The sequence below is a fragment of the Spermophilus citellus genome, assembly GCF_964194105.1.
Source record: "Spermophilus citellus genome assembly, chromosome: 15".
Lineage (NCBI taxonomy): Eukaryota > Metazoa > Chordata > Mammalia > Rodentia > Sciuridae > Spermophilus > Spermophilus citellus.
The window spans coordinates 6,323,118-6,611,475 of NC_138195.1; positions in this window are offsets into that span (position 1 = coordinate 6,323,118).

A 288,358-nucleotide genomic window follows, 5' to 3' on the forward strand; every position below is an offset into this window, starting at 1 on the left:
CTCAAAGTATCATCCCGTTTGGGTGAAAAAATATTTGCTGAGATTTCTGGAGATTCGTAATTTTGGGCAGCCTGGCAACCCCTTTCCATGAAAGTGTTTCTCGCCAGTCACTGCTTAGGGCTACATTAAGAGGAAACAAAACGTAGAGATAGAACGTGAAACTACTTTATTGTGTCAAGATTCAAGAAGCTAGCACAAACCGTGTTGGATTTAGAGTTCCAAATACATCTATCAATATAGGAGAAAACAGAGTGAAACCTAAAAATTCAAACTGTTACTGGAAACGAACGCTTCAACATAGAAGAACGAAATTTGGGGAACCAAGTCGCCTTAGTGTACTTATCATTACCTGAAAGTATCATCCAGTTTGGGTGAAAAAGTATTTGCTGAGATTTCTGGAGATTCGTAATTTTGGGAAGCCTGGCAACACCTTTCCATGAAAGTGTTTCTCGCCAGTTACTGCTTAGGGCTACATCAAGAGGAAACAAAACATAGAGATAGAACGTGAAACTACTTTATTGTGTCAAGTTTCAAGAAGCAAGCACAAACCGTGTTGGATTTAGAGTTCCAAATACATCTATCAATATAGGAGAAAACAGAGTGAAACCTAAAAATTCAAACTGTTACTGGAAACGAACGGTTCAACATAGAAGAAGGAAATTTGGGGAACCAAGTCGCCTTACTGTACTGATCATTACCTGAAAGTATCATCCAGTTTGGGTGAAAAAATATTTGCTGAGATTTCTGGAGATTCGTAATTTTGGGCAGCCTGGCAACCCCTTTCCATGAAAGTGTTTCTCGCCAGTCACTGCTTAGGGCTACATCAAGAGGAAACAAAACATAGAGATAGAACGTGAAACTACTTTATTGTGTCAAGTTTCAAGAAGCTAGCACAAACCGTGTTGGATTTAGAGTTCCAAATATGTCTATCAATATAGGAGAAAACTAAGTGAAACCTAAAAATTCAAACTGTTACTGGAAACGAACGCTTCAACATAGAAGAACGAAATTTGGGGAACCAAGTCGCCTTAGTGTACTGATCATTACCTGAAAGTATCATCCCGTTTGGGTGAAAAAATATTTGCTGAGATTTCTGGAGATTCGTAATTTTGGGAAGCCTGGCAACCCCTTTCCATGAAAGTGTTTCTCGCCAGTCACTGCTTAGGGCTACATTAAGAGGAAACAAAACGTAGAGATAGAACGTGAAACTACTTTATTGTGTCAAGTTTCAAGAAGCTAGCACAAACCGTGTTGGATTTAGAGTTCCAAATACATCTATCAATATAGGAGAAAACAGAGTGAAACCTAAAAATTCAAACTGTTACTGGAAACGAACGCTTCAACATAGAAGAACGAAATTTGGGGAACCAAGTCGCCTTAGTGTACTTATCATTACCTGAAAGTATTATCCAGTTTGGGTGAAAACATATTTGCTGAGATTTCTGGAGATTCGTAATTTTGGGAAGCCTGGCAACCCCTTTCCATGAAAGTGTTTCTCGCCAGTCACTGCTTAGGGCTATATCAAGAGAAAACAAAACATAGAGATAGAACGTGAAACTACTTTATTGTGTCAAGTTTCAAGAAGCTAGCACAAACCGTGTTGGATTTAGAGTTCCAAATACATCTATCAATATAGGAGAAAACAGAGTGAAACCTAAAAATTCAAACTGTTACTGGAAACGAACGCTTCAACATAGAAGAACAAAATTTGGGGAACCTAGTCGCCTTAGTGTACTGATCATTACCTGAAAGTATCATCCAGTTTGGTTGAAAAAATATTTGCTGAGATTTCTGGAGATTTGTAATTTTGGGAAGCCTGGCAACCCCTTTCCATGAAAGTGTTTCTCGCCAGTCACTGCTTAGGGCTACATCAAGAGGAAACAAAACATAGAGATAGAACGTGAAACTACTTTATTGTGTCAAGTTTCAAGAAGCTAGCACAAACCGTGTTGGATGTAGAGTTCCAAATACATCTATCAATATAGGAGAAAACAGAGTGAAACCTAAAAATTCAAACTGTTACAGGAAACGAATGCTTCAACATAGAAGAAGGAAATTTGGGGAACCAAGTCGCCTTAGTGTACGTATCATTACCTGAAAGTATCATCCAGTTTGGGTGAAAAAATATTTGCTGAGATTTCTGGAGATTTGTAATTTTGGGAAACCTGGCAACCCCTTTCCATGAAAGTGTTTCTCGCCAGTCACTGCTTAGGGCTATATCAAGAGGAAACAAAACATAGAGATAGAACGTGAAACTACTTTATTGTGTCAAGTTTCAAGAAGCTAGCACAAACCGTGTTGGATTTAGAGTTCCAAATATATCTATATATATAGGAGAAAACAGAGTGAAACCTAAAAATTCAAACTGTTACAGGAAACGAACGCTTCAACATAGAAGAACGAAATTTGGGGAACCAAGTCGCCTTAGTGTACTGATCATTACCTGAAAGTATCATCCAGTTTGGGTGAAAAAATATTTGCTGAGATTTCTGGAGATTCGTAATTTTGGGAAGCCTGGCAACCCCTTTCCATGAAAGTGTTTCTCGCCAGTCACTGCTTAGGGCTACATCAAGAGGAAACAAAACATAGAGATAGAACGTGAAACTACTTTATTGTGTCAAGTTTCAAGAAGCTAGCACAAACCGTGTTGGATTTAGAGTTCCAAATACATCTATCAATATAGGAGAAAACAGAGTGAAACCTAAAAATTCAAACTGTTACTGGAAACGAACGCTTCAACATAGAAGAACGAAATTTGGGGAACCAAGTCGCCTTAGTGTACTTATCATTACCTGAAAGTATCATCCAGGTTGGGTGAAAAAATATTTGCTGAGATTTCTGGAGTGTTGTAATTTTGGGACACCTGGCAACCCCTTTCCATGAAAGTGTTTCTCGCCGGTCACTGCTTAGGGCTATATCAAGAGGAAACAAAACATAGAGATAGAACGTGAAACTACTTTATTGTGTCAAGTTTCAAGAAGCTAGCACAAACCGTGTTGGATTTAGAGTTCCAAATACATCTATCAATATAGGAGAAAACAGAGTGAAACCTAAAAATTCAAACTGTTACTGGAAACGAACGCTTCAACATAGAAGAACAAAATTTGGGGAACCTAGTCGCCTTAGTGTTCTGATCATTACCTGAAAGTATCATCCAGTTTGGGTGAAAAAATATTTGCTGAGATTTCTGGAGATTTGTAATTTTGGGAAGCCTGGCAACCCCTTTCCATGAAAGTGTTTCTCGCCAGTCACTGCTTAGGGCTACATCAAGAGGAAACAAAACATAGAGATAGAACGTGAAACTACTTTATTGTGTCAAGTTTCAAGAAGCTAGCACAAACCGTGTTGGATTTAGAGTTCCAAATATATCTATCAATATAGGAGAAAACAGAGTGAAACCTAAAAATTCAAACTGTTACTGGAAACGAACGCTTCAACATAGAAGAACGAAATTTGGGGAACCAAGTCGCCTTAGTGTACTGATCATTACCTGAAAGTATCATCCAGTTTGGGTGAAAAAATATTTGCTGAGATTTCTGGAGATTCGTAATTTTTGGAAGCCTGGCAACCCCTTTCCATGAAAGTGTTTCTCGCCAGTCACTGCTTAGGGCTACATCAAGAGGAAACAAAACATAGAGAGAGAACATGAAACTACTTTATTGTGTCAAGTTTCAAGAAGCTAGCACAAACCGTGTTGGATTTAGAGTTCCAAATACATCTATCAATATAGGAGAAAACAGAGTGAAACCTAAAAATTCAAACTGTTACAGGAAACGAACGCTTCAACATAGAAGAAGGAAATTTGGGGAACCAAGTCGCCTTAGTGTACTGATCATTACCTGAAAGTATCATCCAGTTTGGGTGAAAAAATATTTGCTGAGATTTCTGGAGATTCGTAATTTTGGGCAGCCTGGCAACCCCTTTCCATGAAAGTGTTTCTCGCCAGTCACTGCTTAGGGCTACATTAAGAGGAAACAAAACGTAGAGATAGAACGTGAAACTACTTTATTGTGTCAAGTTTCAAGAAGCTAGCACAAACCGTGTTGGATTTAGAGTTCCAAATACGTCTATCAATATATGAGAAAACAGAGTGAAACCTAAAAATTCAAACTGTTACTGGAAACGAACGCTTCAACATAGTAGAAGGAAATTTGGGGAACCAAGTCGCCTTAGTGTACTTATCATTACCTGAAAGTATCATCCAGTTTGGGTGAAAAAATATTTGCTGAGATTTCTGGAGATTCGTAATTTTGGGAAGCCTGGCAACACCTTTCCATGAAAGTGTTTCTCACCAGTCACTGCCTAGAGCTACATCAAGAGGAAACAAAACATAGAGATAGAACGTGAAACTACTTTATTGTGTCAAGTTTCAAGAAGCAAGCACAAACCGTGTTGGATTTAGAGTTCCAAATACATCTATCAATATAGGAGAAAACAGAGTGAAACCTAAAAATTCAAACTGTTACTGGAAACGAACGCTTCAACATAGAAGAAGGAAATTTGGGGAACCAAGTCGCCTTAGTGTACTGACCATTACCTGAAAGTATCATCCAGTTTGGGTGAAAAAATATTTGCTGAGATTTCTGGAGATTCGTAATTTTGGGCAGCCTGGCAACCCCTTTCCATGAAAGTGTTTCTCGCCAGTCACTGCTTAGGGCTACATCAAGAGGAAACAAAACGTAGAGATAGAACGTGAAACTACTTTATTGTGTCAAGTTTCAAGAAGCTAGCACAAACCGTGTTGGATTTAGAGTTCCAAATACATCTATCAATATAGGAGAAAACAGAGTGAAACCTAAAAATTCAAACTGTTACTGGAAACGAACGCTTCAACATAGAAGAACGAAATTTGGGGAACCAAGTCGCCTTAGTGTACTGATCATTACCTGAAAGTATCATCCAGTTTGGGTGAAAAAATATTTGCTTAGATTTCTGGAGATTCGTAATTTTGGGCAGCCTGGCAACCCCTTTCCATGAAAGTGTTTCTCGCCAGTCACTGCTTAGGGCTACATCAAGAGGAAACAAAACATAGAGATAGAACGTGAAACTACTTTATTGTGTCAAGTTTCAAGAAGCTAGCACAAACCGTGTTGGATTTAGAGTTCCAAATACATCTATCAATATAGGAGAAAACAGAGTGAAACCTAAAAATTCAAACTGTTACAGGAAACGAACGCTTCAACATAGAAGAAGGAAATTTGGGGAACCAAGTCGCCTTAGTGTACTTATCATTACCTGAAAGTATCATCCAGTTTGGGTGAAAAAATATTTGCTGAGATTTCTGGAGATTTGTAATTTTGGGAAACCTGGCAACCCCTTTCCATGAAAGTGTTTCTCGCCAGTCACTGCTTAGGGCTATATCAAGAGGAAACAAAACATAGAGATAGAACGTGAAACTACTTTATTGTGTCAAGTTTCAAGAAGCTAGCACAAACCGTGTTGGATTTAGAGTTCCAAATACATCTATCTATATAGGAGAAAACAGCGTGAAACCTAAAAATTCAAACTGTTACAGGAAACGAACGCTTCAACATAGAAGAACGAAATTTGGGGAACAAAGTCGCCTTAGTGTACTGATCATTACCTGAAAGTATCATCCCGTTTGGGTGAAAAAATATTTGCTGAGATTTCTGGAGATTCGTAATTTTGGGAAGCCTGGCAACCCCTTTCCATGAAAGTGTTTCTCGCCAGTCACTGCTTAGGGCTACATCAAGAGGAAACAAAACATAGAGATAGAACGTGAAACTACTTTATTGTGTCAAGTTTCAAGAAGCTAGCACAAACCGTGTTGGATTTAGAGTTCCAAATACATCTATCAATATAGGAGAAAACAGAGTGAAACCTAAAAATTCAAACTGTTACTGGAAACGAACGCTTCAACATAGAAGAACGAAATTTGGGGAACCAAGTCGCCTTAGTGTACTTATCATTACCTGAAAGTATCATCCAGGTTGGGTGAAAAAATATTTGCTGAGATTTCTGGAGTGTTGTAATTTTGGGACACCTGGCAACCCCTTTCCATGAAAGTGTTTCTCGCCGGTCACTGCTTAGGGCTATATCAAGAGGAAACAAAACATAGAGATAGAACGTGAAACTACTTTATTGTGTCAAGTTTCAAGAAGCTAGCACAAACCGTGTTGGATTTAGAGTTCCAAATACATCTATCAATATAGGAGAAAACAGAGTGAAACCTAAAAATTCAAACTGTTACTGGAAACGAACGCTTCAACATAGAAGAACAAAATTTGGGGAACCTAGTCGCCTTAGTGTTCTGATCATTACCTGAAAGTATCATCCAGTTTGGGTGAAAAAATATTTGCTGAGATTTCTGGAGATTTGTAATTTTGGGAAGCCTGGCAACCCCTTTCCATGAAAGTGTTTCTCGCCAGTCACTGCTTAGGGCTACATCAAGAGGAAACAAAACATAGAGATAGAACGTGAAACTACTTTATTGTGTCAAGTTTCAAGAAGCTAGCACAAACCGTGTTGGATTTATAGTTCCAAATACGTCTATCAATATAGGAGAAAACAGAGTGAAACCTAAAAATTCAAACTGTTACTGGAAACGAACGCTTCAACATAGAAGAACGAAATTTGGGGAACCAAGTCGCCTTAGTGTACTGATCATTACCTGAAAGTATCATCCAGTTTGGGTGAAAAAATATTTGCTGAGATTTCTGGAGATTCGTAATTTTTGGAAGCCTGGCAACCCCTTTCCATGAAAGTGTTTCTCGCCAGTCACTGCTTAGGGCTACATCAAGAGGAAACAAAACATAGAGAGAGAACATGAAACTACTTTATTGTGTCAAGTTTCAAGAAGCTAGCACAAACCGTGTTGGATTTAGAGTTCCAAATACATCTATCAATATAGGAGAAAACAGAGTGAAACCTAAAAATTCAAACTGTTACAGGAAACAAACGCTTCAACATAGAAGAAGGAAATTTGGGGAACCAAGTCGCCTTAGTGTACTGATCATTACCTGAAAGTATCATCCAGTTTGGGTGAAAAAATATTTGCTGAGATTTCTGGAGATTCGTAATTTTGGGCAGCCTGGCAACCCCTTTCCATGAAAGTGTTTCTCGCCAGTCACTGCTTAGGGCTACATTAAGAGGAAACAAAACGTAGAGATAGAACGTGAAACTACTTTATTGTGTCAAGTTTCAAGAAGCTAGCACAAACCGTGTTGGATTTAGAGTTCCAAATACGTCTATCAATATATGAGAAAACAGAGTGAAACCTAAAAATTCAAACTGTTACTGGAAACGAACGCTTCAACATAGTAGAAGGAAATTTGGGGAACCAAGTCGCCTTAGTGTACTTATCATTACCTGAAAGTATCATCCAGTTTGGGTGAAAAAATATTTGCTGAGATTTCTGGAGATTCGTAATTTTGGGAAGCCTGGCAACACCTTTCCATGAAAGTGTTTCTCACCAGTCACTGCTTAGAGCTACATCAAGAGGAAACAAAACATAGAGATAGAACGTGAAACTACTTTATTGTGTCAAGTTTCAAGAAGCAAGCACAAACCGTGTTGGATTTAGAGTTCCAAATACATCTATCAATATAGGAGAAAACAGAGTGAAACCTAAAAATTCAAACTGTTACTGGAAACGAACGCTTCAACATAGAAGAAGGAAATTTGGGGAACCAAGTCGCCTTAGTGTACTGACCATAACCTGAAAGTATCATCCAGTTTGGGTGAAAAAATATTTGCTGAGATTTCTGGAGATTCGTAATTTTGGGAAGCCTGGCAACCCCTTTCCATGAAAGTGTTTCTCGCCAGTCACTGCTTAGGGCTACATCAAGAGGAAACAAAACATAGAGATAGAACGTGAAACTACTTTATTGTGTCAAGTTTCAAGAAGCTAGCACAAACCGTGTTGGATTTAGAGTTCCAAATACATCTATCAATATAGGAGAAAACAGAGTGAAACCTAAAAATTCAAACTGTTACTGGAAACGAACGCTTCAACATAGAAGAACGAAATTTGGGGAACCAAGTCGCCTTAGTGTACTGATCATTACCTGAAAGTATCATCCAGTTTGGGTGAAAAAATATTTGCTGAGATTTCTGGAGATTCGTAATTTTTGGAAGCCTGGCAACCCCTTTCCATGAAAGTGTTTCTCGCCAGTCACTGCTTAGGGCTACATCAAGAGGAAACAAAACATAGAGAGAGAACATGAAACTACTTTATTGTGTCAAGTTTCAAGAAGCTAGCACAAACCGTGTTGGATTTAGAGTTCCAAATACATCTATCAATATAGGAGAAAACAGAGTGAAACCTAAAAATTCAAACTGTTACAGGAAACAAACGCTTCAACATAGAAGAAGGAAATTTGGGGAACCAAGTCGCCTTAGTGTACTGATCATTACCTGAAAGTATCATCCAGTTTGGGTGAAAAAATATTTGCTGAGATTTCTGGAGATTCGTAATTTTGGGCAGCCTGGCAACCCCTTTCCATGAAAGTGTTTCTCGCCAGTCACTGCTTAGGGCTACATTAAGAGGAAACAAAACGTAGAGATAGAACGTGAAACTACTTTATTGTGTCAAGTTTCAAGAAGCTAGCACAAACCGTGTTGGATTTAGAGTTCCAAATACGTCTATCAATATATGAGAAAACAGAGTGAAACCTAAAAATTCAAACTGTTACTGGAAACGAACGCTTCAACATAGTAGAAGGAAATTTGGGGAACCAAGTCGCCTTAGTGTACTTATCATTACCTGAAAGTATCATCCAGTTTGGGTGAAAAAATATTTGCTGAGATTTCTGGAGATTCGTAATTTTGGGAAGCCTGGCAACACCTTTCCATGAAAGTGTTTCTCACCAGTCACTGCTTAGAGCTACATCAAGAGGAAACAAAACATAGAGATAGAACGTGAAACTACTTTATTGTGTCAAGTTTCAAGAAGCAAGCACAAACCGTGTTGGATTTAGAGTTCCAAATACATCTATCAATATAGGAGAAAACAGAGTGAAACCTAAAAATTCAAACTGTTACTGGAAACGAACGCTTCAACATAGAAGAAGGAAATTTGGGGAACCAAGTCGCCTTAGTGTACTGACCATAACCTGAAAGTATCATCCAGTTTGGGTGAAAAAATATTTGCTGAGATTTCTGGAGATTCGTAATTTTGGGAAGCCTGGCAACCCCTTTCCATGAAAGTGTTTCTCGCCAGTCACTGCTTAGGGCTACATCAAGAGGAAACAAAACATAGAGATAGAACGTGAAACTACTTTATTGTGTCAAGTTTCAAGAAGCTAGCACAAACCGTGTTGGATTTAGAGTTCCAAATACATCTATCAATATAGGAGAAAACAGAGTGAAACCTAAAAATTCAAACTGTTACTGGAAACGAACGCTTCAACATAGAAGAAGGAAATTTGGGGAACCAAGTCGCCTTAGTGTACTGATCATTACCTGAAAGTATCATCCAGGTTGGGTGAAAAAATATTTGCTGAGATTTCTGGAGATTTGTAATTTTGGGACACCTGGCAACCCCTTTCCATGAAAGTGTTTCTCGCCGGTCACTGCTTAGGGCTATATCAAGAGGAAACAAAACATAGAGATAGAACGTGAAACTACTTTATTGTGTCAAGTTTCAAGAAGCTAGCACAAACCGTGTTGGACTTAGAGTTCCAAATACATCTATCAATATAGGAGAAAACAGAGTGAAACCTAAAAATTCAAACTGTTACAGGAAACGAACGCTTCAACATAGAAGAAGGAAATTTGGGGAACCAAGTCGCCTTAGTGTACTGATCATTACCTGAAAGTATCATCCAGTTTGGGTGAAAAAATATTTGCTGAGATTTCTGGAGATTCGTAATTTTGGGCAGCCTGGCAACCCCTTTCCATGAAAGTGTTTCTCGCCAGTCACTGCTTAGGGCTACATTAAAAGGAAACAAAACGTAGAGATAGAACGTGAAACTACTTTATTGTGTCAAGTTTCAAGAAGCTAGCACAAACCGTGTTGGATTTAGAGTTCCAAATACGTCTATCAATATATGAGAAAACAGAGTGAAACCTAAAAATTCAAACTGTTACTGGAAACGAACGCTTCAACATAGAAGAACGAAATTTGGGGAACCAAGTCGCCTTAGTGTACTGATCATTACCTGAAAGTATCATCCCGTTTGGGTGAAAAAATATTTGCTGAGATTTCTGGAGATTCGTAATTTTGGGAAGCCTGGCAACCCCTTTCCATGAAAGTGTTTCTCGCCAGTCACTGCTTAGGGCTACATTAAGAGGAAACAAAACGTAGAGATAGAACGTGAAACTACTTTATTGTGTCAAGATTCAAGAAGCTAGCACAAACCGTGTTGGATTTAGAGTTCCAAATACATCTATCAATATAGGAGAAAACAGAGTGAAACCTAAAAATTCAAACTGTTACTGGAAACGAACGCTTCAACATAGAAGAACGAAATTTGGGGAACCAAGTCGCCTTAGTGTACTTATCATTACCTGAAAGTAACATCCAGTTTGGGTGAAAAAATATTTGCTGAGATTTCTGGAGATTCGTAATTTTGGGAAGCCTGGCAACACCTTTCCATGAAAGTGTTTCTCGCCAGTCACTGCTTAGAGCTACATCAAGAGGAAACAAAACATAGAGATAGAACGTGAAACTACTTTATTGTGTCAAGTTTCAAGAAGCAAGCACAAACCGTGTTGGATTTAGAGTTCCAAATACATCTATCAATATAGGAGAAAACAGAGTGAAACCTAAAAATTCAAACTGTTACTGGAAACGAACGCTTCAACATAGAAGAAGGAAATTTGGGGAACCAAGTCGCCTTAGTGTACTGATCATTACCTGAAAGTATCATCCAGTTTGGGTGAAAAAATATTTGCTGAGATTTCTGGAGATTCGTAATTTTGGGCAGCCTGGCAACCCCTTTCCATGAAAGTGTTTCTCGCCAGTCACTGCTTAGGGCTACATCAAGAGGAAACAAAACGTAGAGATAGAACGTGAAACTACTTTATTGTGTCAAGTTTCAAGAAGCTAGCACAAACCGTGTTGGATTTAGAGTTCCAAATACATCTATCAATATAGGAGAAAACAGAGTGAAACCTAAAAATTCAAACTGTTACTGGAAACGAACGCTTCAACATAGAAGAACAAAATTTGGGGAACCTAGTCGCCTTAGTGTACTGATCATTACCTGAAAGTATCATCCAGTTTGGTTGAAAAAATATTTGCTGAGATTTCTGGAGATTTGTAATTTTGGGAAGCCTGGCAACCCCTTTCCATGAAAGTGTTTCTCGCCAGTCACTGCTTAGGGCTACATCAAGAGGAAACAAAACATAGATATAGAACGTGAAACTACTTTATTGTGTCAAGTTTCAAGAAGCTAGCACAAACCGTGTTGGATTTAGAGTTCCAAATACATCTATCAATATAGGAGAAAACAGAGTGAAACCTAAAAATTCAAACTGTTACTGGAAACGAACGCTTCAACATAGAAGAAGGAAATTTGGGGAACCAAGTCGCCTTAGTGTACTGACCATTACCTGAAAGTATCATCCAGTTTGGGTGAAAAAATATTTGCTGAGATTTCTGGAGATTCGTAATTTTGGGCAGCCTGGCAACCCCTTTCCATGAAAGTGTTTCTCGCCAGTCACTGCTTAGGGCTACATCAAGAGGAAACAAAACGTAGAGATAGAACGTGAAACTACTTTATTGTGTCAAGTTTCAAGAAGCTAGCACAAACCGTGTTGGATTTAGAGTTCCAAATACATCTATCAATATAGGAGAAAACAGAGTGAAACCTAAAAATTCAAACTGTTACTGGAAACGAACGCTTCAACATAGAAGAACGAAATTTGGGGAACCAAGTCGCCTTAGTGTACTGATCATTACCTGAAAGTATCATCCAGTTTGGGTGAAAAAATATTTGCTTAGATTTCTGGAGATTCGTAATTTTGGGCAGCCTGGCAACCCCTTTCCATGAAAGTGTTTCTCGCCAGTCACTGCTTAGGGCTACATCAAGAGGAAACAAAACATAGAGATAGAACGTGAAACTACTTTATTGTGTCAAGTTTCAAGAAGCTAGCACAAACCGTGTTGGATTTAGAGTTCCAAATACATCTATCAATATAGGAGAAAACAGAGTGAAACCTAAAAATTCAAACTGTTACAGGAAACGAACGCTTCAACATAGAAGAAGGAAATTTGGGGAACCAAGTCGCCTTAGTGTACTTATCATTACCTGAAAGTATCATCCAGTTTGGGTGAAAAAATATTTGCTGAGATTTCTGGAGATTTGTAATTTTGGGAAACCTGGCAACCCCTTTCCATGAAAGTGTTTCTCGCCAGTCACTGCTTAGGGCTATATCAAGAGGAAACAAAACATAGAGATAGAACGTGAAACTACTTTATTGTGTCAAGTTTCAAGAAGCTAGCACAAACCGTGTTGGATTTAGAGTTCCAAATACATCTATCTATATAGGAGAAAACAGAGTGAAACCTAAAAATTCAAACTGTTACAGGAAACGAACGCTTCAACATAGAAGAACGAAATTTGGGGAACAAAGTCGCCTTAGTGTACTGATCATTACCTGAAAGTATCATCCCGTTTGGGTGAAAAAATATTTGCTGAGATTTCTGGAGATTCGTAATTTTGGGAAGCCTGGCAACCCCTTTCCATGAAAGTGTTTCTCGCCAGTCACTGCTTAGGGCTACATCAAGAGGAAACAAAACATAGAGATAGAACGTGAAACTACTTTATTGTGTCAAGTTTCAAGAAGCTAGCACAAACCGTGTTGGATTTAGAGTTCCAAATACATCTATCAATATAGGAGAAAACAGAGTGAAACCTAAAAATTCAAACTGTTACTGGAAACGAACGCTTCAACATAGAAGAACGAAATTTGGGGAACCAAGTCGCCTTAGTGTACTTATCATTACCTGAAAGTATCATCCAGGTTGGGTGAAAAAATATTTGCTGAGATTTCTGGAGTGTTGTAATTTTGGGACACCTGGCAACCCCTTTCCATGAAAGTGTTTCTCGCCGGTCACTGCTTAGGGCTATATCAAGAGGAAACAAAACATAGAGATAGAACGTGAAACTACTTTATTGTGTCAAGTTTCAAGAAGCTAGCACAAACCGTGTTGGATTTAGAGTTCCAAATACATCTATCAATATAGGAGAAAACAGAGTGAAACCTAAAAATTCAAACTGTTACTGGAAACGAACGCTTCAACATAGAAGAACAAAATTTGGGGAACCTAGTCGCCTTAGTGTTCTGATCATTACCTGAAAGTATCATCCAGTTTGGGTGAAAAAATATTTGCTGAGATTTCTGGAGATTTGTAATTTTGGGAAGCCTGGCAACCCCTTTCCATGAAAGTGTTTCTCGCCAGTCACTGCTTAGGGCTACATCAAGAGGAAACAAAACATAGAGATAGAACGTGAAACTACTTTATTGTGTCAAGTTTCAAGAAGCTAGCACAAACCGTGTTGGATTTATAGTTCCAAATACGTCTATCAATATAGGAGAAAACAGAGTGAAACCTAAAAATTCAAACTGTTACTGGAAACGAACGCTTCAACATAGAAGAACGAAATTTGGGGAACCAAGTCGCCTTAGTGTACTGATCATTACCTGAAAGTATCATCCAGTTTGGGTGAAAAAATATTTGCTGAGATTTCTGGAGATTCGTAATTTTTGGAAGCCTGGCAACCCCTTTCCATGAAAGTGTTTCTCGCCAGTCACTGCTTAGGGCTACATCAAGAGGAAACAAAACATAGAGAGAGAACATGAAACTACTTTATTGTGTCAAGTTTCAAGAAGCTAGCACAAACCGTGTTGGATTTAGAGTTCCAAATACATCTATCAATATAGGAGAAAACAGAGTGAAACCTAAAAATTCAAACTGTTACAGGAAACGAACGCTTCAACATAGAAGAAGGAAATTTGGGGAACCAAGTCGCCTTAGTGTACTGATCATTACCTGAAAGTATCATCCAGTTTGGGTGAAAAAATATTTGCTGAGATTTCTGGAGATTCGTAATTTTGGGCAGCCTGGCAACCCCTTTCCATGAAAGTGTTTCTCGCCAGTCACTGCTTAGGGCTACATTAAGAGGAAACAAAACGTAGAGATAGAACGTGAAACTACTTTATTGTGTCAAGTTTCAAGAAGCTAGCACAAACCGTGTTGGATTTAGAGTTCCAAATACGTCTATCAATATATGAGAAAACAGAGTGAAACCTAAAAATTCAAACTGTTACTGGAAACGAACGCTTCAACATAGTAGAAGGAAATTTGGGGAACCAAGTCGCCTTAGTGTACTTATCATTACCTGAAAGTATCATCCAGTTTGGGTGAAAAAATATTTGCTGAGATTTCTGGAGATTCGTAATTTTGGGAAGCCTGGCAACACCTTTCCATGAAAGTGTTTCTCACCAGTCACTGCTTAGAGCTACATCAAGAGGAAACAAAACATAGAGATAGAACGTGAAACTACTTTATTGTGTCAAGTTTCAAGAAGCAAGCACAAACCGTGTTGGATTTAGAGTTCCAAATACATCTATCAATATAGGAGAAAACAGAGTGAAACCTAAAAATTCAAACTGTTACTGGAAACGAACGCTTCAACATAGAAGAAGGAAATTTGGGGAACCAAGTCGCCTTAGTGTACTGACCATAACCTGAAAGTATCATCCAGTTTGGGTGAAAAAATATTTGCTGAGATTTCTGGAGATTCGTAATTTTGGGCAGCCTGGCAACCCCTTTCCATGAAAGTGTTTCTCGCCAGTCACTGCTTAGGGCTACATCAAGAGGAAACAAAACGTAGAGATAGAACGTGAAACTACTTTATTGTGTCAAGTTTCAAGAAGCTAGCACAAACCGTGTTGGATTTAGAGTTCCAAATACATCTATCTATATAGGAGAAAACAGAGTGAAACCTAAAAATTCAAACTGTTACAGGAAACGAACGCTTCAACATAGAAGAACGAAATTTGGGGAACCAAGTCGCCTTAGTGTACTGATCATTACCTGAAAGTATCATCCAGTTTTGGTGAAAAAATATTTGCTGAGATTTCTGGAGATTCGTAATTTTGGGAAGCCTGGCAACCCCTTTCCATGAAAGTGTTTCTCGCCAGTCACTGCTTAGGGCTACATCAAGAGGAAACAAAACATAGAGATAGAACGTGAAACTACTTTATTGTGTCAAGTTTCAAGAAGCTAGCACAAACCGTGTTGGATTTAGAGTTCCAAATACATCTATCAATATAGGAGAAAACAGAGTGAAACCTAAAAATTCAAACTGTTACTGGAAACGAACGCTTCAACATAGAAGAAGGAAATTTGGGGAACCAAGTCGCCTTAGTGTACTGATCATTACCTGAAAGTATCATCCAGGTTGGGTGAAAAAATATTTGCTGAGATTTCTGGAGATTTGTAATTTTGGGACACCTGGCAACCCCTTTCCATGAAAGTGTTTCTCGCCGGTCACTGCTTAGGGCTATATCAAGAGGAAACAAAACATAGAGATAGAACGTGAAACTACTTTATTGTGTCAAGTTTCAAGAAGCTAGCACAAACCGTGTTGGACTTAGAGTTCCAAATACATCTATCAATATAGGAGAAAACAGAGTGAAACCTAAAAATTCAAACTGTTACAGGAAACGAACGCTTCAACATAGAAGAAGGAAATTTGGGGAACCAAGTCGCCTTAGTGTACTGATCATTACCTGAAAGTATCATCCAGTTTGGGTGAAAAAATATTTGCTGAGATTTCTGGAGATTCGTAATTTTGGGCAGCCTGGCAACCCCTTTCCATGAAAGTGTTTCTCGCCAGTCACTGCTTAGGGCTACATTAAAAGGAAACAAAACGTAGAGATAGAACGTGAAACTACTTTATTGTGTCAAGTTTCAAGAAGCTAGCACAAACCGTGTTGGATTTAGAGTTCCAAATACGTCTATCAATATATGAGAAAACAGAGTGAAACCTAAAAATTCAAACTGTTACTGGAAACGAACGCTTCAACATAGAAGAACGAAATTTGGGGAACCAAGTCGCCTTAGTGTACTGATCATTACCTGAAAGTATCATCCCGTTTGGGTGAAAAAATATTTGCTGAGATTTCTGGAGATTCGTAATTTTGGGAAGCCTGGCAACCCCTTTCCATGAAAGTGTTTCTCGCCAGTCACTGCTTAGGGCTACATTAAGAGGAAACAAAACGTAGAGATAGAACGTGAAACTACTTTATTGTGTCAAGATTCAAGAAGCTAGCACAAACCGTGTTGGATTTAGAGTTCCAAATACATCTATCAATATAGGAGAAAACAGAGTGAAACCTAAAAATTCAAACTGTTACTGGAAACGAACGCTTCAACATAGAAGAACGAAATTTGGGGAACCAAGTCGCCTTAGTGTACTTATCATTACCTGAAAGTATCATCCAGTTTGGGTGAAAAAATATTTGCTGAGATTTCTGGAGATTCGTAATTTTGGGAAGCCTGGCAACACCTTTCCATGAAAGTGTTTCTCGCCAGTCACTGCTTAGAGCTACATCAAGAGGAAACAAAACATAGAGATAGAACGTGAAACTACTTTATTGTGTCAAGTTTCAAGAAGCAAGCACAAACCGTGTTGGATTTAGAGTTCCAAATACATCTATCAATATAGGAGAAAACAGAGTGAAACCTAAAAATTCAAACTGTTACTGGAAACGAACGCTTCAACATAGAAGAAGGAAATTTGGGGAACCAAGTCGCCTTAGTGTACTGATCATTACCTGAAAGTATCATCCAGTTTGGGTGAAAAAATATTTGCTGAGATTTCTGGAGATTCGTAATTTTGGGCAGCCTGGCAACCCCTTTCCATGAAAGTGTTTCTCGCCAGTCACTGCTTAGGGCTACATCAAGAGGAAACAAAACGTAGAGATAGAACGTGAAACTACTTTATTGTGTCAAGTTTCAAGAAGCTAGCACAAACCGTGTTGGATTTAGAGTTCCAAATACATCTATCAATATAGGAGAAAACAGAGTGAAACCTAAAAATTCAAACTGTTACTGGAAACGAACGCTTCAACATAGAAGAACAAAATTTGGGGAACCTAGTCGCCTTAGTGTACTGATCATTACCTGAAAGTATCATCCAGTTTGGTTGAAAAAATATTTGCTGAGATTTCTGGAGATTTGTAATTTTGGGAAGCCTGGCAACCCCTTTCCATGAAAGTGTTTCTCGCCAGTCACTGCTTAGGGCTACATCAAGAGGAAACAAAACATAGATATAGAACGTGAAACTACTTTATTGTGTCAAGTTTCAAGAAGCTAGCACAAACCGTGTTGGATTTAGAGTTCCAAATACATCTATCAATATAGGAGAAAACAGAGTGAAACCTAAAAATTCAAACTGTTACTGGAAACGAACGCTTCAACATAGAAGAAGGAAATTTGGGGAACCAAGTCGCCTTAGTGTACTGACCATTACCTGAAAGTATCATCCAGTTTGGGTGAAAAAATATTTGCTGAGATTTCTGGAGATTCGTAATTTTGGGCAGCCTGGCAACCCCTTTCCATGAAAGTGTTTCTCGCCAGTCACTGCTTAGGGCTACATCAAGAGGAAACAAAACGTAGAGATAGAACGTGAAACTACTTTATTGTGTCAAGTTTCAAGAAGCTAGCACAAACCGTGTTGGATTTAGAGTTCCAAATACATCTATCAATATAGGAGAAAACAGAGTGAAACCTAAAAATTCAAACTGTTACTGGAAACGAACGCTTCAACATAGAAGAACGAAATTTGGGGAACCAAGTCGCCTTAGTGTACTGATCATTACCTGAAAGTATCATCCAGTTTGGGTGAAAAAATATTTGCTTAGATTTCTGGAGATTCGTAATTTTGGGCAGCCTGGCAACCCCTTTCCATGAAAGTGTTTCTCGCCAGTCACTGCTTAGGGCTACATCAAGAGGAAACAAAACATAGAGATAGAACGTGAAACTACTTTATTGTGTCAAGTTTCAAGAAGCTAGCACAAACCGTGTTGGATTTAGAGTTCCAAATACATCTATCAATATAGGAGAAAACAGAGTGAAACCTAAAAATTCAAACTGTTACAGGAAACGAACGCTTCAACATAGAAGAAGGAAATTTGGGGAACCAAGTCGCCTTAGTGTACTTATCATTACCTGAAAGTATCATCCAGTTTGGGTGAAAAAATATTTGCTGAGATTTCTGGAGATTTGTAATTTTGGGAAACCTGGCAACCCCTTTCCATGAAAGTGTTTCTCGCCAGTCACTGCTTAGGGCTATATCAAGAGGAAACAAAACATAGAGATAGAACGTGAAACTACTTTATTGTGTCAAGTTTCAAGAAGCTAGCACAAACCGTGTTGGATTTAGAGTTCCAAATACATCTATCTATATAGGAGAAAACAGAGTGAAACCTAAAAATTCAAACTGTTACAGGAAACGAACGCTTCAACATAGAAGAACGAAATTTGGGGAACAAAGTCGCCTTAGTGTACTGATCATTACCTGAAAGTATCATCCCGTTTGGGTGAAAAAATATTTGCTGAGATTTCTGGAGATTCGTAATTTTGGGAAGCCTGGCAACCCCTTTCCATGAAAGTGTTTCTCGCCAGTCACTGCTTAGGGCTACATCAAGAGGAAACAAAACATAGAGATAGAACGTGAAACTACTTTATTGTGTCAAGTTTCAAGAAGCTAGCACAAACCGTGTTGGATTTAGAGTTCCAAATACATCTATCAATATAGGAGAAAACAGAGTGAAACCTAAAAATTCAAACTGTTACTGGAAACGAACGCTTCAACATAGAAGAACGAAATTTGGGGAACCAAGTCGCCTTAGTGTACTTATCATTACCTGAAAGTATCATCCAGGTTGGGTGAAAAAATATTTGCTGAGATTTCTGGAGTGTTGTAATTTTGGGACACCTGGCAACCCCTTTCCATGAAAGTGTTTCTCGCCGGTCACTGCTTAGGGCTATATCAAGAGGAAACAAAACATAGAGATAGAACGTGAAACTACTTTATTGTGTCAAGTTTCAAGAAGCTAGCACAAACCGTGTTGGATTTAGAGTTCCAAATACATCTATCAATATAGGAGAAAACAGAGTGAAACCTAAAAATTCAAACTGTTACTGGAAACGAACGCTTCAACATAGAAGAACAAAATTTGGGGAACCTAGTCGCCTTAGTGTTCTGATCATTACCTGAAAGTATCATCCAGTTTGGGTGAAAAAATATTTGCTGAGATTTCTGGAGATTTGTAATTTTGGGAAGCCTGGCAACCCCTTTCCATGAAAGTGTTTCTCGCCAGTCACTGCTTAGGGCTACATCAAGAGGAAACAAAACATAGAGATAGAACGTGAAACTACTTTATTGTGTCAAGTTTCAAGAAGCTAGCACAAACCGTGTTGGATTTATAGTTCCAAATACGTCTATCAATATAGGAGAAAACAGAGTGAAACCTAAAAATTCAAACTGTTACTGGAAACGAACGCTTCAACATAGAAGAACGAAATTTGGGGAACCAAGTCGCCTTAGTGTACTGATCATTACCTGAAAGTATCATCCAGTTTGGGTGAAAAAATATTTGCTGAGATTTCTGGAGATTCGTAATTTTTGGAAGCCTGGCAACCCCTTTCCATGAAAGTGTTTCTCGCCAGTCACTGCTTAGGGCTACATCAAGAGGAAACAAAACATAGAGAGAGAACATGAAACTACTTTATTGTGTCAAGTTTCAAGAAGCTAGCACAAACCGTGTTGGATTTAGAGTTCCAAATACATCTATCAATATAGGAGAAAACAGAGTGAAACCTAAAAATTCAAACTGTTACAGGAAACGAACGCTTCAACATAGAAGAAGGAAATTTGGGGAACCAAGTCGCCTTAGTGTACTGATCATTACCTGAAAGTATCATCCAGTTTGGGTGAAAAAATATTTGCTGAGATTTCTGGAGATTCGTAATTTTGGGCAGCCTGGCAACCCCTTTCCATGAAAGTGTTTCTCGCCAGTCACTGCTTAGGGCTACATTAAGAGGAAACAAAACGTAGAGATAGAACGTGAAACTACTTTATTGTGTCAAGTTTCAAGAAGCTAGCACAAACCGTGTTGGATTTAGAGTTCCAAATACGTCTATCAATATATGAGAAAACAGAGTGAAACCTAAAAATTCAAACTGTTACTGGAAACGAACGCTTCAACATAGTAGAAGGAAATTTGGGGAACCAAGTCGCCTTAGTGTACTTATCATTACCTGAAAGTATCATCCAGTTTGGGTGAAAAAATATTTGCTGAGATTTCTGGAGATTCGTAATTTTGGGAAGCCTGGCAACACCTTTCCATGAAAGTGTTTCTCACCAGTCACTGCTTAGAGCTACATCAAGAGGAAACAAAACATAGAGATAGAACGTGAAACTACTTTATTGTGTCAAGTTTCAAGAAGCAAGCACAAACCGTGTTGGATTTAGAGTTCCAAATACATCTATCAATATAGGAGAAAACAGAGTGAAACCTAAAAATTCAAACTGTTACTGGAAACGAACGCTTCAACATAGAAGAAGGAAATTTGGGGAACCAAGTCGCCTTAGTGTACTGACCATAACCTGAAAGTATCATCCAGTTTGGGTGAAAAAATATTTGCTGAGATTTCTGGAGATTCGTAATTTTGGGCAGCCTGGCAACCCCTTTCCATGAAAGTGTTTCTCGCCAGTCACTGCTTAGGGCTACATCAAGAGGAAACAAAACGTAGAGATAGAACGTGAAACTACTTTATTGTGTCAAGTTTCAAGAAGCTAGCACAAACCGTGTTGGATTTAGAGTTCCAAATACATCTATCAATATAGGAGAAAACAGAGTGAAACCTAAAAATTCAAACTGTTACTGGAAACGAACGCTTCAACATAGAAGAACGAAATTTGGGGAACCAATTCGCCTTAGTGTACTGATCATTACCTGAAAGTATCATCCAGTTTGGGTGAAAAAATATTTGCTTAGATTTCTGGAGATTCGTAATTTTGGGAAGCCTGGCAACCCCTTTCCATGAAAGTGTTTCTCGCCAGTCACTGCTTAGGGCTACATCAAGAGGAAACAAAACATAGAGATAGAACGTGAAACTACTTTATTGTGTCAAGTTTCAAGAAGCTAGCACAAACCGTGTTGGATTTAGAGTTCCAAATACATCTATCAATATAGGAGAAAACAGAGTGAAACCTAAAAATTCAAACTGTTACAGGAAACGAACGCTTCAACATAGAAGAAGGAAATTTGGGGAACCAAGTCGCCTTAGTGTACTTATCATTACCTGAAAGTATCATCCAGTTTGGGTGAAAAAATATTTGCTGAGATTTCTGGAGATTTGTAATTTTGGGAAACCTGGCAACCCCTTTCCATGAAAGTGTTTCTCGCCAGTCACTGCTTAGGGCTATATCAAGAGGAAACAAAACATAGAGATAGAACGTGAAACTACTTTATTGTGTCAAGTTTCAAGAAGCTAGCACAAACCGTGTTGGATTTAGAGTTCCAAATACATCTATCTATATAGGAGAAAACAGAGTGAAACCTAAAAATTCAAACTGTTACAGGAAACGAACGCTTCAACATAGAAGAACGAAATTTGGGGAACCAAGTCGCCTTAGTGTACTGATCATTACCTGAAAGTATCATCCAGTTTTGGTGAAAAAATATTTGCTGAGATTTCTGGAGATTCGTAATTTTGGGAAGCCTGGCAACCCCTTTCCATGAAAGTGTTTCTCGCCAGTCACTGCTTAGGGCTACATCAAGAGGAAACAAAACATAGAGATAGAACGTGAAACTACTTTATTGTGTCAAGTTTCAAGAAGCTAGCACAAACCGTGTTGGATTTAGAGTTCCAAATACATCTATCAATATAGGAGAAAACAGAGTGAAACCTAAAAATTCAAACTGTTACTGGAAACGAACGCTTCAACATAGAAGAAGGAAATTTGGGGAACCAAGTCGCCTTAGTGTACTGATCATTACCTGAAAGTATCATCCAGGTTGGGTGAAAAAATATTTGCTGAGATTTCTGGAGATTTGTAATTTTGGGACACCTGGCAACCCCTTTCCATGAAAGTGTTTCTCGCCGGTCACTGCTTAGGGCTATATCAAGAGGAAACAAAACATAGAGATAGAACGTGAAACTACTTTATTGTGTCAAGTTTCAAGAAGCTAGCACAAACCGTGTTGGATTTAGAGTTCCAAATACATCTATCAATATAGGAGAAAACAGAGTGAAACCTAAAAATTCAAACTGTTACAGGAAACGAATGCTTCAACATAGAAGAAGGAAATTTGGGGAACCAAGTCGCCTTAGTGTACTGATCATTACCTGAAAGTATCATCCAGTTTGGGTGAAAAAATATTTGCTGAGATTTCTGGAGATTCGTAATTTTGGGCAGCCTGGCAACCCCTTTCCATGAAAGTGTTTCTCGCCAGTCACTGCTTAGGGCTACATTAAAAGGAAACAAAACGTAGAGATAGAACGTGAAACTACTTTATTGTGTCAAGTTTCAAGAAGCTAGCACAAACCGTGTTGGATTTAGAGTTCCAAATACGTCTATCAATATATGAGAAAACAGAGTGAAACCTAAAAATTCAAACTGTTACTGGAAACGAACGCTTCAACATAGAAGAACGAAATTTGGGGAACCAAGTCGCCTTAGTGTACTGATCATTACCTGAAAGTATCATCCCGTTTGGGTGAAAAAATATTTGCTGAGATTTCTGGAGATTCGTAATTTTGGGAAGCCTGGCAACCCCTTTCCATGAAAGTGTTTCTCGCCAGTCACTGCTTAGGGCTACATTAAGAGGAAACAAAACGTAGAGATAGAACGTGAAACTACTTTATTGTGTCAAGATTCAAGAAGCTAGCACAAACCGTGTTGGATTTAGAGTTCCAAATACATCTATCAATATAGGAGAAAACAGAGTGAAACCTAAAAATTCAAACTGTTACTGGAAACGAACGCTTCAACATAGAAGAACGAAATTTGGGGAACCAAGTCGCCTTAGTGTACTTATCATTACCTGAAAGTATCATCCAGTTTGGGTGAAAAAATATTTGCTGAGATTTCTGGAGATTCGTAATTTTGGGAAGCCTGGCAACACCTTTCCATGAAAGTGTTTCTCGCCAGTCACTGCTTAGAGCTACATCAAGAGGAAACAAAACATAGAGATAGAACGTGAAACTACTTTATTGTGTCAAGTTTCAAGAAGCAAGCACAAACCGTGTTGGATTTAGAGTTCCAAATACATCTATCAATATAGGAGAAAACAGAGTGAAACCTAAAAATTCAAACTGTTACTGGAAACGAACGCTTCAACATAGAAGAAGGAAATTTGGGGAACCAAGTCGCCTTAGTGTACTGATCATTACCTGAAAGTATCATCCAGTTTGGGTGAAAAAATATTTGCTGAGATTTCTGGAGATTCGTAATTTTGGGCAGCCTGGCAACCCCTTTCCATGAAAGTGTTTCTCGCCAGTCACTGCTTAGGGCTACATCAAGAGGAAACAAAACGTAGAGATAGAACGTGAAACTACTTTATTGTGTCAAGTTTCAAGAAGCTAGCACAAACCGTGTTGGATTTAGAGTTCCAAATACATCTATCAATATAGGAGAAAACAGAGTGAAACCTAAAAATTCAAACTGTTACTGGAAACGAACGCTTCAACATAGAAGAACAAAATTTGGGGAACCTAGTCGCCTTAGTGTACTGATCATTACCTGAAAGTATCATCCAGTTTGGTTGAAAAAATATTTGCTGAGATTTCTGGAGATTTGTAATTTTGGGCAGCCTGGCAACCCCTTTCCATGAAAGTGTTTCTCGCCAGTCACTGCTTAGGGCTACATCAAGAGGAAACAAAACATAGATATAGAACGTGAAACTACTTTATTGTGTCAAGTTTCAAGAAGCTAGCACAAACCGTGTTGGATTTAGAGTTCCAAATACGTCTATCAATATAGGAGAAAACAGAGTGAAACCTAAAAATTCAAACTGTTACTGGAAACGAACGCTTCAACATAGAAGAACGAAATTTGGGGAACCAAGTCGCCTTAGTGTACTGATCATTACCTGAAAGTATCATCCAGTTTGGGTGAAAAAATATTTGCTGAGATTTCTGGAGATTCGTAATTTTGGGAAGCCTGGCAACCCCTTTCCATGAAAGTGTTTCTCGCCAGTCACTGCTTAGGGCTACATCAAGAGGAAACAAAACATAGAGATAGAACGTGAAACTACTTTATTGTGTCAAGTTTCAAGAAGCTAGCACAAACCGTGTTGGATTTAGAGTTCCAAATACATCTATCAATATAGGAGAAAACAGAGTGAAACCTAAAAATTCAAACTGTTACAGGAAACGAACGCTTCAACATAGAAGAAGGAAATTTGGGGAACCAAGTCGCCTTAGTGTACTTATCATTACCTGAAAGTATCATCCAGTTTGGGTGAAAAAATATTTGCTGAGATTTCTGGAGATTTGTAATTTTGGGAAACCTGGCAACCCCTTTCCATGAAAGTGTTTCTCGCCAGTCACTGCTTAGGGCTATATCAAGAGGAAACAAAACATAGAGATAGAACGTGAAACTACTTTATTGTGTCAAGTTTCAAGAAGCTAGCACAAACCGTGTTGGATTTAGAGTTCCAAATACATCTATCTATATAGGAGAAAACAGAGTGAAACCTAAAAATTCAAACTGTTACAGGAAACGAACGCTTCAACATAGAAGAACGAAATTTGGGGAACCAAGTCGCCTTAGTGTACTGATCATTACCTGAAAGTATCATCCAGTTTTGGTGAAAAAATATTTGCTGAGATTTCTGGAGATTCGTAATTTTGGGAAGCCTGGCAACCCCTTTCCATGAAAGTGTTTCTCGCCAGTCACTGCTTAGGGCTACATCAAGAGGAAACAAAACATAGAGATAGAACGTGAAACTACTTTATTGTGTCAAGTTTCAAGAAGCTAGCACCACCGTGTTGGATTTAGAGTTCCAAATACATCTATCAATATAGGAGAAAACAGAGTGAAACCTAAAAATTCAAACTGTTACTGGAAACGAACGCTTCAACATAGAAGAACGAAATTTGGGGAACCAAGTCGCCTTAGTGTACTGATCATTACCTGAAAGTATCATCCAGTTTGGGTGAAAAAATATTTGCTGAGATTTCTGGAGATTCGTAATTTTGGGCAGCCTGGCAACCCCTTTCCATGAAAGTGTTTCTCGCCAGTCACTGCTTAGGGCTACATCAAGAGGAAACAAAACGTAGAGATAGAACGTGAAACTACTTTATTGTGTCAAGTTTCAAGAAGCTAGCACAAACCGTGTTGGATTTAGAGTTCCAAATACATCTATCAATATAGGAGAAAACAGAGTGAAACCTAAAAATTCAAACTGTTACTGGAAACGAACGCTTCAACATAGAAGAACAAAATTTGGGGAACCTAGTCGCCTTAGTGTACTGATCATTACCTGAAAGTATCATCCAGTTTGGTTGAAAAAATATTTGCTGAGATTTCTGGAGATTTGTAATTTTGGGAAGCCTGGCAACCCCTTTCCATGAAAGTGTTTCTCGCCAGTCACTGCTTAGGGCTACATCAAGAGGAAACAAAACATAGATATAGAACGTGAAACTACTTTATTGTGTCAAGTTTCAAGAAGCTAGCACAAACCGTGTTGGATTTAGAGTTCCAAATACGTCTATCAATATAGGAGAAAACAGAGTGAAACCTAAAAATTCAAACTGTTACTGGAAACGAACGCTTCAACATAGAAGAACGAAATTTGGGGAACCAAGTCGCCTTAGTGTACTGATCATTACCTGAAAGTATCATCCAGTTTGGGTGAAAAAATATTTGCTGAGATTTCTGGAGATTCGTAATTTTGGGAAGCCTGGCAACCCCTTTCCATGAAAGTGTTTCTCGCCAGTCACTGCTTAGGGCTACATCAAGAGGAAACAAAACATAGAGATAGAACGTGAAACTACTTTATTGTGTCAAGTTTCAAGAAGCTAGCACAAACCGTGTTGGATTTAGAGTTCCAAATACATCTATCAATATAGGAGAAAACAGAGTGAAACCTAAAAATTCAAACTGTTACAGGAAACGAACGCTTCAACATAGAAGAAGGAAATTTGGGGAACCAAGTCGCCTTAGTGTACTTATCATTACCTGAAAGTATCATCCAGTTTGGGTGAAAAAATATTTGCTGAGATTTCTGGAGATTTGTAATTTTGGGAAACCTGGCAACCCCTTTCCATGAAAGTGTTTCTCGCCAGTCACTGCTTAGGGCTATATCAAGAGGAAACAAAACATAGAGATAGAACGTGAAACTACTTTATTGTGTCAAGTTTCAAGAAGCTAGCACAAACCGTGTTGGATTTAGAGTTCCAAATACATCTATCTATATAGGAGAAAACAGAGTGAAACCTAAAAATTCAAACTGTTACAGGAAACGAACGCTTCAACATAGAAGAACGAAATTTGGGGAACCAAGTCGCCTTAGTGTACTGATCATTACCTGAAAGTATCATCCAGTTTTGGTGAAAAAATATTTGCTGAGATTTCTGGAGATTCGTAATTTTGGGAAGCCTGGCAACCCCTTTCCATGAAAGTGTTTCTCGCCAGTCACTGCTTAGGGCTACATCAAGAGGAAACAAAACATAGAGATAGAACGTGAAACTACTTTATTGTGTCAAGTTTCAAGAAGCTAGCACCACCGTGTTGGATTTAGAGTTCCAAATACATCTATCAATATAGGAGAAAACAGAGTGAAACCTAAAAATTCAAACTGTTACTGGAAACGAACGCTTCAACATAGAAGAACGAAATTTGGGGAACCAAGTCGCCTTAGTGTACTTATCATTACCTGAAAGTATCATCCAGGTTGTGTGAAAAAATATTTGCTGAGATTTCTGGAGATTTGTAATTTTGGGACACCTGGAAACCCCTTTCCATGAAAGTGTTTCTCGCCGGTCACTGCTTAGGGCTATATCAAGAGGAAAGAAAACATAGAGATAGAACGTGAAACTACTTTATTGTGTCAAGTTTCAAGAAGCTAGCACAAACCGTGTTGGATTTAGAGTTCCAAATACATCTATCAATATAGGAGAAAACAGAGTGAAACCTAAAAATTCAAACTGTTACTGGAAACGAACGCTTCAACATAGAAGAACAAAATTTGGGGAACCTAGTCGCCTTAGTGTTCTGATCATTACCTGAAAGTATCATCCAGTTTGGGTGAAAAAATATTTGCTGAGATTTCTGGAGATTTGTAATTTTGGGAAGCCTGGCAATCCCTTTCCATGAAAGTGTTTCTCGCCAGTCACTGCTTAGGGCTACATTAAAAGGAAACAAAACGTAGAGATAGAACGTGAAACTACTTTATTGTGTCAAGTTTCAAGAAGCTAGCACAAACCGTGTTGGATTTAGAGTTCCAAATACCTCTATCAATATAGGAGAAAACAGAGTGAAACCTAAAAATTCAAACTGTTACTGGAAACGAACGCTTCAACATAGAAGAACGAAATTTGGGGAACCAAGTCGCCTTAGTGTACTGATCATTACCTGAAAGTATCATCCCGTTTGGGTGAAAAAATATTTGCTGAGATTTCTGGAGATTCGTAATTTTGGGAAGCCTGGCAACCCCTTTCCATGAAAGTGTTTCTCGCCAGTCACTGCTTAGGGCTACATTAAGAGGAAACAAAACGTAGAGATAGAACGTGAAACTACTTTATTGTGTCAAGATTCAAGAAGCTAGCACAAACCGTGTTGGATTTAGAGTTCCAAATACATCTATCAATATAGGAGAAAACAGAGTGAAACCTAAAAATTCAAACTGTTACTGGAAACGAACGCTTCAACATAGAAGAACGAAATTTGGGGAACCAAGTCGCCTTAGTGTACTTATCATTACCTGAAAGTATCATCCAGTTTGGGTGAAAAAATATTTGCTGAGATTTCTGGAGATTCGTAATTTTGGGAAGCCTGGCAACACCTTTCCATGAAAGTGTTTCTCGCCAGTCACTGCTTAGAGCTACATCAAGAGGAAACAAAACATAGAGATAGAACGTGAAACTACTTTATTGTGTCAAGTTTCAAGAAGCAAGCACAAACCGTGTTGGATTTAGAGTTCCAAATACATCTATCAATATAGGAGAAAACAGAGTGAAACCTAAAAATTCAAACTGTTACTGGAAACGAACGCTTCAACATAGAAGAAGGAAATTTGGGGAACCAAGTCGCCTTAGTGTACTGATCATTACCTGAAAGTATCATCCAGTTTGGGTGAAAAAATATTTGCTGAGATTTCTGGAGATTCGTAATTTTGGGCAGCCTGGCAACCCCTTTCCATGAAAGTGTTTCTCGCCAGTCACTGCTTAGGGCTACATCAAGAGGAAACAAAACGTAGAGATAGAACGTGAAACTACTTTATTGTGTCAAGTTTCAAGAAGCTAGCACAAACCGTGTTGGATTTAGAGTTCCAAATACCTCTATCAATATAGGAGAAAACAGAGTGAAACCTAAAAATTCAAACTGTTACTGGAAACGAACGCTTCAACATAGAAGAACGAAATTTGGGGAACCAAGTCGCCTTAGTGTACTGATCATTACCTGAAAGTATCATCCCGTTTGGGTGAAAAAATATTTGCTGAGATTTCTGGAGATTCGTAATTTTGGGAAGCCTGGCAACCCCTTTCCATGAAAGTGTTTCTCGCCAGTCACTGCTTAGGGCTACATTAAGAGGAAACAAAACGTAGAGATAGAACGTGAAACTACTTTATTGTGTCAAGATTCAAGAAGCTAGCACAAACCGTGTTGGATTTAGAGTTCCAAATACATCTATCAATATAGGAGAAAACAGAGTGAAACCTAAAAATTCAAACTGTTACTGGAAACGAACGCTTCAACATAGAAGAACGAAATTTGGGGAACCAAGTCGCCTTAGTGTACTTATCATTACCTGAAAGTATCATCCAGTTTGGGTGAAAAAATATTTGCTGAGATTTCTGGAGATTCGTAATTTTGGGAAGCCTGGCAACACCTTTCCATGAAAGTGTTTCTCGCCAGTCACTGCTTAGAGCTACATCAAGAGGAAACAAAACATAGAGATAGAACGTGAAACTACTTTATTGTGTCAAGTTTCAAGAAGCAAGCACAAACCGTGTTGGATTTAGAGTTCCAAATACATCTATCAATATAGGAGAAAACAGAGTGAAACCTAAAAATTCAAACTGTTACTGGAAACGAACGCTTCAACATAGAAGAAGGAAATTTGGGGAACCAAGTCGCCTTAGTGTACTGATCATTACCTGAAAGTATCATCCAGTTTGGGTGAAAAAATATTTGCTGAGATTTCTGGAGATTCGTAATTTTGGGCAGCCTGGCAACCCCTTTCCATGAAAGTGTTTCTCGCCAGTCACTGCTTAGGGCTACATCAAGAGGAAACAAAACGTAGAGATAGAACGTGAAACTACTTTATTGTGTCAAGTTTCAAGAAGCTAGCACAAACCGTGTTGGATTTAGAGTTCCAAATACATCTATCAATATAGGAGAAAACAGAGTGAAACCTAAAAATTCAAACTGTTACTGGAAACGAACGCTTCAACATAGAAGAACAAAATTTGGGGAACCTAGTCGCCTTAGTGTACTGATCATTACCTGAAAGTATCATCCAGTTTGGTTGAAAAAATATTTGCTGAGATTTCTGGAGATTTGTAATTTTGGGAAGCCTGGCAACCCCTTTCCATGAAAGTGTTTCTCGCCAGTCACTGCTTAGGGCTACATCAAGAGGAAACAAAACATAGAGATAGAACGTGAAACTACTTTATTGTGTCAAGTTTCAAGAAGCTAGCACAAACCGTGTTGGATTTAGAGTTCCAAATACGTCTATCAATATAGGAGAAAACAGAGTGAAACCTAAAAATTCAAACTGTTACTGGAAACGAACGCTTCAACATAGAAGAACGAAATTTGGGGAACGAAGTCGCCTTAGTGTACTGATCATTACCTGAAAGTATCATCCAGTTTGGGTGAAAAAATATTTGCTGAGATTTCTGGAGATTCGTAATTTTGGGAAGCCTGGCAACCCCTTTCCATGAAAGTGTTTCTCGCCAGTCACTGCTTAGGGCTACATCAAGAGGAAACAAAACATAGAGAGAGAACGTGAAACTACTTTATTGTGTCAAGTTTCAAGAAGCTAGCACAAACCGTGTTGGATTTAGAGTTCCAAATACATCTATCAATATAGGAGAAAACAGAGTGAAACCTAAAAATTCAAACTGTTACAGGAAACGAACGCTTCAACATAGAAGAAGGAAATTTGGGGAACCAAGTCGCCTTAGTGTACTGATCATTACCTGAAAGTATCATCCAGTTTGGGTGAAAAAATATTTGCTGAGATTTCTGGAGATTCGTAATTTTGGGCAGCCTGGCAACCCCTTTCCATGAAAGTGTTTCTCGCCAGTCACTGCTTAGGGCTACATTAAGAGGAAACAAAACGTAGAGATAGAACGTGAAACTACTTTATTGTGTCAAGTTTCAAGAAGCTAGCACAAACCGTGTTGGATTTAGAGTTCCAAATACGTCTACCAATATATGAGAAAACAGAGTGAAACCTAAAAATTCAAACTGTTACTGGAAACGAACGCTTCAACATAGAAGAACGAAATTTGGGGAACCAAGTCGCCTTAGTGTACTGATCATTACCTGAAAGTATCATCCCGTTTGGTTAAAAAAATATTTGCTGAGATTTCTGGAGATTCGTAATTTTGGGCAGCCTGGCAACCCCTTTCCATGAAAGTGTTTCTCGCCAGTCACTGCTTAGGGCTACATTAAGAGGAAACAAAACGTAGAGATAGAACGTGAAACTACTTTATTGTGTCAAGATTCAAGAAGCTAGCACAAACCGTGTTGGATTTAGAGTTCCAAATACATCTATCAATATAGGAGAAAACAGAGTGAAACCTAAAAATTCAAACTGTTACTGGAAACGAACGCTTCAACATAGAAGAACGAAATTTGGGGAACCAAGTCGCCTTAGTGTACTTATCATTACCTGAAAGTATCATCCAGTTTGGGTGAAAAAATATTTGCTGAGATTTCTGGAGATTCTTAATTTTGGGAAGCCTGGCAACACCTTTCCATGAAAGTGTTTCTCGCCAGTCACTGCTTAGAGCTACATCAAGAGGAAACAAAACATAGAGATAGAACGTGAAACTACTTTATTGTGTCAAGTTTCAAGAAGCAAGCACAAACCGTGTTGGATTTAGAGTTCCAAATACATCTATCAATATAGGAGAAAACAGAGTGAAACCTAAAAATTCAAACTGTTACTGGAAACGAACGCTTCAACATAGAAGAAGGAAATTTGGGGAACCAAGTCGCCTTAGTATACTGATCATTACCTGAAAGTATCATCCAGTTTGGGTGAAAAAATATTTGCTGAGATTTCTGGAGATTTGTAATTTTGGGAAGCCTGGCAACCCCTTTCCATGAAAGTGTTTCTCGCCAGTCACTGCTTAGGGCTACATCAAGAGGAAACAAAACGTAGAGATAGAACGTGAAACTACTTTATTGTGTCAAGTTTCAAGAAGCTAGCACAAACCGTGTTGGATTTAGAGTTCCAAATACATATATCAATATAGGAGAAAACAGAGTGAAACCTAAAAATTCAAACTGTTACTGGAAACGAACGCTTCAACATAGAAGAACAAAATTTGGGGAACCTAGTCGCCTTAGTGTACTGATCATTACCTGAAAGTATCATCCAGTTTGGTTGAAAAAATATTTGCTGAGATTTCTGGAGATTTGTAATTTTGGGAAGCCTGGCAACGCCTTTCCATGAAAGTGTTTCTCGCCAGTCACTGCTTAGGGCTACAACAAGAGGAAACAAAACATAGAGATAGAACGTTAAACTACTTTATTGTGTCAAGTTTCAAGAAGCTAGCACAAACCGTGTTGGATTTAGAGTTCCAAATACGTCTATCAATATAGGAGAAAACAGAGTGAAACCTAAAAATTCAAACTGTTACTGGAAACGAACGCTTCAACATAGAAGAACGAAATTTGGGGAACCAAGTCGCCTTAGTGTACTGATCATTACCTGAAAGTATCATCCAGTTTGGGTGAAAAAATATTTGCTGAGATTTCTGGAGATTCGTAATTTTGGGAAGCCTGGCAACCCCTTTCCATGAAAGTGTTTCTCGCCAGTCACTGCTTAGGGCTACATCAAGAGGAAACAAAACATAGAGATAGAACGTGAAACTACTTTATTGTGTCAAGTTTCAAGATGCTAGCACAAACCGTGTTGGATGTAGAGTTCCAAATACATCTATCAATATAGGAGAAAACAGAGTGAAACCTAAAAATTCAAACTGTTACAGGAAACGAACGCTTCAACATAGAAGAAGGAAATTTGGGGAACCAAGTCGCCTTAGTGTACTTATCATTATCTGAAAGTATCATCCAGTTTGGGTGAAAAAATATTTGCTGAGATTTCTGGAGATTTGTAATTTTGGGAAACCTGGCAACCCCTTTCCATGAAAGTGTTTCTCGCCAGTCACTGCTTAGGGCTATATCAAGAGGAAACAAAACATAGAGATAGAACGTGAAACTACTTTATTGTGTCAAGTTTCAAGAAGCTAGCACAAACCGTGTTGGATTTAGAGTTCCAAATACATCTATCTATATAGGAGAAAACAGAGTGAAACCTAAAAATTCAAACTGTTACAGGAAACGAACGCTTCAACATAGAAGAACGAAATTTGGGGAACCAAGTCGCCTTAGTGTACTGATCATTACCTGAAAGTATCATCCAGTTTGGGTGAAAAAATATTTGCTGAGATTTCTGGAGATTCGTAATTTTGGGAAGCCTGGCAACCCCTTTCCATGAAAGTGTTTCTCGCCAGTCACTGCTTAGGGCTACATTAAAAGGAAACAAAACGTAGAGATAGAACGTGAAACTACTTTATTGTGTCAAGTTTCAAGAAGCTAGCACAAACCGTGTTGGATTTAGAGTTCCAAATACGTCTATCAATATAGGAGAAAACAGAGTGAAACCTAAAAATTCAAACTGTTACTGGAAACGAACGCTTCAACATAGAAGAACGAAATTTGGGGAACCAAGTCGCCTTAGTGTACTGATCATTACCTGAAAGTATCATCCCGTTTGGGTGAAAAAATATTTGCTGAGATTTCTGGAGATTCGTAATTTTGGGAAGCCTGGCAACCCCTTTCCATGAAAGTGTTTCTCGCCAGTCACTGCTTAGGGCTACATTAAGAGGAAACAAAACGTAGAGATAGAACGTGAAACTACTTTATTGTGTCAAGATTCAAGAAGCTAGCACAAACCGTGTTGGATTTAGAGTTCCAAATACATCTATCAATATAGGAGAAAACAGAGTGAAACCTAAAAATTCAAACTGTTACTGGAAACGAACGCTTCAACATAGAAGAACGAAATTTGGGGAACCAAGTCGCCTTAGTGTACTTATCATTACCTGAAAGTATTATCCAGTTTGGGTGAAAAAATATTTGCTGAGATTTCTGGAGATTCGTAATTTTGGGAAGCCTGGCAACACCTTTCCATGAAAGTGTTTCTCGCAAGTCACTGCTTAGAGCTACATCAAGAGGAAACAAAACATAGAGATAGAACGTGAAACTACTTTATTGTGTCAAGTTTCAAGAAGCAAGCACAAACCGTGTTGGATTTAGAGTTCCAAATACATCTATCAATATAGGAGAAAACAGAGTGAAACCTAAAAATTCAAACTGTTACTGGAAACGAACGCTTCAACATAGAAGAAGGAAATTTGGGGAACCAAGTCGCCTTAGTGTACTGATCATTACCTGAAAGTATCATCCAGTTTGGGTGAAAAAATATTTGCTGAGATTTCTGGAGATTCGTAATTTTGGGCAGCCTGGCAACCCCTTTCCATGAAAGTGTTTCTCGCCAGTCACTGCTTAGGGCTACATCAAGAGGAAACAAAACGTAGAGATAGAACGTGAAACTACTTTATTGTGTCAAGTTTCAAGAAGCTAGCACAAACCGTGTTGGATTTAGAGTTCCAAATACATCTATCAATATAGGAGAAAACAGAGTGAAACCTAAAAATTCAAACTGTTACTGGAAACGAACGCTTCAACATAGAAGAACAAAATTTGGGGAACCTAGTCGCCTTAGTGTACTGATCATTACCTGAAAGTATCATCCAGTTTGGTTGAAAAAATATTTGCTGAGATTTCTGGAGATTTGTAATTTTGGGAAGCCTGGCAACCCCTTTCCATGAAAGTGTTTCTCGCCAGTCACTGCTTAGGGCTACATCAAGAGGAAACAAAACATAGAGATAGAACGTGAAACTACTTTATTGTGTCAAGTTTCAAGAAGCTAGCACAAACCGTGTTGGATTTAGAGTTCCAAATACGTCTATCAATATAGGAGAAAACAGAGTGAAACCTAAAAATTCAAACTGTTACTGGAAACGAACGCTTCAACATAGAAGAACGAAATTTGGGGAACCAAGTCGCCTTAGTGTACTGATCATTACCTGAAAGTATCATCCAGTTTGGGTGAAAAAATATTTGCTGAGATTTCTGGAGATTCGTAATTTTGGGAAGCCTGGCAACCCCTTTCCATGAAAGTGTTTCTCGCCAGTCACTGCTTAGGGCTACATCAAGAGGAAACAAAACATAGAGAGAGAACGTGAAACTACTTTATTGTGTCAAGTTTCAAGAAGCTAGCACAAACCGTGTTGGATTTAGAGTTCCAAATACATCTATCAATATAGGAGAAAACAGAGTGAAACCTAAAAATTCAAACTGTTACAGGAAACGAACGCTTCAACATAGAAGAAGGAAATTTGGGGAACCAAGTCGCCTTAGTGTACTGATCATTACCTGAAAGTATCATCCAGTTTGGGTGAAAAAATATTTGCTGAGATTTCTGGAGATTCGTAATTTTGGGCAGCCTGGCAACCCCTTTCCATGAAAGTGTTTCTCGCCAGTCACTGCTTAGGGCTACATTAAGAGGAAACAAAACGTAGAGATAGAACGTGAAACTACTTTATTGTGTCAAGTTTCAAGAAGCTAGCACAAACCGTGTTGGATTTAGAGTTCCAAATACGTCTACCAATATATGAGAAAACAGAGTGAAACCTAAAAATTCAAACTGTTACTGGAAACGAACGCTTCAACATAGAAGAACGAAATTTGGGGAACCAAGTCGCCTTAGTGTACTGATCATTACCTGAAAGTATCATCCCGTTTGGTTAAAAAAATATTTGCTGAGATTTCTGGAGATTCGTAATTTTGGGCAGCCTGGCAACCCCTTTCCATGAAAGTGTTTCTCGCCAGTCACTGCTTAGGGCTACATTAAGAGGAAACAAAACGTAGAGATAGAACGTGAAACTACTTTATTGTGTCAAGATTCAAGAAGCTAGCACAAACCGTGTTGGATTTAGAGTTCCAAATACATCTATCAATATAGGAGAAAACAGAGTGAAACCTAAAAATTCAAACTGTTACTGGAAACGAACGCTTCAACATAGAAGAACGAAATTTGGGGAACCAAGTCGCCTTAGTGTACTTATCATTACCTGAAAGTATCATCCAGTTTGGGTGAAAAAATATTTGCTGAGATTTCTGGAGATTCTTAATTTTGGGAAGCCTGGCAACACCTTTCCATGAAAGTGTTTCTCGCCAGTCACTGCTTAGAGCTACATCAAGAGGAAACAAAACATAGAGATAGAACGTGAAACTACTTTATTGTGTCAAGTTTCAAGAAGCAAGCACAAACCGTGTTGGATTTAGAGTTCCAAATACATCTATCAATATAGGAGAAAACAGAGTGAAACCTAAAAATTCAAACTGTTACTGGAAACGAACGCTTCAACATAGAAGAAGGTAATTTGGGGAACCAAGTCGCCTTAGTATACTGATCATTACCTGAAAGTATCATCCAGTTTGGGTGAAAAAATATTTGCTGAGATTTCTGGAGATTTGTAATTTTGGGAAGCCTGGCAACCCCTTTCCATGAAAGTGTTTCTCGCCAGTCACTGCTTAGGGCTACATCAAGAGGAAACAAAACGTAGAGATAGAACGTGAAACTACTTTATTGTGTCAAGTTTCAAGAAGCTAGCACAAACCGTGTTGGATTTAGAGTTCCAAATACATATATCAATATAGGAGAAAACAGAGTGAAACCTAAAAATTCAAACTGTTACTGGAAACGAACGCTTCAACATAGAAGAACAAAATTTGGGGAACCTAGTCGCCTTAGTGTACTGATCATTACCTGAAAGTATCATCCAGTTTGGTTGAAAAAATATTTGCTGAGATTTCTGGAGATTTGTAATTTTGGGAAGCCTGGCAACGCCTTTCCATGAAAGTGTTTCTCGCCAGTCACTGCTTAGGGCTACAACAAGAGGAAACAAAACATAGAGATAGAACGTGAAACTACTTTATTGTGTCAAGTTTCAAGAAGCTAGCACAAACCGTGTTGGATTTAGAGTTCCAAATACGTCTATCAATATAGGAGAAAACAGAGTGAAACCTAAAAATTCAAACTGTTACTGGAAACGAACGCTTCAACATAGAAGAACGAAATTTGGGGAACCAAGTCGCCTTAGTGTACTGATCATTACCTGAAAGTATCATCCAGTTTGGGTGAAAAAATATTTGCTGAGATTTCTGGAGATTCGTAATTTTGGGAAGCCTGGCAACCCCTTTCCATGAAAGTGTTTCTCGCCAGTCACTGCTTAGGGCTACATCAAGAGGAAACAAAACATAGAGATAGAACGTGAAACTACTTTATTGTGTCAAGTTTCAAGATGCTAGCACAAACCGTGTTGGATGTAGAGTTCCAAATACATCTATCAATATAGGAGAAAACAGAGTGAAACCTAAAAATTCAAACTGTTACAGGAAACGAACGCTTCAACATAGAAGAAGGAAATTTGGGGAACCAAGTCGCCTTAGTGTACGTATCATTACCTGAAAGTATCATCCAGTTTGGGTGAAAAAATATTTGCTGAGATTTCTCTAGATTTGTAATTTTGGGAAACCTGGCAACCCCTTTCCATGAAAGTGTTTCTCGCCAGTCACTGCTTAGGGCTATATCAAGAGGAAACAAAACATAGAGATAGAACGTGAAACTACTTTATTGTGTCAAGTTTCAAGAAGCTAGCACAAACCGTGTTGGATTTAGAGTTCCAAATACATCTATCTATATAGGAGAAAACAGAGTGAAACCTAAAAATTCAAACTGTTACAGGAAACGAACGCTTCAACATAGAAGAACGAAATTTGGGGAACCAAGTCGCCTTAGTGTACTGATCATTACCTGAAAGTATCATCCAGTTTGGGTGAAAAAATATTTGCTGAGATTTCTGGAGATTCGTAATTTTGGGAAGCCTGGCAACCCCTTTCCATGAAAGTGTTTCTCGCCAGTCACTGCTTAGGGCTACATCAAGAGGAAACAAAACATAGAGATAGAACGTGAAACTACTTTATTGTGTCAAGTTTCAAGAAGCTAGCACAAACCGTGTTGGATTTAGAGTTCCAAATACATCTATCAATATAGGAGAAAACAGAGTGAAACCTAAAAATTCAAACTGTTACTGGAAACGAACGCTTCAACATAGAAGAACGAAATTTGGGGAACCAAGTCGCCTTAGTGTACTTATCATTACCTGAAAGTATCATCCAGGTTGGGTGAAAAAATATTTGCTGAGATTTCTGGAGATTTGTAATTTTGGGACACCTGGCAACCCCTTTCCATGAAAGTGTTTCTCGCCAGTCACTGCTTAGGGCTATATCAAGAGGAAACAAAACATAGAGATAGAACGTGAAACTACTTTATTGTGTCAAGTTTCAAGAAGCTAGCACAAACCGTGTTGGATTTAGAGTTCCAAATACATCTATCAATATAGGAGAAAACAGAGTGAAACCTAAAAATTCAAACTGTTACTGGAAACGAACGCTTCAACATAGAAGAACAAAATTTGGGGAACCTAGTCGCCTTAGTGTTCTGATCATTACCTGAAAGTATCATCCAGTTTGGGTGAAAAAATATTTGCTGAGATTTCTGGAGATTTGTAATTTTGGGAAGCCTGGCAACCCCTTTCCATGAAAGTGTTTCTCGCCAGTCACTGCTTAGGGCTACATCAAGAGGAAACAAAACATAGAGATAGAACGTGAAACTACTTTATTGTGTCAAGTTTCAAGAAGCTAGCACAAACCGTGTTGGATTTAGAGTTCCAAATACGTCTATCAATATAGGAGAAAACAGAGTGAAACCTAAAAATTCAAACTGTTACTGGAAACGAACGCTTCAACATAGAAGAACGAAATTTGGGGAACCAAGTCGCCTTAGTGTACTGATCATTACCTGAAAGTATCATCCAGTTTGGGTGAAAAAATATTTGCTGAGATTTCTGGAGATTCGTAATTTTGGGAAGCCTGGCAACCCCTTTCCATGAAAGTGTTTCTCGCCAGTCACTGCTTAGGGCTACATCAAGAGGAAACAAAACATAGAGAGAGAACGTGAAACTACTTTATTGTGTCAAGTTTCAAGAAGCTAGCACAAACCGTGTTGGATTTGGAGTTCCAAATACATCTATCTATATAGGAGAAAACAGAGTGAAACCTAAAAATTCAAACTGTTACAGGAAACTAACGCTTCAACATAGAAGAACGAAATTTGGGGAACCAAGTCGCCTTAGTGTACTGATCATTACCTGAAAGTATCATCCAGTTTGGGTGAAAAAATATTTGCTGAGATTTCTGGAGATTCGTAATTTTGGGAAGCCTGGCAACCCCTTTCCATGAAAGTGTTTCTCGCCAGTCACTGCTTAGGGCTACATCAAGAGGAAACAAAACATAGAGATAGAACGTGAAACTACTTTATTGTGTCAAGTTTCAAGAAGCTAGCACAAACCGTGTTGGATTTAGAGTTCCAAATACATCTATCAATATAGGAGAAAACAGAGTGAAACCTAAAAATTCAAACTGTTACTGGAAACGAACGCTTCAACATAGAAGAACGAAATTTGGAGAACCAAGTCGCCTTAGTGTACTTATCATTACCTGAAAGTATCATCCAGGTTGGGTGAAAAAATATTTGCTGAGATTTCTGGAGATTTGTAATTTTGGGACACCTGGCAACCCCTTTCCATGAAAGTGTTTCTCGCCAGTCACTGCTTAGGGCTATATCAAGAGGAAACAAAACATAGAGATAGAACGTGAAACTACTTTATTGTGTCAAGTTTCAAGAAGCTAGCACAAACCGTGTTGGATTTAGAGTTCCAAATACATCTATCAATATAGGAGAAAACAGAGTGAAACCTAAAAATTCAAACTGTTACTGGAAACGAACGCTTCAACATAGAAGAACAAAATTTGGGGAACCTAGTCGCCTTAGTGTTCTGATCATTACCTGAAAGTATCATCCAGTTTGGGTGAAAAAATATTTGCTGAGATTTCTGGAGATTTGTAATTTTGGGAAGCCTGGCAACCCCTTTCCATGAAAGTGTTTCTCGCCAGTCACTGCTTAGGGCTACATCAAGAGGAAACAAAACATAGAGAGAGAATGTGAAACTACTTTATTGTGTCAAGTTTCAAGAAGCTAGCACAAACCGTGTTGGATTTAGAGTTCCAAATACATCTATCAATATAGGAGAAAACAGAGTGAAACCTAAAAATTCAAACTGTTACAGGAAACGAACGCTTCAACATAGAAGAAGGAAATTTGGGGAACCAAGTCGCCTTAGTGTACTGATGATTACCTGAAAGTATCATCCAGTTTGGGTGAAAAAATATTTGCTGAGATTTCTGGAGATTCGTAATTTTGGGCAGCCTGGCAACCCCTTTCCATGAAAGTGTTTCTCGCCAGTCACTGCTTAGGGCTACATTAAGAGGAAACAAAACGTAGAGATAGAACGTGAAACTACTTTATTGTGTCAAGATTCAAGAAGCTAGCACAAACCGTGTTGGATTTAGAGTTCCAAATACATCTATCAATATAGGAGAAAACAGAGTGAAACCTAAAAATTCAAACTGTTACTGGAAACGAACGCTTCAACATAGAAGAACGAAATTTGGGGAACCAAGTCGCCTTAGTGTACTTATCATTACCTGAAAGTATCATCCAGTTTGGGTGAAAAAATATTTGCTGAGATTTCTGGAGATTCTTAATTTTGGGAAGCCTGGCAACACCTTTCCATGAAAGTGTTTCTCGCCAGTCACTGCTTAGAGCTACATCAAGAGGAAACAAAACATAGAGATAGAACGTGAAACTACTTTATTGTGTCAAGTTTCAAGAAGCAAGCACAAACCGTGTTGGATTTAGAGTTCCAAATACATCTATCAATATAGGAGAAAACAGAGTGAAACCTAAAAATTCAAACTGTTACTGGAAACGAACGCTTCAACATAGAAGAAGGAAATTTGGGGAACCAAGTCGCCTTAGTATACTGATCATTACCTGAAAGTATCATCCAGTTTGGGTGAAAAAATATTTGCTGAGATTTCTGGAGATTTGTAATTTTGGGAAGCCTGGCAACCCCTTTCCATGAAAGTGTTTCTCGCCAGTCACTGCTTAGGGCTACATCAAGAGGAAACAAAACGTAGAGATAGAACGTGAAACTACTTTATTGTGTCAAGTTTCAAGAAGCTAGCACAAACCGTGTTGGATTTAGAGTTCCAAATACATATATCAATATAGGAGAAAACAGAGTGAAACCTAAAAATTCAAACTGTTACTGGAAACGAACGCTTCAACATAGAAGAACAAAATTTGGGGAACCTAGTCGCCTTAGTGTACGTATCATTACCTGAAAGTATCATCCAGTTTGGTTGAAAAAATATTTGCTGAGATTTCTGGAGATTTGTAATTTTGGGAAGCCTGGCAACGCCTTTCCATGAAAGTGTTTCTCGCCAGTCACTGCTTAGGGCTACAACAAGAGGAAACAAAACATAGAGATAGAACGTGAAACTACTTTATTGTGTCAAGTTTCAAGAAGCTAGCACAAACCGTGTTGGATTTAGAGTTCCAAATACGTCTATCAATATAGGAGAAAACAGAGTGAAACCTAAAAATTCAAACTGTTACTGGAAACGAACGCTTCAACATAGAAGAACGAAATTTGGGGAACCAAGTCGCCTTAGTGTACTGATCATTACCTGAAAGTATCATCCAGTTTGGGTGAAAAAATATTTGCTGAGATTTCTGGAGATTCGTAATTTTGGGAAGCCTGGCAACCCCTTTCCATGAAAGTGTTTCTCGCCAGTCACTGCTTAGGGCTACATCAAGAGGAAACAAAACATAGAGATAGAACGTGAAACTACTTTATTGTGTCAAGTTTCAAGATGCTAGCACAAACCGTGTTGGATGTAGAGTTCCAAATACATCTATCAATATAGGAGAAAACAGAGTGAAACCTAAAAATTCAAACTGTTACAGGAAACGAACGCTTCAACATAGAAGAAGGAAATTTGGGGAACCAAGTCGCCTTAGTGTACGTATCATTACCTGAAAGTATCATCCAGTTTGGGTGAAAAAATATTTGCTGAGATTTCTGGAGATTTGTAATTTTGGGAAACCTGGCAACCCCTTTCCATGAAAGTGTTTCTCGCCAGTCACTGCTTAGGGCTATATCAAGAGGAAACAAAACATAGAGATAGAACGTGAAACTACTTTATTGTGTCAAGTTTCAAGAAGCTAGCACAAACCGTGTTGGATTTAGAGTTCCAAATACATCTATCTATATAGGAGAAAACAGAGTGAAACCTAAAAATTCAAACTGTTACAGGAAACGAACGCTTCAACATAGAAGAACGAAATTTGGGGAACCAAGTCGCCTTAGTGTACTGATCATTACCTGAAAGTATCATCCAGTTTGGGTGAAAAAATATTTGCTGAGATTTCTGGAGATTCGTAATTTTGGGAAGCCTGGCAACCCCTTTCCATGAAAGTGTTTCTCGCCAGTCACTGCTTAGGGCTACATCAAGAGGAAACAAAACATAGAGATAGAACGTGAAACTACTTTATTGTGTCAAGTTTCAAGAAGCTAGCACAAACCGTGTTGGATTTAGAGTTCCAAATACATCTATCAATATAGGAGAAAACAGAGTGAAACCTAAAAATTCAAACTGTTACTGGAAACGAACGCTTCAACATAGAAGAACGAAATTTGGGGAACCAAGTCGCCTTAGTGTACTTATCATTACCTGAAAGTATCATCCAGGTTGGGTGAAAAAATATTTGCTGAGATTTCTGGAGATTTGTAATTTTGGGACACCTGGCAACCCCTTTCCATGAAAGTGTTTCTCGCCAGTCACTGCTTAGGGCTATATCAAGAGGAAACAAAACATAGAGATAGAACGTGAAACTACTTTATTGTGTCAAGTTTCAAGAAGCTAGCACAAACCGTGTTGGATTTAGAGTTCCAAATACATCTATCAATATAGGAGAAAACAGAGTGAAACCTAAAAATTCAAACTGTTACTGGAAACGAACGCTTCAACATAGAAGAACAAAATTTGGGGAACCTAGTCGCCTTAGTGTTCTGATCATTACCTGAAAGTATCATCCAGTTTGGGTGAAAAAATATTTGCTGAGATTTCTGGAGATTTGTAATTTTGGGAAGCCTGGCAACCCCTTTCCATGAAAGTGTTTCTCGCCAGTCACTGCTTAGGGCTACATCAAGAGGAAACAAAACATAGAGATAGAACGTGAAACTACTTTATTGTGTCAAGTTTCAAGAAGCTAGCACAAACCGTGTTGGATTTAGAGTTCCAAATACGTCTATCAATATAGGAGAAAACAGAGTGAAACCTAAAAATTCAAACTGTTACTGGAAACGAACGCTTCAACATAGAAGAACGAAATTTGGGGAACCAAGTCGCCTTAGTGTACTGATCATTACCTGAAAGTATCATCCAGTTTGGGTGAAAAAATATTTGCTGAGATTTCTGGAGATTCGTAATTTTGGGAAGCCTGGCAACCCCTTTCCATGAAAGTGTTTCTCGCCAGTCACTGCTTAGGGCTACATCAAGAGGAAACAAAACATAGAGAGAGAACGTGAAACTACTTTATTGTGTCAAGTTTCAAGAAGCTAGCACAAACCGTGTTGGATTTGGAGTTCCAAATACATCTATCTATATAGGAGAAAACAGAGTGAAACCTAAAAATTCAAACTGTTACAGGAAACTAACGCTTCAACATAGAAGAACGAAATTTGGGGAACCAAGTCGCCTTAGTGTACTGATCATTACCTGAAAGTATCATCCAGTTTGGGTGAAAAAATATTTGCTGAGATTTCTGGAGATTCGTAATTTTGGGAAGCCTGGCAACCCCTTTCCATGAAAGTGTTTCTCGCCAGTCACTGCTTAGGGCTACATCAAGAGGAAACAAAACATAGAGATAGAACGTGAAACTACTTTATTGTGTCAAGTTTCAAGAAGCTAGCACAAACCGTGTTGGATTTAGAGTTCCAAATACATCTATCAATATAGGAGAAAACAGAGTGAAACCTAAAAATTCAAACTGTTACTGGAAACGAACGCTTCAACATAGAAGAACGAAATTTGGAGAACCAAGTCGCCTTAGTGTACTTATCATTACCTGAAAGTATCATCCAGGTTGGGTGAAAAAATATTTGCTGAGATTTCTGGAGATTTGTAATTTTGGGACACCTGGCAACCCCTTTCCATGAAAGTGTTTCTCGCCAGTCACTGCTTAGGGCTATATCAAGAGGAAACAAAACATAGAGATAGAACGTGAAACTACTTTATTGTGTCAAGTTTCAAGAAGCTAGCACAAACCGTGTTGGATTTAGAGTTCCAAATACATCTATCAATATAGGAGAAAACAGAGTGAAACCTAAAAATTCAAACTGTTACTGGAAACGAACGCTTCAACATAGAAGAACAAAATTTGGGGAACCTAGTCGCCTTAGTGTTCTGATCATTACCTGAAAGTATCATCCAGTTTGGGTGAAAAAATATTTGCTGAGATTTCTGGAGATTTGTAATTTTGGGAAGCCTGGCAACCCCTTTCCATGAAAGTGTTTCTCGCCAGTCACTGCTTAGGGCTACATCAAGAGGAAACAAAACATAGAGATAGAACGTGAAACTACTTTATTGTGTCAAGTTTCAAGAAGCTAGCACAAACCGTGTTGGATTTAGAGTTCCAAATACGTCTATCAATATAGGAGAAAACAGAGTGAAACCTAAAAATTCAAACTGTTACTGGAAAAGAACGCTTCAACATAGAAGAACGAAATTTGGGGAACCAAGTCGCCTTAGTGTACGTATCATTACCTGAAAGTATCATCCAGTTTGGGTGAAAAAATATTTGCTGAGATTTCTGGAGATTCGTAATTTTGGGAAGCCTGGCAACCCCTTTCCATGAAAGTGTTTCTCGCCAGTCACTGCTTAGGGCTACATCAAGAGGAAACAAAACATAGAGAGAGAACGTGAAACTACTTTATTGTGTCAAGTTTCAAGAAGCTAGCACAAACCGTGTTGGATTTAGAGTTCCAAATACATCTATCAATATAGGAGAAAACAGAGTGAAACCTAAAAATTCAAACTGTTACAGGAAACGAACGCTTCAACATAGAAGAAGGAAATTTGGGGAACCAAGTCGCCTTAGTGTACTGATGATTACCTGAAAGTATCATCCAGTTTGGGTGAAAAAATATTTGCTGAGATTTCTGGAGATTCGTAATTTTGGGCAGCCTGGCAACCCCTTTCCATGAAAGTGTTTCTCGCCAGTCACTGCTTAGGGCTACATTAAGAGGAAACAAAACGTAGAGATAGAACGTGAAACTACTTTATTGTGTCAAGTTTCAAGAAGCTAGCACAAACCGTGTTGGATTTAGAGTTCCAAATACATCTATCAATACAGGAGAAAACAGAGTGAAACCTAAAAATTCAAACTGTTACTGGAAACGAACGCTTCAACATAGAAGAACGAAATTTGGGGAACCAAGTCGCCTTAGTGTACTGATCATTACCTGAAAGTATCATCCCGTTTGGGTGAAAAAATATTTGCTGAGATTTCTGGAGATTCGTAATTTTGGGAAGCCTGGCAACCCCTTTCCATGAAAGTGTTTCTCGCCAGTCACTGCTTCGGGGTACATTAAGAGGAAACAAAACGTAGAGATAGAACGTGAAACTACTTTATTGTGTCAAGTTTCAAGAAGCTAGCACAAACCGTGTTGGTTGTAGAGTTCCAAATACATCTATCAATATAGGAGAAAACATAGTGAAACCTAAAAATTCAAACTGTTACAGGAAACGAACGCTTCAACATAGAAGAAGGAAATTTGGGGAACCAAGTCGCCTTAGTGTACGTATCATTACCTGAAATATCATCCAGTTTGGGTGAAAAAATATTTGCTGAGATTTCTGGAGATTTGTAATTTTGGGAAACCTGGCAACCCCTTTCCATGAAAGTGTTTCTCGCCAGTCACTGCTTAGGGCTATATCAAGAGGAAACAAAACATAGAGATAGAACGTGAAACTACTTTATTGTGTCAAGTTTCAAGAAGCTAGCACAAACCGTGTTGGATTTAGAGTTCCAAATACATCTATCTATATAGGAGAAAACAGAGTGAAACCTAAAAATTCAAACTGTTACAGGAAACGAACGCTTCAACATAGAAGAACGAAATTTGGGGAACCAAGTCGCCTTAGTGTACTGATCATTACCTGAAAGTATCATCCAGTTTGGGTGAAAAAATATTTGCTGAGATTTCTGGAGATTCGTAATTGTGGGAAGCCTGGCAACCCCTTTCCATGAAAGTGTTTCTCGCCAGTCACTGCTTAGGGCTACATCAAGAGGAAACAAAACATAGAGATAGAACGTGAAACTACTTTATTGTGTCAAGTTTCAAGAAGCTAGCACAAACCGTGTTGGATTTAGAGTTCCAAATACATCTATCAATATAGGAGAAAACAGAGTGAAACCTAAAAATTCAAACTGTTTTTGGAAACGAACGCTTCAACATAGAAGAACGAAATTTGGGGAACCAAGTCGCCTTAGTGTACTTATCATTACCTGAAAGTATCATCCAGGTTGGGTGAAAAAATATTTGCTGAGATTTCTGGAGATTTGTAATTTTGGGACACCTGGCAACCCCTTTCCATGAAAGTGTTTCTCGCCGGTCACTGCTTAGGGCTATATCAAGAGGAAACAAAACATAGAGATAGAACGTGAAACTACTTTATTGTGTCAAGTTTCAAGAAGCTAGCACAAACCGTGTTGGATTTAGAGTTCCAAATACATCTATCAATATAGGAGAAAACAGAGTGAAACCTAAAAATTCAAACTGTTACTGGAAACGAACGCTTCAACATAGAAGAACGAAATTTGGGGAACCAAGTCGCCTTAGTGTACTGATCATTACCTGAAAGTATCATCCAGTTTGGGTGAAAAAATATTTGCTGAGATTTCTGGAGATTCGTAATTGTGGGAAGCCTGGCAACCCCTTTCCATGAAAGTGTTTCTCGCCAGTCACTGCTTAGGGCTACATCAAGAGGAAACAAAACATAGAGATAGAACGTGAAACTACTTTATTGTGTCAAGTTTCAAGAAGCTAGCACAAACCGTGTTGGATTTAGAGTTCCAAATACATCTATCAATATAGGAGAAAACAGAGTGAAACCTAAAAATTCAAACTGTTACTGGAAACGAACGCTTCAACATAGAAGAACGAAATTTGGGGAACCAAGTCGCCTTAGTGTACTTATCATTACCTGAAAGTATCATCCAGGTTGGGTGAAAAAATATTTGCTGAGATTTCTGGAGATTTGTAATTTTGGGACACCTGGCAACCCCTTTCCATGAAAGTGTTTCTCGCCGGTCACTGCTTAGGGCTATATCAAGAGGAAACAAAACATAGAGATAGAACGTGAAACTACTTTATTGTGTCAAGTTTCAAGAAGCTAGCACAAACCGTGTTGGATTTAGAGTTCCAAATACATCTATCAATATAGGAGAAAACAGAGTGAAACCTAAAAATTCAAACTGTTACAGGAAACGAACGCTTCAACATAGAAGAACAAAATTTGGGGAACCTAGTCGCCTTAGTGTTCTGATCATTACCTGAAAGTATCATCCAGTTTGGGTGAAAAAATATTTGCTGAGATTTCTGGAGATTTGTAATTTTGGGAAGCCTGGCAACCCCTTTCCATGAAAGTGTTTCTCGCCAGTCACTGCTTAGGGCTACATCAAGAGGAAACAAAACATAGAGATAGAACGTGAAACTACTTTATTGTGTCAAGTTTCAAGGAGCTAGCACAAACCGTGTTGGATTTAGAGTTCCAAATACGTCTATCAATATAGGAGAAAACAGAGTGAAACCTAAAAATTCAAACTGTTACTGGAAACGAACGCTTCAACATAGAAGAACGAAATTTGGGGAACCAAGTCGCCTTAGTGTACTTATCATTACCTGAAATTTATCATCCAGTTTGGGTGAAAAAATATTTGCTGAGATTTCTGGAGATTCGTAATTTTGGGAAGCCTGGCAACCCCTTTCCATGAAAGTGTTTCTCGCCAGTCACTGCTTAGGGCTACATCAAGAGGAAACAAAACATAGAGAGAGAACGTGAAACTACTTTATTGTGTCAAGTTTCAAGAAGCTAGCACAAACCGTGTTGGATTTAGAGTTCCAAATACATCTATCAATATAGGAGAAAACAGAGTGAAACCTAAAAATTCAAACTGTTACAGAAAACGAACGCTTCAACATAGAAGAAGGAAATTTGGGGAACCAAGTCGCCTTAGTGTACTGATCATTACCTGAAAGTATCATCCAGTTTGGGTGAAAAAATATTTGCTGAGATTTCTGGAGATTTGTAATTTTGGGAAACCTGGCAACCCCTTTCCATGAAAGTGTTTCTCGCCAGTCACTGCTTAGGGCTATATCAAGAGGAAACAAAACATAGAGATAGAACGTGAAACTACTTTATTGTGTCAAGTTTCAAGAAGCTAGCACAAACCGTGTTGGATTTAGAGTTCCAAATACATCTATCTATATAGGAGAAAACAGAGTGAAACCTAAAAATTCAAACTGTTACAGGAAACGAACGCTTCAACATAGAAGAACGAAATTTGGGGAACCAAGTCGCCTTAGTGTACTGATCATTACCTGAAAGTATCATCCAGTTTGGGTGAAAAAATATTTGCTGAGATTTCTGGAGATTCGTAATTTTGGGCAGCCTGGCAACCCCTTTCCATGAAAGTGTTTCTCGCCAGTCACTGCTTAGGGCTACATCAAGAGGAAACAAAACCTAGAGATAGAACGTGAAACTACTTTATTGTGTCAAGTTTCAAGAAGCTAGCACAAACCGTGTTGGATTTAGAGTTCCAAATACATCTATCAATATAGGAGAAAACAGAGTGAAACCTAAAAATTCAAACTGTTACTGGAAACGAACGCTTCAACATAGAAGAACAAAATTTGGGGAACCTAGTCGCCTTAGTGTTCTGATCATTACCTGAAAGTATCATCCAGTTTGGGTGAAAAAATATTTGCTGAGATTTCTGGAGATTTGTAATTTTGGGAAGCCTGGCAACCCCTTTCCATGAAAGTGTTTCTCGCCAGTCACTGCTTAGGGCTACATCAAGAGGAAACAAAACATAGAGATAGAACGTGAAACTACTTTATTGTGTCAAGTTTCAAGAAGCTAGCACAAACCGTGTTGGATTTAGAGTTCCAAATACGTCTATCAATATAGGAGAAAACAGAGTGAAACCTAAAAATTCAAACTGTTACTGGAAACGAACGCTTCAACATAGAAGAACGAAATTTGGGGAACCAAGTCGCCTTAGTGTACTGATCATTACCTGAAAGTATCATCCAGTTTGGGTGAAAAAATATTTGCTGAGATTTCTGGAGTTTCGTAATTTTGGGAAGCCTGGCAACCCCTTTCCATGAAAGTGTTTCTCGCCAGTCACTGCTTAGGGCTACATCAAGAGGAAACAAAACATAGAGAGAGAACGTGAAACTACTTTATTGTGTCAAGGTTCAAGAAGCTAGCACAAACCGTGTTGGATTTAGAGTTCCAAATACATCTATCAATATAGGAGAAAACAGAGTGAAACCTAAAAATTCAAACTGTTACTGGAAACGAACGCTTCAACATAGAAGAACGAAATTTGGGGAACCAAGTCGCCTTAGTGTACTTATCATTACCTGAAAGTATCATCCAGGTTTGGTGAAAAAATATTTGCTGAGATTTCTGGAGATTTGTAATTTTGGGACACCTGGCAACCCCTTTCCATGAAAGTGTTTCTCGCCGGTCACTGCTTAGGGCTATATCAAGAGGAAACAAAACATAGAGATAGAACGTGAAACTACTTTATTGTGTCAAGTTTCAAGAAGCTAGCACAAACCGTGTTGGATTTAGAGTTCCAAATACATCTATCAATATAGGAGAAAACAGAGTGAAACCTAAAAATTCAAACTGTTACTGGAAACGAACGCTTCAACATAGAAGAACAAAATTTGGGGAACCTAGTCGCCTTAGTGTTCTGATCATTACCTGAAAGTATCATCCAGTTTGGGTGAAAAAATATTTGCTGAGATTTCTGGAGATTTGTAATTTTGGGAAGCCTGGCAACCCCTTTCCATGAAAGTGTTTCTCGCCAGTCACTGCTTAGGGCTACATCAAGAGGAAACAAAACATAGAGATAGAACGTGAAACTACTTTATTGTGTCAAGTTTCAAGAAGCTAGCACAAACCGTGTTGGATTTAGAGTTCCAAATACGTCTATCAATATAGGAGAAAACAGAGTGAAACCTAAAAATTCAAACTGTTACTGGAAACGAACGCTTCAACATAGAAGAACGAAATTTGGGGAACCAAGTCGCCTTAGTGTACTGATCATTACCTGAAAGTATCATCCAGTTTGGGTGAAAAAATATTTGCTGAGATTTCTGGAGATTCGTAATTTTGGGAAGCCTGGCAACCCCTTTCCATGAAAGTGTTTCTCGCCAGTCACTGCTTAGGGCTACATCAAGAGGAAACAAAACATAGAGAGAGAACGTTAAACTACTTTATTGTGTCAAGTTTCAAGAAGCTAGCACAAACCGTGTTGGATTTAGAGTTCCAAATACATCTATCAATATAGGAGAAAACAGAGTGAAACCTAAAAATTCAAACTGTTACAGAAAACGAACGCTTCAACATAGAAGAAGGAAATTTGGGGAACCAAGTCGCCTTAGTGTACTGATCATTACCTGAAAGTATCATCCAGTTTGGGTGAAAAAATATTTGCTGAGATTTCTGGAGATTCGTAATTTTGGGCAGCCTGGCAACCCCTTTCCATGAAAGTGTTTCTCGCCAGTCACTGCTTAGGGCTACATTAAGAGGAAACAAAACGTAGAGATAGAACGTGAAACTACTTTATTGTGTCAAGTTTCAAGAAGCTAGCACAAACCGTGTTGGATTTAGAGTTCCAAATACGTCTATCAATATATGAGAAAACAGAGTGAAACCTAAAAATTCAAACTGTTACTGGAAACGAACGCTTCAACATAGAAGAACGAAATGGGGAACCAAGTCGCCTTAGTGTACTGATCATTACCTGAAAGTATCATCCCGTTTGGGTGAAAAAATATTTGCTGAGATTTCTGGAGATTCGTAATTTTGGGCAGCCAGGCAACCCCTTTCCATGAAAGTGTTTCTCGCCAGTCACTGCGTAGGGCTACATTAAGAGGAAACAAAACGTAGAGATAGAACGTGAAACTACTTTATTGTGTCAAGATTCAAGAAGCTAGCACAAACCGTGTTGGATTTAGAGTTCCAAATACATCTATCAATATAGGAGAAAACAGAGTGAAACCTAAAAATTCAAACTGTTAATGGAAACGAACGCTTCAACATAGAAGAACGAAATTTGGGGAACCAAGTCGCCTTAGTGTACTTATCATTACCTGAAAGTATCATCCAGTTTGGGTGAAAAAATATTTGCTGAGATTTCTGGAGATTCGTAATTTTGGGAAGCCTGGCAACACCTTTCCATGAAAGTGTTTCTCGCCAGTCACTGCTTAGAATACATCAAGAGGAAACAAAACATAGAGATAGAACGTGAAACTACTTTATTGTGTCAAGTTTCAAGAAGCAAGCACAAACCGTGTTGGATTTAGAGTTCCAAATACATCTATCAATATAGGAGAAAACAGAGTGAAACCTAAAAATTCAAACTGTTACTGGAAACGAACGCTTCAACATAGAAGAAGGAAATTTGGGGAACCAAGTCGCCTTAGTGTACTGATCATTACCTGAAAGTATCATCCAGTTTGGGTGAAAAAATATTTGCTGAGATTTCTGGAGATTCGTAATTTTGGGCAGCCTGGCAACCCCTTTCCATGAAAGTGTTTCTCGCCAGTCACTGCTTAGGGCTACATCAAGAGGAAACAAAACGTAGAGATAGAACGTGAAACTACTTTATTGTGTCAAGTTTCAAGAAGCTAGCACAAACCGTGTTGGATTTAGAGTTCCAAATACGTCTATCAATATAGGAGAAAACAGAGTGAAACCTAAAAATTCAAACTGTTACTGGAAACGAACGCTTCAACATAGAAGAACGAAATTTGGAGAACCAAGTCGCCTTAGTGTACTGATCATTACCTGAAAGTATCATCCCGTTTGGGTGAAAAAATATTTGCTGAGATTTCTGGAGATTCGTAATTTTGGGAAGCCTGGCAACCCCTTTCCATGAAAGTGTTTCTCGCCAGTCACTGCTTAGGGCTACATTAAGAGGAAACAAAACGTAGAGATAGAACGTGAAACTACTTTATTGTGTCAAGTTTCAAGAAGCTAGCACAAACCGTGTTGGATTTAGAGTTCCAAATACATCTATCAATATAGGAGAAAACAGAGTGAAACCTAAAAATTCAAACTGTTACTGGAAACGAACGCTTCAACATAGAAGAACGAAATTTGGGGAACCAAGTCGCCTTAGTGTACTTATCATTACCTGAAAGTATCATCCAGTTTGGGTGAAAAAATATTTGCTGAGATTTCTGGAGATTCGTAATTTTGGGAAGCCTGGCAACCCCTTTCCATGAAAGTGTTTCTCGCCAGTCACTGCTTAGGGCTATATCAAGAGAAAACAAAACATAGAGATAGAACGTGAAACTACTTTATTGTGTCAAGTTTCAAGAAGCTAGCACAAACCGTGTTGGATTTAGAGTTCCAAATACATCTATCAATATAGGAGAAAACAGAGTGAAACCTAAAAATTCAAACTGTTACTGGAAACGAACGCTTCAACATAGAAGAACAAAATTTGGGGAACCTAGTCGCCTTAGTGTACTGATCATTACCTGAAAGTATCATCCAGTTTGGGTGAAAAAATATTTGCTGAGATTTCTGGAGATTCGTAATTTTGGGAAGCCTGGCAACCCCTTTCCATGAAAGTGTTTCTCGCCAGTCACTGCGTAGGGCTACATCAAGAGGAAACAAAACATAGAGATAGAACGTGAAACTACTTTATTGTGTCAAGTTTCAAGATGCTAGCACAAACCGTGTTGGATGTAGAGTTCCAAATACATCTATCAATATAGGAGAAAACAGAGTGAAACCTAAAAATTCAAACTGTTACAGGAAACGAACGCTTCAACATAGAAGAAGGAAATTTGGGGAACCAAGTCGCCTTAGTGTACGTATCATTACCTGAAAGTATCATCCAGTTTGGGTGAAAAAATATTTGCTGAGATTTCTGGAGATTTGTAATTTTGGGAAACCTGGCAACCCCTTTCCATGAAAGTGTTTCTCGCCAGTCACTGCTTAGGGCTATATCAAGAGGAAACAAAACATAGAGATAGAACGTGAAACTACTTTATTGTGTCAAGTTTCAAGAAGCTAGCACAAACCGTGTTGGATTTAGAGTTCCAAATACATCTATCTATATAGAAGAAAACAGAGTGAAACCTAAAAATTCAAACTGTTACAGGAAACGAACGCTTCAACATAGAAGAACGAAATTTGGGGAACCAAGTCGCCTTAGTGTACTGATCATTACCTGAAAGTATCATCCAGTTTGGGTGAAAAAATATTTGCTGAGATTTCTGGAGATTCGTAATTTTGGGCAGCCTGGCAACCCCTTTCCATGAAAGTGTTTCTCGCCAGTCACTGCTTAGGGCTACATCAAGAGGAAACAAAACATAGAGATAGAACGTGAAACTACTTTATTGTGTCAAGTTTCAAGAAGCTAGCAAAAACCGTGTTGGATTTAGAGTTCCAAATACATCTATCAATATAGGAGAAAACAGAGTGAAACCTAAAAATTCAAACTGTTACTGGAAACGAACGCTTCAACATAGAAGAACAAAATTTGGGGAACCTAGTCGCCTTAGTGTTCTGATCATTACCTGAAAGTATCATCCAGTTTGGGTGAAAAAATATTTGCTGAGATTTCTGGAGATTTGTAATTTTGGGAAGCCTGGCAACCCCTTTCCATGAAAGTGTTTCTCGCCAGTCACTGCTTAGGGCTACATCAAGAGGAAACAAAACATAGAGATAGAACGTGAAACTACTTTATTGTGTCAAGTTTCAAGAAGCTAGCACAAACCGTGTTGGATTTAGAGTTCCAAATACGTCTATCAATATAGGAGAAAACAGAGTGAAACCTAAAAATTCAAACTGTTACTGGAAACGAACGCTTCAACATAGAAGAACGAAATTTGGGGAACCAAGTCGCCTTAGTGTACTGATCATTACCTGAAAGTATCATCCAGTTTGGGTGAAAAAATATTTGCTGAGATTTCTGGAGTTTCGTAATTTTGGGAAGCCTGGCAACCCCTTTCCATGAAAGTGTTTCTCGCCAGTCACTGCTTAGGGCTACATCAAGAGGAAACAAAACATAGAGAGAGAACGTGAAACTACTTTATTGTGTCAAGGTTCAAGAAGCTAGCACAAACCGTGTTGGATTTGGAGTTCCAAATACATCTATCTATATAGGAGAAAACAGAGTGAAACCTAAAAATTCAAACTGTTACAGGAAACGAACGCTTCAACATAGAAGAACGAAATTTGGGGAACCAAGTCGCCTTAGTGTACTGATCATTACCTGAAAGTATCATCCAGTTTGGGTGAAAAAATATTTGCTGAGATTTCTGGAGATTCGTAATTTTGGGCAGCCTGGCAACCCCTTTCCATGAAAGTGTTTCTCGCCAGTCACTGCTTAGGGCTACATCAAGAGGAAACAAAACATAGAGATAGAACGTGAAACTACTTTATTGTGTCAAGTTTCAAGAAGCTAGCACAAACCGTGTTGGATTTAGAATTCCAAATACATCTATCAATATAGGAGAAAACAGAGTGAAACCTAAAAATTCAAACTGTTACTGGAAACGAACGCTTCAACATAGAAGAACGAAATTTGGAGAACCAAGTCGCCTTAGTGTACTTATCATTACCTGAAAATATCATCCAGGTTGGGTGAAAAAATATTTGCTGAGATTTCTGGAGATTTGTAATTTTGGGACACCTGGCAACCCCTTTCCATGAAAGTGTTTCTCGCCAGTCACTGCTTAGGGCTATATCAAGAGGAAACAAAACATAGAGATAGAACGTGAAACTACTTTATTGTGTCAAGTTTCAAGAAGCTAGCACAAACCGTGTTGGATTTAGAGTTCCAAATACATCTATCAATATAGGAGAAAACAGAGTGAAACCTAAAAATTCAAACTGTTACTGGAAACGAACGCTTCAACATAGAAGAACAAAATTTGGGGAACCTAGTCGCCTTAGTGTTCTGATCATTACCTGAAAGTATCATCCAGTTTGGGTGAAAAAATATTTGCTGAGATTTCTGGAGATTTGTAATTTTGGGAAGCCTGGCAACCCCTTTCCATGAAAGTGTTTCTCGCCAGTCACTGCTTAGGGCTACATCAAGAGGAAACAAAACATAGAGATAGAACGTGAAACTACTTTATTGTGTCAAGTTTCAAGAAGCTAGCACAAACCGTGTTGGATTTAGAGTTCCAAATACATCTATCAATATAGGAGAAAACAGAGTGAAACCTAAAAATTCAAACTGTTACTGGAAACGAACGCTTCAACATAGAAGAACGAAATTTGGGGAACCAAGTCGCCTTAGTGTACTGATCATTACCTGAAAGTATCATCCCGTTTGGGTGAAAAAATATTTGCAGAGATTTCTGGAGATTCGTAATTTTGGGAAGCCTGGCAACCCCTTTCCATGAAAGTGTTTCTCGCCAGTCACTGCTTAGGGCTACATTAAGAGGAAACAAAACGTAGAGATAGAACGTGAAACTACTTTATTGTGTCAAGTTTCAAGAAGCTAGCACAAACCGTGTTGGATTTAGAGTTCCAAATACATCTATCAATATAGGAGAAAACAGAGTGAAACCTAAAAATTCAAACTGTTACTGGAAACGAACGCTTCAACATAGAAGAACGAAATTTGGGGAACCAAGTCGCCTTAGTGTACTGATCATTACCTGAAAGTATCATCCAGTTTGGGTGAAAAAATATTTGCTGAGATTTCTGGAGATTTGTAATTTTGGGAAACCTGGCAACCCCTTTCCATGAAAGTGTTTCTCGCCAGTCACTGCTTAGGGCTATATCAAGAGGAAACAAAACATAGAGATAGAACGTGAAACTACTTTATTGTGTCAAGTTTCAAGAAGCTAGCACAAACCGTGTTGGATTTAGAGTTCCAAATACATCTATCTATATAGGAGAAAACAGAGTGAAACCTAAAAATTCAAACTGTTACAGGAAACGAACGCTTCAACATAGAAGAACGAAATTTGGGGAACCAAGTCGCCTTAGTGTACTGATCATTACCTGAAAGTATCATCCAGTTTGGGTGAAAAAATATTTGCTGAGATTTCTGGAGATTCGTAATTTTGGGCAGCCTGGCAACCCCTTTCCATGAAAGTGTTTCTCGCCAGTCACTGCTTAGGGCTACATCAAGAGGAAACAAAACATAGAGATAGAACGTGAAACTACTTTATTGTGTCAAGTTTCAAGAAGCTAGCACAAACCGTGTTGGATTTAGAGTTCCAAATACATCTATCAATATAGGAGAAAACAGAGTGAAACCTAAAAATTCAAACTGTTACTGGAAACGAACGCTTCAACATAGAAGAACAAAATTTGGGGAACCTAGTCGCCTTAGTGTTCTGATCATTACCTGAAAGTATCATCCAGTTTGGGTGAAAAAATATTTGCTGAGATTTCTGGAGATTTGTAATTTTGGGAAGCCTGGCAACCCCTTTCCATGAAAGTGTTTCTCGCCAGTCACTGCTTAGGGCTACATCAAGAGGAAACAAAACATAGAGATAGAACGTGAAACTACTTTATTGTGTCAAGTTTCAAGAAGCTAGCACAAACCGTGTTGGATTTAGAGTTCCAAATACGTCTATCAATATAGGAGAAAACAGAGTGAAACCTAAAAATTCAAACTGTTACTGGAAACGAACGCTTCAACATAGAAGAACGAAATTTGGGGAACCAAGTCGCCTTAGTGTACTGATCATTACCTGAAAGTATCATCCAGTTTGGGTGAAAAAATATTTGCTGAGATTTCTGGAGTTTCGTAATTTTGGGAAGCCTGGCAACCCCTTTCCATGAAAGTGTTTCTCGCCAGTCACTGCTTAGGGCTACATCAAGAGGAAACAAAACATAGAGAGAGAACGTGAAACTACTTTATTGTGTCAAGGTTCAAGAAGCTAGCACAAACCGTGTTGGATTTAGAGTTCCAAATACATCTATCAATATAGGAGAAAACAGAGTGAAACCTAAAAATTCAAACTGTTACTGGAAACGAACGCTTCAACATAGAAGAACGAAATTTGGGGAACCAAGTCGCCTTAGTGTACTTATCATTACCTGAAAGTATCATCCAGGTTTGGTGAAAAAATATTTGCTGAGATTTCTGGAGATTTGTAATTTTGGGACACCTGGCAACCCCTTTCCATGAAAGTGTTTCTCGCCGGTCACTGCTTAGGGCTATATCAAGAGGAAACAAAACATAGAGATAGAACGTGAAACTACTTTATTGTGTCAAGTTTCAAGAAGCTAGCACAAACCGTGTTGGATTTAGAGTTCCAAATACATCTATCAATATAGGAGAAAACAGAGTGAAACCTAAAAATTCAAACTGTTACTGGAAACGAACGCTTCAACATAGAAGAACAAAATTTGGGGAACCTAGTCGCCTTAGTGTTCTGATCATTACCTGAAAGTATCATCCAGTTTGGGTGAAAAAATATTTGCTGAGATTTCTGGAGATTTGTAATTTTGGGAAGCCTGGCAACCCCTTTCCATGAAAGTGTTTCTCGCCAGTCACTGCTTAGGGCTACATCAAGAGGAAACAAAACATAGAGATAGAACGTGAAACTACTTTATTGTGTCAAGTTTCAAGAAGCTAGCACAAACCGTGTTGGATTTAGAGTTCCAAATACGTCTATCAATATAGGAGAAAACAGAGTGAAACCTAAAAATTCAAACTGTTACTGGAAACGAACGCTTCAACATAGAAGAACGAAATTTGGGGAACCAAGTCGCCTTAGTGTACTGATCATTACCTGAAAGTATCATCCAGTTTGGGTGAAAAAATATTTGCTGAGATTTCTGGAGATTCGTAATTTTGGGAAGCCTGGCAACCCCTTTCCATGAAAGTGTTTCTCGCCAGTCACTGCTTAGGGCTACATCAAGAGGAAACAAAACATAGAGAGAGAACGTTAAACTACTTTATTGTGTCAAGTTTCAAGAAGCTAGCACAAACCGTGTTGGATTTAGAGTTCCAAATACATCTATCAATATAGGAGAAAACAGAGTGAAACCTAAAAATTCAAACTGTTACTGGAAACGAACGCTTCAACATAGAAGAACGAAATTTGGAGAACCAAGTCGCCTTAGTGTACTGATCATTACCTGAAAGTATCATCCCGTTTGGGTGAAAAAATATTTGCTGAGATTTCTGGAGATTCGTAATTTTGGGAAGCCTGGCAACCCCTTTCCATGAAAGTGTTTCTCGCCAGTCACTGCTTAGGGCTACATTAAGAGGAAACAAAACGTAGAGATAGAACGTGAAACTACTTTATTGTGTCAAGTTTCAAGAAGCTAGCACAAACCGTGTTGGATTTAGAGTTCCAAATACATCTATCAATATAGGAGAAAACAGAGTGAAACCTAAAAATTCAAACTGTTACTGGAAACGAACGCTTCAACATAGAAGAACGAAATTTGGGGAACCAAGTCGCCTTAGTGTACTTATCATTACCTGAAAGTATCATCCAGTTTGGGTGAAAAAATATTTGCTGAGATTTCTGGAGATTCGTAATTTTGGGAAGCCTGGCAACCCCTTTCCATGAAAGTGTTTCTCGCCAGTCACTGCTTAGGGCTATATCAAGAGAAAACAAAACATAGAGATAGAACGTGAAACTACTTTATTGTGTCAAGTTTCAAGAAGCTAGCACAAACCGTGTTGGATTTAGAGTTCCAAATACATCTATCAATATAGGAGAAAACAGAGTGAAACCTAAAAATTCAAACTGTTACTGGAAACGAACGCTTCAACATAGAAGAACAAAATTTGGGGAACCTAGTCGCCTTAGTGTACTGATCATTACCTGAAAGTATCATCCAGTTTGGGTGAAAAAATATTTGCTGAGATTTCTGGAGATTCGTAATTTTGGGAAGCCTGGCAACCCCTTTCCATGAAAGTGTTTCTCGCCAGTCACTGCGTAGGGCTACATCAAGAGGAAACAAAACATAGAGATAGAACGTGAAACTACTTTATTGTGTCAAGTTTCAAGATGCTAGCACAAACCGTGTTGGATGTAGAGTTCCAAATACATCTATCAATATAGGAGAAAACAGAGTGAAACCTAAAAATTCAAACTGTTACAGGAAACGAACGCTTCAACATAGAAGAAGGAAATTTGGGGAACCAAGTCGCCTTAGTGTACGTATCATTACCTGAAAGTATCATCCAGTTTGGGTGAAAAAATATTTGCTGAGATTTCTGGAGATTTGTAATTTTGGGAAACCTGGCAACCCCTTTCCATGAAAGTGTTTCTCGCCAGTCACTGCTTAGGGCTATATCAAGAGGAAACAAAACATAGAGATAGAACGTGAAACTACTTTATTGTGTCAAGTTTCAAGAAGCTAGCACAAACCGTGTTGGATTTAGAGTTCCAAATACATCTATCTATATAGAAGAAAACAGAGTGAAACCTAAAAATTCAAACTGTTACAGGAAACGAACGCTTCAACATAGAAGAACGAAATTTGGGGAACCAAGTCGCCTTAGTGTACTGATCATTACCTGAAAGTATCATCCAGTTTGGGTGAAAAAATATTTGCTGAGATTTCTGGAGATTCGTAATTTTGGGAAACCTGGCAACCCCTTTCCATGAAAGTGTTTCTCGCCAGTCACTGCTTAGGGCTACATCAAGAGGAAACAAAACATAGAGATAGAACGTGAAACTACTTTATTGTGTCAAGTTTCAAGAAGCTAGCAAAAACCGTGTTGGATTTAGAGTTCCAAATACATCTATCAATATAGGAGAAAACAGAGTGAAACCTAAAAATTCAAACTGTTACTGGAAACGAACGCTTCAACATAGAAGAACAAAATTTGGGGAACCTAGTCGCCTTAGTGTTCTGATCATTACCTGAAAGTATCATCCAGTTTGGGTGAAAAAATATTTGCTGAGATTTCTGGAGATTTGTAATTTTGGGAAGCCTGGCAACCCCTTTCCATGAAAGTGTTTCTCGCCAGTCACTGCTTAGGGCTACATCAAGAGGAAACAAAACATAGAGATAGAACGTGAAACTACTTTATTGTGTCAAGTTTCAAGAAGCTAGCACAAACCGTGTTGGATTTAGAGTTCCAAATACGTCTATCAATATAGGAGAAAACAGAGTGAAACCTAAAAATTCAAACTGTTACTGGAAACGAACGCTTCAACATAGAAGAACGAAATTTGGGGAACCAAGTCGCCTTAGTGTACTGATCATTACCTGAAAGTATCATCCAGTTTGGGTGAAAAAATATTTGCTGAGATTTCTGGAGTTTCGTAATTTTGGGAAGCCTGGCAACCCCTTTCCATGAAAGTGTTTCTCGCCAGTCACTGCTTAGGGCTACATCAAGAGGAAACAAAACATAGAGAGAGAACGTGAAACTACTTTATTGTGTCAAGGTTCAAGAAGCTAGCACAAACCGTGTTGGATTTGGAGTTCCAAATACATCTATCTATATAGGAGAAAACAGAGTGAAACCTAAAAATTCAAACTGTTACAGGAAACGAACGCTTCAACATAGAAGAACGAAATTTGGGGAACCAAGTCGCCTTAGTGTACTGATCATTACCTGAAAGTATCATCCAGTTTGGGTGAAAAAATATTTGCTGAGATTTCTGGAGATTCGTAATTTTGGGCAGCCTGGCAACCCCTTTCCATGAAAGTGTTTCTCGCCAGTCACTGCTTAGGGCTACATCAAGAGGAAACAAAACATAGAGATAGAACGTGAAACTACTTTATTGTGTCAAGTTTCAAGAAGCTAGCACAAACCGTGTTGGATTTAGAGTTCCAAATACATCTATCAATATAGGAGAAAACAGAGTGAAACCTAAAAATTCAAACTGTTACTGGAAACGAACGCTTCAACATAGAAGAACGAAATTTGGAGAACCAAGTCGCCTTAGTGTACTTATCATTACCTGAAAATATCATCCAGGTTGGGTGAAAAAATATTTGCTGAGATTTCTGGAGATTTGTAATTTTGGGACACCTGGCAACCCCTTTCCATGAAAGTGTTTCTCGCCAGTCACTGCTTAGGGCTATATCAAGAGGAAACAAAACATAGAGATAGAACGTGAAACTACTTTATTGTGTCAAGTTTCAAGAAGCTAGCACAAACCGTGTTGGATTTAGAGTTCCAAATACATCTATCAATATAGGAGAAAACAGAGTGAAACCTAAAAATTCAAACTGTTACTGGAAACGAACGCTTCAACATAGAAGAACAAAATTTGGGGAACCTAGTCGCCTTAGTGTTCTGATCATTACCTGAAAGTATCATCCAGTTTGGGTGAAAAAATATTTGCTGAGATTTCTGGAGATTTGTAATTTTGGGAAGCCTGGCAACCCCTTTCCATGAAAGTGTTTCTCGCCAGTCACTGCTTAGGGCTACATCAAGAGGAAACAAAACATAGAGATAGAACGTGAAACTACTTTATTGTGTCAAGTTTCAAGAAGCTAGCACAAACCGTGTTGGATTTAGAGTTCCAAATACATCTATCAATATAGGAGAAAACAGAGTGAAACCTAAAAATTCAAACTGTTACTGGAAACGAACGCTTCAACATAGAAGAACGAAATTTGGGGAACCAAGTCGCCTTAGTGTACTGATCATTACCTGAAAGTATCATCCCGTTTGGGTGAAAAAATATTTGCAGAGATTTCTGGAGATTCGTAATTTTGGGAAGCCTGGCAACCCCTTTCCATGAAAGTGTTTCTCGCCAGTCACTGCTTAGGGCTACATCAAGAGGAAACAAAACATAGAGATAGAACGTGAAACTACTTTATTGTGTCAAGTTTCAAGAAGCTAGCACAAACCGTGTTGGATTTAGAGTTCCAAATACATCTATCAATATAGGAGAAAACAGAGTGAAACCTAAAAATTCAAACTGTTACTGGAAACGAACGCTTCAACATAGAAGAACGAAATTTGGGGAACCAAGTCGCCTTAGTGTACTTATCATTACCTGAAAGTATCATCCAGGTTGGGTGAAAAAATATTTGCTGAGATTTCTGGAGATTTGTAATTTTGGGACACCTGGCAACCCCTTTCCATGAAAGTGTTTCTCGCCGGTCACTGCTTAGGGCTATATCAAGAGGAAACAAAACATAGAGATAGAACGTGAAACTACTTTATTGTGTCAAGTTTCAAGAAGCTAGCACAAACCGTGTTGGATTTAGAGTTCCAAATACATCTATCAATATAGGAGAAAACAGAGTGAAACCTAAAAATTCAAACTGTTACTGGAAACGAACGCTTCAACATAGAAGAACAAAATTTGGGGAACCTAGTCGCCTTAGTGTTCTGATCATTACCTGAAAGTATCATCCAGTTTGGGTGAAAAAATATTTGCTGAGATTTCTGGAGATTCGTAATTTTGGGCAGCCTGGCAACCCCTTTCCATGAAAGTGTTTCTCGCCAGTCACTGCTTAGGGCTACATCAAGAGGAAACAAAACATAGAGACAGAACGTGAAACTACTTTATTGTGTCAAGTTTCAAGAAGCTAGCACAAACCGTGTTGGATTTAGAGTTCCAAATACATCTATCAATATAGGAGAAAACAGAGTGAAACCTAAAAATTCAAACTGTTACTGGAAATGAACGCTTCAACATAGAAGAACGAAATTTGGGGAACCAAGTCGCCTTAGTGTACTGATCATTACCTGAAAGTATCATCCAGTTTGGGTGAAAAAATATTTGCTGAGATTTCTGGAGATTCGTAATTTTGGGCAGCCTGGCAACCCCTTTCCATGAAAGTGTTTCTCGCCAGTCACTGCTTAGGGCTACATCAAGAGGAAACAAAACATAGAGATAGAACGTGAAACTACTTTATTGTGTCAAGTTTCAAGAAGCTAGCACAAACCGTGTTGGATTTAGAGTTCCAAATACATCTATCAATATAGGAGAAAACAGAGTGAAACCTAAAAATTCAAACTGTTACTGGAAACGAACGCTTCAACATAGAAGAACGAAATTTGGAGAACCAAGTCACCTTAGTGTACTTATCATTACCTGAAAATATCATCCAGGTTGGGTGAAAAAATATTTGCTGAGATTTCTGGAGATTTGTAATTTTGGGACACCTGGCAACCCCTTTCCATGAAAGTGTTTCTCGCCAGTCACTGCTTAGGGCTATATCAAGAGGAAACAAAACATAGAGATAGAACGTGAAACTACTTTATTGTGTCAAGTTTCAAGAAGCTAGCACAAACCGTGTTGGATTTAGAGTTCCAAATACATCTATCAATATAGGAGAAAACAGAGTGAAACCTAAAAATTCAAACTGTTACTGGAAACGAACGCTTCAACATAGAAGAACAAAATTTGGGGAACCTAGTCGCCTTAGTGTTCTGATCATTACCTGAAAGTATCATCCAGTTTGGGTGAAAAAATATTTGCTGAGATTTCTGGAGATTTGTAATTTTGGGAAGCCTGGCAACCCCTTTCCATGAAAGTGTTTCTCGCCAGTCACTGCTTAGGGCTACATCAAGAGGAAACAAAACATAGAGATAGAACGTGAAACTACTTTATTGTGTCAAGTTTCAAGAAGCTAGCACAAACCGTGTTGGATTTAGAGTTCCAAATACGTCTATCAATATAGGAGAAAACAGAGTGAAACCTAAAAATTCAAACTGTTACTGGAAAAGAACGCTTCAACATAGAAGAACAAAATTTGGGGAACCAAGTCGCCTTAGTGTACTGATCATTACCTGAAAGTATCATCCAGTTTGGGTGAAAAAATATTTGCTGAGATTTCTGGAGATTCGTAATTTTGGGAAACCTGGCAACCCTTTTCCATGAAAGTGTTTCTCGCCAGTCACTGCTTAGGGCTACATCAAGAGGAAACAAAACATAGAGAGAGAATGTGAAACTACTTTATTGTGTCAAGTTTCAAGAAGCTAGCACAAACCGTGTTGGATTTAGAGTTCCAAATACATCTATCAATATAGGAGAAAACAGAGTGAAACCTAAAAATTCAAACTGTTACAGGAAACGAACGCTTCAACATAGAAGAAGGAAATTTGGGGAACCAAGTCGCCTTAGTGTACTGATGATTACCTGAAAGTATCATCCAGTTTGGGTGAAAAAATATTTGCTGAGATTTCTGGAGATTCGTAATTTTGGGCAGCCTGGCAACCCCTTTCCATGAAAGTGTTTCTCGCCAGTCACTGCTTAGGGCTACATTAAGAGGAAACAAAACGTAGAGATAGAACGTGAAACTACTTTATTGTGTCAAGTTTCAAGAAGCTAGCACAAACCGTGTTGGATTTAGAGTTCCAAATACGTCTATCAATATAGGAGAAAACAGAGTGAAACCTAAAAATTCAAACTGTTACTGGAAACGAACGCTTCAACATAGAAGAACGAAATTTGGGGAACCAAGTCGCCTTAGTGTACTGATCATTACCTGAAAGTATCATCCCGTTTGGGTGAAAAAATATTTGCAGAGATTTCTGGAGATTCGTAATTTTGGGAAGCCTGGCAACCCCTTTCCATGAAAGTGTTTCTCGCCAGTCACTGCTTAGGGCTACATTAAGAGGAAACAAAACGTAGAGATAGAACGTGAAACTACTTTATTGTGTCAAGTTTCAAGAAGCTAGCACAAACCGTGTTGGATTTAGAGTTCCAAATACATCTATCAATATAGGAGAAAACAGAGTGAAACCTAAAAATTCAAACTGTTACTGGAAACGAACGCTTCAACATAGAAGAACGAAATTTGGGGAACCAAGTCGCCTTAGTGTACTTATCATTACCTGAAAGTATCATCCCGTTTGGGTGAAAAAATATTTGCTGAGATTTCTGGAGATTCGTAATTTTGGGAAGCCTGGCAACCCCTTTCCATGAAAGTGTTTCTCGCCAGTCACTGCTTAGGGCTACATCAAGAGGAAACAAAACATAGAGATAGAACGTGAAACTACTTTATTGTGTCAAGTTTCAAGAAGCTAGCACAAACCGTGTTGGATTTAGAGTTCCAAATACATCTATCAATATAGGAGAAAACAGAGTGAAACCTAAAAATTCAAACTGTTACTGGAAACGAACGCTTCAACATAGAAGAACGAAATTTGGGGAACCAAGTCGCCTTAGTGTACTTATCATTACCTGAAAGTATCATCCAGGTTGGGTGAAAAAATATTTGCTGAGATTTCTGGAGATTTGTAATTTTGGGACACCTGGCAACCCCTTTCCATGAAAGTGTTTCTCGCCGGTCACTGCTTAGGGCTATATCAAGAGGAAACAAAACATAGAGATAGAACGTGAAACTACTTTATTGTGTCAAGTTTCAAGAAGCTAGCACAAACCGTGTTGGATTTAGAGTTCCAAATACATCTATCAATATAGGAGAAAACAGAGTGAAACCTAAAAATTCAAACTGTTACTGGAAACGAACGCTTCAACATAGAAGAACAAAATTTGGGGAACCTAGTCGCCTTAGTGTTCTGATCATTACCTGAAAGTATCATCCAGTTTGGGTGAAAAAATATTTGCTGAGATTTCTGGAGATTCGTAATTTTGGGCAGCCTGGCAACCCCTTTCCATGAAAGTGTTTCTCGCCAGTCACTGCTTAGGGCTACATCAAGAGGAAACAAAACATAGAGACAGAACGTGAAACTACTTTATTGTGTCAAGTTTCAAGAAGCTAGCACAAACCGTGTTGGATTTAGAGTTCCAAATACATCTATCAATATAGGAGAAAACAGAGTGAAACCTAAAAATTCAAACTGTTACTGGAAATGAACGCTTCAACATAGAAGAACGAAATTTGGGGAACCAAGTCGCCTTAGTGTACTGATCATTACCTGAAAGTATCATCCAGTTTGGGTGAAAAAATATTTGCTGAGATTTCTGGAGATTCGTAATTTTGGGAAGCCTGGCAACCCCTTTCCATGAAAGTGTTTCTCGCCAGTCACTGCTTAGGGCTACATCAAGAGGAAACAAAACATAGAGAGAGAACGTGAAACTACTTTATTGTGTCAAGTTTCAAGAAGCTAGCACAAACCGTGTTGGATTTAGAGTTCCAAATACATCTATCAATATAGGAGAAAACAGAGTGAAACCTAAAAATTCAAACTGTTACAGAAAACGAACGCTTCAACATAGAAGAAGGAAATTTGGGGAACCAAGTCGCCTTAGTGTACTGATCATTACCTGAAAGTATCATCCAGTTTGGGTGAAAAAATATTTGCTGAGATTTCTGGAGATTCGTAATTTTGGGCAGCCTGGCAACCCCTTTCCATGAAAGTGTTTCTCGCCAGTCACTGCTTAGGGCTACATTAAGAGGAAACAAAACGTAGAGATAGAACGTGAAACTACTTTATTGTGTCAAGTTTCAAGAAGCTAGCACAAACCGTGTTGGATTTAGAGTTCCAAATACGTCTATCAATATATGAGAAAACAGAGTGAAACCTAAAAATTCAAACTGTTACTGGAAACGAACGCTTCAACATAGAAGAACGAAATTTGGGGAACCAAGTCGCCTTAGTGTACTGATCATTACCTGAAAGTATCATCCCGTTTGGGTGAAAAAATATTTGCTGAGATTTCTGGAGATTCGTAATTTTGGGCAGCCTGGCAACCCCTTTCTATGAAAGTGTTTCTCGCCAGTCACTGCTTAGGGCTACATTAAGAGGAAACAAAACGTAGAGATAGAACGTGAAACTACTTTATTGTGTCAAGATTCAAGAAGCTAGCACAAACCGTGTTGGATTTAGAGTTCCAAATACATCTATCAATATAGGAGAAAACAGAGTGAAACCTAAAAATTCAAACTGTTACTGGAAACGAACGCTTCAACATAGAAGAACGAAATTTGGGGAACCAAGTCGCCTTAGTGTACTTATCATTACCTGAAAGTATCATCCCGTTTGGGTGAAAAAATATTTGCTGAGATTTCTGGAGATTCGTAATTTTGGGAAGCCTGGCAACCCCTTTCCATGAAAGTGTTTCTCGCCAGTCACTGCTTAGGGCTACATCAAGAGGAAACAAAACATAGAGATAGAACGTGAAACTACTTTATTGTGTCAAGTTTCAAGAAGCTAGCACAAACCGTGTTGTATTTAGAGTTCCAAATACATCTATCAATATAGGAGAAAACAGAGTGAAACCTAAAAATCAAACTGTTACTGGAAACGAACGCTTCAACATAGAAGAACGAAATTTGGGGAACCAAGTCGCCTTAGTGTACTTATCATTACCTGAAAGTATCATCCAGGTTGGGTGAAAAAATATTTGCTGAGATTTCTGGAGATTTGTAATTTTGGGACACCTGGCAACCCCTTTCCATGAAAGTGTTTCTCGCCAGTCACTGCTTAGGGCTATATCAAGAGGAAACAAAACATAGAGATAGAACGTGAAACTACTTTATTGTGTCAAGTTTCAAGAAGCTAGCACAAACCGTGTTGGATTTAGAGTTCCAAATACATCTATCAATATAGGAGAAAACAGAGTGAAACCTAAAAATTCAAACTGTTACTGGAAACGAACGCTTCAACATAGAAGAACAAAATTTGGGGAACCTAGTCGCCTTAGTGTTCTGATCATTACCTGAAAGTATCATCCAGTTTGGGTGAAAAAATATTTGCTGAGATTTCTGGAGATTTGTAATTTTGGGAAGCCTGGCAACCCCTTTCCATGAAAGTGTTTCTCGCCAGTCACTGCTTAGGGCTACATCAAGAGGAAACAAAACATAGAGATAGAACGTGAAACTACTTTATTGTGTCAAGTTTCAAGAAGCTAGCACAAACCGTGTTGGATTTAGAGTTCCAAATACGTCTATCAATATAGGAGAAAACAGAGTGAAACCTAAAAATTCAAACTGTTACTGGAAACGAACGCTTCAACATAGAAGAACGAAATTTGGGGAACCAAGTCGCCTTAGTGTACTGATCATTACCTGAAAGTATCATCCAGTTTGGGTGAAAAAATATTTGCTGAGATTTCTGGAGATTTGTAATTTTGGGAAACCTGGCAACCCCTTTCCATGAAAGTGTTTCTCGCCAGTCACTGCTTAGGGCTACATCAAGAGGAAACAAAACATAGAGAGAGAACGTGAAACTACTTTATTGTGTCAAGTTTCAAGAAGCTAGCACAAACCGTGTTGGATTTGGAGTTCCAAATACATCTATCTATATAGGAGAAAACAGAGTGAAACCTAAAAATTCAAACTGTTACAGGAAACGAACGCTTCAACATAGAAGAACGAAATTTGGGGAACCAAGTCGCCTTAGTGTACTGATCATTACCTGAAAGTATCATCCAGGTTGGGTGAAAAAATATTTGCTGAGATTTCTGGAGATTTGTAATTTTGGGACACCTGGCAACCCCTTTCCATGAAAGTGTTTCTCGCCAGTCACTGCTTAGGGCTATATCAAGAGGAAACAAAACATAGAGATAGAACGTGAAACTACTTTATTGTGTCAAGTTTCAAGAAGCTAGCACAAACCGTGTTGGATTTAGAGTTCCAAATACATCTATCAATATAGGAGAAAACAGAGTGAAACCTAAAAATTCAAACTGTTACTGGAAACGAACGCTTCAACATAGAAGAACAAAATTTGGGGAACCTAGTCGCCTTAGTGTTCTGATCATTACCTGAAAGTATCATCCAGTTTGGGTGAAAAAATATTTGCTGAGATTTCTGGAGATTTGTAATTTTGGGAAGCCTGGCAACCCCTTTCCATGAAAGTGTTTCTCGCCAGTCACTGCTTAGGGCTACATCAAGAGGAAACAAAACATAGAGATAGAACGTGAAACTACTTTATTGTGTCAAGTTTCAAGAAGCTAGCACAAACCGTGTTAGATTTAGAGTTCCAAATACGTCTATCAATATAGGAGAAAACAGAGTGAAACCTAAAAATTCAAACTGTTACTGGAAAAGAACGCTTCAACATAGAAGAACAAAATTTGGGGAACCAAGTCGCCTTAGTGTACTGATCATTACCTGAAAGTATCATCCAGTTTGGGTGAAAAAATATTTGCTGAGATTTCTGGAGATTCGTAATTTTGGGAAGCCTGGCAACCCCTTTCCATGAAAGTGTTTCTCGCCAGTCACTGCTTAGGGCTACATCAAGAGGAAACAAAACATAGAGAGAGAATGTGAAACTACTTTATTGTGTCAAGTTTCAAGAAGCTAGCACAAACCGTGTTGGATTTAGAGTTCCAAATACATCTATCAATATAGGAGAAAACAGAGTGAAACCTAAAAATTCAAACTGTTACAGGAAACGAACGCTTCTACATAGAAGAAGGAAATTTGGGGAACCAAGTCGCCTTAGTGTACTGATGATTACCTGAAAGTATCATCCAGTTTGGGTGAAAAAATATTTGCTGAGATTTCTGGAGATTCGTAATTTTGGGCAGCCTGGCAACCCCTTTCCATGAAAGTGTTTCTCGCCAGTCACTGCTTAGGGCTACATTAAGAGGAAACAAAACGTAGAGATAGAACGTGAAACTACTTTATTGTGTCAAGTTTCAAGAAGCTAGCACAAACCGTGTTGGATTTAGAGTTCCAAATACGTCTATCAATATAGGAGAAAACAGAGTGAAACCTAAAAATTCAAACTGTTACTGGAAACGAACGCTTCAACATAGAAGAACGAAATTTGGGGAACCAAGTCGCCTTAGTGTACTGATCATTACCTGAAAGTATCATCCCGTTTGGGTGAAAAAATATTTGCAGAGATTTCTGGAGATTCGTAATTTTGGGAAGCCTGGCAACCCCTTTCCATGAAAGTGTTTCTCGCCAGTCACTGCTTAGGGCTACATTAAGAGGAAACAAAACGTAGAGATAGAACGTGAAACTACTTTATTGTGTCAAGTTTCAAGAAGCTAGCACAAACCGTGTTGGATTTAGAGTTCCAAATACATCTATCAATATAGGAGAAAACAGAGTGAAACCTAAAAATTCAAACTGTTACTGGAAACGAACGCTTCAACATAGAAGAACGAAATTTGGGGAACCAAGTCGCCTTAGTGTACTTATCATTACCTGAAAGTATCATCCCGTTTGGGTGAAAAAATATTTGCTGAGATTTCTGGAGATTCGTAATTTTGGGAAGCCTGGCAACCCCTTTCCATGAAAGTGTTTCTCGCCAGTCACTGCTTAGGGCTACATCAAGAGGAAACAAAACATAGAGATAGAACGTGAAACTACTTTATTGTGTCAAGTTTCAAGAAGCTAGCACAAACCGTGTTGGATTTAGAGTTCCAAATACATCTATCAATATAGGAGAAAACAGAGTGAAACCTAAAAATTCAAACTGTTACTGGAAACGAACGCTTCAACATAGAAGAACGAAATTTGGGGAACCAAGTCGCCTTAGTGTACTTATCATTACCTGAAAGTATCATCCAGTTTGGGTGAAAAAATATTTGCTGAGATTTCTGGAGATTTGTAATTTTGGGAAACCTGGCAACCCCTTTCCATGAAAGTGTTTCTCGCCAGTCACTGCTTAGGGCTATATCAAGAGAAAACAAAACATAGAGATAGAACGTGAAACTACTTTATTGTGTCAAGTTTCAAGAAGCTAGCACAAACCTTGTTGGATTTAGAGTTCCAAATACGTCTATCAATATAGGAGAAAACAGAGTGAAACCTAAAAATTCAAACTGGTACTGGAAACGAACGCTTCAACATAGAAGAACGAAATTTGGGGAACCAAGTCGCCTTAGTGTACTGATCATTACCTGAAAGTATCATCCAGTTTGGGTGAAAAAATATTTGCTGAGATTTCTGGAGATTCGTAATTTTGGGAAGCCTGGCAACCCCTTTCCATGAAAGTGTTTCTCGCCAGTCACTGCTTAGGGCTACATCAAGAGGAAACAAAACATAGAGAGAGAATGTGAAACTACTTTATTGTGTCAAGTTTCAAGAAGCTAGCACAAACCGTGTTGGATTTAGAGTTCCAAATACATCTATCAATATAGGAGAAAACAGAGTGAAACCTAAAAATTCAAACTGTTACAGGAAACGAACGCTTCTACATAGAAGAAGGAAATTTGGGGAACCAAGTCGCCTTAGTGTACTGATGATTACCTGAAAGTATCATCCAGTTTGGGTGAAAAAATATTTGCTGAGATTTCTGGAGATTCGTAATTTTGGGCAGCCTGGCAACCCCTTTCCATGAAAGTGTTTCTCGCCAGTCACTGCTTAGGGCTACATTAAGAGGAAACAAAACGTAGAGATAGAACGTGAAACTACTTTATTGTGTCAAGTTTCAAGAAGCTAGCACAAACCGTGTTGGATTTAGAGTTCCAAATACGTCTATCAATATAGGAGAAAACAGAGTGAAACCTAAAAATTCAAACTGTTACTGGAAACGAACGCTTCAACATAGAAGAACGAAATTTGGGGAACCAAGTCGCCTTAGTGTACTGATCATTACCTGAAAGTATCATCCCGTTTGGGTGAAAAAATATTTGCAGAGATTTCTGGAGATTCGTAATTTTGGGAAGCCTGGCAACCCCTTTCCATGAAAGTGTTTCTCGCCAGTCACTGCTTAGGGCTACATTAAGAGGAAACAAAACGTAGAGATAGAACGTGAAACTACTTTATTGTGTCAAGTTTCAAGAAGCTAGCACAAACCGTGTTGGATTTAGAGTTCCAAATACATCTATCAATATAGGAGAAAACAGAGTGAAACCTAAAAATTCAAACTGTTACTGGAAACGAACGCTTCAACATAGAAGAACGAAATTTGGGGAACCAAGTCGCCTTAGTGTACTTATCATTACCTGAAAGTATCATCCCGTTTGGGTGAAAAAATATTTGCTGAGATTTCTGGAGATTCGTAATTTTGGGAAGCCTGGCAACCCCTTTCCATGAAAGTGTTTCTCGCCAGTCACTGCTTAGGGCTACATCAAGAGGAAACAAAACATAGAGATAGAACGTGAAACTACTTTATTGTGTCAAGTTTCAAGAAGCTAGCACAAACCGTGTTGGATTTAGAGTTCCAAATACATCTATCAATATAGGAGAAAACAGAGTGAAACCTAAAAATTCAAACTGTTACTGGAAACGAACGCTTCAACATAGAAGAACGAAATTTGGGGAACCAAGTCGCCTTAGTGTACTTATCATTACCTGAAAGTATCATCCAGTTTGGGTGAAAAAATATTTGCTGAGATTTCTGGAGATTTGTAATTTTGGGAAACCTGGCAACCCCTTTCCATGAAAGTGTTTCTCGCCAGTCACTGCTTAGGGCTATATCAAGAGAAAACAAAACATAGAGATAGAACGTGAAACTACTTTATTGTGTCAAGTTTCAAGAAGCTAGCACAAACCTTGTTGGATTTAGAGTTCCAAATACGTCTATCAATATAGGAGAAAACAGAGTGAAACCTAAAAATTCAAACTGGTACTGGAAACGAACGCTTCAACATAGAAGAACGAAATTTGGGGAACCAAGTCGCCTTAGTGTACTGATCATTACCTGAAAGTATCATCCCGTTTGGGTGAAAAAAATATTTGCTGAGATTTCTGGAGATTCGTAATTTTGGGAAGCCTGGCAACCCCTTTCCATGAAAGTGTTTCTCGCCAGTCACTGCTTAGGGCTACATTAAGAGGAAACAAAACGTAGAGATAGAACGTGAAACTACTTTATTGTGTCAAGTTTCAAGAAGCTAGCACAAACCGTGTTGGATTTAGAGTTCCAAATACGTCTATCAATATAGGAGAAAACAGAGTGAAACCTAAAAATTCAAACTGTTACTGGAAACGAACGCTTCAACATAGAAGAACGAAATTTGGGGAACCAAGTCGCCTTAGTGTACTGATCATTACCTGAAAGTATCATCCCGTTTGGGTGAAAAAATATTTGCTGAGATTTCTGGAGATTCGTAATTTTGGGAAGCCTGGCAACCCCTTTCCATGAAAGTGTTTCTCGCCAGTCACTGCTTAGGGCTACATTAAGAGGAAACAAAACGTAGAGATAGAACGTGAAACTACTTTATTGTGTCAAGTTTCAAGAAGCTAGCACAAACCGTGTTGGATTTAGAGTTCCAAATACATCTATCAATATAGGAGAAAACAGAGTGAAACCTAAAAATTCAAACTGTTACTGGAAACGAACGCTTCAACATAGAAGAACGAAATTTGGGGAACCAAGTCGCCTTAGTGTACTTATCATTACCTGAAAGTATCATCCAGTTTGGGTGAAAAAATATTTGCTGAGATTTCTGGAGATTCGTAATTTTGGGAAGCCTGGCAACCCCTTTCCATGAAAGTGTTTCTCGCCAGTCACTGCTTAGGGCTACATCAAGAGGAAACAAAACACAGAGATAGAACGTGAAACTACTTTATTGTGTCAAGTTTCAAGAAGCTAGCACAAACCGTGTTGGATTTAGAGTTCCAAATACATCTATCAATATAGGAGAAAACAGAGTGAAACCTAAAAATTCAAACTGTTACAGGAAACGAACGCTTCAACATAGAAGAAGGAAATTTGGGGAACCAAGTCGCCTTAGTGTACTGATCATTACCTGAAATTATCATCCAGTTTGGGTGAAAAAATATTTGCTGAGATTTCTGGAGATTCGTAATTTTGGGCAGCCTGGCAACCCCTTTCCATGAAAGTGTTTCTCGCCAGTCACTGCTTAGGGCTACATTAAGAGGAAACAAAACGTAGAGATAGAACGTGAAACTACTTTATTGTGTCAAGTTTCAAGAAGCTAGCACAAACCGTGTTGGATTTAGAGTTCCAAATACGTCTATCAATATAGGAGAAAACAGAGTGAAACCTAAAAATTCAAACTGGTACTGGAAACGAACGCTTCAACATAGAAGAACGAAATTTGGGGAACCAAGTCGCCTTAGTGTACTGATCATTACCTGAAAGTATCATCCCGTTTGGGTGAAAAAATATTTGCTGAGATTTCTGGAGATTCGTAATTTTGGGCAGCCTGGCAACCCCTTTCCATGAAAGTGTTTCTCGCCAGTCACTGCTTAGGGCTACATTAAGAGGAAACAAAACGTAGAGATAGAACGTGAAACTACTTTATTGTGTCAAGTTTCAAGAAGCTAGCACAAACCGTGTTGGATTTAGAGTTCCAAATACATCTATCAATATAGGAGAAAACAGAGTGAAACCTAAAAATTCAAACTGTTACTGGAAACGAACGCTTCAACATAGAAGAACGAAATTTGGGGAACCAAGTCGCCTTAGTGTACTTATCATTACCTGAAAGTATCATCCCGTTTGGGTGAAAAAATATTTGCTGAGATTTCTGGAGATTCGTAATTTTGGGAAGCCTGGCAACCCCTTTCCATAAAAGTGTTTGTCGCCAGTCACTGCTTAGGGCTACATCAAGAGGAAACAAAACATAGAGATAGAATGTGAAACTACTTTATTGTGTCAAGTTTCAAGAAGCTAGCACAAACCGTGTTGGATTTAGAGTTCCAAATACATCTATCAATATAGGAGAAAACAGAGTGAAACCTAAAAATTCAAACTGTTACTGGAAACGAACGCTTCAACATAGAAGAACGAAATTTGGGGAACCAAGTCGCCTTAGTGTACTGATCATTACCTGAAAGTATCATCCAGTTTGGGTGAAAAAATATTTGCTGAGATTTCTGGAGATTCGTAATTTTGGGAAGCCTGGCAACCCCTTTCCATGAAAGTGTTTCTCGCCAGTCACTGCTTAGGGCTACATCAAGAGGAAACAAAACATAGAGATAGAACGTGAAACTACTTTATTGTGTCAAGTTTCAAGAAGCTAGCACAAACCGTGTTGGATTTAGAGTTCCAAATACATCTATCAATATAGGAGAAAACAGAGTGAAACCGAAAAATTCAAACTGTTACTGGAAACGAACGCTTCAACATAGAAGAACGAAATTTGGGGAACCAAGTCGCCTTAGTGTACTTATCATTACCTGAAAGTATCATCCAGTTTGGGTGAAAAAATATTTGCTGAGATTTCTGGAGATTCGTAATTTTGGGAAGCCTGGCAACCCCTTTCCATGAAAGTGTTTCTCGCCAGTCACTGCTTAGGGCTACATCAAGAGGAAACAAAACATAGAGATAGAACGTGAAACTACTTTATTGTGTCAAGTTTCAAGAAGCTAGCACAAACCGTGTTGGATTTAGAGTTCCAAATACATCTATCAATATAGGAGAAAACAGAGTGAAACCTAAAAATTCAAACTGTTACTGGAAATGAACGCTTCAACATAGAAGAACGAAATTTGGGGAACCAAGTCGCCTTAGTGTACTGATCATTACCTGAAAGTATCATCCAGTTTGGGTGAAAAAATATTTGCTGAGATTTCTGGAGATTAGTAATTTTGGGAAGCCTGGCAACCCCTTTCCATGAAAGTGTTTCTCGCCAGTCACTGCTTAGGGCTACATCAAGAGGAAACAAAACATAGAGAGAGAACGTGAAACTACTTTATTGTGTCAAGTTTCAAGAAGCTAGCACAAACCGTGTTGGATTTAGAGTTCCAAATACATCTATCTATATAGGAGAAAACAGAGTGAAACCTAAAAATTCAAACTGTTACAGGAAACGAACGCTTCAACATAGAAGAACGAAATTTGGGGAACCAAGTCACCTTAGTGTACTGATCATTACCTGAAAGTATCATCCAGTTTGGGTGAAAAAATATTTGCTGAGATTTCTGGAGATTCGTAATTTTGGGAAGCCTGGCAACCCCTTTCCATGAAAGTGTTTCTCGCCAGTCACTGCTTAGGGCTACATCAAGAGGAAACAAAACATAGAGATAGAACGTGAAACTACTTTATTGTGTCAAGTTTCAAGAAGCTAGCACAAACCGTGTTGGATTTAGAGTTCCAAATACGTCTATCAATATAGGAGAAAACAGAGTGAAACCTAAAAATTCAAACTGGTACTGGAAACGAACGCTTCAACATAGAAGAACGAAATTTGGGGAACCAAGTCGCCTTAGTGTACTGATCATTACCTGAAAGTATCATCCCGTTTGGGTGAAAAAATATTTGCTGAGATTTCTGGAGATTCGTAATTTTGGGCAGCCTGGCAACCCCTTTCCATGAAAGTGTTTCTCGCCAGTCACTGCTTAGGGCTACATTAAGAGGAAACAAAACGTAGAGATAGAACGTGAAACTACTTTATTGTGTCAAGTTTCAAGAAGCTAGCACAAACCGTGTTGGATTTAGAGTTCCAAATACATCTATCAATATAGGAGAAAACAGAGTGAAACCTAAAAATTCAAACTGTTACTGGAAACGAACGCTTCAACATAGAAGAACGAAATTTGGGGAACCAAGTCGCCTTAGTGTACTTATCATTACCTGAAAGTATCATCCCGTTTGGGTGAAAAAATATTTGCTGAGATTTCTGGAGATTCGTAATTTTGGGAAGCCTGGCAACCCCTTTCCATAAAAGTGTTTGTCGCCAGTCACTGCTTAGGGCTACATCAAGAGGAAACAAAACATAGAGATAGAATGTGAAACTACTTTATTGTGTCAAGTTTCAAGAAGCTAGCACAAACCGTGTTGGATTTAGAGTTCCAAATACATCTATCAATATAGGAGAAAACAGAGTGAAACCTAAAAATTCAAACTGTTACTGGAAACGAACGCTTCAACATAGAAGAACGAAATTTGGGGAACCAAGTCGCCTTAGTGTACTGATCATTACCTGAAAGTATCATCTAGTTTGGGTGAAAAAATATTTGCTGAGATTTCTGGAGATTCGTAATTTTGGGAAGCCTGGCAACCCCTTTCCATGAAAGTGTTTCTCGCCAGTCACTGCTTAGGGCTACATCAAGAGGAAACAAAACATAGAGATAGAACGTGAAACTACTTTATTGTGTCAAGTTTCAAGAAGCTAGCACAAACCGTGTTGGATTTAGAGTTCCAAATACATCTATCAATATAGGAGAAAACAGAGTGAAACCGAAAAATTCAAACTGTTACTGGAAACGAACGCTTCAACATAGAAGAACGAAATTTGGGGAACCAAGTCGCCTTAGTGTACTTATCATTACCTGAAAGTATCATCCAGTTTGGGTGAAAAAATATTTGCTGAGATTTCTGGAGATTCGTAATTTTGGGAAGCCTGGCAACCCCTTTCCATGAAAGTGTTTCTCGCCAGTCACTGCTTAGGGCTACATCAAGAGGAAACAAAACATAGAGATAGAACGTGAAACTACTTTATTGTGTCAAGTTTCAAGAAGCTAGCACAAACCGTGTTGGATTTAGAGTTCCAAATACATCTATCAATATAGGAGAAAACAGAGTGAAACCTAAAAATTCAAACTGTTACTGGAAATGAACGCTTCAACATAGAAGAACGAAATTTGGGGAACCAAGTCGCCTTAGTGTACTGATCATTACCTGAAAGTATCATCCAGTTTGGGTGAAAAAATATTTGCTGAGATTTCTGGAGATTCGTAATTTTGGGAAGCCTGGCAACCCCTTTCCATGAAAGTGTTTCTCGCCAGTCACTGCTTAGGGCTACATCAAGAGGAAACAAAACATAGAGATAGAACGTGAAACTACTTTATTGTGTCAAGTTTCAAGAAGGTAGCACAAACCGTGTTGGATTTAGAGTTCCAAATACATTTACCAATATAGGAGAAAACAGAGTGAAACCTAAAAATTCAAACTGTTACTGGAAACGAACGCTTCAACATAGAAGAACGAAATTTGGGGAACCAAGTCGCCTTAGTGTACTTATCATTACCTGAAAGTATCATCCAGGTTGGGTGAAAAAATATTTGCTGAGATTTCTGGAGATTTGTAATTTTGGGACACCTGGCAACCCCTTTCCATGAAAGTGTTTCTGGCCAGTCACTGCTTAGGGCTATATCAAGAGGAAACAAAACATAGAGATAGAACGTGAAACTACTTTATTGTGTCAAGTTTCAAGAAGCTAGCACAAACCGTGTTGGATTTAGAGTTCCAAATACATCTATCAATATAGGAGAAAACAGAGAGAAACCTAAAAATTCAAACTGTTACTGGAAACGAACGCTTCAACATAATAGAACAAAATTTGGGGAACCTAGTCGCCTTAGTGTTCTGATCATTACCTGAAAGTATCATCCAGTTTGGGTGAAAAAATATTTGCTGAGATTTCTGGAGATTTGTAATTTTGGGAAGCCTGGCAACCCCTTTCCATGAAAGTGTTTCTCGCCAGTCACTGCTTAGGGCTACATCAAGAGGAAACAAAACATAGAGATAGAACGTGAAACTACTTTATTGTGTCAAGTTTCAAGAAGCTAGCACAAACCGTGTTGGATTTAGAGTTCCAAATACGTCTATCAATATAGGAGAAAACAGAGTGAAACCTAAAATTTCAAACTGTTACTGGAAACGAACGCTTCAACATAGAAGAACGAAATTTGGGGAACCAAGTCGCCTTAGTGTACTGATCATTACCTGAAAGTATCATCCAGTTTGGGTGAAAAAATATTTGCTGAGATTTCTGGAGATTCGTAATTTTGGGAAGCCTGGCAACCCCTTTCCATGAAAGTGTTTCTCGCCAGTCACTGCTTAGGGCTACATCAAGAGGAAACAAAACATAGAGAGAGAACGTGAAACTACTTTATTGTGTCAAGTTTCAAGAAGCTAGCACAAACCGTGTTGGATTTAGAGTTCCAAATACATCTATCAATATAGGAGAAAACAGAGTGAAACCTAAAAATTCAAACTGTTACAGGAAACGAACGCTTCAACATAGAAGAAGGAAATTTGGGGAACCAAGTCGCCTTAGTGTACTGATCATTACCTGAAAGTATCATCCAGTTTGGGTGAAAAAATATTTGCTGAGATTTCTGGAGATTCGTAATTTTGGGCAGCCTGGCAACCCCTTTCCATGAAAGTGTTTCTCGCCAGTCACTGCTTAGGGCTACATTAAGAGGAAACAAAACGTAGAGATAGAACGTGAAACTACTTTATTGTGTCAAGTTTCAAGAAGATAGCACAAACCGTGTTGGATTTAGAGTTCCAAATACGTCTATCAATATAGGAGAAAACAGAGTGAAACCTAAAAATTCAAACTGTTACTGGAAACGAACGCTTCAACATAGAAGAACGAAATTTGGGGAACCAAGTCGCCTTAGTGTACTGATCTTTACCTGAAAGTATCATCCCGTTTGGGTGAAAAAATATTTGCAGAGATTTCTGGAGATTCGTAATTTTGGGAAGCCTGGCAACCCCTTTCCATGAAAGTGTTTCTCGCCAGTCACTGCTTAGGGCTACATTAAGAGGAAACAAAACGTGGAGATAGAACGTGAAACTACTTTATTGTGTCAAGTTTCAAGAAGCTAGCACAAACCGTGTTGGATTTAGAGTTCCAAATACATCTATCAATATAGGAGAAAACAGAGTGAAACCTAAAAATTCAAACTGTTACTGGAAACGAACGCTTCAACATAGAAGAACGAAATTTGGGGAACCAAGTCGCCTTAGTGTACTTATCATTACCTGAAAGTATCATCCAGTTTGGGTGAAAAAATATTTGCTGAGATTTCTGGAGATTCGTAATTTTGGGAAGCCTGGCAACCCCTTTCCATGAAAGTGTTTCTCGCCAGTCACTGCTTAGGGCTACATCAAGAGGAAACAAAACATAGAGATAGAACGTGAAACTACTTTATTGTGTCAAGTTTCAAGAAGCTAACACAAACCGTGTTGGATTTAGAGTTCCAAATACATCTATCAATATAGGAGAAAACAGAGTGAAACCTAAAAATTCAAACTGTTACTGGAAACGAACGCTTCAACATAGAAGAACGAAATTTGGGGAACCAAGTCGCCTTAGTGTACTTATCATTACCTGAAAGTATCATCCAGTTTGGGTGAAAAAATATTTGATGAGATTTCTGGAGATTCGTAATTTTGGGCAGCCTGGCAACCCCTTTCCATGAAAGTGTTTCTCGCCAGTCACTGCTTAGGGCTACATTAAGAGGAAACAAAACGTAGAGATAGAACGTGAAACTACTTTATTGTGTCAAGTTTCAAGAAGCTAGCACAAACCGTGTTGGATTTAGAGTTCCAAATACGTCTATCAATATAGGAGAAAACAGAGTGAAACCTAAAAATTCAAACTGGTACTGGAAACGAACGCTTCAACATAGAAGAACGAAATTTGGGGAACCAAGTCGCCTTAGTGAACTGATCATTACCTGAAAGTATCATCCCGTTTGGGTAAAAAATATTTGCTGAGATTTCTGGAGATTCGTAATTTTGGGCAGCCTGGCAACCCCTTTCCATGAAAGTGTTTCTCGCCAGTCACTGCTTAGGGCTACATTAAGAGGAAACAAAACGTAGAGATAAAACGTGAAACTACTTTATTGTGTCAAGTTTCAAGAAGCTAGCACAAACCGTGTTGGATTTAGAGTTCCAAATACATCTATCAATATAGGAGAAAACAGAGTGAAACCTAAAAATTCAAACTGTTACTGGAAACGAACGCTTCAACATAGAAGAACGAAATTTGGGGAACCAAGTCACCTTAGTGTACTTATCATTACCTGAAAGTATCATCCAGTTTGGGTGAAAAAATATTTGCTGAGATTTCTGGAGATTCGTAATTTTGGGAAGCCTGGCAACCCCTTTCCATGAAAGTGTTTCTCGCCAGTCACTGCTTAGGGCTACATCAAGAGGAAACAAAACATAGAGATAGAACGTGAAACTACTTTATTGTGTCAAGTTTCAAGAAGCTAGCACAAACCGTGTTGGATTTAGAGTTCCAAATACATCTATCAATATAGGAGAAAACAGAGTGAAACCTAAAAATTCAAACTGTTACTGGAAACGAACGCTTCAACATAGAAGAATGAAATTTGGGGAACCAAGTCGCCTTAGTGTACTTATCATTACCTGAAAGTATCATCCAGTTTGGGTGAAAAAATATTTGCTGAGATTTCTGGAGATTTGTAATTTTGGGAAACCTGGCAACCCCTTTCCATGAAAGTGTTTCTCGCCACTCACTGCTTAGGGCTATATCAAGAGAAAACAAAACATAGAGATAGAACGTGAAACTACTTTATTGTGTCAAGTTTCAAGAAGCTAGCACAAACCGTGTTGGATTTAGAGTTCCAAATACGTCTATCAATATAGGAGAAAACAGAGTGAAACCTAAAAATTCAAACTGTTACTGGAAACGAACGCTTCAACATAGAAGAACGAAATTAGGGGAACCAAGTCGCCTTAGTGTACTGATCATTACCTGAAAGTATCATCCAGTTTGGGTGAAAAAATATTTGCTGAGATTTCTGGAGATTCGTAATTTTGGGCAGCCTGGCAACCCCTTTCCATGAAAGTGTTTCTCGCCAGTCACTGCTTAGGGCTACATCAAGAGGAAACAAAACGTAGAGATAGAACGTGAAACTACTTTATTGTGTCAAGTTTCAAGAAGCTAGCACAAACCGTGTTGGATTTAGAGTTCCAAATACGTCTATCAATATAGGAGAAAACAGAGTGAAACCTAAAAATTCAAACTGTTACTGGAAACGAACGCTTCAACATAGAAGAACGAAATTTGGGAAACCAAGTCGCCTTAGTGTACTGATCATTACCTGAAAGTATCATCCCGTTTGGGTGAAAAAATATTTGCTGAGATTTCTGGAGATTCGTAATTTTGGGCAGCCTGGCAACCCCTTTCCATGAAAGTGTTTCTCGCCAGTCACTGCTTAGGGCTACATTAAGAGGAAACAAAACGTAGAGATAGAACGTGAAACTACTTTATTGTGTCAAGTTTCAAGAAGCTAGCACAAACCGTGTTGGATTTAGAGTTCCAAATACATCTATCAATATAGGAGAAAACAGAGTGAAACCTAAAAATTCAAACTGTTACTGGAAACGAACGCTTCAACATAGAAGAACGAAATTTGGGGAACCAAGTCGCCTTAGTGTACTTATCATTACCTGAAAGTATCATCCAGTTTGGGTGAAAAAATATTTGCTGAGATTTCTGGAGATTCGTAATTTTGGGAAGCCTGGCAACCCCTTTCCATGAAAGTGTTTCTCGCCAGTCACTGCTTAGGGCTACATCAAGAGGAAACAAAACATAGAGATAGAACGTGAAACTACTTTATTGTGTCAAGTTTCAAGAAGCTAGCACAAACCGTGTTGGATTTAGAGTTCCAAATACGTCTATCAATATAGGAGAAAACAGAGTGAAACCTAAAAATTCAAACTGTTACTGGAAACGAACGCTTCAACATAGAAGAAGGAAATTTGGGGAACCAAGTCGCCTTAGTGTACTGATCATTACCTGAAAGTATCATCCAGTTTAGGTGAAAAAATATTTGCTGAGATTTCTGGAGATTCGTAATTTTGGGAAGCCTGGCAACCCCTTTCCATGAAAGTGTTTCTCGCCAGTCACTGCTTAGGGCTACATTAAGAGGAAACAAAACGTAGAGATAGAACGTGAAACTACTTTATTGTGTCAAGTTTCAAGAAGCTAGCACAAACCGTGTTGGATTTAGAGTTCCAAATACATCTATCAATATAGGAGAAAACAGAGTGAAACCTAAAAATTCAAACTGTTACTGGAAACGAACGCTTCAACATAGAAGAACGAAATTTGGGGAACCAAGTCGCCTTAGTGTACTTATCATTACCTGAAAGTATCATCCAGTTTGGGTGAAAAAATATTTGCTGAGATTTCTGGAGATTTGTAATTTTGGGAAACCTGGCAACCCCTTTCCATGAAAGTGTTTCTCGCCAGTCACTGCTTAGGGCTATATCAAGAGAAAACAAAACATAGAGATAGAACGTGAAACTACTTTATTGTGTCAAGTTTCAAGAAGCTAGCACAAACCGTGTTGGATTTAGAGTTCCAAATATGTCTATCAATATAGGAGAAAACAGAGTGAAACCTAAAAATTCAAACTGTTACTGGAAACGAACGCTTCAACATAGAAGAACGAAATTTGGGGAACCAAGTCGCCTTAGTGTACTGATCATTACCTGAAATTTATCATCCAGTTTGGGTGAAAAAATATTTGCTGAGATTTCTGGAGATTCGTAATTTTGGGAAGCCTGGCAACCCCTTTCCATGAAAGTGTTTCTCGCCAGTCTCTGCTTAGGGCTACATTAAGAGGAAACAAAACGTAGAGATAGAACGTGAAACTACTTTATTGTGTCAAGTTTCAAGAAGCTAGCACAAACCGTGTTGGATTTAGAGTTCCAAATACATCTATCAATATAGGAGAAAACAGAGTGAAACCTTAAATTCAAACTGTTACTGGAAACGAACGCTTCAACATAGAAGAACGAAATTTGGGGAACCAAGTAGCCTTAGTGTACTTATCATTACCTGAAAGTATCATCCAGGTTGGGTGAAAAAATATTTGCTGAGATTTCTGGAGATTCGTAATTTTGGGAAGCCTGGCAACCCCTTTCCATGAAAGTGTTTCTCGCCAGTCACTGCTTAGGGCTACATCAAGAGGAAACAAAACATAGGGATAGAACGTGAAACTACTTTATTGCGTCAAGTTTCAAGAAGCTAGCACAAACCGTGTTGGATTTAGAGTTCCAAATACATCTATCAATATAGGAGAAAACAGAGTGAAACCTAAAAATTCAAACTGTTACTGGAAACGAACGCTTCAACATAGAAGAACGAAATTTGGGGAACCAAGTCGCCTTAGTGTACTTATCATTACCTGAAAGTATCATCCAGTTTGGGTGAAAAAATATTTGCTGAGATTTCTGGAGATTTGTAATTTTGGGACACCTGGCAACCCCTTTCCATGAAAGTGTTTCTCGCCAGTCACTGCTTAGGGCTATATCAAGAGGAAACAAAACATAGAGATAGAACGTGAAACTACTTTATTGTGTCAAGTTTCAAGAAGCTAGCACAAACCGTGTTGGATTTAGAGTTCCAAATACATCTATCAATATAGGAGAAAACAGAGTGAAACCTAAAAATTCAAACTGTTACTGGAAACGAACGCTTCAACATAGAAGAACAAAATTTGGGGAACCTAGTCGCCTTAGTGTACTGATCATTACCTGAAAGTATCATCCAGTTTGGGTGAAAAAATATTTGCTGAGATTTCTGGAGATTTGTAATTTTGGGAAGCCTGGCAACCCCTTTCCATGAAAGTGTTTCTCGCCAGTCACTGCTTAGGGCTACATCAAGAGGAAACAAAACATAGAGATAGAACGTGAAACTACTTTATTGTGTCAAGTTTCAAGAAGCTAGCACAAACCGTGTTGGATTTAGAGTTCCAAATACATCTATCAATATAGGAGAAAACAGAGTGAAACCTAAAAATTCAAACTGTTACTGGAAACGAACGCTTCAACATAGAAGAATGAAATTTGGGGAACCAAGTCGCCTTAGTGTACTTATCATTACCTGAAAGTATCATCCAGTTTGGGTGAAAAAATATTTGCTGAGATTTCTGGAGATTTGTAATTTTGGGAAACCTGGCAACCCCTTTCCATGAAAGTGTTTCTCGCCACTCACTGCTTAGGGCTATATCAAGAGAAAACAAAACATAGAGATAGAACGTGAAACTACTTTATTGTGTCAAGTTTCAAGAAGCTAGCACAAACCGTGTTGGATTTAGAGTTCCAAATACGTCTATCAATATAGGAGAAAACAGAGTGAAACCTAAAAATTCAAACTGTTACTGGAAACGAACGCTTCAACATAGAAGAACGAAATTTGGGGAACCAAGTCGCCTTAGTGTACTGATCATTACCTGAAAGTATCATCCAGTTTGGGTGAAAAAATATTTGCTGAGATTTCTGGAGATTCGTAATTTTGGGCAGCCTGGCAACCCCTTTCCATGAAAGTGTTTCTCGCCAGTCACTGCTTAGGGCTACATCAAGAGGAAACAAAACATAGAGATAGAACGTGAAACTACTTTATTGTGTCAAGTTTCAAGAAGCTAGCACAAACCGTGTTGGATTTAGAGTTCCAAATACATCTATCAATATAGGAGAAAACAGAGTGAAACCTAAAAATTCAAACTGTTACTGGAAACGAACGCTTCAACATAGAAGAACGAAATTTGGGGAACCAAGTCGCCTTAGTGTACTGATCATTACCTGAAAGTATCATCCCGTTTGGGTGAAAAAATATTTGCAGAGATTTCTGGAGATTCGTAATTTTGGGAAGCCTGGCAACCCCTTTCCATGAAAGTGTTTCTCGCCAGTCACTGCTTAGGGCTACATTAAGAGGAAACAAAACGTAGAGATAGAACGTGAAACTACTTTATTGTGTCAAGTTTCAAGAAGCTAGCACAAACCGTGTTGGATTTAGAGTTCCAAATACATCTATCAATATAGGAGAAAACAGAGTGAAACCTAAAAATTCAAACTGTTACTGGAAACGAACGCTTCAACATAGAAGAACGAAATTTGGGGAACCAAGTCGCCTTAGTGTACTTATCATTACCTGAAAGTATCATCCCGTTTGGGTGAAAAAATATTTGCTGAGATTTCTGGAGATTCGTAATTTTGGGAAGCCTGGCAACCCCTTTCCATGAAAGTGTTTCTCGCCAGTCACTGCTTAGGGCTACATCAAGAGGAAACAAAACATAGAGATAGAACGTGAAACTACTTTATTGTGTCAAGTTTCAAGAAGCTAGCACAAACCGTGTTGGATTTAGAGTTCCAAATACATCTATCAATATAGGAGAAAACAGAGTGAAACCTAAAAATTCAAACTGTTACTGGAAACGAACGCTTCAACATAGAAGAACGAAATTTGGGGAACCAAGTCGCCTTAGTGTACTTATCATTACCTGAAAGTATCATCCAGGTTGGGTGAAAAAATATTTGCTGAGATTTCTGGAGATTTGTAATTTTGGGACACCTGGCAACCCCTTTCCATGAAAGTGTTTCTCGCCGGTCACTGCTTAGGGCTATATCAAGAGGAAACAAAACATAGAGATAGAACGTGAAACTACTTTATTGTGTCAAGTTTCAAGAAGCTAGCACAAACCGTGTTGGATTTAGAGTTCCAAATACATCTATCAATATAGGAGAAAACAGAGTGAAACCTAAAAATTCAAACTGTTACTGGAAACGAACGCTTCAACATAGAAGAACAAAATTTGGGGAACCTAGTCGCCTTAGTGTTCTGATCATTACCTGAAAGTATCATCCAGTTTGGGTGAAAAAATATTTGCTGAGATTTCTGGAGATTCGTAATTTTGGGCAGCCTGGCAACCCCTTTCCATGAAAGTGTTTCTCGCCAGTCACTGCTTAGGGCTACATCAAGAGGAAACAAAACATAGAGACAGAACGTGAAACTACTTTATTGTGTCAAGTTTCAAGAAGCTAGCACAAACCGTGTTGGATTTAGAGTTCCAAATACATCTATCAATATAGGAGAAAACAGAGTGAAACCTAAAAATTCAAACTGTTACTGGAAATGAACGCTTCAACATAGAAGAACGAAATTTGGGGAACCAAGTCGCCTTAGTGTACTGATCATTACCTGAAAGTATCATCCAGTTTGGGTGAAAAAATATTTGCTGAGATTTCTGGAGATTCGTAATTTTGGGCAGCCTGGCAACCCCTTTCCATGAAAGTGTTTCTCGCCAGTCACTGCTTAGGGCTACATCAAGAGGAAACAAAACATAGAGATAGAACGTGAAACTACTTTATTGTGTCAAGTTTCAAGAAGCTAGCACAAACCGTGTTGGATTTAGAGTTCCAAATACATCTATCAATATAGGAGAAAACAGAGTGAAACCTAAAAATTCAAACTGTTACTGGAAACGAACGCTTCAACATAGAAGAACGAAATTTGGAGAACCAAGTCACCTTAGTGTACTTATCATTACCTGAAAATATCATCCAGGTTGGGTGAAAAAATATTTGCTGAGATTTCTGGAGATTTGTAATTTTGGGACACCTGGCAACCCCTTTCCATGAAAGTGTTTCTCGCCAGTCACTGCTTAGGGCTATATCAAGAGGAAACAAAACATAGAGATAGAACGTGAAACTACTTTATTGTGTCAAGTTTCAAGAAGCTAGCACAAACCGTGTTGGATTTAGAGTTCCAAATACATCTATCAATATAGGAGAAAACAGAGTGAAACCTAAAAATTCAAACTGTTACTGGAAACGAACGCTTCAACATAGAAGAACAAAATTTGGGGAACCTAGTCGCCTTAGTGTTCTGATCATTACCTGAAAGTATCATCCAGTTTGGGTGAAAAAATATTTGCTGAGATTTCTGGAGATTTGTAATTTTGGGAAGCCTGGCAACCCCTTTCCATGAAAGTGTTTCTCGCCAGTCACTGCTTAGGGCTACATCAAGAGGAAACAAAACATAGAGATAGAACGTGAAACTACTTTATTGTGTCAAGTTTCAAGAAGCTAGCACAAACCGTGTTGGATTTAGAGTTCCAAATACGTCTATCAATATAGGAGAAAACAGAGTGAAACCTAAAAATTCAAACTGTTACTGGAAAAGAACGCTTCAACATAGAAGAACAAAATTTGGGGAACCAAGTCGCCTTAGTGTACTGATCATTACCTGAAAGTATCATCCAGTTTGGGTGAAAAAATATTTGCTGAGATTTCTGGAGATTCGTAATTTTGGGAAACCTGGCAACCCTTTTCCATGAAAGTGTTTCTCGCCAGTCACTGCTTAGGGCTACATCAAGAGGAAACAAAACATAGAGAGAGAATGTGAAACTACTTTATTGTGTCAAGTTTCAAGAAGCTAGCACAAACCGTGTTGGATTTAGAGTTCCAAATACATCTATCAATATAGGAGAAAACAGAGTGAAACCTAAAAATTCAAACTGTTACAGGAAACGAACGCTTCAACATAGAAGAAGGAAATTTGGGGAACCAAGTCGCCTTAGTGTACTGATGATTACCTGAAAGTATCATCCAGTTTGGGTGAAAAAATATTTGCTGAGATTTCTGGAGATTCGTAATTTTGGGCAGCCTGGCAACCCCTTTCCATGAAAGTGTTTCTCGCCAGTCACTGCTTAGGGCTACATTAAGAGGAAACAAAACGTAGAGATAGAACGTGAAACTACTTTATTGTGTCAAGTTTCAAGAAGCTAGCACAAACCGTGTTGGATTTAGAGTTCCAAATACGTCTATCAATATAGGAGAAAACAGAGTGAAACCTAAAAATTCAAACTGTTACTGGAAACGAACGCTTCAACATAGAAGAACGAAATTTGGGGAACCAAGTCGCCTTAGTGTACTGATCATTACCTGAAAGTATCATCCCGTTTGGGTGAAAAAATATTTGCAGAGATTTCTGGAGATTCGTAATTTTGGGAAGCCTGGCAACCCCTTTCCATGAAAGTGTTTCTCGCCAGTCACTGCTTAGGGCTACATTAAGAGGAAACAAAACGTAGAGATAGAACGTGAAACTACTTTATTGTGTCAAGTTTCAAGAAGCTAGCACAAACCGTGTTGGATTTAGAGTTCCAAATACATCTATCAATATAGGAGAAAACAGAGTGAAACCTAAAAATTCAAACTGTTACTGGAAACGAACGCTTCAACATAGAAGAACGAAATTTGGGGAACCAAGTCGCCTTAGTGTACTTATCATTACCTGAAAGTATCATCCCGTTTGGGTGAAAAAATATTTGCTGAGATTTCTGGAGATTCGTAATTTTGGGAAGCCTGGCAACCCCTTTCCATGAAAGTGTTTCTCGCCAGTCACTGCTTAGGGCTACATCAAGAGGAAACAAAACATAGAGAGAGAACGTGAAACTACTTTATTGTGTCAAGTTTCAAGAAGCTAGCACAAACCGTGTTGGATTTAGAGTTCCAAATACATCTATCAATATAGGAGAAAACAGAGTGAAACCTAAAAATTCAAACTGTTACTGGAAACGAACGCTTCAACATAGAAGAACGAAATTTGGGGAACCAAGTCGCCTTAGTGTACTTATCATTACCTGAAAGTATCATCCAGGTTGGGTGAAAAAATATTTGCTGAGATTTCTGGAGATTTGTAATTTTGGGACACCTGGCAACCCCTTTCCATGAAAGTGTTTCTCGCCGGTCACTGCTTAGGGCTATATCAAGAGGAAACAAAACATAGAGATAGAACGTGAAACTACTTTATTGTGTCAAGTTTCAAGAAGCTAGCACAAACCGTGTTGGATTTAGAGTTCCAAATACATCTATCAATATAGGAGAAAACAGAGTGAAACCTAAAAATTCAAACTGTTACTGGAAACGAACGCTTCAACATAGAAGAACAAAATTTGGGGAACCTAGTCGCCTTAGTGTTCTGATCATTACCTGAAAGTATCATCCAGTTTGGGTGAAAAAATATTTGCTGAGATTTCTGGAGATTCGTAATTTTGGGCAGCCTGGCAACCCCTTTCCATGAAAGTGTTTCTCGCCAGTCACTGCTTAGGGCTACATCAAGAGGAAACAAAACATAGAGACAGAACGTGAAACTACTTTATTGTGTCAAGTTTCAAGAAGCTAGCACAAACCGTGTTGGATTTAGAGTTCCAAATACATCTATCAATATAGGAGAAAACAGAGTGAAACCTAAAAATTCAAACTGTTACTGGAAATGAACGCTTCAACATAGAAGAACGAAATTTGGGGAACCAAGTCGCCTTAGTGTACTGATCATTACCTGAAAGTATCATCCAGTTTGGGTGAAAAAATATTTGCTGAGATTTCTGGAGATTCGTAATTTTGGGAAGCCTGGCAACCCCTTTCCATGAAAGTGTTTCTCGCCAGTCACTGCTTAGGGCTACATCAAGAGGAAACAAAACATAGAGAGAGAACGTGAAACTACTTTATTGTGTCAAGTTTCAAGAAGCTAGCACAAACCGTGTTGGATTTAGAGTTCCAAATACATCTATCAATATAGGAGAAAACAGAGTGAAACCTAAAAATTCAAACTGTTACAGAAAACGAACGCTTCAACATAGAAGAAGGAAATTTGGGGAACCAAGTCGCCTTAGTGTACTGATCATTACCTGAAAGTATCATCCAGTTTGGGTGAAAAAATATTTGCTGAGATTTCTGGAGATTCGTAATTTTGGGCAGCCTGGCAACCCCTTTCCATGAAAGTGTTTCTCGCCAGTCACTGCTTAGGGCTACATTAAGAGGAAACAAAACGTAGAGATAGAACGTGAAACTACTTTATTGTGTCAAGTTTCAAGAAGCTAGCACAAACCGTGTTGGATTTAGAGTTCCAAATACGTCTATCAATATATGAGAAAACAGAGTGAAACCTAAAAATTCAAACTGTTACTGGAAACGAACGCTTCAACATAGAAGAACGAAATTTGGGGAACCAAGTCGCCTTAGTGTACTGATCATTACCTGAAAGTATCATCCCGTTTGGGTGAAAAAATATTTGCTGAGATTTCTGGAGATTCGTAATTTTGGGCAGCCTGGCAACCCCTTTCCATGAAAGTGTTTCTCGCCAGTCACTGCTTAGGGCTACATCAAGAGGAAACAAAACATAGAGAGAGAACGTGAAACTACTTTATTGTGTCAAGTTTCAAGAAGCTAGCACAAACCGTGTTGGATTTAGAGTTCCAAATACGTCTATCAATATAGGAGAAAACAGAGTGAAACCTAAAAATTCAAACTGTTACTGGAAACGAACGCTTCAACATAGAAGAACGAAATTTGGGGAACCAAGTCGCCTTAGTGTACTGATCATTACCTGAAAGTATCATCCAGTTTGGGTGAAAAAATATTTGCTGAGATTTCTGGAGATTTGTAATTTTGGGAAACCTGGCAACCCCTTTCCATGAAAGTGTTTCTCGCCAGTCACTGCTTAGGGCTACATCAAGAGGAAACAAAACATAGAGAGAGAACGTGAAACTACTTTATTGTGTCAAGTTTCAAGAAGCTAGCACAAACCGTGTTGGATTTGGAGTTCCAAATACATCTATCTATATAGGAGAAAACAGAGTGAAACCTAAAAATTCAAACTGTTACAGGAAACGAACGCTTCAACATAGAAGAACGAAATTTGGGGAACCAAGTCGCCTTAGTGTACTGATCATTACCTGAAAGTATCATCCAGGTTGGGTGAAAAAATATTTGCTGAGATTTCTGGAGATTTGTAATTTTGGGACACCTGGCAACCCCTTTCCATGAAAGTGTTTCTCGCCAGTCACTGCTTAGGGCTATATCAAGAGGAAACAAAACATAGAGATAGAACGTGAAACTACTTTATTGTGTCAAGTTTCAAGAAGCTAGCACAAACCGTGTTGGATTTAGAGTTCCAAATACATCTATCAATATAGGAGAAAACAGAGTGAAACCTAAAAATTCAAACTGTTACTGGAAACGAACGCTTCAACATAGAAGAACAAAATTTGGGGAACCTAGTCGCCTTAGTGTTCTGATCATTACCTGAAAGTATCATCCAGTTTGGGTGAAAAAATATTTGCTGAGATTTCTGGAGATTTGTAATTTTGGGAAGCCTGGCAACCCCTTTCCATGAAAGTGTTTCTCGCCAGTCACTGCTTAGGGCTACATCAAGAGGAAACAAAACATAGAGATAGAACGTGAAACTACTTTATTGTGTCAAGTTTCAAGAAGCTAGCACAAACCGTGTTAGATTTAGAGTTCCAAATACGTCTATCAATATAGGAGAAAACAGAGTGAAACCTAAAAATTCAAACTGTTACTGGAAAAGAACGCTTCAACATAGAAGAACAAAATTTGGGGAACCAAGTCGCCTTAGTGTACTGATCATTACCTGAAAGTATCATCCAGTTTGGGTGAAAAAATATTTGCTGAGATTTCTGGAGATTCGTAATTTTGGGAAGCCTGGCAACCCCTTTCCATGAAAGTGTTTCTCGCCAGTCACTGCTTAGGGCTACATCAAGAGGAAACAAAACATAGAGAGAGAATGTGAAACTACTTTATTGTGTCAAGTTTCAAGAAGCTAGCACAAACCGTGTTGGATTTAGAGTTCCAAATACATCTATCAATATAGGAGAAAACAGAGTGAAACCTAAAAATTCAAACTGTTACAGGAAACGAACGCTTCTACATAGAAGAAGGAAATTTGGGGAACCAAGTCGCCTTAGTGTACTGATGATTACCTGAAAGTATCATCCAGTTTGGGTGAAAAAATATTTGCTGAGATTTCTGGAGATTCGTAATTTTGGGCAGCCTGGCAACCCCTTTCCATGAAAGTGTTTCTCGCCAGTCACTGCTTAGGGCTACATTAAGAGGAAACAAAACGTAGAGATAGAACGTGAAACTACTTTATTGTGTCAAGTTTCAAGAAGCTAGCACAAACCGTGTTGGATTTAGAGTTCCAAATACGTCTATCAATATAGGAGAAAACAGAGTGAAACCTAAAAATTCAAACTGTTACTGGAAACGAACGCTTCAACATAGAAGAACGAAATTTGGGGAACCAAGTCGCCTTAGTGTACTGATCATTACCTGAAAGTATCATCCCGTTTGGGTGAAAAAATATTTGCAGAGATTTCTGGAGATTCGTAATTTTGGGAAGCCTGGCAACCCCTTTCCATGAAAGTGTTTCTCGCCAGTCACTGCTTAGGGCTACATTAAGAGGAAACAAAACGTAGAGATAGAACGTGAAACTACTTTATTGTGTCAAGTTTCAAGAAGCTAGCACAAACCGTGTTGGATTTAGAGTTCCAAATACATCTATCAATATAGGAGAAAACAGAGTGAAACCTAAAAATTCAAACTGTTACTGGAAACGAACGCTTCAACATAGAAGAACGAAATTTGGGGAACCAAGTCGCCTTAGTGTACTTATCATTACCTGAAAGTATCATCCCGTTTGGGTGAAAAAATATTTGCTGAGATTTCTGGAGATTCGTAATTTTGGGAAGCCTGGCAACCCCTTTCCATGAAAGTGTTTCTCGCCAGTCACTGCTTAGGGCTACATCAAGAGGAAACAAAACATAGAGATAGAACGTGAAACTACTTTATTGTGTCAAGTTTCAAGAAGCTAGCACAAACCGTGTTGGATTTAGAGTTCCAAATACATCTATCAATATAGGAGAAAACAGAGTGAAACCTAAAAATTCAAACTGTTACTGGAAACGAACGCTTCAACATAGAAGAACGAAATTTGGGGAACCAAGTCGCCTTAGTGTACTTATCATTACCTGAAAGTATCATCCAGTTTGGGTGAAAAAATATTTGCTGAGATTTCTGGAGATTTGTAATTTTGGGAAACCTGGCAACCCCTTTCCATGAAAGTGTTTCTCGCCAGTCACTGCTTAGGGCTATATCAAGAGAAAACAAAACATAGAGATAGAACGTGAAACTACTTTATTGTGTCAAGTTTCAAGAAGCTAGCACAAACCTTGTTGGATTTAGAGTTCCAAATACGTCTATCAATATAGGAGAAAACAGAGTGAAACCTAAAAATTCAAACTGGTACTGGAAACGAACGCTTCAACATAGAAGAACGAAATTTGGGGAACCAAGTCGCCTTAGTGTACTGATCATTACCTGAAAGTATCATCCCGTTTGGGTGAAAAAAATATTTGCTGAGATTTCTGGAGATTCGTAATTTTGGGCAGCCTGGCAACCCCTTTCCATGAAAGTGTTTCTCGCCAGTCACTGCTTAGGGCTACATTAAGAGGAAACAAAACGTAGAGATAGAACGTGAAACTACTTTATTGTGTCAAGTTTCAAGAAGCTAGCACAAACCGTGTTGGATTTAGAGTTCCAAATACGTCTATCAATATAGGAGAAAACAGAGTGAAACCTAAAAATTCAAACTGTTACTGGAAACGAACGCTTCAACATAGAAGAACGAAATTTGGGGAACCAAGTCGCCTTAGTGTACTGATCATTACCTGAAAGTATCATCCCGTTTGGGTGAAAAAATATTTGCTGAGATTTCTGGAGATTCGTAATTTTGGGAAGCCTGGCAACCCCTTTCCATGAAAGTGTTTCTCGCCAGTCACTGCTTAGGGCTACATTAAGAGGAAACAAAACGTAGAGATAGAACGTGAAACTACTTTATTGTGTCAAGTTTCAAGAAGCTAGCACAAACCGTGTTGGATTTAGAGTTCCAAATACATCTATCAATATAGGAGAAAACAGAGTGAAACCTAAAAATTCAAACTGTTACTGGAAACGAACGCTTCAACATAGAAGAACGAAATTTGGGGAACCAAGTCGCCTTAGTGTACTTATCATTACCTGAAAGTATCATCCAGTTTGGGTGAAAAAATATTTGCTGAGATTTCTGGAGATTCGTAATTTTGGGAAGCCTGGCAACCCCTTTCCATGAAAGTGTTTCTCGCCAGTCACTGATTAGGGCTACATCAAGAGGAAACAAAACACAGAGATAGAACGTGAAACTACTTTATTGTGTCAAGTTTCAAGAAGCTAGCACAAACCGTGTTGGATTTAGAGTTCCAAATACATCTATCAATATAGGAGAAAACAGAGTGAAACCTAAAAATTCAAACTGTTACAGGAAACGAACGCTTCAACATAGAAGAAGGAAATTTGGGGAACCAAGTCGCCTTAGTGTACTGATCATTACCTGAAATTATCATCCAGTTTGGGTGAAAAAATATTTGCTGAGATTTCTGGAGATTCGTAATTTTGGGCAGCCTGGCAACCCCTTTCCATGAAAGTGTTTCTCGCCAGTCACTGCTTAGGGCTACATTAAGAGGAAACAAAACGTAGAGATAGAACGTGAAACTACTTTATTGTGTCAAGTTTCAAGAAGCTAGCACAAACCGTGTTGGATTTAGAGTTCCAAATACGTCTATCAATATAGGAGAAAACAGAGTGAAACCTAAAAATTCAAACTGGTACTGGAAACGAACGCTTCAACATAGAAGAACGAAATTTGGGGAACCAAGTCGCCTTAGTGTACTGATCATTACCTGAAAGTATCATCCCGTTTGGGTGAAAAAATATTTGCTGAGATTTCTGGAGATTCGTAATTTTGGGCAGCCTGGCAACCCCTTTCCATGAAAGTGTTTCTCGCCAGTCACTGCTTAGGGCTACATTAAGAGGAAACAAAACGTAGAGATAGAACGTGAAACTACTTTATTGTGTCAAGTTTCAAGAAGCTAGCACAAACCGTGTTGGATTTAGAGTTCCAAATACATCTATCAATATAGGAGAAAACAGAGTGAAACCTAAAAATTCAAACTGTTACTGGAAACGAACGCTTCAACATAGAAGAACGAAATTTGGGGAACCAAGTCGCCTTAGTGTACTTATCATTACCTGAAAGTATCATCCCGTTTGGGTGAAAAAATATTTGCTGAGATTTCTGGAGATTCGTAATTTTGGGAAGCCTGGCAACCCCTTTCCATAAAAGTGTTTGTCGCCAGTCACTGCTTAGGGCTACATCAAGAGGAAACAAAACATAGAGATAGAATGTGAAACTACTTTATTGTGTCAAGTTTCAAGAAGCTAGCACAAACCGTGTTGGATTTAGAGTTCCAAATACATCTATCAATATAGGAGAAAACAGAGTGAAACCTAAAAATTCAAACTGTTACTGGAAACGAACGCTTCAACATAGAAGAACGAAATTTGGGGAACCAAGTCGCCTTAGTGTACTGATCATTACCTGAAAGTATCATCCAGTTTGGGTGAAAAAATATTTGCTGAGATTTCTGGAGATTCGTAATTTTGGGAAGCCTGGCAACCCCTTTCCATGAAAGTGTTTCTCGCCAGTCACTGCTTAGGGCTACATCAAGAGGAAACAAAACATAGAGATAGAACGTGAAACTACTTTATTGTGTCAAGTTTCAAGAAGCTAGCACAAACCGTGTTGGATTTAGAGTTCCAAATACATCTATCAATATAGGAGAAAACAGAGTGAAACCGAAAAATTCAAACTGTTACTGGAAACGAACGCTTCAACATAGAAGAACGAAATTTGGGGAACCAAGTCGCCTTAGTGTACTTATCATTACCTGAAAGTATCATCCAGTTTGGGTGAAAAAATATTTGCTGAGATTTCTGGAGATTCGTAATTTTGGGAAGCCTGGCAACCCCTTTCCATGAAAGTGTTTCTCGCCAGTCACTGCTTAGGGCTACATCAAGAGGAAACAAAACATAGAGATAGAACGTGAAACTACTTTATTGTGTCAAGTTTCAAGAAGCTAGCACAAACCGTGTTGGATTTAGAGTTCCAAATACATCTATCAATATAGGAGAAAACAGAGTGAAACCTAAAAATTCAAACTGTTACTGGAAATGAACGCTTCAACATAGAAGAACGAAATTTGGGGAACCAAGTCGCCTTAGTGTACTGATCATTACCTGAAAGTATCATCCAGTTTGGGTGAAAAAATATTTGCTGAGATTTCTGGAGATTAGTAATTTTGGGAAGCCTGGCAACCCCTTTCCATGAAAGTGTTTCTCGCCAGTCACTGCTTAGGGCTACATCAAGAGGAAACAAAACATAGAGAGAGAACGTGAAACTACTTTATTGTGTCAAGTTTCAAGAAGCTAGCACAAACCGTGTTGGATTTAGAGTTCCAAATACATCTATCTATATAGGAGAAAACAGAGTGAAACCTAAAAATTCAAACTGTTACAGGAAACGAACGCTTCAACATAGAAGAACGAAATTTGGGGAACCAAGTCACCTTAGTGTACTGATCATTACCTGAAAGTATCATCCAGTTTGGGTGAAAAAATATTTGCTGAGATTTCTGGAGATTCGTAATTTTGGGAAGCCTGGCAACCCCTTTCCATGAAAGTGTTTCTCGCCAGTCACTGCTTAGGGCTACATCAAGAGGAAACAAAACATAGAGATAGAACGTGAAACTACTTTATTGTGTCAAGTTTCAAGAAGCTAGCACAAACCGTGTTGGATTTAGAGTTCCAAATACGTCTATCAATATAGGAGAAAACAGAGTGAAACCTAAAAATTCAAACTGGTACTGGAAACGAACGCTTCAACATAGAAGAACGAAATTTGGGGAACCAAGTCGCCTTAGTGTACTGATCATTACCTGAAAGTATCATCCCGTTTGGGTGAAAAAATATTTGCTGAGATTTCTGGAGATTCGTAATTTTGGGCAGCCTGGCAACCCCTTTCCATGAAAGTGTTTCTCGCCAGTCACTGCTTAGGGCTACATTAAGAGGAAACAAAACGTAGAGATAGAACGTGAAACTACTTTATTGTGTCAAGTTTCAAGAAGCTAGCACAAACCGTGTTGGATTTAGAGTTCCAAATACATCTATCAATATAGGAGAAAACAGAGTGAAACCTAAAAATTCAAACTGTTACTGGAAACGAACGCTTCAACATAGAAGAACGAAATTTGGGGAACCAAGTCGCCTTAGTGTACTTATCATTACCTGAAAGTATCATCCCGTTTGGGTGAAAAAATATTTGCTGAGATTTCTGGAGATTCGTAATTTTGGGAAGCCTGGCAACCCCTTTCCATAAAAGTGTTTGTCGCCAGTCACTGCTTAGGGCTACATCAAGAGGAAACAAAACATAGAGATAGAATGTGAAACTACTTTATTGTGTCAAGTTTCAAGAAGCTAGCACAAACCGTGTTGGATTTAGAGTTCCAAATACATCTATCATTATAGGAGAAAACAGAGTGAAACCTAAAAATTCAAACTGTTACTGGAAACGAACGCTTCAACATAGAAGAACGAAATTTGGGGAACCAAGTCGCCTTAGTGTACTGATCATTACCTGAAAGTATCATCCAGTTTGGGTGAAAAAATATTTGCTGAGATTTCTGGAGATTCGTAATTTTGGGAAGCCTGGCAACCCCTTTCCATGAAAGTGTTTCTCGCCAGTCACTGCTTAGGGCTACATCAAGAGGAAACAAAACATAGAGATAGAACGTGAAACTACTTTATTGTGTCAAGTTTCAAGAAGCTAGCACAAACCGTGTTGGATTTAGAGTTCCAAATACATCTATCAATATAGGAGAAAACAGAGTGAAACCGAAAAATTCAAACTGTTACTGGAAACGAACGCTTCAACATAGAAGAACGAAATTTGGGGAACCAAGTCGCCTTAGTGTACTTATCATTACCTGAAAGTATCATCCAGTTTGGGTGAAAAAATATTTGCTGAGATTTCTGGAGATTCGTAATTTTGGGAAGCCTGGCAACCCCTTTCCATGAAAGTGTTTCTCGCCAGTCACTGCTTAGGGCTACATCAAGAGGAAACAAAACATAGAGATAGAACGTGAAACTACTTTATTGTGTCAAGTTTCAAGAAGCTAGCACAAACCGTGTTGGATTTAGAGTTCCAAATACATCTATCAATATAGGAGAAAACAGAGTGAAACCTAAAAATTCAAACTGTTACTGGAAATGAACGCTTCAACATAGAAGAACGAAATTTGGGGAACCAAGTCGCCTTAGTGTACTGATCATTACCTGAAAGTATCATCCAGTTTGGGTGAAAAAATATTTGCTGAGATTTCTGGAGATTCGTAATTTTGGGAAGCCTGGCAACCCCTTTCCATGAAAGTGTTTCTCGCCAGTCACTGCTTAGGGCTACATCAAGAGGAAACAAAACATAGAGATAGAACGTGAAACTACTTTATTGTGTCAAGTTTCAAGAAGGTAGCACAAACCGTGTTGGATTTAGAGTTCCAAATACATTTACCAATATAGGAGAAAACAGAGTGAAACCTAAAAATTCAAACTGTTACTGGAAACGAACGCTTCAACATAGAAGAACGAAATTTGGGGAACCAAGTCGCCTTAGTGTACTTATCATTACCTGAAAGTATCATCCAGGTTGGGTGAAAAAATATTTGCTGAGATTTCTGGAGATTTGTAATTTTGGGACACCTGGCAACCCCTTTCCATGAAAGTGTTTCTGGCCAGTCACTGCTTAGGGCTATATCAAGAGGAAACAAAACATAGAGATAGAACGTGAAACTACTTTATTGTGTCAAGTTTCAAGAAGCTAGCACAAACCGTGTTGGATTTAGAGTTCCAAATACATCTATCAATATAGGAGAAAACAGAGAGAAACCTAAAAATTCAAACTGTTACTGGAAACGAACGCTTCAACATAATAGAACAAAATTTGGGGAACCTAGTCGCCTTAGTGTTCTGATCATTACCTGAAAGTATCATCCAGTTTGGGTGAAAAAATATTTGCTGAGATTTCTGGAGATTTGTAATTTTGGGAAGCCTGGCAACCCCTTTCCATGAAAGTGTTTCTCGCCAGTCACTGCTTAGGGCTACATCAAGAGGAAACAAAACATAGAGATAGAACGTGAAACTACTTTATTGTGTCAAGTTTCAAGAAGCTAGCACAAACCGTGTTGGATTTAGAGTTCCAAATACGTCTATCAATATAGGAGAAAACAGAGTGAAACCTAAAATTTCAAACTGTTACTGGAAACGAACGCTTCAACATAGAAGAACGAAATTTGGGGAACCAAGTCGCCTTAGTGTACTGATCATTACCTGAAAGTATCATCCAGTTTGGGTGAAAAAATATTTGCTGAGATTTCTGGAGATTCGTAATTTTGGGAAGCCTGGCAACCCCTTTCCATGAAAGTGTTTCTCGCCAGTCACTGCTTAGGGCTACATCAAGAGGAAACAAAACATAGAGAGAGAACGTGAAACTACTTTATTGTGTCAAGTTTCAAGAAGCTAGCACAAACCGTGTTGGATTTAGAGTTCCAAATACATCTATCAATATAGGAGAAAACAGAGTGAAACCTAAAAATTCAAACTGTTACAGGAAACGAACGCTTCAACATAGAAGAAGGAAATTTGGGGAACCAAGTCGCCTTAGTGTACTGATCATTACCTGAAAGTATCATCCAGTTTGGGTGAAAAAATATTTGCTGAGATTTCTGGAGATTCGTAATTTTGGGCAGCCTGGCAACCCCTTTCCATGAAAGTGTTTCTCGCCAGTCACTGCTTAGGGCTACATTAAGAGGAAACAAAACGTAGAGATAGAACGTGAAACTACTTTATTGTGTCAAGTTTCAAGAAGATAGCACAAACCGTGTTGGATTTAGAGTTCCAAATACGTCTATCAATATAGGAGAAAACAGAGTGAAACCTAAAAATTCAAACTGTTACTGGAAACGAACGCTTCAACATAGAAGAACGAAATTTGGGGAACCAAGTCGCCTTAGTGTACTGATCTTTACCTGAAAGTATCATCCCGTTTGGGTGAAAAAATATTTGCAGAGATTTCTGGAGATTCGTAATTTTGGGAAGCCTGGCAACCCCTTTCCATGAAAGTGTTTCTCGCCAGTCACTGCTTAGGGCTACATTAAGAGGAAACAAAACGTGGAGATAGAACGTGAAACTACTTTATTGTGTCAAGTTTCAAGAAGCTAGCACAAACCGTGTTGGATTTAGAGTTCCAAATACATCTATCAATATAGGAGAAAACAGAGTGAAACCTAAAAATTCAAACTGTTACTGGAAACGAACGCTTCAACATAGAAGAACGAAATTTGGGGAACCAAGTCGCCTTAGTGTACTTATCATTACCTGAAAGTATCATCCAGTTTGGGTGAAAAAATATTTGCTGAGATTTCTGGAGATTCGTAATTTTGGGAAGCCTGGCAACCCCTTTCCATGAAAGTGTTTCTCGCCAGTCACTGCTTAGGGCTACATCAAGAGGAAACAAAACATAGAGATAGAACGTGAAACTACTTTATTGTGTCAAGTTTCAAGAAGCTAACACAAACCGTGTTGGATTTAGAGTTCCAAATACATCTATCAATATAGGAGAAAACAGAGTGAAACCTAAAAATTCAAACTGTTACTGGAAACGAACGCTTCAACATAGAAGAACGAAATTTGGGGAACCAAGTCGCCTTAGTGTACTTATCATTACCTGAAAGTATCATCCAGTTTGGGTGAAAAAATATTTGATGAGATTTCTGGAGATTCGTAATTTTGGGCAGCCTGGCAACCCCTTTCCATGAAAGTGTTTCTCGCCAGTCACTGCTTAGGGCTACATTAAGAGGAAACAAAACGTAGAGATAGAACGTGAAACTACTTTATTGTGTCAAGTTTCAAGAAGCTAGCACAAACCGTGTTGGATTTAGAGTTCCAAATACGTCTATCAATATAGGAGAAAACAGAGTGAAACCTAAAAATTCAAACTGGTACTGGAAACGAACGCTTCAACATAGAAGAACGAAATTTGGGGAACCAAGTCGCCTTAGTGAACTGATCATTACCTGAAAGTATCATCCCGTTTGGGTAAAAAATATTTGCTGAGATTTCTGGAGATTCGTAATTTTGGGCAGCCTGGCAACCCCTTTCCATGAAAGTGTTTCTCGCCAGTCACTGCTTAGGGCTACATTAAGAGGAAACAAAACGTAGAGATAAAACGTGAAACTACTTTATTGTGTCAAGTTTCAAGAAGCTAGCACAAACCGTGTTGGATTTAGAGTTCCAAATACATCTATCAATATAGGAGAAAACAGAGTGAAACCTAAAAATTCAAACTGTTACTGGAAACGAACGCTTCAACATAGAAGAACGAAATTTGGGGAACCAAGTCACCTTAGTGTACTTATCATTACCTGAAAGTATCATCCAGTTTGGGTGAAAAAATATTTGCTGAGATTTCTGGAGATTCGTAATTTTGGGAAGCCTGGCAACCCCTTTCCATGAAAGTGTTTCTCGCCAGTCACTGCTTAGGGCTACATCAAGAGGAAACAAAACATAGAGATAGAACGTGAAACTACTTTATTGTGTCAAGTTTCAAGAAGCTAGCACAAACCGTGTTGGATTTAGAGTTCCAAATACATCTATCAATATAGGAGAAAACAGAGTGAAACCTAAAAATTCAAACTGTTACTGGAAACGAACGCTTCAACATAGAAGAATGAAATTTGGGGAACCAAGTCGCCTTAGTGTACTTATCATTACCTGAAAGTATCATCCAGTTTGGGTGAAAAAATATTTGCTGAGATTTCTGGAGATTTGTAATTTTGGGAAACCTGGCAACCCCTTTCCATGAAAGTGTTTCTCGCCACTCACTGCTTAGGGCTATATCAAGAGAAAACAAAACATAGAGATAGAACGTGAAACTACTTTATTGTGTCAAGTTTCAAGAAGCTAGCACAAACCGTGTTGGATTTAGAGTTCCAAATACGTCTATCAATATAGGAGAAAACAGAGTGAAACCTAAAAATTCAAACTGTTACTGGAAACGAACGCTTCAACATAGAAGAACGAAATTAGGGGAACCAAGTCGCCTTAGTGTACTGATCATTACCTGAAAGTATCATCCAGTTTGGGTGAAAAAATATTTGCTGAGATTTCTGGAGATTCGTAATTTTGGGCAGCCTGGCAACCCCTTTCCATGAAAGTGTTTCTCGCCAGTCACTGCTTAGGGCTACATCAAGAGGAAACAAAACGTAGAGATAGAACGTGAAACTACTTTATTGTGTCAAGTTTCAAGAAGCTAGCACAAACCGTGTTGGATTTAGAGTTCCAAATACGTCTATCAATATAGGAGAAAACAGAGTGAAACCTAAAAATTCAAACTGTTACTGGAAACGAACGCTTCAACATAGAAGAACGAAATTTGGGAAACCAAGTCGCCTTAGTGTACTGATCATTACCTGAAAGTATCATCCCGTTTGGGTGAAAAAATATTTGCTGAGATTTCTGGAGATTCGTAATTTTGGGCAGCCTGGCAACCCCTTTCCATGAAAGTGTTTCTCGCCAGTCACTGCTTAGGGCTACATTAAGAGGAAACAAAACGTAGAGATAGAACGTGAAACTACTTTATTGTGTCAAGTTTCAAGAAGCTAGCACAAACCGTGTTGGATTTAGAGTTCCAAATACATCTATCAATATAGGAGAAAACAGAGTGAAACCTAAAAATTCAAACTGTTACTGGAAACGAACGCTTCAACATAGAAGAACGAAATTTGGGGAACCAAGTCGCCTTAGTGTACTTATCATTACCTGAAAGTATCATCCAGTTTGGGTGAAAAAATATTTGCTGAGATTTCTGGAGATTCGTAATTTTGGGAAGCCTGGCAACCCCTTTCCATGAAAGTGTTTCTCGCCAGTCACTGCTTAGGGCTACATCAAGAGGAAACAAAACATAGAGATAGAACGTGAAACTACTTTATTGTGTCAAGTTTCAAGAAGCTAGCACAAACCGTGTTGGATTTAGAGTTCCAAATACGTCTATCAATATAGGAGAAAACAGAGTGAAACCTAAAAATTCAAACTGTTACTGGAAACGAACGCTTCAACATAGAAGAAGGAAATTTGGGGAACCAAGTCGCCTTAGTGTACTGATCATTACCTGAAAGTATCATCCAGTTTAGGTGAAAAAATATTTGCTGAGATTTCTGGAGATTCGTAATTTTGGGAAGCCTGGCAACCCCTTTCCATGAAAGTGTTTCTCGCCAGTCACTGCTTAGGGCTACATTAAGAGGAAACAAAACGTAGAGATAGAACGTGAAACTACTTTATTGTGTCAAGTTTCAAGAAGCTAGCACAAACCGTGTTGGATTTAGAGTTCCAAATACATCTATCAATATAGGAGAAAACAGAGTGAAACCTAAAAATTCAAACTGTTACTGGAAACGAACGCTTCAACATAGAAGAACGAAATTTGGGGAACCAAGTCGCCTTAGTGTACTTATCATTACCTGAAAGTATCATCCAGTTTGGGTGAAAAAATATTTGCTGAGATTTCTGGAGATTTGTAATTTTGGGAAACCTGGCAACCCCTTTCCATGAAAGTGTTTCTCGCCAGTCACTGCTTAGGGCTATATCAAGAGAAAACAAAACATAGAGATAGAACGTGAAACTACTTTATTGTGTCAAGTTTCAAGAAGCTAGCACAAACCGTGTTGGATTTAGAGTTCCAAATATGTCTATCAATATAGGAGAAAACAGAGTGAAACCTAAAAATTCAAACTGTTACTGGAAACGAACGCTTCAACATAGAAGAACGAAATTTGGGGAACCAAGTCGCCTTAGTGTACTGATCATTACCTGAAATTTATCATCCAGTTTGGGTGAAAAAATATTTGCTGAGATTTCTGGAGATTCGTAATTTTGGGAAGCCTGGCAACCCCTTTCCATGAAAGTGTTTCTCGCCAGTCTCTGCTTAGGGCTACATTAAGAGGAAACAAAACGTAGAGATAGAACGTGAAACTACTTTATTGTGTCAAGTTTCAAGAAGCTAGCACAAACCGTGTTGGATTTAGAGTTCCAAATACATCTATCAATATAGGAGAAAACAGAGTGAAACCTTAAATTCAAACTGTTACTGGAAACGAACGCTTCAACATAGAAGAACGAAATTTGGGGAACCAAGTAGCCTTAGTGTACTTATCATTACCTGAAAGTATCATCCAGGTTGGGTGAAAAAATATTTGCTGAGATTTCTGGAGATTCGTAATTTTGGGAAGCCTGGCAACCCCTTTCCATGAAAGTGTTTCTCGCCAGTCACTGCTTAGGGCTACATCAAGAGGAAACAAAACATAGGGATAGAACGTGAAACTACTTTATTGCGTCAAGTTTCAAGAAGCTAGCACAAACCGTGTTGGATTTAGAGTTCCAAATACATCTATCAATATAGGAGAAAACAGAGTGAAACCTAAAAATTCAAACTGTTACTGGAAACGAACGCTTCAACATAGAAGAACGAAATTTGGGGAACCAAGTCGCCTTAGTGTACTTATCATTACCTGAAAGTATCATCCAGTTTGGGTGAAAAAATATTTGCTGAGATTTCTGGAGATTTGTAATTTTGGGACACCTGGCAACCCCTTTCCATGAAAGTGTTTCTCGCCAGTCACTGCTTAGGGCTATATCAAGAGGAAACAAAACATAGAGATAGAACGTGAAACTACTTTATTGTGTCAAGTTTCAAGAAGCTAGCACAAACCGTGTTGGATTTAGAGTTCCAAATACATCTATCAATATAGGAGAAAACAGAGTGAAACCTAAAAATTCAAACTGTTACTGGAAACGAACGCTTCAACATAGAAGAACAAAATTTGGGGAACCTAGTCGCCTTAGTGTACTGATCATTACCTGAAAGTATCATCCAGTTTGGGTGAAAAAATATTTGCTGAGATTTCTGGAGATTTGTAATTTTGGGAAGCCTGGCAACCCCTTTCCATGAAAGTGTTTCTCGCCAGTCACTGCTTAGGGCTACATCAAGAGGAAACAAAACATAGAGATAGAACGTGAAACTACTTTATTGTGTCAAGTTTCAAGAAGCTAGCACAAACCGTGTTGGATTTAGAGTTCCAAATACATCTATCAATATAGGAGAAAACAGAGTGAAACCTAAAAATTCAAACTGTTACTGGAAACGAACGCTTCAACATAGAAGAATGAAATTTGGGGAACCAAGTCGCCTTAGTGTACTTATCATTACCTGAAAGTATCATCCAGTTTGGGTGAAAAAATATTTGCTGAGATTTCTGGAGATTTGTAATTTTGGGAAACCTGGCAACCCCTTTCCATGAAAGTGTTTCTCGCCACTCACTGCTTAGGGCTATATCAAGAGAAAACAAAACATAGAGATAGAACGTGAAACTACTTTATTGTGTCAAGTTTCAAGAAGCTAGCACAAACCGTGTTGGATTTAGAGTTCCAAATACGTCTATCAATATAGGAGAAAACAGAGTGAAACCTAAAAATTCAAACTGTTACTGGAAACGAACGCTTCAACATAGAAGAACGAAATTTGGGGAACCAAGTCGCCTTAGTGTACTGATCATTACCTGAAAGTATCATCCAGTTTGGGTGAAAAAATATTTGCTGAGATTTCTGGAGATTCGTAATTTTGGGCAGCCTGGCAACCCCTTTCCATGAAAGTGTTTCTCGCCAGTCACTGCTTAGGGCTACATCAAGAGGAAACAAAACGTAGAGATAGAACGTGAAACTACTTTATTGTGTCAAGTTTCAAGAAGCTAGCACAAACCGTGTTGGATTTAGAGTTCCAAATACGTCTATCAATATAGGAGAAAACAGAGTGAAACCTAAAAATTCAAACTGTTACTGGAAACGAACGCTTCAACATAGAAGAACGAAATTTGGGAAACCAAGTCGCCTTAGTGTACTGATCATTACCTGAAAGTATCATCCCGTTTGGGTGAAAAAATATTTGCAGAGATTTCTGGAGATTCGTAATTTTGGGAAGCCTGGCAACCCCTTTCCATGAAAGTGTTTCTCGCCAGTCACTGCTTAGGGCTACATTAAGAGGAAACAAAACGTAGAGATAGAACGTGAAACTACTTTATTGTGTCAAGTTTCAAGAAGCTAGCACAAACCGTGTTGGATTTAGAGTTCCAAATACATCTATCAATATAGGAGAAAACAGAGTGAAACCTAAAAATTCAAACTGTTACTGGAAACGAACGCTTCAACATAGAAGAACGAAATTTGGGGAACCAAGTCCCCTTAGTGTACTTATCATTACCTGAAAGTATCATCCAGTTTGGGTGAAAAAATATTTGCTGAGATTTCTCGAGATTCGTAATTTTGGGAAGCCTGGCAACCCCTTTCCATGAAAGTGCTTCTCGCCAGTCACTGCTTAGGGCTACATCAAGAGAAAACAAAACATAGAGATAGAACGTGAAACTACTTTATTGTGTCAAGTTTCAAGAAGCTAGCACAAACCGTGTTGGATTTAGAGTTCCAAATACGTCTATCAATATAGGAGAAAACAGAGTGAAACCTAAAAATTCAAACTGTTACTGGAAACGAACGCTTCAACATAGAAGAATGAAATTTGGGGAACCAAGTCGCCTTAGTGTACTTATCACTACATGAAAGTATCATCCAGTTTGGGTGAAAAAATATTTGCTGAGATTTCAGGAGATTTGTAATTTTGGGAAACCTGGCAACCCCTTTCCATGAAAGTGTTTCTCGCCAGTCACTGCTTAGGGCTATATCAAGAGAAAACAAAACGTAGAGATAGAACGTGAAACTACTTTATTGTGTCAAGTTTCAAGAAGCTAGCACAAACCGTGTTGGATTTAGAGTTCCAAATACGTCTATCAATATAGGAGAAAACAGAGTGAAACCTAAAAATTCAAACTGTTACTGGAAACGAACGCTTCAACATAGAAGAATGAAATTTGGGGAACCAAGTCGCCTTAGTGTACTTATCATTACCTGAAAGTATCATCCAGTTTGGGTGAAAAAATATTTGCTGAGATTTCTGGAGATTCGTAATTTTGGGCAGCCTGGCAACCCCTTTCCATGAAAGTGTTTCTCGCCAGTCACTGCTTAGGGCTACATTAAGAGGAAACAAAACGTAGAGATAGAACGTGAAACTACTTTATTGTGTCAAGTTTCAAGAAGCTAGCACAAACCGTGTTGGATTTAGAGTTCCAAATACGTCTATCAATATAGGAGAAAACAGAGTGAAACCTAAAAATTCAAACTGTTACTGGAAACGAACGCTTCAACATAGAAGAACGAAATTTGGGGAACCAAGTCGCCTTAGTGTACTGATCATTACCTGAAAGTATCATCCAGTTTGGGTGAAAAAATATTTGCTGAGATTTCTGGAGATTCGTAATTTTGGGAAGCTTGGCAACCCCTTTCCATGAAAGTGTTTCTCGCCAGTCACTGCTTAGGGCTACATCAAGAGGAAACAAAACATAGAGATAGAACGTGAAACTACTTTATTGTGTCAAGTTTCAAGAAGCTAGCACAAACCGTGTTGGATTTAGAGTTCCAAATACATCTATCAATATAGGAGAAAACAGAGTGAAACCTAAAAATTCAAACTGTTACAGGAAACGAACGCTTCAACATAGAAGAAGGAAATTTGGGGAACCAAGTCGCCTTAGTGTACTGATCATTACCTGAAAGTATCATCCAGTTTGGGTGAAAAAATATTTGCTGAGATTTCTGGAGATTCGTAATTTTGGGCAGCCTGGCAACCCCTTTCCATGAAAGTGTTTCTCGCCAGTCACTGCTTAGGGCTACATTAAGAGGAAACAAAACGTAGAGATAGAACGTGAAACTACTTTATTGTGTCAAGTTTCAAGAAGCTAGCACAAACCGTGTTGGATTTAGAGTTCCAAATACGTCTATCAATATAGGAGAAAACAGAGTGAAACCTAAAAATTCAAACTGGTACTGGAAACGAACGCTTCAACATAGAAGAACGAAATTTGGGGAACCAAGTCGCCTTAGTGTACTTATCATTACCTGAAAGTATCATCCAGTTTGGGTGAAAAAATATTTGCTGAGATTTCTGGAGATTTGTAATTTTGGGAAACCTGGCAACCCCTTTCCATGAAAGTGTTTCTCGCCAGTCACTGCTTAGGGCTATATCAAGAGAAAACAAAACGTAGAGATAGAACGTGAAACTACTTTATTGTGTCAAGTTTCAAGAAGCTAGCACAAACCGTGTTGGATTTAGAGTTCCAAATACGTCTATCAATATAGGAGAAAACAGAGTGAAACCTAAAAATTCAAACTGTTACTGGAAACGAACGCTTCAACATAGAAGAAGGAAATTTGGGGAACCAAGTCGCCTTAGTGTACTGATCATTACCTGAAAGTATCATCCAGTTTGGGTGAAAAAATATTTGCTGAGATTTCTGGAGATTCGTAATTTTGGGAAGCCTGGCAACCCCTTTCCATGAAAGTGTTTCTCGCCAGTCACTGCTTAGGGCTACATCAAGAGGAAACAAAACATAGAGATAGAACGTGAAACTACTTTATTGTGTCAAGTTTCAAGAAGCTAGCACAAACCGTGTTGGATTTAGAGTTCCAAATACATCTATCAATATAGGAGAAAACAGAGTGAAACCTAAAAATTCAAACTGTTACAGGAAACGAACGCTTCAACATAGAAGAAGGAAATTTGGGGAACCAAGTCGCCTTAGTGTACTGATCATTACCTGAAAGTATCATCCAGTTTGGGTGAAAAAATATTTGCTGAGATTTCTGGAGATTCGTAATTTTGGGCAGCCTGGCAACCCCTTTCCATGAAAGTGTTTCTCGCCAGTCACTGCTTAGGGCTACATTAAGAGGAAACAAAACGTAGAGATAGAAGGTGAAACTACTTTGTTGTGTCAAGTTTCAAGAAGCTCGCACAAACCGTGTTGGATTTAGAGTTCCAAATACGTCTATCAATATAGGAGAAAACAGAGTGAAACCTAAAAATTCAAACTGGTACTGGAAACGAACGCTTCAACATAGAAGAACGAAATTTGTGGAACCAAGTCACCTTAGTGTACTGATCATTACCTGAAAGTATCATCCCGTTTGGGTGAAAAAATATTTGCTGAGATTTCTGGAGATTCGTAATTTTGGGCAGCCTGGCAACCCCTTTCCATGAAAGTGTTTCTCGCCAGTCACTGCTTAGGGCTACATTAAGAGGAAACAAAACGTAGAGATAGAACGTGAAACTACTTTATTGTGTCAAGTTTCAAGAAGCTAGCACAAACCGTGTTGGATTTAGAGTTCCAAATACATCTATCAATATAGGAGAAAACAGAGTGAAACCTAAAAATTCAAACTGTTACTGGAAACGAACGCTTCAACATAGAAGAACGAAATTTGGGGAACCAAGTCGCCTTAGTGTACTTATCATTAACTGAAAGTATCATCCAGTTTGGGTGAAAAAATATTTGCTGAGATTTCTGGAGATTCGTAATTTTGGGAAGCCTGGCAACCCCTTTCCATGAAAGTGTTTCTCGCCAGTCACTGCTTAGGGCTACATCAAGAGGAAACAAAACATAGAGATAGAACGTGAAACTACTTTATTGTGTCAAGTTTCAAGAAGCTAGCACAAACCGTGTTGGATTTAGAGTTCCAAATACATCTATCAATATAGGAGAAAACAGAGTGAAACCTAAAAATTCAAACTGTTACTGGAAACGAACGCTTCAACATAGAAGAATGAAATTTGGGGAACCAAGTCGCCTTAGTGTACTTATCATTACCTGAAAGTATCATCCAGTTTGGGTGAAAAAATATTTGCTGAGATTTCTGGAGATTTGTAATTTTGGGAAACCTGGCAACACCTTTCCATGAAAGTGTTTCTCGCCAGTCACTGCTTAGGGCTATATCAAGAGAAAACAAAACATAGAGATAGAACGTGAAACTACTTTATTGTGTCAAGTTTCAAGAAGCTAGCACAAACCGTGTTGGATTTAGAGTTCCAAATACGTCTATCAATATAGGAGAAAACAGAGTGAAACCTAAAAATTCAAACTGTTACTGGAAACGAACGCTTCAACATAGAAGAACGAAGTTTGGGGAACCAAGTCGCCTTAGTGTACTGATCATTACCTGAAAGTATCATCCCGTTTGGGTGAAAAAATATTTGCTGAGATTTCTGGAGATTCGTAATTTTGGGCAGCCTGGCAACCCCTTTCCATGAAAGTGTTTCTCGCCAGTCACTGCTTAGGGCTACATTAAGAGGAAACAAAACGTAGAGATAGAACGTGAAACTACTTTATTGTGTCAAGTTTCAAGAAGCTAGCACAAACCGTGTTGGATTTAGAGTTCCAAATACATCTATCAATATAGGAGAAAACAGAGCGAAACCTAAAAATTCAAACTGTTACTGGAAACGAACGCTTCAACATAGAAGAACGAAATTTGGGGAACCAAGTCGCCTTAGTGTACTTATCATTACCTGAAAGTATCATCCACTTTGGGTGAAAAAATATTTGCTGAGATTTCTGGAGATTCGTAATTTTGGGAAGCCTGGCAACCCCTTTCCATGAAAGTGTTTCTCGCCAGTCACTGCTTAGGGCTACATTAAGAGGAAACAAAACGTAGAGATAGAATGTGAAACTACTTTATTGTGTCAAGTTTCAAGAAGCTAGCACAAACCGTGTTGGATTTAGAGTTCCAAATACATCTATCAATATAGGAGAAAACAGAGTGAAACCTTAAATTCAAACTGTTACTGGAAACGAACGCTTCAACATAGAAGAACGAAATTAGGGAACCTAGTCGCCTTAGTGTTCTGATCATTACCTGAAAGTATCATCCAGTTTGGGTGAAAAAATATTTGCTGAGATTTCTGGAGATTTGTAATTTTGGGACACCTGGCAACCCCTTTCCATGAAAGTGTTTCTCGCCAGTCACTGCTTAGGGCTATATCAAGAGGAAACAAAACATAGAGATAGAACGTGAAACTACTTTATTGTGTCAAGTTTCAAGAAGCTAGCACAAACCGTGTTGGATTTAGAGTTCCAAATACATCTATCAATATAGGAGAAAACAGAGTGAAACCTAAAAATTCAAACTGTTACTGGAAACGAACGCTTCAACATAGAAGAACAAAATTTGGGGAACCTAGTCGCCTTAGTGTACTGATCATTACCTGAAAGTATCATCCAGTTTGGGTGAAAAAATATTTGCTGAGATTTCTGGAGATTTGTAATTTTGGGAAGCCTGGCAACCCCTTTCCATGAAAGTGTTTCTCGCCAGTCACTGCTTAGGGCTACATCAAGAGGAAACAAAACATAGAGATAGAACGTGAAACTACTTTATTGTGTCAAGTTTCAAGAAGCTAGCACAAACCGTGTTGGATTTAGAGTTCCAAATACATCTATCAATATAGGAGAAAACAGAGTGAAACCTAAAAATTCAAACTGTTACTGGAAACGAACGCTTCAACATAGAAGAATGAAATTTGGGGAACCAAGTCGCCTTAGTGTACTTATCATTACCTGAAAGTATCATCCAGTTTGGGTGAAAAAATATTTGCTGAGATTTCTGGAGATTTGTAATTTTGGGAAACCTGGCAACCCCTTTCCATGAAAGTGTTTCTCGCCACTCACTGCTTAGGGCTATATCAAGAGAAAACAAAACATAGAGATAGAACGTGAAACTACTTTATTGTGTCAAGTTTCAAGAAGCTAGCACAAACCGTGTTGGATTTAGAGTTCCAAATACGTCTATCAATATAGGAGAAAACAGAGTGAAACCTAAAAATTCAAACTGTTACTGGAAACGAACGCTTCAACATAGAAGAACGAAATTTGGGGAACCAAGTCGCCTTAGTGTACTGATCATTACCTGAAAGTATCATCCAGTTTGGGTGAAAAAATATTTGCTGAGATTTCTGGAGATTCGTAATTTTGGGCAGCCTGGCAACCCCTTTCCATGAAAGTGTTTCTCGCCAGTCACTGCTTAGGGCTACATCAAGAGGAAACAAAACGTAGAGATAGAACGTGAAACTACTTTATTGTGTCAAGTTTCAAGAAGCTAGCACAAACCGTGTTGGATTTAGAGTTCCAAATACGTCTATCAATATAGGAGAAAACAGAGTGAAACCTAAAAATTCAAACTGTTACTGGAAACGAACGCTTCAACATAGAAGAACGAAATTTGGGAAACCAAGTCGCCTTAGTGTACTGATCATTACCTGAAAGTATCATCCCGTTTGGGTGAAAAAATATTTGCAGAGATTTCTGGAGATTCGTAATTTTGGGAAGCCTGGCAACCCCTTTCCATGAAAGTGTTTCTCGCCAGTCACTGCTTAGGGCTACATTAAGAGGAAACAAAACGTAGAGATAGAACGTGAAACTACTTTATTGTGTCAAGTTTCAAGAAGCTAGCACAAACCGTGTTGGATTTAGAGTTCCAAATACATCTATCAATATAGGAGAAAACAGAGTGAAACCTAAAAATTCAAACTGTTACTGGAAACGAACGCTTCAACATAGAAGAACGAAATTTGGGGAACCAAGTCCCCTTAGTGTACTTATCATTACCTGAAAGTATCATCCAGTTTGGGTGAAAAAATATTTGCTGAGATTTCTCGAGATTCGTAATTTTGGGAAGCCTGGCAACCCCTTTCCATGAAAGTGCTTCTCGCCAGTCACTGCTTAGGGCTACATCAAGAGAAAACAAAACATAGAGATAGAACGTGAAACTACTTTATTGTGTCAAGTTTCAAGAAGCTAGCACAAACCGTGTTGGATTTAGAGTTCCAAATACGTCTATCAATATAGGAGAAAACAGAGTGAAACCTAAAAATTCAAACTGTTACTGGAAACGAACGCTTCAACATAGAAGAATGAAATTTGGGGAACCAAGTCGCCTTAGTGTACTTATCACTACATGAAAGTATCATCCAGTTTGGGTGAAAAAATATTTGCTGAGATTTCAGGAGATTTGTAATTTTGGGAAACCTGGCAACCCCTTTCCATGAAAGTGTTTCTCGCCAGTCACTGCTTAGGGCTATATCAAGAGAAAACAAAACGTAGAGATAGAACGTGAAACTACTTTATTGTGTCAAGTTTCAAGAAGCTAGCACAAACCGTGTTGGATTTAGAGTTCCAAATACGTCTATCAATATAGGAGAAAACAGAGTGAAACCTAAAAATTCAAACTGTTACTGGAAACGAACGCTTCAACATAGAAGAATGAAATTTGGGGAACCAAGTCGCCTTAGTGTACTTATCATTACCTGAAAGTATCATCCAGTTTGGGTGAAAAAATATTTGCTGAGATTTCTGGAGATTCGTAATTTTGGGCAGCCTGGCAACCCCTTTCCATGAAAGTGTTTCTCGCCAGTCACTGCTTAGGGCTACATTAAGAGGAAACAAAACGTAGAGATAGAACGTGAAACTACTTTATTGTGTCAAGTTTCAAGAAGCTAGCACAAACCGTGTTGGATTTAGAGTTCCAAATACGTCTATCAATATAGGAGAAAACAGAGTGAAACCTAAAAATTCAAACTGTTACTGGAAACGAACGCTTCAACATAGAAGAACGAAATTTGGGGAACCAAGTCGCCTTAGTGTACTGATCATTACCTGAAAGTATCATCCAGTTTGGGTGAAAAAATATTTGCTGAGATTTCTGGAGATTCGTAATTTTGGGAAGCTTGGCAACCCCTTTCCATGAAAGTGTTTCTCGCCAGTCACTGCTTAGGGCTACATCAAGAGGAAACAAAACATAGAGATAGAACGTGAAACTACTTTATTGTGTCAAGTTTCAAGAAGCTAGCACAAACCGTGTTGGATTTAGAGTTCCAAATACATCTATCAATATAGGAGAAAACAGAGTGAAACCTAAAAATTCAAACTGTTACAGGAAACGAACGCTTCAACATAGAAGAAGGAAATTTGGGGAACCAAGTCGCCTTAGTGTACTGATCATTACCTGAAAGTATCATCCAGTTTGGGTGAAAAAATATTTGCTGAGATTTCTGGAGATTCGTAATTTTGGGCAGCCTGGCAACCCCTTTCCATGAAAGTGTTTCTCGCCAGTCACTGCTTAGGGCTACATTAAGAGGAAACAAAACGTAGAGATAGAACGTGAAACTACTTTATTGTGTCAAGTTTCAAGAAGCTAGCACAAACCGTGTTGGATTTAGAGTTCCAAATACGTCTATCAATATAGGAGAAAACAGAGTGAAACCTAAAAATTCAAACTGGTACTGGAAACGAACGCTTCAACATAGAAGAACGAAATTTGGGGAACCAAGTCGCCTTAGTGTACTTATCATTACCTGAAAGTATCATCCAGTTTGGGTGAAAAAATATTTGCTGAGATTTCTGGAGATTTGTAATTTTGGGAAACCTGGCAACCCCTTTCCATGAAAGTGTTTCTCGCCAGTCACTGCTTAGGGCTATATCAAGAGAAAACAAAACGTAGAGATAGAACGTGAAACTACTTTATTGTGTCAAGTTTCAAGAAGCTAGCACAAACCGTGTTGGATTTAGAGTTCCAAATACGTCTATCAATATAGGAGAAAACAGAGTGAAACCTAAAAATTCAAACTGTTACTGGAAACGAACGCTTCAACATAGAAGAAGGAAATTTGGGGAACCAAGTCGCCTTAGTGTACTGATCATTACCTGAAAGTATCATCCAGTTTGGGTGAAAAAATATTTGCTGAGATTTCTGGAGATTCGTAATTTTGGGAAGCCTGGCAACCCCTTTCCATGAAAGTGTTTCTCGCCAGTCACTGCTTAGGGCTACATCAAGAGGAAACAAAACATAGAGATAGAACGTGAAACTACTTTATTGTGTCAAGTTTCAAGAAGCTAGCACAAACCGTGTTGGATTTAGAGTTCCAAATACATCTATCAATATAGGAGAAAACAGAGTGAAACCTAAAAATTCAAACTGTTACAGGAAACGAACGCTTCAACATAGAAGAAGGAAATTTGGGGAACCAAGTCGCCTTAGTGTACTGATCATTACCTGAAAGTATCATCCAGTTTGGGTGAAAAAATATTTGCTGAGATTTCTGGAGATTCGTAATTTTGGGCAGCCTGGCAACCCCTTTCCATGAAAGTGTTTCTCGCCAGTCACTGCTTAGGGCTACATTAAGAGGAAACAAAACGTAGAGATAGAAGGTGAAACTACTTTGTTGTGTCAAGTTTCAAGAAGCTCGCACAAACCGTGTTGGATTTAGAGTTCCAAATACGTCTATCAATATAGGAGAAAACAGAGTGAAACCTAAAAATTCAAACTGGTACTGGAAACGAACGCTTCAACATAGAAGAACGAAATTTGTGGAACCAAGTCACCTTAGTGTACTGATCATTACCTGAAAGTATCATCCCGTTTGGGTGAAAAAATATTTGCTGAGATTTCTGGAGATTCGTAATTTTGGGCAGCCTGGCAACCCCTTTCCATGAAAGTGTTTCTCGCCAGTCACTGCTTAGGGCTACATTAAGAGGAAACAAAACGTAGAGATAGAACGTGAAACTACTTTATTGTGTCAAGTTTCAAGAAGCTAGCACAAACCGTGTTGGATTTAGAGTTCCAAATACATCTATCAATATAGGAGAAAACAGAGTGAAACCTAAAAATTCAAACTGTTACTGGAAACGAACGCTTCAACATAGAAGAACGAAATTTGGGGAACCAAGTCGCCTTAGTGTACTTATCATTAACTGAAAGTATCATCCAGTTTGGGTGAAAAAATATTTGCTGAGATTTCTGGAGATTCGTAATTTTGGGAAGCCTGGCAACCCCTTTCCATGAAAGTGTTTCTCGCCAGTCACTGCTTAGGGCTACATCAAGAGGAAACAAAACATAGAGATAGAACGTGAAACTACTTTATTGTGTCAAGTTTCAAGAAGCTAGCACAAACCGTGTTGGATTTAGAGTTCCAAATACATCTATCAATATAGGAGAAAACAGAGTGAAACCTAAAAATTCAAACTGTTACTGGAAACGAACGCTTCAACATAGAAGAATGAAATTTGGGGAACCAAGTCGCCTTAGTGTACTTATCATTACCTGAAAGTATCATCCAGTTTGGGTGAAAAAATATTTGCTGAGATTTCTGGAGATTTGTAATTTTGGGAAACCTGGCAACACCTTTCCATGAAAGTGTTTCTCGCCAGTCACTGCTTAGGGCTATATCAAGAGAAAACAAAACATAGAGATAGAACGTGAAACTACTTTATTGTGTCAAGTTTCAAGAAGCTAGCACAAACCGTGTTGGATTTAGAGTTCCAAATACGTCTATCAATATAGGAGAAAACAGAGTGAAACCTAAAAATTCAAACTGTTACTGGAAACGAACGCTTCAACATAGAAGAACGAAGTTTGGGGAACCAAGTCGCCTTAGTGTACTGATCATTACCTGAAAGTATCATCCCGTTTGGGTGAAAAAATATTTGCTGAGATTTCTGGAGATTCGTAATTTTGGGCAGCCTGGCAACCCCTTTCCATGAAAGTGTTTCTCGCCAGTCACTGCTAAGGGCTACATTAAGAGGAAACAAAACGTAGAGATAGAACGTGAAACTACTTTATTGTGTCAAGTTTCAAGAAGCTAGCACAAACCGTGTTGGATTTAGAGTTCCAAATACATCTATCAATATAGGAGAAAACAGAGCGAAACCTAAAAATTCAAACTGTTACTGGAAACGAACGCTTCAACATAGAAGAACGAAATTTGGGGAACCAAGTCGCCTTAGTGTACTTATCATTACCTGAAAGTATCATCCACTTTGGGTGAAAAAATATTTGCTGAGATTTCTGGAGATTCGTAATTTTGGGAAGCCTGGCAACCCCTTTCCATGAAAGTGTTTCTCGCCAGTCACTGCTTAGGGCTACATTAAGAGGAAACAAAACGTAGAGATAGAATGTGAAACTACTTTATTGTGTCAAGTTTCAAGAAGCTAGCACAAACCGTGTTGGATTTAGAGTTCCAAATACATCTATCAATATAGGAGAAAACAGAGTGAAACCTTAAATTCAAACTGTTACTGGAAACGAACGCTTCAACATAGAAGAACGAAATTAGGGAACCTAGTCGCCTTAGTGTTCTGATCATTACCTGAAAGTATCATCCAGTTTGGGTGAAAAAATATTTGCTGAGATTTCTGGAGATTCGTAATTTTGGGAAGCCTGGCAACCCCTTTCCATGAAAGTGTTTCTCGCCAGTCACTGCTTAGGGCTACATCAAGAGGAAACAAAACATAGAGATAGAACGTGAAACTACTTTATTGTGTCAAGTTTCAAGAAGCTAGCACAAACCGTGTTGGATTTAGAGTTCCAAATACATCTATCAATATAGGAGAAAACAGAGTGAAACCTAAAAATTCAAACTGTTACTGGAAACGAACGCTTCAACATAGAAGAACGAAATTTGGGGAACCAAGTCGCCTTAGTGTACTTATCATTACCTGAAAGTATCATCCAGGTTGGGTGAAAAAATATTTGCTGAGATTTCTGGAGATTTGTAATTTTGGGACACCTGGCAACCCCTTTCCATGAAAGTGTTTCTCGCCAGTCACTGCTTAGGGCTATATCAAGAGGAAACAAAACATAGAGATAGAACGTGAAACTACTTTATTGTGTCAAGTTTCAAGAAGCTAGCACAAACCGTGTTGGATTTAGAGTTCCAAATACATCTATCAATATAGGAGAAAACAGAGTGAAACCTAAAAATTCAAACTGTTACTGGAAACGAACGCTTCAACATAGAAGAACAAAATTTGGGGAACCTAGTCGCCTTAGTGTACTGATCATTACCTGAAAGTATCATCCAGTTTGGGTGAAAAAATATTTGCTGAGATTTCTGGAGATTTGTAATTTTGGGAAGCCTGGCAACCCCTTTCCATGAAAGTGTTTCTCGCCAGTCACTGCTTAGGGCTACATCAAGAGGAAACAAAACATAGAGATAGAACGTGAAACTACTTTATTGTGTCAAGTTTCAAGAAGCTAGCACAAACCGTGTTGGATTTAGAGTTCCAACTACGTCTATCAATATAGGAGAAAACAGAGTGAAACCTAAAAATTCAAACTGTTACTGGAAACGAACGCTTCAACATAGAAGAACGAAATTTGGGGAACCAAGTCGCCTTAGTGTACTGATCATTACCTGAAAGTATCATCCAGTTTGGGTGAAAAAATATTTGCTGAGATTTCTGGAGATTCGTAATTTTGGGAAGCCTGGCAACCCCTTTCCATGAAAGTGTTTCTCGCCAGTCACTGCTTAGGGCTACATTAAGAGGAAACAAAACGTAGAGAGAGAACGTGAAACTACTTTATTGTGTCAAGTTTCAAGAAGCTAGCACAAACCGTGTTGGATTTAGAGTTCCAAATACGTCTATCAATATAGGAGAAAACAGAGTGAAACCTAAAAATTCAAACTGTTACTGGAAACGAACGCTTCGACATAGAAGAACGAAATTTGGGGAACCAAGTCGCCTTAGTGTACTTATCATTACCTGAAAGTATCATCCAGTTTGGGTGAAAAAATATTTGCTGAGATTTCTGGAGATTCGTAATTTTGGGAAGCCTGGCAACCCCTTTCCATGAAAGTGTTTCTCGCCAGTCACTGCTTAGGGCTATATCAAGAGGAAACAAAACATAGAGATAGAACGTGAAACTACTTTATTGTGTCAAGTTTCAAGAAGCTAGCACAAACCGTGTTGGATTTAGAGTTCCAAATACATCTATCAATATAGGAGAAAACAGAGTGAAACCTAAAAATTCAAACTGTTACAGGAAACGAACGCTTCAACATAGAAGAAGGAAATTTGGGGAACCAAGTCGCCTTAGTGTACTGATCATTACCTGAAAGTATCATCCAGTTTGGGTGAAAAAATATTTGCTGAGATTTCTGGAGATTCGTAATTTTGGGCAGCCTGGCAACCCCTTTCCATGAAAGTGTTTCTCGCCAGTCACTGCTTAGGGCTACATTAAGAGGAAACAAAACGTAGAGATAGAACGTGAAACTACTTTATTGTGTCAAGTTTCAAGAAGCTAGCACAAACCGTGTTGGATTTAGAGTTCCAAATACGTCTATCAATATAGGAGAAAACAGAGTGAAACCTAAAAATTCAAACTGGTACTGGAAACGAACGCTTCAACATAGAAGAACGAAATTTGGGGAACCAAGTCGCCTTAGTGTACTTATCATTACCTGAAAGTATCATCCAGTTTGGGTGAAAAAATATTTGCTGAGATTTCTGGAGATTTGTAATTTTGGGAAACCTGGCAACCCCTTTCCATGAAAGTGTTTCTCGCCAGTCACTGCTTAGGGCTATATCAAGAGAAAACAAAACATAGAGATAGAACGTGAAACTACTTTATTGTGTCAAGTTTCAAGAAGCTAGCACAAACCGTGTTGGATTTAGAGTTCCAAATACGTCTATCAATATAGGAGAAAACAGAGTGAAACCTAAAAATTCAAACTGTTACTGGAAACGAACGCTTCAACATAGAAGAAGGAAATTTGGGGAACCAAGTTGCCTTAGTGTACTGATCATTACCTGAAAGTATCATCCAGTTTGGGTGAAAAAATATTTGCTGAGATTTCTGGAGATTCGTAATTTTGGGAAGCCTGGCAACCCCTTTCCATGAAAGTGTTTCTCGCCAGTCACTGATTTGGGCTACATCAAGAGGAAACAAAACATAGAGATAGAACGTGAAACTACTTTATTGTGTCAAGTTTCAAGAAGCTAGCACAAACCGTGTTGGATTTAGAGTTCCAAATACATCTATCAATATAGGAGAAAACAGAGTGAAACCTAAAAATTCAAACTGTTACAGGAAACGAACGCTTCAACATAGAAGAAGGAAATTTGGGGAACCAAGTCGCCTTAGTGTACTGATCATTACCTGAAAGTATCATCCAGTTTGGGTGAAAAAATATTTGCTGAGATTTCTGGAGATTCGTAATTTTGGGCAGCCTGGCAACCCCTTTCCATGAAAGTGTTTCTCGCCAGTCACTGCTTAGGGCTACATTAAGAGGAAACAAAACGTAGAGATAGAACGTGAAACTACTTTATTGTGTCAAGTTTCAAGAAGCTCGCACAAACCGTGTTGGATTTAGAGTTCCAAATACGTCTATCAATATAGGAGAAAACAGAGTGAAACCTAAAAATTCAAACTGGTACTGGAAACGAACGCTTCAACATAGAAGAACGAAATTTGTGGAACCAAGTCACCTTAGTGTACTGATCATTACCTGAAAGTATCATCCAGTTTGGGTGAAAAAATATTTGCTGAGATTTCTGGAGATTCGTAATTTTGGGCAGCCTGGCAACCCCTTTCCATGAAAGTGTTTCTCGCCAGTCACTGCTTAGGGCTACATTAAGAGGAAACAAAACGTAGAGATAGAAGGTGAAACTACTTTGTTGTGTCAAGTTTCAAGAAGCTCGCACAAACCGTGTTGGATTTAGAGTTCCAAATACGTCTATCAATATAGGAGAAAACAGAGTGAAACCTAAAAATTCAAACTGGTACTGGAAACGAACGCTTCAACATAGAAGAACGAAATTTGTGGAACCAAGTCACCTTAGTGTACTGATCATTACCTGAAAGTATCATCCCGTTTGGGTGAAAAAATATTTGCTGAGATTTCTGGAGATTCGTAATTTTGGGCAGCCTGGCAACCCCTTTCCATGAAAGTGTTTCTCGCCAGTCACTGCTTAGGGCTACATTAAGAGGAAACAAAACGTAGAGATAGAACGTGAAACTACTTTATTGTGTCAAGTTTCAAGAAGCTAGCACAAACCGTGTTGGATTTAGAGTTCCAAATACATCTATCAATATAGGAGAAAACAGAGTGAAACCTAAAAATTCAAACTGTTACTGGAAACGAACGCTTCAACATAGAAGAACGAAATTTGGGGAACCAAGTCGCCTTAGTGTACTTATCATTAACTGAAAGTATCATCCAGTTTGGGTGAAAAAATATTTGCTGAGATTTCTGGAGATTCGTAATTTTGGGAAGCCTGGCAACCCCTTTCCATGAAAGTGTTTCTCGCCAGTCACTGCTTAGGGCTACATCAAGAGGAAACAAAACATAGAGATAGAACGTGAAACTACTTTATTGTGTCAAGTTTCAAGAAGCTAGCACAAACCGTGTTGGATTTAGAGTTCCAAATACATCTATCAATATAGGAGAAAACAGAGTGAAACCTAAAAATTCAAACTGTTACTGGAAACGAACGCTTCAACATAGAAGAATGAAATTTGGGGAACCAAGTCGCCTTAGTGTACTTATCATTACCTGAAAGTATCATCCAGTTTGGGTGAAAAAATATTTGCTGAGATTTCTGGAGATTTGTAATTTTGGGAAACCTGGCAACACCTTTCCATGAAAGTGTTTCTCGCCAGTCACTGCTTAGGGCTATATCAAGAGAAAACAAAACATAGAGATAGAACGTGAAACTACTTTATTGTGTCAAGTTTCAAGAAGCTAGCACAAACCGTGTTGGATTTAGAGTTCCAAATACGTCTATCAATATAGGAGAAAACAGAGTGAAACCTAAAAATTCAAACTGTTACTGGAAACGAACGCTTCAACATAGAAGAACGAAGTTTGGGGAACCAAGTCGCCTTAGTGTACTGATCATTACCTGAAAGTATCATCCCGTTTGGGTGAAAAAATATTTGCTGAGATTTCTGGAGATTCGTAATTTTGGGCAGCCTGGCAACCCCTTTCCATGAAAGTGTTTCTCGCCAGTCACTGCTTAGGGCTACATTAAGAGGAAACAAAACGTAGAGATAGAACGTGAAACTACTTTATTGTGTCAAGTTTCAAGAAGCTAGCACAAACCGTGTTGGATTTAGAGTTCCAAATACATCTATCAATATAGGAGAAAACAGAGCGAAACCTAAAAATTCAAACTGTTACTGGAAACGAACGCTTCAACATAGAAGAACGAAATTTGGGGAACCAAGTCGCCTTAGTGTACTTATCATTACCTGAAAGTATCATCCACTTTGGGTGAAAAAATATTTGCTGAGATTTCTGGAGATTCGTAATTTTGGGAAGCCTGGCAACCCCTTTCCATGAAAGTGTTTCTCGCCAGTCACTGCTTAGGGCTACATTAAGAGGAAACAAAACGTAGAGATAGAATGTGAAACTACTTTATTGTGTCAAGTTTCAAGAAGCTAGCACAAACCGTGTTGGATTTAGAGTTCCAAATACATCTATCAATATAGGAGAAAACAGAGTGAAACCTTAAATTCAAACTGTTACTGGAAACGAACGCTTCAACATAGAAGAACGAAATTAGGGAACCTAGTCGCCTTAGTGTTCTGATCATTACCTGAAAGTATCATCCAGTTTGGGTGAAAAAATATTTGCTGAGATTTCTGGAGATTCGTAATTTTGGGAAGCCTGGCAACCCCTTTCCATGAAAGTGTTTCTCGCCAGTCACTGCTTAGGGCTACATCAAGAGGAAACAAAACATAGAGATAGAACGTGAAACTACTTTATTGTGTCAAGTTTCAAGAAGCTAGCACAAACCGTGTTGGATTTAGAGTTCCAAATACATCTATCAATATAGGAGAAAACAGAGTGAAACCTAAAAATTCAAACTGTTACTGGAAACGAACGCTTCAACATAGAAGAACGAAATTTGGGGAACCAAGTCGCCTTAGTGTACTTATCATTACCTGAAAGTATCATCCAGGTTGGGTGAAAAAATATTTGCTGAGATTTCTGGAGATTTGTAATTTTGGGACACCTGGCAACCCCTTTCCATGAAAGTGTTTCTCGCCAGTCACTGCTTAGGGCTATATCAAGAGGAAACAAAACATAGAGATAGAACGTGAAACTACTTTATTGTGTCAAGTTTCAAGAAGCTAGCACAAACCGTGTTGGATTTAGAGTTCCAAATACATCTATCAATATAGGAGAAAACAGAGTGAAACCTAAAAATTCAAACTGTTACTGGAAACGAACGCTTCAACATAGAAGAACAAAATTTGGGGAACCTAGTCGCCTTAGTGTACTGATCATTACCTGAAAGTATCATCCAGTTTGGGTGAAAAAATATTTGCTGAGATTTCTGGAGATTTGTAATTTTGGGAAGCCTGGCAACCCCTTTCCATGAAAGTGTTTCTCGCCAGTCACTGCTTAGGGCTACATCAAGAGGAAACAAAACATAGAGATAGAACGTGAAACTACTTTATTGTGTCAAGTTTCAAGAAGCTAGCACAAACCGTGTTGGATTTAGAGTTCCAACTACGTCTATCAATATAGGAGAAAACAGAGTGAAACCTAAAAATTCAAACTGTTACTGGAAACGAACGCTTCAACATAGAAGAACGAAATTTGGGGAACCAAGTCGCCTTAGTGTACTGATCATTACCTGAAAGTATCATCCAGTTTGGGTGAAAAAATATTTGCTGAGATTTCTGGAGATTCGTAATTTTGGGAAGCCTGGCAACCCCTTTCCATGAAAGTGTTTCTCGCCAGTCACTGCTTAGGGCTACATTAAGAGGAAACAAAACGTAGAGAGAGAACGTGAAACTACTTTATTGTGTCAAGTTTCAAGAAGCTAGCACAAACCGTGTTGGATTTAGAGTTCCAAATACGTCTATCAATATAGGAGAAAACAGAGTGAAACCTAAAAATTCAAACTGTTACTGGAAACGAACGCTTCGACATAGAAGAACGAAATTTGGGGAACCAAGTCGCCTTAGTGTACTTATCATTACCTGAAAGTATCATCCAGTTTGGGTGAAAAAATATTTGCTGAGATTTCTGGAGATTCGTAATTTTGGGAAGCCTGGCAACCCCTTTCCATGAAAGTGTTTCTCGCCAGTCACTGCTTAGGGCTATATCAAGAGGAAACAAAACATAGAGATAGAACGTGAAACTACTTTATTGTGTCAAGTTTCAAGAAGCTAGCACAAACCGTGTTGGATTTAGAGTTCCAAATACATCTATCAATATAGGAGAAAACAGAGTGAAACCTAAAAATTCAAACTGTTACAGGAAACGAACGCTTCAACATAGAAGAAGGAAATTTGGGGAACCAAGTCGCCTTAGTGTACTGATCATTACCTGAAAGTATCATCCAGTTTGGGTGAAAAAATATTTGCTGAGATTTCTGGAGATTCGTAATTTTGGGCAGCCTGGCAACCCCTTTCCATGAAAGTGTTTCTCGCCAGTCACTGCTTAGGGCTACATTAAGAGGAAACAAAACGTAGAGATAGAACGTGAAACTACTTTATTGTGTCAAGTTTCAAGAAGCTAGCACAAACCGTGTTGGATTTAGAGTTCCAAATACGTCTATCAATATAGGAGAAAACAGAGTGAAACCTAAAAATTCAAACTGGTACTGGAAACGAACGCTTCAACATAGAAGAACGAAATTTGGGGAACCAAGTCGCCTTAGTGTACTTATCATTACCTGAAAGTATCATCCAGTTTGGGTGAAAAAATATTTGCTGAGATTTCTGGAGATTTGTAATTTTGGGAAACCAGGCAACCCCTTTCCATGAAAGTGTTTCTCGCCAGTCACTGCTTAGGGCTATATCAAGAGAAAACAAAACATAGAGATAGAACGTGAAACTACTTTATTGTGTCAAGTTTCAAGAAGCTAGCACAAACCGTGTTGGATTTAGAGTTCCAAATACGTCTATCAATATAGGAGAAAACAGAGTGAAACCTAAAAATTCAAACTGTTACTGGAAACGAACGCTTCAACATAGAAGAAGGAAATTTGGGGAACCAAGTTGCCTTAGTGTACTGATCATTACCTGAAAGTATCATCCAGTTTGGGTGAAAAAATATTTGCTGAGATTTCTGGAGATTCGTAATTTTGGGAAGCCTGGCAACCCCTTTCCATGAAAGTGTTTCTCGCCAGTCACTGATTTGGGCTACATCAAGAGGAAACAAAACATAGAGATAGAACGTGAAACTACTTTATTGTGTCAAGTTTCAAGAAGCTAGCACAAACCGTGTTGGATTTAGAGTTCCAAATACATCTATCAATATAGGAGAAAACAGAGTGAAACCTAAAAATTCAAACTGTTACAGGAAACGAACGCTTCAACATAGAAGAAGGAAATTTGGGGAACCAAGTCGCCTTAGTGTACTGATCATTACCTGAAAGTATCATCCAGTTTGGGTGAAAAAATATTTGCTGAGATTTCTGGAGATTCGTAATTTTGGGCAGCCTGGCAACCCCTTTCCATGAAAGTGTTTCTCGCCAGTCACTGCTTAGGGCTACATTAAGAGGAAACAAAACGTAGAGATAGAACGTGAAACTACTTTATTGTGTCAAGTTTCAAGAAGCTCGCACAAACCGTGTTGGATTTAGAGTTCCAAATACGTCTATCAATATAGGAGAAAACAGAGTGAAACCTAAAAATTCAAACTGGTACTGGAAACGAACGCTTCAACATAGAAGAACGAAATTTGTGGAACCAAGTCACCTTAGTGTACTGATCATTACCTGAAAGTATCATCCAGTTTGGGTGAAAAAATATTTGCTGAGATTTCTGGAGATTCGTAATTTTGGGCAGCCTGGCAACCCCTTTCCATGAAAGTGTTTCTCGCCAGTCACTGCTTAGGGCTACATTAAGAGGAAACAAAACGTAGAGATAGAACGTGAAACTACTTTATTGTGTCAAGTTTCAAGAAGCTAGCACAAACCGTGTTGGATTTAGAGTTCCAAATACATCTATCAATATAGGAGAAAACAGAGTGAAACCTAAAAATTCAAACTGTTACTGGAAACGAACGCTTCAACATAGAAGAACGAAATTTGGGGAACCAAGTCGCCTTAGTGTACTTATCATTACCTGAAAGTATCATCCAGTTTGGGTGAAAAAATATTTGCTGAGATTTCTGGAGATTCGTAATTTTGGGAAGCCTGGCAACCCCTTTCCATGAAAGTGTTTCTCGCCAGTCACTGCTTAGGGCTACATCAAGAGGAAACAAAACATAGAGATAGAACGTGAAACTACTTTATTGTTTCAAGTTTCAAGAAGCTAGCACAAACCGTGTTGGATTTAGAGTTCCAAATACATCTATCAATATAGGAGAAAACAGAGTGAAACCTAAAAATTCAAACTGTTACTGGAAACGAACGCTTCAACATAGAAGAATGAAATTTGGGGAACCAAGTCGCCTTAGTGTACTTATCATTACCTGAAAGTATCATCCAGTTTGGGTGAAAAAATATTTGCTGAGATTTCTGGAGATTTGTAATTTTGGGAAACCTGGCAACACCTTTCCATGAAAGTGTTTCTCGCCAGTCACTGCTTAGGGCTATATCAAGAGGAAACAAAACATAGAGATAGAACGTGAAACTACTTTATTGTGTCAAGTTTCAAGAAGCTAGCACAAACCGTGTTGGATTTAGAGTTCCAAATACGTCTATCAATATAGGAGAAAACAGAGTGAAACCTAAAAATTCAAACTGTTACTGGAAACGAACGCTTCAACATAGAAGAACGAAGTTTGGGGAACCAAGTCGCCTTAGTGTACTGATCATTACCTGAAAGTATCATCCCGTTTGGGTGAAAAAGTATTTGCTGAGATTTCTGGAGATTCGTAATTTTGGGCAGCCTGGCAACCCCTTTCCATGAAAGTGTTTCTCGCCAGTCACTGCTTAGGGCTACATTAAGAGGAAACAAAACGTAGAGATAGAACGTGAAACTACTTTATTGTGTCAAGTTTCAAGAAGCTAGCACAAACCGTGTTGGATTTAGAGTTCCAAATACATCTATCAATATAGGAGAAAACAGAGTGAAACCTAAAAATTCAAACTGTTACTGGAAACGAACGCTTCAACATAGAAGAACGAAATTTGGGGAACCAAGTCGCCTTAGTGTACTTATCATTACCTGAAAGTATCATCCACTTTGGGTGAAAAAATATTTGCTGAGATTTCTGGAGATTCGTAATTTTGGGCAGCCAGGCAACCCCTTTCCATGAAAGAGTTTCTCGCCAGTCACTGCTTAGGGCTACATTAAGAGGAAACAAAACGTAGAGATAGAACGTGAAACTACTTTATTGTGTCAAGTTTCAAGAAGCTAGCACAAACCGTGTTGGATTTAGAGTTCCAAATACATCTATCAATATAGGAGAAAACAGAGTGAAACCTTAAATTCAAACTGTTACTGGAAACGAACGCTTCAACATAGAAGAACGAAATTAGGGAACCTAGTCGCCTTAGTGTTCTGATCATTACCTGAAAGTATCATCCAGTTTGGGTGAAAAAATATTTGCTGAGATTTCTGGAGATTCGTAATTTTGGGAAGCCTGGCAACCCCTTTCCATGAAAGTGTTTCTCGCCAGTCACTGCTTAGGGCTACATCAAGAGGAAACAAAACATAGAGATAGAACGTGAAACTACTTTATTGTGTCAAGTTTCAAGAAGCTAGCACAAACCGTGTTGGATTTAGAGTTCCAAATACATCTATCAATATAGGAGAAAACAGAGTGAAACCTAAAAATTCAAACTGTTACTGGAAACGAACGCTTCAACATAGAAGAACGAAATTTGGGGAACCAAGTCGCCTTAGTGTACTTATCATTACCTGAAAGTATCATCCAGGTTGGGTGAAAAAATATTTGCTGAGATTTCTGGAGATTTGTAATTTTGGGACACCTGGCAACCCCTTTCCATGAAAGTGTTTCTCGCCAGTCACTGCTTAGGGCTATATCAAGAGGAAACAAAACATAGAGATAGAACGTGAAACTACTTTATTGTGTCAAGTTTCAAGAAGCTAGCACAAACCGTGTTGGATTTAGAGTTCCAAATACATCTATCAATATAGGAGAAAACAGAGTGAAACCTAAAAATTCAAACTGTTACTGGAAACGAACGCTTCAACATAGAAGAACAAAATTTGGGGAACCTAGTCGCCTTAGTGTACTGATCATTACCTGAAAGTATCATCCAGTTTGGGTGAAAAAATATTTGCTGAGATTTCTGGAGATTTGTAATTTTGGGAAGCCTGGCAACCCCTTTCCATGAAAGTGTTTCTCGCCAGTCACTGCTTAGGGCTACATCAAGAGGAAACAAAACATAGAGATAGAACGTGAAACTACTTTATTGTGTCAAGTTTCAAGAAGCTAGCACAAACCGTGTTGGATTTAGAGTTCCAACTACGTCTATCAATATAGGAGAAAACAGAGTGAAACCTAAAAATTCAAACTGTTACTGGAAACGAACGCTTCAACATAGAAGAACGAAATTTGGGGAACCAAGTCGCCTTAGTGTACTGATCATTACCTGAAAGTATCATCCAGTTTGGGTGAAAAAATATTTGCTGAGATTTCTGGAGATTCGTAATTTTGGGAAGCCTGGCAACCCCTTTCCATGAAAGTGTTTCTCGCCAGTCACTGCTTAGGGCTACATTAAGAGGAAACAAAACGTAGAGAGAGAACGTGAAACTACTTTATTGTGTCAAGTTTCAAGAAGCTAGCACAAACCGTGTTGGATTTAGAGTTCCAAATACGTCTATCAATATAGGAGAAAACAGAGTGAAACCTAAAAATTCAAACTGTTACTGGAAACGAACGCTTCGACATAGAAGAACGAAATTTGGGGAACCAAGTCGCCTTAGTGTACTTATCATTACCTGAAAGTATCATCCAGTTTGGGTGAAAAAATATTTGCTGAGATTTCTGGAGATTCGTAATTTTGGGAAGCCTGGCAACCCCTTTCCATGAAAGTGTTTCTCGCCAGTCACTGCTTAGGGCTATATCAAGAGGAAACAAAACATAGAGATAGAACGTGAAACTACTTTATTGTGTCAAGTTTCAAGAAGCTAGCACAAACCGTGTTGGATTTAGAGTTCCAAATACATCTATCAATATAGGAGAAAACAGAGTGAAACCTAAAAATTCAAACTGTTACAGGAAACGAACGCTTCAACATAGAAGAAGGAAATTTGGGGAACCAAGTCGCCTTAGTGTACTGATCATTACCTGAAAGTATCATCCAGTTTGGGTGAAAAAATATTTGCTGAGATTTCTGGAGATTCGTAATTTTGGGAAGCCTGGCAACCCCTTTCCATGAAAGTGTTTCTCGCCAGTCACTGCTTAGGGCTACATCAAGAGGAAACAAAACATAGAGATAGAACGTGAAACTACTTTATTGTGTCAAGTTACAAGAAGCTAGCACAAACCGTGTTGGATTTAGAGTTCCAAATACATCTATCAATATAGGAGAAAACAGAGTGAAACCTAAAAATTCAAACTGTTACTGGAAACGAACGCTTCAACATAGAAGAATGAAATTTGGGGAACCAAGTCGCCTTAGTGTACTTATCATTACCTGAAAGTATCATCCAGGTTGGGTGAAAAAATATTTGCTGAGATTTCTGGAGATTTGTAATTTTGGGACACCTGGCAACCCCTTTCCATGAAAGTGTTTCTCGCCAGTCACTGCTTAGGGCTATATAAAGAGGAAACAAAACATAGAGATAGAACGAGAAACTACTTTATTGTGTCAAGTTTCAAGAAGCTAGCACAAACCGTGTTGGATTTAGAGTTCCAAATACATCTATCAATATAGGAGAAAACAGAGTGAAACCTAAAAATTCAAACTGTTACTGGAAACGAACGCTTCAACACAGAAGAACAAAATTTGGGGAACCTAGTCGCCTTAGTGTACTGATCATTACCTGAAAGTATCATCCAGTTTGGGTGAAAAAATATTTGCTGAGATTTCTGGAGATTTGTAATTTTGGGAAGCCTGGCAACCCCTTTCCATGAAAGTGTTTCTCGCCAGTCACTGCTTAGGGCTACATCAAGAGGAAACAAAACATAGAGATAGAACGTGAAACTACTTTATTGTGTCAAGTTTCAAGAAGCTAGCACAAACCGTGTTGGATTTAGAGTTCCAACTACGTCTATCAATATAGGAGAAAACAGAGTGAAACCTAAAAATTCAAACTGTTCCTGGAAACGAACGCTTCAACATAGAAGAACGAAATTTGGGGAACCAAGTCGCCTTAGTGTACTGATCATTACCTGAAAGTATCATCCAGTTTGGGTGAAAAAATATTTGCTGAGATTTCTGGAGATTCGTAATTTTGGGAAGCCTGGCAACCCCTTTCCATGAAAGTGTTTCTCGCCAGTCACTGCTTAGGGCTACATCAAGAGGAAACAAAACATAGAGATAGAACGTGAAACTACTTTATTGTGTCAAGTTTCAAGAAGCTAGCACAAACCGTGTTGGATTTAGAGTTCCAAATACATCTATCAATATAGGAGAAAACAGAGTGAAACCTAAAAATTCAAACTGTTACAGGAAACGAATGCTTCAACATAGAAGAAGGAAATTTGGGGAACCAAGTCGCCTTAGTGTACTGATCATTACCTGAAAGTATCATCCAGTTTGGGTGAAAAAATATTTGCTGAGATTTCTGGAGATTCGTAATTTTGGGAAGCCTGGCAACCCCTTTCCATGAAAGTGTTTCTCGCCAGTCACTGCTTAGGGCTACATCAAGAGGAAACAAAACATAGAGATAGAACGTGAAACTACTTTATTGTGTCAAGTTTCAAGAAGCTAGCACAAACCGTGTTGGATTTAGAGTTCCAAATACATCTATCAATATAGGAGAAAACAGAGTGAAACCTAAAAATTCAAACTGTTACTGGAAACGAACGCTTCAACATAGAAGAACGAAATTTGGGGAACCAAGTCGCCTTAGTGTACTTATCATTACCTGAAAGTATCATCCAGTTTGGGTGAAAAAATATTTGCTGAGATTTCTGGAGATTTGTAATTTTGGGAAACCTGGCAACCCCTTTCCATGAAAGTGTTTCTCGCCAGTCACTGCTTAGGGCTATATCAAGAGAAAACAAAACATAGAGATAGAACGTGAAACTACTTTATTGTGTCAAGTTTCAGGAAGCTAGCACAAACCGTGTTGGATTTAGAGTTCCAAATACGTCTATCAATATAGGAGAAAACAGAGTGAAACCTAAAAATTCAAACTGTTACTGGAAACGAACGCTTCAACATAGAAGAACGAAATTTGGGGAACCAAGTCGCCTTAGTGTACTGATCATTACCTGAAAGTATCATCCAGTTTGGGTGAAAAAATATTTGCTGAGATTTCTGGAGATTCGTAATTTTGGGAAGCCTGGCAACCCCTTTCCATGAAAGTGTTTCTCGCCAGTCACTGCTTAGGGCTACATCAAGAGGAAACAAAACATAGAGATAGAACGTGAAACTACTTTATTGTGTCAAGTTTCAAGAAGCTAGCACAAACCGTGTTGGATTTAGAGTTCCAAATACATCTATCAATATAGGAGAAAACAGAGTGAAACCTAAAAATTCAAACTGTTACAGGAAACGAACGCTTCAACATAGAAGAAGGAAATTTGGGGAACCAAGTCGCCTTAGTGTACTGATCATTACCTGAAAGTATCATCCAGTTTGGGTGAAAAAATATTTGCTGAGATTTCTGGAGATTCGTAATTTTGGGCAGCCTGGCAACCCCTTTCCATGTAAGTGTTTCTCGCCAGTCACTGCTTAGGGCTACATTAAGAGGAAACAAAACGTAGAGATAGAACGTGAAACTACTTTATTGTGTCAAGTTTCAAGAAGCTAGCACAAACCGTGTTGGATTTAGAGTTCCAAATACATCTATCAATATAGGAGAAAACAGAGTGAAACCTTAAATTCAAACTGTTACTGGAAACGAACGCTTCAACATAGAAGAACGAAATTTGGGGAACCAAGTCGACTTAGTGTACTGATCATTACCTGAAAGTATCATCCAGTTTGGGTGAAAAAATATTTGCTGAGATTTCTGGAGATTCGTAATTTTGGGAAGCCTGGCAACCCCTTTCCATGAAAGTGTTTCTCGCCAGTCACTGCTTAGGGCTACATCAAGAGGAAACAAAACATAGAGATAGAACGTGAAACTACTTTATTGTGTCAAGTTTCAAGAAGCTAGCACAAACCGTGTTGGATGTAGAGTTCCAAATACATCTATCAATATAGGAGAAAACAGAGTGAAACCTAAAAATTCAAACTGTTACTGGAAACGAACGCTTCAACATAGAAGAACAAAATTTGCGGCACCTAGTCGCCTTAGTGTACTGATCATTACCTGAAAGTATCATCCAGTTTGGGTGAAAAAATATTTGCTGAGATTTCTGGAGATTCGTAATTTTGGGCAGCCTGGCAACCCCTTTCCATGAAAGTGTTTCTCGCCAGTCACTGCTTAGGGCTACATTAAGAGGAAACAAAACATAGAGATAGAACGTGAAACTACTTTATTGTGTCAAGTTTCAAGAAGCTAGCACAAACCGTGTTGGATTTAGAGTTCCAAATACATCTATCAATATAGGAGAAAACAGAGTGAAACCTAAAAATTCAAACTGTTACTGGAAACGAACGCTTCAACATAGAAGAACGAAATTTGGGGAACCAAGTCGCCTTAGTGTACTGATCCTTACCTGAAAGTATCATCCAGTTTGGGTGAAAAAATATTTCCTGAGATTTCTGGAGATTCGTAATTTTGGGAAGCCTGGCAACCCCTTTCCATGAAAGTGTTTCTCGCCAGTCACTGCTTAGGGCTACATCAAGAGGAAACAAAACATAGAGATAGAACGTGAAACTACTTTATTGTGTCAAGTTTCAAGAAGCTAGCACAAACCGAGTTGGATTTAGAGTTCGAAATACGTCTATCAATATAGGAGAAAACAGAGTGAAACCTAAAAATTCAAACTGTTACTGGAAACGAACGCTTCAACATAGAAGAACGAAATTAGGGGAACCAAGTCGCCTTAGTGTACTTATCATTACCTGAAAGTATCATCCAGTTTGGGTGAAAAAATATTTGCTGAGATTTCTGGAGATTCGTAATTTTGGGAAGCCTGGCAACCCCTTTCCATGAAAGTGTTTCTCGCCAGTCACTGCTTAGGGCTATATCAAGAGGAAACAAAACATAGAGATAGAACGTGAAACTACTTTATTGTGTCAAGTTTCAAGAAGCTAGCACAAACCGTGTTGGATTTAGAGTTCCAAATACATCTATCAATATAGGAGAAAACAGAGTGAAACCTAAAAATTCAAACTGTTACAGGAAACGAACGCTTCAACATAGAAGAAGGAAATTTGGGGAACCAAGTCGCCTTAGTGTACTGATCATTACCTGAAAGTATCATCCAGTTTGGGTGAAAAAATATTTGCTGAGATTTCTGGAGATTCGTAATTTTGGGCAGCCTGGCAACCCCTTTCCATGAAAGTGTTTCTCGCCAGTCACTGCTTAGGGCTACATTAAGAGGAAACAAAACGTAGAGATAGAAGGTGAAACTACTTTGTTGTGTCAAGTTTCAAGAAGCTCGCACAAACCGTGTTGGATTTAGAGTTCCAAATACGTCTATCAATATAGGAGAAAACAGAGTGAAACCTAAAAATTCAAACTGGTACTGGAAACGAACGCTTCAACATAGAAGAACGAAATTTGTGGAACCAAGTCACCTTAGTGTACTGATCATTACCTGAAAGTATCATCCCGTTTGGGTGAAAAAATATTTGCTGAGATTTCTGGAGATTCGTAATTTTGGGCAGCCTGGCAACCCCTTTCCATGTAAGTGTTTCTCGCCAGTCACTGCTTAGGGCTACATTAAGAGGAAACAAAACGTAGAGATAGAACGTGAAACTACTTTATTGTGTCAAGTTTCAAGAAGCTAGCACAAACCGTGTTGGATTTAGAGTTCCAAATACATCTATCAATATAGGAGAAAACAGAGTGAAACCTTAAATTCAAACTGTTACTGGAAACGAACGCTTCAACATAGAAGAACGAAATTTGGGGAACCAAGTCGCCTTAGTGTACTGATCATTACCTGAAAGTATCATCCAGTTTGGGTGAAAAAATATTTGCTGAGATTTCTGGAGATTCGTAATTTTGGGAAGCCTGGCAACCCCTTTCCATGAAAGTGTTTCTCGCCAGTCACTGCTTAGGGCTACATCAAGAGGAAACAAAACATAGAGATAGAACGTGAAACTACTTTATTGTGTCAAGTTTCAAGAAGCTAGCACAAACCGTGTTGGATGTAGAGTTCCAAATACATCTATCAATATAGGAGAAAACAGAGTGAAACCTAAAAATTCAAACTGTTACTGGAAACGAACGCTTCAACATAGAAGAACAAAATTTGCGGCACCTAGTCGCCTTAGTGTACTGATCATTACCTGAAAGTATCATCCAGTTTGGGTGAAAAAATATTTGCTGAGATTTCTGGAGATTCGTAATTTTGGGCAGCCTGGCAACCCCTTTCCATGAAAGTGTTTCTCGCCAGTCACTGCTTAGGGCTACATTAAGAGGAAACAAAACATAGAGATAGAACGTGAAACTACTTTATTGTGTCAAGTTTCAAGAAGCTAGCACAAACCGTGTTGGATTTAGAGTTCCAAATACATCTATCAATATAGGAGAAAACAGAGTGAAACCTAAAAATTCAAACTGTTACTGGAAACGAACGCTTCAACATAGAAGAACGAAATTTGGGGAACCAAGTCGCCTTAGTGTACTGATCCTTACCTGAAAGTATCATCCAGTTTGGGTGAAAAAATATTTCCTGAGATTTCTGGAGATTCGTAATTTTGGGAAGCCTGGCAACCCCTTTCCATGAAAGTGTTTCTCGCCAGTCACTGCTTAGGGCTACATCAAGAGGAAACAAAACATAGAGATAGAACGTGAAACTACTTTATTGTGTCAAGTTTCAAGAAGCTAGCACAAACCGAGTTGGATTTAGAGTTCGAAATACTTCTATCAATATAGGAGAAAACAGAGTGAAACCTAAAAATTCAAACTGTTACTGGAAACGAACGCTTCAACATAGAAGAACGAAATTAGGGGAACCAAGTCGCCTTAGTGTACTTATCATTACCTGAAAGTATCATCCAGTTTGGGTGAAAAAATATTTGCTGAGATTTCTGGAGATTCGTAATTTTGGGAAGCCTGGCAACCCCTTTCCATGAAAGTGTTTCTCGCCAGTCACTGCTTAGGGCTATATCAAGAGGAAACAAAACATAGAGATAGAACGTGAAACTACTTTATTGTGTCAAGTTTCAAGAAGCTAGCACAAACCGTGTTGGATTTAGAGTTCCAAATACATCTATCAATATAGGAGAAAACAGAGTGAAACCTAAAAATTCAAACTGTTACAGGAAACGAACGCTTCAACATAGAAGAAGGAAATTTGGGGAACCAAGTCGCCTTAGTGTACTGATCATTACCTGAAAGTATCATCCAGTTTGGGTGAAAAAATATTTGCTGAGATTTCTGGAGATTCGTAATTTTGGGAAGCCTGGCAACCCCTTTCCATGAAAGTGTTTCTCGCCAGTCACTGCTTAGGGCTACATCAAGAGGAAACAAAACATAGAGATAGAACGTGAAACTACTTTATTGTGTCAAGTTTCAAGAAGCTAGCACAAACCGTGTTGGATTTAGAGTTCCAAATACATCTATCAATATAGGAGAAAACAGAGTGAAACCTAAAAATTCAAACTGTTACTGGAAACGAACGCTTCAACATAGAAGAACGAAATTTGGGGAACCAAGTCGCCTTAGTGTACTTATCATTACCTGAAAGTATCATCCAGGTTGGGTGAAAAAATATTTGCTGAGATTTCTGGAGATTTGTAATTTTGGGACACCTGGCAACCCCTTTCCATGAAAGTGTTTCTCGCCAGTCACTGCTTAGGGCTATATCAAGAGGAAACAAAACATAGAGATAGAACGTGAAACTACTTTATTGTGTCAAGTTTCAAGAAGCTAGCACAAACCGTGTTGGATTTAGAGTTCCAAATACATCTATCAATATAGGAGAAAACAGAGTGAAACCTAAAAATTCAAACTGTTACTGGAAACGAACGCTTCAACATAGAAGAACAAAATTTGGGGAACCTAGTCGCCTTAGTGTACTGATCATTACCTGAAAGTATCATCCAGTTTGGGTTAAAAAATATTTGCTGAGATTTCTGGAGATTTGTAATTTTGGGAAGCCTGGCAACCCCTTTCCATTAAAGTGTTTCTCGCCAGTCACTGCTTAGGGCTACATCAAGAGGAAACAAAACATAGAGATAGAACGTGAAACTACTTTATTGTGTCAAGTTTCAAGAAGCTAGCACAAACCGTGTTGGATTTAGAGTTCCAACTACGTCTATCAATATAGGAGAAAACAGAGTGAAACCTAAAAATTCAAACTGTTACTGGAAACGAACGCTTCAACATAGAAGAACGAAATTTGGGGAACCAAGTCGCCTTAGTGTACTTATCATTACCTGAAAGTATCATCCAGTTTGGGTGAAAAAATATTTGCTGAGATTTCTGGAGATTCGTAATTTTGGGAAGCCTGGCAACCCCTTTCCATGAAAGTGTTTCTCGCCAGTCACTGCTTAGGGCTACATCAAGAGGAAACAAAACATAGAGATAGAACGTGAAACTACTTTATTGTGTCAAGTTTCAAGAAGCTAGGACAAACCGTGTTCGATTTAGAGTTCCAAATACATCTATCAATATAGGAGAAAACAGAGTGAAACCTAAAAATTCAAACTGTTACTGGAAACGAACGCTTCAACATAGAAGAAGGAAATTTGGGGAACCAAGTCGCCTTAGTGTACTGATCATTACCTGAAAGTATCATCCAGTTTGGGTGAAAAAATATTTGCTGAGATTTCTGGAGATTCTTAATTTTGGGCAGCCTGGCAACCCCTTTCCATGAAAGTGTTTCTCGCCAGTCACTGCTTAGGGCTACATCAAGAGGAAACAAAACGTAGAGATAGAACGTGAAACTACTTTATTGTGTCAAGTTTCAAGAAGCTAGCACAAACCGTGTTGGATTTAGAGTTCCAAATACGTCTATCAATATAGGAGAAAACAGAGTGAAACCTAAAAATTCAAACTGTTACTGCAAAACGAACGCTTCAACATAGAAGAACGAAGTTTGGGGAACCAAGTCGCCTTAGTGTACTGATCATTACCTGAAAGTATCATCCCGTTTGGGTGAAAAAATATTTGCTGAGATTTCTGGAGATTCGTAATTTTGGGCAGCCTGGCAACCCCTTTCCATGAAAGTGTTTCTCGCCAGTCACTGCTTAGGGCTACATTAAGAGGAAACAAAACGTAGAGATAGAACGTGCAACTACTTTGTTGTGTCAAGTTTCAAGAAGCTAGCACAAACCGTGTTGGATTTAGAGTTCCAAATACATCTATCAATATAGGAGAAAACAGAGTGAAACCTAAAAATTCAAACTGTTACTGGAAACGAACGCTTCAACATAGAAGAACGAAATTTGGGGAACCAAGTCGCCTTAGTGTACTTATCATTACCTGAAAGTATCATCCAGTTTGGGTGAAAAAATATTTGCTGAGATTTCTGGAGATTCGTAATTTTGGGAAGCCTGGCAACCCCTTTCCATGAAAGTGTTTCTCGCCAGTCACTGCTTAGGGCTACATTAAGAGGAAACAAAACGTAGAGATAGAACGTGAAACTACTTTATTGTGTCAAGTTTCAAGAAGCTAGCACAAACCGTGTTGGATTTAGAGTTCCAAATACATCTATCAATATAGGAGAAAACAGAGTGAAACCTTAAATTCAAACTGTTACTGGAAACGAACGCTTCAACATAGAAGAACGAAATTAGGGAACCTAGTCGCCTTAGTGTTCTGATCATTACCTGAAAGTATCATCCAGTTTGGGTGAAAAAATATTTGCTGAGATTTCTGGAGATTCGTAATTTTGGGAAGCCTGGCAACCCCTTTCCATGAAAGTGTTTCTCGCCAGTCACTGCTTAGGGCTACATCAAGAGGAAACAAAACATAGAGATAGAACGTGAAACTACTTTATTGTGTCAAGTTTCAAGAAGCTAGCACAAACCGTGTTGGATTTAGAGTTCCAAATACATCTATCAATATAGGAGAAAACAGAGTGAAACCTAAAAATTCAAACTGTTACTGGAAACGAACGCTTCAACATAGAAGAACGAAATTTGGGGAACCAAGTCGCCTTAGTGTACTTATCATTACCTGAAAGTATCATCCAGGTTGGGTGAAAAAATATTTGCTGAGATTTCTGGAGATTTGTAATTTTGGGACACCTGGCAACCCCTTTCCATGAAAGTGTTTCTCGCCAGTCACTGCTTAGGGCTATATCAAGAGGAAAAAAAACATAGAGATAGAACGTGAAACTACTTTATTGTGTCAAGTTTCAAGAAGCTAGCACAAACCGTGTTGGATTTAGAGTTCCAAATACATCTATCAATATAGGAGAAAACAGAGTGAAACCTAAAAATTCAAACTGTTACTGGAAACGAACGCTTCAACATAGAAGAACAAAATTTGGGGAACCTAGTCGCCTTAGTGTACTGATCATTACCTGAAAGTATCATCCAGTTTGGGTGAAAAAATATTTGCTGAGATTTCTGGAGATTTGTAATTTTGGGAAGCCTGGCAACCCCTTTCCATGAAAGTGTTTCTCGCCAGTCACTGCTTAGGGCTACATCAAGAGGAAACAAAACATAGAGATAGAACGTGAAACTACTTTATTGTGTCAAGTTTCAACAAGCTAGCACAAACCGTGTTGGATTTAGAGTTCCAACTACGTCTATCAATACAGGAGAAAACAGAGTGAAACCTAAAAATTCAAACTGTTACTGGAAACGAACGCTTCAACATAGAAGAACGAAATTTGGGGAACCAAGTCGCCTTAGTGTACTGATCATTACCTGAAAGTATCATCCAGTTTGGGTGAAAAAATATTTGCTGAGATTTCTGGAGATTCGTAATTTTGGGAAGCCTGGCAACCCCTTTCCATGAAAGTGTTTCTCGCCAGTCACTGCTTAGGGCTACATTAAGAGGAAACAAAACGTAGAGATAGAACGTGAAACTACTTTATTGTGTCAAGTTTCAAGAAGCTAGCACAAACCGTGTTGGATTTAGAGTTCCAAATACGTCTATCAATATAGGAGAAAACAGAGTGAAACCTAAAAATTCAAACTGTTACTGGAAACGAACGCTTCGACATAGAAGAACGAAATTTGGGGAACCAAGTCGCCTTAGTGTACTTATCATTACCTGAAAGTATCATCCAGTTTGGGTGAAAAAATATTTGCTGAGATTTCTGGAGATTCGTAATTTTGGGAAGCCTGGCAACCCCTTTCCATGAAAGTGTTTCTCGCCAGTCACTGCTTAGGGCTATATCAAGAGGAAACAAAACATAGAGATAGAACGTGAAACTACTTTATTGTGTCAAGTTTCAAGAAGCTAGCACAAACCGTGTTGGATTTAGAGTTCCAAATACATCTATCAATATAGGAGAAAACAGAGTGAAACCTAAAAATTCAAACTGTTACAGGAAACGAACGCTTCAACATAGAAGAAGGAAATTTGGGGAACCAAGTCGCCTTAGTGTACTGATCATTACCTGAAAGTATCATCCAGTTTGGGTGAAAAAATATTTGCTGAGATTTCTGGAGATTCGTAATTTTGGGAAGCCTGGCAACCCCTTTCCATGAAAGTGTTTCTCGCCAGTCACTGCTTAGGGCTACATCAAGAGGAAACAAAACATAGAGATAGAACGTGAAACTACTTTATTGTGTCAAGTTTCAAGAAGCTAGCACAAACCGTGTTGGATTTAGAGTTCCAAATACATCTATCAATATAGGAGAAAACAGAGTGAAACCTAAAAATTCAAACTGTTACTGGAAACGAACGCTTCAACATAGAAGAACGAAATTTGGGGAACCACGTCGCCTTAGTGTACTTATCATTACCTGAAAGTATCATCCAGGTTGGGTGAAAAAATATTTGCTGAGATTTCTGGAGATTTGTAATTTTGGGACACCTGGCAACCCCTTTCCATGAAAGTGTTTCTCGCCAGTCACTGCTTAGGGCTATATAAAGAGGAAACAAAACATAGAGATAGAACGAGAAACTACTTTATTGTGTCAAGTTTCAAGAAGCTAGCACAAACCGTGTTGGATTTAGAGTTCCAAATACATCTATCAATATAGGAGAAAACAGAGTGAAACCTAAAAATTCAAACTGTTACTGGAAACGAACGCTTCAACACAGAAGAACAAAATTTGGGGAACCTAGTCGCCTTAGTGTACTGATCATTACCTGAAAGTATCATCCAGTTTGGGTGAAAAAATATTTGCTGAGATTTCTGGAGATTTGTAATTTTGGGAAGCCTGGCAACCCCTTTCCATGAAAGTGTTTCTCGCCAGTCACTGCTTAGGGCTACATCAAGAGGAAACAAAACATAGAGATAGAACGTGAAACTACTTTATTGTGTCAAGTTTCAAGAAGCTAGCACAAACCGTGTTGGATTTAGAGTTCCAACTACGTCTATCAATATAGGAGAAAACAGAGTGAAACCTAAAAATTCAAACTGTTACTGGAAACGAACGCTTCAACATAGAAGAACGAAATTTGGGGAACCAAGTCGCCTTAGTGTACTGATCATTACCTGAAAGTATCATCCAGTTTGGGTGAAAAAATATTTGCTGAGATTTCTGGAGATTCGTAATTTTGGGAAGCCTGGCAACCCCTTTCCATGAAAGTGTTTCTCGCCAGTCACTGCTTAGGGCTACATCAAGAGGAAACAAAACATAGAGATAGAACTTGAAACTACTTTATTGTGTCAAGTTTCAAGAAGCTAGCACAAACCGTGTTGGATTTAGAGTTCCAAATACATCTATCAATATAGGAGAAAACAGAGTGAAACCTAAAAATTCAAACTGTTACAGGAAACGAATGCTTCAACATAGAAGAAGGAAATTTGGGGAACCAAGTCGCCTTAGTGTACTGATCATTACCTGAAAGTATCATCCAGTTTGGGTGAAAAAATATTTGCTGAGATTTCTGGAGATTCGTAATTTTGGGAAGCCTGGCAACCCCTTTCCATGAAAGTGTTTCTCGCCAGTCACTGCTTAGGGCTACATCAAGAGGAAACAAAACATAGAGATAGAACGTGAAACTACTTTATTGTGTCAAGTTTCAAGAAGCTAGCACAAACCGTGTTGGATTTAGAGTTCCAAATACATCTATCAATATAGGAGAAAACAGAGTGAAACCTAAAAATTCAAACTGTTACTGGAAACGAACGCTTCAACATAGAAGAACGAAATTTGGGGAACCAAGTCGCCTTAGTGTACTTATCATTACCTGAAAGTATCATCCAGTTTGGGTGAAAAAATATTTGCTGAGATTTCTGGAGATTTGTAATTTTGGGAAACCTGGCAACCCCTTTCCATGAAAGTGTTTCTTGCCAGTCACTGCTTAGGGCTATATCAAGAGAAAACAAAACATAGAGATAGAACGTGAAACTACTTTATTGTGTCAAGTTTCAAGAAGCTAGCACAAACTGTGTTGGATTTAGAGTTCCAAATACGTCTATCAATATAGGAGAAAACAGAGTGAAACCTAAAAATTCAAACTGTTACTGGAAACGAACGCTTCAACATAGAAGAACGAAATTTGGGGAACCAAGTCGCCTTAGTGTACTGATCATTACCTGAAAGTATCATCCAGTTTGGGTGAAAAAATATTTGCTGAGATTTCTGGAGATTCGTAATTTTGGGAAGCCTGGCAACCCCTTTCCATGAAAGTGTTTCTCGCCAGTCACTGCTTAGGGCTACATCAAGAGGAAACAAAACATAGAGATAGAACGTGAAACTACTTTATTGTGTCAAGTTTCAAGAAGCTAGCCCAAACCGTGTTGGATTTAGAGTTCCAAATACATCTATCAATATAGGAGAAAACAGAGTGAAACCTAAAAATTCAAACTGTTACAGGAAACGAACGCTTCAACATAGAAGAAGGAAATTTGGGGAACCAAGTCGCCTTAGTGTACTGATCATTACCTGAAAGTATCATCCAGTTTGGGTGAAAAAATATTTGCTGAGATTTCTGGAGATTCGTAATTTTGGGCAGCCTGGCAACCCCTTTCCATGTAAGTGTTTCTCGCCAGTCACTGCTTAGGGCTACATTAAGAGGAAACAAAACGTAGAGATAGAACGTGAAACTACTTTATTGTGTCAAGTTTCAAGAAGCTAGCACAAACCGTGTTGGATTTAGAGTTCCAAATACATCTATCAATATAGGAGAAAACAGAGTGAAACCTTAAATTCAAACTGTTACTGGAAACGAACGCTTCAACATAGAAGAACGAAATTTGGGGAACCAAGTCGCCTTAGTGTACTGAGCATTACCTGAAAGTATCATCCAGTTTGGGTGAAAAAATATTTGCTGAGATTTCTGGAGATTCGTAATTTTGGGAAGCCTGGCAACCCCTTTCCATGAAAGTGTTTCTCGCCAGTCACTGCTTAGGGCTACATCAAGAGGAAACAAAACATAGAGATAGAACGTGAAACTACTTTATTGTGTCAAGTTTCAAGAAGCTAGCACAAACCGTGTTGGATGTAGAGTTCCAAATACATCTATCAATATAGGAGAAAACAGAGTGAAACCTAAAAATTCAAACTGTTACTGGAAACGAACGCTTCAACATAGAAGAACAAAATTTGCGGCACCTAGTCGCCTTAGTGTACTGATCATTACCTGAAAGTATCATCCAGTTTGGGTGAAAAAATATTTGCTGAGATTTCTGGAGATTCGTAATTTTGGGCAGCCTGGCAACCCCTTTCCATGAAAGTGTTTCTCGCCAGTCACTGCTTAGGGCTACATTAAGAGGAAACAAAACGTAGAGATAGAACGTGAAACTACTTTATTGTGTCAAGTTTCAAGAAGCTAGCACAAACCGTGTTGGATTTAGAGTTCCAAATACATCTATCAATATAGGAGAAAACAGAGTGAAACCTAAAAATTCAAACTGTTACTGGAAACGAACGCTTCAACATAGAAGAACGAAATTTGGGGAACCAAGTCGCCTTAGTGTACTGATCCTTACCTGAAAGTATCATCCAGTTTGGGTGAAAAAATATTTCCTGAGATTTCTGGAGATTCGTAATTTTGGGAAGCCTGGCAACCCCTTTCCATGAAAGTGTTTCTCGCCAGTCACTGCTTAGGGCTACATCAAGAGGAAACAAAACATAGAGATAGAACGTGAAACTACTTTATTGTGTCAAGTTTCAAGAAGCTAGCACAAACCGAGTTGGATTTAGAGTTCGAAATACGTCTATCAATATAGGAGAAAACAGAGTGAAACCTAAAAATTCAAACTGTTACTGGAAACGAACGCTTCAACATAGAAGAACGAAATTAGGGGAACCAAGTCGCCTTAGTGTACTTATCATTACCTGAAAGTATCATCCAGTTTGGGTGAAAAAATATTTGCTGAGATTTCTGGAGATTCGTAATTTTGGGAAGCCTGGCAACCCCTTTCCATGAAAGTGTTTCTCGCCAGTCACTGCTTAGGGCTATATCAAGAGGAAACAAAACATAGAGATAGAACGTGAAACTACTTTATTGTGTCAAGTTTCAAGAAGCTAGCACAAACCGTGTTGGATTTAGAGTTCCAAATACATCTATCAATATAGGAGAAAACAGAGTGAAACCTAAAAATTCAAACTGTTACAGGAAACGAACGCTTCAACATAGAAGAAGGAAATTTGGGGAACCAAGTCGCCTTAGTGTACTGATCATTACCTGAAAGTATCATCCAGTTTGGGTGAAAAAATATTTGCTGAGATTTCTGGAGATTCGTAATTTTGGGAAGCCTGGCAACCCCTTTCCATGAAAGTGTTTCTCGCCAGTCACTGCTTAGGGCTATATCAAGAGGAAACAAAACATAGAGATAGAACGTGAAACTACTTTATTGTGTCAAGTTTCAAGAAGCTAGCACAAACCGTGTTGGATTTAGAGTTCCAAATACATCTATCAATATAGGAGAAAACAGAGTGAAACCTAAAAATTCAAACTGTTACTGGAAACGAACGCTTCAACATAGAAGAACGAAATTTGGGGAACCAAGTCGCCTTAGTGTACTTATCATTACCTGAAAGTATCATCCAGGTTGGGTGAAAAAATATTTGCTGAGATTTCTGGAGATTTGTAATTTTGGGACACCTGGCAACCCCTTTCCATGAAAGTGTTTCTCGCCAGTCACTGCTTAGGGCTATATCAAGAGGAAACAAAACATACAGATAGAACGTGAAACTACTTTATTGTGTCAAGTTTCAAGAAGCTAGCACAAACCGTGTTGGATTTAGAGTTCCAAATACGTCTATCAATATAGGAGAAAACAGAGTGAAACCTAAAAATTCAAACTGTTACTGGAAACGAACGCTTCAACATAGAAGAACAAAATTTGGGGAACCTAGTCGCCTTAGTGTACTGATCATTACCTGAAAGTATCATCCAGTTTGGGTTAAAAAATATTTGCTGAGATTTCTGGAGATTTGTAATTTTGGGAAGCCTGGCAACCCCTTTCCATGAAAGTGTTTCTCGCCAGTCACTGCTTAGGGCTACATCAAGAGGAAACAAAACATAGAGACAGAACGTGAAACTACTTTATTGTGTCAAGTTTCAAGAAGCTAGCACAAACCGTGTTGGATTTAGAGTTCCAACTACGTCTATCAATATAGGAGAAAACAGAGTGAAACCTAAAAATTCAAACTGTTACTGGAAACGAACGCTTCAACATAGAAGAACGAAATTTGGGGAACCAAGTTGCCTTAGTGTACTGAGCATTACCTGAAAGTATCATCCAGTTTGGGTGAAAAAATATTTGCTGAGATTTCTGGAGATTCGTAATTTTGGGAAGCCTGGCAACCCCTTTCCATGAAAGTGTTTCTCGCCAGTCACTGCTTAGGGTACATCAAGAGGAAACAAAACATAGAGATAGAACGTGAAACTACTTTATTGTGTCAAGTTTCAAGAAGCTAGCACAAACCGTGTTGGATTTAGAGTTCCAAATACATCTATCAATATAGGAGAAAACAGAGTGAAACCTAAAAATTCAAACTGTTACAGGAAACGAACGCGTCAACATAGAAGAAGGAAATTTGGGGAACCAAGTCGCCTTAGTGTACTGATCATTACCTGAAAGTATCATCCAGTTTGGGTGAAAAAATATTTGCTGAGATTTCTGGAGATTCGTAATTTTGGGCAGCCTGGCAACCCCTTTCCATGAAAGTGTTTCTCGCCAGTCACTGCTTAGGGCTACATTAAGAGGAAACAAAACGTAGAGATAGAACGTGAAACTACTTTATTGTGTCAAGTTTCAAGAAGCTAGCACAAACCGTGTTGGATTTAGAGTTCCAAATACGTCTATCAATATGGGAGAAAACAGAGTGAAACCTAAAAATTCAAACTGTTACTGGAAACAAACGCTTCAACATAGAAGAAGGAAATTTGGGGAACCAAGTCGCCTTAGTGTACTGATCATTTCCTGAAAGTATCATCCAGTTTGGTGAAAAAATATTTGCTGAGATTTCTGGAGATTTGTAATTTTGGGAAGCCTGGCAACCCCTTTCCATGAAAGTGTTTCTCGCCAGTCACTGCTTAGGGCTACATCAAGAGGAAACAAAACATAGAGATAGAACGTGAAACTACTTTATTGTGTCAAGTTTCAAGAAGCTAGCACAAACCGTGTTGGATGTAGAGTTCCAAATAAATCTATCAATATAGGAGAAAACAGAGTGAAACCTAAAAATTCAAACTGTTACTGGAAACGAACGCTTCAACATAGAAGAACGAAATTTGGGGAACCAAGTCGCCTTAGTGTACTTATCATTACCTGAAAGTATCATCCAGTTTGGGTGAAAAAATATTTGCTGAGATTTCTGGAGATTCGTAATTTTGGGAAACCTGGCAACCCCTTTCCATGAAAGTGTTTCTCGCCAGTCACTGCTTAGGACTACATCAAGAGGAAACAAAACATAGAGATAGAACGTGAAACTACTTTATTGTGTCAAGTTTCAAGAAGCTAGCACAAACCGTGTTGGATTTAGAGTTCCAAATACATCTATCAATATAGGAGAAAACAGAGTGAAACCTAAAAATTCAAACTGTTACTGGAAACGAACGCTTCAACATAGAAGAACGAAATTTGGGGAACCAAGTCGCCTTAGTGTACTGATCATTACCTGAAAGTATCATCCAGTTTGGGTGAAAAAATATTTGCTGAGATTTCTGGAGATTTGTAATTTTGGGAAACCTGGCAACCCCTTTCATGAAAGTGTTTCTCGCCAGTCACTGCTTAGGGCTATATCAAGAGGAAACAAAACATAGAGATAGAACGTGAAACTACTTTATTGTGTCAAGTTTCAAGAAGCTAGCACAAACCGTGTTGGATTTAGAGTTCCAAATACATCTATGAATATAGGAGAAAACAGAGTGAAACCTAAAAATTCAAACTGTTACAGGAAACGAACGCTTCAACATAGAAGAAGGAAATTTGGGGAACCAAGTCGCCTTAGTGTACTGATCATTACCTGAAAGTATCATCCAGTTTGGGTGAAAAAATATTTGCTGAGATTTCTGGAGATTCGTAATTTTGGGAAGCCTGGCAACCCCTTTCCATCAAAGTGTTTCTCGCTAGTCACTGCTTAGGGCTACATCAAGAGGAAACAAAACATAGAGATAGAACGTGAAACTACTTTATTGTGTCAAGTTTCAAGAAGCTAGCACAAACCGTGTTGGATTTAGAGTTCCAAATACTTCTATCAATATAGGAGAAAACAGAGTGAAACCTAAAAATTCAAACTGTTACAGGAAACGAACGCTTCAACATAGAAGAAGGAAATTTGGGGAACCAAGTCGCCTTAGTGTACTGATCATTACCTGAGAGTATCATCCAGTTTGGGTGAAAAAATATTTGCTGAGATTTCTGGAGATTTGTAATTTTGGGAAGCCTGGCAACCCCTTTCCATGAAAGTGTTTCTCGCCAGTCACTGCTTAGGGCTACATCAAGAGGAAACAAAACATAGAGATAGAACGTGAAACTACTTTATTGTGTCAAGTTTCAAGAAGCTAGCACAAACCGTGTTGGATTTAGAGTTCCAACTACGTCTATCAATATAGGAGAAAACAGAGTGAAACCTAAAAATTCAAACTGTTACTGGAAACGAACGCTTCAACATAGAAGAACGAAATTTGGGGAACCAAGTTGCCTTAGTGTACTGAGCATTACCTGAAAGTATCATCCAGTTTGGGTGAAAAAATATTTGCTGAGATTTCTGGAGATTCGTAATTTTGGGAAGCCTGGCAACCCCTTTCCATGAAAGTGTTTCTCGCCAGTCACTGCTTAGGGTACATCAAGAGGAAACAAAACATAGAGATAGAACGTGAAACTACTTTATTGTGTCAAGTTTCAAGAAGCTAGCACAAACCGTGTTGGATTTAGAGTTCCAAATACATCTATCAATATAGGAGAAAACAGAGTGAAACCTAAAAATTCAAACTGTTACAGGAAACGAACGCGTCAACATAGAAGAAGGAAATTTGGGGAACCAAGTCGCCTTAGTGTACTGATCATTACCTGAAAGTATCATCCAGTTTGGGTGAAAAAATATTTGCTGAGATTTCTGGAGATTCGTAATTTTGGGCAGCCTGGCAACCCCTTTCCATGAAAGTGTTTCTCGCCAGTCACTGCTTAGGGCTACATTAAGAGGAAACAAAACGTAGAGATAGAACGTGAAACTACTTTATTGTGTCAAGTTTCAAGAAGCTAGCACAAACCGTGTTGGATTTAGAGTTCCAAATACGTCTATCAATATGGGAGAAAACAGAGTGAAACCTAAAAATTCAAACTGTTACTGGAAACAAACGCTTCAACATAGAAGAAGGAAATTTGGGGAACCAAGTCGCCTTAGTGTACTGATCATTTCCTGAAAGTATCATCCAGTTTGGTGAAAAAATATTTGCTGAGATTTCTGGAGATTTGTAATTTTGGGAAGCCTGGCAACCCCTTTCCATGAAAGTGTTTCTCGCCAGTCACTGCTTAGGGCTACATCAAGAGGAAACAAAACATAGAGATAGAACGTGAAACTACTTTATTGTGTCAAGTTTCAAGAAGCTAGCACAAACCGTGTTGGATGTAGAGTTCCAAATAAATCTATCAATATAGGAGAAAACAGAGTGAAACCTAAAAATTCAAACTGTTACTGGAAACGAACGCTTCAACATAGAAGAACGAAATTTGGGGAACCAAGTCGCCTTAGTGTACTTATCATTACCTGAAAGTATCATCCAGTTTGGGTGAAAAAATATTTGCTGAGATTTCTGGAGATTCGTAATTTTGGGAAACCTGGCAACCCCTTTCCATGAAAGTGTTTCTCGCCAGTCACTGCTTAGGACTACATCAAGAGGAAACAAAACATAGAGATAGAACGTGAAACTACTTTATTGTGTCAAGTTTCAAGAAGCTAGCACAAACCGTGTTGGATTTAGAGTTCCAAATACATCTATCAATACAGGAGAAAACAGAGTGAAACCTAAAAATTCAAACTGTTACAGGAAACGAACGCTTCAACATAGAAGAAGGAAATTTGGGGAACCAAGTCGCCTTAGTGTACTGATCATTACCTGAAAGTATCATCCAGTTTGGGTGAAAAAATATTTGCTGAGATTTCTGGAGATTCGTAATTTTGGGAAGCCTGGCAACCCCTTTCCATCAAAGTGTTTCTCGCTAGTCACTGCTTAGGGCTACATCAAGAGGAAACAAAACATAGAGATAGAACGTGAAACTACTTTATTGTGTCAAGTTTCAAGAAGCTAGCACAAACCGTGTTGGATTTAGAGTTCCAAATACATCTATCAATATAGGAGAAAACAGAGTGAAACCTAAAAATTCAAACTGTTACAGGAAACGAACGCTTCAACATAGAAGAAGGAAATTTGGGGAACCAAGTCGCCTTAGTGTACTGATCATTACCTGAGAGTATCATCCAGTTTGGGTGAAAAAATATTTGCTGAGATTTCTGGAGATTTGTAATTTTGGGAAGCCTGGCAACCCCTTTCCATGAAAGTGTTTCTCGCCAGTCACTGCTTAGGGCTACATCAAGAGGAAACAAAACATAGAGATAGAACGTGAAACTACTTTATTGTGTCAAGTTTCAAGAAGCTACCACAAACCGTGTTGGATGTAGAGTTCCAAATATATCTATCAATATAGGAGAAAACAGAGTGAAACCTAAAAATTCAAACTGTTACAGGAAACGAACACTTCAACATAGAAGAACGAAATTTGGGGAACCAAGTCGCCTTAGTGTACGTATCATTACCTGAAAGTATCATCCAGTTTGGGTGAAAAAATATTTGCTGAGATTTCTGGAGATTTGTAATTTTGGGAAACCTGGCAACCCCTTTCCATGAAAGTGTTTCTCGCCAGTCACTGCTTAGGGCTATATCAAGAGGAAACAAAACATAGAGATAGAACGTGAAACTACTTTATTGTGTCAAGTTTCAAGAAGCTAGCACAAACCGTGTTGGATTTAGAGTTCCAAATACATCTATCTATATAGGAGAAAACAGAGTGAAACCTAAAAATTCAAACTGTTACAGGAAACGAACGCTTCAACATAGAAGAAGGAAATTTGGGGAACCAAGTCGCCTTAGTGTGCTGATCATTACCTGAAAGTATCATCCAGTTTGGGTGAAAAAATATTTGCTGAGATTTCTGGAGATTCGTAATTTTGGGCAGCCAGGCAACCCCTTTCCATGAAAGTGTTTCTCGCCAGTCACTGCTTAGGGCTACATTAAGAGGAAACAAAACGTAGAGATAGAACGTGAAACTACTTTATTGTGTCAAGTTTCAAGAAGCTAGCACAAACCGTGTTGGATTTAGAGTTCCAAATACATCTATCAATATAGGAGAAAACAGAGTGAAACCTTAAATTCAAACTGTTACTGGAAACGAACGCTTCAACATAGAAGAACGAAATTTGGGGAACCAAGTCGCCTTAGTGTACTGATCATTACCTGAAAGTATCATCCAGTTTGGGTGAAAAAATATTTGCTGAGATTTCTGGAGATTCGTAATTTTGGAGAGCCTGGCAACCCCTTTCCATGAAAGTGTTTCTCGCCAGTCACTGCTTAGGGCTACATCAAGAGGAAATAAAACATACAGATAGAACGTGAAACTACTTTATTGTGTCAAGTTTCAAGAAGCTAGCACAAACCGTGTTTGATTTAGAGTTCCAAATACATCTATCAATATAGGAGAAAACAGAGTGAAACCTAAAAATTCAAACTGTTACTGGAAACGAACGCTTCAACATAGAAGAACGAAATTTGGGGAACCAAGTCGCCTTAGTGTACTTATCATTACCTGAAAGTATCATCCAGGTTGGGTGAAAAAATATTTGCTGAGATTTCTGGAGATTTGTAATTTTGGGACACCTGGCAACCCCTTTCCATGAAAGTGTTTCTCGCCAGTCACTGCTTAGGGCTATATCAAGAGGAAACAAAACATAGAGATAGAACGTAAAACTACTTTATTGTGTCAAGTTTCAAGAAGCTAGCACAAACCGTGTTGGATTTAGAGTTCCAAATACATCTATCAATATAGGAGAAAACAGAGTGAAACCTAAAAATTCAAACTGTTACTGGAAACGAACGCTTCAACATAGAAGAACGAAATTTGGGGAACCAAGTCACCTTAGTGTACTTATCATTACCTGAATGTATCATCCAGGTTGGGTGAAAAAATATTTGCTGAGATTTCTGGAGATTTGTAATTTTGGGACACCTGGCAACCCCTTTCCATGAAAGTGTTTCTCGCCAGTCACTGCTTAGGGCTATATCAAGAGGAAACAAAACATAGAGATAGAACGTGAAACTACTTTATTGTGTCAAGTTTCAAGAAGCTAGCACAAACCGTGTTGGATTTAGAGTTCCAAATACATCTATCAATATAGGAGAAAACAGAGTGAAACCTAAAAATTCAAACTGTTACTGGAAACGAACGCTTCAACACAGAAGAACAAAATTTGGGGAACCTAGTCGCCTTAGTGTACTTATCATTACCTGAAAGTATCATCCAGGTTGGGTGAAAAAATATTTGCTGAGATTTCTGGAGATTTGTAATTTTGGGACACCTGGCAACCCCTTTCCATGAAAGTGTTTCTCGCCAGTCACTGCTTAGGGCTATATCAAGAGGAAACAAAACATAGAGATAGAACGTAAAACTACTTTATTGTGTCAAGTTTCAAGAAGCTAGCACAAACCGTGTTGGATTTAGAGTTCCAAATACATCTATCAATATAGGAGAAAACAGAGTGAAACCTAAAAATTCAAACTGTTACTGGAAACGAACGCTTCAACATAGAAGAACGAAATTTGGGGAACCAAGTCACCTTAGTGTACTTATCATTACCTGAATGTATCATCCAGGTTGGGTGAAAAAATATTTGCTGAGATTTCTGGAGATTTGTAATTTTGGGACACCTGGCAACCCCTTTCCATGAAAGTGTTTCTCGCCAGTCACTGCTTAGGGCTATATCAAGAGGAAACAAAACATAGAGATAGAACGTGAAACTACTTTATTGTGTCAAGTTTCAAGAAGCTAGCACAAACCGTGTTGGATTTAGAGTTCCAAATACATCTATCAATATAGGAGAAAACAGAGTGAAACCTAAAAATTCAAACTGTTACTGGAAACGAACGCTACAACACAGAAGAACAAAATTTGGGGAACCTAGTCGCCTTAGTGTACTGATCATTACCTGAAAGTATCATCCAGTTTGGGTGAAAAAATATTTGCTGAGATTTCTGGAGATTCGTAATTTTGGGAAGCCTGGCAACCCCTTTCCATGAAAGTGTTTCTCGCTAGTCACTGCTTAGGGCTACATCAAGAGGAAACAAAACATAGAGATAGAACGTGAAACTACTTTATTGTGTCAAGTTTCAAGAAGCTAGCACAAACCGTGTTGGATTTAGAGTTCCAAATACATCTATCAATATAGGAGAAAACAGAGTGAAACCTAAAAATTCAAACTGTTACAGGAAACGAACGCTTCAACATAGAAGAAGGAAATTTGGGGAACCAAGTCGCCTTAGTGTACTGATCATTACCTGAAAGTATCATCCAGTTTGGGTGAAAAAATATTTGCTGAGATTTCTGGAAATTCGTAATTTTGGGCAGCCTGGCAACCCCTTTCCATGAAAGTGTTTCTCGCCAGTCACTGCTTAGGGCTACATTAAGAGGAAACAAAACCTAGAGATAGAACGTGAAACTACTTTATTGTGTCAAGTTTCAAGAAGCTAGCACAAACCGTGTTGGATTTAGAGTTCCAAATACGTCTATCAATATAGGAGAAAACAGAGTGAAACCTAAAAATTCAAACTGTTACTGGAAACGAACGCTTCAACATAGAAGAACGAAATTTGGGGAACCAAGTCGCCTTAGTGTACTGATCATTACCTGAAAGTATCATCCAGTTTGGGTGAAAAAATATTTGCTGAGATTTCTGGAGATTTTTAATTTTGGGAAGCCTGGCAACCCCTTTCCATGAAAGTGTTCCTCGCCAGTCACTGCTTAGGGCTACATCAAGAGGAAACAAAACATAGAGATAGAACGTGAAACTACTTTATTGTGTCAAGTTTCAAGAAGCTAGCACAAACCGTGTTGGATGTAGAGTTCCAAATACATCTATCAATATAGGAGAAAACAGAGTGAAACCTAAAAATTCAAACTGTTACAGGAAACGAACGCTTCAACATAGAAGAACGAAATTTGGGGAACCAAGTCGCCTTAGTGTACGTATCATTACCTGAAAGTATCATCCAGTTTGGGTGAAAAAATATTTGCTGAGATTTCTGGAGATTTGTAATTTTGGGAAACCTGGCAACCCCTTTCCATGAAAGTGTTTCTCGCCAGTCACTGCTTAGGGCTATATCAAGAGGAAACAAAACATAGAGATAGAACATGAAACTACTTTATTGTGTCAAGTTTCAAGAAGCTAGCACAAACCGTGTTGGATTTAGAGTTCCAAATACATCTATCTGTATAGGAGAAAACAGAGTGAAACCTAAAAATTCCAACTGTTACAGGAAACGAACGCTTCAACATAGAAGAAGGAAATTTGGGGAACCAAGTCGCCTTAGTGTACTGATCATTACCTGAAAGTATCATCCAGTTTGGGTGAAAAAATATTTGCTGAGATTTCTGGAGATTCGTAATTTTGGGCAGCCTGGCAACCCCTTTCCATGAAAGTGTTTCTCGCCAGTCACTGCTTAGGGCTACATTAAGAGGAAACAAAATGTAGAGATAGAACGTGAAACTACTTTATTGTGTCAAGTTTCAAGAAGCTAGCACAAACCGTGTTGGATTTAGAGTTCCAAATACATCTATCAATATAGGAGAAAACAGAGTGAAACCTTAAATTCAAACTGTTACTGGAAACGAACGCTTCAACATAGAAGAACGAAATTTGGGGAACCAAGTCGCCTTAGTGTACTGATCATTACCTGAAAGTATCATCCAGTTTGGGTGAAAAAATATTTGCTGAGATTTCTGGAGATTCGTAATTTTGGAGAGCCTGGCAACCCCTTTCCATGAAAGTGTTTCTCGCCAGTCACTGCTTAGGGCTACATCAAGAGGAAATAAAACATACAGATAGAACGTGAAACTACTTTATTGTGTCAAGTTTCAAGAAGCTAGCACAAACCGTGTTTGATTTAGAGTTCCAAATACATCTATCAATATAGGAGAAAACAGAGTGAAACCTAAAAATTCAAACTGTTACTGGAAACGAACGCTTCAACATAGAAGAACGAAATTTGGGGAACCAAGTCGCCTTAGTGTACTTATCATTACCTGAAAGTATCATCCAGGTTGGGTGAAAAAATATTTGCTGAGATTTCTGGAGATTTGTAATTTTGGGACACCTGGCAACCCCTTTCCATGAAAGTGTTTCTCGCCAGTCACTGCTTAGGGCTATATCAAGAGGAAACAAAACATAGAGATAGAACGTGAAACTACTTTATTGTGTCAAGTTTCAAGAAGCTAGCACAAACCGTGTTGGATTTAGAGTTCCAAATACATCTATCAATATAGGAGAAAACAGAGTGAAACCTAAAAATTCAAACTGTTACTGGAAACGAACGCTTCAACATAGAAGAACGAAATTTGGGGAACCAAGTCACCTTAGTGTACTTATCATTACCTGAATGTATCATCCAGGTTGGGTGAAAAAATATTTGCTGAGATTTCTGGAGATTTGTAATTTTGGGACACCTGGCAACCCCTTTCCATGAAAGTGTTTCTCGCCAGTCACTGCTTAGGGCTATATCAAGAGGAAACAAAACATAGAGATAGAACGTGAAACTACTTTATTGTGTCAAGTTTCAAGAAGCTAGCACAAACCGTGTTGGATTTAGAGTTCCAAATACATCTATCTGTATAGGAGAAAACAGAGTGAAACCTAAAAATTCCAACTGTTACAGGAAACGAACGCTTCAACATAGAAGAAGGAAATTTGGGGAACCAAGTCGCCTTAGTGTACTGATCATTACCTGAAAGTATCATCCAGTTTGGGTGAAAAAATATTTGCTGAGATTTCTGGAGATTCGTAATTTTGGGCAGCCTGGCAACCCCTTTCCATGAAAGTGTTTCTCGCCAGTCACTGCTTAGGGCTACATTAAGAGGAAACAAAACGTAGAGATAGAACGTGAAACTACTTTATTGTGTCAAGTTTCAAGAAGCTAGCACAAACCGTGTTGGATTTAGAGTTCCAAATACATCTATCAATATAGGAGAAAACAGAGTGAAACTTTAAATTCAAACTGTTACTGGAAACGAACGCTTCAACATAGAAGAACGAAATTTGGGGAACCAAGTCGCCTTAGTGTACTGATCATTACCTGAAAGTATCATCCAGTTTGGGTGAAAAAATATTTGCTGAGATTTCTGGAGATTCGTAATTTTGGAGAGCCTGGCAACCCCTTTCCATGAAAGTGTTTCTCGCCAGTCACTGCTTAGGGCTACATCAAGAGGAAATAAAACATACAGATAGAACGTGAAACTACTTTATTGTGTCAAGTTTCAAGAAGCTAGCACAAACCGTGTTTGATTTAGAGTTCCAAATACATCTATCAATATAGGAGAAAACAGAGTAAAACCTAAAAATTCAAACTGTTACTGGAAACGAACGCTTCAACATAGAAGAACGAAATTTGGGGAACCAAGTCGCCTTAGTGTACTTATCATTACCTGAAAGTATCATCCAGGTTGGGTGAAAAAATATTTGCTGAGATTTCTGGAGATTTGTAATTTTGGGACACCTGGCAACCCCTTTCCATGAAAGTGTTTCTCGCCAGTCACTGCTTAGGGCTATATCAAGAGGAAACAAAACATAGAGATAGAACGTGAAACTACTTTATTGTGTCAAGTTTCAAGAAGCTAGCACAAACCGTGTTGGATTTAGAGTTCCAAATACATCTATCAATATAGGAGAAAACAGAGTGAAACCTAAAAATTCAAACTGTTACTGGAAACGAACGCTTCAACATAGAAGAACGAAATTTGGGGAACCAAGTCACCTTAGTGTACTTATCATTACCTGAATGTATCATCCAGGTTGGGTGAAAAAATATTTGCTGAGATTTCTGGAGATTTGTAATTTTGGGACACCTGGCAACCCCTTTCCATGAAAGTGTTTCTCGCCAGTCACTGCTTAGGGCTATATCAAGAGGAAACAAAACATAGAGATAGAACGTGAAACTACTTTATTGTGTCAAGTTTCAAGAAGCTAGCACAAACCGTGTTGGATTTAGAGTTCCAAATACATCTATCAATATAGGAGAAAACAGAGTGAAACCTAAAAATTCAAACTGTTACTGGAAACGAACGCTACAACATAGAAGAACAAAATTTGGGGAACCTAGTCGCCTTAGTGTACTGATCATTACCTGAAAGTATCATCCAGTTTGGGTGAAAAAATATTTGCTGAGATTTCTGGAGATTCGTAATTTTGGGAAGCCTGGCAACCCCTTTCCATGAAAGTGTTTCTCGCTAGTCACTGCTTAGGGCTACATCAAGAGGAAACAAAACATAGAGATAGAACGTGAAACTACTTTATTGTGTCAAGTTTCAAGAAGCTAGCACAAACCGTGTTGGATTTAGAGTTCCAAATACATCTATCAATATAGGAGAAAACAGAGTGAAACCTAAAAATTCAAACTGTTACAGGAAACGAACGCTTCAACATAGAAGAAGGAAATTTGGGGAACCAAGTCGCCTTAGTGTACTGATCATTACCTGAAAGTATCATCCCGTTTGGGTGAAAAAATATTTGCTGAGATTTCTGGAGATTCGTAATTTTGGGCAGCCTGGCAACCCCTTTCCATGAAAGTGTTTCTCGCCAGTCACTGCTTAGGGCTACATTAAGAGGAAACAAAACGTAGAGATAGAACGTGAAACTACTTTATTGTGTCAAGTTTCAAGAAGCTAGCACAAACCGTGTTGGATTTAGAGTTCCAAATACGTCTATCAATATAGGAGAAAACAGAGTGAAACCTAAAAATTCAAACTGTTACTGGAAACGAACGCTTCAACATAGAAGAACGAAATTTGGGGAACCAAGTCGCCTTAGTGTACTGATCATTACCTGAAAGTATCATCCAGTTTGGGTGAAAAAATATTTGCTGAGATTTCTGGAGATTTTTAATTTTGGGAAGCCTGGCAACCCCTTTCCATGAAAGTGTTCCTCGCCAGTCACTGCTTAGGGCTACATCAAGAGGAAACAAAACATAGAGATAGAACGTGAAACTACTTTATTGTGTCAAGTTTCAAGAAGCTAGCACAAACCGTGTTGGATGTAGAGTTCCAAATACATCTATCAATATAGGAGAAAACAGAGTGAAACCTAAAAATTCAAACTGTTACAGGAAACGAACGCTTCAACATAGAAGAACGAAATTTGGGGAACCAAGTCGCCTTAGTGTACGTATCATTACCTGAAAGTATCATCCAGTTTGGGTGAAAAAATATTTGCTGAGATTTCTGGAGATTTGTAATTTTGGGAAACCTGGCAACCCCTTTCCATGAAAGTGTTTCTCGCCAGTCACTGCTTAGGGCTATATCAAGAGGAAACAAAACATAGAGATAGAACGTGAAACTACTTTATTGTGTCAAGTTTCAAGAAGCTAGCACAAACCGTGTTGGATTTAGAGTTCCAAATACATCTATCTGTATAGGAGAAAACAGAGTGAAACCTAAAAATTCCAACTGTTACAGGAAACGAACGCTTCAACATAGAAGAAGGAAATTTGGGGAACCAAGTCGCCTTAGTGTACTGATCATTACCTGAAAGTATCATCCAGTTTGGGTGAAAAAATATTTGCTGAGATTTCTGGAGATTCGTAATTTTGGGCAGCCTGGCAACCCCTTTCCATGAAAGTGTTTCTCGCCAGTCACTGCTTAGGGCTACATTAAGAGGAAACAAAACGTAGAGATAGAACGTGAAACTACTTTATTGTGTCAAGTTTCAAGAAGCTAGCACAAACCGTGTTGGATTTAGAGTTCCAAATACATCTATCAATATAGGAGAAAACAGAGTGAAACCTTAAATTCAAACTGTTACTGGAAACGAACGCTTCAACATAGAAGAACGAAATTTGGGGAACCAAGTCGCCTTAGTGTACTGATCATTACCTGAAAGTATCATCCAGTTTGGGTGAAAAAATATTTGCTGAGATTTCTGGAGATTCGTAATTTTGGAGAGCCTGGCAACCCCTTTCCATGAAAGTGTTTCTCGCCAGTCACTGCTTAGGGCTACATCAAGAGGAAATAAAACATACAGATAGAACGTGAAACTACTTTATTGTGTCAAGTTTCAAGAAGCTAGCACAAACCGTGTTTGATTTAGAGTTCCAAATACATCTATCAATATAGGAGAAAACAGAGTGAAACCTAAAAATTCAAACTGTTACTGGAAACGAACGCTTCAACATAGAAGAACGAAATTTGGGGAACCAAGTCGCCTTAGTGTACTTATCATTACCTGAAAGTATCATCCAGGTTGGGTGAAAAAATATTTGCTGAGATTTCTGGAGATTTGTAATTTTGGGACACCTGGCAACCCCTTTCCATGAAAGTGTTTCTCGCCAGTCACTGCTTAGGGCTATATCAAGAGGAAACAAAACATAGAGATAGAACGTGAAACTACTTTATTGTGTCAAGTTTCAAGAAGCTAGCACAAACCGTGTTGGATTTAGAGTTCCAAATACATCTATCAATATAGGAGAAAACAGAGTGAAACCTAAAAATTCAAACTGTTACTGGAAACGAACGCTTCAACATAGAAGAACGAAATTTGGGGAACCAAGTCGCCTTAGTGTACTGATCATTACCTGAAAGTATCATCCAGTTTGGGTGAAAAAATATTTGCTGAGATTTCTGGAGATTTGTAATTTTGGGAAACCTGGCAACCCCTTTCCATGAAAGTGTTTCTCGCCAGTCACTGCTTAGGGCTATATCAAGAGGAAACAAAACATAGAGATAGAACGTGAAACTACTTTATTGTGTCAAGTTTCAAGAAGCTAGCACAAACCGTGTTGGATTTAGAGTTCCAAATACATCTATGAATATAGGAGAAAACAGAGTGAAACCTAAAAATTCAAACTGTTACAGGAAACGAACGCTTCAACATAGAAGAAGGAAATTTGGGGAACCAAGTCGCCTTAGTGTACTGATCATTACCTGAAAGTATCATCCAGTTTGGGTGAAAAAATATTTGCTGAGATTTCTGGAGATTCGTAATTTTGGGAAGCCTGGCAACCCCTTTCCATCAAAGTGTTTCTCGCTAGTCACTGCTTAGGGCTACATCAAGAGGAAACAAAACATAGAGATAGAACGTGAAACTACTTTATTGTGTCAAGTTTCAAGAAGCTAGCACAAACCGTGTTGGATTTAGAGTTCCAAATACATCTATCAATATAGGAGAAAACAGAGTGAAACCTAAAAATTCAAACTGTTACAGGAAACGAACGCTTCAACATAGAAGAAGGAAATTTGGGGAACCAAGTCGCCTTAGTGTACTGATCATTACCTGAGAGTATCATCCAGTTTGGGTGAAAAAATATTTGCTGAGATTTCTGGAGATTTGTAATTTTGGGAAGCCTGGCAACCCCTTTCCATGAAAGTGTTTCTCGCCAGTCACTGCTTAGGGCTACATCAAGAGGAAACAAAACATAGAGATAGAACGTGAAACTACTTTATTGTGTCAAGTTTCAAGAAGCTACCACAAACCGTGTTGGATGTAGAGTTCCAAATACATCTATCAATATAGGAGAAAACAGAGTGAAACCTAAAAATTCAAACTGTTACAGGAAACGAACACTTCAACATAGAAGAACGAAATTTGGGGAACCAAGTCGCCTTAGTGTACGTATCATTACCTGAAAGTATCATCCAGTTTGGGTGAAAAAATATTTGCTGAGATTTCTGGAGATTTGTAATTTTGGGAAACCTGGCAACCCCTTTCCATGAAAGTGTTTCTCGCCAGTCACTGCTTAGGGCTATATCAAGAGGAAACAAAACATAGAGATAGAACGTGAAACTACTTTATTGTGTCAAGTTTCAAGAAGCTAGCACAAACCGTGTTGGATTTAGAGTTCCAAATACATCTATCTATATAGGAGAAAACAGAGTGAAACCTAAAAATTCAAACTGTTACAGAAAACGAACGCTTCAACATAGAAGAAGGAAATTTGGGGAACCAAGTCGCCTTAGTGTACTGATCATTACCTGAAAGTATCATCCAGTTTGGGTGAAAAAATATTTGCTGAGATTTCTGGAGATTCGTAATTTTGGGCAGCCAGGCAACCCCTTTCCATGAAAGTGTTTCTCGCCAGTCACTGCTTAGGGCTACATTAAGAGGAAACAAAACGTAGAGATAGAACGTGAAACTACTTTATTGTGTCAAGTTTCAAGAAGCTAGCACAAACCGTGTTGGATTTAGAGTTCCAAATACATCTATCAATATAGGAGAAAACAGAGTGAAACCTTAAATTCAAACTGTTACTGGAAACGAACGCTTCAACATAGAAGAACGAAATTTGGGGAACCAAGTCGCCTTAGTGTACTGATCATTACCTGAAAGTATCATCCAGTTTGGGTGAAAAAATATTTGCTGAGATTTCTGGAGATTCGTAATTTTGGAGAGCCTGGCAACCCCTTTCCATGAAAGTGTTTCTCGCCAGTCACTGCTTAGGGCTACATCAAGAGGAAATAAAACATACAGATAGAACGTGAAACTACTTTATTGTGTCAAGTTTCAAGAAGCTAGCACAAACCGTGTTTGATTTAGAGTTCCAAATACATCTATCAATATAGGAGAAAACAGAGTGAAACCTAAAAATTCAAACTGTTACTGGAAACGAACGCTTCAACATAGAAGAATGAAATTTGGGGAACCAAGTCGCCTTAGTGTACTTATCATTACCTGAAAGTATCATCCAGGTTGGGTGAAAAAATATTTGCTGAGATTTCTGGAGATTTGTAATTTTGGGACACCTGGCAACCCCTTTCCATGAAAGTGTTTCTCGCCAGTCACTGCTTAGGGCTATATCAAGAGGAAACAAAACATAGAGATAGAACGTGAAACTACTTTATTGTGTCAAGTTTCAAGAAGCTAGCACAAACCGTGTTGGATTTAGAGTTCCAAATACATCTATCAATATAGGAGAAAACAGAGTGAAACCTAAAAATTCAAACTGTTACTGGAAACGAACGCTTCAACATAGAAGAACAAAATTTGGGGAACCTAGTCGCCTTAGTGTACTGATCATTACCTGAAAGTATCATCCAGTTTGGGTGAAAAAATATTTGCTGAGATTTCTGGAGATTTGTAATTTTGGGAAGCCTGGCAACCCCTTTCCATGAAAGTGTTTCTCGCCAGTCACTGCTTAGGGCTACATTAAGAGGAAACAAAACGTAGAGATAGAACGTGAAACTACTTTATTGTGTCAAGTTTCAAGAAGCTAGCACAAACCGTGTTGGATTTAGAGTTCCAAATACGTCTATCAATATAGGAGAAAACAGAGTGAAACCTAAAAATTCAAACTGTTACTGGAAACGAACGCTTCAACATAGAAGAACGAAATTTGGGGAACCAAGTCGCCTTAGTGTACTGATCATTACCTGAAAGTATCATCCCGTTTGGGTGAAAAAATATTTGCTGAGATTTCTGGAGATTCGTAATTTTGGGAAGCCTGGCAACCCCTTTCCATGAAAGTGTTTCTCGCCAGTCACTGCTTAGGGCTACATCAAGAGGAAACAAAACATAGAGATAGAACGTGAAACTACTTTATTGTGTCAAGTTTCAAGAAGCTAGCACAAACCGTGTTGGATTTAGAGTTCCAAATACATCTATCAATATAGGAGAAAACAGAGTGAAACCTTAAATTCAAACTGTTACTGGAAACGAACGCTTCAACATAGAAGAACGAAATTTGGGGAACCAAGTCGCCTTAGTGTACTGATCATTACCTGAAAGTATCATCCAGTTTGGGTGAAAAAATATTTGCTGAGATTTCTGGAGATTCGTAATTTTGGGAAGCCTGGCAACCCCTTTCCATGAAAGTGTTTCTCGCCAGTCACTGCTTAGGGCTATATCAAGAGGAAACAAAACATAGAGATAGAACGTGAAACTACTTTATTGTGTCAAGTTTCAAGAAGCTAGCACAAACCGTGTTGGATTTAGAGTTCCAAATACGTATATCAATATAGTAGAAAACAGAGTGAAACCTAAAAATTCAAACTGTTACTGGAAACGAACGCTTCAACATAGAAGAAGGAAATTTGGGGAACCAAGTCGCCTTAGTGTACTGATCATTACCTGAAAGTATCATCCAGTTTGGGTGAAAAAATATTTGCTGAGATTTCTGGAGATTCGTAATTTTGGGAAGCCTGGCAACCCCTTTCCATGAAAGTGTTTCTCGCCAGTCACTGCTTAGGGCTACATCAAGAGGAAACAAAACATAGAGATAGAACGTGAAACTACTTTATTGTGTCAAGTTTCAAGAAGCTAGCACAAACCGTGTTGGATTTAGAGTTCCAAATACATCTATCAATATAGGAGAAAACAGAGTGAAACCTAAAAATTCAAACTGTTACTGGAAACGAACGCTTCAACATAGAAGAACGAAATTTGGGGAACCAAGTCGCCTTAGTGTACTTATCATTACCTGAAAGTATCATCCAGGTTGGGTGAAAAAATATTTGCTGAGATTTCTGGAGATTTGTAATTTTGGGAAACCTGGCAACCCCTTTCCATGAAAGTGTTTCTCGCCAGTCACTGCTTAGGGCTACATCAAGAGGAAACAAAATATAGAGAGAGAACGTGAAACTACTTTATTGTGTCAAGTTTCAAGAAGCTAGCACAAACCGTGTTGGATTTAGAGTTCCAAATACGTCTATCAATATAGGAGAAAACAGAGTGAAACCTAAAAATTCAAACTGTTACTGGAAACGAACGCTTCAACATAGAAGAACGAAATTTGGGGAACCAAGTCGCCTTAGTGTACTGATCATTACCTGAAAGTATCATCCCGTTTGGGTGAAAAAATATTTGCTGAGATTTCTGGAGATTCGTAATTTTGGGAAGCCTGGCAACCCCTTTCCATGAAAGTGTTTCTCGCCAGTCACTGCTTAGGGCTACATCAAGAGGAAACAAAACATAGAGATAGAACGTGAAACTACTTTATTGTGTCAAGTTTCAAGAAGCTAGCACAAACCGTGTTGGATTTAGAGTTCCAAATACATCTATCAATATAGGAGAAAACAGAGTGAAACCTAAAAATTCAAACTGTTACAGGAAACGAACGCTTCAACATAGAAGAAGGAAATTTGGGGAACCAAGTCGCCTTAGTGTACTGATCATTACCTGAAAGTATCATCCAGTTTGGGTGAAAAAATATTTGCTGAGATTTCTGGAGATTCGTAATTTTGGGCAGCCTGGCAACCCCTTTCCATGAAAGTGTTTCTCGCCAGTCACTGCTTAGGGCTACATTAAGAGGAAACAAAACGTAGAGATAGAACGTGAAACTACATTATTGTGTCAAGTTTCAAGAAGCTAGCACAAACCGTGTTGGATTTAGAGTTCCAAATACGTCTATCAATATAGGAGAAAACAGAGTGAAACCTAAAAATTCAAACTGTTACTGGAAACGAACGCTTCAACATAGAAGAACGAAATTTGGGGAACCAAGTCGCCTTAGTGTACTGATCATTACCTGAAAGTATCATCCAGTTTGGGTGAAAAAATATTTGCTGAGATTTCTGGAGATTTGTAATTTTGGGAAGCCTGGCAACCCCTTTCCATGAAAGTGTTCCTCGCCAGTCACTGCTTAGGGCTACATCAAGAGGAAACAAAACATAGAGATAGAACGTGAAACTACTTTATTGTGTCAAGTTTCAAGAAGCTAGCACAAACCGTGTTGGATGTAGAGTTCCAAATACATCTATCAATATAGGAGAAAACAGAGTGAAACCTAAAAATTCAAACTGTTACAGGAAACGAACACTTCAACATAGAAGAACGAAATTTGGGGAACCAAGTCGCCTTAGTGTACGTATCATTACCTGAAAGTATCATCCAGTTTGGGTGAAAAAATATTTGCTGAGATTTCTGGAGATTTGTAATTTTGGGAAACCTGGCAACCCCTTTCCATGAAAGTGTTTCTCGCCAGTCACTGCTTAGGGCTATATCAAGAGGAAACAAAACATAGAGATAGAACGTGAAACTACTTTATTGTGTCAAGTTTCAAGAAGCTAGCACAAACCGTGTTGGATTTAGAGTTCCAAATACATCTATCTATATAGGAGAAAACAGAGTGAAACCTAAAAATTCAAACTGTTACAGGAAACGAACGCTTCAACATAGAAGAAGGAAATTTGGGGAACCAAGTCGCCTTAGTGTACTGATCATTACCTGAAAGTATCATCCAGTTTGGGTGAAAAAATATTTGCTGAGATTTCTGGAGATTCGTAATTTTGGGCAGCCAGGCAACCCCTTTCCATGAAAGTGTTTCTCGCCAGTCACTGCTTAGGGCTACATTAAGAGGAAACAAAACGTAGAGATAGAACGTGAAACTACTTTATTGTGTCAAGTTTCAAGAAGCTAGCACAAACCGTGTTGGATTTAGAGTTCCAAATACGTCTATCAATATAGGAGAAAACAGAGTGAAACCTAAAAATTCAAACTGTTACTGGAAACGAACGCTTCAACATAGAAGAACGAAATTTGGGGAACCAAGTCGCCTTAGTGTACTGATCATTACTTGAAAGTATCATCCCGTTTGGGTGAAAAAATATTTGCTGAGATTTCTGGAGATTCGTAATTTTGGGAAGCCTGGCAACCCCTTTCCATGAAAGTGTTTCTCGCCAGTCACTGCTTAGGGCTACATCAAGAGGAAACAAAACATAGAGATAGAACGTGAAACTACTTTATTGTGTCAAGTTTCAAGAAGCTAGCACAAACCGTGTTGGATTTAGAGTTCCAAATACATCTATCAATATAGGAGAAAACAGAGTGAAACCTTAAATTCAAACTGTTACTGGAAACGAACGCTTCAACATAGAAGAACGAAATTTGGGGAACCAAGTCGCCTTAGTGTACTGATCATTACCTGAAAGTATCATCCAGTTTGGGTGAAAAAATATTTGCTGAGATTTCTGGAGATTCGTAATTTTGGGAAGCCTGGCAACCCCTTTCCATGAAAGTGTTTCTCGCCAGTCACTGCTTAGGGCTATATCAAGAGGAAACAAAACATAGAGATAGAACGTGAAACTACTTTATTGTGTCAAGTTTCAAGAAGCTAGCACAAACCGTGTTGGATTTAGAGTTCCAAATACATCTATCTGTATAGGAGAAAACAGAGTGAAACCTAAAAATTCCAACTGTTACAGGAAACGAACGCTTCAACATAGAAGAAGGAAATTTGGGGAACCAAGTCGCCTTAGTGTACTGATCATTACCTGAAAGTATCATCCAGTTTGGGTGAAAAAATATTTGCTGAGATTTCTGGAGATTCGTAATTTTGGGAAGCCTGGCAACCCCTTTCCATGAAAGTGTTTCTCGCCAGTCACTGCTTAGGGCTACATTAAGAGGAAACAAAACGTAGAGATACAACGTGAAACTACTTTATTGTGTCAAGTTTCAAGAAGCTAGCACAAACCGTGTTGGATTTAGAGTTCCAAATACATCTATCAATATAGGAGAAAACAGAGTGAAACCTTAAATTCAAACTGTTACTGGAAACGAACGCTTCAACATAGAAGAACGAAATTTGGGGAACCAAGTCGCCTTAGTGTACTGATCATTACCTGAAAGTATCATCCAGTTTGGGTGAAAAAATATTTGCTGAGATTTCTGGAGATTTGTAATTTTGGGAAGCCTGGCAACCCCTTTCCATGAAAGTGTTTCTCGCCAGTCACTGCTTAGGGCTACATCAAGAGGAAACAAAACATAGAGATAGAACGTGAAACTACTTTATTGTGTCAAGTTTCAAGAAGCTAGCACAAACCGTGTTGGATTTAGAGTTCCAAATACGTATATCAATATAGTAGAAAACAGAGTGAAACCTAAAAATTCAAACTGTTACTGGAAACGAACGCTTCAACATAGAAGAATTAAATTTGGGGAACCAAGTCGCCTTAGTGTACTGATCATTACCTGAAAGTATCATCCAGTTTGGGTGAAAAAATATTTGCTGAGATTTCTGGAGATTTGTAATTTTGGGAAACCTGGCAACCCCTTTCCATGAAAGTGTTTCTCGCCAGTCACTGCTTAGGGCTATATCAAGAGGAAACAAAACATAGAGATAGAACGTGAAACTACTTTATTGTGTCAAGTTTCAAGAAGCTACCACAAACCGTGTTGGATTTAGAGTTCCAAATACATCTATGAATATAGGAGAAAACAAAGTGAAACCTAAAAATTCAAACTGTTACAGGAAACGAACGCTTCAACATAGAAGAAGGAAATTTGGGGAACCAAGTCGCCTTAGTGTACTGATCATTACCTGAAAGTATCATCCAGTTTGGGTGAAAAAATATATGCTGAGATTTCTGGAGATTCGTAATTTTGGGAAGCCTGGCAACCCCTTTCCATGAAAGTGTTTCTCGCCAGTCACTGCTTAGGGCTACATCAAGAGGAAACAAAACATAGAGATAGAACGTGAAACTACTTTATTGTGTCAAGTTTCAAGAAGCTAGCACAAACCGTGTTGGATTTAGAGTTCCAAATACATCTATCAATATAGGAGAAAACAGAGTGAAACCTAAAAATTCAAACTGTTACTGGAAACGAACGCTTCAACATAGAAGAACGAAATTTGGGGAACCAAGTCGCCTTAGTGTACTTATCATTACCTGAAAGTATCATCCAGGTTAGGTGAAAAAATATTTGCTGAGATTTCTGGAGATTTGTAATTTTGGGACACCTGGCAACCCTTTTCCATGAAAGTGTTTCTCACCAGTCACTGCTTAGGGCTATATCAAGAGGAAACAAAACATAGAGATAGAACGTGAAACTACTTTATTGTGTCAAGTTTCAAGAAGCTAGCACAAACCGTGTTGGATTTAGAGTTCCAAATACATCTATCAATATAGGAGAAAACAGAGTGAAACCTAAAAATTCAAACTGTTACTGGAAACGAACGCTACAACATAGAAGAACAAAATTTGGGGAACCTAGTCGCCTTAGTGTACTGATCATTACCTGAAAGTATCATCCAGTTTGGGTGAAAAAATATTTGCTGAGATTTCTGGAGATTTGTAATTTTGGGAAGCCTGGCAACCCCTTTCCATGAAAGTGTTTCTCGCCAGTCACTGCTTAGGGCTACATCAAGAAAAAACAAAACATAGAGATAGAACGTGAAACTACTTTATTGTGTCACGTTTCAAGAAGCTAGCACAAACCGTGTTGGATTTAGAGTTCCAAATACGTCTATCAATATAGGAGAAAACAGAGTGAAACCTAAAAATTCAAACTGTTACTGGAAACGAACGCTTCAACATAGAAGAACGAAATTTGGGGAACCAAGTCGCCTTAGTGTACTTATCATTACCTGAAAGTATCATCCAGGTTGGGTGAAAAAATATTTGCTGAGATTTCTGGAGATTTGTAATTTTGGGAAACCTGGCAACCCCTTTCCATGAAAGTGTTTCTCGCCAGTCACTGCTTAGGGCTACATCAAGAGGAAACAAAATATAGAGAGAGAACGTGAAACTACTTTATTGTGTCAAGTTTCAAGAAGCTAGCACAAACCGTGTTGGATTTAGAGTTCCAAATACGTCTATCAATATAGGAGAAAACAGAGTGAAATCTAAAAATTCAAACTGTTACAGGAAACGAACGCTTCAACATAGAAGAAGAAAATTTGGGGAACCTAGTCGCCTTAGTGTACTTATCATTACCTGAAAGTATCATTGAGGTTGGGTGAAAAAATATTTGCTGAGATTTCTGGAGATTTGTAATTTTGGGACACCTGGCAACCCCTTTCCATGAAAGTGTTTCTTGCCAGTCACTGCTTAGGGCTATATCAAGAGGAAACAAAACATAGAGATAGAACGTGAAACTACTTTATTGTGTCAAGTTTCAAGAAGCTAGCACAAACCGTGTTGGATTTAGAGTTCCAAATACATCTATCAATATAGGAGAAAACAGAGTGAAACCTAAAAATTCAAACTGTTACTGGAAACGAACGCTTCAACATAGAAGAACGAAATTTGGGGAACCTAGTCGCCTTAGTGTACTGATCATTACCTGAAAGTATCATCCAGTTTGGGTGAAAAAATATTTGCTGAGATTTCTGGAGATTTGTAATTTTGGGAAGCCTGGCAACCACTTTCCATGAAAGTGTTTCTCGCCAGTCACTGCTTAGGGCTACATCAAGAGGAAACAAAACATAGAGATAGAACGTGAAACTACTTTATTGTGTCAAGTTTCAAGAAGCTAGCACAAACCGTGTTGGATTTAGAGTTCCAAATACGTCTATCAATATAGGAGAAAACAGAGTGAAACCTAAAAATTCAAACTGTTACTGGAAACGAACGCTTCAACATAGAAGAAGGAAATTTGGGGAACCAAGTCGCCTTAGTGTACTGATCATTACCTGAAAGTATCATCCAGTTTGGGTGAAAAAATATTTGCTGAGATTTCTGGAGATTCGTAATTTTGGGAAGCCTGGCAACCCCTTTCCATGAAAGTGTTTCTCGCCAGTCACTGCTTAGGGCTACATCAAGAGGAAACAAAACATAGAGATAGAACGTGAAACTACTTTATTGTGTCAAGTTTCAAGAAGCTAGCACAAACCGTGTTGGATTTAGAGTTCCAAATACATCTATCAATATAGGAGAAAACAGAGTGAAACCTAAAAATTCAAACTGTTACTGGAAACGAACGCTACAACATAGAAGAACAAAATTTGGGGAACCTAGTCGCCTTAGTGTACTGATCATTACCTGAAAGTATCATCCAGTTTGGGTGAAAAAATATTTGCTGAGATTTCTGGAGATTTGTAATTTTGGGAAGCCTGGCAACCCCTTTCCATGAAAGTGTTTCTCGCCAGTCACTGCTTAGGGCTACATCAAGAGGAAACAAAACATAGAGATAGAACGTGAAACTACTTTATTGTGTCAAGTTTCAAGAAGCTAGCACAAACCGTGTTGGATTTAGAGTTCCAAATACGTCTATCAATATAGGAGAAAACAGAGTGAAACCTAAAAATTCAAACTGTTACTGGAAACGAACGCTTCAACATAGAAGAACGAAATTTGGGGAACCAAGTCGCCTTAGTGTACTGATCATTACCTGAAAGTATCATCCCGTTTGGGTGAAAAAATATTTGCTGAGATTTCTGGCGATTCGTAATTTTGGGCAGCCTGGCAACCCCTTTCCATGAAAGTGTTTCTCGCCAGTCACTGCTTAGGGCTACATCAAGAGGAAAGAAAACATAGAGATAGAACGTGAAACTACTTTATTGTGTCAAGTTTCAAGAAGCTAGCACAAACCGTGTTGGATTTAGAGTTCCAAATACGTCTATCAATATAGGAGAAAACAGAGTGAAACCTAAAAATTCAAACTGTTACTGGAAACGAACGCTTCAACATAGAAGAACAAAATTTGGGGAACCAAGTCGCCTTAGTGTACTGATCGTTACCTGAAAGTATCATCCAGTTTGGGTGAAAAAATATTTGCTGAGATTTCTGGAGATTTGTAATTTTGGGAAACCTGGCAACCCCTTTCCATGAAAGTGTTTCTCGCCAGTCACTGCTTAGGGCTATGTCAAGAGGAAACAAAACATAGAGATAGAACGTGAAACTACTTTATTGTGTCAAGTATCAAGAAGCTAGCACAAACCGTGTTGGATTTAGAGTTCCAAATACATCTATCAATATAGGAGAAAACAGAGTGAAACCTAAAAATTCAAACTGTTACAGGAAACGAACGCTTCAACATAGAAGAAGGAAATTTGGGGAACCAAGTCGCCTTAGTGTACTGATCATTACCTGAGAGTATCATCCAGTTTGGGTGAAAAAATATTTGCTGAGATTTCTGGAGATTTGTAATTTTGGGAAGCCTGGCAACCCCTTTCCATGAAAATGTTTCTCGCCAGTCACTGCTTAGGGCTACATCAAGAGGAAACAAAACATAGAGATAGAACGTGAAACTACTTTATTGTGTCAAGTTTCAAGAAGCTACCACAAACCGTGTTGGATGTAGAGTTCCAAATACATCTATCAATATAGGAGAAAACAGAGTGAAACCTAAAAATTCAAACTGTTACAGGAAACGAACACTTCAACATAGAAGAACGAAATTTGGGGAACCAAGTCGCCTTAGTGTACGTATCATTACCTGAAAGTATCATCCAGTTTGGGTGAAAAAATATTTGCTGAGATTTCTGGAGATTTGTAATTTTGGGAAACCTGGCAACCCCTTTCCATGAAAGTGTTTCTCGCCAGTCACTGCTTAGGGCTATATCAAGAGGAAACAAAACATAGAGATAGAACGTGAAACTACTTTATTGTGTCAAGATTCAAGAAGCTAGCACAAACCGTGTTGGATTTAGAGTTCCAAATACATCTATCTATATAGGAGAAAACAGAGTGAAACCTAAAAATTCAAACTGTTACAGGAAACGAACGCTTCAACATAGAAGAAGGAAATTTGGGGAACCAAGTCGCCTTAGTGTACTGATCATTACCTGAAAGTATCATCCAGTTTGGGTGAAAAAATATTTGCTGAGATTTCTGGAGATTCGTAATTTTGGGCAGCCTGGCAACCCCTTTCCATGAAAGTGTTTCTCGCCAGTCACTGCTTAGGGCTACATTAAGAGGAAACAAAACGTAGAGATAGAACGTGAAACTACTTTATTGTGTCAAGTTTCAAGAAGCTAGCACAAACCGTGTTGGATTTAGAGTTCCAAATACATCTATCAATATAGGAGAAAAAAGAGTGAAACCTTAAATTCAAACTGTTACTGGAAACGAACGCTTCAACATAGAAGAACGAAATTTGGGGAACCAAGTCGCCTTAGTGTACTGATCATTACCTGAAAGTATCATCCAGTTTGGGTGAAAAAATATTTGCTGAGATTTCTGGAGATTCGTAATTTTGGAGAGCCTGGCAACCCCTTTCCATGAAAGTGTTTCTCGCCAGTCACTGCTTAGGGCTACATCAAGAGGAAACAAAACATACAGATAGAACGTGAAACTACTTTATTGTGTCAAGTTTCAAGAAGCTAGCACAAACCGTGTTGGATTTAGAGTTCCAAATACATCTATCAATATAGGAGAAAACAGAGTGAAACATAAAATTCAAACTGTTACTGGAAACGAACGCTTCAACATAGAAGAACGAAATTTGGGGAACCAAGTCGCCTTAGTGTACTTATCATTACCTGAAATATCATCCAGGTTGGGTGAAAAAATATTTGCTGAGATTTCTGGAGATTTGTAATTTTGGGACACCTGGCAACCCCTTTCCATGAAAGTGTTTCTCGCCAGTCACTGCTTAGGGCTATATCAAGAGGAAACAAAACATAGAGATAGAACGTGAAACTACTTTATTGTGTCAAGTTTCAAGAAGCTAGCACAAACCGTGTTGGATTTAGAGTTCCAAATACATCTATCAATATAGGAGAAAACAGAGTGAAACCTAAAAATTCAAACTGTTACTGGAAACGAACGCTTCAACATAGAAGAACGAAATTTGGGGAACCAAGTCACCTTAGTGTACTTATCATTACCTGAATGTATCATCCAGGTTGGGTGAAAAAATATTTGCTGAGATTTCTGGAGATTTGTAATTTTGGGACACCTGGCAACCCCTTTCCATGAAAGTGTTTCTCGCCAGTCACTGCTTAGGGCTATATCAAGAGGAAACAAAACATAGAGATAGAACGTGAAACTACTTTATTGTGTCAAGTTTCAAGAAGCTAGCACAAACCGTGTTGGATTTAGAGTTCCAAATACATCTATCAATATAGGAGAAAACAGAGTGAAACCTAAAAATTCAAACTGTTACTGGAAACGAACGCTACAACATAGAAGAACAAAATTTGGGGAACCTAGTCGCCTTAGTGTACTGATCATTACCTGAAAGTATCATCCAGTTTGGGTGAAAAAATATTTGCTGAGATTTCTGGAGATTTGTAATTTTGGGAAGCCTGGCAACCCCTTTCCATGAAAGTGTTTCTCGCCAGTCACTGCTTAGGGCTACATCAAGAGGAAACAAAACATAGAGATAGAACGTGAAACTACTTTATTGTGTCAAGTTTCAAGAAGCTAGCACAAACCGTGTTGGATTTAGAGTTCCAAATACGTCTATCAATATAGGAGAAAACAGAGTGAAACCTAAAAATTCAAACTGTTACTGGAAACGAACGCTTCAACATAGAAGAACAAAATTTGGGGAACCAATTCGCCTTAGTGTACTGATCATTACCTGAAAGTATCATCCAGTTTGGGTAAAAAAATATTTGCTGAGATTTCTGGAGATTCGTAATTTTGGGAAGCCTGGCAACCCCTTTCCATGAAAGTGTTTCTCGCCAGTCACTGCTTAGGGCTACATCAAGAGGAAACAAAACATAGAGATAGAACGTGAAACTACTTTATTGTGTCAAGTTTCAATAAGCTAGCACAAACCGTGTTGGATTTAGAGTTCCAAATACATCTATCAATATAGGAGAAAACAGAGTGAAACCTAAAAATTCAAACTGTTACTGGAAACGAACGCTTCAACATAGAAGAACGAAATTTGGGGAACCAAGTCGCCTTAGTGTACTTATCATTACCTGAAAGTATCATCCAGCTTGGGTGAAAAAATATTTGCTGAGATTTCTGGAGATTTGTAATTTTGGGAAACCTGGCAACCCCTTTCCATGAAAGTGTTTCTCGCCAGTCACTGCTTAGGGCTACATCAAGAGGAAACAAAATATAGAGAGAGAACGTGAAACTACTTTATTGTGTCAAGTTTCAAGAAGCTAGCACAAACCGTGTTGGATTTAGAGTTCCAAATACGTCTATCAATATAGGAGAAAACAGAGTGAAACCTAAAAATTCAAACTGTTACTGGAAACGAACGCTTCAACATAGAAGAACAAAATTTGGGGAACCAAGTCGCCTTAGTGTACTGATCATTACCTGAAAGTATCATCCAGTTTGGGTGAAAAAATATTTGCTGAGATTTCTGGAGATTTGTAATTTTGGGAAACCTGGCAACCCCTTTCCATGAAAGTGTTTCTCGCCAGTCACTGCTTAGGGCTATGTCAAGAGGAAACAAAACATAGAGATAGAACGTGAAACTACTTTATTGTGTCAAGTATCAAGAAGCTAGCACAAACCGTGTTGGATTTAGAGTTCCAAATACATCTATCAATATAGGAGAAAACAGAGTGAAACCTAAAAATTCAAACTGTTACAGGAAACGAACGCTTCAACATAGAAGAAGGAAATTTGGGGAACCAAGTCGCCTTAGTGTACTGATCATTACCTGAGAGTATCATCCAGTTTGGGTGAAAAAATATTTGCTGAGATTTCTGGAGATTTGTAATTTTGGGAAGCCTGGCAACCCCTTTCCATGAAAATGTTTCTCGCCAGTCACTGCTTAGGGCTACATCAAGAGGAAACAAAACATAGAGATAGAACGTGAAACTACTTTATTGTGTCAAGTTTCAAGAAGCTACCACAAACCGTGTTGGATGTAGAGTTCCAAATACATCTATCAATATAGGAGAAAACAGAGTGAAACCTAAAAATTCAAACTGTTACAGGAAACGAACACTTCAACATAGAAGAACGAAATTTGGGGAACCAAGTCGCCTTAGTGTACGTATCATTACCTGAAAGTATCATCCAGTTTGGGTGAAAAAATATTTGCTGAGATTTCTGGAGATTTGTAATTTTGGGAAACCTGGCAACCCCTTTCCATGAAAGTGTTTCTCGCCAGTCACTGCTTAGGGCTATATCAAGAGGAAACAAAACATAGAGATAGAACGTGAAACTACTTTATTGTGTCAAGATTCAAGAAGCTAGCACAAACCGTGTTGGATTTAGAGTTCCAAATACATCTATCTATATAGGAGAAAACAGAGTGAAACCTAAAAATTCAAACTGTTACAGGAAACGAACGCTTCAACATAGAAGAAGGAAATTTGGGGAACCAAGTCGCCTTAGTGTACTGATCATTACCTGAAAGTATCATCCAGTTTGGGTGAAAAAATATTTGCTGAGATTTCTGGAGATTCGTAATTTTGGGCAGCCTGGCAACCCCTTTCCATGAAAGTGTTTCTCGCCAGTCACTGCTTAGGGCTACATTAAGAGGAAACAAAACGTAGAGATAGAACGTGAAACTACTTTATTGTGTCAAGTTTCAAGAAGCTAGCACAAACCGTGTTGGATTTAGAGTTCCAAATACATCTATCAATATAGGAGAAAACAGAGTGAAACCTTAAATTCAAACTGTTACTGGAAACGAACGCTTCAACATAGAAGAACGAAATTTGGGGAACCAAGTCGCCTTAGTGTACTGATCATTACCTGAAAGTATCATCCAGTTTGGGTGAAAAAATATTTTCTGAGATTTCTGGAGATTCGTAATTTTGGAGAGCCTGGCAACCCCTTTCCATGAAAGTGTTTCTCGCCAGTCACTGCTTAGGGCTACATCAAGAGGAAACAAAACATACAGATAGAACGTGAAACTACTTTATTGTGTCAAGTTTCAAGAAGCTAGCACAAACCGTGTTGGATTTAGAGTTCCAAATACATCTATCAATATAGGAGAAAACAGAGTGAAACATAAAATTCAAACTGTTACTGGAAACGAACGCTTCAACATAGAAGAACGAAATTTGGGGAACCAAGTCGCCTTAGTGTACTTATCATTACCTGAAATATCATCCAGGTTGGGTGAAAAAATATTTGCTGAGATTTCTGGAGATTTGTAATTTTGGGACACCTGGCAACCCCTTTCCATGAAAGTGTTTCTCGCCAGTCACTGCTTAGGGCTATATCAAGAGGAAACAAAACATAGAGATAGAACGTGAAACTACTTTATTGTGTCAAGTTTCAAGAAGCTAGCACAAACCGTGTTGGATTTAGAGTTCCAAATACATCTATCAATATAGGAGAAAACAGAGTGAAACCTAAAAATTCAAACTGTTACTGGAAACGAACGCTTCAACATAGAAGAACGAAATTTGGGGAACCAAGTCACCTTAGTGTACTTATCATTACCTGAATGTATCATCCAGGTTGGGTGAAAAAATATTTGCTGAGATTTCTGGAGATTTGTAATTTTGGGACACCTGGCAACCCCTTTCCATGAAAGTGTTTCTCGCCAGTCACTGCTTAGGGCTATATCAAGAGGAAACAAAACATAGAGATAGAACGTGAAACTACTTTATTGTGTCAAGTTTCAAGAAGCTAGCACAAACCGTGTTGGATTTAGAGTTCCAAATACATCTATCAATATAGGAGAAAACAGAGTGAAACCTAAAAATTCAAACTGTTACTGGAAACGAACGCTACAACATAGAAGAACAAAATTTGGGGAACCTAGTCGCCTTAGTGTACTGATCATTACCTGAAAGTATCATCCAGTTTGGGTGAAAAAATATTTGCTGAGATTTCTGGAGATTTGTAATTTTGGGAAGCCTGGCAACCCCTTTCCATGAAAGTGTTTCTCGCCAGTCACTGCTTAGGGCTACATCAAGAGGAAACAAAACATAGAGATAGAACGTGAAACTACTTTATTGTGTCAAGTTTCAAGAAGCTAGCACAAACCGTGTTGGATTTAGAGTTCCAAATACGTCTATCAATATAGGAGAAAACAGAGTGAAACCTAAAAATTCAAACTGTTACTGGAAACGAACGCTTCAACATAGAAGAACGAAATTTGGGGAACCAATTCGCCTTAGTGTACTGATCATTACCTGAAAGTATCATCCAGTTTGGGTAAAAAAATATTTGCTGAGATTTCTGGAGATTCGTAATTTTGGGAAGCCTGGCAACCCCTTTCCATGAAAGTGTTTCTCGCCAGTCACTGCTTAGGGCTACATCAAGAGGAAACAAAACATAGAGATAGAACGTGAAACTACTTTATTGTGTCAAGTTTCAATAAGCTAGCACAAACCGTGTTGGATTTAGAGTTCCAAATACATCTATCAATATAGGAGAAAACAGAGTGAAACCTAAAAATTCAAACTGTTACTGGAAACGAACGCTTCAACATAGAAGAACGAAATTTGGGGAACCAAGTCGCCTTAGTGTACTTATCATTACCTGAAAGTATCATCCAGGTTGGGTGAAAAAATATTTGCTGAGATTTCTGGAGATTTGTAATTTTGGGAAACCTGGCAACCCCTTTCCATGAAAGTGTTTCTCGCCAGTCACTGCTTAGGGCTACATCAAGAGGAAACAAAATATAGAGAGAGAACGTGAAACTACTTTATTGTGTCAAGTTTCAAGAAGCTAGCACAAACCGTGTTGGATTTAGAGTTCCAAATACGTCTATCAATATAGGAGAAAACAGAGTGAAACCTAAAAATTCAAACTGTTACTGGAAACGAACGCTTCAACATAGAAGAACGAAATTTGGGGAACCAAGTCGCCTTAGTGTACTGATCAGTACCTGAAAGTATCATCCCGTTTGGGTGAAAAAATATTTGCTGAGATTTCTGGAGATTCGTAATTTTGGGAAGCCTGGCAACCCCTTTCCATGAAAGTGTTTCTCGCCAGTCACTGCTTAGGGCTACATCAAGAGGAAACAAAACATAGAGATAGAACGTGAAACTACTTTATTGTGTCAAGTTTCAAGAAGCTAGCACAAACCGTGTTGGATTTAGAGTTCCAAATACATCTATCAATATAGGAGAAAACAGAGTGAAACCTAAAAATTCAAACTGTTACAGGAAACGAACGCTTCAACATAGAAGAAGGAAATTTGGGGAACCAAGTCGCCTTAGTGTACTGATCATTACCTGAAAGTATCATCCAGTTTGGGTGAAAAAATATTTGCTGAGATTTCTGGAGATTCGTAATTTTGGGCAGCCTGGCAACCCCTTTCCATGAAAGTGTTTCTCGCCAGTCACTGCTTAGGGCTACATTAAGAGGAAACAAAACGTAGAGAAAGAACGTGAAACTACTTTATTGTGTCAAGTTTCAAGAAGCTAGCACAAACCGTGTTGGATTTAGAGTTCCAAATACATTTATCAATATAGGAGAAAACAGAGTGAAACCTAAAAATTCAAACTGTTACTGGAAACGAACGCTTCAACATAGAAGAACGAAATTTGGGGAACCAAGTCGCCTTAGTGTACTGATCATTACCTGAAAGTATCATCCAGTTTGGGTGAAAAAATATTTGCTGAGATTTCTGGAGATTCGTAATTTTGGGAAGCCTGGCAACCCCTTTCCATGAAAGTGTTTCTCGCCAGTCACTGCTTAGGGCTACATCAAGAGGAAACAAAACATAGAGATAGAACGTGAAACTACTTTATTGTGTCAAGTTTCAAGAAGCTAGCACAAACCGTGTTGGATTTAGAGTTCCAAATACATCTATCAATATAGGAGAAAACAGAGTGAAACCTAAAAATTCAAACTGTTACTGGAAACGAACGCTACAACATAGAAGAACAAAATTTGGGGAACCTAGTCGCCTTAGTGTACTGATCATTACCTGAAAGTATCATCCAGTTTGGGTGAAAAAATATTTGCTGAGATTTCTGGAGATTTGTAATTTTGGGAAGCCTGGCAACCCCTTTCCATGAAAGTGTTTCTCGCCAGTCACTGCTTAGGGCTACATCAAGAGGAAACAAAACATAGAGATAGAACGTGAAACTACTTTATTGTGTCAAGTTTCAAGAAGCTAGCACAAACCGTGTTGGATTTAGAGTTCCAAATACGTCTATCAATATAGGAGAAAACAGAGTGAAACCTAAAAATTCAAACTGTTACTGGAAACGAACGCTTCAACATAGAAGAACGAAATTTGGGGAACCAAGTCGCCTTAGTGTACGTATCATTACCTGAAAGTATCATCCAGTTTGGGTGAAAAAATATTTGCTGAGATTTCTGGAGATTCGTAATTTTGGGAAGCCTGGCAACCCCTTTCCATGAAAGTGTTTCTCGCCAGTCACTGCTTAGGGCTACATCAAGAGGAAAGAAAACATAGAGATAGAACGTGAAACTACTTTATTGTGTCAAGTTTCAAGAAGCTAGCACAAACCGTGTTGGATTTAGAGTTCCAAATACATCTATCAATATAGGAGAAAACAGAGTGAAACCTAAAAATTCAAACTGTTACAGGAAACGAACGCTTCAACATAGAAGAAGGAAATTTGGGGAACCAAGTCGCCTTAGTGTACTGATCATTACCTGAAAGTATCATCCAGTTTGGGTGAAAAAATATTTGCTGAGATTTCTGGCGATTCGTAATTTTGGGCAGCCTGGCAACCCCTTTCCATGAAAGTGTTTCTCGCCAGTCACTGCTTAGGGCTACATTAAGAGGAAACAAAACGTAGAGATAGAACGTGAAACTACTTTATTGTGTCAAGTTTCAAGAAGCGAGCACAAACCGTGTTGGATTTAGAGTTCCAAATACGTCTATCAATATAGGAGAAAACAGAGTGAAACCTAAAAATTCAAACTGTTACTGGAAACGAACGCTTCAACATAGAAGAACAAAATTTGGGGAACCAAGTCGCCTTAGTGTACTGATCATTACCTGAAAGTATCATCCAGTTTGGGTGAAAAAATATTTGCTGAGATTTCTGGAGATTTGTAATTTTGGGAAACCTGGCAACCCCTTTCCATGAAAGTGTTTCTCGCCAGTCACTGCTTAGGGCTATATCAAGAGGAAACAAAACATAGAGATAGAACGTGAAACTACTTTATTGTGTCAAGTTTCAAGAAGCTAGCACAAACCGTGTTGGATTTAGAGTTCCAAATACATCTATCAATATAGGAGAAAACAGAGTGAAACCTAAAAATTCAAACTGTTACAGGAAACGAACGCTTCAACATAGAAGAAGGAAATTTGGGGAACCAAGTCGCCTTAGTGTACTGATCATTACCTGAGAGTATCATCCAGTTTGGGTGAAAAAATATTTGCTGAGATTTCTGGAGATTTGTAATTTTGGGAAGCCTGGCAACCCCTTTCCATGAAAGTGTTTCTCGCCAGTCACTGCTTAGGGCTACATCAAGAGGAAACAAAACATAGAGATAGAACATGAAACTACTTTATTGTGTCAAGTTTCAAGAAGCTACCACAAACCGTGTTGGATGTAGAGTTCCAAATACATCTATCAATATAGGAGAAAACAGAGTGAAACCTAAAAATTCAAACTGTTACAGGAAACGAACACTTCAACATAGAAGAACGAAATTTGGGGAACCAAGTCGCCTTAGTGTACGTATCATTACCTGAAAGTATCATCCAGTTTGGGTGAAAAAATATTTGCTGAGATTTCTGGAGATTTGTAATTTTGGGAAACCTGGCAACCCCTTTCCATGAAAGTGTTTCTCGCCAGTCACTGCTTAGGGCTATATCAAGAGGAAACAAAACATAGAGATAGAACGTGAAACTACTTTATTGTGTCAAGATTCAAGAAGCTAGCACAAACCGTGTTGGATTTAGAGTTCCAAATACATCTATCTATATAGGAGAAAACAGAGTGAAACCTAAAAATTCAAACTGTTACAGGAAACAAACGCTTCAACATAGAAGAAGGAAATTTGGGGAACCAAGTCGCCTTAGTGTACTGATCATTACCTGAAAGTATCATCCAGTTAGGGTGAAAAAATATTTGCTGAGATTTCTGGAGATTCGTAATTTTGGGCAGCCTGGCAACCCCTTTCCATGAAAGTGTTTCTCGCCAGTCACTGCTTAGGGCTACATTAAGAGGAAACAAAACGTAGAGATAGAACGTGAAACTACTTTATTGTGTCAAGTTTCAAGAAGCTAGCACAAACCGTGTTGGATTTAGAGTTCCAAATACATCTATCAATATAGGAGAAAACAGAGTGAAACCTTAAATTCAAACTGTTACTGGAAACGAACGCTTCAACATAGAAGAACGAAATTTGGGGAACCAAGTCGCCTTAGTGTACTGATCATTACCTGAAAGTATCATCCAGTTTGGGTGAAAAAATATTTGCTGAGATTTCTGGAGATTCGTAATTTTGGAGAGCCTGGCAACCCCTTTCCATGAAAGTGTTTCTCGCCAGTCACTGCTTAGGGCTATATCAAGAGGAAACAAAACATAGAGATAGAACGTGAAACTACTTTATTGTGTCAAGTTTCAAGAAGCTAGCACAAACCGTGTTGGATTTAGAGTTCCAAATACATCTATCAATATAGGAGAAAACAGAGTGAAACCTAAAAATTCAAACTGTTACAGGAAACGAACGCTTCAACATAGAAGAAGGAAATTTGGGGAACCAAGTCGCCTTAGTGTACTGATCATTACCTGAGAGTATCATCCAGTTTGGGTGAAAAAATATTTGCTGAGATTTCTGGAGATTTGTAATTTTGGGAAGCCTGGCAACCCCTTTCCATGAAAGTGTTTCTCGCCAGTCACTGCTTAGGGCTACATCAAGAGGAAACAAAACATAGAGATAGAACGTGAAACTACTTTATTGTGTCAAGTTTCAAGAAGCTACCACAAACCGTGTTGGATGTAGAGTTCCAAATACATCTATCAATATAGGAGAAAACAGAGTGAAACCTAAAAATTCAAACTGTTACAGGAAACGAACACTTCAACATAGAAGAACGAAATTTGGGGAACCAAGTCACCTTAGTGTACGTATCATTACCTGAAAGTATCATCCAGTTTGGGTGAAAAAATATTTGCTGAGATTTCTGGAGATTTGTAATTTTGGGAAACCTGGCAACCCCTTTCCATGAAAGTGTTTCTCGCCAGTCACTGCTTAGGGCTATATCAAGAGGAAACAAAACATAGAGATAGAACGTGAAACTACTTTACTGTGTCAAGATTCAAGAAGCTAGCACAAACCGTGTTGGATTTAGAGTTCCAAATACATCTATCTATATAGGAGAAAACAGAGTGAAACCTAAAAATTCAAACTGTTACAGGAAACAAACGCTTCAACATAGAAGAAGGAAATTTGGGGAACCAAGTCGCCTTAGTGTACTGATCATTACCTGAAAGTATCATCCAGTTAGGGTGAAAAAATATTTGCTGAGATTTCTGGAGATTCGTAATTTTGGGCAGCCTGGCAACCCCTTTCCATGAAAGTGTTTCTCGCCAGTCACTGCTTAGGGCTACATTAAGAGGAAACAAAACGTAGAGATAGAACGTGAAACTACTTTATTGTGTCAAGTTTCAAGAAGCTAGCACAAACCGTGTTGGATTTAGAGTTCCAAATACATCTATCAATATAGGAGAAAACAGAGTGAAACCTTAAATTCAAACTGTTACTGGAAACGAACGCTTCAACATAGAAGAACGAAATTTGGGGAACCAAGTCGCCTTAGTGTACTGATCATTACCTGAAAGTATCATCCAGTTTGGGTGAAAAAATATTTGCTGAGATTTCTGGAGATTCGTAATTTTGGAGAGCCTGGCAACCCCTTTCCATGAAAGTGTTTCTCGCCAGTCACTGCTTAGGGCTACATCAAGAGGAAATAAAACATACAGATAGAACGTGAAACTACTTTATTGTGTCAAGTTTCAAGAAGCTAGCACAAACCGTGTTGGATTTAGAGTTCCAAATACATCTATCAATATAGGAGAAAACAGAGTGAAACATAAAATTCAAACTGTTACTGGAAACGAACGCTTCAACATAGAAGAACGAAATTTGGGGAACCAAGTCGCCTTAGTGTACTTATCATTACCTGAAATATCATCCAGGTTGGGTGAAAAAATATTTGCTGAGATTTCTGGAGATTTGTAATTTTGGGACACCTGGCAACCCCTTTCCATGAAAGTGTTTCTCGCCAGTCACTGCTTAGGGCTACATCAAGAGGAAACAAAACATAGAGATAGAACATGTAACTACTTTATTGTGTCAAGTTTCAAGAAGCTACCACAAACCGTGTTGGATGTAGAGTTCCAAATACATCTATCAATATAGGAGAAAACAGAGTGAAACCTAAAAATTCAAACTGTTACAGGAAACGAACACTTCAACATAGAAGAACGAAATTTGGGGAACCAAGTCGCCTTAGTGTACGTATCATTACCTGAAAGTATCATCCAGTTTGGGTGAAAAAATATTTGCTGAGATTTCTGGAGATTTGTAATTTTGGGAAACCTGGCAACCCCTTTCCATGAAAGTGTTTCTCGCCAGTCACTGCTTAGGGCTATATCAAGAGGAAACAAAACATAGAGATAGAACGTGAAACTACTTTATTGTGTCAAGATTCAAGAAGCTAGCACAAACCGTGTTGGATTTAGAGTTCCAAATACATCTATCTATATAGGAGAAAACAGAGTGAAACCTAAAAATTCAAACTGTTACAGGAAACAAACGCTTCAACATAGAAGAAGGAAATTTGGGGAACCAAGTCGCCTTAGTGTACTGATCATTACCTGAAAGTATCATCCAGTTAGGGTGAAAAAATATTTGCTGAGATTTCTGGAGATTCGTAATTTTGGGCAGCCTGGCAACCCCTTTCCATGAAAGTGTTTCTCGCCAGTCACTGCTTAGGGCTACATTAAGAGGAAACAAAACGTAGAGATAGAACGTGAAACTACTTTATTGTGTCAAGTTTCAAGAAGCTAGCACAAACCGTGTTGGATTTAGAGTTCCAAATACATCTATCAATATAGGAGAAAACAGAGTGAAACCTTAAATTCAAACTGTTACTGGAAACGAACGCTTCAACATAGAAGAACGAAATTTGGGGAACCAAGTCGCCTTAGTGTACTGATCATTACCTGAAAGTATCATCCAGTTTGGGTGAAAAAATATTTGCTGAGATTTCTGGAGATTCGTAATTTTGGAGAGCCTGGCAACCCCTTTCCATGAAAGTGTTTCTCGCCAGTCACTGCTTAGGGCTACATCAAGAGGAAATAAAACATACAGATAGAACGTGAAACTACTTTATTGTGTCAAGTTTCAAGAAGCTAGCACAAACCGTGTTGGATTTAGAGTTCCAAATACATCTATCAATATAGGAGAAAACAGAGTGAAACATAAAATTCAAACTGTTACTGGAAACGAACGCTTCAACATAGAAGAACGAAATTTGGGGAACCAAGTCGCCTTAGTGTACTTATCATTACCTGAAATATCATCCAGGTTGGGTGAAAAAATATTTGCTGAGATTTCTGGAGATTTGTAATTTTGGGACACCTGGCAACCCCTTTCCATGAAAGTGTTTCTCGCCAGTCACTGCTTAGGGCTACATCAAGAGGAAACAAAACATAGAGATAGAACATGTAACTACTTTATTGTGTCAAGTTTCAAGAAGCTACCACAAACCGTGTTGGATGTAGAGTTCCAAATACATCTATCAATATAGGAGAAAACAGAGTGAAACCTAAAAATTCAAACTGTTACAGGAAACGAACACTTCAACATAGAAGAACGAAATTTGGGGAACCAAGTCGCCTTAGTGTACGTATCATTACCTGAAAGTATCATCCAGTTTGGGTGAAAAAATATTTGCTGAGATTTCTGGAGATTTGTAATTTTGGGAAACCTGGCAACCCCTTTCCATGAAAGTGTTTCTCGCCAGTCACTGCTTAGGGCTATATCAAGAGGAAACAAAACATAGAGATAGAACGTGAAACTACTTTATTGTGTCAAGATTCAAGAAGCTAGCACAAACCGTGTTGGATTTAGAGTTCCAAATACATCTATCTATATAGGAGAAAACAGAGTGAAACCTAAAAATTCAAACTGTTACAGGAAACAAACGCTTCAACATAGAAGAAGGAAATTTGGGGAACCAAGTCGCCTTAGTGTACTGATCATTACCTGAAAGTATCATCCAGTTAGGGTGAAAAAATATTTGCTGAGATTTCTGGAGATTCATAATTTTGGGCAGCCTGGCAACCCCTTTCCATGAAAGTGTTTCTCGCCAGTCACTGCTTAGGGCTACATTAAGAGGAAACAAAACGTAGAGATAGAACGTGAAACTACTTTATTGTGTCAAGTTTCAAGAAGCTAGCACAAACCGTGTTGGATTTAGAGTTCCAAATACATCTATCAATATAGGAGAAAACAGAGTGAAACCTTAAATTCAAACTGTTACTGGAAACGAACGCTTCAACATAGAAGAACGAAATTTGGGGAACCAAGTCGCCTTAGTGTACTGATCATTACCTGAAAGTATCATCCAGTTTGGGTGAAAAAATATTTGCTGAGATTTCTGGAGATTCGTAATTTTGGAGAGCCTGGCAACCCCTTTCCATGAAAGTGTTTCTCGCCAGTCACTGCTTAGGGCTACATCAAGAGGAAATAAAACATACAGATAGAACGTGAAACTACTTTATTGTGTCAAGTTTCAAGAAGCTAGCACAAACCGTGTTGGATTTAGAGTTCCAAATACATCTATCAATATAGGAGAAAACAGAGTGAAACATAAAATTCAAACTGTTACTGGAAACGAACGCTTCAACATAGAAGAACGAAATTTGGGGAACCAAGTCGCCTTAGTGTACTTATCATTACCTGAAATATCATCCAGGTTGGGTGAAAAAATATTTGCTGAGATTTCTGGAGATTTGTAATTTTGGGACACCTGGCAACCCCTTTCCATGAAAGTGTTTCTCGCCAGTCACTGCTTAGGGCTATATCAAGAGGAAACAAAACATAGAGATAGAACGTGAAACTACTTTATTGTGTCAAGTTTCAAGAAGCTAGCACAAACCGTGTTGGATTTAGAGTTCCAAATACATCTATCAATATAGGAGAAAACAGAGTGAAACCTAAAAATTCAAACTGTTACTGGAAACGAACGCTTCAACATAGAAGAACGAAATTTGGGGAACCAAGTCACCTTAGTGTACTTATCATTACCTGAATGTATCATCCAGGTTGGGTGAAAAAATATTTGCTGAGATTTCTGGAGATTTGTAATTTTGGGACACCTGGCAACCCCTTTCCATGAAAGTGTTTCTCGCCAGTCACTGCTTAGGGCTATATCAAGAGGAAACAAAACATAGAGATAGAACGTGAAACTACTTTATTGTGTCAAGTTTCAAGAAGCTAGCACAAACCGTGTTGGATTTAGAGTTCCAAATACATCTATCAATATAGGAGAAAACAGAGTGAAACCTAAAAATTCAAACTGTTACTGGAAACGAACGCTACAACATAGAAGAACAAAATTTGGGGAACCTAGTCGCCTTAGTGTACTGATCATTACCTGAAAGTATCATCCAGTTTGGGTGAAAAAATATTTGCTGAGATTTCTGGAGATTTGTAATTTTGGGAAGCCTGGCAACCCCTTTCCATGAAAGTGTTTCTCGCCAGTCACTGCTTAGGGCTACATCAAGAGGAAACAAAACATAGAGATAGAACGTGAAACTACTTTATTGTGTCAAGTTTCAAGAAGCTAGCACAAACCGTGTTGGATTTAGAGTTCCAAATACGTCTATCAATATAGGAGAAAACAGAGTGAAACCTTAAATTCAAACTGTTACTGGAAACGAACGCTTCAACATAGAAGAAGGAAATTTGGGGAACCAAGTCGCCTTAGTGTACTGATCATTACCTGAAAGTATCATCCAGTTTGGGTGAAAAAATATTTGCTGAGATTTCTGGAGATTCGTAATTTTGGGAAGCCTGGCAACCCCTTTCCATGAAAGTGTTTCTCGCCAGTCACTGCTTAGGGCTACATCAAGAGGAAACAAAACATAGAGATAGAACGTGAAACTACTTTATTGTGTCAAGTTTCAAGAAGCTAGCACAAACCGTGTTGGATTTAGAGTTCCAAGTACGTCTATCAATATAGGAGAAAACAGAGTGAAACCTAAAAATTCAAACTGTTACTGGAAACGAACGCTTCAACATAGAAGAACGAAATTTGGGGAACCAAGTCGCCTTAGTGTACTGATCATTACCTGAAAGTATCATCCAGTTTGGGTGAAAAAATATTTGCTGAGATTTCTGGAGATTCGTAATTTTGGGAAGCCTGGCAACCCCTTTCCATGAAAGTGTTTCTCGCCAGTCACTGCTTAGGGCTACATCAAGAGGAAACAAAACATAGAGATAGAACGTGAAACTACTTTATTGTGTCAAGTTTCAAGAAGCTAGCACAAACCGTGTTGGATTTAGAGTTCCAAATACATCTATCAATATAGGAGAAAACAGAGTGAAACCTAAAAATTCAAACTGTTACAGGAAACGAACGCTTCAACATTGAAGAAGGAAATTTGGGGAACCAAGTCGCCTTAGTGTACTGATCACTACCTGAAAGTATCATCCAGTTTGGGTGAAAAAATATTTGCTGAGATTTCTGGAGATTCGTAATTTTGGGTAGCCTGGCAACCCCTTTCCATGAAAGTGTTTCTCGCCAGTCACTGCTTAGGGCTACATCAAGAGGAAACAAAACATAGAGATAGAACATGTAACTACTTTATTGTGTCAAGTTTCAAGAAGCTACCACAAACCGTGTTGGATGTAGAGTTCCAAATACATCTATCAATATAGGAGAAAACAGAGTGAAACCTAAAAATTCAAACTGTTACAGGAAACGAACACTTCAACATAGAAGAACGAAATTTGGGGAACCAAGTCGCCTTAGTGTACGTATCATTACCTGAAAGTATCATCCAGTTTGGGTGAAAAAATATTTGCTGAGATTTCTGGAGATTTGTAATTTTGGGAAACCTGGCAACCCCTTTCCATGAAAGTGTTTCTCGCCAGTCACTGCTTAGGGCTATATCAAGAGGAAACAAAACATAGAGATAGAACGTGAAACTACTTTATTGTGTCAAGATTCAAGAAGCTAGCACAAACCGTGTTGGATTTAGAGTTCCAAATACATCTATCTATATAGGAGAAAACAGAGTGAAACCTAAAAATTCAAACTGTTACAGGAAACAAACGCTTCAACATAGAAGAAGGAAATTTGGGGAACCAAGTCGCCTTAGTGTACTGATCATTACCTGAAAGTATCATCCAGTTAGGGTGAAAAAATATTTGCTGAGATTTCTGGAGATTCGTAATTTTGGGCAGCCTGGCAACCCCTTTCCATGAAAGTGTTTCTCGCCAGTCACTGCTTAGGGCTACATTAAGAGGAAACAAAACGTAGAGATAGAACGTGAAACTACTTTATTGTGTCAAGTTTCAAGAAGCTAGCACAAACCGTGTTGGATTTAGAGTTCCAAATACATCTATCAATATAGGAGAAAACAGAGTGAAACCTTAAATTCAAACTGTTACTGGAAACGAACGCTTCAACATAGAAGAACGAAATTTGGGGAACCAAGTCGCCTTAGTGTACTGATCATTACCTGAAAGTATCATCCAGTTTGGGTGAAAAAATATTTGCTGAGATTTCTGGAGATTCGTAATTTTGGAGAGCCTGGCAACCCCTTTCCATGAAAGTGTTTCTCGCCAGTCACTGCTTAGGGCTACATCAAGAGGAAATAAAACATACAGATAGAACGTGAAACTACTTTATTGTGTCAAGTTTCAAGAAGCTAGCACAAACCGTGTTGGATTTAGAGTTCCAAATACATCTATCAATATAGGAGAAAACAGAGTGAAACATAAAATTCAAACTGTTACTGGAAACGAACGCTTCAACATAGAAGAACGAAATTTGGGGAACCAAGTCGCCTTAGTGTACTTATCATTACCTGAAATATCATCCAGGTTGGGTGAAAAAATATTTGCTGAGATTTCTGGAGATTTGTAATTTTGGGACACCTGGCAACCCCTTTCCATGAAAGTGTTTCTCGCCAGTCACTGCTTAGGGCTATATCAAGAGGAAACAAAACATAGAGATAGAACGTGAAACTACTTTATTGTGTCAAGTTTCAAGAAGCTAGCACAAACCGTGTTGGATTTAGAGTTCCAAATACATCTATCAATATAGGAGAAAACAGAGTGAAACCTAAAAATTCAAACTGTTACTGGAAACGAACGCTTCAACATAGAAGAACGAAATTTGGGGAACCAAGTCACCTTAGTGTACTTATCATTACCTGAATGTATCATCCAGGTTGGGTGAAAAAATATTTGCTGAGATTTCTGGAGATTTGTAATTTTGGGACACCTGGCAACCCCTTTCCATGAAAGTGTTTCTCGCCAGTCACTGCTTAGGGCTATATCAAGAGGAAACAAAACATAGAGATAGAACGTGAAACTACTTTATTGTGTCAAGTTTCAAGAAGCTAGCACAAACCGTGTTGGATTTAGAGTTCCAAATACATCTATCAATATAGGAGAAAACAGAGTGAAACCTAAAAATTCAAACTGTTACTGGAAACGAACGCTACAACATAGAAGAACAAAATTTGGGGAACCTAGTCGCCTTAGTGTACTGATCATTACCTGAAAGTATCATCCAGTTTGGGTGAAAAAATATTTGCTGAGATTTCTGGAGATTTGTAATTTTGGGAAGCCTGGCAACCCCTTTCCATGAAAGTGTTTCTCGCCAGTCACTGCTTAGGGCTACATCAAGAGGAAACAAAACATAGAGATAGAACGTGAAACTACTTTATTGTGTCAAGTTTCAAGAAGCTAGCACAAACCGTGTTGGATTTAGAGTTCCAAATACGTCTATCAATATAGGAGAAAACAGAGTGAAACCTTAAATTCAAACTGTTACTGGAAACGAACGCTTCAACATAGAAGAAGGAAATTTGGGGAACCAAGTCGCCTTAGTGTACTGATCATTACCTGAAAGTATCATCCAGTTTGGGTGAAAAAATATTTGCTGAGATTTCTGGAGATTCGTAATTTTGGGAAGCCTGGCAACCCCTTTCCATGAAAGTGTTTCTCGCCAGTCACTGCTTAGGGCTACATCAAGAGGAAACAAAACATAGAGATAGAACGTGAAACTACTTTATTGTGTCAAGTTTCAAGAAGCTAGCACAAACCGTGTTGGATTTAGAGTTCCAAATACGTCTATCAATATAGGAGAAAACAGAGTGAAACCTAAAAATTCAAACTGTTACTGGAAACGAACGCTTCAACATAGAAGAACGAAATTTGGGGAACCAAGTCGCCTTAGTGTACTGATCATTACCTGAAAGTATCATCCAGTTTGGGTGAAAAAATATTTGCTGAGATTTCTGGAGATTCGTAATTTTGGGAAGCCTGGCAACCCCTTTCCATGAAAGTGTTTCTCGCCAGTCACTGCTTAGGGCTACATCAAGAGGAAACAAAACATAGAGATAGAACGTGAAACTACTTTATTGTGTCAAGTTTCAAGAAGCTAGCACAAACCGTGTTGGATTTAGAGTTCCAAATACATCTATCAATATAGGAGAAAACAGAGTGAAACCTAAAAATTCAAACTGTTACAGGAAACGAACGCTTCAACATTGAAGAAGGAAATTTGGGGAACCAAGTCGCCTTAGTGTACTGATCACTACCTGAAAGTATCATCCAGTTTGGGTGAAAAAATATTTGCTGAGATTTCTGGAGATTCGTAATTTTGGGTAGCCTGGCAACCCCTTTCCATGAAAGTGTTTCTCGCCAGTCACTGCTTAGTGCTACATTAAGAGGAAACAAAACGTAGAGATAGAACGTGAAACTACTTTATTGTGTCAAGTTTCAAGAAGCTAGCATAAACCGTGTTGGATTTAGAGTTCCAAATACGTCTATCAATATAGGAGAAAACAGAGTGAAATCTAAAAATTCAAACTGTTACTGGAAACGAACGCTTCAACATAGAAGAACGAAATTTGGGGAACCAAGTCGCCTTAGTGTACTGATCATTACCTGAAAGTATCATCCTGTTTGGGTGAAAAAATATTTGCTGAGATTTCTGGAGATTCGTAATTTTGGGAAGCCTGGCAACCCCTTCCCATGAAAGTGTTTCTCGCCAGTCACTGCTTAGGGCTATATCAAGAGGAAACAAAACATAGAGATAGAACGTGAAACTACTTTATTGTGTCAAGTTTCAAGAAGCTAGCACAAACCGTGTTGGATTTAGAGTTCCAAATACATCTATCAATATAGGAGAAAACAGAGTGAAACCTAAAAATTCAAACTGTTACAGGAAACGAACGCTTCAACATAGAAGAAGGAAATTTGGGGAACCAAGTCGCCTTAGTGTACTGATCATTACCTGAGAGTATCATCCAGTTTGGGTGAAAAAATATTTGCTGAGATTTCTGGAGATTTGTAATGTTGGGAAGCCTGGCAACCCCTTTCCATGAAAGTGTTTCTCGCCAGTCACTGCTTAGGGCTACATCAAGAGGAAACAAAACATAGAGATAGAACGTGAAACTACTTTATTGTGTCAAGTTTCAAGAAGCTAGCACAAACCGTGTTGGATTTAGAGTTCCAAATACATCTATCTATATAGGAGAAAACAGAGTGAAACCTAAAAATTCAAACTGTTACAGGAAACGAACGCTTCAACATAGAAGAAGGAAATTTGGGGAACCAAGTCGCCTTAGTGTACTGATCATTACCTGAAAGTATCATCCAGTTTGGGTGAAAAAATATTTGCTGAGATTTCTGGAGATTCGTAATTTTGGGCAGCCTGGCAACCCCTTTCCATGAAAGTGTTTCTCGCCAGTCACTGCTTAGGGCTACATTAAGAGGAAACAAAACGTAGAGAGAGAACGTGAAACTACTTTATTGTGTCAAGTTTCAAGAAGCTAGCACAAACCGTGTTGGATTTAGAGTTCCAAATACATCTATCAATATAGGAGAAAACAGAGTGAAACCTTAAATTCAAACTGTTACTGGAAACGAACGCTTCAACATAGAAGAACGAAATTTGGGGAACCAAGTCGCCTTAGTGTACTGATCACTACCTGAAAGTATCATCCAGTTTGGGTGAAAAAATATTTGCTGAGATTTCTGGAGATTCGTAATTTTGGAGAGCCTGGCAACCCCTTTCCATGAAAGTGTTTCTCGCCAGTCACTGCTTAGGGCTACATCAAGAGGAAATAAAACATACAGATAGAACGTGAAACTACTTTATTGTGTCAAGTTTCAAGAAGCTAGCACAAACCGTGTTGGATTTAGAGTTCCAAATACATCTATCAATATAGGAGAAAACAGAGTGAAACCTAAAAATTCAAACTGTTACTGGAAACGAACGCTTCAACATAGAAGAACGAAATTTGGGGAACCAAGTCGCCTTAGTGTACTTATCATTACCTGAAAGTATCATCCAGGTTGGGTGAAAAAATATTTGCTGAGATTTCTGGAGATTTGTAATTTTGGGACACCTGGCAACCCCTTTCCATGAAAGTGTTTCTCGCCAGTCACTGCTTAGGGCTATATCAAGAGGAAACAAAACATAGAGATAGAACGTGAAACTACTTTATTGTGTCAAGTTTCAAGAAGCTAGCACAAACCGTGTTGGATTTAGAGTTCCAAATACATCTATCAATATAGGAGAAAACAGAGTGAAACCTAAAAATTCAAACTGTTACTGGAAACGAACGCTACAACATAGAAGAACAAAATTTGGGGAACCTAGTCGCCTTAGTGTACTGATCATTACCTGAAAGTATCATCCAGTTTGGGTGAAAAAATATTTGCTGAGATTTCTGGAGATTTGTAATTTTGGGAAGCCTGGCAACCCCTTTCCATGAAAGTGTTTCTCGCCAGTCACTGCTTAGGGCTACATCAAGAGGAAACAAAACATAGAGATAGAACGTGAAACTACTTTATTGTGTCAAGTTTCAAGAAGCTAGCACAAACCGTGTTGGATTTAGAGTTCCAAATACGTCTATCAATATAGGAGAAAACAGAGTGAAACCTAAAAATTCAAACTGTTACTGGAAACGAACGCTTCAACATAGAAGAACGAAATTTGGGGAACCAATTCGCCTTAGTGTACTGATCATTACCTGAAAGTATCATCCAGTTTGGGTAAAAAAATATTTGCTGAGATTTCTGGAGATTCGTAATTTTGGGAAGCCTGGCAACCCCTTTCCATGAAAGTGTTTCTCGCCAGTCACTGCTTAGGGCTACATCAAGAGGAAACAAAACATAGAGATAGAACGTGAAACTACTTTATTGTGTCAAGTTTCAAGAAGCTAGCACAAACCGTGTTGGATTTAGAGTTCCAAATACATCTATCAATATAGGAGAAAACAGAGTGAAACCTAAAAATTCAAACTGTTACTGGAAACGAACGCTTCAACATAGAAGAACGAAATTTGGGGAACCAAGTCGCCTTAGTGTACTTATCATTACCTGAAAGTATCATCCAGGTTGGGTGAAAAAATATTTGCTGAGATTTCTGGAGATTTGTAATTTTGGGAAACCTGGCAACCCCTTTCCATGAAAGTGTTTCTCGCCAGTCACTGCTTAGGGCTACATCAAGAGGAAACAAAATAGAGAGAGAGAACGTTCAACTACTTTATTGTGTCAAGTTTCAAGAAGCTAGCACAAACCGTGTTGGATTTAGAGTTCCAAATACGTCTATCAATATAGGAGAAAACAGAGTGAAACCTAAAAATTCAAACTGTTACTGGAAACGAACGCTTCAACATAGAAGAACGAAATTTGGGGAACCAAGTCACCTTAGTGTACTGATCATTACCTGAAAGTATCATCCCGTTTGGGTGAAAAAATATTTGCTGAGATTTCTGGAGATTCGTAATTTTGGGAAGCCTGGCAACCCCTTTCCATGAAAGTGTTTCTCGCCAGTCACTGCTTAGGGCTACATCAAGAGGAAACAAAACATAGAGATAGAACGTGAAGCTACTTTATTGTGTCAAGTTTCAAGAAGCTAGCACAAACCGTGTTGGATTTAGAGTTCCAAATACATCTATCAATATAGGAGAAAACAGAGTGAAACCTAAAAATTCAAACTGTTACAGGAAACGAACGCTTCAACATAGAAGAAGGAAATTTGGGAAACCAAGTCGCCTTAGTGTACTGATCATTACCTGAAAGTATCATCCAGTTTGGGTGAAAAAATATTTGCTGAGATTTCTGGAGATTCGTAATTTTGGGCAGCCTGGCAACCCCTTTCCATGAAAGTGTTTCTCGCCAGTCACTGCTTAGGGCTACATTAAGAGGAAACAAAACGTAGAGATAGAACGTGAAATTACTTTATTGTGTCAAGTTTCAAGAAGCTAGCACAAACCGTGTTGGATTTAGAGTTCCAAATACGTCTATCAATATAGGAGAAAACAGAGTGAAACCTAAAAATTCAAACTGTTACTGGAAACGAACGCTTCAACATAGAAGAACGAAATTTGGGGAACCAAGTCGCCTTAGTGTACTGATCATTACCTGAAAGTATCATCCAGTTTGGGTGAAAAAATATTTGCTGAGATTTCTGGAGATTTGTAATTTTGGGAAACCTGGCAACCCCTTTCCATGAAAGTGTTTCTCGCCAGTCACTGCTTAGGGCTATATCAAGAGGAAACAAAACATAGAGATAGAACGTGAAACTACTTTATTGTGTCAAGTTTCAAGAAGCTAGCACAAACCGTGTTGGATTTAGAGTTCCAAATACATCTATCTGTATAGGAGAAAACAGAGTGAAACCTAAAAATTCCAACTGTTACAGGAAACGAACGCTTCAACATAGAAGAACGAAATTTGGGGAACCAAGTCGCCTTAGTGTACTGATCACTACCTGAAAGTATCATCCAGTTTGGGTGAAAAAATATTTGCTGAGATTTCTGGAGATTCGTAATTTTGGGCAGCCTGGCAACCCCTTTCCATGAAAGTGTTTCTCGCCAGTCACTGCTTAGTGCTACATTAAGAGGAAACAAAACGTAGAGATAGAACGTGAAACTACTTTATTTTGTCAAGTTTCAAGAAGCTAGCATAAACCGTGTTGGATTTAGAGTTCCAAATACGTCTATCAATATAGGAGAAAACAGAGTGAAATCTAAAAATTCAAACTGTTACTGGAAACGAACGCTTCAACATAGAAGAACGAAATTTGGGGAACCAAGTCGCCTTAGTGTACTGATCATTACCTTAAAGTATCATCCAGTTTGGGTGAAAAAATATTTGCTGAGATTTCTGGAAATTCGTAATTTTGGGCAGCCTGGCAACCCCTTTCCATGAAAGTGTTTCTCGCCAGTCACTGCTTAGGGCTACATTAAGAGGAAACAAAACCTAGAGATAGAACGTGAAACTACTTTATTGTGTCAAGTTTCAAGAAGCTAGCACAAACCGTGTTGGATTTAGAGTTCCAAATACGTCTATCAATATAGGAGAAAACAGAGTGAAACCTAAAAATTCAAACTGTTACTGGAAACGAACGCTTCAACATAGAAGAACGAAATTTGGGGAACCAAGTCGCCTTAGTGTACTGATCATTACCTGAAAGTATCATCCAGTTTGGGTGAAAAAATATTTGCTGAGATTTCTGGAGATTTTTAATTTTGGGAAGCCTGGCAACCCCTTTCCATGAAAGTGTTCCTCGCCAGTCACTGCTTAGGGCTACATCAAGAGGAAACAAAACATAGAGATAGAACGTGAAACTACTTTATTGTGTCAAGTTTCAAGAAGCTAGCACAAACCGTGTTGGATATAGAGTTCCAAATACATCTATCAATATAGGAGAAAACAGAGTGAAACCTAAAAATTCAAACTGTTACAGGAAACGAACGCTTCAACATAGAAGAACGAAATTTGGGGAACCAAGTCGCCTTAGTGTACGTATCATTACCTGAAAGTATCATCCAGTTTGGGTGAAAAAATATTTGCTGAGATTTCTGGAGATTTGTAATTTTGGGAAACCTGGCAACCCCTTTCCATGAAAGTGTTTCTCGCCAGTCACTGCTTAGGGCTACATCAAGAGGAAACAAAACATAGAGATAGAACGTGAAACTACTTTATTGTGTCAAGTTTCAAGAAGCTAGCACAAACCGTGTTGGATTTAGAGTTCCAAATACGTCTATCAATATAGGAGAAAACAGAGTGAAACCTAAAAATTCAAACTGTTACTGGAAACGAACGCTTCAACATAGAAGAACGAAATTTGGGGAACCAATTCGCCTTAGTGTACTGATCATTACCTGAAAGTATCATCCAGTTTGGGTAAAAAAATATTTGCTGAGATTTCTGGAGATTCGTAATTTTGGGAAGCCTGGCAACCCCTTTCCATGAAAGTGTTTCTCGCCAGTCACTGCTTAGGGCTACATCAAGAGGAAACAAAACATAGAGATAGAACGTGAAACTACTTTATTGTGTCAAGTTTCAAGAAGCTAGCACAAACCGTGTTGGATTTAGAGTTCCAAATACATCTATGAATATAGGAGAAAACAGAGTGAAACCTAAAAATTCAAACTGTTACAGGAAACGAACGCTTCAACATAGAAGAAGGAAATTTGGGGAACCAAGTCGCCTTAGTGTACTGATCATTACCTGAAAGTATCATCCCGTTTGGGTGAAAAAATATTTGCTGAGATTTCTGGAGATTCGTAATTTTGGGAAGCCTGGCAACCCCTTTCCATGAAAGTGTTTCTCGCCAGTCACTGCTTAGGGCTACATCAAGAGGAAACAAAACATAGAGATAGAACGTGAAACTACTTTATTGTGTCAAGTTTCAAGAAGCTAGCACAAACCGTGTTGGATTTAGAGTTCCAAATACATCTATCAATATAGGAGAAAACAGAGTGAAACCTAAAAATTCAAACTGTTACTGGAAACGAACTCTTCAACATAGAAGAACAAAATTTGGGGAACCTAGTCGCCTTAGTGTACTGATCATTACCTGAAAGTATCATCCAGTTTGGGTGAAAAAATATTTGCTGAGATTTCTGGAGATTTGTAATTTTGGGAAGCCTGGCAACCCCTTTCCATTAAAGTGTTTCTCGCCAGTCACTGCTTAGGGCTACATCAAGAGGAAACAAAACATAGAGATAGAACGTGAAACTACTTTATTGTGTCAAGTTTCAAGAAGCTAGCACAAACCGTGTTGGAGTTAGAGTTCCAAATACATCTATCTATATAGGAGAAAACAGAGTGAAACCTAAAAATTCAAACTGTTACAGGAAACGAACGCTTCAACATAGAAGAAGGAAATTTGGGGAACCAAGTCGCCTTAGTGTACTGATCATTACCTGAAAGTATCATCCAGTTTGGGTGAAAAAATATTTGCTGAGATTTCTGGAGATTCGTAATTTTGGGCAGCCTGGCAACCCCTTTCCATGAAAGTGTTTCTCGCCAGTCACTGCTTAGGGCTACATTAAGAGGAAACAAAACGTAGAGATAGAACGTGAAACTACTTTATTGTGTCAAGTTTCAAGAAGCTAGCACAAACCGTGTTGGATTTAGAGTTCCAAATACATCTATCAATATAGGAGAAAACAGAGTGAAACCTAAAAATTCAAACTGTTACAGGAAACGAACGCTTCAACATAGAAGAACGAAATTTGGGGAACCAAGTCGCCTTAGTGTACTGATCATTACCTGAAAGTATCATCCAGTTTGGGTGAAAAAATATTTGCTGAGATTTCTGGAGATTCGTAATTTTGGGAAGCCTGGCAACCCCTTTCCATGAAAGTGTTTCTCGCCAGTCACTGCTTAGGGCTACATCAATAGGAAACAAAACATAGAGATAGAACGTGAAACTACTTTATTGTGTCAAGTTTCAAGAAGCTAGCACAAACCGTGTTGGATTTAGAGTTCCAAATACATCTATCAATATAGGAGAAAACAGAGTGAAACCTAAAATTCAAACTGTAACTGGAAACGAACGCTTAAACATAGAAGAACGAAATTTGGGGAACCAAGTCGCCTTAGTGTACTTATCATTACCTGAAAGTATCATCCAGTTTGGGTGAAAAAATATTTGCTTAGATTTCTGGAAATTTGTAATTTTGGGAAGCCTGGCAACCCCTTTCCATGAAAGTGTTTCTCGCCAGTCACTGCTTAGGGCTACATCAAGAGGAAACAAAACATAGAGATAGAACGTGAAACTACTTTATTGTGTCAAGTTTCAAGAAGCTAGCACAAACCGTGTTGGATTTAGAGTTCCAAATACATCTATGAATATAGGAGAAAACAGAGTGAAACCTAAAAATTCAAACTGTTACTGGAAACGAACGCTTCAACATAGAAGAACGAAATTTGGGGAACCTAGTCGCCTTAGTGTACTGATCATTACCTGAAAGTATCATCCAGTTTGGGTGAAAAAATATTTGCTGAGATTTCTGGAGATTCGTAATTTTGGAGAGCCTGGCAACCCCTTTCCATGAAAGTGTTTCTCGCCAGTCACTGCTTAGGGCTACATTAAGAGGAAACAAAACGTAGAGATAGAACGTGAAACTACTTTATTGTGTCAAGTTTCAAGAAGCTAGCACAAACCGTGTTGGATTTAGAGTTCCAAATACGTCTATCAATATAGGAGAAAACAGAGTGAAACCTAAAAATTCAAACTGTTACTGGAAACGAACGCTTCAACATAGAAGAACGAAATTTGGGGAACCAAGTCGCCTTAGTGTACTGATCATTACCTGAAAGTATCATCCAGTTTGGGTGAAAAAATATTTGCTGAGATTTCTGGAGATTCGTAATTTTGGGCAGCCTGGCAACCCCTTTCCATGAAAGTGTTTCTCGCCAGTCACTGCTTAGGGCTACATCAAGAGGAAACAAAACATAGAGATAGAACGTGAAACTACTTTATTGTGTCAAGTTTCAAGAAGCTAGCACAAACCGTGTTGGATTTAGAGTTCCAAATACATCTATCAATATAGGAGAAAACAGAGTGAAACCTAAAAATTCAAACTGTTACTGGAAACGAACGCTTCAACATAGAAGAACGAAATTTGGGGAACCAAGTCGCCTTAGTGTACTGATCATTACCTGAAAGTATCATCCAGTTTGGGTGAAAAAATATTTGCTGAGATTTCTGGAGATTCGTAATTTTGGGAAGCCTGGCAACCCCTTTCCATGAAAGTGTTTCTCGCCAGTCACTGCTTAGGGCTACATCAAGAGGAAACAAAACATAGAGATAGAACGTGAAACTACTTTATTGTGTCAAGTTTCAAGAAGCTAGCACAAACCGTGTTGGATTTAGAGTTCCAAATACATCTATCTATATAGGAGAAAACAGAGTGAAACCTAAAAATTCAAACTGTTACAGGAAACGAACGCTTCAACATAGAAGAAGGAAATTTGGGGAACCAAGTCGCCTTAGTGTACTGATCATTACCTGAAAGTATCATCCAGTTTGGGTGAAAAAATATTTGCTGAGATTTCTGGAGATTCGTAATTTTGGGCAGCCTGGCAACCCCTTTCCATGAAAGTGTTTCTCGCCAGTCACTGCTTAGGGCTACATCAAGAGGAAACAAAACATAGAGATAGAACGTGAAACTACTTTATTGTGTCAAGTTTCAAGAAGCTAGCACAAACCGTGTTGGAGTTAGAGTTCCAAATACATCTATCTATATAGGAGAAAACAGAGTGAAACCTAAAAATTCAAACTGTTACAGGAAACGAACGCTTCAACATAGAAGAAGGAAATTTGGGGAACCAAGTCGCCTTAGTGTACTGATCATTACCTGAAAGTATCATCCAGTTTGGGTGAAAAAATATTTGCTGAGATTTCTGGAGATTCGTAATTTTGGGCAGCCTGGCAACCCCTTTCCATGAAAGTGTTTCTCGCCAGTCACTGCTTAGGGCTACATTAAGAGGAAACAAAACGTAGAGATAGAACGTGAAACTACTTTATTGTGTCAAGTTTCAAGAAGCTAGCACAAACCGTGTTGGATTTAGAGTTCCAAATACATCTATCAATATAGGAGAAAACAGAGTGAAACCTAAAAATTCAAACTGTTACAGGAAACGAACGCTTCAACATAGAAGAACGAAATTTGGGGAACCAAGTCGCCTTAGTGTACTGATCATTACCTGAAAGTATCATCCAGTTTGGGTGAAAAAATATTTGCTGAGATTTCTGGAGATTCGTAATTTTGGGAAGCCTGGCAACCCCTTTCCATGAAAGTGTTTCTCGCCAGTCACTGCTTAGGGCTACATCAATAGGAAACAAAACATAGAGATAGAACGTGAAACTACTTTATTGTGTCAAGTTTCAAGAAGCTAGCACAAACCGTGTTGGATTTAGAGTTCCAAATACATCTATCAATATAGGAGAAAACAGAGTGAAACCTAAAATTCAAACTGTAACTGGAAACGAACGCTTCAACATAGAAGAACGAAATTTGGGGAACCAAGTCGCCTTAGTGTACTTATCATTACCTGAAAGTATCATCCAGTTTGGGTGAAAAAATATTTGCTTAGATTTCTGGAAATTTGTAATTTTGGGAAGCCTGGCAACCCCTTTCCATGAAAGTGTTTCTCGCCAGTCACTGCTTAGGGCTACATCAAGAGGAAACAAAACATAGAGATAGAACGTGAAACTACTTTATTGTGTCAAGTTTCAAGAAGCTAGCACAAACCGTGTTGGATTTAGAGTTCCAAATACATCTATGAATATAGGAGAAAACAGAGTGAAACCTAAAAATTCAAACTGTTACTGGAAACGAACGCTTCAACATAGAAGAACGAAATTTGGGGAACCTAGTCGCCTTAGTGTACTGATCATTACCTGAAAGTATCATCCAGTTTGGGTGAAAAAATATTTGCTGAGATTTCTGGAGATTCGTAATTTTGGAGAGCCTGGCAACCCCTTTCCATGAAAGTGTTTCTCGCCAGTCACTGCTTAGGGCTACATTAAGAGGAAACAAAACGTAGAGATAGAACGTGAAACTACTTTATTGTGTCAAGTTTCAAGAAGCTAGCACAAACCGTGTTGGATTTAGAGTTCCAAATACGTCTATCAATATAGGAGAAAACAGAGTGAAACCTAAAAATTCAAACTGTTACTGGAAACGAGCGCTTCAACATAGAAGAACGAAATTTGGGGAACCAAGTCGCCTTAGTGTACTGATCATTACCTGAAAGTATCATCCAGTTTGGGTGAAAAAATATTTGCTGAGATTTCTGGAGATTCGTAATTTTGGGCAGCCTGGCAACCCCTTTCCATGAAAGTGTTTCTCGCCAGTCACTGCTTAGGGCTACATCAAGAGGAAACAAAACATAGAGATAGAACGTGAAACTACTTTATTGTGTCAAGTTTCAAGAAGCTAGCACAAACCGTGTTGGATTTAGAGTTCCAAATACATCTATCAATATAGGAGAAAACAGAGTGAAACCTAAAAATTCAAACTGTTACTGGAAACGAACGCTTCAACATAGAAGAACGAAATTTGGGGAACCAAGTCGCCTTAGTGTACTGATCATTACCTGAAAGTATCATCCAGTTTGGGTGAAAAAATATTTGCTGAGATTTCTGGAGATTCGTAATTTTGGGAAGCCTGGCAACCCCTTTCCATGAAAGTGTTTCTCGCCAGTCACTGCTTAGGGCTACATCAAGAGGAAACAAAACATAGAGATAGAACGTGAAACTACTTTATTGTGTCAAGTTTCAAGAAGCTAGCACAAACCGTGTTGGATTTAGAGTTCCAAATACATCTATCTATATAGGAGAAAACAGAGTGAAACCTAAAAATTCAAACTGTTACAGGAAACGAACGCTTCAACATAGAAGAAGGAAATTTGGGGAACCAAGTCGCCTTAGTGTACTGATCATTACCTGAAAGTATCATCCAGTTTGGGTGAAAAAATATTTGCTGAGATTTCTGGAGATTCGTAATTTTGGGCAGCCTGGCAACCCCTTTCCATGAAAGTGTTTCTCGCCAGTCACTGCTTAGGGCTACATTAAGAGGAAACAAAACGTAGAGATAGAACGTGAAACTACTTTATTGTGTCAAGTTTCAAGAAGCTAGCACAAACCGTGTTGGATTTAGAGTTCCAAATACATCTATCTATATAGGAGAAAACAGAGTGAAACCTAAAAATTCAAACTGTTACAGGAAACGAACGCTTCAACATAGAAGAAGGAAATTTGGGGAACCAAGTCGCCTTAGTGTACTGATCATTACCTGAAAGTATCATCCAGTTTGGGTGAAAAAATATTTGCTGAGATTTCTGGAGATTCGTAATTTTGGGCAGCCTGGCAACCCCTTTCCATGAAAGTGTTTCTCGCCAGTCACTGCTTAGGGCTACATTAAGAGGAAACAAAACGTAGAGATAGAACGTGAAACTACTTTATTGTGTCAAGTTTCAAGAAGCTAGCACAAACCGTGTTGGATTTAGAGTTCCAAATACATCTATCAATATAGGAGAAAACAGAGTGAAACCTAAAAATTCAAACTGTTACAGGAAACGAACGCTTCAACATAGAAGAACGAAATTTGGGGAACCAAGTCGCCTTAGTGTACTGATCATTACCTGAAAGTATCATCCAGTTTGGGTGAAAAAATATTTGCTGAGATTTCTGGAGATTCGTAATTTTGGGAAGCCTGGCAACCCCTTTCCATGAAAGTGTTTCTCGCCAGTCACTGCTTAGGGCTACATCAAGAGGAAACAAAACATAGAGATAGAACGTGAAACTACTTTATTGTGTCAAGTTTCAAGAAGCTAGCACAAACCGTGTTGGATTTAGAGTTCCAAATACATCTATGAATATAGGAGAAAACAGAGTGAAACCTAAAAATTCAAACTGTTACTGGAAACGAACGCTTCAACATAGAAGAACGAAATTTGGGGAACCAAGTCGCCTTAGTGTACTGATCATTACCTGAAAGTATCATCCAGTTTGGGTGAAAAAATATTTGCTGAGATTTCTGGAGATTCGTAATTTTGGGAAGCCTGGCAACCCCTTTCCATGAAAGTGTTTCTCGCCAGTCACTGCTTAGGGCTACATCAAGAGGAAACAAAACATAGAGATAGAACGTGAAACTACTTTATTGTGTCAAGTTTCAAGAAGCTAGCACAAACCGTGTTGGATTTAGAGTTCCAAATACATCTATGAATATAGGAGAAAACAGAGTGAAACCTAAAAATTCAAACTGTTACTGGAAACGAACGCTTCAACATAGAAGAACAAAATTTGGGGAACCTAGTCGCCTTAGTGTACTGATCATTACCTGAAAGTATCATCCAGTTTGGGTGAAAAAATATTTGCTGAGATTTCTGGAGATTTGTAATTTTGGGAAGCCTGGCAACCCCTTTCCATGAAAGTGTTTCTCGCCAGTCACTGCTTAGGGCTACATCAAGAGGAAACAAAACATAGAGATAGAACGTGAAACTACTTTATTGTGTCAAGTTTCAAGAAGCTAGCACAAACCGTGTTGGATTTAGAGTTCCAAATACATCTATGAATATAGGAGAAAACAGAGTGAAACCTAAAAATTCAAACTGTTACTGGAAACGAACGCTTCAACATAGAAGAACAAAATTTGGGGAACCTAGTCGCCTTAGTGTACTGATCATTACCTGAAAGTATCATCCAGTTTGGGTGAAAAAATATTTGCTGAGATTTCTGGAGATTTGTAATTTTGGGAAACCTGGCAACCCCTTTCCATGAAAGTGTTTCTCGCCAGTCACTGCTTAGGGCTATATCAAGAGGAAACAAAACATAGAGATAGAACGTGAAACTACTTTATTGTGTCAAGTTTCAAGAAGCTAGCACAAACCGTGTTGGTTTTAGAGTTCCAAATACATCTATCAATATAGGAGAAAACAGAGTGAAACCTAAAAATTCAAACTGTTACTGGAAACGAACGCTTCAACATAGAAGAAGGAAATTTGGGGAACCAAGTCGCCTTAGTGTACTGATCATTACCTGAAAGTATCATCCAGTTTGGGTGAAAAAATATTTGCTGAGATTTCTGGAGATTCGTAATTTTGGGCAGCCTGGCAACCCCTTTCCATGAAAGTGTTTCTCGCCAGTCACTGCTTAGGGCTACATTAAGAGGAAACAAAACGTAGAGATAGAACGTGAAACTACTTTATTGTGTCAAGTTTCAAGAAGCTAGCACAAACTGTGTTGGATGTAGAGTTCCAAATACATCTATCAATATAGGAGAAAACAGAGTGAAACCTAAAAATTCAAACTGTTACTGGAAACGAACGCTTCAACATAGAAGAAGGAAATTTGGGGAACCAAGTCGCCTTAGTGTACTGATCATTACCTGAAAGTATCATCCAGTTTGGGTGAAAAAATATTTGCTGAGATTTCTGGAGATTCGTAATTTTGGGCAGCCTGGCAACCCCTTTCCATGAAAGTGTTTCTCGCCAGTCACTGCTTAGGGCTACATCAAGAGGAAACAAAACATAGAGATAGAACGTGAAACTACTTTATTGTGTCAAGTTTCAAGAAGCTAGCACAAACTGTGTTCGATTTAGAGTTCCAAATACATCTATGAATATAGGAGAAAACAGAGTGAAACCTAAAAATTCAAACTGTTACTGGAAACGAACGCTTCAACATAGAAGAACAAAATTTGGGGAACCTAGTCGCCTTAGTGTACTGATCATTCCCTGAAAGTATCATCCAGTTTGGGTGAAAAAATATTTGCTGAGATTTCTGGAGATTCGTAATTTTGGGAAGCCTGGCAACCCCTTTCCATGAAAGTGTTTCTCGCCAGTCACTGCTTAGGGCTACATCAAGAGGAAACAAAACATAGAGATAGAACGTGAAACTACTTTATTGTGTCAAGTTTCAAGAAGCTAGCACAAACCGTGTTGGATTTAGAGTTCCAAATACATCTATCAATATAGGAGAAAACAGAGTGAAACCTAAAAATTCAAACTGTTACTGGAAACGAACGCTTCAACATAGAAGAACAAAATTTGGGGAACCAAGTCGCCTTAGTGTACTGATCATTACCTGAAAGTATCATCCAGTTTGGGTGAAAAAATATTTGCTGAGATTTCTGGAGATTTGTAATTTTGGGAAACCTGGCAACCCCTTTCCATGAAAGTGTTTCTCGCCAGTCACTGCTTAGGGCTATATCAAGAGGAAACAAAACATAGAGATAGAACGTGAAACTACTTTATTGTGTCAAGTTTCAAGAAGCTAGCACAAACCGTGTTGGATTTAGAGTTCCAAATACATCTATCAATATAGGAGAAAACAGAGTGAAACCTAAAAATTCAAACTGTTACAGGAAACGAACGCTTCAACATAGAAGAAGGAAATTTGGGGAACCAAGTCGCCTTAGTGTACTGATCATTACCTGAAAGTATCATCCAGTTTGGGTGAAAAAATATTTGCTGAGATTTCTGGAGATTCGTAATTTTGGGCAGCCTGGCAACCCCTTTCCATGAAAGTGTTTCTCGCCATTCACTCCTTAGGGCTACATTAAGAGGAAACAAAACGTAGAGATAGAACGTGAAACTACTTTATTGTGTCAAGTTTCAAGAAGCTAGCACAAACTGTGTTGGATTTAGAGTTCCAAACACATCTATCAATATAGGAGAAAACAGAGTGAAACCTAAAAATTCAAACTGTTACTGGAAACGAACGCTTCAACATAGAAGAACGAAATTTGGGGAACCAAGTCGCCTTAGTGTACTGATCATTACCTGAAAGTATCATCCAGTTTGGGTGAAAAAATATTTGCTGAGATTTCTGGAGATTTGTAATTTTGGGAAGCCTGGCAACCCCTTTCCATGAAAGTGTTTCTCGCCAGTCACTGCTTAGGGCTACATCAAGAGGAAACAAAACATAGAGATAGAACGTGAAACTACTTTATTGTGTCAAGTTTCAAGAAGCTAGCACAAACCGTGTTGGATTTAGAGTTCCAAATACATCTATCAATATAGGAGAAAACAGAGTGAAACCTAAAAATTCAAACTGTTACTGGAAACGAACGCTTCAACATAGAAGAACAAAATTTGGGGAACCTAGTCATCTTAGTGTACTGATCATTACCTGAAAGTATCATCCAGTTTGGGTGAAAAAATATTTGCTGAGATTTCTGGAGATTTGTAATTTTGGGAAACCTGGCAACCCCTTTCCATGAAAGTGTTTCTCGCCAGTCACTGCTTAGGGCTATATCAAGAGGAAACAAAACATAGAGATAGAACGTGAAACTACTTTATTGTGTCAAGTTTCAAGAAGCTAGCACAAACCGTGTTGGATTTAGAGTTCCAAATACATCTATCAATATAGGAGAAAACAGAGTGAAACCTAAAAATTCAAACTGTTACTGGAAACGAACGCTTCAACATAGAAGAAGGAAATTTGGGGAACCAAGTCGCCTTAGTGTACTGATCATTACCTGAAAGTATCATCCAGTTTGGGTGAAAAAATATTTGCTGAGATTTCTGGAGATTCGTAATTTTGGGCAGCCTGGCAACCCCTTTCCATGAAAGTGTTTCTCGCCAGTCACTGCTTAGGGCTACATTAAGAGGAAACAAAACGTAGAGATAGAACGTGAAACTACTTTATTGTGTCAAGTTTCAAGAAGCTAGCACAAACTGTGTTGGATGTAGAGTTCCAAATACATCTATCAATATAGGAGAAAACAGAGTGAAACCTAAAAATTCAAACTGTTACTGGAAACGAACGCTTCAACATAGAAGAACGAAATTTGGGGAACCAAGTCGCCTTAGTGTACTGATCATTACCTGAAAGTATCATCCAGTTTGGGTGAAAAAATATTTGCTGAGATTTCTGGAGATTCGTAATTTTGGGCAGCCTGGCAACCCCTTTCCATGAAAGTGTTTCTCGCCAGTCACTGCTTAGGGCTACATCAAGAGGAAACAAAACATAGAGATAGAACGTGAAACTACTTTATTGTGTCAAGTTTCAAGAAGCTAGCACAAACCGTGTTGGATTTAGAGTTCCAAATACATCTATCAATATAGGAGAAAACAGAGTGAAACCTAAAAATTCAAACTGTTACTGGAAACGAACGCTTCAACATAGAAGAACGAAATTTGGGGAACCAAGTCGCCTTAGTGTACTGATCATTCCGTGAAAGTATCATCCAGTTTGGGTGAAAAAATATTTGCTGAGATTTCTGGAGATTCGTAATTTTGGGAAGCCTGGCAACCCCTTTCCATGAAAGTGTTTCTCGCCAGTCACTGCTTAGGGCTACATCAAGAGGAAACAAAACATAGAGATAGAACGTGAAACTACTTTATTGTGTCAAGTTTCAAGAAGCTAGCACAAACCGTGTTGGATTTAGAGTTCCAAATACATCTATCAATATAGGAGAAAACAGAGTGAAACCTAAAAATTCAAACTGTTACTGGAAACGAACGCTTCAACATAGAAGAACGATATTTGGGGAACCAAGTCGCCTTAGTGTACTTATCATTACCTGAAAGTATCATCCAGTTTGGGTGAAAAAATATTTGCTGAGATTTCTGGAGATTTCTAATTTTGGGAAACCTGGCAACCCCTTTCCATGAAAGTGTTTCTCGCCAGTCACTGCTTAGGGCTATATCAAGAGAAAACAAAACATAGAGATAGAACGTGAAACTACTTTATTGTGTCAAGTTTCAAGAAGCTAGCACAAACCATGTTGGATTTAGAGTTCCAAATACATCTATCTATATAGGAGAAAACAGAGTGAAACCTAAAAATTCAAACTGTTACTGGAAACGAACGCTTCAACATAGAAGAACAAAATTTGGGGAACCTAGTCGCCTTAGTGTACTGATCATTACCTGAAAGTATCATCCAGTTTGGATGAAAAAATATTTGCTGAGATTTCTGGAGATTTGTAATTTTGGGAAGCCTGGCAACCCCTTTCCATGAAAGTGTTTCTCGCCAGTCACTGCTTAGGGCTACATCAAGAGGAAACAAAACATAGAGATAGAACGTGAAACTACTTTATTGTGTCAAGTTTCAAGAAGCTAGCACAAACCGTGTTGGATTTAGAGTTCCAAATACGTCTATCAATATAGGAGAAAACAGAGTGAAACCTAAAAATTCAAACTGTTACAGGAAACGAACGCTTCAACGTAGAAGAAGGAAATTTGGGGAACCAAGTCGCCTTAGTGTACTGATCATTACCAGAAATATCATCCAGTTTGGGTGAAAAAATATTTGCTGAGATTTCTGGAGATTCGTAATTTTGGGCAGCCTGGCAACCCCTTTCCATGAAAGTGTTTCTCGCCAGTCACTGCTTAGGGCTACATTAAGAGGAAACAAAACGTAAAGATAGAACGTGAAACTACTTTATTGTGTCAAGTTTCAAGAAGCTAGCACAAACCGTGTTGGATTTAGAGTTCCAAATACATCTATCAATATAGGAGAAAACAGAGTGAAACCTAAAAATTCAAACTGTTACTGGAAACGAACGCTTCAACATAGAAGAACGAAATTTGGGGAACCTAGTCGCCTTAGTGTACTGATCATTACCTGAAAGTATCATCCAGTTTGGGTGAAAAAATATTTGCTGAGATTTCTGGAGATTCGTAATTTTGGGAAACCTGGCAACCCCTTTCCATGAAAGTGTTTCTCGCCAGTCCCTGCTTAGGGCTATATCAAGAGAAAACAAAACATAGAGATAGAACGTGAAACTACTTTATTGTGTCAAGTTTCAAGAAGCTAGCACAAACCGTGTTGGATTTACAGTTCCAAATACATCTATCAATATAGGAGAAAACAGAGTGAAACCTAAAAATTCAAACTGTTACTGGAAACGAACGCTTCAACATAGAAGAACGAAATTTGGGGAACCAAGTCGCCTTAGTGTACTTATCATTACCTGAAAGTATCATCCAGGTTGGGTTAAATAATATTTGCTGAGATTTCTGGAGATTTGTAATTTTGGGACACCTGGCAACCCCTTTCCATGAAAGTGTTTCTCGCCAGTCACTGCTTAGGGCTATATCAAGAGGAAACAAAACATAGAGATAGAACGTGAAACTACTTTATTGTGTCAAGTTTCAAGAAGCTAGCACAAACCGTGTTGGATTTAGAGTTCCAAATACATCTATCAATATAGGAGAAAACAGAGTGAAACCTAAAAATTCAAACTGTTACTGGAAACGAACGCTTCAACATAGAAGAACAAAATTTGGGGAACCTAGTCGCCTTAGTGTACTGATCATTACCTGAAAGTATCATCCAGTTTGGGTGAAAAAATATTTGCTGAGATTTCTGGAGATTCGTAATTTTGGGAAGCCTGGCAACCCCTTTCCATGAAAGTGTTTCTCGCCAGTCACTGCTTAGGGCTACATCAAGAGGAAACAAAACATAGAGATAGAACGTGAAACTACTTTATTGTGTCAAGTTTCAAGAAGCTAGCACAAACCGTGTTGGATTTAGAGTTCCAAATACATCTATCAATATAGGAGAAAACAGAGTGAAACCTAAAAATTCAAACTGTTACTGGAAACGAACGCTTCAACATAGAAGAACGAAATTTGGGGAACCAAGTCACCTTAGTGTACTGATCATTACCTGAAAGTATCATCCAGTTTGGGTGAAAAAATATTTGCTGAGATTTCTGGAGATTTGTAATTTTGGGAAACCTGGCAACCCCTTTCCATGGAAGTGTTTCTCGCCAGTCACTGCTTAGGGCTATATCAAGAGGAAACAAAACATAGAGATAGAACGTGAAACTACTTTATTGTGTCAAGTTTCAAGAAGCTAGCACAAACCGTGTTGGATTTAGAGTTCCAAATACATCTATCAATATAGGAGAAAACAGAGTGAAACCTAAAAATTCAAACTGTTACTGGAAACGAACGCTTCAACATAGAAGAAGGAAATTTGGGGAACCAAGTCGCCTTAGTGTACTGATCATTACCTGAAAGTATCATCCAGTTTGGGTGAAAAAATATTTGCTGAGATTTCTGGAGATTCGTAATTTTGGGAAGCCTGGCAACCCCTTTCCATGAAAGTGTTTCTCGCCAGTCACTGCTTAGGGCTACATCAAGAGGAAACAAAACATAGAGATAGAACGTGAAACTACTTTATTGTGTCAAGTTTCAAGAAGCTAGCACAAACCGTGTTGGATTTACAGTTCCAAATACATCTATCAATATAGGAGAAAACAGAGTGAAACCTAAAAATTCAAACTGTTACTGGAAACGAACGCTTCAACATAGAAGAATGAAATTTGGGGAACCAAGTCGCCTTAGTGTACTTATCATTACCTGAAAGTATCATCCAGGTTGGGTTAAATAATATTTGCTGAGATTTCTGGAGATTTGTAATTTTGGGACACCTGGCAACCCCTTTCCATGAAAGTGTTTCTCGCCAGTCACTGCTTAGGGCTATATCAAGAGGAAACAAAACATAGAGATAGAACGTGAAACTACTTTATTGTGTCAAGTTTCAAGAAGCTAGCACAAACCGTGTTGGATTTAGAGTTCCAAATACATCTATCAATATAGGAGAAAACAGAGTGAAACCTAAAAATTCAAACTGTTACTGGAAACGAACGCTTCAACATAGAAGAACAAAATTTGGGGAACCTAGTCGCCTTAGTGTACTGATCATTACCTGAAAGTATCATCCAGTTTGGGTGAAAAAATATTTGCTGAGATTTCTGGAGATTCGTAATTTTGGGAAGCCTGGCAACCCCTTTCCATGAAAGTGTTTCTCGCCAGTCACTGCTTAGGGCTACATCAAGAGGAAACAAAACATAGAGATAGAACGTGAAACTACTTTATTGTGTCAAGTTTCAAGAAGCTAGCACAAACCGTGTTGGATTTAGAGTTCCAAATACATCTATCAATATAGGAGAAAACAGAGTGAAACCTAAAAATTCAAACTGTTACTGGAAACGAACGCTTCAACATAGAAGAACGAAATTTGGGGAACCAAGTCGCCTTAGTGTACTGATCATTACCTGAAAGTATCATCCAGTTTGGGTGAAAAAATATTTGCTGAGATTTCTGGAGATTCGTAATTTTGGGAAACCTGGCAACCCCTTTCCATGAAAGTGTTTCTCGCCAGTCCCTGCTTAGGGCTATATCAAGAGAAAACAAAACATAGAGATAGAACGTGAAACTACTTTATTGTGTCAAGTTTCAAGAAGCTAGCACAAACCGTGTTGGATTTAGAGTTCCAAATACATCTATCAATATAGGAGAAAACAGAGTGAAACCTAAAAATTCAAACTGTTACTGGAAACGAACGCTTCAACATAGAAGAACAAAATTTGGGGAACCTAGTCGCCTTACTGTACTGATCATTACCTGAAAGTATCATCCAGTTTGTGTGAAAAAATATTTGCTGAGATTTCTGGAGATTTGTAATTTTGGGAAGCCTGGCAACCCCTTTCCATGAAAGTGTTTCTCGACAGTCACTGCTTAGGGCTACATCAAGAGGAAACAAAACATAGAGATAGAACGTGAAACTACTTTATTGTGTCAAGTTTCAAGAAGCTAGCACAAACCGTGTTGGATTTAGAGTTCCAAATACGTCTATCAATATAGGAGAAAACAGAGTGAAACCTAAAAATTCAAACTGTTACTGGAAACGAACGCTTCAACATAGAAGAACGAAATTTGGGGAACCAAGTCGCCTTAGTGTACTGATCATTACCTGAAAGTATCATACAGTTTGGGTGAAAAAATATTTGCTGAGATTTCTGGAGATTCGTAATTTTGGGAAACCTGGCAACCCCTTTCCATGAAAGTGTTTCTCGCCAGTCACTGCTTAGGGCTATATCAAGAGGAAACAAAACATAGTGATAGAACGTGAAACTACTTTATTGTGTCAAGTTTCAAGAAGCTAGCACAAACCGTGTTGGATTTAGAGTTCCAAATACATCTATCAATATAGGAGAAAACAGAGTGAAACCTAAAAATTCAAACTGTTACTGGAAACGAACGCTTCAACATAGAAGAACAAAATTTGGGGAACCTAGTCGCCTTAGTGTACTGATCATTACCTGAAAGTATCATCCAGTTTGGGTGAAAAAATATTTGCTGAGATTTCTGGAGATTCGTAATTTTGGGAAGCCCTGCAACCCCTTTCCATGAAAGTGTTTCTCGCCAGTCACTGCTTAGGGCTACATCAAGAGGAAACAAAACATAGAGATAGAACGTGAAACTACTTTATTGTGTCAAGTTTCAAGAAGCTAGCACAAACCGTGTTGGATTTAGAGTTCCAAATACATCTATCAATATAGGAGAAAACAGAGTGAAACCTAAAAATTCAAACTGTTACTGGAAACGAACGCTTCAACATAGAAGAACGAAATTTGGGGAACCAAGTCGCCTTAGTGTACTTATCATTACCTGAAAGTATCATCCAGTTTGGGTGAAAAAATATTTGCTGAGATTTCTGGAGATTTGTAATTTTGGGAAACCTGGCAACCCCTTTCCATGAAAGTGTTTCTCGCCAGTCCCTGCTTAGGGCTATATCAAGAGAAAACAAAACATAGAGATAGAACGTGAAACTACTTTATTGTGTCAAGTTTCAAGAAGCTAGCACAAACCGTGTTGGATTTAGAGTTCCAAATACATCTATCAATATAGGAGAAAACAGAGTGAAACCTAAAAATTCAAACTGTTACTGGAAACGAACGCTTCAACATAAAAGAACAAAATTTGGGGAACCTAGTCGCCTTAGTGTACTGATCATTACCTGAAAGTATCATCCAGTTTGTGTGAAAAAATATTTGCTGAGATTTCTGGAGATTTGTAATTTTGGGAAGCCTGGCAACCCCTTTCCATGAAAGTGTTTCTCGCCAGTCACTGCTTAGGGCTACATCAAGAGGAAACAAAACATAGAGATAGAACGTGAAACTACTTTATTGTGTCAAGTTTCAAGAAGCTAGCACAAACCGTGTTGGATTTAGAGTTCCAAATACGTCTATCAATATAGGAGAAAACAGAGTGAAACCTAAAAATTCAAACTGTTACTGGAAACGAACGCTTCAACATAGAAGAACGAAATTTGGGGAACCAAGTCGCCTTAGTGTACTGATCATTACCTGAAAGTATCATCCAGTTTGGGTGAAAAAATATTTGCTGAGATTTCTGGAGATTCGTAATTTTGGGAAACCTGGCAACCCCTTTCCATGAAAGTGTTTCTCGCCAGTCACTGCTTAGGGCTATATCAAGAGGAAACAAAACATAGAGATAGAACGTGAAACTACTTTATTGTGTCAAGTTTCAAGAAGCTAGCACAAACCGTGTTGGATTTAGAGTTCCAAATACATCTATCAATATAGGAGAAAACAGAGTGAAACCTAAAAATTCAAACTGTTACTGGAAACGAACGCTTCAACATAGAAGAACGAAATTTGGGGAACCAAGTCGCCTTAGTGTACTTATCATTACCTGAAAGTATCATCCAGTTTGGGTGAAAAAATATTTGCTGAGATTTCTGGAGATTTGTAATTTTGGGAAACCTGGCAACCCCTTTCCATGGAAGTGTTTCTCGCCAGTCACTGCTTAGGGCTATATCAAGAGGAAACAAAACATAGAGATAGAACGTGAAACTACTTTATTGTGTCAAGTTTCAAGAAGCTAGCACAAACCGTGTTGGATGTAGAGTTCCAAATACATCTATCAATATAGGAGAAAACAGAGTGAAACCTAAAAATTCAAACTGTTACTGGAAACGAACGCTTCAACATAGAAGAACGAAATTTGGGGAACCAAGTCGCCTTAGTGTACTGATCATTACCTGAAAGTATCATCCAGTTTGGGTGAAAAAATATTTGCTGAGATTTCTGGAGATTCGTAATTTTGGGAAGCCTGGCAACCCCTTTCCATGAAAGTGTTTCTCGCCAGTCACTGCTTAGGGCTACATCAAGAGGAAACAAAACATAGAGATAGAACGTGAAACTACTTTATTGTGTCAAGTTTCAAGAAGCTAGCACAAACCATGTTGGATTTACAGTTCCAAATACATCTATCAATATAGGAGAAAACAGAGTGAAACCTAAAAATTCAAACTGTTACTGGAAACGAACGCTTCAACATAGAAGAACGAAATTTGGGGAACCAAGTCGCCTTAGTGTACTTATCATTACCTGAAAGTATCATCCAGGTTGGGTTAAATAATATTTGCTGAGATTTCTGGAGATTTGTAATTTTGGGACACCTGGCAACCCCTTTCCATGAAAGTGTTTCTCGCCAGTCACTGCTTAGGGCTATATCAAGAGGAAACAAAACATAGAGATAGAACGTGAAACTACTTTATTGTGTCAAGTTTCAAGAAGCTAGCACAAACCGTGTTGGATTTAGAGTTCCAAATACGTCTATCAATATAGGAGAAAACAGAGTGAAACCTAAAAATTCAAACTGTTACTGGAAACGAACGCTTCAACATAGAAGAACGAAATTTGGGGAACCAAGTCGCCTTAGTGTACTGATCATTACCTGAAAGTATCATCCAGTTTGGGTGAAAAAATATTTGCTGAGATTTCTGGAGATTCGTAATTTTGGGAAACCTGGCAACCCCTTTCCATGAAAGTGTTTCTCGCCAGTCACTGCTTAGGGCTATATCAAGAGGAAACAAAACATAGTGATAGAACGTGAAACTACTTTATTGTGTCAAGTTTCAAGAAGCTAGCACAAACCGTGTTGGATTTAGAGTTCCAAATACATCTATCAATATAGGAGAAAACAGAGTGAAACCTAAAAATTCAAACTGTTACTGGAAACGAACGCTTCAACATAGAAGAACAAAATTTGGGGAACCTAGTCGCCTTAGTGTACTGATCATTACCTGAAAGTATCATCCAGTTTGGGTGAAAAAATATTTGCTGAGATTTCTGGAGATTCGTAATTTTGGGAAGCCCTGCAACCCCTTTCCATGAAAGTGTTTCTCGCCAGTCACTGCTTAGGGCTACATCAAGAGGAAACAAAACATAGAGATAGAACGTGAAACTACTTTATTGTGTCAAGTTTCAAGAAGCTAGCACAAACCGTGTTGGATTTAGAGTTCCAAATACATCTATCAATATAGGAGAAAACAGAGTGAAACCTAAAAATTCAAACTGTTACTGGAAACGAACGCTTCAACATAGAAGAACGAAATTTGGGGAACCAAGTCGCCTTAGTGTACTTATCATTACCTGAAAGTATCATCCAGTTTGGGTGAAAAAATATTTGCTGAGATTTCTGGAGATTTGTAATTTTGGGAAACCTGGCAACCCCTTTCCATGAAAGTGTTTCTCGCCAGTCCCTGCTTAGGGCTATATCAAGAGAAAACAAAACATAGAGATAGAACGTGAAACTACTTTATTGTGTCAAGTTTCAAGAAGCTAGCACAAACCGTGTTGGATTTAGAGTTCCAAATACATCTATCAATATAGGAGAAAACAGAGTGAAACCTAAAAATTCAAACTGTTACTGGAAACGAACGCTTCAACATAGAAGAACAAAATTTGGGGAACCTAGTCGCCTTAGTGTACTGATCATTACCTGAAAGTATCATCCAGTTTGGGTGAAAAAATATTTGCTGAGATTTCTGGAGATTCGTAATTTTGGGAAGCCTGGCAACCCCTTTCCATGAAAGTGTTTCTCGCCAGTCACTGCTTAGGGCTACATCAAGAGGAAACAAAACATAGAGATAGAACATGAAACTACTTTATTGTGTCAAGTTTCAAGAAGCTAGCACAAACCATGTTGGATTTACAGTTCCAAATACATCTATCAATATAGGAGAAAACAGAGTGAAACCTAAAAATTCAAACTGTTACTGGAAACGAACGCTTCAACATAGAAGAACGAAATTTGGGGAACCAAGTCGCCTTAGTGTACTTATCATTACCTGAAAGTATCATCCAGGTTGGGTTAAATAATATTTGCTGAGATTTCTGGAGATTTGTAATTTTGGGACACCTGGCAACCCCTTTCCATGAAAGTGTTTCTCGCCAGTCACTGCTTAGGGCTATATCAAGAGGAAACAAAACATAGAGATAGAACGTGAAACTACTTTATTGTGTCAAGTTTCAAGAAACTAGCACAAACCGTGTTGGATTTAGAGTTCCAAATACATCTATCAATATAGGAGAAAACAGAGTGAAACCTAAAAATTCAAACTGTTACTGGAAACGAACGCTTCAACATAGAAGTACAAAATTTGGGGAACCAAGTCGCCTTAGTGTACTTATCATTACCTGAAAGTATCATCCAGTTTGGGTGAAAAAATATTTGCTGAGATTTCTGGAGATTTGTAATTTTGGGAAACCTGGCAACCCCTTTCCATGAAAGTGTTTCTCGCCAGTCACTGCTTAGGGCTATATCAAGAGGAAACAAAACATAGAGATAGAACGTGAAACTACTTTAGTGTGTCAAGTTTCAAGAAGCTAGCACAAACCGTGTTGGATTTAGAGTTCCAAATACATCTATCAATATAGGAGAAAACAGAGTGAAACCTAAAAATTCAAACTGTTACTGGAAACGAACGCTTCAACATAGAAGAACGAAATTTGGGGAACCTAGTCGCCTTAGTGTACTGATCATTACCTGAAAGTATCATCCAGTTTGGGTGAAAAAATATTTGCTGAGATTTCTGGAGATTTGTAATTTTGGGAAGCCTGGCAACCCCTTTCCATGAAAGTGTTTCTCGCCAGTCACTGCTTAGGGCTATATCAAGAGGAAACAAAACATAGAGATAGAACGTGAAACTACTTTAGTGTGTCAAGTTTCAAGAAGCTAGCACAAACCGTGTTGGATTTAGAGTTCCAAATACATCTATCAATATAGGAGAAAACAGAGTGAAACCTAAAAATTCAAACTGTTACTGGAAACGAACGCTTCAACATAGAAGAACAAAATTTGGGGAACCTAGTCGCCTTAGTGTACTGATCATTACCTGAAAGTATCATCCAGTTTGGGTGAAAAAATATTTGCTGAGATTTCTGGAGATTCGTAATTTTGGGAAGACTGGCAACCCCTTTCCATGAAAGTGTTTCTCGCCAGTCACTGCTTAGGGCTACATCAAGAGGAAACAAAACATAGAGATAGAACGTGAAACTACTTTATTGTGTCAAGTTTCAAGAAGCTAGCACAAACCATGTTGGATTTACAGTTCCAAATACATCTATCAATATAGGAGAAAACAGAGTGAAACCTAAAAATTCAAACTGTTACTGGAAACGAACGCTTCAACATAGAAGAACGAAATTTGGGGAACCAAGTCGCCTTAGTGTACTTATCATTACCTGAAAGTATAATCCAGGTTGGGTTAAATAATATTTGCTGAGATTTCTGGAGATTTGTAATTTTGGGACACCTGGCAACCCCTTTCCATGAAAGTGTTTCTCGCCAGTCACTGCTTAGGGCTATATCAAGAGGAAACAAAACATAGAGATAGAACGTGAAACTACTTTATTGTGTCAAGTTTCAAGAAACTAGCACAAACCGTGTTGGATTTAGAGTTCCAAATACATCTATCAATATAGGAGAAAACAGAGTGAAACCTAAAAATTCAAACTGTTACTGGAAACGAACGCTTCAACATAGAAGTACAAAATTTGGGGAACCAAGTCGCCTTAGTGTACTTATCATTACCTGAAAGTATCATCCAGTTTGGGTGAAAAAATATTTGCTGAGATTTCTGGAGATTTGTAATTTTGGGAAACCTGGCAACCCCTTTCCATGAAAGTGTTTCTCGCCAGTCACTGCTTAGGGCTATATCAAGAGGAAACAAAACATAGAGATAGAACGTGAAACTACTTTAGTGTGTCAAGTTTCAAGAAGCTAGCACAAACCGTGTTGGATTTAGAGTTCCAAATACATCTATCAATATAGGAGAAAACAGAGTGAAACCTAAAAATTCAAACTGTTACTGGAAACGAACGCTTCAACATAGAAGAACAAAATTTGGGGAACCTAGTCGCCTTAGTGTACTGATCATTACCTGAAAGTATCATCCAGTTTGGGTGAAAAAATATTTGCTGAGATTTCTGGAGATTCGTAATTTTGGGAAGCCTGGCAACCCCTTTCCATGAAAGTGTTTCTCGCCAGTCACTGCTTAGGGCTACATCAAGAGGAAACAAAACATAGAGATAGAACGTGAAACTACTTTATTGTGTCAAGTTTCAAGAAGCTAGCACAAACCATGTTGGATTTACAGTTCCAAATACATCTATCAATATAGGAGAAAACAGAGTGAAACCTAAAAATTCAAACTGTTACTGGAAACGAACGCTTCAACATAGAAGAACGAAATTTGGGGAACCAAGTCGCCTTAGTGTACTTATCATTACCTGAAAGTATCATCCAGGTTGGGTTAAATAATATTTGCTGAGATTTCTGGAGATTTGTAATTTTGGGACACCTGGCAACCCCTTTCCATGAAAGTGTTTCTCGCCAGTCACTGCTTAGGGCTATATCAAGAGGAAACAAAACATAGAGATAGAACGTGAAACTACTTTATTGTGTCAAGTTTCAAGAAACTAGCACAAACCGTGTTGGATTTAGAGTTCCAAATACATCTATCAATATAGGAGAAAACAGAGTGAAACCTAAAAATTCAAACTGTTACTGGAAACGAACGCTTCAACATAGAAGTACAAAATTTGGGGAACCAAGTCGCCTTAGTGTACTTATCATTACCTGAAAGTATCATCCAGTTTGGGTGAAAAAATATTTGCTGAGATTTCTGGAGATTTGTAATTTTGGGAAACCTGGCAACCCCTTTCCATGAAAGTGTTTCTCGCCAGTCACTGCTTAGGGCTATATCAAGAGGAAACAAAACATAGAGATAGAACGTGAAACTACTTTAGTGTGTCAAGTTTCAAGAAGCTAGCACAAACCGTGTTGGATTTAGAGTTCCAAATACATCTATCAATATAGGAGAAAACAGAGTGAAACCTAAAAATTCAAACTGTTACTGGAAACGAACGCTTCAACATAGAAGAACAAAATTTGGGGAACCTAGTCGCCTTAGTGTACTGATCATTACCTGAAAGTATCATCCAGTTTGGGTGAAAAAATATTTGCTGAGATTTCTGGAGATTTGTAATTTTGGGAAGCCTGGCAACCCCTTTCCATGAAAGTGTTTCTCGCCAGTCACTGCTTAGGGCTACATCAAGAGGAAACAAAACATAGAGATAGAACGTGAAACTACTTTATTGTGTCAAGTTTCAAGAAGCTAGCACAAACCGTGTTGGATTTAGAGTTCCAAATACGTCTATCAATATAGGAGAAAACAGAGTGAAACCTAAAAATTCAAACTGTTACTGGAAACGAACGCTTCAACATAGAAGAACGAAATTTGGGGAACCAAGTCGCCTTAGTGTACTGATCATTACCTGAAAGTATCATCCAGTTTGGGTGAAAAAATATTTGCTGAGATTTCTGGAGATTCGTAATTTTGGGAAGCCTGGCAACCCCTTTCCATGAAAGTGTTTCTCGCCAGTCACTGCTTAGGGCTACATCAAGAGGAAACAAAACGTAGAGATAGAACGTGAAACTACTTTATTGTGTCAAGTTTCAAGAAGCTAGCACAAACCGTGTTGGATTTAGAGTTCCAAATACGTCTATCAATATAGGAGAAAACAGAGTGAAACCTAAAAATTCAAACTGTTACTGGAAACGAACGCTTCAACATAGAAGAACGAAATTTGGGGAACTAAGTTGCCTTAGTGTAGTTATCATTACCTGAAAGTATCATCCAGTTTGGGTGAAAAAATATTTGCTGAGATTTCTGGAGATTTGTAATTTTGGGAAACCTGGCAACCCCTTTCCATGAAAGTGTTTCTCGCCAGTCACTGCTTAGGGCTATATCAAGAGGAAACAAAACATAGAGATAGAACATGAAACTACTTTATTGTGTCAAGTTTCAAGAAGCTAGCACAAACCGTGTTGGAGTTAGAGTTCCAAATACATCTATCAATATAGGAGAAAACAGAGTGAAACCTAAAAATTCAAACTGTTACAGGAAACGAACGCTTCAACATAGAAGAAGGAAATTTGGGGAACCAAGTCGCCTTAGTGTACTGATCATTACCTGAAAGTATCATCCAGTTTGGGTGAAAAAATATTTGCTGAGATTTCTGGAGATTTGTAATTTTGGGAAGCCTGGCAACCCCTTTCCATGAAAGTGTTTCTCGCCAGTTACTGCTTAGGGCTACATCAAGAGGAAACAAAACATAGAGATAGAACGTGAAACTACTTTATTGTGTCAAGTTTCAAGAAGCTAGCACAAACCGTGTTGGATGTAGAGTTCCAAATACATCTATCAATATAGGAGAAAACAGAGTGAAACCTAAAAATTCAAACTGTTACTGGAAACGAACGCTTCAACATAGAAGAACGAAATTTGGGGAACCAAGTCGCCTTAGTGTACTGATCATTACCTGAAAGTATCATCCAGTTTGGGTGAAAAAATATTTGCTGAGATTTCTGGAGATTCGTAATTTTGGGAAGCCTGGCAACCCCTTTCCATGAAAGTGTTTCTCGCCAGTCACTGCTTAGGGCTACATCAAGAGGAAACAAAACATAGAGATAGAACGTGAAACTACTTTATTGTGTCAAGTTTCAAGAAGCTAGCACAAACCGTGTTGGATTTACAGTTCCAAATACATCTATCAATATAGGAGAAAACACAGTGAAACCTAAAAATTCAAACTGTTACTGGAAACGAACGCTTCAACATAGAAGAACGAAACTTGGGGAACCAAGTCGCCTTAGTGTACTGATCATTACCTGAAAGTATCATCCAGTTTGGGTGAAAAAATATTTGCTGAGATTTCTGGAGATTCGTAATTTTGGGAAGCCTGGCAACCCCTTTCCATGAAAGTGTTTCTCGCCAGTCACTGCTTAGGGCTACATCAAGAGGAAACAAAACATAGAGATAGAACGTGAAACTACTTTATTGTGTCAAGTTTCAAGAAGCTAGCACAAACCGTGTTGGATTTAGAGTTCCAAATACATCTATCAATATAGGAGAAAACAGAGTGAAACCTAAAAATTCAAACTGTTACTGGAAACGAACGCTTCAACATAGAAGAAGGAAATTTGGGGAACCAAGTCGCCTTAGTGTACTGATCATTACCTGAAAGTATCATCCAGTTTGGGTGAAAAAATATTTGCTGAGATTTCTGGAGATTCGTAATTTTGGGAAGCCTGGAAACCCCTTTCCATGAAAGTGTTTCTCGCCAGTCACTGCTTAGGGCTACATCAAGAGGAAACAAAACATAGAGATAGAACGTGAAACTTCTTTATTGCGTCAAGTTTCAAGAAGCTAGCACAAACCGTTTTGGATTTAGAGTTCCAAATACGTCTATCAATATAGGAGAAAACAGAGTGAAACCTAAAAATTCAAACTGTTACTGGAAACGAACGCTTCAACATAGAAGAAGGAAATTTGGGGAACCAAGTCGCCTTAGTGTACTGATCATTACCTGAAAGTATCATCCAGTTTGGGTGAAAAAATATTTGCTGAGATTTCTGGAGATTCGTAATTTTGGGAAGCCTGGCAACCCCTTTCCATGAAAGTGTTTCTCGCCAGTCACTGCTTAGGGCTACATCAAGAGGAAACAAAACATAGAGATAGAACGTGAAACTACTTTATTGTGTCAAGTTTCAAGAAGCTAGCACAAACCGTGTTGGATTTAGAGTTCCAAATACATCTATCAATATAGGAGAAAACAGAGTGAAACCTAAAAATTCAAACTGTTACTGGAAACGAACGCTTCAACATAGAAGAACGAAATTTGGGGAACCTAGTCGCCTTAGTGTACTGATCATTACCTGAAAGTATCATCCAGTTTGGGTGAAAAAATATTTGCTGAGATTTCTGGAGATTTGTAATTTTGGGAAACCTGGCAACCCCTTTCCATGAAAGTGTTTCTCGCCAGTCACTGCTTAGGGCTATATCAAGAGAAAACAAAACATAGAGATAGAACGTGAAACTACTTTATTGTGTCAAGTTTCAAGAAGCTAGCACAAACCGTTTTGGATTTAGAGTTCCAAATACGTCTATCAATATAGGAGAAAACAGAGTGAAACCTAAAAATTCAAACTGTTACTGGAAACGAACGCTTCAACATAGAAGAAGGAAATTTGGGGAACCAAGTCGCCTTAGTGTACTGATCATTACCTGAAAGTATCATCCAGTTTGGGTGAAAAAATATTTGCTGAGATTTCTGGAGATTCGTAATTTTGGGAAGCCTGGAAACCCCTTTCCATGAAAGTGTTTCTCGCCAGTCACTGCTTAGGGCTACATCAAGAGGAAACAAAACATAGAGATAGAACGTGAAACTTCTTTATTGCGTCAAGTTTCAAGAAGCTAGCACAAACCATGTTGGATTTAGAGTTCCAAATACATCTATCAATATAGGAGAAAACAGAGTGAAACCTAAAAATTCAAACTGTTACTGGAAACGAACGCTTCAACATAGAAGAACGAAATTTGGGGAACCAAGTCGCCTTAGTGTACTTATCATTACCTGAAAGTATCATCCAGTTTGGGTGAAAAAATATTTGCTGAGATTTCTGGAGATTTGTAATTTTGGGAAACCTGGCAACCCCTTTCCATGGAAGTGTTTCTCGCCAGTCACTGCTTAGGGCTATATCAAGAGGAAACAAAACATAGAGATAGAACGTGAAACTACTTTATTGTGTCAAGTTTCAAGAAGCTAGCACAAACCGTGTTGGATTTAGAGTTCCAAATACATCTATGAATATAGGAGAAAACAGAGTGAAACCTAAAAATTCAAACTGTTACTGGAAACGAACGCTTCAACATAGAAGAAGGAAATTTGGGGAACCAAGTCGCCTTAGTGTACTGATCATTACCTGAAAGTATCATCCAGTTTGGGTGAAAAAATATTTGCTGAGATTTCTGGAGATTTGTAATTTTGGGAAGCCTGGCAACCCCTTTCCATGAAAGTGTTTCTCGCCAGTCACTGCTTAGGGCTACATCAAGAGGAAACAAAACATAGAGATAGAACGTGAAACTACTTTATTGTGTCAAGTTTCAAGAAGCTAGCACAAACCGTGTTCGATGTAGAGTTCCAAATACATCTATCAATATAGGAGAAAACAGAGTGAAACCTAAAAATTCAAACTGTTACTGGAAACGAACGCTTCAACGTAGAAGAACGAAATTTGGGGAACCAAGTCGCCTTAGTGTACTTATCATTACCTGAAAGTATCATCCAGGTTGGGTGAAAAAATATTTGCTGAGATTTCTGGAGATTTGTAATTTTGGGACACCTGGCAACCCCTTTCCATGAAAGTGTTTCTCGCCAGTCACTGCTTAGGGCTATATCAAGAGGAAACAAAACATAGAGATAGAACGTGAAACTACTTTATTGTGTCAAGTTTCAAGAAGCTAGCACAAACCGTGTTGGATTTAGAGTTCCAAATACATCTATCAATATAGGAGAAAACAGAGTGAAACCTAAAAATCCAAACTGTTACTGGAAACGAACGCTTCAACATAGAAGAACAAAATTTGGGGAACCTAGTCGCCTTAGTGTACTGATCATTACCTGAAAGTATCATCCAGTTTGGGTGAAAAAATATTTGCTGAGATTTCTGGAGATTCGTAATTTTGGGAAGCCTGGCAACCCCTTTCCATGAAAGTGTTTCTCGCCAGTCACTGCTTAGGGCTACATCAAGAGGAAACAAAACATAGAGATAGAACGTGAAACTACTTTATTGTGTCAAGTTTCAAGAAGCTAGCACAAACCGTGTTGGATTTAGAGTTCCAAATACATCTATCAATATAGGAGAAAACAGAGTGAAACCTAAAAATTCAAACTGTTACTGGAAACGAACGCTTCAACATAGAAGAAGGAAATTTGGGGAACCAAGTCGCCTTAGTGTACTGATCATTACCTGAAAGTATCATCCAGGTTGGGTGAAAAAATATTTGCTGAGATTTCTGGAGATTTGTAATTTTGGGACACCTGGCAACCCCTTTCCATGAAAGTGTTTCTCGCCAGTCACTGCTTAGGGCTATATCAAGAGGAAACAAAACATAGAGATAGAACGTGAAACTACTTTATTGTGTCAAGTTTCAAGAAGCTAGCACAAACCGTGTTGGATTTAGAGTTCCAAATACATCTATCAATATAGGAGAAAACAGAGTGAAACCTAAAAATTCAAACTGTTACTGGAAACGAACGCTTCAACATAGAAGAACAAAATTTGGGGAACCTAGTCGCCTTAGTGTACTGATCATTACCTGAAAGTATCATCCAGTTTGGGTGAAAAAATATTTGCTGAGATTTCTGGAGATTTGTAATATTGGGAAGCCTGGCAACCCCTTTCCATGAAAGTGTTTCTCGCCAGTCACTGCTTAGGGCTACATCAAGAGGAAACAAAACATAGAGATAGAACGTGAAACTACTTTATTGTGTCAAGTTTCAAGAAGCTAGCACAAACCGTGTTGGATTTAGAGTTCCAAATACATCTATCAATATAGGAGAAAACAGAGTGAAACCTAAAAATTCAAACTGTTACTGGAAACGAACGCTTCAACATAGAAGAACGAAATTTGGGGAACCAAGTCGCCTTAGTGTACTTATCATTACCTGAAAGTATCATCCAGTTTGGGTGAAAAAATATTTGCTGAGATTTCTGGAGATTTGTAATTTTGGGAAACCTGGCAACCCCTTTCCATGAAAGTGTTTCTCGCCAGTCACTGCTTAGGGCTATATCAAGAGAAAACAAAACATAGAGATAGAACGTGAAACTACTTTATTGTGTCAAGTTTCAAGAAGCTAGCACAAACCGTGTTGGATTTAGAGTTCCAAATACATCTATCAATATAGGAGAAAACAGAGTGAAACCTAAAAATTCAAACTGTTACTGGAAACGAACGCTTCAACATAGAAGAACAAAATTTGGGGAACCTAGTCGCCTTAGTGTACTGATCATTACCTGAAAGTATCATCCAGTTTGGGTGAAAAAATATTTGCTGAGATTTCTGGAGATTTGTAATTTTGGGAAGCCTGGCAACCCCTTTCCATGAAAGTGTTTCTCGCCATTCACTGCTTAGGGCTACATCAAGAGGAAACAAAACATAGAGATAGAACGTGAAACTACTTTATTGTGTCAAGTTTCAAGAAGCTAGCACAAACCGTGTTGGATTTAGAGTTCCAAATACGTCTATCAATATAGGAGAAAACAGAGTGAAACCTAAAAATTCAAACTGTTACTGGAAACGAACGCTTCAACATAGAAGAACGAAATTTGAGGAACCAAGTCGCCTTAGTGTACTGATCTTACCTGAAAGTATCATCCAGTTTGGGTGAAAAAATATTTGCTGAGATTTCTGGAGATTCGTAATTTTGGGAAGCCTGGCAACCCCTTTCCATGAAAGTGTTTCTCGCCAGTCACTGCTTAGGGCTACATCAAGAGGAAACAAAACATAGAGATAGAACGTGAAACTACTTTATTGTGTCAAGTTTCAAGAAGCTAGCACAAACCGTGTTGGATTTAGAGTTCCAAATACATCTATCAATATAGGAGAAAACAGAGTGAAACCTAAAAATTCAAACTGTTACTGGAAACGAACGCTTCAACATAGAAGAACGAAATTTGGGGAACCAAGTCGCCTTAGTGTACTTATCATTACCTGAAAGTATCATCCAGGTTGGGTGAAAAAATATTTGCTGAGATTTCTAGAGATTTGTAATTTTGGGAAACCTGGCAACCCCTTTCCATGAAAGTGTTTCTCGCCAGTCACTGCTTAGGGCTATATCAAGAGGAAACAAAACATAGAGATAGAACGTTAAACTACTTTATTGTGTCAAGTTTCAAGAAGCTAGCACAAACCGTGTTGGATTTAGAGTTCCAAATACATCTATCAATATAGGAGAAAACAGAGTGGAACCTAAAAATTCAAACTGTTACTGGAAACGAACGCTTCAACATAGAAGAACAAAATTTGGGGAACCTAGTCGCCTTAGTGTACTGATCATTACCTGAAAGTATCATCCAGTTTGGGTGAAAAAATATTTGCTGAGATTTCTGGAGATTTGAAATTTTGGGAAGCCTGGCAACCCCTTTCCATGAAAGTGTTTCTCGCCAGTCACTGCTTAGGGCTACATCAAGAGGAAACAAAACATAGAGATAGACTGTTTCTCGCCAGTCACTGCTTAGGGCTACATCAAGAGGAAACAAAACATAGAGATAGAACGTGAAACTACTTTATTGTGTCAAGTTTCAAGAAGCTAGCACAAACCGTGTTGGATTTAGAGTTCCAAATACGTCTATCAATATAGGAGAAAACAGAGAGAAACCTAAAAATTCAAACTGTTACTGGAAACGAACGCTTCAACATAGAAGAAGGAAATTTGGGGAACCAAGTCGCCTTAGTGTACTGATCATTACCTGAAAGTATCATCCAGTTTGGGTGAAAAAATATTTGCTGAGATTTCTGGAGATTCGTAATTTTGGGAAGCCTGGCAACCCCTTTCCATGAAAGTGTTTCTCGCCAGTCACTGCTTAGGGCTACATCAAGAGGAAACAAAACGTAGAGATAGAACGTGAAACTACTTTATTGTGTCAAGTTTCAAGAAGCTAGCACAAACCGTGTTGGATTTAGAGTTCCAAATACGTCTATCAATATAGGAGAAAACAGAGTGAAACCTAAAAATTCAAACTGTTACTGGAAACGAACGCTTCAACATAGAAGAACGAAATTTGGGGAACCAAGTCGTCTTAGTGTACTGATCATTACCTGAAAGTATCATCCAGTTTGGGTGAAAAAATATTTGCTGAGATTTCTGGAGATTCGTAATTTTGGGAAGCCTGGCAACCCCTTTCCATGAAAGTGTTTCTCGCCAGTCACTGCTTAGGGCTATATCAAGAGGAAACAAAACATAGAGATAGAACGTGAAACTACTTTATTGTGTCAAGTTTCAAGAAGCTAGCACAAACCGTGTTGGATTTAGAGTTCCAAATACATCTATCAATATAGGAGAAATCAGAGTGAAACCTAAAAATTCAAACTGTTACTGGAAACGAACGCTTCAACATAGAAGAACAAAATTTGGGGAACCTAGTCGCCTTAGTGTACTGATCATTACCTGAAAGTATCATCCAGTTTGGGTGAAAAAATATTTGCTGAGATTTCTGGAGATTCGTAATTTTGGGAAGCCTGGCAACCCCTTTCCATGAAAGTGTTTCTCGCCAGTCACTGCTTAGGGCTACATCAAGAGGAAACAAAACATAGAGATAGAACGTGAAACTACTTTATTGTGTCAAGTTTCAAGAAGCTAGCACAAACCGTGTTGGATTTAGAGTTCCAAATACATCTATCAATATAGGAGAAAACAGAGTGAAACCTAAAAATTCAAACTGTTACTGGAAACGAACGCTTCAACATAGAAGAACAAAATTTGGGGAACATAGTCGCCTTAGTGTACTGATCATTACCTGAAAGTATCATCCAGTTTGTGTGAAAAAATATTTGCTGAGATTTCTGGAGATTTGTAATTTTGGGAAGCCTGGCAACCCCTTTCCATGAAAGTGTTTCTCGCCAGTCACTGCTTAGGGCTACATCAAGAGGAAACAAAACATAGAGATAGAACGTGAAACTACTTTATTGTGTCAAGTTTCAAGAAGCTAGCACAAACCGTGTTGGATTTAGAGTTCCAAATACGTCTATCAATATAGGAGAAAACAGAGTGAAACCTAAAAATTCAAACTGTTACTGGAAACGAACGCTTCAACATAGAAGAACGAAATTTGGGGAACCAAGTCGCCTTAGTGTACTGATCATTACCTGAAAGTATCATCCAGTTTGGGTGAAAAAATATTTGCTGAGATTTCTGGAGATTCGTAATTTTGGGAAACCTGGCAACCCCTTTCCATGAAAGTGTTTCTCGCCAGTCACTGCTTAGGGCTATATCAAGAGGAAACAAAACATAGAGATAGAACGTGAAACTACTTTATTGTGTCAAGTTTCAAGAAGCTAGCACAAACCGTGTTGGATTTAGAGTTCCAAATACATCTATCAATATAGGAGAAAACAGAGTGAAACCTAAAAATTCAACCTGTTACTGGAAACGAACGCTTCAACATAGAAGAACGAAATTTGGGGAACCAAGTCGACTTAGTGTACTTATCATTACCTGAAAGTATCATCCAGGTTGGGTGAAAAAATATTTGCTGAGATTTCTGGAGATTCGTAATTTTGGGAAGCCTGGCAACCCCTTTCCATGAAAGTGTTTCTCGCCAGTCACTGCTTAGGGCTACATCAAGAGGAAACAAAACATAGAGATAGAGCGTGAAACTACTTTATTGTGTCAAGTTTCAAGAAGCTAGCACAAACCGTGTTGGATTTAGAGTTCCAAATACATCTATCAATATAGGAGAAAACAGAGTGAAACCTAAAAATTCAAACTGTTACTGGAAACGAACGCTTCAACATAGAAGAACAAAATTTGGGGAACATAGTCGCCTTAGTGTACTGATCATTACCTGAAAGTATCATCCAGTTTGTGTGAAAAAATATTTGCTGAGATTTCTGGAGATTTGTAATTTTGGGAAGCCTGGCAACCCCTTTCCATGAAAGTGTTTCTCGCCAGTCACTGCTTAGGGCTACATCAAGAGGAAACAAAACATAGAGATAGAACGTGAAACTACTTTATTGTGTCAAGTTTCAAGAAGCTAGCACAAACCGTGTTGGATTTAGAGTTCCAAATACGTCTATCAATATAGGAGAAAACAGAGTGAAACCTAAAAATTCAAACTGTTACTGGAAACGAACGCTTCAACATAGAAGAACATAATTTGGGGAACCAAGTCGCCTTAGTGTACTGATCATTACCTGAAAGTATCATCCAGTTTGGGTGAAAAAATATTTGCTGAGATTTCTGGAGATTCGTAATTTTGGGAAGCCTGGCAACCCCTTTCCATGAAAGTGTTTCTCGCCAGTCACTGCTTAGGGCTACATCAAGAGGAAACAAAACATAGAGATAGAACGTGAAACTACTTTATTGTGTCAAGTTTCAAGAAGCTAGCACAAACCGTGTTGGATTGAGAGTTCCAAATACATCTATCAATATAGGAGAAAACAGAGTGAAACCTAAAAATTCAAACTGTTACTGGAAACGAACGCTTCAACATAGAAGAACGAAATTTGGGGAACCTAGTCGCCTTAGTGTACTTATCATTACCTGAAAGTATCATCCAGTTTGGGTGAAAAAATATTTGCTGAGATTTCTGGAGATTTGTAATTTTGGGAAACCTGGCAACCCCTTTCCATGAAAGTGTTTCTCGCCAGTCACTGCTTAGGGCTATATCAAGAGAAAACAAAACATAGAGATAGAACGTGAAACTACTTTATTGTGTCAAGTTTCAAGAAGCTAGCACAAACCGTTTTGGATTTAGAGTTCCAAATACGTCTATCAATATAGGAGAAAACAGAGTGAAACCTAAAAATTCAAACTGTTACTGGAAACGAACGCTTCAACATAGAAGAACGAAATTTGGGGAACCAAGTCGCCTTAGTGTACTGATCATTACCTGAAAGTATCATCCAGTTTGGGTGAAAAAATATTTGCTGAGATTTCTGGAGATTCGTAATTTTGGGAAGCCTGGCAACCCCTTTCCATGAAAGTGTTTCTCGCCAGTCACTGCTTAGGGCTACATCAAGAGGAAACAAAACATAGAGATAGAACGTGAAACTACTTTATTGTGTCAAGTTTCAAGAAGCTAGCACAAACCGTGTTGGATTTAGAGTTCCAAATACATCTATCAATATAGGAGAAAAGAGTGAAACCTAAAAATTCAAACTGTTACTGGAAACGAACGCTTCAACATAGAAGAACGAAATTTGGGGAACCAAGTCGCCTTAGTGTACTTATCATTACCTGAAAGTATCATCCAGTTTGGGTGAAAAAATATTTGCTGAGATTTCTGGAGATTTGTAATTTTGGGAAACCTGGCAACCCCTTTCCATGGAAGTGTTTCTCGCCAGTCACTGCTTAGGGCTATATCAAGAGGAAACAAAACATAGAGATAGAACGTGAAACTACTTTATTGTGTCAAGTTTCAAGAAGCTAGCACAAACCGTGTTGGATTTAGAGTTCCAAATACATCTATGAATATAGGAGAAAACAGAGTGAAACCTAAAATTCAAACTGTTACAGGAAACGAACGCTTCAACATAGAAGAACGAAATTTGGGAAACCAAGTCGCCTTAGTGTACTGATCATTACCTGAAAGTATCATCCAGTTTGGGTGAAAAAATATTTGCTGAGATTTCTGGAGATTTGTAATTTTGGGAAGCCTGGCAACCCCTTTCCATGAAAGTGTTTCTCGCCAGTCACTGCTTAGGGCTACATCAAGAGGAAACAAAACATAGAGATAGAACGTGAAACTACTTTATTGTGTCAAGTTTCAAGAAGCTAGCACAAACCGTGTTGGAGTTAGAGTTCCAAATACATCTATCAATATAGGAGAAAACAGAGTGAAACCTAAAAATTCAAACTGTTACAGGAAACGAACGCTTCAACATAGAAGAAGGAAATTTGGGGAACCAAGTCGCCTTAGTGTATTGATCATTACCTGAAAGTATCATCCAGTTTGGGTGAAAAAATATTTGCTGAGATTTCTGGAGATTTGTAATTTTGGGAAGCCTGGCAACCCCTTTCCATGAAAGTGTTTCTCGCCAGTCACTGCTTAGGGCTACATCAAGAGGAAACAAAACATAGAGATAGAACGTGAAACTACTTTATTGTGTCAAGTTTCAAGAAGCTAGCACAAACCGTGTTGGATGTAGAGTTCCAAATACATCTATCAATATAGGAGAAAACAGAGTGAAACCTAAAAATTCAAACTGTTACAGGAAACGAACGCTTCAAAATAGAAGAACGAAATTTGGGGAACCAAGTCGCCTTAGTGTACGTATCATTACCTGAAAGTATCATCCAGTTTGGGTGAAAAAATATTTGCTGAGATTTCTGGAGATTTGTAATTTTGGGAAACCTGGCAACCCCTTTCCATGAAAGTGTTTCTCGCCAGTCACTGCTTAGGGCTATATCAAGAGGAAACAAAACATAGAGATAGAACGTGAAACTACTTTATTGTGTCAAGTTTCAAGAAGCTAGCACAAACCGTGTTGGATTTAGAGTTCCAAATACATCTATCTATATAGGAGAAAACAGAGTGAAACCTAAAAATTCAAACTGTTACAGGAAACGAACGCTTCAACATAGAAGAAGGAAATTTGGGGAACCAAGTCGCCTTAGTGTACTGATCATTAACTGAAAGTATCATCCAGTTTGGGTGAAAAAATATTTGCTGAGATTTCTGGAGATTCGTAATTTTGGGCAGCCTGGCAACCCCTTTCCATGAAAGTGTTTCTCGCCAGTCACTGCTTAGGGCTACATTAAGAGGAAACAAAACGTAGAGATAGAACGTGAAACTACTTTATTGTGTCAAGTTTCAAGAAGCTAGCACAAACCGTGTTGGATTTAGAGTTCCAAATACATCTATCAATATAGGAGAAAACAGAGTGAAACCTAAAAATTCAAACTGTTACTGGAAACGAACGCTTCAACATAGAAGAACGAAATTTGGGGAACCAAGTCGCCTTAGTGTACTGATCATTACCTGAAAGTATCATCCAGTTTGGGTGAAAAAATATTTGCTGAGATTTCTGGAGATTCGTAATTTTGGGAAGCCTGGCAACCCCTTTTCATGAAAGTGTTTCTCGCCAGTCACTGCTTAGGGCTACATCAAGAGGAAACAAAACATAGAGATAGAACGTGAAACTACTTTATTGTGTCAAGTTTCAAGAAGCTAGCACAAACCGTGTTGGATTTACAGTTCCAAATACATCTATCAATATAGGAGAAAACAGAGTAAAACCTAAAAATTCAAACTGTTACTGGAAACGAACGCTTCAACATAGAAGAACGAAATTTGGGGAACCAAGTCGCCTTAGTGTACTTATCATTACCTGAAAGTATCATCCAGGTTGGGTTAAATAATATTTGCTGAGATTTCTGGAGATTTGTAATTTTGGGACACCTGGCAACCCCTTTCCATGAAAGTGTTTCTCGCCAGTCACTGCTTAGGGCTATATCAAGAGGAAACAAAACATAGAGATAGAACGTGAAACTACTTTATTGTGTCAAGTTTCAAGAAGCTAGGACAAACCGTGTTGGATTTAGAGTTCCAAATACATCTATCAATATAGGAGAAAACAGAGTGAAACCTAAAAATTCAAACTGTTACTGGAAACGAACGCTTCAACATAGAAGAACAAAATTTGGGGAACCTAGTCGCCTTAGTGTACTGATCATTACCTGAAAGTATCATCCAGTTTGGGTGAAAAAATATTTGCTGAGATTTCTGGAGATTCGTAATTTTGGGAAACCTGGCAACCCCTTTCCATGAAAGTGTTTCTCGCCAGTCACTGCTTAGGGCTATATCAAGAGGAAACAAAACGTAGAGATAGAACGTGAAACTACTTTATTGTGTCAAGTTTCAAGAAGCTAGCACAAACCGTGTTGGATTTAGAGTTCCAAATACATCTATCAATATAGGAGAAAACAGAGTGAAACCTAAAAATTCAAACTGTTACTGGAAACGAACGCTTCAACATAGAAGAACGAAATTTGGGGAACCAAGTCGCCTTAGTGTACTTATCATTACCTGAAAGTATCATCCAGGTTGGGTGAAAAAATATTTGCTGAGATTTCTGGAGATTTGTAATTTTGGGACACCTGGCAACCCCTTTCCATGAAAGTGTTTCTCGCCAGTCACTGCTTAGGGCTATATCAAGAGGAAACAAAACATAGAGATAGAACGTGAAACTACTTTATTGTGTCAAGTTTCAAGAAGCTAGCACAAACCGTGTTGGATTTAGAGTTCCAAATACATCTATCAATATAGGAGAAAACAGAGTGAAACCTAAAAATTCAAACTGTTACTGGAAACGAACGCTTCAACATAGAAGAACATAATTTGGGGAACCTAGTCGCCTTAGTGTACTGATCATTACCTGAAAGTATCATCCAGTTTGGGTGAAAAAATATTTGCTGAGATTTCTGGAGATTCGTAATTTTGGGAAGCCTGGCAACCCCTTTCCATGAAAGTGTTTCTCGCCAGTCACTGCTTAGGGCTACATCAAGAGGAAACAAAACATAGAGATAGAGCGTGAAACTACTTTATTGTGTCAAGTTTCAAGAAGCTAGCACAAACCGTGTTGGATTTAGAGTTCCAAATACATCTATCAATATAGGAGAAAACAGAGTGAAACCTAAAAATTCAAACTGTTACTGGAAACGAACGCTTCAACATAGAAGAATGAAATTTGGGGAACCTAGTCGCCTTAGTGTACTTATCATTACCTGAAAGTATCATCCAGTTTGGGTGAAAAAATATTTGCTGAGATTTCTGGAGATTTGTAATTTTGGGAAACGTGGCAACCCCTTTCCATGAAAGTGTTTCTCGCTAGTCACTGCTTAGGGCTATATCAAGAGAAAACAAAACATAGAGATAGAACGTGAAACTACTTTATTGTGTCAAGTTTCAAGAAGCTAGCACAAACCGTGTTGGATTTAGAGTTCCAAATACGTCTATCAATATAGGAGAAAACAGAGTGAAACCTAAAAATTCAAACTGTTACTGGAAACGAACGCTTCAACATAGAAGAACGAAATTTGGGGAACCAAGTCGCCTTAGTGTACTGATCATTACCTGAAAGTATCATCCAGTTTGGGTGAAAAAATATTTGCTGAGATTTCTGGAGATTCGTAATTTTGGGAAGCCTGGCAACCCCTTTCCATGAAAGTGTTTCTCGCCAGTCACTGCCTAGGGCTACAACAAGAGGAAACAAAACATAGAGATAGAACGTGAAACTACTTTATTGTGTCAAGTTTCAAGAAGCTAGCACAAACCGTGTTGGATTTAGAGTTCCAAATACATCTATGAATATAGGAGAAAACAGAGTGAAACCTAAAAATTCAAACTGTTACAGGAAACGAACGCTTCAACATAGAAGAAGGAAATTTGGGGAACCAAGTCGCCTTAGTGTACTGATCATTACCTGAAAGTATCATCCACTTTGGGTGAAAAAATATTTGCTGAGATTTCTGGAGATTTGTAAGTTTGGGAAGCCTGGCAACCCCTTTCCATGAAAGTGTTTCTCGCCAGTCACTGCTTAGGGCTACATCAAGAGGAAACAAAACATAGAGATAGAACGTGAAACTACTTTATTGTGTCAAGTTTCAAGAAGCTAGCACAAACCGTGTTGGATGTAGAGTTCCAAATACATCTATCAATATAGGAGAAAACAGAGTGAAACCTAAAAATTCAAACTGTTACTGGAAACGAACGCTTCAACATAGAAGAACAAAATTTGGGGAACCTAGTCGCCTTAGTGTACTGATCATTACCTGAAAGTATCATCCAGGTTGGGTGAAAAAATATTTGCTGAGATTTCTGGAGATTTGTAATTTTGGGAAGCCTGGCAACCCCTTTCCATGAAAGTGTTTCTCGCCAGTCACTGCTTAGGGCTACATCAAGAGGAAACAAAACATAGAGATAGAACGTGAAACTGCTTTATTGTGTCAAGTTTCAAGAAGCTAGCACAAACCGTGTTGGATTTAGAGTTCCAAATACGTCTATCAATATAGGAGAAAACAGAGTGAAACCTAAAAATTCAAACTGTTACTGGAAACGAACGCTTCAACATAGAAGAACGAAATTTGGGGAACCAAGTCGCCTTAGTGTACTGATCATTACCTGAAAGTATCATCCAGTTTGGGTGAAAAAATATTTGCAGAGATTCCTGGAGATTCGTAATTTTGGGAAACCTGGCAACCCCTTTCCATGAAAGTGTTTCTCGCCAGTCCCTGCTTAGGGCTATATCAAGAGGAAACAAAACATAGAGATAGAACGTGAAACTACTTTATTGTGTCAAGTTTCAAGAAGCTAGCACAAACCGTGTTGGATTTAGAGTTCCAAATACATCTATCAATATAGGAGAAAACAGAGTGAAACCTAAAAATTCAAACTGTTACTGGAAACGAACGCTTCAACATAGAAGAACATAATTTGGGGAACCTAGTCGCCTTAGTGTACTGATCATTACCTGAAAGTATCATCCAGTTTGGGTGAAAAAATATTTGCTGAGATTTCTGGAGATTCGTAATTTTGGGAAGCCTGGCAACCCCTTTCCATGAAAGTGTTTCTCGCCAGTCACTGCTTAGGGCTACATCAAGAGGAAACAAAACATAGAGATAGAGCGTGAAACTACTTTATTGTGTCAAGTTTCAAGAAGCTAGCACAAACCGTGTTGGATTTAGAGTTCCAAATACATCTATCAATATAGGAGAAAACAGAGTGAAACCTAAAAATTCAAACTGTTACTGGAAACGAACGCTTCAACATAGAAGAACGAAATTTGGGGAACCTAGTCACCTTAGTGTACTTATCATTACCTGAAAGTATCATCCAGTTTGGGTGAAAAAATATTTGCTGAGATTTCTGGAGATTTGTAATTTTGGGAAACCTGGCAACCCCTTTCCATGAAAGTGTTTCTCGCCAGTCACTGCTTAGGGCTATATCAAGAGAAAACAAAACATAGAGATAGAACGTGAAACTACTTTATTGTGTCAAGTTTCAAGAAGCTAGCACAAACCGTTTTGGATTTAGAGTTCCAAATACGTCTATCAATATAGGAGAAAACAGAGTGAAACCTAAAAATTCAAACTGTTACTGGAAACGAACGCTTCAACATAGAAGAACGAAATTTGGGGAACCAAGTCGCCTTAGTGTACTGATCATTACCTGAAAGTATCATCCAGTTTGGGTGAAAAAATATTTGCTGAGATTTCTGGAGATTCGTAATTTTGGGAAGCCTGGCAACCCCTTTCCATGAAAGTGTTTCTCGCCAGTCACTGCCTAGGGCTACATCAAGAGGAAACAAAACATAGAGATAGAACGTGAAACTACTTTATTGTGTCAAGTTTCAAGAAGCTAGCACAAACCGTGTTGGATTTAGAGTTCCAAATACATCTATCAATATAGGAGAAAACAGAGTGAAACCTAAAAATTCAAACTGTTACTGGAAACGAACGCTTCAACATAGAAGAACGAAATTTGGGGAACCAAGTCGCCTTAGTGTACTTATCATTACCTGAAAGTATCATCCAGGTTGGGTTAAATAATATTTGCTGAGATTTCTGGAGATTCGTAATTATGGGAAGCCTGGCAACCCCTTTCCATGAAAGTGTTTCTCGCCAGTCACTGCTTAGGGCTACATCAAGAGGAAACAAAACATAGAGATAGAACGTGAAACTACTTTATTGTGTCAAGTTTCAAGAAGCTAGCACAAACCGTGTTGGATTTACAGTTCCAAATACATCTATCAATATAGGAGAAAACAGAGTGAAACCTAAAAATTCAAACTGTTACTGGAAACGAACGCTTCAACATAGAAGAACGAAATTTGGGGAACCAAGTCGCCTTAGTGTACTTATCATTACCTGAAAGTATCATCCAGGTTGGGTTAAATAATATTTGCTGAGATTTCTGGAGATTTGTAATTTTGGGACACCTGGCAACCCCTTTCCATGAAAGTGTTTCTCGCCAGTCACTGCTTAGGGCTATATCAAGAGGAAACAAAACATAGAGATAGAACGTGAAACTACTTTATTGTGTCAAGTTTCAAGAAGCTAGCACAAACCGTGTTGGATTTAGAGTTCCAAATACATCTATCAATATAGGAGAAAACAGAGTGAAACCTAAAAATTCAAACTGTTACTGGAAACGAACGCTTCAACATAGAAGAACATAATTTGGGGAACCTAGTCGCCTTAGTGTACTGATCATTACCTGAAAGTATCATCCAGTTTGGGTGAAAAAATATTTGCTGAGATTTCTGGAGATTCGTAATTTTGGGAAGCCTGGCAACCCCTTTCCATGAAAGTGTTTCTCGCCAGTCACTGCTTAGGGCTACATCAAGAGGAAACAAAACATAGAGATAGAGCGTGAAACTACTTTATTGTGTCAAGTTTCAAGAAGCTAGCACAAACCGTGTTGGATTTAGAGTTCCAAATACATCTATCAATATAGGAGAAAACAGAGTGAAACCTAAAAATTCAAACTGTTACTGGAAACGAACGCTTCAACATAGAAGAACGAAATTTGGGGAACCTAGTCACCTTAGTGTACTTATCATTACCTGAAAGTATCATCCAGTTTGGGTGAAAAAATATTTGCTGAGATTTCTGGAGATTTGTAATTTTGGGAAACCTGGCAACCCCTTTCCATGAAAGTGTTTCTCGCCAGTCACTGCTTAGGGCTATATCAAGAGAAAACAAAACATAGAGATAGAACGTGAAACTACTTTATTGTGTCAAGTTTCAAGAAGCTAGCACAAACCGTTTTGGATTTAGAGTTCCAAATACGTCTATCAATATAGGAGAAAACAGAGTGAAACCTAAAAATTCAAACTGTTACTGGAAACGAACGCTTCAACATAGAAGAACGAAATTTGGGGAACCAAGTCGCCTTAGTGTACTTATCATTACCTGAAAGTATCATCCAGTTTGGGTGAAAAAATATTTGCTGAGATTTCTGGAGATTCGTAATTTTGGGAAGCCTGGCAACCCCTTTCCATGAAAGTGTTTCTCGCCAGTCACTGCCTAGGGCTACATCAAGAGGAAACAAAACATAGAGATAGAACGTGAAACTACTTTATTGTGTCAAGTTTCAAGAAGCTAGCACAAACCGTGTTGGATTTAGAGTTCCAAATACATCTATCAATATAGGAGAAAACAGAGTGAAACCTAAAAATTCAAACTGTTACTGGAAACGAACGCTTCAACATAGAAGAACGAAATTTGGGGAACCAAGTCGCCTTAGTGTACTTATCATTACCTGAAAGTATCATCCAGGTTGGGTTAAATAATATTTGCTGAGATTTCTGGAGATTCGTAATTTTGGGAAGCCTGGCAACCCCTTTCCATGAAAGTGTTTCTCGCCAGTCACTGCTTAGGGCTACATCAAGAGGAAACAAAACATAGAGATAGAACGTGAAACTACTTTATTGTGTCAAGTTTCAAGAAGCTAGCACAAACCGTGTTGGATTTACAGTTCCAAATACATCTATCAATATAGGAGAAAACAGAGTGAAACCTAAAAATTCAAACTGTTACTGGAAACGAACGGTTCAACATAGAAGAACGAAATTTGGGGAACCAAGTCGCCTTAGTGTACTTATCATTACCTGAAAGTATCATCCAGGTTGGGTTAAATAATATTTGCTGAGATTTCTGGAGATTTGTAATTTTGGGACACCTGGCAACCCCTTTCCATGAAAGTGTTTCTCGCCAGTCACTGCTTAGGGCTATATCAAGAGGAAACAAAACATAGAGATAGAACGTGAAACTACTTTATTGTGTCAAGTTTCAAGAAGCTAGCACAAACCGTGTTGGATTTAGAGTTCCAAATACATCTATCAATATAGGAGAAAACAGAGTGAAACCTAAAAATTCAAACTGTTACTGGAAACGAACGCTTCAACATAGAAGAACATAATTTGGGGAACCTAGTCGCCTTAGTGTACTGATCATTACCTGAAAGTATCATCCAGTTTGGGTGAAAAAATATTTGCTGAGATTTCTGGAGATTCGTAATTTTGGGAAGCCTGGCAACCCCTTTCCATGAAAGTGTTTCTCGCCAGTCACTGCTTAGGGCTACATCAAGAGGAAACAAAACATAGAGATAGAGCATGAAACTACTTTATTGTGTCAAGTTTCAAGAAGCTAGCACAAACCGTGTTGGATTTAGAGTTCCAAATACATCTATCAATATAGGAGAAAACAGAGTGAAACCTAAAAATTCAAACTGTTACTGGAAACGAACGCTTCAACATAGAAGAACGAAATTTGGGGAACCTAGTCACCTTAGTGTACTTATCATTACCTGAAAGTATCATCCAGTTTGGGTGAAAAAATATTTGCTGAGATTTCTGGAGATTTGTAATTTTGGGAAACCTGGCAACCCCTTTCCATGAAAGTGTTTCTCGCCAGTCACTGCTTAGGGCTATATCAAGAGAAAACAAAACATAGAGATAGAACGTGAAATTACTTTATTGTGTCAAGTTTCAAGAAGCTAGCACAAACCGTTTTGGATTTAGAGTTCCAAATACGTCTATCAATATAGGAGAAAACAGAGTGAAACCTAAAAATTCAAACTGTTACTGGAAACGAACGCTTCAACATAGAAGAACGAAATTTGGGGAACCAAGTCGCCTTAGTGTACTGATCATTACCTGAAAGTATCATCCAGTTTGGGTGAAAAAATATTTGCTGAGATTTCTGGAGATTCGTAATTTTGGGAAGCCTGGCAACCCCTTTCCATGAAAGTGTTTCTCGCCAGTCACTGCCTAGGGCTCCATCAAGAGGAAACAAAACATAGAGATAGAACGTGAAACTACTTTATTGTGTCAAGTTTCAAGAAGCTAGCACAAACCGTGTTGGATTTAGAGTTCCAAATACATCTATCAATATAGGAGAAAACAGAGTGAAACCTAAAAATTCATACTGTTACTGGAAACGAACGCTTCAACATAGAAGAACGAAATTTGGGGAACCAAGTCGCCTTAGTGTACTTATCATTACCTGAAAGTATCATCCAGTTTGGGTGAAAAAATATTTGCTGAGATTTCTGGAGATTTGTAATTTTGGGAAACCTGGCAACCCCTTTCCATGGAAGTGTTTCTCGCCAGTCACTGCTTAGGGCTATATCAATAGGAAACAAAACATAGAGATAGAACGTGAAATTACTTTATTGTGTCAAGTTTCAAGAAGCTAGCACAAACCGTGTTGGATTTAGAGTTCCAAATACATCTATGAATATAGGAGAAAACAGAGTGAAACCTAAAAATTCAAACTGTTACAGGAAACGAACGCTTCAACATAGAAGAAGGAAATTTGGGGAACCAAGTCGCCTTAGTGTACTGATCATTACCTGAAAGTATCATCCAGTTTGGGTGAAAAAATATTTGCTGAGATTTCTGGAGATTTGTAATTTTGGGAAGCCTGGCAACCCCTTTCCATGATAGTGTTTCTCGCCAGTCACTGCTTAGGGCTACATCAAGAGGAAACAAAACATAGAGATAGAACGTGAAACTACTTTATTGTGTCAAGTTTCAAGAAGCTAGCACAAACCGTGTTGGATGTAGAGTTCCAAATACATCTATCAATATAGGAGAAAACAGAGTGAAACCTAAAAATTCAAACTGTTACTGGAAACGAACGCTTCAACATAGAAGAACGAAATTTGGGGAACCAAGTCGCCTTAGTGTACTTATCATTACCTGAAAGTATCATCCAGGTTGGGTGAAAAAATATTTGCTGAGATTTCTGGAGATTCGTAATTTTGGGAAGCCTGGCAACCCCTTTCCATGAAAGTGTTTCTCGCCAGTCACTGCTTAGGGCTACATCAAGAGGAAACAAAACATAGAGATAGAACGTGAAACTACTTTATTGTGTCAAGTTTCAAGAAGCTAGCACAAACCGTGTTGGATTTAGAGTTCCAAATACATCTATCAATATAGGAGAAAACAGAGTGAAACCTAAAAATTCAAACTGTTACTGGAAACGAACGCTTCAACATAGAAGAACGAAATTTGGGGAACCAAGTCGCCTTAGTGTACTTATCATTACCTGAAAGTATCATCCAGTTTGGGTGAAAAAATATTTGCTGAGATTTCTGGAGATTTGTAATTTTGGGAAACCTGGCAACCCCTTTCCATGAAAGTGTTTCTCGCCAGTCACTGCTTAGGGCTATATCAAGAGGAAACAAAACATAGAGATAGAACGTGAAACTACTTTATTGTGTCAAGTTTCAAGAAGCTAGCACAAACCGTGTTGGATTTAGAGTTCCAAATACATCTATCAATATAGGAGAAAACAGAGTGAAACCTAAAAATTCAAACTGTTACTGGAAATGAACGCTTCAACATAGAAGAACGAAATTTGGGGAACCAAGTCGCCTTAGTGTACTTATCATTACCTGAAAGTATCATCCAGTTTGGGTGAAAAAATATTTGCTGAGATTTCTGGAGATTTGTAATTTTGGGAAACCTGGCAACCCCTTTCCATGAAAGTGTTTCTCGCCAGTCACTGCTTAGGGCTATATCAAGAGGAAACAAAACATAGAGATAGAACGTGAAACTACTTTATTGTGTCAAGTTTCAAGAAGCTAGCACAAACCGTGTTGGATTTAGAGTTCCAAATACATCTATGAATATAGGAGAAAACAGAGTGAAACCTAAAAATTCAAACTGTTACAGGAAACGAACGCTTCAACATAGAAGAAGGAAATTTGGGGAACCAAGTCGCCTTAGTGTACTGATCATTACCTGAAAGTATCATCCAGTTTGGGTGAAAAAATATTTGCTGAGATTTCTGGAGATTTGTAATTTTGGGAAGCCTGGCAACCCCTTTCCATGAAAGTGTTTCTCGCCAGTCACTGCTTAGGGCTACATCAAGAGGAAACAAAACATAGAGATAGAACGTGAAACTACTTTATTGTGTCAAGTTTCAAGAAGCTAGCACAAACCGTGTTGGATGTAGAGTTCCAAATTCATCTATCAATATAGGAGAAAACAGAGTGAAACCTAAAAATTCAAACTGTTACTGGAAACGAACGCTTCAACATAGAAGAACGAAATTTGGGGAACCAAGTCGCCTTAGTGTACTTATCATTACCTGAAAGTATCATCCAGGTTGGGTGAAAAAATATTTGCTGAGATTTCTGGAGATTTGTAATTTTGGGACACCTGGCAACCCCTTTCCATGAAAGTGTTTCTCGCCAGTCACTGCTTAGGGCTACATCAAGAGGAAACAAAACATAGAGATAGAACGTGAAACTACTTTATTGTGTCAAGTTTCAAGAAGCTAGCACAAACCGTGTTGGATTTAGAGTTCCAAATACATCTATCAATATAGGAGAAAACAGAGTGAAACCTAAAAATTCAAACTGTTACTGGAAACGAACGCTTCAACATAGAAGAACAAAATTTGGGGAACCTAGTCGCCTTAGTGTACTGATCATTACCTGAAAGTATCATCCAGTTTGGGTGAAAAAATATTTGCTGAGATTTCTGGAGATTTGTAATTTTGGGAAGCCTGGCAACCCCTTTCCATGAAAGTGTTTCTCGCCAGTCACTGCTTAGGGCTACATCAAGAGGAAACAAAACATAGAGATAGAACGTGAAACTACTTTATTGTGTCATGTTTCAAGAAGCTAGCACAAACCGTGTTGGATTTAGAGTTCCAAATACGTCTATCAATATAGGAGAAAACAGAGTGAAACCTAAAAATTCAAACTGTTACAGGAAACGAACGCTTCAACATAGAAGAAGGAAATTTGGGGAACCAAGTCGCCTTAGTGTACTGATCATTACCTGAAAGTATCATCCAGTTTGGGTGAAAAAATATTTGCTGAGATTTCTGGAGATTCGTAATTTTGGGCAGCCTAGCAACCCCTTTCCATGAAAGTGTTTCTCGCCAGTCACTGCTTAGGGCTACATTAAGAGGAAACAAAACATAGAGATAGAACGTGAAACTACTTTATTGTGTCAAGTTTCAAGAAGCTAGCACAAACCGTGTTGGATTTAGAGTTCCAAATACATCTATCAATATAGGAGAAAACAGAGTGAAACCTAAAAATTCAAACTGTTACTGGAAACGAACGCTTCAACATAGAAGAACGAAATTTGGGGAACCAAGTCGCCTTAGTGTACTGATCATTACCTGAAAGTATCATCCAGTTTGGGTGAAAAAATATTTGCTGAGATTTCTGGAGATTCGTAATTTTGGGAAGCCTGGCAACCCCTTTCCATGAAAGTGTTTCTCGCCAGTCACTGCTTAGGGCTACATCAAGAGGAAACAAAACATAGAGATAGAACGTGAAACTACTTTATTGTGTCAAGTTTCAAGAAGCTAGCACAAACCGTGTTGGATTTAGAGTTCCAAATACATCTATCAATATAGGAGAAAACAGAGTGAAACCTAAAAGTTCATACTGTTACTGGAAACGAACGCTTCAACATAGAAGAACGAAATTTGGGGAACCAAGTCGCCTTAGTGTACTTATCATTACCTGAAAGTTTCATCCAGGTTGGGTGAAAAAATATTTGCTGAGATTTCTGGAGATTTGTAATTTTGGGACACCTGGCAACCCCTTTCCATGAAAGTGTTTCTCGCCAGTCACTGCTTAGGGCTATATCAAGAGGAAACAAAACATAGAGATAGAACGTGAAACTACTTTATTGTGTCAAGTTTCAAGAAGCTAGCACAAACCGTGTTGGATTTAGTGTTCCAAATACATCTATGAATATAGGAGAAAACAGAGTGAAACCTAAAAATTCAAACTGTTACAGGAAACGAACGCTTCAACATAGAAGAAGGAAATTTGGGGAACCAAGTCGCCTTAGTGTACTGATCATTACCTGAAAGTATCATCCAGTTTGGGTGAAAAAATATTTGCTGAGATTTCTGGAGATTCGTAATTTTGGGCAGCCTGGCAACCCCTTTCCATGAAAGTGTTTCTCGCCAGTCACTGCTTAGGGCTACATCAAGAGGAAACAAAACATAGAGATAGAACGTGAAACTACTTTATTGTGTCAAGTTTCAAGAAGCTAGCACAAACCGTGTTGGATGTAGAGTTCCAAATACATCTATCAATATAGGAGAAAACAGAGTGAAACCTAAAAATTCAAACTGTTACTGGAAACGAACGCTTCAACATAGAAGAACGAAATTTGGGGAACCAAGTCGCCTTAGTGTACTTATCATTACCTGAAAGTATCATCCAGGTTGGGTGAAAAAATATTTGCTGAGATTTCTGGAGATTTGTAATTTTGGGACACCTGGCAACCCCTTTCCATGAAAGTGTTTCTCGCCAGTCACTGCTTAGGGCTACATCAAGAGGAAACAAAACATAGAGATAGAACGTGAAACTACTTTATTGTGTCAAGTTTCAAGAAGCTAGCACAAACCGTGTTGGATTTAGAGTTCCAAATACATCTATCAATATAGGAGAAAACAGAGTGAAACCTAAAAATTCAAACTGTTACTGGAAACGAACGCTTCAACATAGAAGAACAAAATTTGGGGAACCTAGTCGCCTTAGTGTACTGATCATTACCTGAAAGTATCATCCAGTTTGGGTGAAAAAATATTTGCTGAGATTTCTGGAGATTTGTAATTTTGGGAAGCCTGGCAACCCCTTTCCATGAAAGTGTTTCTCGCCAGTCACTGCTTAGGGCTACATCAAGAGGAAACAAAACATAGAGATAGAACGTGAAACTACTTTATTGTGTCAAGTTTCAAGAAGCTAGCACAAACCGTGTTGGATTTAGAGTTCCAAATACGTCTATCAATATAGGAGAAAACAGAGTGAAACCTAAAAATTCAAACTGTTACAGGAAACGAACGCTTCAACATAGAAGAAGGAAATTTGGGGAACCAAGTCGCCTTAGTGTACTGATCATTACCTGAAAGTATCATCCAGTTTGGGTGAAAAAATATTTGCTGAGATTTCTGGAGATTCGTAATTTTGGGCAGCCTGGCAACCCCTTTCCATGAAAGTGTTTCTCGCCAGTCACTGCTTAGGGCTACATTAAGAGGAAACAAAACATAGAGATAGAACGTGAAACTACTTTATTGTGTCAAGTTTCAAGAAGCTAGCACAAACCGTGTTGGATTTAGAGTTCCAAATACATCTATCAATATAGGAGAAAACAGAGTGAAACCTAAAAATTCAAACTGTTACTGGAAACGAACGCTTCAACATAGAAGAACGAAATTTGGGGAACCAAGTCGCCTTAGTGTACTGATCATTACCTGAAAGTATCATCCAGTTTGGGTGAAAAAATATTTGCTGAGATTTCTGGAGATTCGTAATTTTGGGAAGCCTGGCAACCCCTTTCCATGAAAGTGTTTCTCGCCAGTCACTGCTTAGGGCTACATCAAGAGGAAACAAAACATAGAGATAGAACGTGAAACTACTTTATTGTGTCAAGTTTCAAGAAGCTAGCACAAACCGTGTTGGATTTAGAGTTCCAAATACATCTATCAATATAGGAGAAAACAGAGTGAAACCTAAAACTTCAAACTGTTACTGGAAACGAACGCTTCAACATAGAAGAACGAAATTTGGGGAACCAAGTCGCCTTAGTGTACTTATCATTACCTGAAAGTTTCATCCAGGTTGGGTGAAAAAATATTTGCTGAGATTTCTGGAGATTTGTAATTTTGGGACACCTGGCAACCCCTTTCCATGAAAGTGTTTCTCGCCAGTCACTGCTTAGGGCTATATCAAGAGGAAACAAAACATAGAGATAGAACGTGAAACTACTTTATTGTGTCAAGTTTCAAGAAGCTAGCACAAACCGTGTTGGATTTAGAGTTCCAAATACATCTATGAATATAGGAGAAAACAGAGTGAAACCTAAAAATTCAAACTGTTACAGGAAACGAACGCTTCAACATAGAAGAAGGAAATTTGGGGAACCAAGTCGCCTTAGTGTACTGATCATTACCTGAAAGTATCATCCAGTTTGGGTGAAAAAATATTTGCTGAGATTTCTGGAGATTTGTAATTTTGGGAAGCCTGGCAACCCCTTTCCATGAAAGTGTTTCTCGCCAGTCACTGCTTAGGGCTACATCAAGAGGAAACAAAACATAGAGATAGAACGTGAAACTACTTTATTGTGTCAAGTTTCAAGAAGCTAGCACAAACCGTGTTGGATGTAGAGTTCCAAATACATCTATCAATATAGGAGAAAACAGAGTGAAACCTAAAAATTCAAACTGTTACTGGAAACGAACGCTTCAACATAGAAGAACGAAATTTGGGGAACCAAGTCGCCTTAGTGTACTTATCATTACCTGAAAGTATCATCCAGGTTGGGTGAAAAAATATTTGCTGAGATTTCTGGAGATTCGTAATTTTGGGAAGCCTGGCAACCCCTTTCCATGAAAGTGTTTCTCGCCAGTCACTGCTTAGGGCTACATCAAGAGGAAACAAAACATAGAGATAGAACGTGAAACTACTTTATTGTGTCAAGTTTCAAGAAGCTAGCACAAACCGTGTTGGATTTAGAGTTCCAAATACATCTATCAATATAGGAGAAAACAGAGTGAAACCTAAAAATTCAAACTGTTACTGGAAACGAACGCTTCAACATAGAAGAACGAAATTTGGGGAACCAAGTCGCCTTAGTGTACTTATCATTACCTGAAAGTATCATCCAGTTTGGGTGAAAAAATATTTGCTGAGATTTCTGGAGATTTGTAATTTTGGGACACCTGGCAACCCCTTTCCATGAAAGTGTTTCTCGCCAGTCACTGCTTAGGGCTATATCAAGAGGAAACAAAACATAGAGATAGAACGTGAAATTACTTTATTGTGTCAAGTTTCAAGAAGCTAGCACAAACCGTGTTGGATTTAGAGTTCCAAATACATCTATGAATATAGGAGAAAACAGAGTGAAACCTAAAAATTCAAACTGTTACAGGAAACGAACGCTTCAACATAGAAGAAGGAAATTTGGGGAACCAAGTCGCCTTAGTGTACTGATCATTACCTGAAAGTATCATCCAGTTTGGGTGAAAAAATATTTGCTGAGATTTCTGGAGATTCGTAATTTTGGGCAGCCTGGCAACCCCTTTCCATGAAAGTGTTTCTCGCCAGTCACTGCTTAGGGCTACATTAAGAGGAAAAAAAACATAGAGATAGAACGTGAAACTACTTTATTGTGTCAAGTTTCAAGAAGCTAGCACAAACCGTGTTGGATTTAGAGTTCCAAATACATCTATCAATATAGGAGAAAACAGAGTGAAACCTAAAAATTCAAACTGTTACTGGAAACGAACGCTTCAACATAGAAGAACAAAATTTGGGGAACCTAGTCGCCTTAGTGTACTGATCATTACCTGAAAGTATCATCCAGTTTGGGTGAAAAAATATTTGCTGAGATTTCTGGAGATTCGTAATTTTGGGCAGCCTGGCAACCCCTTTCCATGAAAGTGTTTCTCGCCAGTCACTGCTTAGGGCTACATTAAGAGGAAACAAAACATAGAGATAGAACGTGAAACTACTTTATTGTGTCAAGTTTCAAGAAGCTAGCACAAACCGTGTTGGATTTAGAGTTCCAAATACATCTATCAATATAGGAGAAAACAGAGTGAAACCTAAAAATTCAAACTGTTACTGGAAACGAACGCTTCAACATAGAAGAACGAAATTTGGGGAACCAAGTCGCCTTAGTGTACTGATCATTACCTGAAAGTATCATCCAGTTTGGGTGAAAAAATATTTGCTGAGATTTCTGGAGATTCGTAATTTTGGGCAGCCTGGCAACCCCTTTCCATGAAAGTGTTTCTCGCCAGTCACTGCTTAGGGCTACATCAAGAGGAAACAAAACATAGAGATAGAACGTGAAACTACTTTATTGTGTCAAGTTTCAAGAAGCTAGCACAAACCGTGTTGGATTTAGAGTTCCAAATACGTCTATCAATATAGGAGAAAACAGAGTGAAACCTAAAAATTCAAACTGTTACAGGAAACGAACGCTTCAACATAGAAGAAGGAAATTTGGGGAACCAAGTCGCCTTAGTGTACTGATCATTACCTGAAAGTATCATCCAGTTTGGGTGAAAAAATATTTGCTGAGATTTCTGGAGATTCGTAATTTTGGGCAGCCTGGCAACCCCTTTCCATGAAAGTGTTTCTCGCCAGTCACTGCTTAGGGCTACATTAAGAGGAAACAAAACATAGAGATAGAACGTGAAACTACTTTATTGTGTCAAGTTTCAAGAAGCTAGCACAAACCGTGTTGGATTTAGAGTTCAAAATACATCTATCAATATAGGAGAAAACAGAGTGAAACCTAAAAATTCAAACTGTTACTGGAAACGAACGCTTCAACATAGAAGAACGAAATTTGGGGAACCAAGTCGCCTTAGTGTACTGATCATTACCTGAAAGTATCATCCAGTTTGGGTGAAAAAATATTTGCTGAGATTTCTGGAGATTCGTAATTTTGGGAAGCCTGGCAACCCCTTTCCATGAAAGTGTTTCTCGCCAGTCACTGCTTAGGGCTACATCAAGAGGAAACAAAACATAGAGATAGAACGTGAAACTACTTTATTGTGTCAAGTTTCAAGAAGCTAGCACAAACCGTGTTGGATTTAGAGTTCCAAATACATCTATCAATATAGGAGAAAACAGAGTGAAACCTAAAAATTCAAACTGTTACTGGAAACGAACGCTTCAACATAGAAGAATGAAATTTGGGGAACCAAGTCGCCTTAGTGTACTTATCATTACCTGAAAGTATCATCCAGGTTGGGTGAAAAAATATTTGCTGATATTTCTGGAGATTTCTAATTTTGGGACACCTGGCAACCCCTTTCATGAAAGTGTTTCTCGCCAGTCACTGCTTAGGGCTATATCAAGAGGAAACAAAACATAGAGATAGAACGTGAAACTACTTTATTGTGTCAAGTTTCAAGAAGGTACCACAAACCGTGTTGGATTTAGAGTTCCAAATACATCTATCAATATAGGAGAAAACAGAGTGAAACCTAAAAATTCAAACTGTTACTGGAAACGAACGCTTCAACATAGAAGAACGAAATTTGGGGAACCAAGTCGCCTTAGTGTACTGATCATTACCTGAAAGTATCATCCAGTTTGGGTGAAAAAATATTTGCTGAGATTTCTGGAGATTCGTAATTTTGGGAAGCCTGGCAACCCCTTTCCATGAAAGTGTTTCTCGCCAGTCACTGCTTAGGGCTACATCAAGAGGAAACAAAACATAGAGATAGAACGTGAAACTACTTTATTGTGTCAAGTTTCAAGAAGCTAGCACAAACCGTGTTGGATTTAGAGTTCCAAATACATCTATCAATATAGGAGAAAACAGAGTGAAACCTAAAAATTCAAACTGTTACTGGAAACGAACGCTTCAACATAGAAGAACGAAATTTGGGGAACCAAGTTGCCTTAGTGTACTTATCATTACCTGAAAGTATCATCCCGTTTGGGTGAAAAAATATTTGCTGAGATTTCTGGAGATTTGTAATTTTGGGAAACCTGGCAACCCCTTTCCATGAAAGTGTTTCTCGCCAGTCACTGCTTAGGGCTATATCAAGAGGAAACAAAACATAGAGATAGAACGTGAAACTACTTTATTGTGTCAAGTTTCAAGAAGCTAGCACAAACCGTGTTGGATTTAGAGTTCCAAATACATCTATCAATATAGGAGAAAACAGAGTGAAACCTAAAAATTCAAACTGTTACTGGAAATGAACGCTTCAACATAGAAGAACGAAATTTGGGGAACCAAGTCGCCTTAGTGTACTTATCATTACCTGAAAGTATCATCCAGTTTGGGTGCAAAAATATTTGCTGAGATTTCTGGAGATTTGTAATTTTGGGAAACCTGGCAACCCCTTTCCATGAAAGTGTTTCTCGCCAGTCACTGCTTAGGGCTATATCAAGAGGAAACAAAACATAGAGATAGAACGTGAAACTACTTTATTGTGTCAAGTTTCAAGAAGCTAGCTCAAACCGTGTTGAATTTAGAGTTCCAAATACATCTATGAATATAGGAGAAAACAGAGTGAAACCTAAAAATTCAAACTGTTACAGGAAACGAACGCTTCAACATAGAAGAAGGAAATTTGGGGAACCAAGTCGCCTTAGTGTACTGATCATTACCTGAAAGTATCATCCAGTTTGGGTGAAAAAATATTTGCTGAGATTTCTGGAGATTCGTAATTTTGGGCAGCCTGGCAACCCCTTTCCATGAAAGTGTTTCTCGCCAGTCACTGCTTAGGGCTACATCAAGAGGAAACAAAACATAGAGATAGAACGTGAAACTACTTTATTGTGTCAAGTTTCAAGAAGCTAGCACAAACCGTGTTGGATGTAGAGTTCCAAATACATCTATCAATATAGGAGAAAACAGAGTGAAACCTAAAAATTCAAACTGTTACTGGAAACGAACGCTTCAACATAGAAGAACGAAATTTGGGGAACCAAGTCGCCTTAATGTACTTATCATTACCTGAAAGTATCATCCAGGTTGGGTGAAAAAATATTTGCTGAGATTTCTGGAGATTTGTAATTTTGGGACACCTGGCAACCCCTTTCCATGAAAGTGTTTCTCGCCAGTCACTGCTTAGGGCTACATCAAGAGGAAACAAAACATAGAGATAGAACGTGAAACTACTTTATTGTGTCAAGTTTCAAGAAGCTAGCACAAACCGTGTTGGATTTAGAGTTCCAAATACATCTATCAATATAGGAGAAAACAGAGTGAAACCTAAAAATTCAAACTGTTACTGGAAACGAACGCTTCAACATAGAAGAACAAAATTTGGGGAACCTAGTCGCCTTAGTGTACTGATCATTACCTGAAAGTATCATCCAGTTTGGGTGAAAAAATATTTGCTGAGATTTCTGGAGATTTGTAATTTTGGGAAGCCTGGCAACCCCTTTCCATGAAAGTGTTTCTCGCCAGTCACTGCTTAGGGCTACATCAAGAGGAAACAAAACATAGAGATAGAACGTGAAACTACTTTATTGTGTCAAGTTTCAAGAAGCTAGCACAAACCGTGTTGGATTTAGAGTTCCAAATACGTCTATCAATATAGGAGAAAACAGAGTGAAACCTAAAAATTCAAACTGTTACAGGAAACGAACGCTTCAACATAGAAGAAGGAAATTTGGGGAACCAAGTCGCCTTAGTGTACTGATCATTACCTGAAAGTATCATCCAGTTTGGGTGAAAAAATATTTGCTGAGATTTCTGGAGATTCGTAATTTTGGGCAGCCTGGCAACCCCTTTCCATGAAAGTGTTTCTCGCCAGTCACTGCTTAGGGCTACATTAAGAGGAAACAAAACATAGAGATAGAACGTGAAACTACTTTATTGTGTCAAGTTTCAAGAAGCTAGCACAAACCGTGTTGGATTTAGAGTTCCAAATACATCTATCAATATAGGAGAAAACAGAGTGAAACCTAAAAATTCAAACTGTTACTGGAAACGAACGCTTCAACATAGAAGAACGAAATTTGGGGAACCAAGTCGCCTTAGTGTACTGATCATTACCTGAAAGTATCATCCAGTTTGGGTGAAAAAATATTTGCTGAGATTTCTGGAGATTCGTAATTTTGGGAAGCCTGGCAACCCCTTTCCATGAAAGTGTTTCTCGCCAGTCACTGCTTAGGGCTACATCAAGAGGAAACAAAACATAGAGATAGAACGTGAAACTACTTTATTGTGTCAAGTTTCAAGAAGCTAGCACAAACCGTGTTGGATTTAGAGTTCCAAATACATCTATCAATATAGGAGAAAACAGAGTGAAACCTAAAACTTCAAACTGTTACTGGAAACGAACGCTTCAACATAGAAGAACGAAATTTGGGGAACCAAGTCGCCTTAGTGTACTTATCATTACCTGAAAGTTTCATCCAGGTTGGGTGAAAAAATATTTGCTGATATTTCTGGAGATTTGTAATTTTGGGACACCTGGCAACCCCTTTCCATGAAAGTGTTTCTCGCCAGTCACTGCTTAGGGCTATATCAAGAGGAAACAAAACATAGAGATAGAACGTGAAACTACTTTATTGTGTCAAGTTTCAAGAAGGTACCACAAACCGTGTTGGATTTAGAGTTCCAAATACATCTATCAATATAGGAGAAAACAGAGTGAAACCTAAAAATTCAAACTGTTACTGGAAACGAACGCTTCAACATAGAAGAACGAAATTTGGGGAACCAAGTCGCCTTAGTGTACTGATCATTACCTGAAAGTATCATCCAGTTTGGGTGAAAAAATATTTGCTGAGATTTCTGGAGATTCGTAATTTTGGGAAGCCTGGCAACCCCTTTCCATGAAAGTGTTTCTCGCCAGTCACTGCTTAGGGCTACATCAAGAGGAAACAAAACATAGAGATAGAACGTGAAACTACTTTATTGTGTCAAGTTTCAAGAAGCTAGCACAAACCGTGTTGGATTTAGAGTTCCAAATACATCTATCAATATAGGAGAAAACAGAGTGAAACCTAAAAATTCAAACTGTTACTGGAAACGAACGCTTCAACATAGAAGAACGAAATTTGGGGATCCAAGTCGCCTTAGTGTACTTATCATTACCTGAAAGTATCATCCCGTTTGGGTGAAAAAATATTTGCTGAGATTTCTGGAGATTTGTAATTTTGGGAAACCTGGCAACCCCTTTCCATGAAAGTGTTTCTCGCCAGTCACTGCTTAGGGCTATATCAAGAGGAAACAAAACATAGAGATAGAACGTGAAACTACTTTATTGTGTCAAGTTTCAAGAAGCTAGCACAAACCGTGTTGGATTTAGAGTTCCAAATACATCTATCAATATAGGAGAAAACAGAGTGAAACCTAAAAATTCAAACTGTTACTGGAAATGAACGCTTCAACATAGAAGAACGAAATTTGGGGAACCAAGTCGCCTTAGTGTACTTATCATTACCTGAAAGTATCATCCAGTTTGGGTGAAAAAATATTTGCTGAGATTTCTGGAGATTTGTAATTTTGGGAAACCTGGCAACCCCTTTCCATGAAAGTGTTTCTCGCCAGTCACTGCTTAGGGCTATATCAAGAGGAAACAAAACATAGAGATAGAACGTGAAACTACTTTATTGTGTCAAGTTTCAAGAAGCTAGCACAAACCGTGTTGAATTTAGAGTTCCAAATACATCTATGAATATAGGAGAAAACAGAGTGAAACCTAAAAATTCAAACTGTTACAGGAAACGAACGCTTCAACATAGAAGAAGGAAATTTGGGGAACCAAGTCGCCTTAGTGTACTGATCATTACCTGAAAGTATCATCCAGTTTGGGTGAAAAAATATTTGCTGAGATTTCTGGAGATTCGTAATTTTGGGCAGCCTGGCAACCCCTTTCCATGAAAGTGTTTCTCGCCAGTCACTGCTTAGGGCTACATCAAGAGGAAACAAAACATAGAGATAGAACGTGAAACTACTTTATTGTGTCAAGTTTCAAGAAGCTAGCACAAACCGTGTTGGATGTAGAGTTCCAAATACATCTATCAATATAGGAGAAAACAGAGTGAAACCTAAAAATTCAAACTGTTACTGGAAACGAACGCTTCAACATAGAAGAACGAAATTTGGGGAACCAAGTCGCCTTAATGTACTTATCATTACCTGAAAGTATCATCCAGGTTGGGTGAAAAAATATTTGCTGAGATTTCTGGAGATTTGTAATTTTGGGACACCTGGCAACCCCTTTCCATGAAAGTGTTTCTCGCCAGTCACTGCTTAGGGCTACATCAAGAGGAAACAAAACATAGAGATAGAACGTGAAACTACTTTATTGTGTCAAGTTTCAAGAAGCTAGCACAAACCGTGTTGGATTTAGAGTTCCAAATACATCTATCAATATAGGAGAAAACAGAGTGAAACCTAAAAATTCAAACTGTTACTGGAAACGAACGCTTCAACATAGAAGAACAAAATTTGGGGAACCTAGTCGCCTTAGTGTACTGATCATTACCTGAAAGTATCATCCAGTTTGGGTGAAAAAATATTTGCTGAGATTTCTGGAGATTTGTAATTTTGGGAAGCCTGGCAACCCCTTTCCATGAAAGTGTTTCTCGCCAGTCACTGCTTAGGGCTACATCAAGAGGAAACAAAACATAGAGATAGAACGTGAAACTACTTTATTGTGTCAAGTTTCAAGAAGCTAGCACAAACCGTGTTGGATTTAGAGTTCCAAATACGTCTATCAATATAGGAGAAAACAGAGTGAAACCTAAAAATTCAAACTGTTACAGGAAACGAACGCTTCAACATAGAAGAAGGAAATTTGGGGAACCAAGTCGCCTTAGTGTACTGATCATTACCTGAAAGTATCATCCAGTTTGGGTGAAAAAATATTTGCTGAGATTTCTGGAGATTCGTAATTTTGGGCAGCCTGGCAACCCCTTTCCATGAAAGTGTTTCTCGCCAGTCACTGCTTAGGGCTACATTAAGAGGAAACAAAACATAGAGATAGAACGTGAAACTACTTTATTGTGTCAAGTTTCAAGAAGCTAGCACAAACCGTGTTGGATTTAGAGTTCCAAATACATCTATCAATATAGGAGAAAACAGAGTGAAACCTAAAAATTCAAACTGTTACTGGAAACGAACGCTTCAACATAGAAGAACGAAATTTGGGGAACCAAGTCGCCTTAGTGTACTGATCATTACCTGAAAGTATCATCCAGTTTGGGTGAAAAAATATTTGCTGAGATTTCTGGAGATTCGTAATTTTGGGAAGCCTGGCAACCCCTTTCCATGAAAGTGTTTCTCGCCAGTCACTGCTTAGGGCTACATCAAGAGGAAACAAAACATAGAGATAGAACGTGAAACTACTTTATTGTGTCAAGTTTCAAGAAGCTAGCACAAACCGTGTTGGATTTAGAGTTCCAAATACATCTATCAATATAGGAGAAAACAGAGTGAAACCTAAAACTTCAAACTGTTACTGGAAACGAACGCTTCAACATAGAAGAACGAAATTTGGGGAACCAAGTCGCCTTAGTGTACTTATCATTACCTGAAAGTATCATCCAGTTTGGGTGAAAAAATATTTGCTGAGATTTCTGGAGATTTGTAATTTTGGGACACCTGGCAACCCCTTTCCATGAAAGTGTTTCTCGCCAGTCACTGCTTAGGGCTATATCAAGAGGAAACAAAACATAGAGATAGAACGTGAAACTACTTTATTGTGTCAAGTTTCAAGAAGCTAGCACAAACCGTGTTGGATTTAGAGTTCCAAATACATCTATGAATATAGGAGAAAACAGAGTGAAACCTAAAAATTCAAACTGTTACTGGAAACGAACGCTTCAACATAGAAGAAGGAAATTTGGGGAACCAAGTCGCCTTAGTGTACTGATCATTACCTGAAAGTATCATCCAGTTTGGGTGAAAAAATATTTGCTGAGATTTCTGGAGATTTGTAATTTTGGGAAGAATGGCAACCCCTTTCCATGAAAGTGTTTCTCGCCAGTCACTGCTTAGGGCTACATCAAGAGGAAACAAAACATAGAGATAGAACGTGAAACTACTTTATTGTGTCAAGTTTCAAGAAGCTAGCACAAACCGTGTTGGATGTAGAGTTCCAAATACATCTATCAATATAGGAGAAAACAGAGTGAAACCTAAAAATTCAAACTGTTACTGGAAACGAACGCTTCAACATAGAAGAACAAAATTTGGGGAACCTAGTCGCCTTAGTGTACTGATCATTACCTGAAAGTATCATCCAGTTTGGGTGAAAAAATATTTGCTGAGATTTCTGGAGATTTGTAATTTTGGGAAGCCTGGCAACCCCTTTCCATGAAAGTGTTTCTCGCCAGTCACTGCTTAGGGCTACATCAAGAGGAAACAAAACATAGAGATAGAACGTGAAACTACTTTATTGTGTCAAGTTTCAAGAAGCTAGCACAAACCGTGTTGGATTTAGAGTTCCAAATACGTCTATCAATATAGGAGAAAACAGAGTGAAACCTAAAAATTCAAACTGTTACTGGAAACGAACGCTTCAACATAGAAGAACGAAATTTGGGGAACCAAGTCGCCTTAGTGTACTTATCATTACCTGAAAGTATCATCCAGGTTGGGTGAAAAAATATTTGCTGATATTTCTGGAGATTTCTAATTTTGGGACACCTGGCAACCCCTTTCATGAAAGTGTTTCTCGCCAGTCACTGCTTAGGGCTATATCAAGAGGAAACAAAACATAGAGATAGAACGTGAAACTACTTTATTGTGTCAAGTTTCAAGAAGGTACCACAAACCGTGTTGGATTTAGAGTTCCAAATACATCTATCAATATAGGAGAAAACAGAGTGAAACCTAAAAATTCAAACTGTTACTGGAAACGAACGCTTCAACATAGAAGAACGAAATTTGGGGAACCAAGTCGCCTTAGTGTACTGATCATTACCTGAAAGTATCATCCAGTTTGGGTGAAAAAATATTTGCTGAGATTTCTGGAGATTTGTAATTTTGGGAAGCCTGGCAACCCCTTTCCATGAAAGTGTTTCTCGCCAGTCACTGCTTAGGGCTACATCAAGAGGAAACAAAACATAGAGATAGAACGTGAAACTACTTTATTGTGTCAAGTTTCAAGAAGCTAGCACAAACCGTGTTGGATGTAGAGTTCCAAATACATCTATCAATATAGGAGAAAACAGAGTGAAACCTAAAAATTCAAACTGTTACTGGAAACGAATGCTTCAACATAGAAGAACGAAATTTGGGGAACCAAGTCGCCTTAGTGTACTTATCATTACCTGAAAATATCATCCAGGTTGGGTGAAAAAATATTTGCTGAGATTTCTGGAGATTTGTAATTTTGGGACACCTGGCAACCCCTTTCCATGAAAGTGTTTCTCGCCAGTCACTGCTTAGGGCTACATCAAGAGGAAACAAAACATAGAGATAGAACGTGAAACTACTTTATTGTGTCAAGTTTCAAGAAGCTAGCACAAACCGTGTTGGATTTAGAGTTCCAAATACATCTATCAATATAGGAGAAAACAGAGTGAAACCTAAAAATTCAAACTGTTACTGGAAACGAACGCTTCAACATAGAAGAACAAAATTTGGGGAACCTAGTCGCCTTAGTGTACTGATCATTACCTGAAAGTATCATCCAGTTTGGGTGAAAAAATATTTGCTGAGATTTCTGGAGATTTGTAATTTTGGGAAGCCTGGCAACCCCTTTCCATGAAAGTGTTTCTCGCCAGTCACTGCTTAGGGCTACATCAAGAGGAAACAAAACATAGAGATAGAACGTGAAACTACTTTATTGTGTCAAGTTTCAAGAAGCTAGCACAAACCGTGTTGGATTTAGAATTCCAAATACGTCTATCAATATAGGAGAAAACAGAGTGAAACCTAAAAATTCAAACTGTTACAGGAAACGAACGCTTCAACATAGAAGAAGGAAATTTGGGGAACCAAGTCGCCTTAGTGTACTGATCATTACCTGAAAGTATCATCCAGTTTGGGTGAAAAAATATTTGCTGAGATTTCTGGAGATTCGTAATTTTGGGCAGCCTGGCAACCCCTTTCCATGAAAGTGTTTCTCGCCAGTCACTGCTTAGGGCTACATTAAGAGGAAACAAAACATAGATATAGAACGTGAAACTACTTTATTGTGTCAAGTTTCAAGAAGCTAGCACAAACCGTGTTGGATTTAGAGTTCCAAATACATCTATCAATATAGGAGAAAACAGAGTGAAACCTAAAAATTCAAACTGTTACTGGAAACGAACGCTTCAACATAGAAGAACGAAATTTGGGGAACCAAGTCGCCTTAGTGTACTGATCATTACCTGAAAGTATCATCCAGTTTGGGTGAAAAAATATTTGCTGAGATTTCTGGAGATTCGTAATTTTGGGAAGCCTGGCAACCCCTTTCCATGAAAGTGTTTCTCGCCAGTCACTGCTTAGGGCTACATCAAGAGGAAACAAAACATAGAGATAGAACGTGAAACTACTTTATTGTGTCAAGTTTCAAGAAGGTAGCACAAACCGTGTTGGATTTAGAGTTCCAAATACATCTATCAATATAGGAGAAAACAGAGTGAAACCTAAAAATTCAAACTGTTACTGGAAACGAACGCTTCAACATAGAAGAACAAAATTTGGGGAACCTAGTCGCCTTAGTGTACTGATCATTACCTGAAAGTATCATCCAGTTTGGGTGAAAAAATATTTGCTGAGATTTCTGGAGATTTGTAATTTTGGGAAGCCTGGCAACCCCTTTCCATGAAAGTGTTTCTCGCCAGTCACTGCTTAGGGCTACATCAAGAGGAAACAAAACATAGAGATAGAACGTGAAACTACTTTATTGTGTCAAGTTTCAAGAAGCTAGCACAAACCGTGTTGGATTTAGAGTTCCAAATACGTCTATCAATATAGGAGAAAACAGAGTGAAACCTAAAAATTCAAACTGTTACTGGAAACGAACGCTTCAACATAGAAGAACGAAATTTGGGGAACCAAGTCGCCTTAGTGTACTGATCATTACCTGAAAGTATCATTCCGTTTGGGTGAAAAAATATTTGCTGAGATTTCTGGAGATTCGTAATTTTGGGAAGCCTGGCAACCCCTTTCCATGAAAGTGTTTCTCGCCAGTCACTGCTTAGGGCTACATCAAGAGGAAACAAAACATAGAGATAGAACGTGAAACTACTTTATTGTGTCAAGTTTCAAGAAGCTAGCACAAACCGTGTTGGATTTAGAGTTCCAAATACATCTATCAATATAGGAGAAAACAGAGTGAAACCTAAAAATTCAAACTGTTACTGGAAACGAACGCTTCAACATAGAAGAACGAAATTTGGGGAACCAAGTCGCCTTAGTGTACTTATCATTACCTGAAAGTATCATCCAGTTTGGGTGAAAAAATATTTGCTGAGATTTCTGGAGATTTGTAATTTTGGGACACCTGGCAACCCCTTTCCATGAAAGTGTTTCTCGCCAGTCACTGCTTAGGGCTATATCAAGAGGAAACAAAACATAGAGATAGAACGTGAAACTACTTTATTGTGTCAAGTTTCAAGAAGCTAGCACAAACCGTGTTGGATTTAGAGTTCCAAATACATCTATGAATATAGGAGAAAACAGAGTGAAACCTAAAAATTCAAACTGTTACAGGAAACGAACGCTTCAACATAGAAGAATGAAATTTGGGGAACCAAGTCGCCTTAGTGTACTGATCATTACCTGAAAGTATCATCCAGTTTGGGTGAAAAAATATTTGCTGAGATTTCTGGAGATTCGTAATTTTGGGCAGCCTGGCAACCCCTTTCCATGAAAGTGTTTCTCGCCAGTCACTGCTTAGGGCTACATTAAGAGGAAACAAAACGTAGAGATAGAACGTGAAACTACTTTATTGTGTCAAGTTTCAAGAAGCTAGCACAAACCGTGTTGGATTTAGAGTTCCAAATAAATCTATCAATATAGGAGAAAACAGAGTGAAACCTAAAAATTCAAACTGTTACTGGAAACGAACGCTTCAACATAGAAGAACAAATTTTGGGGAACCTAGTCGCCTTAGTGTACTGATCATTACCTGAAAGTATCATCCAGTTTGGGTGAAAAAATATTTGCTGAGATTTCTGGAGATTTGTAATTTTGGGAAGCCTGGCAACCCCTTTCCATGAAAGTGTTTCTCGCCAGTCACTGCTTAGGGCTACATCAAGAGGAAACAAAACATAGAGATAGAACGTGAAACTACTTTATTGTGTCAAGTTTCAAGAAGCTAGCACTAACCGTGTTGGATTTAGAGTTCCAAATACATCTATCAATATAGGAGAAAACAGAGTGAAACCTAAAAATTCAAACTGTTACTGGAAACGAACGCTTCAACATAGAAGAACGAAATTTGGGGAACCAAGTCGCCTTAGTGTACTGATCATTACCTGAAAGTATCATCCAGTTTCGGTGAAAAAATATTTGCTGAGATTTCTGGAGATTTGTAATTTTGGGAAGCCTGGCAACCCCTTTCCATGAAAGTGTTTCTCGCCAGTCACTGCTTAGGGCTACATCAAGAGGAAACAAAACATAGAGATAGAACGTGAAACTACTTTATTGTGTCAAGTTTCAAGAAGCTAGCACAAACCGTGTTGGATGTAGAGTTCCAAATACATCTATCAATATAGGAGAAAACAGAGTGAAACCTAAAAATTCAAACTGTTACTGGAAACGAACGCTTCAACATAGAAGAACGAAATTTGGGGAACCAAGTTGCCTTAGTGTACTTATCATTACCTGAAAGTATCATCCAGGTTGGGTGAAAAAATATTTGCTGAGATTTCTGGAGATTTGTAATTTTGGGACACCTGGCAACCCCTTTCCATGAAAGTGTTTCTCGCCAGTCACTGCTTAGGGCTACATCAAGAGGAAACAAAACATAGTGATAGAACGTGAAACTACTTTATTGTGTCAAGTTTCAAGAAGCTAGCACAAACCGTGTTGGATTTAGAGTTCCAAATACATCTATCAATATAGGAGAAAACAGAGTGAAACCTAAAAATTCAAACTGTTACTGGAAACGAACGCTTCAACATAGAAGAACAAAATTTGGGGAACCTAGTCGCCTTAGTGTACTGATCATAACCTGAAAGTATCATCCAGTTTGGGTGAAAAAATATTTGCTGAGATTTCTGGAGATTTGTAATTTTGGGAAGCCTGGCAACCCCTTTCCATGAAAGTGTTTCTCGCCTGTCACTGCTTAGGGCTACATCAAGAGGAAACAAAGCATAGAGATAGAACGTGAAACTACTTTATTGTGTCAAGTTTCAAGAAGCTAGCACAAACCGTGTTGGATTTAGAGTTCCAAATACGTCTATCAATATAGGAGAAAACAGAGTGAAACCTAAAAATTCAAACTGTTACAGGAAACGAACGCTTCAACATAGAAGAAGGAAATTTGGGGAACCAAGTCGCCTTAGTGTACTGATCATTACCTGAAAGTATCATCCAGTTTGGGTGAAAAAATATTTGCTGAGATTTCTGGAGATTCGTAATTTTGGGCAGTCTGGCAACCCCTTTCCATGAAAGTGTTTGTCGCCAGTCACTGCTTAGGGCTACATTAAGAGGAAACAAAACATAGAGATAGAACATGAAACTACTTTATTGTGTCAAGTTTCAAGAAGCTAGCACAAACCGTGTTGGATTTAGAGTTCCAAATACATCTATCAATATAGGAGAAAACAGAGTGAAACCTAAAAATTCAAACTGTTACTGGAAACGAACGCTTCAACATAGAAGAACGAAATTTGGGGAACCAAGTCGCCTTAGTGTACTGATCATTACCTGAAAGTATCATCCAGTTTGGGTGAAAAAATATTTGCTGAGATTTCTGGAGATTCGTAATTTTGGGAAGCCTGGCAACCCCTTTCCATGAAAGTGTTTCTCGCCAGTCACTGCTTAGGGCTACATCAAGAGGAAACAAAACATAGAGATAGAACGTGAAACTACTTTATTGTGTCAAGTTTCAAGAAGCTAGCACAAACCGTGTTGGATTTAGAGTTCCAAATACATCTATCAATATAGGAGAAAACAGAGTGAAACCTAAAAATTCAAACTGTTACTGGAAACGAACGCTTCAACATAGAAGAACGAAATTTGGGGAACCAAGTCGCCTTAGTGTACTTATCATTACCTGAAAGTATCATCCAGGTTGGGTGAAAAAATATTTGCTGAGATTTCTGGAGATTTGTAATTTTGGGACACCTGGCAACCCCTTTCCATGAAAGTGTTTCTCGCCAGTCACTGCTTAGGGCTATATCAAGAGGAAACAAAACATAGAGATAGAACGTGAAACTACTTTATTGTGTCAAGTTTCAAGAAGCTAGCACAAACCGTGTTGGATTTAGAGTTCCAAATACATCTATCAATATAGGAGAAAACAGAGTGAAACCTAAAAATTCAAACTGTTACTGGAAACGAACGCTTCAACATAGAAGAACAAAATTTGGGGAACCTAGTCGCCTTAGTGTACTGATCATTACCTGAAAGTATCATCCAGTTTGGGTGAAAAAATATTTGCTGAGATTTCTGGAGATTTGTAATTTTGGGAAGCCTGGCAACCCCTTTCCATGAAAGTGTTTCTCGCCAGTCACTGCTTAGGGCTACATCAAGAGGAAACAAAACATAGAGATAGAACGTGAAACTACTTTATTGTGTCAAGTTTCAAGAAGCTAGCACAAACCGTGTTGGATTTAGAGTTCCAAATACGTCTATCAATATAGGAGAAAACAGAGTGAAACCTAAAAATTCAAACTGTTACTGGAAACGAACGCTTCAACATAGAAGAACGAAATTTGGGGAACCAAGTCGCCTTAGTGTACTGATCATTACCTGAAAGTATCATCCAGTTTGGGTGAAAAAATATTTGCTGAGATTTCTGGAGATTCGTAATTTTGGGAAGCCTGGCAACCCCTTTCCATGAAAGTGTTTCTCGCCAGTCACTGCTTAGGGCTACATCAAGAGGAAACAAAACATAGAGATAGAACGTGAAACTACTTTATTGTGTCAAGTTTCAAGAAGCTAGCACAAACCGTGTTGGATGTAGAGTTCCAAATACATCTATCAATATAGGAGAAAACAGAGTGAAACCTAAAAATTCAAACTGTTACTGGAAACGAACGCTTCAACATAGAAGAACGAAATTTGGGGAACCAAGTCGCCATAGTGTACTTATCATTACCTGAAAGTATCATCCAGGTTGGGTGAAAAAATATTTGCTGAGATTTCTGGAGATTTGTAATTTTGGGAAACCTGGCAACCCCTTTCCATGAAAGTGTATCTCGCCAGTCACTGCTTAGGGCTATATCAAGAGGAAACAAAACATAGAGATAGAACGTGAAACTACTTTATTGTGTCAAGTTTCAAGAAGCTAGCACAAACCGTGTTGGATTTAGAGTTCCAAATACATCTATCAATATAGGAGAAAACAGAGTGAAACCTAAAAATTCAAACTGTTACAGGAAACGAACGCTTCAACATAGAAGAAGGAAATTTGGGGAACCAAGTCGCCTTAGTGTACTGATCATTACCTGAAAGTATCATCCAGTTTGGGTGAAAAAATATTTGCTGAGATTTCTGGAGATTCGTAATTTTGGGCAGCCTGGCAACCCCTTTCCATGAAAGTGTTTCTCGCCAGTCACTGCTTAGGGCTACATTAAGAGGAAACAAAACGTAGAGATAGAACGTGAAACTACTTTATTGTGTCAAGTTTCAAGAAGCTAGCACAAACCGTGTTGGATTTAGAGTTCCAAATAAATCTATCAATATAGGAGAAAACAGAGTGAAACCTAAAAATTCAAACTGTTACTGGAAACAAACGCTTCAACATAGAAGAACAAAATTTGGGGAACCTAGTCGCCTTAGTGTACTGATCATTACCTGAAAGTATCATCCAGTTTGGGTGAAAAAATATTTGCTGAGATTTCTGGAGATTTGTAATTTTGGGAAGCCTGGCAACCCCTTTCCATGAAAGTGTTTCTCGCCAGTCACTGCTTAGGGCTACATCAAGAGGAAACAAAACATAGAGATAGAACGTGAAACTACTTTATTGTGTCAAGTTTCAAGAAGCTAGCACAAACCGTGTTGGATGTAGAGTTCCAAATACATCTATCAATATAGGAGAAAACAGAGTGAAACCTAAAAATTCAAACTGTTACTGGAAACGAACGCTTCAACATAGAAGAACGAAATTTGGGGAACCAAGTTGCCTTAGTGTACTGATCATTACCTGAAAGTATCATCCAGTTTGGGTGAAAAAATATTTGCTGAGATTTCTGGAGATTCGTAATTTTGGGCAGCCTGGCAACCCCTTTCCATGAAAGTGTTTCTCGCCAGTCACTGCTTAGGGCTACATTAAGAGGAAAAAAAACATAGAGATAGAACGTGAAACTACTTTATTGTGTCAAGTTTCAAGAAGCTAGCACAAACCGTGTTGGATTTAGAGTTCCAAATACATCTATCAATATAGGAGAAAACAGAGTGAAACCTAAAAATTCAAACTGTTACTGGAAACGAACGCTTCAACATAGAAGAACAAAATTTGGGGAACCTAGTCGCCTTAGTGTACTGATCATTACCTGAAAGTATCATCCAGTTTGGGTGAAAAAATATTTGCTGAGATTTCTGGAGATTTGTAATTTTGGGAAGCCTGGCATACCCTTTCCATGAAAGTGTTTCTCGCCAGTCACTGCTTAGGGCTACATCAAGAGGAAACAAAACATAGAGATAGAACGTGAAACTACTTTATTGTGTCAAGTTTCAAGAAGCTAGCACAAACCGTGTTGGATTTAGAGTTCCAAATACGTCTATCAATATAGGAGAAAACAGAGTGAAACCTAAAAATTCAAAATGTTACTGGAAACGAACGCTTCAACATAGAAGAACGAAATTTGGGGAACCAAGTCGCCTTAGTGTACTGATCATTACCTGAAAGTATCATCCAGTTTGGGTGAAAAAATATTTGCTGAGATTTCTGGAGATTTGTAATTTTGGGAAGCCTGGCAACCCCTTTCCATGAAAGTGTTTCTCGCCAGTCACTGCTTAGGGCTACATCAAGAGGAAACAAAACATAGAGATAGAACGTGAAACTACTTTATTGTGTCAAGTTTCAAGAAGCTAGCACAAACCGTGTTGGATGTAGAGTTCCAAATACATCTATCAATATAGGAGAAAACAGAGTGAAACCTAAAAATTCAAACTGTTACAGGAAACGAACGCTTCAACATAGAAGAAGGAAATTTGGGGAACCAAGTCGCCTTAGTGTACTGATCATTACCTGAAAGTATCATCCAGTTTGGGTGAAAAAATATTTGCTGAGATTTCTGGAGATTCGTAATTTTGGGCAGCCTGGCAACCCCTTTCCATGAAAGTGTTTCTCGCCAGTCACTGCTTAGGGCTACATTAAGAGGAAACAAAACGTAGAGATAGAACGTGAAACTACTTTATTGTGTCAAGTTTCAAGAAGGTAGCACAAACCGTGTTGGATTTAGAGTTCCAAATAAATCTATCAATATAGGAGAAAACAGAGTGAAACCTAAAAATTCAAACTGTTACTGGAAACAAACGCTTCAACATAGAAGAACAAAATTTGGGTAACCTAGTCGCCTTAGTGTACTGATCATTACCTGAAAGTATCATCCAGTTTGGGTGAAAAAATATTTGCTGAGATTTCTGGAGATTTGTAATTTTGGGAAGCCTGGCAACCCCTTTCCATGAAAGTGTTTCTCGCCAGTCACTGCTTAGGGCTACATCAAGAGGAAACAAAACATAGAGATAGAACGTGAAACTACTTTATTGTGTCAAGTTTCAAGAAGCTAGCACAAACCGTGTTGGATGTAGAGTTCCAAATACATCTATCAATATAGGAGAAAACAGAGTGAAACCTAAAAATTCAAACTGTTACTGGAAACGAACGCTTCAACATAGAAGAACGAAATTTGGGGAACCAAGTTGCCTTAGTGTACTGATCATTACCTGAAAGTATCATCCAGTTTGGGTGAAAAAATATTTGCTGAGATTTCTGGAGATTCGTAATTTTGGGCAGCCTGGCAACCCCTTTCCATGAAAGTGTTTCTCGCCAGTCACTGCTTAGGGCTACATTAAGAGGAAAAAAAACATAGAGATAGAACGTGAAACTACTTTATTGTGTCAAGTTTCAAGAAGCTAGCACAAACCGTGTTGGATTTAGAGTTCCAAATACATCTATCAATATAGGAGAAAACAGAGTGAAACCTAAAAATTCAAACTGTTACTGGAAACGAACGCTTCAACATAGAAGAACAAAATTTGGGGAACCTAGTCGCCTTAGTGTACTGATCATTACCTGAAAGTATCATCCAGTTTGGGTGAAAAAATATTTGCTGAGATTTCTGGAGATTTGTAATTTTGGGAAGCCTGGCAACCCCTTTCCATGAAAGTGTTTCTCGCCAGTCACTGCTTAGGGCTACATCAAGAGGAAACAAAACGTAGAGATAGAACGTGAAACTACTTTATTGTGTCAAGTTTCAAGAAGCTAGCACAAACCGTGTTGGATTTAGAGTTCCAAATACGTCTATCAATATAGGAGAAAACAGAGTGAAACCTAAAAATTCAAACTGTTACTGGAAACGAACGCTTCAACATAGAAGAACGAAATTTGGGGAACCAAGTCGCCTTAGTGTACTGATCATTACCTGAAAGTATCATCCAGTTTGGGTGAAAAAATATTTGCTGAGATTTCTGGAGATTCGTAATTTTTGGAAGCCTGGCAACCCCTTTCCATGAAAGTGTTTCTCGCCAGTCACTGCTTAGGGCTACATCAAGAGGAAACAAAACATAGAGATAGAACGTGAAACTACTTTATTGTGTCAAGTTTCAAGAAGCTAGCACAAACCGTGTTGGATTTAGAGTTCCAAATACATCTATCAATATAGGAGAAAACAGAGTGAAACCTAAAAATTCAAACTGTTACTGGAAACGAACGCTTCAACATAGAAGAACGAAATTTGGGGAACCAAGTCGCCTTAGTGTACTTATCATTACCTGAAAGTATCATCCAGGTTGGGTGAAAAAATATTTGCTGAGATTTCTGGAGATTTGTAATTTTGGGACACCTGGCAACCCCTTTCCATGAAAGTGTTTCTCGCCAGTCACTGCTTAGGGCTATATCAAGAGGAAACAAAACATAGAGATAGAACGTGAAACTACTTTATTGTGTCAAGTTTCAAGAAGCTAGCACAAACCGTGTTGGATTTAGAGTTCCAAATACATCTATCAATATAGGAGAAAACAGAGTGAAACCTAAAAATTCAAACTGTTACTGGAAACGAACGCTTCAACATAGAAGAACAAAATTTGGGGAACCTAGTCGCCTTAGTGTACTGATCATTACCTGAAAGTATCATCCAGTTTGGGTGAAAAAATATTTGCTGAGATTTCTGGAGATTTGTAATTTTGGGAAGCCTGGCAACCCCTTTCCATGAAAGTGTTTCTCGCCAGTCACTGCTTAGGGCTACATCAAGAGGAAACAAAACATAGAGATAGAACGTGAAACTACTTTATTGTGTCAAGTTTCAAGAAGCTAGCACAAACCGTGTTGGATTTAGAGTTCCAAATACGTCTATCAATATAGGAGAAAACAGAGTGAAACCTAAAAATTCAAACTGTTACTGGAAACGAACGCTTCAACATAGAAGAACGAAATTTGGGGAACCAAGTCGCCTTAGTGTACTGATCATTACCTGAAAGTATCATCCCGTTTGGGTGAAAAAATATTTGCTGAGATTTCTGGAGATTCGTAATTTTGGGAAGCCTGGCAACCCCTTTCCATGAAAGTGTTTCTCGCCAGTCACTGCTTAGTGCTACATCAAGAGGAAACAAAACATAGAGATAGAACGTGAAACTACTTTATTGTGTCAAGTTTCAAGAAGCTAGCACAAACCGTGTTGGATGTAGAGTTCCAAATACATCTATCAATATAGGAGAAAACAGAGTGAAACCTAAAAATTCAAACTGTTACTGGAAACGAACGCTTCAACATAGAAGAACGAAATTTGGGGAACCAAGTAGCCATAGTGTACTTATCATTACCTGAAAGTATCATCCAGGTTGGGTGAAAAAATATTTGCTGAGATTTCTGGAGATTTGTAATTTTGGGAAACCTGGCAACCCCTTTCCATGAAAGTGTTTCTCGCCAGTCACTGCTTAGGGCTATATCAAGAGGAAACAAAACATAGAGATAGAACGTGAAACTACTTTATTGTGTCAAGTTTCAAGAAGCTAGCACAAACCGTGTTGGATTTAGAGTTCCAAATACATCTATCAATATAGGAGAAAACAGAGTGAAACCTAAAAATTCAAACTGTTACAGGAAACGAACGCTTCAACATAGAAGAAGGAAATTTGGGGAACCAAGTCGCCTTAGTGTACTGATCATTACCTGAAAGTATCATCCAGTTTGGGTGAAAAAATATTTGCTGAGATTTCTGGAGATTCGTAATTTTGGGCAGCCTGGCAACCCCTTTCCATGAAAGTGTTTCTCGCCAGTCACTGCTTAGGGCTACATTAAGAGGAAACAAAACGTAGAGATAGAACGTGAAACTACTTTATTGTGTCAAGTTTCAAGAAGCTAGCACAAACCGTGTTGGATTTAGAGTTCCAAATAAATATATCAATATAGGAGAAAACAGAGTGAAACCTAAAAATTCAAACTGTTACTGGAAACAAACGCTTCAACATAGAAGAACAAAATTTGGGGAACCTAGTCGCCTTAGTGTACTGATCATTACCTGAAAGTATCATCCAGTTTGGGTGAAAAAATATTTGGGGAGATTTCTGGAGATTTGTAATTTTGGGAAGCCTGGCAACCCCTTTCCATGAAAGTGTTTCTCGCCAGTCACTGCTTAGGGCTACATCAAGAGGAAACAAAACATAGAGATAGAACGTGAAACTACTTTATTGTGTCAAGTTTCAAGAAGCTAGCACAAACCGTGTTGGATGTAGAGTTCCAAATACATCTATCAATATAGGAGAAAACAGAGTGAAACCTAAAAATTCAAACTGTTACTGGAAACGAACGCTTCAACATAGAAGAAGGAAATTTGGGGAACCAAGTCGCCTTAGTGTACGTATCATTACCTGAAAGTATCATCCAGTTTGGGTGAAAAAATATTTGCTGAGATTTCTGGAGATTCGTAATTTTGGGCAGCCTGGCAACCCCTTTCCATGAAAGTGTTTCTCGCCAGTCACTGCTTAGGGCTACATTAAGAGGAAACAAAACATAGAGATAGAACGTGAAACTACTTTATTGTGTCAAGTTTCAAGAAGCTAGCACAAACCGTGTTGGATTTAGAGTTCCAAATACGTCTATCAATATAGGAGAAAACAGAGTGAAACCTAAAAATTCAAACTGTTACTGGAAACGAACGCTTCAACATAGAAGAACAAAATTTGGGGAACCTAGTCGCCTTAGTGTACTGATCATTACCTGAAAGTATCATCCAGTTTGGGTGAAAAAATATTTGCTGAGATTTCTGGAGATTTGTAATTTTGGGAAGCCTGGCAACCCCTTTCCATGAAAGTGTTTCTCGCCAGTCACTGCTTAGGGCTACATCAAGAGGAAACAAAACGTAGAGATAGAACGTGAAACTACTTTATTGTGTCAAGTTTCAAGAAGCTAGCACAAACCGTGTTGGATTTAGAGTTCCAAATACGTCTATCAATATAGGAGAAAACAGAGTGAAACCTAAAAATTCAAACTGTTACTGGAAATGAACGCTTCAACATAGAAGAACGAAATTTGGGGAACCAAGTCGCCTTAGTGTACTGATCATTACCTGAAAGTATCATCCAGTTTGGGTGAAAAAATATTTGCTGAGATTTCTGGAGATTCGTAATTTTGGGAAGCCTGGCAACCCCTTTCCATGAAAGTGTTTCTCGCCAGTCACTGCTTAGGGGTACATCAAGAGGAAACAAAACATAGAGATAGAACGTGAAACTACTTTATTGTGTCAAGTTTCAAGAAGCTAGCACAAACCGTGTTGGATTTAGAGTTCCAAATACATCTATCAATATAGGAGAAAACAGAGTGAAACCTAAAAATTCAAACTGTTACTGGAAACGAACGCTTCAACATAGAAGAACGAAATTTGGGGAACCAAGTCGCCTTAGTGTACTTATCATTACCTGAAAGTATCATCCAGTTTGGGTGAAAAAATATTTGCTGAGATTTCTGGAGATTTGTAATTTTGGGAAACCTGGCAACCCCTTTCCATGAAAGTGTTTCTCGCCAGTCACTGCTTAGGGCTATATCAAGAGGAAACAAAACATAGAGATAGAACGTGAAACTACTTTATTGTGTCAAGTTTCAAGAAGCTAGCACAAACCGTGTTGGATTTAGAGTTCCAAATACATCTATGAATATAGGAGAAAACAGAGTGAAACCTAAAAATTCAAACTGTTACAGGAAACGAACGCTTCAACATAGAAGAAGGAAATTTGGGGAACCAAGTCGCCTTAGTGTACTGATCATTACCTGAAAGTATCATCCAGTTTGGGTGAAAAAATATTTGCTGAGATTTCTGGAGATTCGTAATTTTGGGCAGCCTGGCAACCCCTTTCCATGAAAGTGTTTCTCGCCAGTCACTGCTTAGGGCTACATTAAGAGGAAACAAAACGTAGAGATAGAACGTGAAACTACTTTATTGTGTCAAGTTTCAAGAAGCTAGCACAAACCGTGTTGGATTTAGAGTTCCAAATACATCTATCAATATAGGAGAAAACAGAGTGAAACCTAAAAATTCAAACTGTTACTGGAAACGAACGCTTCAACATAGAAGAACAAAATTTGGGGAACCTAGTCGCCTTAGTGTACTGATCATTACCTGAAAGTATCATCCAGTTTGGGTGAAAAAATATTTGCTGAGATTTCTGGAGATTTGTAATTTTGGGAAGCCTGGCAACCCCTTTCCATGAAAGTGTTTCTCGCCAGTCACTGCTTAGGGCTACATCAAGAGGAAACAAAACAGAGAGATATAACGTGAAACTACTTTATTGTGTCAAGTTTCAAGAAGCTAGCACAAACCGTGTTGGATGTAGAGTTCCAAATACATCTATCAATATAGGAGAAAACAGAGTGAAACCTAAAAATTCAAACTGTTACTGGAAACGAACGCTTCAACATAGAAGAACGAAATTTGGGGAACCAAGTCGCCTTAGTGTACTTATCATTACCTGAAAGTATCATCCAGTTTGGGTGAAAAAATATTTGCTGAGATTTCTGGAGATTCGTAATTTTGGGCAGCCTGGCATCCCCTTTCCATGAAAGTGTTTCTCGCCAGTCACTGCTTAGGGCTACATCAAGAGGAAACAAAACATAGAGATAGAACGTGAAACTACTTTATTGTGTCAAGTTTCAAGAAGCTACCACAAACCGTGTTGGATTTAGAGTTCCAAATACGTCTATCAATATAGGAGAAAACAGAGTGAAACCTAAAAATTCAAACTGTTACTGGAAACGAACGCTTCAACATAGAAGAAGGAAATTTGGGGAACCAAGTCGCCTTAGTGTACTGATCATTACCTGAAAGTATCATCCAATTTGGGTGAAAAAATATTTGCTGAGATTTCTGGAGATTCATAATTTTGGGAAGCCTGGCAACCCCTTTCCATGAAAGTGTTTCTCGCCAGTCACTGCTTAGGGCTACATCAAGAGGAAACAAAACGTAGAGATAGAACGTGAAACTACTTTATTGTGTCAAGTTTCAAGAAGCTAGCACAAACCGTGTTGGATTTAGAGTTCCAAATACGTCTATCAATATAGGAGAAAACAGAGTGAAACCTAAAAATTCAAACTGTTACTGGAAACGAACGCTTCAACATAGAAGAACGAAATTTGGGGAACCAAGTCGCCTTAGTGTACTGATCATTACCTGAAAGTATCATCCAGTTTGGGTGAAAAAATATTTGCTGAGATTTCTGGAGATTCGTAATTTTGGGAAGCCTGGCAACCCCTTTCCATGAAAGTGTTTCTCGCCAGTCACTGCTTAGGGCTACATCAAGAGGAAACAAAACATAGAGATAGAACGTGAAACTACTTTATTGTGTCAAGTTTCAAGAAGCTAGCACAAACCGTGTTGGATTTAGAGTTCCAAATACATCTATGAATATAGGAGAAAACAGAGTGAAACCTAAAAATTCAAACTGTTACAGGAAACGAACGCTTCAACATAGAAGAAGGAAATTTGGGGAACCAAGTCGCCTTAGTGTACTGATCATTACCTGAAAGTATCATCCAGTTTGGGTGAAAAAAATATTTGCTGAGATTTCTGGAGATTTGTAATTTTGGGAAGCCTGGCAACCCCTTTCCATGAAAGTGTTTCTCGCCAGTCACTGCTTAGGGCTACATCAAGAGGAAACAAAACATAGAGATAGAACGTGAAACTACTTTATTGTGTCAAGTTTCAAGAAGCTAGCACAAACCGTGTTGGATGTAGAGTTCCAAATACATCTATCAATATAGGAGAAAACAGAGTGAAACCTAAAAATTCAAACTGTTACTGGAAACGAACGCTTCAACATAGAAGAACGAAATTAGGGGAACCAAGTCGCCTTAGTGTACTTATCATTACCTGAAAGTATCATCCAGGTTGGGTGAAAAAATATTTGCTGAGATTTCTGGAGATTTGTAATTTTGGGACACCTGGCAACCCCTTTCCATGAAAGTGTTTCTCGCCAGTCACTGCTTAGGGCTATATCAAGAGGAAACAAAACATAGAGATAGAACGTGAAACTACTTTATTGTGTCAAGTTTCAAGAAGCTAGCACAAACCGTGTTGGATTTAGAGTTCCAAATACATCTATCAATATAGGAGAAAACAGAGTGAAACCTAAAAATTCAAACTGTTACTGGAAACGAACGCTTCAACATAGAAGAAGGAAATTTGGGGAACCAAGTCGCCTTAGTGTACTGATCATTACCTGAAAGTATCATCCAGTTTGGGTGAAAAAATATTTGCTGAGATTTCTGGAGATTTGTAATTTTGGGAAGCCTGGCAACCCCTTTCCATGAAAGTGTTTCTCGCCAGTCACTGCTTAGGGCTACATCAAGAGGAAACAAAACGTAGAGATAGAACGTGAAACTACTTTATTGTGTCAAGTTTCAAGAAGCTAGCACAAACCGTGTTGGATTTAGAGTTCCAAATACGTCTATCAATATAGGAGAAAACAGAGTGAAACCTAAAAATTCAAACTGTTACTGGAAACGAACGCTTCAACATAGAAGAACGAAATTAGGGGAACCAAGTCGCCTTAGTGTACTTATCATTACCTGAAAGTATCATCCAGGTTGGGTGAAAAAATATTTGCTGAGATTTCTGGAGATTTGTAATTTTGGGACACCTGGCAACCCCTTTCCATGAAAGTGTTTCTCGCCAGTCACTGCTTAGGGCTACATCAAGAGGAAACAAAACGTAGAGATAGAACGTGAAACTACTTTATTGTGTCAAGTTTCAAGAAGCTAGCACAAACCGTGTTGGATTTAGAGTTCCAAATACGTCTATCAATATAGGAGAAAACAGAGTGAAACCTAAAAATTCAAACTGTTACTGGAAACGAACGCTTCAACATAGAAGAAGGAAATTTGGGGAACCAAGTCGCCTTAGTGTACTGATCATTACCTGAAAGTATCATCCAGTTTGGGTGAAAAAATATTTGCTGAGATTTCTGGAGATTCGTAATTTTGGGCAGCCTGGCAACCCCTTTCCATGAAAGTGTTTCTCGCCAGTCACTGCTTAGGGCTACATTAAGAGGAAACAAAACATAGAGATAGAACGTGAAACTACTTTATTGTGTCAAGTTTCAAGAAGCTAGCACAAACCGTGTTGGATTTAGAGTTCCAAATACATCTATCAATATAGGAGAAAACAGAGTGAAACCTAAAAATTCAAACTGTTACTGGAAACGAACGCTTCAACATAGAAGAACGAAATTTGGGGAACCAAGTCGCCTTAGTGTACTGATCATTACCTGAAAGTATCATCCAGTTTGGGTGAAAAAATATTTGCTGAGATTTCTGGAGATTCGTAATTTTGGGAAGCCTGGCAACCCCTTTCCATGAAAGTGTTTCTCGCCAGTCACTGCTTAGGGCTACATCAAGAGGAAACAAAACATAGAGATAGAATGTGAAACTACTTTATTGTGTCAAGTTTCAAGAAGCTAGCACAAACCGTGTTGGATTTAGAGTTCCAAATACATCTATCAATATAGGAGAAAACAGAGTGAAACCTAAAAATTCAAACTGTTACTGGAAACGAACGCTTCAACATAGAAGAACGAAATTTGGGGAACCAAGTCGCCTTAGTGTACTGATCATTACCTGAAAGTATCATCCCGTTTGGGTGAAAAAATATTTGCTGAGATTTCTGGAGATTCGTAATTTTGGGAAGCCTGGCAACCCCTTTCCATGAAAGTGTTTCTCGCCAGTCACTGCTTAGGGCTACATCAAGAGGAAACAAAACATAGAGATAGAACGTGAAACTACTTTATTGTGTCAAGTTTCAAGAAGCTAGCACAAACCGTGTTGGATGTAGAGTTCCAAATACATCTATCAATATAGGAGAAAACAGAGTGAAACCTAAAAATTCAAACTGTTACTGGAAACGAATGCTTCAACATAGAAGAACGAAATTTGGGGAACCAAGTCGCCATAGTGTACTTATCATTACCTGAAAGTATCATCCAGGTTGGGTGAAAAAATATTTGCTGAGATTTCTGGAGATTTGTAATTTTGGGAAACCTGGCAACCCCTTTCCATGAAAGTGTTTCTCGCCAGTCACTGCTTAGGGCTATATCAAGAGGAAACAAAACATAGAGATAGAACGTGAAACTACTTTATTGTGTCAAGTTTCAAGAAGCTAGCACAAACCGTGTTGGATTTAGAGTTCCAAATACATCTATCAATATAGGAGAAAACAGAGTGAAACCTAAAAATTCAAACTGTTACAGGAAACGAACGCTTCAACATAGAAGAAGGAAATTTGGGGAACCAAGTCGCCTTAGTGTACTGATCATTACCTGAAAGTATCATCCAGTTTGGGTGAAAAAATATTTGCTGAGATTTCTGGAGATTCGTAATTTTGGGCAGCCTGGCAACCCCTTTCCATGAAAGTGTTTCTCGCCAGTCACTGCTTAGGGCTACATTAAGAGGAAACAAAACGTAGAGATAGAACGTGAAACTACTTTATTGTGTCAAGTTTCAAGAAGCTAGCACAAACCGTGTTGGATTTAGAGTTCCAAATACATCTATCAATATAGGAGAAAACAGAGTGAAACCTAAAAATTCAAACTGTTACTGGAAACGAACGCTTCAACATAGAAGAACGAAATTTGGGGAACCAAGTCGCCTTAGTGTACTTATCATTACCTGAAAGTATCATCCAGGTTGGGTGAAAAAATATTTGCTGAGATTTCTGGAGATTTGTAATTTTGGGACACCTGGCAACCCCTTTCCATGAAAGTGTTTCTCGCCAGTCACTGCTTAGGGCTATATCAAGAGGAAACAAAACATAGAGATAGAACGTGAAACTACTTTATTGTGTCAAGTTTCAAGAAGCTAGCACAAACCGTGTTGGATTTAGAGTTCCAAATACATCTATCAATATAGGAGAAAACAGAGTGAAACCTAAAAATTCAAACTGTTACTGGAAACGAACGCTTCAACATAGAAGAACAAAATTTGGGGAACCTAGTCGCCTTAGTGTACTGATCATTACCTGAAAGTATCATCCAGTTTGGGTGAAAAAATATTTGCTGAGATTTCTGGAGATTTGTAATTTTGGGAAGCCTGGCAACCCCTTTCCATGAAAGTGTTTCTCGCCAGTCACTGCTTAGGGCTACATCAAGAGGAAACAAAACATAGAGATAGAACGTGAAACTACTTTATTGTGTCAAGTTTCAAGAAGCTAGCACAAACCGTGTTGGATTTAGAGTTCCAAATACGTCTATCAATATAGGAGAAAACAGAGTGAAACCTAAAAATTCAAACTGTTACTGGAAACGAACGCTTCAACATAGAAGAACGAAATTTGGGGAACCAAGTCGCCTTAGTGTACTGATCATTACCTGAAAGTATCATCCCGTTTGGGTGAAAAAATATTTGCTGAGATTTCTGGAGATTCGTAATTTTGGGAAGCCTGGCAACCCCTTTCCATGAAAGTGTTTCTCGCCAGTCACTGCTTAGTGCTACATCAAGAGGAAACAAAACATAGAGATAGAACGTGAAACTACTTTATTGTGTCAAGTTTCAAGAAGCTAGCACAAACCGTGTTGGATGTAGAGTTCCAAATACATCTATCAATATAGGAGAAAACAGAGTGAAACCTAAAAATTCAAACTGTTACTGGAAACGAACGCTTCAACATAGAAGAACGAAATTTGGGGAACCAAGTAGCCATAGTGTACTTATCATTACCTGAAAGTATCATCCAGGTTGGGTGAAAAAATATTTGCTGAGATTTCTGGAGATTCGTAATTTTGGGAAACCTGGCAACCCCTTTCCATGAAAGTGTTTCTCGCCAGTCACTGCTTAGGGCTATATCAAGAGGAAACAAAACATAGAGATAGAACGTGAAACTACTTTATTGTGTCAAGTTTCAAGAAGCTAGCACAAACCGTGTTGGATTTAGAGTTCCAAATACATCTATCAATATAGGAGAAAACAGAGTGAAACCTAAAAATTCAAACTGTTACAGGAAACGAACGCTTCAACATAGAAGAAGGAAATTTGGGGAACCAAGTCGCCTTAGTGTACTGATCATTACCTGAAAGTATCATCCAGTTTGGGTGAAAAAATATTTGCTGAGATTTCTGGAGATTCGTAATTTTGGGCAGCCTGGCAACCCCTTTCCATGAAAGTGTTTCTCGCCAGTCACTGCTTAGGGCTACATTAAGAGGAAACAAAACGTAGAGATAGAACGTGAAACTACTTTATTGTGTCAAGTTTCAAGAAGCTAGCACAAACCGTGTTGGATTTAGAGTTCCAAATAAATCTATCAATATAGGAGAAAACAGAGTGAAACCTAAAAATTCAAACTGTTACTGGAAACAAACGCTTCAACATAGAAGAACAAAATTTGGGGAACCTAGTCGCCTTACTGTACTGATCATTACCTGAAAGTATCATCCAGTTTGGGTGAAAAAATATTTGCGGAGATTTCTGGAGATTTGTAATTTTGGGAAGCCTGGCAACCCCTTTCCATGAAAGTGTTTCTCGCCAGTCACTGCTTAGGGCTACATCAAGAGGAAACAAAACATAGAGATAGAACGTGAAACTACTTTATTGTGTCAAGTTTCAAGAAGCTAGCACAAACCGTGTTGGATGTAGAGTTCCAAATACATCTATCAATATAGGAGAAAACAGAGTGAAACCTAAAAATTCAAACTGTTACTGGAAACGAACGCTTCAACATAGAAGAAGGAAATTTGGGGAACCAAGTCGCCTTAGTGTACGTATCATTACCTGAAAGTATCATCCAGTTTGGGTGAAAAAATATTTGCTGAGATTTCTGGAGATTCGTAATTTTGGGCAGCCTGGCAACCCCTTTCCATGAAAGTGTTTCTCGCCAGTCACTGCTTAGGGCTACATTAAGAGGAAACAAAACATAGAGATAGAACGTGAAACTACTTTATTGTGTCAAGTTTCAAGAAGCTAGCACAAACCGTGTTGGATTTAGAGTTCCAAATACGTCTATCAATATAGGAGAAAACAGAGTGAAACCTAAAAATTCAAACTGTTACTGGAAACGAACGCTTCAACATAGAAGAACGAAATTTGGGGAACCTAGTCGCCTTAGTGTACTGATCATTACCTGAAAGTATCATCCAGTTTGGGTGAAAAAATATTTGCTGAGATTTCTGGAGATTTGTAATTTTGGGAAGCCTGGCAACCCCTTTCCATGAAAGTGTTTCTCGCCAGTCACTGCTTAGGGCTACATCAAGAGGAAACAAAACGTAGAGATAGAACGTGAAACTACTTTATTGTGTCAAGTTTCAAGAAGCTAGCACAAACCGTGTTGGATTTAGAGTTCCAAATACGTCTATCAATATAGGAGAAAACAGAGTGAAACCTAAAAATTCAAACTGTTACTGGAAATGAACGCTTCAACATAGAAGAACGAAATTTGGGGAACCAAGTCGCCTTAGTGTACTGATCATTACCTGAAAGTATCATCCAGTTTGGGTGAAAAAATATTTGTTGAGATTTCTGGAGATTCGTAATTTTGGGAAGCCTGGCAACCCCTTTCCATGAAAGTGTTTCTCGCCAGTCACTGCTTAGGGGTACATCAAGAGGAAACAAAACATAGAGATAGAACGTGAAACTACTTTATTGTGTCAAGTTTCAAGAAGCTAGCACAAACCGTGTTGGATTTAGAGTTCCAAATACATCTATCAATATAGGAGAAAACAGAGTGAAACCTAAAAATTCAAACTGTTACTGGAAACGAACGCTTCAACATAGAAGAACGAAATTTGGGGAACCAAGTCGCCTTAGTGTACTTATCATTACCTGAAAGTATCATCCAGTTTGGGTGAAAAAATATTTGCTGAGATTTCTGGAGATTTGTAATTTTGGGAAACCTGGCAACCCCTTTCCATGAAAGTGTTTCTCGCCAGTCACTGCTTAGGGCTATATCAAGAGGAAACAAAACATAGAGATAGAACGTGAAACTACTTTATTGTGTCAAGTTTCAAGAAGCTAGCACAAACCGTGTTGGATTTAGAGTTCCAAATACATCTATGAATATAGGAGAAAACAGAGTGAAACCTAAAAATTCAAACTGTTACAGGAAACGAACGCTTCAACATAGAAGAAGGAAATTTGGGGAACCAAGTCGCCTTAGTGTACTGATCATTACCTGAAAGTATCATCCAGTTTGGGTGAAAAAATATTTGCTGAGATTTCTGGAGATTCGTAATTTTGGGCAGCCTGGCAACCCCTTTCCATGAAAGTGTTTCTCGCCAGTCACTGCTTAGGGCTACATTAAGAGGAAACAAAACGTAGAGATAGAACGTGAAACTACTTTATTGTGTCAAGTTTCAAGAAGCTAGCACAAACCGTGTTGGATTTAGAGTTCCAAATACATCTATCAATATAGGAGAAAACAGAGTGAAACCTAAAAATTCAAACTGTTACTGGAAACGAACGCTTCAACATAGAAGAACAAAATTTGGGGAACCTAGTCGCCTTAGTGTACTGATCATTACCTGAAAGTATCATCCAGTTTGGGTGAAAAAATATTTGCTGAGATTTCTGGAGATTTGTAATTTTGGGAAGCCTGGCAACCCCTTTCCATGAAAGTGTTTCTCGCCAGTCACTGCTTAGGGCTACATCAAGAGGAAACAAAACAGAGAGATAGAACGTGAAACTACTTTATTGTGTCAAGTTTCAAGAAGCTAGCACAAACCGTGTTGGATGTAGAGTTCCAAATACATCTATCAATATAGGAGAAAACAGAGTGAAACCTAAAAATTCAAACTGTTACTGGAAACGAACGCTTCAACATAGAAGAACGAAATTTGGGGAACCAAGTCGCCTTAGTGTACTTATCATTACCTGAAAGTATCATCCAGTTTGGGTGAAAAAATATTTGCTGAGATTTCTGGAGATTCGTAATTTTGGGCAGCCTGGCAACCCCTTTCCATGAAAGTGTTTCTCGCCAGTCACTGCTTAGGGCTACATCAAGAGGAAAAAAAACATAGAGATAGAACGTGAAACTACTTTATTGTGTCAAGTTTCAAGAAGCTACTACAAACCGTGTTGGATTTAGAGTTCCAAATACGTCTATCAATATAGGAGAAAACAGAGTGAAACCTAAAAATTCAAACTGTTACTGGAAACGAACGCTTCAACATAGAAGAAGGAAATTTGGGGAACCAAGTCGCCTTAGAGTACTGATCATTACCTGAAAGTATCATCCAATTTGGGTGAAAAAATATTTGCTGAGATTTCTGGAGATTCATAATTTTGGGAAGCCTGGCAACCCCTTTCCATGAAAGTGTTTCTCGCCAGTCACTGCTTAGGGCTACATCAAGAGGAAACAAAACGTAGAGATAGAACGTGAAACTACTTTATTGGGTCAAGTTTCAAGAAGCTAGCACAAACCGTGTTGGATTTAGAGTTCCAAATACGTCTATCAATATAGGAGAAAACAGAGTGAAACCTAAAAATTCAAACTGTTACTGGAAACGAACGCTTCAACATAGAAGAACGAAATTTGGGGAACCAAGTCGCCTTAGTGTACTGATCATTACCTGAAAGTATCATCCAGTTTGGGTGAAAAAATATTTGCTGAGATTTCTGGAGATTCGTAATTTTGGGAAGCCTGGCAACCCCTTTCCATGAAAGTGTTTCTCGCCAGTCACTGCTTAGGGCTACATCAAGAGGAAACAAAACATAGAGATAGAACGTGAAACTACTTTATTGTGTCAAGTTTCAAGAAGCTAGCAAAAACCGTGTTGGATTTAGAGTTCCAAATACATCTATCAATATAGGAGAAAACAGAGTGAAACCTAAAAATTCAAACTGTTACTGGAAATGAACGCTTCAACATAGAAGAACGAAATTTGGGGAACCAAGTCGCCTTAGTGTACTTATCATTACCTGAAAGTATCATCCAGTTTGGGTGAAAAAATATTTGCTGAGATTTCTGGAGATTTGTAATTTTGGGAAACCTGGCAACCCCTTTCCATGAAAGTGTTTCTCGCCAGTCACTGCTTAGGGCTATATCAAGAGGAAACAAAACATAGAGATAGAACGTGAAACTACTTTATTGTGTCAAGTTTCAAGAAGCTAGCACAAACCGTGTTGGATTTAGAGTTCCAAATACATCTATGAATATAGGAGAAAACAGAGTGAAACCTAAAAATTCAAACTGTTACAGGAAACGAACGCTTCAACATAGAAGAAGGAAATTTGGGGAACCAAGTCGCCTTAGTGTACTGATCATTACCTGAAAGTATCATCCAGTTTGGGTGAAAAAAATATTTGCTGAGATTTCTGGAGATTTGTAATTTTGGGAAGCCTGGCAACCCCTTTCCATGAAAGTGTTTCTCGCCAGTCACTGCTTAGGGCTACATCAAGAGGAAACAAAACATAGAGATAGAACGTGAAACTACTTTATTGTGTCAAGTTTCAAGAAGCTAGCACAAACCGTGTTGGATGTAGAGTTCCAAATACATCTATCAATATAGGAGAAAACAGAGTGAAACCTAAAAATTCAAACTGTTACTGGAAACGAACGCTTCAACATAGAAGAACGAAATTAGGGGAACCAAGTCGCCTTAGTGTACTTATCATTACCTGAAAGTATCATCCAGGTTGGGTGAAAAAATATTTGCTGAGATTTCTGGAGATTTGTAATTTTGGGACACCTGGCAACCCCTTTCCATGAAAGTGTTTCTCGCCAGTCACTGCTTAGGGCTATATCAAGAGGAAACAAAACATAGAGATAGAACGTGAAACTACTTTATTGTGTCAAGTTTCAAGAAGCTAGCACAAACCGTGTTGGATTTAGAGTTCCAAATACATCTATCAATATAGGAGAAAACAGAGTGAAACCTAAAAATTCAAACTGTTACTGGAAACGAACGCTTCAACATAGAAGAACAAAATTTGGGGAACCTAGTCGCCTTAGTGTACTGATCATTACCTGAAAGTATCATCCAGTTTGGGTGAAAAAATATTTGCTGAGATTTCTGGAGATTTGTAATTTTGGGAAGCCTGGCAACCCCTTTCCATGAAAGTGTTTCTCGCCAGTCACTGCTTAGGGCTACATCAAGAGGAAACAAAACATAGAGATAGAACGTGAAACTACTTTATTGTGTCAAGTTTCAAGAAGCTAGCACAAACCGTGTTGGATTTAGAATTCCAAATACGTCTATCAATATAGGAGAAAACAGAGTGAAACCTAAAAATTCAAACTGTTACAGGAAACGAACGCTTCAACATAGAAGAAGGAAATTTGGGGAACCAAGTCGCCTTAGTGTACTGATCATTACCTGAAAGTATCATCCAGTTTGGGTGAAAAAATATTTGCTGAGATTTCTGGAGATTCGTAATTTTGGGCAGCCTGGCAACCCCTTTCCATGAAAGTGTTTCTCGCCAGTCACTGCTTAGGGCTACATTAAGAGGAAACAAAACATAGATATAGAACGTGAAACTACTTTATTGTGTCAAGTTTCAAGAAGCTAGCACAAACCGTGTTGGATTTAGAGTTCCAAATACATCTATCAATATAGGAGAAAACAGAGTGAAACCTAAAAATTCAAACTGTTACTGGAAACGAACGCTTCAACATAGAAGAACGAAATTTGGGGAACCAAGTCGCCTTAGTGTACTGATCATTACCTGAAAGTATCATCCAGTTTGGGTGAAAAAATATTTGCTGAGATTTCTGGAGATTCGTAATTTTGGGAAGCCTGGCAACCCCTTTCCATGAAAGTGTTTCTCGCCAGTCACTGCTTAGGGCTACATCAAGAGGAAACAAAACATAGAGATAGAACGTGAAACTACTTTATTGTGTCAAGTTTCAAGAAGGTAGCACAAACCGTGTTGGATTTAGAGTTCCAAATACATCTATCAATATAGGAGAAAACAGAGTGAAACCTAAAAATTCAAACTGTTACTGGAAACGAACGCTTCAACATAGAAGAACAAAATTTGGGGAACCTAGTCGCCTTAGTGTACTGATCATTACCTGAAAGTATCATCCAGTTTGGGTGAAAAAATATTTGCTGAGATTTCTGGAGATTTGTAATTTTGGGAAGCCTGGCAACCCCTTTCCATGAAAGTGTTTCTCGCCAGTCACTGCTTAGGGCTACATCAAGAGGAAACAAAACATAGAGATAGAACGTGAAACTACTTTATTGTGTCAAGTTTCAAGAAGCTAGCACAAACCGTGTTGGATTTAGAGTTCCAAATACGTCTATCAATATAGGAGAAAACAGAGTGAAACCTAAAAATTCAAACTGTTACTGGAAACGAACGCTTCAACATAGAAGAACGAAATTTGGGGAACCAAGTCGCCTTAGTGTACTGATCATTACCTGAAAGTATCATTCCGTTTGGGTGAAAAAATATTTGCTGAGATTTCTGGAGATTCGTAATTTTGGGAAGCCTGGCAACCCCTTTCCATGAAAGTGTTTCTCGCCAGTCACTGCTTAGGGCTACATCAAGAGGAAACAAAACATAGAGATAGAACGTGAAACTACTTTATTGTGTCAAGTTTCAAGAAGCTAGCACAAACCGTGTTGGATTTAGAGTTCCAAATACATCTATCAATATAGGAGAAAACAGAGTGAAACCTAAAAATTCAAACTGTTACTGGAAACGAACGCTTCAACATAGAAGAACGAAATTTGGGGAACCAAGTCGCCTTAGTGTACTTATCATTACCTGAAAGTATCATCCAGTTTGGGTGAAAAAATATTTGCTGAGATTTCTGGAGATTTGTAATTTTGGGACACCTGGCAACCCCTTTCCATGAAAGTGTTTCTCGCCAGTCACTGCTTAGGGCTATATCAAGAGGAAACAAAACATAGAGATAGAACGTGAAACTACTTTATTGTGTCAAGTTTCAAGAAGCTAGCACAAACCGTGTTGGATTTAGAGTTCCAAATACATCTATGAATATAGGAGAAAACAGAGTGAAACCTAAAAATTCAAACTGTTACAGGAAACGAACGCTTCAACATAGAAGAATGAAATTTGGGGAACCAAGTCGCCTTAGTGTACTGATCATTACCTGAAAGTATCATCCAGTTTGGGTGAAAAAATATTTGCTGAGATTTCTGGAGATTCGTAATTTTGGGCAGCCTGGCAACCCCTTTCCATGAAAGTGTTTCTCGCCAGTCACTGCTTAGGGCTACATTAAGAGGAAACAAAACGTAGAGATAGAACGTGAAACTACTTTATTGTGTCAAGTTTCAAGAAGCTAGCACAAACCGTGTTGGATTTAGAGTTCCAAATAAATCTATCAATATAGGAGAAAACAGAGTGAAACCTAAAAATTCAAACTGTTACTGGAAACGAACGCTTCAACATAGAAGAACAAATTTTGGGGAACCTAGTCGCCTTAGTGTACTGATCATTACCTGAAAGTATCATCCAGTTTGGGTGAAAAAATATTTGCTGAGATTTCTGGAGATTTGTAATTTTGGGAAGCCTGGCAACCCCTTTCCATGAAAGTGTTTCTCGCCAGTCACTGCTTAGGGCTACATCAAGAGGAAACAAAACATAGAGATAGAACGTGAAACTACTTTATTGTGTCAAGTTTCAAGAAGCTAGCACTAACCGTGTTGGATTTAGAGTTCCAAATACATCTATCAATATAGGAGAAAACAGAGTGAAACCTAAAAATTCAAACTGTTACTGGAAACGAACGCTTCAACATAGAAGAACGAAATTTGGGGAACCAAGTCGCCTTAGTGTACTGATCATTACCTGAAAGTATCATCCAGTTTCGGTGAAAAAATATTTGCTGAGATTTCTGGAGATTTGTAATTTTGGGAAGCCTGGCAACCCCTTTCCATGAAAGTGTTTCTCGCCAGTCACTGCTTAGGGCTACATCAAGAGGAAACAAAACATAGAGATAGAACGTGAAACTACTTTATTGTGTCAAGTTTCAAGAAGCTAGCACAAACCGTGTTGGATGTAGAGTTCCAAATACATCTATCAATATAGGAGAAAACAGAGTGAAACCTAAAAATTCAAACTGTTACTGGAAACGAACGCTTCAACATAGAAGAACGAAATTTGGGGAACCAAGTTGCCTTAGTGTACTTATCATTACCTGAAAGTATCATCCAGGTTGGGTGAAAAAATATTTGCTGAGATTTCTGGAGATTTGTAATTTTGGGACACCTGGCAACCCCTTTCCATGAAAGTGTTTCTCGCCAGTCACTGCTTAGGGCTACATCAAGAGGAAACAAAACATAGTGATAGAACGTGAAACTACTTTATTGTGTCAAGTTTCAAGAAGCTAGCACAAACCGTGTTGGATTTAGAGTTCCAAATACATCTATCAATATAGGAGAAAACAGAGTGAAACCTAAAAATTCAAACTGTTACTGGAAACGAACGCTTCAACATAGAAGAACAAAATTTGGGGAACCTAGTCGCCTTAGTGTACTGATCATAACCTGAAAGTATCATCCAGTTTGGGTGAAAAAATATTTGCTGAGATTTCTGGAGATTTGTAATTTTGGGAAGCCTGGCAACCCCTTTCCATGAAAGTGTTTCTCGCCTGTCACTGCTTAGGGCTACATCAAGAGGAAACAAAGCATAGAGATAGAACGTGAAACTACTTTATTGTGTCAAGTTTCAAGAAGCTAGCACAAACCGTGTTGGATTTAGAGTTCCAAATACGTCTATCAATATAGGAGAAAACAGAGTGAAACCTAAAAATTCAAACTGTTACAGGAAACGAACGCTTCAACATAGAAGAAGGAAATTTGGGGAACCAAGTCGCCTTAGTGTACTGATCATTACCTGAAAGTATCATCCAGTTTGGGTGAAAAAATATTTGCTGAGATTTCTGGAGATTCGTAATTTTGGGCAGTCTGGCAACCCCTTTCCATGAAAGTGTTTGTCGCCAGTCACTGCTTAGGGCTACATTAAGAGGAAACAAAACATAGAGATAGAACATGAAACTACTTTATTGTGTCAAGTTTCAAGAAGCTAGCACAAACCGTGTTGGATTTAGAGTTCCAAATACATCTATCAATATAGGAGAAAACAGAGTGAAACCTAAAAATTCAAACTGTTACTGGAAACGAACGCTTCAACATAGAAGAACGAAATTTGGGGAACCAAGTCGCCTTAGTGTACTGATCATTACCTGAAAGTATCATCCAGTTTGGGTGAAAAAATATTTGCTGAGATTTCTGGAGATTCGTAATTTTGGGAAGCCTGGCAACCCCTTTCCATGAAAGTGTTTCTCGCCAGTCACTGCTTAGGGCTACATCAAGAGGAAACAAAACATAGAGATAGAACGTGAAACTACTTTATTGTGTCAAGTTTCAAGAAGCTAGCACAAACCGTGTTGGATTTAGAGTTCCAAATACATCTATCAATATAGGAGAAAACAGAGTGAAACCTAAAAATTCAAACTGTTACTGGAAACGAACGCTTCAACATAGAAGAACGAAATTTGGGGAACCAAGTCGCCTTAGTGTACTTATCATTACCTGAAAGTATCATCCAGGTTGGGTGAAAAAATATTTGCTGAGATTTCTGGAGATTTGTAATTTTGGGACACCTGGCAACCCCTTTCCATGAAAGTGTTTCTCGCCAGTCACTGCTTAGGGCTATATCAAGAGGAAACAAAACATAGAGATAGAACGTGAAACTACTTTATTGTGTCAAGTTTCAAGAAGCTAGCACAAACCGTGTTGGATTTAGAGTTCCAAATACATCTATCAATATAGGAGAAAACAGAGTGAAACCTAAAAATTCAAACTGTTACTGGAAACGAACGCTTCAACATAGAAGAACAAAATTTGGGGAACCTAGTCGCCTTAGTGTACTGATCATTACCTGAAAGTATCATCCAGTTTGGGTGAAAAAATATTTGCTGAGATTTCTGGAGATTTGTAATTTTGGGAAGCCTGGCAACCCCTTTCCATGAAAGTGTTTCTCGCCAGTCACTGCTTAGGGCTACATCAAGAGGAAACAAAACATAGAGATAGAACGTGAAACTACTTTATTGTGTCAAGTTTCAAGAAGCTAGCACAAACCGTGTTGGATTTAGAGTTCCAAATACGTCTATCAATATAGGAGAAAACAGAGTGAAACCTAAAAATTCAAACTGTTACTGGAAACGAACGCTTCAACATAGAAGAACGAAATTTGGGGAACCAAGTCGCCTTAGTGTACTGATCATTACCTGAAAGTATCATCCAGTTTGGGTGAAAAAATATTTGCTGAGATTTCTGGAGATTCGTAATTTTGGGAAGCCTGGCAACCCCTTTCCATGAAAGTGTTTCTCGCCAGTCACTGCTTAGGGCTACATCAAGAGGAAACAAAACATAGAGATAGAACGTGAAACTACTTTATTGTGTCAAGTTTCAAGAAGCTAGCACAAACCGTGTTGGATGTAGAGTTCCAAATACATCTATCAATATAGGAGAAAACAGAGTGAAACCTAAAAATTCAAACTGTTACTGGAAACGAACGCTTCAACATAGAAGAACGAAATTTGGGGAACCAAGTCGCCATAGTGTACTTATCATTACCTGAAAGTATCATCCAGGTTGGGTGAAAAAATATTTGCTGAGATTTCTGGAGATTTGTAATTTTGGGAAACCTGGCAACCCCTTTCCATGAAAGTGTATCTCGCCAGTCACTGCTTAGGGCTATATCAAGAGGAAACAAAACATAGAGATAGAACGTGAAACTACTTTATTGTGTCAAGTTTCAAGAAGCTAGCACAAACCGTGTTGGATTTAGAGTTCCAAATACATCTATCAATATAGGAGAAAACAGAGTGAAACCTAAAAATTCAAACTGTTACAGGAAACGAACGCTTCAACATAGAAGAAGGAAATTTGGGGAACCAAGTCGCCTTAGTGTACTGATCATTACCTGAAAGTATCATCCAGTTTGGGTGAAAAAATATTTGCTGAGATTTCTGGAGATTCGTAATTTTGGGCAGCCTGGCAACCCCTTTCCATGAAAGTGTTTCTCGCCAGTCACTGCTTAGGGCTACATTAAGAGGAAACAAAACGTAGAGATAGAACGTGAAACTACTTTATTGTGTCAAGTTTCAAGAAGCTAGCACAAACCGTGTTGGATTTAGAGTTCCAAATAAATCTATCAATATAGGAGAAAACAGAGTGAAACCTAAAAATTCAAACTGTTACTGGAAACAAACGCTTCAACATAGAAGAACAAAATTTGGGGAACCTAGTCGCCTTAGTGTACTGATCATTACCTGAAAGTATCATCCAGTTTGGGTGAAAAAATATTTGCTGAGATTTCTGGAGATTTGTAATTTTGGGAAGCCTGGCAACCCCTTTCCATGAAAGTGTTTCTCGCCAGTCACTGCTTAGGGCTACATCAAGAGGAAACAAAACATAGAGATAGAACGTGAAACTACTTTATTGTGTCAAGTTTCAAGAAGCTAGCACAAACCGTGTTGGATGTAGAGTTCCAAATACATCTATCAATATAGGAGAAAACAGAGTGAAACCTAAAAATTCAAACTGTTACTGGAAACGAACGCTTCAACATAGAAGAACGAAATTTGGGGAACCAAGTTGCCTTAGTGTACTGATCATTACCTGAAAGTATCATCCAGTTTGGGTGAAAAAATATTTGCTGAGATTTCTGGAGATTCGTAATTTTGGGCAGCCTGGCAACCCCTTTCCATGAAAGTGTTTCTCGCCAGTCACTGCTTAGGGCTACATTAAGAGGAAAAAAAACATAGAGATAGAACGTGAAACTACTTTATTGTGTCAAGTTTCAAGAAGCTAGCACAAACCGTGTTGGATTTAGAGTTCCAAATACATCTATCAATATAGGAGAAAACAGAGTGAAACCTAAAAATTCAAACTGTTACTGGAAACGAACGCTTCAACATAGAAGAACAAAATTTGGGGAACCTAGTCGCCTTAGTGTACTGATCATTACCTGAAAGTATCATCCAGTTTGGGTGAAAAAATATTTGCTGAGATTTCTGGAGATTTGTAATTTTGGGAAGCCTGGCATACCCTTTCCATGAAAGTGTTTCTCGCCAGTCACTGCTTAGGGCTACATCAAGAGGAAACAAAACATAGAGATAGAACGTGAAACTACTTTATTGTGTCAAGTTTCAAGAAGCTAGCACAAACCGTGTTGGATTTAGAGTTCCAAATACGTCTATCAATATAGGAGAAAACAGAGTGAAACCTAAAAATTCAAAATGTTACTGGAAACGAACGCTTCAACATAGAAGAACGAAATTTGGGGAACCAAGTCGCCTTAGTGTACTGATCATTACCTGAAAGTATCATCCAGTTTGGGTGAAAAAATATTTGCTGAGATTTCTGGAGATTTGTAATTTTGGGAAGCCTGGCAACCCCTTTCCATGAAAGTGTTTCTCGCCAGTCACTGCTTAGGGCTACATCAAGAGGAAACAAAACATAGAGATAGAACGTGAAACTACTTTATTGTGTCAAGTTTCAAGAAGCTAGCACAAACCGTGTTGGATGTAGAGTTCCAAATACATCTATCAATATAGGAGAAAACAGAGTGAAACCTAAAAATTCAAACTGTTACAGGAAACGAACGCTTCAACATAGAAGAAGGAAATTTGGGGAACCAAGTCGCCTTAGTGTACTGATCATTACCTGAAAGTATCATCCAGTTTGGGTGAAAAAATATTTGCTGAGATTTCTGGAGATTCGTAATTTTGGGCAGCCTGGCAACCCCTTTCCATGAAAGTGTTTCTCGCCAGTCACTGCTTAGGGCTACATTAAGAGGAAACAAAACGTAGAGATAGAACGTGAAACTACTTTATTGTGTCAAGTTTCAAGAAGGTAGCACAAACCGTGTTGGATTTAGAGTTCCAAATAAATCTATCAATATAGGAGAAAACAGAGTGAAACCTAAAAATTCAAACTGTTACTGGAAACAAACGCTTCAACATAGAAGAACAAAATTTGGGTAACCTAGTCGCCTTAGTGTACTGATCATTACCTGAAAGTATCATCCAGTTTGGGTGAAAAAATATTTGCTGAGATTTCTGGAGATTTGTAATTTTGGGAAGCCTGGCAACCCCTTTCCATGAAAGTGTTTCTCGCCAGTCACTGCTTAGGGCTACATCAAGAGGAAACAAAACATAGAGATAGAACGTGAAACTACTTTATTGTGTCAAGTTTCAAGAAGCTAGCACAAACCGTGTTGGATGTAGAGTTCCAAATACATCTATCAATATAGGAGAAAACAGAGTGAAACCTAAAAATTCAAACTGTTACTGGAAACGAACGCTTCAACATAGAAGAACGAAATTTGGGGAACCAAGTTGCCTTAGTGTACTGATCATTACCTGAAAGTATCATCCAGTTTGGGTGAAAAAATATTTGCTGAGATTTCTGGAGATTCGTAATTTTGGGCAGCCTGGCAACCCCTTTCCATGAAAGTGTTTCTCGCCAGTCACTGCTTAGGGCTACATTAAGAGGAAAAAAAACATAGAGATAGAACGTGAAACTACTTTATTGTGTCAAGTTTCAAGAAGCTAGCACAAACCGTGTTGGATTTAGAGTTCCAAATACATCTATCAATATAGGAGAAAACAGAGTGAAACCTAAAAATTCAAACTGTTACTGGAAACGAACGCTTCAACATAGAAGAACAAAATTTGGGGAACCTAGTCGCCTTAGTGTACTGATCATTACCTGAAAGTATCATCCAGTTTGGGTGAAAAAATATTTGCTGAGATTTCTGGAGATTTGTAATTTTGGGAAGCCTGGCAACCCCTTTCCATGAAAGTGTTTCTCGCCAGTCACTGCTTAGGGCTACATCAAGAGGAAACAAAACGTAGAGATAGAACGTGAAACTACTTTATTGTGTCAAGTTTCAAGAAGCTAGCACAAACCGTGTTGGATTTAGAGTTCCAAATACGTCTATCAATATAGGAGAAAACAGAGTGAAACCTAAAAATTCAAACTGTTACTGGAAACGAACGCTTCAACATAGAAGAACGAAATTTGGGGAACCAAGTCGCCTTAGTGTACTGATCATTACCTGAAAGTATCATCCAGTTTGGGTGAAAAAATATTTGCTGAGATTTCTGGAGATTCGTAATTTTTGGAAGCCTGGCAACCCCTTTCCATGAAAGTGTTTCTCGCCAGTCACTGCTTAGGGCTACATCAAGAGGAAACAAAACATAGAGATAGAACGTGAAACTACTTTATTGTGTCAAGTTTCAAGAAGCTAGCACAAACCGTGTTGGATTTAGAGTTCCAAATACATCTATCAATATAGGAGAAAACAGAGTGAAACCTAAAAATTCAAACTGTTACTGGAAACGAACGCTTCAACATAGAAGAACGAAATTTGGGGAACCAAGTCGCCTTAGTGTACTTATCATTACCTGAAAGTATCATCCAGGTTGGGTGAAAAAATATTTGCTGAGATTTCTGGAGATTTGTAATTTTGGGACACCTGGCAACCCCTT